At 37.6% G+C, this 288,358-nt stretch overlaps 7 protein-coding genes across 18 annotated transcripts; 2 read left to right on the top strand and 5 right to left on the bottom strand.

The window, feature by feature from the left end:
• Positions 1-80,010: 80,010 nt before the first annotated feature.
• KRAS (KRAS proto-oncogene, GTPase) lies at positions 80,011-114,723 on the top strand (the record flags this gene model as incomplete). Of its 2 annotated transcripts, none has more annotated exons than XM_082665773.1 (4): positions 80,011-80,132; positions 97,353-97,531; positions 98,492-98,651; positions 105,402-105,521. In XM_082665773.1, the coding sequence occupies 4 exons, from the start codon at positions 80,022-80,024 to the stop codon at positions 105,519-105,521; spliced, it is 570 nt and encodes a 189-aa protein (XP_082521899.1). The 2 variants fall into 2 exon arrangements, with proteins under 2 accessions (XP_082521899.1, XP_082521900.1); XM_082665774.1 differs by lacking the exon at positions 105,402-105,521 and adding an exon at positions 110,258-114,723 and having other exon boundaries at positions 80,022-80,132.
• Positions 114,724-115,197: 474 nt separating this feature from the next.
• ETFRF1 (electron transfer flavoprotein regulatory factor 1) lies at positions 115,198-120,472 on the bottom strand. Of its 8 annotated transcripts, none has more exons than XM_082666461.1 (4): positions 120,384-120,472; positions 120,082-120,230; positions 116,107-116,194; positions 115,198-116,028 (listed from the first exon to the last, which is right to left on the bottom strand). In XM_082666461.1, the coding sequence occupies exons 3-4, from the start codon at positions 116,149-116,151 to the stop codon at positions 115,807-115,809; spliced, it is 267 nt and encodes an 88-aa protein (XP_082522587.1). In that variant the 5' UTR covers positions 116,152-116,194; positions 120,082-120,230; positions 120,384-120,472; the 3' UTR covers positions 115,198-115,806. The 8 variants fall into 8 exon arrangements, with proteins under 8 accessions (XP_082522587.1, XP_082522586.1, XP_082522585.1 ...); XM_082666460.1 differs by having other exon boundaries at positions 120,082-120,235; positions 120,384-120,460; XM_082666459.1 differs by having other exon boundaries at positions 120,082-120,235; positions 120,322-120,415.
• Positions 120,473-137,053: 16,581 nt separating this feature from the next.
• Positions 137,054-194,712, top strand: DNAI7 (dynein axonemal intermediate chain 7; the record flags this gene model as incomplete). Of its 2 annotated transcripts, XM_082666095.1 has the most annotated exons (14): positions 137,054-137,112; positions 139,608-139,699; positions 141,580-141,681; positions 142,527-142,664; positions 147,463-147,609; positions 150,780-150,883; positions 152,552-152,861; positions 181,303-181,378; positions 183,945-184,105; positions 186,595-186,751; positions 189,548-189,762; positions 191,154-191,321; positions 193,279-193,392; positions 194,434-194,712. In XM_082666095.1, exons 2-14 carry the CDS (start codon positions 139,640-139,642, stop codon positions 194,710-194,712), a joined length of 2,031 nt encoding a protein of 676 aa, XP_082522221.1. In that variant the 5' UTR covers positions 137,054-137,112; positions 139,608-139,639. The 2 variants fall into 2 exon arrangements, with proteins under 2 accessions (XP_082522221.1, XP_082522222.1); XM_082666096.1 differs by lacking the exons at positions 183,945-184,105; positions 186,595-186,751.
• A 493-nt stretch (positions 194,713-195,205) lies between these two features.
• Positions 195,206-231,189, bottom strand: LOC309829726 (inositol 1,4,5-triphosphate receptor associated 2-like; the record flags this gene model as incomplete). 3 transcript variants are annotated; one of them, XM_082665857.1, is made up of 17 exons in its annotated part: positions 195,206-195,449; positions 196,328-196,435; positions 198,545-198,646; positions 198,943-198,992; positions 199,110-199,172; positions 200,874-200,917; positions 201,820-201,967; positions 208,146-208,280; positions 212,900-213,040; positions 213,308-213,335; positions 213,421-213,475; positions 215,577-215,634; positions 218,815-218,885; positions 221,056-221,163; positions 221,320-221,384; positions 221,489-221,535; positions 231,151-231,189. In XM_082665857.1, the coding sequence occupies 17 exons, from the start codon at positions 231,172-231,174 to the stop codon at positions 195,206-195,208; spliced, it is 1,491 nt and encodes a 496-aa protein (XP_082521983.1). The 3 variants fall into 3 exon arrangements, with proteins under 3 accessions (XP_082521983.1, XP_082521981.1, XP_082521982.1); XM_082665855.1 differs by having other exon boundaries at positions 221,338-221,384; positions 231,151-231,174; XM_082665856.1 differs by lacking the exon at positions 221,056-221,163 and having other exon boundaries at positions 231,151-231,174.
• An 808-nt stretch (positions 231,190-231,997) lies between these two features.
• LOC309829415 (uncharacterized protein) lies at positions 231,998-244,179 on the bottom strand (the record flags this gene model as incomplete). Its single annotated transcript, XM_082665295.1, has 6 exons — positions 231,998-232,149; positions 234,661-234,757; positions 235,321-235,401; positions 236,491-236,552; positions 243,665-243,827; positions 244,093-244,179. The coding sequence occupies 6 exons, from the start codon at positions 244,177-244,179 to the stop codon at positions 231,998-232,000; spliced, it is 642 nt and encodes a 213-aa protein (XP_082521421.1).
• A 2-nt stretch (positions 244,180-244,181) lies between these two features.
• On the bottom strand, positions 244,182-274,552 carry LOC309829414 (inositol 1,4,5-triphosphate receptor associated 2-like; the record flags this gene model as incomplete). Its single annotated transcript, XM_082665294.1, has 13 exons — positions 244,182-244,365; positions 255,889-256,052; positions 257,063-257,173; positions 257,926-258,060; positions 259,996-260,095; positions 261,307-261,371; positions 261,477-261,536; positions 262,816-262,872; positions 265,083-265,160; positions 267,281-267,331; positions 269,350-269,467; positions 272,840-272,998; positions 274,479-274,552. 13 exons carry the CDS (start codon positions 274,550-274,552, stop codon positions 244,182-244,184), a joined length of 1,356 nt encoding a protein of 451 aa, XP_082521420.1.
• A 27-nt stretch (positions 274,553-274,579) lies between these two features.
• Positions 274,580-286,703, bottom strand: LOC309829413 (inositol 1,4,5-triphosphate receptor associated 2-like; the record flags this gene model as incomplete). Its single annotated transcript, XM_082665293.1, has 4 exons — positions 274,580-274,727; positions 277,753-277,933; positions 285,100-285,213; positions 286,130-286,703. 4 exons carry the CDS (start codon positions 286,701-286,703, stop codon positions 274,580-274,582), a joined length of 1,017 nt encoding a protein of 338 aa, XP_082521419.1.
• Between the last annotated feature and the right edge of the window lie 1,655 nt (positions 286,704-288,358).

Below are 288,358 nucleotides of genomic sequence, written 5' to 3'. Positions count from 1 at the left end.
AGTTCAGAGTGCTCTGAAGAAAACAAAACAGGGCAATGCAATAGAGAAAACCTGGAGTGGCAATAATAGAGGACTTGGCCAGGGGAAGCCTTTTTATGACCCACATTTAACATCTCTTCACTGCTTATCTGACAAAAAAATGTTATAGACTTTTGATTTGAACTGAAACAAGATCGAACAAATCTTTCCTAATACATTAAGCTCTCTATGAATAAGATAATATCATGGCTATATAATGGTTTTCAGTATTGAGGAACAGGTATCAGTTAAGTTGACCTTGAATGGTGCTGTTCTTAATTGAAAACGTGCCCCTTGATCATCATCTCTTCTTAATTAAGCTGCTGATGTTGTTGATTACATAGTTCTATTTAGAAACTAGTTGCAGAAGCACCTCTTCCTTCCCTCGGTCTATTTTCTGTCTTAGCTGTTATGGATGCAAGTCTTCCTTTAAAATATGCTTCATAGTGTCCAAAAGCAACCCAAAAGCTGAAACTGACCTCATAGCACACATCATCATTCCTTAATTTCTGCAGTCTCCCATTTGCCACCTCCAGTGCTACACTGGCCTTAGGCATTAGAACATCCCCAGATTATTTTTTATGCCTTTTGAGATCTTATTCAGGGTTTCTCCTGTGACCCTCTTGGATGTAAGGTATTCTGGGCTTGAAAGTCAGACAGACTTTCATTCGATACTGGGATTTACCACTTACCAGCTGAGTGAACTTGGGAGAATTACTTAACCTCTCTGAGCCTTATCTACAATGTACGGTAATTGCAAGGCTTGGATGAAATTAAGCGGTTCTATATATGTGAAAGCCTAATAGAGTATCTTGTCTGGAGTTCAAGGTACTCGTCAAATATGACGTCCTCTTGCTCAGCTCATACCTCTGGGAACCTGTGTAGAGCTGATGAGTCTCTCTCCAAGGAGTCCCTGAAACTGGTCCAACTCCCTTCAGGATAGATTTTCTTATCCTGGGAAGAGAGCAAATATCTGGATGATGAGGTATTTTCCAAAACCACCTCAACAGGCTAGTCCAGGTTTTCTTATCCTGAGAACCATAGACCCTAAAGCCCAGGAACCCTGAAGACTGCCTGGAGAAAGCTGGGTTTTCTCCATGAAGGGAAAGCCATGAAGAGAAAGCCATGAAGAGCAAGCTTTGCCCATTCTGATTGGTATATTGCTGCACGGGCTGACTTTCTAGTTCTGCTCCACAGGAGCTCTGCTCCTAGTTCTTTTTTTTTTTTTTTTGGCCTCTCCCGTTGTAGAGCACAGGCTCCGGGCGCACAGGCTCAGCGGCCATGGCTCAGGGGCCCAGCCGCTCCGCGGCATGTGGGATCTTCCTGGACCGGGGCACGAACCCGTGTCCCCTGCATCGGCAGGCGGACTCTCAACCACTGCACCACCAGGGAAGCCCTGCTCCTAGTTCTTGACAAAGTATTTATACAGCAGTGCCTTTTAAATCCTAATAAATTAGAAGCTAATGGTTTCATCACACTCCCTAGTTCACAGTACCGATGCACCTACCACTTGCATATCTTTTAGTGACTAAAATTCAGTAAGAAATCATAGGATACGTTGGGAATCTTGGAAAGTATTTATGGTAGCCTAAGGCAGCAGCTGGAATAATTTTCTTTTTGTTAACACTAGATGTTTGGTTCTGATTACAAAATAACACATTCTCAAAACTAGAAAAATTAGAAAGCAAGAAAAGCGATCATGTATATAGCATTCCAGAACAGTAGTCCAGAACAATATTCCTCAGACATGTGATCTGCTTCAGAATCTCCCATTTGCTTGTTAATGGTGCCACTTCATGGGCCCTCCAGTCGTACTAAATCAGAAGTGACATTTAATGAACTTCACATGTGACTCTTCAGGCAGGCTAAAGTCCCATAACTAGGCTCTTACCAGATATTTAATATGTTTCTTGCCCTTCAACTGCTCATTTTTTTTCATGCAAATATATGAAGGCAGGTCAAGATTCTGAAAATGTCTTTTGTAAAATGATTTGCAAGTGTCTGTAAAATAATATACAAGTTTCTAGTGAATTAATGCTTTGCCAGATAAAGTAGGGTTTTCTACAATAACGGTGTAAGAAAAACATTGATTGACTAGGAAATTAGATGCCAATTTACATACATTTGCAAACAAATCCCACCGGCCGCTTATATGGAGAGGCAGTGGTCTCAAAAGCCTAGAGGGGCACTCACTGAGGCTGCTTGTGTTAGCTTTTTTAGTTTGGTTTTAATTCTCATATACCAGGTGTAAAGCTAATAATACACAAAACGCACTCCTTGTGTGGGAAGCTGGGCCCAAGTCAGGCTCCACCCCAGCTTAAGGCACCTACATTTCACCACCCCTGTCCGGTGTTTGTTTTGAGTCCTGTGGCTTTAAAAAAGGTGTGGCAACCAGGGTGGAGATTCCACGAGTGCACAGTGGACAGGCTTATACCTGTAGGCATGGCTTTGTCTCTGTGGGTTTAGGACACCGTGTACAAGTATGATGTTTTGAGCATCAGGACTCATTGACCGCAGAAATGGTTGACTAAGTCTGATTTTTTTTTTTTTTCCCCAAGCCAAGTTGCATAAAGGGAAAGACTTAGAAAATGGGCTGCGGGGTCAGATAGCCCTGACCTCAAATTCTGATCCCGCCATTCCAAATTATGTGACCTTAGGTCTCAGTTTTCTCATATGCAAAACAAACACAATTCCTAGCAGGAGGGTAAGGTTTAAATGTCATCATGTTTGTAAAGTGCAAGGCACATAGTAGTCTTGGTAAGTGGTGCTATAATTACTATCCTTTCACTTAAACTTTGAACACCTACTCAAATACAAACCTGAGAAGGGAGGAAGATGAAATGGACCTAGCACTGACAGGTGGTTTTCCTTTTGGAGGGGGAGGGCAGCCAGTCTGAAGGTACTACCAGCCTCTTGATGAGGATTGGGTGACCATGTGCAGGGCCAGGCTGTATGCCAGCTCATCAATGACTGCCCAGTACTTCCCAGATATTACAAAGGACACGTAATGGCTGCAGAGACAGAGGGAGAGGAAATCTGAGAATCTGGGCAAAGCCCTAAGCAATTGTGTCAAACAGAAAATTTTGCTTTCTACTTTACAATATATACAGGTTTATTTTTATATAAAAATGGTGGTTTTTCTCTCCCCAAATCTTCATGGTAAATTGCTACTCTAGGGAGCTGCACTATGTTTATCCTAAAGCCTCAGATGCCCCTGGGTGAGTACATACACAGCAGTTTGAGAAGCAGCCATCTGAAATCCGAAAGAACAAGCCCACATTCCTTCTTAAGGAATTTAAGTGCTATTCACTCTCCTCTTCCCAGCTTTCCCCACACACCAACTGTACCTCCACCTCCCAGATGCAGCTGAAAAGACACTCTGGATACATCTCAGGGTAACTCTTCCATTGCTCCAAGGAGAAGGACTTAGCTTTTTTCACCTTTGTGTCCTTGTAGTGGAGGGGATACTTAGTAAGCACTCAACAAATAGTTATGGACTTAATCAATTAATGAAAGGAAAACAACTGGAAAGGAGGTGTTTTCAAAAGACCTCTTCCTCATACCCAGGATTGTCCTCTGGCCAAAGAGGATAGAATGAGCCCAACGTTTTTTTGTGTTTTTTTTTTTGTTTTTGTTTTTTTTTGCGGTACGCGGGCCTCTCCCGCTGCGGAGGACGCACAGGCTCAGCCGCTCTGCGGCATGTGGGATCCTCCCGGACCGGGGCACGAACCCGCGTTCCCTGCATCGGCAGGCGGACTCTCAACCACTGCGCCACCAGGGAAGCCCGAGCCCAACGTTTTAGAGGGAGACATTCTGAATGATGTTAGCTCATATGCATTAATGTGGAACCTGGAAACCTGGTACAAACAAAAGCCTTTGCATTCATCGTATGGCCTTATTATACTTTCTTCTCATACTATATATTTTTAGGGAAAGACAACATTTAAGTTAAAACTTTTAAATTTTGCAGATAGATCCAGTGTTGGAAAGTGAAGCAAGAGATGAGCTGCTGAAACTGATTCAATTTTGTTTTCAGATTTTTTAGTTTGTCACAGCAGGCAAAATCCAGTCTTACAATGATTTTTCTCAGAAGTTTTCCCCATTAAATAGATAAGTAATTATGTGAAAAAGCAGACACACGCACACGCACGCACACGCACAAACACACACACACACGGACACACAGCTGTTGAGAGAGGAAAGAAGTGAAACCATTATAAGACTACACTGCTCTGAGAATCTCGCTATATATGGTTTTAAATAGAGAATAAGCACCGAAAATTGTTGGATGCAGCAGTTCGGTTCATTTAATTGCAGATACGAGAAATGACAACAACCAAGAAAACAACAACAAAAATCTACTTTCAGACTGGTTTGCTCATAAAATGCATTACTGCCCTGGAGGTCTGCATTACCTCCTATCTATAGTACCTTAGTCATCCTATATATAGTGCTGGGGCATATCCATATCTTAAAGAAATATATGACCAGAGTTATAAGTTTATTTTTAATTTTCATTTCTATTCTTACTTATCCATAGTCTAATTGATTTAGGGCCTGTTTGAGAGTCCAGTTCAAGAATTATTTATTGAGCTTCCATTATGTGCCGGGTCTGTGCATACTTAATGATTTCAGTCCCTGATCTCTAGTAACTGACAGTCTAACAGAGAGAATGTAAATAAACACATACAATATAGCTCATTTATTAAGTCCAGCTTTCTAAGGCCTTCACTAATTGACCTCATTAGTACGTGCTTTATCTTTATTAACAAAATTATAAGCATGATTAAAAATCTCAAATCCACTTCAAAATGCAAATCTATATATACACTCACTGACGTCTAGGAAGAAGCAAGAAGGATAGGAATTTGAGTGTTAGAGTAGTATTTTTCATTGGAAAATATGCAAGATAAATTATTACAGTACAAACCTAGCTTTAAAGGAGACTTTTTTATTTTAGGCAAATACTGTAATAATTCTTTCCCACTGAAATGGAAAGTATACTCCTAAATTTAAAAAAAAAAAAAAACAGGAAATAATTTAAAACCATGACTATTTTCCTCAGAATTTTGCCCCTAATTCAACCTTATTGAATTACTTAATGTTTTCAAAAGTAGGAAATGTCAGCCTTTTCAGGAATGTTTTCTGAAGTTACTTGTCAGTGAATCAGCAAGGAATTTTGAATAAGGTTGCTCCCCACTAAGTATGGATCATTTCTAGATGCTTCAGAGTTGCTGAGTTTTCATTATTGCCTTTCTCTTGCCTTAATGAGCGTCACATGGTAAACCTCCATGAACAGAGATCACAAAGACCTCTGTGGTTGAAAATTGATCAAAGAGAATTCACAAAGTCCAGAAAGAAAGGTGTGAGGCTATGAGGTGAATATTATCAGGTTCCTCACCCCACAGAACCCAGACCTGTAAGTGCTCAGTAAGTGTTGAGGGAGGCTAGCAATTTACCTTGAAATTCAGGTGAAAAATACTAACCGTGAAATGGCTTAAGAGCTTATCACACACAGGAACTATGTCCAGTTAGAGATTTTGCTTCCAGGAACCACTGAATGTAAATACTCCAGGGTGAAAATCAAAATACTTTCAAGAGATCTGATTTTCCTGGAGGAAAGCAAGGCTGGTGTTCTTTAGCCAAGACATTTATACTCTTGCACCTTTTCAAAAAGATCTGCAGAAAGATTTACTCATTAAAACAGTGATTTTTAATTTACTCATTAAAACTGATTCAGGCTTGACTTACAAAATGACTGTAATACCTATCCTTTTTGTTGCTGGCCAAGCTTGTGTTAGAATCAGGCATTCATATTCATACTTCCGGTTGTAGAAAGGAAAAAGGAAGCTTTAAGGATACTAATGAGCTATTCCATTTCAAAGCTATATTTGAAATTATCTGCTACTCATAGAGTTGTGACACCAGAAGGTAGACCTCCAATAAATTAAATCTTCAATGAGTTATGGCAGATTTGGGGGGAAATCATGGTGTTCTTGTCCTCTATAGTGCATTGAACTTATTCCTACTGTAAATTTTGCCATACTCTATTTTATTCTCCACTCTCACCATACATTAATCTTTTTCAGGATTCACTTTGCTGTACAGCAGAAACCAACACAACATTGTAAAGCAACGATACTCCAATAAAAAAAAAATCTTTCCCAGGGCACAGATGGTGTTTTATTCACAACGAATTTCCAATGGCTAGTACACTGCCCAGTACATGTTAAATCCTTCAAATAATAGTTGTTAAAGGAACACATAGACATCCATTAATATATAATCTAATGACCGCTAGGTAAACAGTGCTATGTTACAAGTATGAAGGAGCACCATGTTAGGAAAGTTCTCTTTCTTCTAAAAGCCTAGATTTTTATTACCAGTCTGTAATATTAACACAAATATTATTGCTAACAGGATTGTTGACACAATTTGAGCAGTATAAAGAACTGTTTCAGTGATACAAAGCATTAAAGCATTACAATACAAAGGGAGAGAAGATTATGCATTTAATATTTTTGTACAATTCCAAGATAATCTTGGAAGTTCCTTGCGCATTCTTCTTCTTCTTCTTTTTTTTTTTAATAATTGCAGGTACCATTAGGCGATTTTCTGAAACATATCTTTACACTCTGGTCCAATGGATTTTTTAAAAATGTCTTCAAGGGAAAGGGGGAGGGGAATAAATTAGGAGTATGAGATTAACAGATACACACCACTATATATAAAATAGATAAACAACAAGGATTTGCCATATAGCATAGGAAACTATATTCAATATCTTAAAATAACCTATAGTAGAAAAGAATCTGAAAAAGAATATATATATATATATATGTTTAACAGAATCACTTTGCTGTACACCTGAAACTAACACAATATTGTAACTCAACTATAGTTTAGCTTTAAAAAACCAAAAAAAACAAAAACAAAACCAAAATGTCTTCCAGACTGTATCTGGGAAAAGAAATAATAAACATTTGTGGATTTTACACTATGCCCCCAGATACTAGATGCATTCTCTATTTTATCAAGATGATCTTGTGAAGTAGCTGTTAAATTCTTATTTCATGGTAAGGAAATTGCTATCATTATTTGTAACCTTTCAAGGAATGGAAAATATCTGGACTGGAAGATGTCTAGAGCATGACTGTGCTCAGTCCTGAAATATATCAGTACTGGAAGGTGTCTGGAGCAAATGAAATGGATCAAAACACTGCTCCCCAAGGAATAACCACATGCCACAGCAGCTACTGTAATAAACTCATACAGTATTGTTGAGTGCATTCCCACAGGGTCTTTTAAATTTATTGAGATGGAACTAGGACAGTTTAAGCCTTGTGGATGAGATTGCTAGTGGAGAATAGATAAGGTCAAGCTGCCCTGTTTGGGTCACAGAGAAATGCTGGTGTATTCCCCAGGGCTCAATCCTCACAATTCTTTATGTCTACAGATATAGATATATCTTTATATCTATAGATAGATATAGATATATAGATATAAACCCCAAATTTATAAATAATTTGGCTAAACATATATCCCAAAATTATAGCCCCAACTTGGACCTCTCTTGAGTTCTAGACTCATAGGTAAAATAATTCCTTGACATTTCCACAACATGTCGCATGTTGGGTTCTTGATATTTCCTCCTCAGATCAGCTCCTCCCACAGTCTCCTTCTCCATCAATGGCAAGTCAGCTTATAAGGTCATTCATAACTGGCACTCTGTTATGTCTCTGAGCTCATCTCCTACTGCTCTCACCTTTGCTCACTCTGTTCCAGTCATATGTCCTTCCTTGCTGTTCTTTAAGCACACCTGGCTAGCTCCTGTCTCAAGACCCTTGTACTTGCTGTTCTCTTTTGGGGATACTTTTTCCCTAGATATCCGCATGGCTTTTGCTCTCTTACCACCCTCAAGTCTGTATGTGAATGTCCTCTCAATAAGACCTTCCCATTTAAAATTGAAAATTTTCCCCACCTGACTCCCCAATGTTACCAACACTTTCTACCCCACCTTCTTGCTTTACTTGTCTATTTTGCACTTATCACTATCTAATCTATGTAGAATAAAAGAAGTGCTTAATAATTATTTGTATACATGGAGTATTTAATCTCCTCAAGTCTGCTTTACCCACCCAGATCTAATAAAGTTCCAGAGAATTCTACTGTTAAAGTCATTGCTTTGAGTGAAGTTATAAATACTCAGAAGAATCTGATTATAAAGTAAATGTGCTATTTGAGCAAAGATAACATTAGCCAAGGGGTACTCATTAACACCTTAATAAGCACTGTTTGTCAGATGAGCAGGTTTTTGTTTTGTTTAGGTTTTTTTTTTAAAAAAAACATTTATTTATTTGGCTGCGCTGGGTCTTAGTTGAAGCATGTGGGATCTTCACTGCGACATGCAGGATCTTTTTTTTTCAGTTGCAGCATGTGGGCTCTTAGTTACGGCACGCGGGATCTAGTTCTCTGACCAGGGATCGAACCCCAGCCCCCTGCATTGGGAGCATGGAGTCTTAACCACTGGACCACCAGGGAGGTCCTGGGCAGGTTTTTATCTAATCAAAAACAAAGCCCTGAGGGATGAGGACAAGTTGGTTAGAGTAAGACCATGTGGTTCAGAACAGGGACTATGAACGTGAGGGTCCTGAGGAGCTAGTTTCCTGGGACCTGAATGGGAAGTGGGGAAGTAGGAAGAACTAAATGGCCGAATTTGCCCTCTAAAATTTTGCCTAGGACTTGACTATGCCCAAGGGCTACGAATCCTCCCTTCCTTCCCTTTCACCTTTACCCTGTGAGTTTTCTCAGCATCTTTTTATGGTTGTCTCTACTAATCAAGAAAGAATAGTCTCTATGTATTTTAGTTCCTTTTCCCAGCAAAAAGAAATAATACATTATTTGTATAATGCCATCTGAGATCTGAAATTTTTTTCAATGTCCACCTATAATCTTCTTGCTGTAGTTTAAGCTTATTCTTTCTTTGCACTCTCTCTAATGGAAAGAAAATATCTGTTTAACAAATAATTCATAGAATATCTCTTCCTATATCCAGAGATCCTCAAATTCTGTACTTAATAGGCAAGCTCAAGAATAAAAAACTAGCTTTATTTGCTTTAATGTGGGCAGAGAGAGGGGGGAATTTGCTGTAGGTACTTCAACTAGTATTTATAAGCCAAATTTAGTCAACCCACTTTGTTGAGACACTTCACCTTGGTTTTCTCTAGTTTAAATATTCCAGACCTTTAAACCTTTTCCTATGGGGCCTATTTCACAACTCTTTAATTAGTTTTTTCATAAAGTCATCTCAATTCTTTCTTTTCTCCCGAATAGCATGAAAACTTTTCAATCAGTAAGTTTCTTTTGAATCTCTGAATTCAAAACATGTATTTATATCCTCACTGAAGAAAATTATGTATCTTTAAATAATTTATTTTCTTTACTTAAAACTCTATTATGCCAATCAGGTTATAAGTGTATCATAGGAATAACTCAATCAGGAATAAAGAGTTTGAAACTTCAGACATAGACAACCCAGTAGTTATCAGAGGCCTAGACTTGTTCATTTGTATTAATCCTGTGTTAAAAGTCACACTAAAAAAAAAAAATCTTACAGGGAGGGTTTTTTGTGTAGAAAGAATTATTCAGAATTTCTAAACTAAAGTTACAAATTTCTAAACAGTAGTTTTTTAAATTAAGGTGTTAAATTCAGTTTACAAATAATATTCTAAGTTCAGTAAATATTTTCAGTCACATCTGAGGGCCATCACTTAATGTTTGATCTCATTTACAGTTAAAGGAACTCCTTTGAACATCTTAAATTCTATTTACAAATTTAAAATATAGGGTTTTTTTACACTATAATTTTCTGATTTAACAAACAAAATCTTCTGGGTACCAAATAAACCATAAATAAAATAAAATAAACTTGTAAGTACAATGAACTTTAAGATCTCTTAGCTACTCTATTATGTATCATACATCACCTCGATAAGATTTCAACTTAAATCACAAGTCTAAATCTGTCGTGTATTAGCGATTTGAAAGTGGTAACCAAAAAACTGATCTGTTAACAAATTCCAAACATCTCAAAAATACTAAGTATACACAGATTTCCTAACGCAAAATATGTTAATACCATGAAAAACTTTCTAAATCTTCTTGGAATTGAAAGATGCTTAACCACCAAGGAAGTAATTATGTCATCCTTCACAGTTTGGATGGTTACCTCCCCATGAAATTTTTACATTGTCTTTTCAGCTTGCCAAAGCTTCATAAGGACCAGATGGTCCAGGCTGAGACAACATTGAATCCTTGTTTGTAACACGGGAGGGGCACCTGGCATACTGAGTCCTATTTATAGCATCTAACAGAGAGTTCATCGTTTAAAACAAAAGGTGGTCACTTAGCCAAGGACCTTAGATTTGAATCATTTTATCCCCTAATTTTCAAGCCATATTAGGTTTGTGACACCCACTCTTGAAACTGCCTCATTTGATTTTGTATTTCTTTGGCTTTCAAGATATGTAAAGTTCTTTTGAGTCAAACGCTTGTATTCTTTTTATATATTTTTAAAGTTTTGGAGCCACCCAACTCTTGTAGGTATTAAAATAACAATTCATTAAATTCTATCTATGTCTCATGGATTTGTCTGGTTGTTTTATCATAAGTTCTAAAATCATCAAAATGACACCTTACAAATCCCTTTCTAAAAATGTATTCCAAGGAAGTATTTATATATGTGCAAAAGAATTTAACCGCAGGAATTTCATCACAGTATTATTTTTAGTAGAAAATGACCTAAATGTCAAACAAATCTTTTTTGTTATTTAAAAATCCTATAAAGGCTGGGACCAAAGTTTGTTCATGTCTTTGTCTCCCTTTTCATTTAGAATCTGCCTAATGGCATTGCACATAGAAGGTGTTCAATAAATGCTTGTTTACTGAATAGATAACTGAATACTCTCTTGAATATTCCTCTGCAGCAATTTTGACACTAGGAGTATGGCTTAGGAGGACGTTATATTCCAAAACATCTCCATGAGCCATTCTTTAAAATGAATATGTGTTCTACGTCTCATGTCAAGTGCTATGCAAACTCACAGCTTTAACCCTCTCCTTATAATAATAGGACATGGCCCTTAGGCCCCTCTATGTAAAATTCTAGATCTGCCACTCCCTGTAAGATGAGGTTTTGAAAAAAGAAAGAGGAAAAAGAACTTCCTCTTATCACATCTGTCTTTTAATGGGAGCAGAGAAAGTGGAGAGTGCCCGCAAACCAGCTAAGAGATGCCTCTGCCTTTGTTATCAATTAATCATATCAAAATGTTTCCATTTTCCAAAGTTTGTTCAATAAACATGGGTTCCTTATGTAATAAAGTAAAATAGGCTTTAAAATTATGCTTAATTCTATAATCTGCTTTCAACTTTTTTCACTGGTCGTCTAGACGCTCTTGTTTGTCAGCGGCAGGGGCTTAGACTGCAGTGTCACACCACAGGCTTTCGAGGCCGGGGCTCTGCTTGGTTGAAATTCATTGTCTTTGAAAACTTCGCCTATATCATACAAGAGTGAACCTGGAAACTCAGAGAGAGAAAGGGGTCCAGAAAATATCCCAAAGCTTCAGTGACAGGCCAGTTTGGCTCCTGGGAGCTCTGCCTCCATCCTTGAAATGGAAATGCTCACAGGTTTGCAAATTCAAGATCTTTCCCAAGTCTTTCAGTAGATAGGAAGTTCTGTTTTCCAAGATGAGGCAGACAGATAACCAGATAGCACTATGTGGATGATAAAAGAGATGTTACTGTCAGTGTTGAATAAAGGGGTAAGATTTACTGTGAATAAACAGAAAGGTCAGCTGGCCTGAAGAGGAAGAGTGACAAATGTGAAGGAGTCCAAGGGGTTCACCAATGTCTGCACTGGGTGGAATTGCTGGGAGTCCTTGCTCCTTGGCGGAGCTTCCTGGAGGAGCTTCCTGGAGGAGATGGAGTTTCAGCAGCTGCTTATTTCAAAAACAGGTATCAAAGATTATCATAGAAATCAGCACAATATCAAATTATGCACCCCTCCCCAATTGTGAGATGTTGTAGTAAATGAGAAAATAGGAAATATGTTTCTGGGGTCTCAGTGAGAACCTCAGGATTGGTGAATTAATAGCACCTTGGACCATGATCTTAGAATATGTCTGATGGTCTCCCCCCTACCCATCCCCATTTCAGTCCCTCTGTTTATCTACTCTACTCCCATCTCCACCCCAATAGCTCCTGATCTCCCTCCACGCTTTGACTCCCCCACCCTCTGTGCCCTTCCCCCACTTATCCATTGGATATTTAAGAACGGAGTATAAATTCATTGTGATACGTGATAGGAATATGGACATGTATGTGATGTGCACGATCGTGGTTAAAGGCAAACACCTATGTTCTAATCCTGGCTCTGCTAGTCTCTCTGAGCCTATTTTATCACAGTTAAAATGAGGATAATCAACACTGTTGTCAGGATGAAATGAGACCATGTCTTTGAAAACACCAAGCCTAGTGCTCAACTTCATGTGTGATTGGATGATAAACCAGTATATTTTTCAAAACATGAAAATATGGCCAATAACAGATGAGTTTTTCCATAGTCTGATTATTTTCCTTCATTAGTTTTGCAACAGGTCTCCCGTCAGCTCTTTCTCAGTTCTGGACAAAAGAAAGTTTAGTCTTAATAACCACATCCCACTGAAACATGGTGTTAAAAACAAGATACTCTACTACTGACTGTGAAAATGCAGAGGTTTTGGATTTACGATCCTCCCGTTGAAACCAAGTCTCCCTAAAATGGAGCTCCCTTGCCAAGTTTATGATTAACCTCTCTATCCAAAACTTTATTCCCTTTCTTGTCATACCCCAGTTCCCCTCAAGCTTGAGGAGTAGCAAAGAAAAGGGGGGATTGAAACAAAGCAGGACCCTATGGGGCCTTCCTGGGTACAAAAGCACCTCTGGGTCTCTCGTTTCTTGTTTGCAGAAAAAGGCTTTAATTTTCTAGGCCTTCCCTGAGTCCCAAAGAGTAGACTCAAGCAGTTACTAATAAGAGAAGTGAGGGAATGCAGAAACAAAGGAAAAGTAGTCAAGCAAGATAGCTTGAACAATAGTTCAGTATTAAAACAGGGTCCTCCTTCCTCCCCAAAGGATGTGCATACGAATCTGATGTATATCTTTGAGTTGTTCTGCAGAAACTAAGACTCTCACCCAGGTAGAGGATGGTGACTACATGCTGACTACAAGCACATAGACCCCAGATTGGTTGGAACCAGAAGATTAATGATTAAGATTCCAGAAACATCACCCTGTTACCTCACCACCAACCAGTCTGAAGAAAGTCCATGAGCTGCAGCCCTCACCCCAAATGTTGCCTTTAAAAACCCTTCCTTGAAAGCCATCAGGAAGTTCAGGTCTTTTGAGCACAAGCTGCTCATTCTCCTTGCTTGGTGCCCTGCAAATAAATGCTGTACTTTCCTTTACCACAGCACAGTGTCAGAAGATTGGCTTTGCTGTGCAGCAGGCAAGGGGACCCAAGTTTGGATCGGTAACACCATGTGACTTTAGCGCGTAGGTCTTGAGATCAAAGAAAGGCTTCTTCCTAAAGTCAAGCTTCTTCCCTTGCCATTTCTACTGTCTATTGCTCGTGCAGCTCTTACCTTTGCAAAGATAAGGCATTTCTTGGCTGCTCTGCACTACATAAACCTTCCCTTACTGAGTACTACCCATAGTACTTGCCGTGAAACTCCAACAGAGACTTGGCCATGAAAATAATATTCATCATATAGTCCCTATTTGTTGAGCATTTGTATTTGTCTAATCCTTACAACAACCCTGCAAAGTAGCTATAATTATCCCAATTTTACAAAAGAAGGCATTAAGGCTGAAAGAGATTAGGTGGCAGTGGTACAGTCTGGATTCAAAGCATGAAGCTTTCACTACACTAAACTATCTTCCCAATATGCTTATTATTTATTCATTTGGTTTTTTCAATTTGTGGGTTAATTAGTTCATTTGTCTCCCTTTCCATAAACTATTAATGGCAATACCTCTGAACAATGGACTTACATTACAATGTGGTTTACTTGTATTTGTTTCATCTTCACTTCAAGTTACAGTCACCTGTTAAACAAAGCTAATGCCCTCCGGTTCTTAGGTGCTGCCATTGTAGACTTTCAGGACAAAGCTAGGGATGCTAAATACTCTCTATACATACTTATTAAACTAACTAAATTAATGAAGAAAAAGGGCAGTCATAATGAGAACCCCAAATCACTGCTATCCTTCAAAGTTTAAACCCGAGAACCTAAGTCAATAGGTATTAATATTGACTCAGAGTGTAGCTCAGTGTCACCAATTTTCCAAATGAAGGACTTGAGTTATTTGTTTTTCATGATGAGGTGAGCCAATGCAGGGCTAACTCAAATCCTTACTTCTCAAATGTTTTTTAAAAAATAAATTTAAAGTTGATACTTAGTTATAGCCAAACACATTCAAAAGGTAGCAATGACAGCCAATTTTTTTGTCACTCAATTTTTAAAATAGCTTACCTATGTGTTACTTGTTTAGACATTCAGATATTAGTAATATATTCTCTTACTAAAATGCTAACTGCCAAGATTCAGCCCACAGGCATATTTTTACAGGCAAGTTAATATCCCTGAAAATTTATCTTAGAAATACACAATAACGCCTACATCCCCAGGGCCAAAATCCACAGCAGCTTCTGCAGACCTATGTGCCACAGGAGGCAGCAGTTTTTCTCAAATGAAAAGAACTCATAAAAATCTCAAAGGAAATGAAAACACCTTTTTAAAACATGAAGCATCAAACCATCCAGTCTCATAAGAAGGGAAAATACAGGCTAAAAATACATCCTGTGTTCTTTCCAACCCTGTTTATTGTATTCATAAATAAAAATGTCCTGTATATTTTATTCATGCATATACCATAAATTTTATTCATATTTATTCAATAGGAACAGGGCTAGAGTTTCCTGCCAGTACCATGGCTTTGTCACTTATAATCATGTGCTTCAGTCCCTATGGTCTTGGTTATTATCGAAGAAATCACGCCTGTGAATTACAATTGGGGCATAGAGAAATTGCATCAACAGTCAAATATCAAACAGTTAGTGCGTGTTTACCACAGGCGAGACACTGTACTAGGCACTGTGGCCATATTCACAATGAAAGATACAATTTTTCTCTCTAAAATAAGAGTGAAACCCAGATATTATTACTAGCTGCTTAATATGGTATAAACAGATAACTGATTTCTATAAACCTTTGAAGACTGAGCCATGAAAAGAATTTTTTGTAAAGTCTGAGTTAAAAACAATTCATCAGTCAATATTTCAAGATGATCAGTCCTTGAAATTATGAGATTCTCTCTAGCTGTATTGATTCTAGTGCCCTGTATGTTGTTGTTTAGAGTGGCATTCACCAAAATGCATTCCAGTTTGAACTGAGGCGTTTCTTGGCTGCTCTGCACTACATACACCAAACAAAGTTAACGAGAATTTCTCAGAGCCTTTAACGTGGTAATGAGTTCCCCAAACATATTCAACGATAGAAGTTTTGTTTTGTTTTGTTTTACAGCACACTTACTAACATCTAATGGTACCTATGTTTATGTCCATGTTTGTCTTCTCAGGAGTCTGGAAGTTCAAAGAGAATTTTTTTAAATTTTGTGCTTCTTTTTGTTACCTAAAACAATTAAAACAAGTATCTTTTGAAAAATCAGAATGACTACGTTATACCTGAGTAGCGTCATATGATTTCAGTGTCCTCATTTGCATTTCTGTTTATGATGGGGTTAATAGCAAGCCAAGTAAAATCATGATATGTTGCACAAGTAAAGATTTCCCAGTAGTTTGAATAGAGGAAAGTGGTAGGAAAATGGAAACATTACATTGAGCATGGTGTATAGACTGGTTGAACTCAAGAGAAACTGCTCTGGTTGATAACTTATTATCTTAGAGCAGGATTCTAGTGTATATATTGTGTCTCTGTATGTACATTCCAACTTATGACAGTTTATTAACATTAGCATATTTAAAATTGTAAAAATTTACAAAATTGTTCTAATTATTGTATTTTGCAGGACATTATTAAAATAACTAGTAAAACAAAATAATAAGTGATAGTCAAATATCAAAAAGAAAAAATAACTGCAGTGCTAATGGCAGTGCATCAAAGGATTCATCATGTGGGAAAGCAAAGAAATCATGTAGATAAGTAAAGTAAAACCCACAAAATCCATCTTTCCACTATTTAATGCAAAAGTGACGATTTAGTTTCAGCAAAACTACATCAACCATTATGTTAATATTGTGGATTTATATTGTGTTGGTTTTATTTGACTTTGATTTATAAATTTGGTTTGGTTTATTGTCATATGAGAGCCACAATAATTAGGAGTTTTACCTAGTCTTATATATATATATATATATATATATATATATATATATATATATATATATATTTAAATCGTATTATAATAAAGATAATTTGTCAACACTTGGGGTCTTCAAGATTCTTCCTCCCTCTTTACTCAGTTTTGAAAAACAACATTGATACGGTGAAAAGAACAGTAAAGTTGAAGTAAAAAAGAATCGGGTTCAAACTCAACATTTAAATCTCTCTGAGCCTCAATTTTCTCATCTGTGAAAGTGGAATAATACTAAAACCTCCTCTCTCACAGAGCTATTGGTTGAAGGTACTTAGTTCAATATGTGACACATAATAGGATTTAGATAAACAGTAGTTGATTTTTCATCAGTCACAATCTGTCAAAATTTGTCACTATACAGTTTTTTATAGTCCAAACTTGAAAATTACATTTGACACTTCAATTGGGCAGCAAAGGTAATCTATTCAATAATAAAAGAATGATTTAGTCAGAATGCACATTACGATTCTGTTTATAAAATAATAATTATATATATACCAAATATTTGGTGATATGTATATATATATTTCAAATATATATGTGACCAAATATACACAAGTGGCCATGTATTAAAATCTATTTTTGGTGGGGCTGAAGCTTAATATCACCATTATAGAGTCAACTTCTGGGATACAAAAATAAATCTGAAGTGTTATTTTTAAAAACTTTTTCATGATTATAATTTTATTATTAAAAATTAGACAAATTTTATAAGTTTGATGTTACAGTTCAGGAACAATAATTTCTTAGCACAGTCAGCTGTTAGATTGTTCTAGAGCCTACATTTGTGTTATTGGAGAGATGCCCCCTTTCAAGCAACATCACTCACTTTTCTTGTGCAAAGCGGAAAATGTTTTTCAGTAACATTTTCTGGAAGAAAATTTGTACCTGCGCGTCTGAAGCCTGTGCTCCGCAACGGGAGAGGCCACAACAGTGAGAGACCCGCGTACCGCAAAAAAAAAAAAAAAAGCAGAAAATGTTTTTCAGTAACATTTTCTGGAAGAAAATTTGTACATAGGATTCATGGTGTGGTTAAGTCTGAAAAATCCTTCATCTTTTCATAGTTGGCAAGTTATACCAATCATTTTAGCTAGCCTTTTGCATACATTTTTTGAGTCCATGGACTCAAAACCATAAGAAAGTATCTTATAATGCAGGGGTCCCCAACCCCTGGGCCACGGACCGCTACTGGTCCTTGGCCTGTTAGGAACCGGGCGGCACAGCAGGAGGTGAGAAGCAAGTGAGAGAAGCTTCATCTGCCTCTCCCCATCGCTCACATTACCACCTAAACCTTCCCCCCTCAGTCCCCCGCCGCCTGCTACCCATGAAACCTGCCCCTGATGCCACAAAGGCTGGGGACCACTGTTATAAAGCACTCTTACAAAGTCTATTGTTTTGAAGTTTGAATAGTGAGTACAAGGTATATTTTGAGTATCTCATCTTTCTCTAAGGTTATCTTCTTTCCTTCATGCATGTTATCTTCATCATGAATGTTATTGTACATACTTATAGAGCTTTTTATCCTTGCGGAATTTATATATGGTAACATTGAATTATTTTAATTCATCCTCACAAGGTACAAAGAAATCACAAATAGAGGCTTCTTTTTGAAAAAAATAGCCTAAAATGGAATTAAATACTAACAAAGACTTAAATACTATTTTAAAAGACGGTTTTTGTTTAATGTTATGAATCCTCATTCACAAAACGACTTTATTAGATTAGCATTATGGTATGATGTTAACAATATCTATCTCTCTTTTTCTGTCTTAAGTTACTACTTTTATGTGTCTGAACATTTGTTTGTAAAACGTTTGTTATTTTTCCTAAAGCTATCTTGCTAATGTCTCCTTTTAAAAAGTCCACAATCCTTTATCTGGAATTTAAATATCCCAAAGCTCTGAGAAATGAAAATATTTTCATAACTCATTTGGCTGCAAAATTTGTCTGATCTGATGTGAAGCTTTGTAGAAGCATTCATGCATTTACTAGGCAGTAATGTGTTTCATTATTTTGTTTCCCAGTCCCCCATTTTTACCCTCTGGAAGAATTGATAGATACAGTACATGTAATGTACAGTATTACCTTCCTAAAATCTGAATATTTCTGCATTCCATGAGAAATTTGGGACAAGGAATTATGGATCTATATTCACAATAACTGTCAATCTTTAAATATTTGAAGTTTCTGAATAATTAAAGGACATTTTTGGTACATAAAATTCATAAGCTTACAAACATTATTAATTATTGCAGCGTTTTATTCTCAGAAGTCAGAATGCATTTATGCTTCAGCTGACAAAATCTGAAAAAGGCACACAAGTGAACTTTTACTCTAAGTACTTTCTAGAATGTTCATATTAAAAGCATTATAATATTTCTATAAATACATATATTATAAATTTCATTATAATATTTTATTTCTAGACTGCTTATATTATAGATATATAATGCATAAATATTATAATCACTTATATTTGAAACTGAATATTCAGATACTAATATTATACTGAATAACATACCTTGTTTATGTTACTGATGCCACGTTATAGAATCAGCTACTCTGACTTTCAGAAATGAAAGTTAAGTCGGAAACTGAAGCCACAGTAAATTTTGGCTGAATACTGAGTTTGAAACCAGACTTCAGTGGATCCTAAATTATAAATGTTTGTGTATTTTCTAATTTTTCTCAAAGTACATTATTACATATATATCTTGAAGTAGTTTGGACCCATAAAATTTAATACAGAAAGAGCATTTGTAACACTGGTGATTACTTTTCAGAAATCAAATTATGGAGCTCTCTTCTTCAGTACTTTTCTTTTTTTAATTAATTTATTTATTTGTTTATTTTTTGGCTGCATTGGGTCTTTGTTGTTGCACTCAGGCTTTCTCTAGTTGCGGCGAGCGGGGACTACTCTTCATTGCGGTGCATGGGTTTCTCATTGCGGTGGCTTCTCTTGTTGCGGAGCATGGGCTCTAGGCACGCAGGCTTCCGTAGTTGTGGTTCGTGGGCTCTAGAGTGCAGGCTCAGTAGTTGTGGCGCACAGGCTTAGTTGCTCCACGACATGTGGGATCTTCCTAGGCTAGGACTCGAACCCGTGTCCCCTGCATTGGCAGGTGGATTCTTAATCACTGAGCCACCAGAGAAGTCCCCTTCAGTTCTTAAGAATAAATTTACTGAAAAGCAAGATTTTTAAAAACCAAAGCAAAGAATAAGACTATGCCTGAGGGGGAAGGTGATAGTATATGTGTGGGTGGGAGTAGGGTGTCCATGGATAAGTAGCTTCCTAGAGTGTAAAGACCATGGGCTTTGCATCCATACAGTCTACATTCAAAATTCACTTCCACATTTTTCTAGCTGAATGATCTTGGGGAAGTTACTTATTTTCAGACAATTGGTGTCTTCACTTATAAAACTGAGACAATAAGGCTTCCCTGGTGGCGCAGTGGTTGAGAATCTGCCTGCCAATGCAGGGGACACGGGTTTGGACTCTGGTCTGGGAAGATCCCACATGCCGTGGAGCAACTAGGCCCGTGAGCCACAACTACTGAGCCTGCGTGTCTGGAGCCTGTGCCCCGCAACAAGAGAGGCCGCGACAGTGAAAGGCCCGCACACCGCGATGAAGAGTGGCCCCCGCTTGCCACAACTAGAGAAAGCCCTCGCACAGAAACGAAGACCCAACACAGCCAAAAAAAAAAAAAACTGAGACAATAAAAGCTACCTTTCAGGGTTGTTGATAATATTAAACAAGTTAACTTATGGAAATATGAAACATAGAGCCTATCACTTAGTAAACAGTCCATAATGCATGGGGAAATTATTTCTTAGGGGAAAACATTTTGAAGAGGTCAAACGTAAGATGTGATCCAAACTCTGCATTTACTAAGCAAACTAAATGAATACCTGGGTGATTTTTCTGCCCTGTACTTGTTACTGTGTCCATCCACGTAATGGGAATTTCTGGAGGCCAAAGATGTCTGAGCTCCTTAAATGAAAAATGTTGTAACAGAGAAAAGTGATGTTCTGACCAGTTCTTTCAACCACATTGCAACTGCACCATACAGGAAGGCTTTAATTGCACCACCCTCCTCTCACGTTTTCTCCTGAGGTTTTGGCTGAGAAGGCTGCTGGATCCAGCTCTTTTCTGTGTTCCTCGGAGAGCTGTGAGAACTGAACCAGAGCAGCCACATACGAACTCTTTCTCTACAACCGGGAAAATCCTGAGACCACTTGTTACACCAGTCATATCGCTAGAAAAATGGAGAAGTGGAGAACACTTCGCAGGAGGTTGGCTGACCTACAGTTTGGGAGAACTGGAAATGTTTCTATTATTGTTATCATCAACAGCCATGTTGTTACTTACACCGTGCAAAGATGTTTCTTATTGTCTTGAAATAGGGCAAATGCAGTGTGAGGAGCAATCATTAAAAGTAAAAACATGCCTCTCATTTTTCTAGCATGAGGCTTTAGAAAATGTAGCTGGTCATCTAAGACAAAGTTTAGTTAAGTGGTTTAACTATCACTTTTAGGAATTCACCAAAAAATCTCTTTGGTGGTTATTTCAGTATTTTTATAGCAACAGTTGCCATTATATCTTATTTTGCTTATTTATTTACTGGTTTGCTATAATTGTATCCTCTTTTGGAATTTTCACTTTTCTCATAGAATTAAATAAATTCAAAAAAAAAAGAGAAAGTGTTCAGGTATGAAATTTTCACTTACATTTCTTATCAACTGGAATATATAGCAAACCTACTATACTTAGAATCTGTGCAAGACACCAGGGGGAATACAGAGAGGGACAAGGCACAACACTTGTAATTGAGCCAAGTGTAGCAATTTTATTGGGATCAGGTTTGCTTCGCCAAATGGCAAGGAATCTGTGTGAAGCATTTGCACTTCTAATTAAAAGTCCCAGAGTCGTTTCTTTAAGTCTCAGCCCTAATTCATTTCCAGACAGCCTTGCAGTTTTGAGGTGATTTGTACAGCTTCTGCTAAGACTGTGGAGAAAGCTCGTAGCAGTCAGATGTCTTGTACAATTTAGAGATTAAATTAGAGAAAAACACCAAAGCAACTCTGAGGGAAGGAACCATGGAATGGTCCTAAACTCTACAGTGTTCATAACACATATAGGCACTTGATAAATATTTGTTGATTAAATAAATGTGCTATATCAGATACTGTGGAGGCTACAAAGATGAGGAACACATGATTCCTCCTCTCTGGAGGCTCATCTCTCATGGGGGACAGGGACACATAAATAACAGTTAACAAGATAGACTTGCCTGTGTTGGATCCCTGAACCGATCTCAACTTGACCACAACAGAGGTCATGGCGGACACTGCATTAAAAGAGGTCATGAGCCCCTGAACTTTGCTCGACATCATTCCTGTCTGCTCATCTTGCAGCTGTCAGCCTTGAACCTCTTCACACATCAATGCATCTCATTCCTGACCTGTCTGGCATTCTATCTTGGTCCTGCCTGTTGGTGTATAGCTTCACTTGGACTGGAAATCTTAACTGGAATTGCTGACCTTGGCACTGCCCCAGCAAACGTTTAGGATAGACAGCATGGCGACTAGTTAAGAGCACAGACTCTTAACTATCTGGACCATCTGTATTGGAAGCTTGGCTCTGCTATTTATTAGTTCTTTACTATGACCTTGGCCACATGACATACCCTTTTTTTTTTTTTTTTTTGATGCCTTGGTTTCTTAATCTTTTGAATTAGGAGTATAATAGTACCTAACTCACATGGCCCTTATAAGAACAAAATGAGTTAATACTTCCAAAGCACTTAGAAATGTTTCTGGCACATAATATCTGTGTTAAATAAAGTTTACCTCCTATGGTTTCCTCTCAGGACAGCTTCACTAAACTGCAGACAATAGGTCTCATGGCTCTATGGCCTAACTGGGTCCTAGGACACCCTAGCTGACAAAGAGCATTGAGTGAGCAAAGGTAAGGAGGTGGGAAAGTGAAGAATGTCTAATTAAGAGCCCAGTATGGCTAAGGCAGTGGGCTCAGGGGGCTGTACATGGAGTATTGACTACAGAAGGTTGAAAAAGACCAGGTTTTGGAGTAACTCAAATACCAACATGGGGAGCTTGTGATCTATTCTGTAAGCCATGTGGCATCACAAGATTATGTCAGTGCTCTAGAAAGAACCCTAGTAGTAGTAAGGAGGATGGACAGGAGGATGGGAGATTGTACAGGCAAGAAAATATTTTTCAAAAATTTGCAATGATCTAGGCAAGTGATGATGAGACACGAAACTAAGGTGGTGACAATGTCAGTGACATAGAGAAAATGCTAAGACAGGAAAGAATATTTGTAAGCAAAACTAAAAAAAGAAAAATTATTTGCGTATTTTTATAGGTCAGGCATGTACCATGCGGTTTGTAAAACATCTCATTTAACTGGTGCAACATGTAGGTTTGGTAAATATGGATGCTTGATTAATTCAGATGAACAAACTCAGGGAGATTAAGCAATTAGTCTGAGGTCACAGTTCAAAGCAGCAGAAGACGGATTCAACCCGAGTCAATCTGGTTCCAAGGTCTGTTGTTTTTTTTTTCCCACTGATTATGTTCATGGAGGAAACAAGAGAAAGCAAGGAGCTGAATGTGCTCCTAAATGCTCTTGGAGGCTAGAAATGCATTAATCCAGGTGAGCAAGTTTCAGAGATGGTATGACTCCTTTTGCTTTGATTTTAAATTTTAAATTGTTTTGGAGTGTGGAGGCATGTGGTAGGCAATTGGAAGTTCAGGCGTTGAAAGAGGAGAGAAGTCAGGATTGGAAACATAACTTTAGAAATCATTTGCAAAAAGGAAAAAGAGTTGAGATAAGCTCCGCAAAAGAGAGCACAAAAAGAGTAAGATAAAAGAGGGTCAAGAAAGGTCCTCAGTAGCACTTCATTTAATAGGTAGAAGAGAGAGAAAAGGTTGTGAATCATAGTGAGGTCAAAGGCCAGGGAGGGGAGTCCAAGACTTCAAGGAAGAGAATTTCAGCAGGAAGTAGGTGGTCAAGTGTCAGATGCCGTTGAGATCAGAGAGGGTAAGAACACAGAAAAAGGCCAGTGGATTTGGAAGCCACTGAGACCTTTGGGAGAACCATTTTAGGAGAGTGGAAGGAGTAGACCTAGATTTTCAAGTGAAGGGTTGGTAATGAAGAAAAGCAGGTGGGACATTAGGACAGGGGTGGGGAAAATAGAACATGTTTATAGGTTGAGGAGAAGTTAAGTCAGCAAGGGTGATTGGAACTTCACCGATGGAGAACAAGGCTCTAGAGAAGAATGGATAGGATGAGATCACATGTAGATGGGGAGTCTTCCTTGGACAGGAAGTAAGCCCCTTTCTCTTCAGAGATCCAGAGAAACTCATGGTGATGGGCAGCATGTGAAGGAAGCCCATGTTACCTGATCTCTGCGTCTTCAAAAAAGTAGATGCAAATAATGATCTGCTGAAGTTGAATGTCTTGAGGGGCACCTAAACGGCATGAGAAGAGAGAGTAATCCAAACCCTCCTCTTTCACCATTTCCTGCCATAGTTTTTTTTTTCTTTTTTCTTTTTTTTGCGGTATGCAGGCCTCTCACTGTTGTGGCCTCTCCTGTTGTGGAGCACAGGCTCCGGACACGCAGGCTCAGCGGCCATGGCCCACGGGCCTAGCCACTCCACGGCATGTGGGATCTTCCAGGACCGGGGCATGAACCTGTGTCCCCTGCATCAGCAGGCGGATTCTCAACCACTGCGCCACCAGGGAAGCCCTGAATTTTATTTAATTTTTTATACAGCAGGTTCTTATTAGTTATCCATTTTATACATATTAGTGTATACATGTCAATCCCGATCTCCCAATTCATCACACCACCACCCCCCCAGCCACTTTCCCCTCTTGTGTCCATACGTTTGGAACACTTTCTCTTTTTGTCTTTGAAATGTAAACTTGTTTTCCTCAGGGAAAGTTGGCTGTTACAACATAGAAAAGACTGGGTTATTTGTCACAAGTCTCCAACTCTAGAATTTAATAATGGCAGAAAAGAAGTTTGAGATTATTGCCTCCGTTTTACAAGGTTACACAAAGTAAAGTTCATTCTATTCATTATTGACCAGCAACCTAGACACTCAATGTTTTGCTTCTACTTGGGATGAAAAAGAAGTTTTTATTGCCCTTTCCCCGAAATCATGTAATTGTAGGGATTTTGAAGTTACTGGCTCTACTCTCTGACCTTCAGGTAGAACTATGTTTAAAAACCTCCCTGAGCAGCTGAGAATTGGTCTTGTTCTGAGATACCTTTAGAGCAGATTATACAACTACAACCAGTAACCTCCTGTAGTGTTTAGAAGCTGGAGTCATGCTGCTAATCTAATCTTCTCTCTGACATTTCTTTCTCTTCCTCTCTTCAGTGAAGCTTGACAACCACTAAGTAAGTTTGTGTAATTACTTTAGAGTCATTTCTCTTTCTTAAGAAGAAACATGAAAAAACTTAGGAAATAGAGTTACTGCATTGTGTACTCCTGCATGTGGGGCTGTCCTGGACATCAAAGATGCTTACATAGATATAGAGAAAAATTACTTGCATATACTGCATATTTGAATTTGGAGTACAAATATTTGAGGTTGAGTCCTGGTTCTAACTCTTACTAGCTATGTGGCTTTCAAGGAATATAATAATCTTTATGAGATTCAATTTCTTTATGTGGGATCATTATATCCCACCAGAGTGATGTTTCATACACTGTGAACTATGTAAAACATGACTGTTGGTGTCCCAAGTATAAACACCCCAATCCTTTCCATTTCTACTTTAGCTTTATAGAAGAGATTATTCTTTATCTTATTTTTTTAAAAGATCTAAAACCATATTTCTTTTGGAATGGGAGCATGCCCATTTACCCATAATCCAATATTACTCAATTATCACAGAAAAATTGGAAATTATTCTTGTGTACCTACCTTCTTCATAAGATTGTATGTTTTTCAGGGCAAGGATTCTGCCTTATTAATCTTTATAGCCACCACTGTTGACACAATGTTCAGAGTAAGTATTTAGAAAATATTTATGGGGTTCAAAAATTGCTTGACTGAATTATTTATACTACTTTAAATGTTAGCTAGTAACCTAAAGGGAGATTTGATGAACCATTAATTACTAGTAACTCCTTAACTCCTTCTCATTTTCAAGTGTATAGAAAAATGTTTTTCTTCCTCTCCCCTACATATACCATCATAAAGATACTTAATGTTGAGTAATATAGCATATCCTAAATCACAGAAACTCGTCTTTGTCCTAAAACTGTATGTTCATCCTAAAAAAGAAAAAAAAAATTCGTGGTTACATAGATCCGTAAGATTAATTATTAGACAAAGAAGCAAGTAAGATACTAAAAAAAGAGAAATGACTGAAAGAAGCAAAGGACATTTAAATGGCAAATATTTTACCCCAGGGATCTGGCTAAAGTATTTGAAAATCTTGGGGCCAATTATCTGAAGTCTGGAGACTGTTGACAGGGTAGTCACAGCTATGTGGGTGCTGGAAAAGAATATGTCTTTTCTTTACACAAGCTTCCAGAGCTAGTTCTCATGAATGCCTAAAATATTTGTTTTATAAAATCGTGTCAGGAGGTTTCTCCCCCCTTCGCTTTAAGAGAAACTATTGTCCTCTTGAGCTTCTTTTCAAATACAATTTGCTTCATGCTAGTGTGTGTTATTGGATATTTGTAGCAACTTCATAAATTCTTTCAAATTCTTCTGATTTAAACCTTTTCCATTTAAAATGCAATTTTTTAAAAAAAGGGTGCACAAGAGAAATTTTATTTTACGTGTTCTTTTTGGTTGACCTTGTCAACCAAAAAGAACTATTTGAGTTCACCTTCCAAGGTCTGGGGCAGAGAATGCATGGAGACATTTCTTCCTCAAGATCCTTGGGACTGGGCATCTTACACATTTGTCCAAATGGGCCGATGGTCAAAGAACCTAGGGGGAATCCCAGAACCACTAAACAGACAGAGTTTTTAGGATGGGCACAGCCTATTCACGGCAGATGGGCTACAATAAGACCATTCATACCCAAATGCAGAAATCTGTGATCAGTCATAGACTCTTTGCTACTCGTCATGAATGTAACTTTACTATTCCTCCAGGCACCTGATAGGAAATCCTCTTACCATCCCAGGTACAGAGAATTTTCACACAGTTAAAATATGCGCTTTGAATGACAGGTGTTGTGCGGAGAAATGTTACATTGTGAGGATTACTCTTCACAGCAAGGGGGACTCTGTGATTAGAGCCTGTTTAAAAAAAAGATTTCAGCTCCATCCTCCATCTTGGGAGATTATCTCTCTGTCTATTCATATATCTACCTTTCTATCTATCTTTATTCGTGGATCACTTTCTCTGGGAGAAGTCATACCATAAGCAACCCAACGGAAAGGACCACATGGTAAGGAACTAAAGCTACTTGCCAATAGTCATCTGGATGAGCTTGAAAGCAAATCCTTTAGCCCCAGTCAAGACTTCAGAGACTGCAGTCCTGACTGTTATGTAACTGCAACCTCGTACAAAACCTTGAGCCAGAACCGCCCAACTAAATCAATCCAGATTCCTGACCCTCAGAGATAATGCTGTTTGCTGTTTTAAGCTGCTAGATTTAGGGATGAATTGTTACACAGTGATAGATTATCAAGGCACAGTGGTATGGCTCTAAGAAATCTAAGAGGGGACTTCCCTGGTGGTGCAGTGGTTAAGAATCCACCTGCCAATGCAGGGGAAATAGGTTCAAGCCCTGGTCGGGGAAGATCCCACATGCCAAGGAGCAACTAAGTGCAAGCGCCGCAACTACTGAGCCTGCTCTCTAGAGCCTGCGAGCCACAACTGCTGAAGCCCGCGTGCGCCTAGAGCCTGTGCTTCGCAACAAGAGAAGCCACCGCAATGAGAAGCCCGCGCACTGCAAAGAAGAGTAGTCCCTGCTCGCTATAACTAGAGAAAGTCTGTGTGCAGCAACGAAGACCCAACGCAGCCAGAAATAAAATAAATAAATAAATTTATAGGAAAAAAAAGAAATCTAAGAGGAATGTTAAACAGAGGAGAGAGACTTATATCTTACCAAAATCCCAGCTCATTCTCAGCACATCTTTTGACATCAGGGGCTTTTGGTTGGACCCTAGTTGAGAGATAAGATGGTGGATTAGCTTGTCCTCATCGAATCTTCCAACAAAGGAGGGAAGAAAATGCCTAGTGTGGATAATAGAAACTCAACTGGAGAGGACCAAGTGGAGTCAGGGTCGAAGCTGAGAGAAGCTTTTGGGAATCTATTCAACAGTGGAAGGGGGCCTTCCCTGGTGGCGCAGTGGTTGGGGGTCCACCTGATAATGCAGGGGACACGGGTTTGAGCCCTGGTCTGGGAGGATCCCACGTGCCGCGGAGCAACTAGGCCCGTGCGCCACAGCTACTGAGCCTGTGCTCTAGAGCCCATGAACCATAACTACTGAGCCCGTGTGCCACAACTACTGAAGCCCACATGCACCTAGAGCCCGTGCTCTGCAACAAGAGAAGCTACTGCAATGAGAAGGCTGAGCACCTCAACAAAGAGTAGCCCCTGCTCGCCACAACTAGAGAAAGCCCACGTGCAGCAACAAAGACCCAACACAGCCAAAAATAAATAAATAAAATAAATAATTTTTTTTAAAAAAAGAGTGGAAGGAATTACCTACCAACATGCAGGAGTAATAGGTTAATAGAGAAACTTGCTTCTCACAAATCTTCCTCTTCAAAAGGGAGAGGAAAATGACCATTCAAGACAAGAAGGGGCTCAACTTGTTTTTCACAAGCAGAGTCTGAGATCGTATAGGGGAGGGGGGCCTGAGAGCTAGGTATAAATGGTGATCTTCTCCAAATAATCTTTTTGGTTTCTGGGGAAAAGAAGAGCACAGAAGTCCACAAATAGCTTCAAGTCAGAGGGAAGCAGAGAAATGGGGACCCAGGGAAAGGGGACTTTAAAAATCTTAACACTAAGAAGTCATTCTCTTACTCGATAAATTAAAATTTCTAAATGTCATATTTCCATGCAAGTGAGGTAAACCAAACAGCAAATTGGGTTACATGTCTTGCTCTGGGAAACCTAACCAGCTAAATAGAATACTCTGTAGAAGAAATTGCCTGACAAAATTTACCCCAGCAGAAGCATGTAGCATGCTCTGATAAATAGAGGGTAGGATAGATAATGATTGCATCCTGAGAAGTCCAGTGGATCCCAGGAAATAGGACTGATGGTCATGGTAGTAAGGCTGACTCTGAGATCTCAATAAAAGACACTAGTTTAGGAAAGTTTTCCAGAAGAGCAGAATCTTTCTGAGCCCTTTTCTCTTGGGGATGGTGACTAACAGTGAGAGGTACACTGGAGGCAAGGGGAAAAAGACGTTGAAGATTGAACTATAGACCAAATTATTCTGCCAGTGCTATCCCCAACCAAAGGTTATCCCAGCAGGAGATAAGAGAAATTGAGAAATGAGACACTAAGTAATAATCTGTCGGATATCCTAAGAGGAAAAGCAAATGATGAGAAAAAGTTAGTGACAGGTGTCCTTCTAGCATCAAAATGTAAATTCTAGATTTATTCTTGGGAATTCCCTGGTGGTCCAGAGGTTAGGACTTGGCACTTTCACTACTGGGTCCTGGGTTCAATCCTTGGTCAGGGAATTAAGATCCCACAAACCACACAGCGTGGCCCAAAAAAAAAAAAAAAATTAGATTTATTATTAGGGAAAGTAGCATCATGTTACAGGATTCCTCATCTACTTTTCACATTTGCTAGCCAATAATTTACTTAGACTATAGACAAAGTAATTCATTGATTATATTATAGAACAATAGGAGTTACACAGTGTTGAGAGGGAAATAAAAATTAGGCTACAAACAGTACATGCAATATAATTCTAATTTTGTATTTTTTTGTTTTTTTTTTAAAGGACTTCAAATGCTTGGCTTTTTTATTTATTTATTTATTTATTTATTTATTTATTTATGGCTGTGTTGGGTCTTCATTTCTGTGTGAAGGCTTTCTCTAGTTGTGGCAAGCGGGGGCCACTCTTCATCGCGGTGCGTGGGTCTCTCACTATCGCGGCCTCTCTTGTTGCGAAGCACAGGCTCCAGACACACAGGCTCAGTAGTTGTGGCTCACAGGCCTAGTTGCCCCGTGGCATGTGGGATCCTCCCAGACCAGGGCTCGAACCCATGTCCCCTGCATTGGCAGGCAGATTCTCAACCACTGCGCCACCAGGGAAGCCCTAATTTTGTTTTTTAAAAGCATGTATGTTAGACACAGGGCCAAGATGGCAGAGTAGGAAGACCCAGAGCTCACCTCCTCCCACGGGCACAGCAAAATTGCGACTATTTACAGAGTAACTATCTATGAAAACAACCTGGAGACTAGCAAAAAAGATCCTCTACAGCTAAAGATATAAAGAAGGAACCACAACACGATGGGTAGAGGGGCAGAGACGCAGTGTATGTAGGACCCCTACCTCTGGGTATGCAACCCACAAATGGGAGGATAATTACAATTACAGAAGTTCTCCCCAAGAAGCATGAGGTCCAGGATCCTCATCGGGCTCCCCTGCCTGGGAGCACTGCTCGTCGAAAAGATGAGCCCCAAGAATGTTTGGCTCTGAAGGCCGAAAGAGTTTGCTTTTGGGAGACCCAGAGGGCTGTGGGAAACAGAGATTCCACTCTTAAAGGGCACACACAAAAGAGATGCTTGAAAACTCAGGGCAGAAGCAGTAGTTTGAAAGGAGTCTGGGTCAAACACACTTGCTGATCTTGGAGAAACTCCTGCAGAGCCAGAATGCAATTGAAACTTACCCTGGGGACATAGACACTGGCAGCAGGCATTTTGGGGAGTATATCCCACAACAAGGACACTTGTGCTCATAAATGCCATTTGGGAATCATCCCTCTAGGTTATTAGTCCCGGCACCTGGCTTTGCTTACAATCCATCAGCACCAGTCCTGGGATGTCCCAGGCCAGGCAGTTAGCTGGAACGCAGCCCAACCCACCAGCAGTCCGGCTGCCCTAGGACCCCCTGGTCCCCCAGCCAATCCAGGACCTGGTGCCACCCACCAGGGGTGGGCACCAGCCCCAGGATCCCCTGGGGCCTAGCCCCACCCATTAACATGGTGACACTAGCTCCAGAACCTACAGGCCCTGCAGCCAAAGACCCCAGGATGTGACTCCACCCACCAGCAAGAAGACACCAGCCTTGGAACCACTGAGGCCTCGCATCCAGCTGGGTCAGGACATGGTACACTCACCAGCAGACCAACACAAGCTCCAGGACCCCATGGGCCATGACCCTGCCCACCTGCAGGCCAACACCAACTCCTGAACCCTTAGGGCCCTGCAATCAGAAACACTGGGACCTGGATCTACCCATCAGTGGGCCAATACTAGCTTCAAGATCTAGCCTCACCCACTAGTGTGTGGGCACAAGCACGGGGACACCCTGTGCCCTGGCAGGCTTAGACTAGCTCCAGGACACCTTGGGCACCTCAGCCAGCCTTGTCAAGATCCAGCTCTATCCACCAAGGGGCAATCACCAGCTCCAAGTCACCCCAGACCCTCTAGCCAGTCATGTCAGGAATTGATGCTGCCAACCAGCAGGCAAACACCAGCCCCATGCTCTCCCTGGGTCATGGACCTGCCCATCATCAGGCTAACACTAGCTCCAGGACCCCTAGTCCCATAGCCAGCTACTGTGGGATCCGACTCTGGCTACGACTAGGCTAGCACTAGCCCTGGAACCTCCTGGGACTCTGTAGCCAGTCACCTCATGCCCAGCTGTGAACCAGAACTAGAACCAGGACTCCTCTGGCTGTACAGCCAGCAGAGCCAGAATCTGACCCCAGCCACCAGTAGCTGGCAGCCTATGTACAAAGCAGGGCCTGGAAACCAACTACACTAGGGGTCAGCCACGGCTACCAGCACACCCACGGTAGTCAGCCCACACAGAAGGGTACCCTTAAATGATATAGCCCAACAGTAGATTAGATAATACAGAACAATATATCAGCAAACTAGAAGACACAGTGGTTGAAATCACTCAAGCTCACAGAAAACAAATTTTTTTTAAATGGAGAGTTTGAGAGATCTCTGAGACAACATCAAAGTACTAACATTCATATTATAGGAGCCCCAGAGGGAGGAGCGAGAGAGCGAGAGGGATAGAAAAGGGCAGAGGACATATTTGAAGGCATAATAGCTGAAAACTTCCCTAACCTGGGAAAGGAAACAAACATCCAGGTCTAGGAAGCACAGAGTCCCAAAAAGAAACAACTCAAAGAGGACAAGAGCAGGACACATGGTAATTAAAATGGCAAAAATTAAAGATAAAGAAAGAATGTTAAAAGCAGCAAAGGAAAAACAAAAAGTTACATACAAAAGAACTCTCATAAGGCTGTTAGTGGACTTTTCAGCAGAAACTTTGCAGGCCAGATAGAAGTGGATGATATATTTAAAGCAATAAAAGGGAAAAGCCTCAAACCAATAATATTCTACCTGGCAAGGCTATCATTCAGATATTATAGAGAGATCAAAACTTTTACAGACAAGCAAAGGCTAAAACAGTTCAGCACCACCAAACCAGCTCTACAAGAAATATTAAAGGGACTTCTCTAAACAGAAAAGAAAAGGCCACAACTAGAAGTATGAAAGGAAGAAGCTCATTGGTAAAGTCAAATATACAGTAATGGTCAAGTAGGAAATTTAAAAGATAAAAGTAGTAAAATCATCTATATCCACAATAAATAGTTAAGGGATACACAAAACAAAAGGGTGTAAAATATAATGTCAAAAACAGTAAAGGTGGAGAGAGGAGTGAAAATGCAGGGTTGTTAAAATGCATTTGAACTTAAGAGATTAGAAAATTAAAATATATATATTATATATGTAACTCATGGTAACCACAAAGCAAAAATTTATAATAGACACACCCAAAAAAGAGAAAGAAATCCAAACATTACACTAAATATAGACATCAAATCACAAGAGAAGAGATTAAAAGAAGAAACGAGAAAAAGAACCACAAAAACAACCCCAAAACAATTAACAAAATAGAAACAAGTACATACTTCTCAATAATTATTTTAAATGTAAATGAACTAAATTCTCCAATTAAAATATGTAAAGGGCTGAATGGATACAAAAAGAGAACCCATATATATGCTACCTACAAGAGGCTCTTTTCAGATCTAAAGACATACACACACAAAGTGAGGGGATAGAAAAAGGTATTCCATGCAAATAAAACTGAAAAGAAAGCCAGGAAAGAAATACTTACATCAGACAAAATAGACTTTAAAACAAGGACTGTAACAAGACACAAAGAAGGACATTACATAATGATAAAGGGATCAACCCAAGAAGATATAACAATTGTAAATATATATGTATGCAACATAGGAGCACCTAAATACATAAAGCAAATATTAAGAGACATAACGGAAGAAATTGACAGTTACACAATAATAGTGGGGAATTTTAACACTCCACATACATCAGTGGACAGATCATCCAGACATAAAATCAATAGGGAAACACTGGCCTTAAATGACACATAAAACCAAATGAACTTAATAGATATATACAGAATATTGCATACAAACCTGCAGAATGCACATTCTTTTCAAGTGCACATGGAGCATTCTCCAGTATAGATCACATGCTAGGCCACACACACACACACACACAAAAGTCCCAGTAAATTAAATTTAAGAAGATTGAAATTATATCAAGCATCTTTTGCAAATACAATGCTATGAGACTAGAAATCAAATACAAGAAAAAGAAACTGCAAAAACACACAGATATGGAGGCTAAGCAATATTCTACTAAACCATCAATGGGTCACTGAAGAAATCAAAGAAGAAATTTAAAAAATACCTGGAGACAAACACATGTATTTTTTGTTTTGAAACAAAAATGCAATGACCAAAAATCTATGGGATGCAGCAAGAGCAGTTCTAAGAGGGAAGTTTATAGTGAGGCAAGCCTACCTCAGGAAACAAGTAAAGTCTCAAGTAAACAACCTAACCTTACACCTAAAGGGACTATAAGAAAGAAGACAAAACAAAATGCAAAGTTAGTAGAAGGAAAGAAATCATAAAGATCAGAGCAGAAATAAATGAAATAGAGACAAAAAATAAAATAGAAAAGATCAATGAAACTAAGAGTATGTTCTTTAAAAAATAGACAAAATTGTAAACCTTTAGCCAGAGTCATCAAGAAAAAAAGAGAGATGGTCCAAATCAATAAAATTGGAAATGAAAAAAGAGAAGTTACAACCGACACCACAGAAATACCAAGGATCAGAAGAGATTACTATGAACAATTATATACCAATAAAATGGACAACTTAGAAGAAATGGAAAATTTCCTAGAAATGTATAATCTCCCAAGACTGATTCAGGAAGAAATAGAAAATATGAACAGCCCAAATACAGTAATGAATTTGAATCAGTAATTAAAAAAAACTCCCAACTCCCAGTCCCAAACTGAACAAAAGTCCAGGACTAGAAGTCTTCACAGGTGAATTCTACCAAACATTTAGAGAAGAGTTAACACCTATCCGTCTCAAACTATTCCAAAATATGGCAGAGGAAGGAATGCTTCCAAACTCATTCTACAATGCCAGTAATCACCCTCATATCAAAATTGGTAAAAGATATCACAAAAAAAGAAAATTATAGGCCAATATCACTCATGAACATAGATGCAAACATCCTCAACAAAATATTAGCAAACTGAATTTGACAACACATTAAAAGAATTGTACACCATGATCAAGTAGGATTTATCCCATGGGTGCAAGGATAGTTCAATATACACAAATCAATAAATGTGATACACCACATTAATAAATTGAAAAATAAAAATCATATGATCATCTCAATAGATGCAGAAAAAGTTTGAGAAAATTCAACTTCCTTTTATGATAAACACTCTCAACAAACTGGGTATGGAGGGAACACCCCTCAACATAATAAAGGCTACATATGATGAGCCCACTGCTAACCTCATACTCAGTGGTGAAAACATGAGAGCATTTCCTCTAAGATCAGGAACAAGACAAGGATGCCCACTTTCATGATTAATTCAACATAGTACTTGAAGCCCTGGCCACAGCAATCAGATGATAACAAGAAATAAAAGGAAATCAAATTGGAAAGGAGGAAGTAAAATTGTCGCTGTTTGCAGATGACACAATAGAAAATCTTACATAGAAAAATCCTAAAGACACCACCAAAACATTTCTAGAACTCATCAATGAATTTACTCATAGGTAAAGTTGCAGGGTACAAAATTAATATACAGAAATCCATTGTGTTTCTATACACTAAGAATGAACTATCAGAAAGAAAAATTAAGAAAAACAATCCCATTTACAATTGCATCAAAAAGAATAAAATACCCAGGAATAAATCTAACTAAGAGGTAAAAACTATACTCTGATAAGACACTGGTGAAAGAAACTGAAGATGACACAAACAGATGGACAGATATACTGTGATCATGGATTGGAAGAATTAATACTGTTAAAATAGCTACACCACCCAAGGCAATCTACAGATTCAATGCAATCCCTATCAAAATACCAATGGCATTATTCACAGAACTAGAACAAGTAATTCTAAAATTTGTATGGAAACACAAAAGACCCTGAATAGCAAAAATAATCTTAAGAAAGAGGAACAAAATAAGAGATATCATGCTCTCTGATTTCAAACTATGTTACAAAACCACAGTAATCAAAACAGTATGGTACTGGCACAAACAGACACATAGATCAATGGAACAGAATAGAGAGGCCAGAAATAAATCCACACTTATATGGGCAATTAATCCACAACAAAAGAGACAAAAGTATACAATTCAGAAAAGACAGCCTCTTCAAGAGATGGTATTGGGCAAACTGGACAACTACATGCAAAAGAATCAAACTGGACTACTTTCTAACACAATATACAAAAATAAATTCAAAATGGATTAAGACTTAAATGTAAGACCTGAAACCATAAAACTTCTAGAAGAAAACATAGGTAGTATGTTCTTTGGCAGCAGTCTTAACAATATTTTTTTGAATACGTCTCATTAGGCAAGGGAAACAAAAGCAAAAATGAACAAATGGGACTAGATCAAACTAAAAAGCTTTTGTACAGTGAGGAAAACTATCAACAAAAAGGAAAGGCTGCCTATCGAATGAGAGAAGATATTTTCAAATGCTATATGCAACAAGGGGTCGATATCAAAAATATATAAAGAACACAAACAACTTAATCAAAAAAAATTTTTTTAAATGGGCAGAGGACCTGAATAGACAGTTTTCCAGAGAAGGCATAAAGATGGCCAACAGGTACATGAAAAGATGCTCAACATCACTACTTATCAGGGAAATTCAAGTCAGAATCACAATGAGATATTACCTCATGCCTGTCAGAATGGCTATTATCAAAAAGACAACAAATAACAAGTATTGGTGAGGATGTGGAGAAAAGGGAATGCTGTGCACTGTTGGTGGACATGTGAATTGGTGCAAACACTATGGAAAATAGTACGGAGATTCCTCAAAAAAATTAAGATGGAACTACCCAACAATTCCACTTCTGGGTGGAAAACAAAAACACTAATTCGAAAAGATACATGCACCCCTATGTTCATTGCAACATTATTTACAAGAGCCAAGATATGAAAGCAACATAAGCACCCATCAATAGATAAATGTATGATGAAGATATGATATATATATATATATATCATGAAATATTACTCAGCCATAAAAAAGAATGGAATCTTGCCATTTGTGACAATATAGATGGACCTAGAGGGTATTATGCTAAGTGAAATAAGTCAGAAAGAGAAAGATAAATACTGTATGATTTCACTTATGTGTGAAATCTAAAAAACAAAATAATTGCACAAACATAACTATACAGAAAAAAAGTCATAGATACAGAGAACAAATAGGTTGTTGCCAGAGGGGAAGAAGGTGAAGGGAGGAGAGAAATAGGTGAGGGAAGTTAAGAGGTACAAACTTTCAGTTACAAAATAAATGGGTCACAGGTAGAAAATGTATAGTGTGGGAATATAGTCAATAATTATGTAATACCTTTGTATGGTAGCAGATGACAATTAGACTTATGGTGATCATTTTGAAATGTATAGAAATATTGAATCACTGTGTGTGTACCAGGAACTAACAGCGTTATAGGTCAATTATACTTCAAAAACAAACAAGTAAACAAAGTCACAGAAAAAGAGATCAAATTTGTATCTACCAAAAGTGGGGGGTGAGGGAAGGTGGAATTAGATGAAGGCCATCAGAAGGTACAAACTTCCAATTAAGATAGATAAGTACTTGACATGTACAACATGACAAATATAATTAACACTGCTGTATGTTAGGGATGTGCTGGAGTTGATTTGTTAACAGTCATTTGCTCCCAGTGAGCAAGCAAGAATGCAGCTAGACATGTTAGAAGTTTAGGAGAAGTCGCCAGAGTGTTTACAAGGAACTCTGGATGCTCCTCAAATCTGGTGCAATCTTTATTCAGCACAGGTGGTATCATATGTAGCTGTACATGCCTATGGAAACTTAGTGAGGCCCGTGTTCAACAGGGAACATGCTGGGTTATTGATTTATTTACATATCCTTCTCTATAACTTTCCATATCCTTTGCTATTCCAAAAAAATTTTGAGGTGATTTATTGGCTTAGTATATATATACTCTACAAACTTAAATCCTCTATTGCACTGTATTTTGCCTGGTCTTGTGTGTGCAGAACAGAAATGGGGCCAGAGGAGGTATGGGAATATTAATCAGCTGAGGAAATGCTATACAAGCATCAAAGTTGGAAATACTTGCAAAATATCCTTCCACTCCTGGCTGAGGGCATAAAGGGACAAGTGGGAGCTTTATGGATTTTTAGCCCTAAGTATCATCACCTGCTCTTCCATAATTGTAAAACTCTGTACTACTTCAAGCAATGAGGAAAGATTTGTGACTAAACTAAATACAAATAATTTTGCATTAAAAATTGATATTAGCATGCTGTAATGGAGATTAAGCAGAATTTGGTATCAAAATACCTGAATTCAAGTTTGCCAAACCACCCCATATTTCTACTCATACATCTCCATTTCTTAATCTACAAAGCTTCAAGTTTTTGGAGGTAGGGAAAGAGTTCTTATAAACAAACAAAACAAACAAAATCAATAACCATAAAGGGAAAGACTGATAAATTGGACTACATTAAAATTAAGAATTTTTTATCAGAACACATCAAGAAGAAAGTGAAAAAGCAAGCCATAAACCAGAAAAAAACAAGCTGAAATATAAATAAATGACAAAGAACTCATATACAAAATACATGAAGAACACCTACCAGTCAATAAGAAAGACACCTAATCCAACAGAAAAAAATGGACAAGGGATTTCAACAGATACTTCACAAGAAAAGATATCCAAATAGCAATAAACACATGAAAAAGTGCTCAATCCCATTGCTAGTAATCAAAAAAATGCAAATTAAAGGGAGATAGTCCTACACACCCACCAGAAAGGATAAAATTAAAGACCAACAATCGCAATATGATAGTGAATAGCAAGAAAAACAAGAACATTTGTATGCCGTTGACAAGGGTATAAATTGGTATAACCAAATGAAAACAATTTGGCATTATCTAGTAAGTACATATTTTGTGACTAAACAATTTCAGTACCAGGTATATTTACCCTAACTTATGCACATGTGCACTCCAGGACACATGTACAAGAAAGTTCATAAAAACATTATTTGCATTAGCTAACCTGAAAGCAATCCAAATTTCCATCAACAGTAAATGGATAAATAAGTTGTGAGGTACTCATTCAATGAAAATACTTCATTGCGATGAAAATGAATGAGCTACAGCTGGAAACAACATTGGTAAAATTCAAAAACATCTTGAGTGAAAGAAGCCATGCACAAAGGAAAACAGTTTTCTTTACTCTGTTATTTATATGTTCTGTATAAATCAAGTTAAACAAACAAACAAAAATCATAGTATTTGGGGATGCATAGATGGGTAGTAAAACTATAAAGAGAAGAAAGAAAATGATGGCCATAAAGTCAGGCCATAAAAGTGGTCACCTGGGCAGTAGAGGTTAGGGTGAGAGTTGAGGAAGGTATGAGGGGATTTGGGGATCTGACAATGGTTCTTGATCTGGAGATGGTTACACACGTGATTATGTTAATTCCTTGAGCTACATGTTTTGCATGCTTTATTGTATGTGTGTTATATTTCATAATAAAGGAGTTAAACTTTATTTTAAAGGACCTAATTCTATCAGCCCTATCTATATCAAATGTCTAAGTTAAATACCAAATTAAAGGCATTTTAAAACTATAATCTACCATATATTTATACTATTGTTGTTTCTATCAATAACAATAGGTGAATAACTATAAAGAACCAAAGAGCCATTCTTAACAATGCCAATACTAGAATAACATATCCTCAATTGAAAAATCACATTTCTAAGGGCAGAATGGCTACCAGCTGAAAACTCTGTTAAAATAAATTCATCCTGTCTAGACCAACTCAGCATCAAAACTGAAAACAGATGACTTAGCTATTTCCTTTTCTTTTTAAATATGACTAGTAATACTTATTGATATGACTTTGGGGCTAAATATGTGAAAATTAAGTTAGAAAACTCAAGGTAAGAATTGAAAATCAAGGAGAAAAATTCTAATTGAAGATCTAGAAGCATAATTTAAATGATGTTTCTTCCAATTTCTTGTATATAGTTGAGGTTTATTTTAAACAATTACAATTTATTACTATTGATAACATCTATGATAAAATTAATAATAATAAATAGTGCTGAATTTCAGGGGATGTTTTATTTCATATCATTCTCTTTGTGAACTTAATGAGGATCTTTTCTTCAATTATCAGTACCCTACCATGTCTGCAATCTGTTACCTATTATTATTAATAAATTACTACTTTCGTTATACTATTCTCTCTTCAGTGATTTAGTGTCATCTATAAAGACAGGAGTTTTTATGGGAGAAATCATTTATATATCTCCTTGGGATTTTGTATATCTCCTAGGAATAATCCTCAACTTCCCCCTTTCTCACTCCACAAATAATCAGTCACCTGGGGTGGTTAAGAATCCGCCTGCCAGTGCAGGGGACATGGGTTCAATCCCTGATCCTGGAAGATCTCACATGCTGTGGAGCAACTAAGCCCGGCGCCACAACTCCTGAAGCCCACACGCCTAAAGCCCATGCTCTGCAACGAGAGAAGCCACCGCAATGAGAAGCCCGTGCACTGCAACGAAGAGTAGCCCCTGCTCGCCACAACGAGAGAAAACCTGTGCGCAGCAACGAAGATCCAGTGCAGCCCAAAATAAATTAATTAATTAAAAAAATAATATAATCAGTCACCTGGTCCTCCTGATTGTACTTTTGTCTTTTTATTTAAAAGCTCTGGATTCTGTATTTTCTTCTTTCTCACTGGCAATGATTTTAGTTTCCTCCTAGGAGTTATTAAAAAGACATCCTAACTGGCTCTTCTGCTTTTAATCTCTCTCTCCTCTAATTCATTCTTCATGTGAAACACTTTCCAAAACAAGGTTCGATTGTGTCAGTCCCTCTCCCTGAAATCCTGGTGGCTCATTTCAGCCTGTAGTTTTATCTCCTGCCACCAATCCCTCCCCCCACGTCCCCTGGACTCCAGAGATAACTTATGCTACAATTACACTGAACCTTTGGACATTGTCCCAACCCAGCCTTCCTGTGTCTGTGTAAGCTTCCCATTTCTTTCCACTGGCACACAGTAGGCATTCAATAAGTGCACATTGGCTGTAAGGCTGTTAGACCCTTAGGGAGAGGCTTCTGGCTCCCCCAGGCATTTAATTGCTTCCTGCTTTGGGCTCCCAAAGTGACTTGGTTCCCCTCCTGATTATTGTTTTGTAAGTCTGCAATCTTTCTTCAAGAATAGCAGCCCCAGGCTTCCCTGGTGGCGCAGTGGTTGAGAGTCTGCCTGCCGATGCAGGGGACGCGGGTTCGTGCCCCGGTCCGGGAAGATCCCACATGCCGCGGAGCGGCTGGGCCCATTGAGCCATGGCCGCTGAGCCTGTGCGTCCAGAGCCTGTGCTCCGCAACGGGAGAGACCACAACAGTGAGAGGTCCGCATACTGCAAAAAAAAAAAAAAAAAAAAAAAAGAATAGCAGCCCCATTTTATTGATCTTTGTATCTGAATAATACCTAGTACCTGAATAGTACTATATATATTTATTTATCAGTGCCCAATAAAATGTAACTCTCCTTATTTGTCTAATTTTTATGAACGATAAAAACAATGGTAGCAAATGAATAAGGGAACTCCTTTGAGGGACCTGGCAATGGCCACTGCTAGAGAATTGACCCTTTCATTTAAGACTTTCAACTCCATGGACATTCAGTAAATGACAATTAGACATTTCCTCTGTACCAGTTACTGTGCCAGGTGCTGGGACACAATGAATCATAATCCCATTTTCATAGCTCTTTATACCTGGTGGAATAATGGACCTACCACCACTGGGTCTGAGAAAAATATTTCCTATTTGCCTTCACTCATAGGAGAGGGCTGGAATATCCTATGCAGAAAGGATCGGCTTTTCTTTTTCTATCTTAGCCTTTAAAATAGTTCCTTTCATCATAAAGGCTCATACAAGCCTTTCTCAGCTTCTCTGTCACTTGACCTGAGGTTTTCAAAGTATCCCCAGAAGAATCTGATTTGACAAAAGAATCTTCAGTTGTGATGATGTGAAATTGATCCTCAGTCACATGTTCTCCTTTCTCAGACGGCAATACTAACCACGATCCTATTAAGTGGCGCCAATCATGTTTGAGAGTCCATCATGTGACCATGGGGCTATCTAGCCCCATTTGAATGAAATCCTTTAGATGTGCAGGCCATCTAGAAAGTAAAAAATCACAGACCATCAAGTAAGCTTTACTCTTCGCAATCAGCTTTTAGGGTGAGCTATTCAAGACACGATGCTAAGGCATTCCTTTTGTTCAAGAAAATAATCTTCTTCCCTTCTAATGTAATCGATTTCACATATTTTTTTTTGCCCTAACAAAAAGACTTTAAGGAAAGGCTTTATGTTAATTATTAAACACACACATATTAAATTCTCATCTTCCAGACCAGGTTGAGAATGAAAGGCAAACATTCGGGTTAATTATCTCCCTATGTATGTCATTCATAGGTGGTCAGGGTCCCAAGATTGAGTTGATAAAATCTACATAACATTATAAATACATCGATATAGTTTAACCTAGCCTCAGGAAGAATGAGTTAACAGCTAACTTTAGATATCACCCCACATTGCCTGAAATTCTCTTCATTTTGTCACATTTCTAAACTTGAACAAATCCGAATTTTATTTCAATTAACAACTTCTCCATTGAGAACATGGACACTTCAAGGGGCCCAGTCATTCTCAGCTTAGTACCATTCAGTATCCGATTGGTTGTCTCCTGGAAACATTCTAGTGAAAATTAGCATCAGATGGATTTCCCCCTAGAATCCAGTTGAAAATAGAGGCAGTCAGATAATGAAAGTTTTAATGAATAATGAGCTAGAAGTAGTGGCGAAGTAGAGGGAGGAACACTGTAGAGGGTAGATTGGATCGTTTCTAGTGAAAGGCTTTGGGATACCAAAGGAAAATATGAGAATATCCAGTACTCAGAGGAAAGGTTATTAGTTAGGCTACTTTTAGCAGCAAGATTGGCTTTGAATTCCAGTAGACTACAAACACAGAGTTCAGCTCTACTTCTCTGTAATCTCTTGCCTCTGCCTTTCTCTGCGTGTTGGCTTCACCAGCAGCCTAGTAAAGAAGGCTGTAACAACTCCAGATGCCAATTCCAGACACAACACAACAATATCCAAAGGAAGATGGCACTGCAGGAGGGCCAAACCTTCTCCCGAAGGCCCCAAACTTCCCCATTATGCCGTTTTGGTTGGAATTATGTCACAACTGGGTGCCTAAATCAATCTCTGGCCAGGGGAGTGAGAACGCCATGAATGCCTTAGATCAATCAGAATTTAGCCCCTGAAGCTGGAAGTAGAGCCAATATCCCTTGAAGCACCTAGCCCCATGGAGGAGGATGGATACCTAAGAAAGTGGGGGTCTGTTAGGCAGAACAGTCAAGGAAATTGGTTATTGATTATGCAACCAGTGTCTGCTTGGTAAAGGATACACAATCCTACGAAGTGAAAGAGAGGGGAAGACACAAGAGGGGGAGGGCTCCGAATACAAAATTCATAAGCTTCAAACTTTTGCCTAGAGTTCAACTCTGGTTTTAAATTTATTTTTAAGTAATATCCATTATAATTGTACATCAGTCACAGAAACACTTGTCAATAGAGATTTTCTATTTGCCAAGTATCTGTTAATAGAAACAGTCTAGTAATAGAATTATTGAATATACTAACTAGGACATGATACTTCCTTTTCCCAACCAAAGCTAGTATAAAACAACTAATTTTTGCGATAATGGTTTCACAGACAAAATACTACATGTGCCGTATAATTTAATGAAAAGGTAACTTGATACATGCATGGGTACCTAATATTTTGTGATTTAGTGCTAAGAGGAGAATATATGTTGTTTAATTTAATATTTAGATGCATCGTCATTAGTTGTATTTTCTAGTATTCTGGTATCATGGCTGTTATTTATTCATTCATTTATTCATTCAAATAGTATTTATTATCTATATATTTTATACCAGGCACTAAGCAAAACTAAGAATACAAAGTTTGGCAAAAACTGAAAGAATTCTCGTGAACAAATAGATGTTTCACATAGTAGGTTTAGAAGGTTTTTTTTTACTTTTTATTTTATATTGGAGTATAGTTGATTAACAATGTTGTGTTAATTTCAGGTGTACAGCAAAGTGATTCAGTTATACATATACGTGTATCTATTCTTTTTCAAATTCTTTTCCCATTTATGTTGTTATATAATATTGAGCAGAGCTCCCTGTGCTATAGAGTAGGTCCTTGTTGTACACACTACTATATTTAAAATGGATAACCAACAAGGATGTAGGTTGAGAAGATTTAATCTCTTGAGGGATACCCATATTTTTAAAATCATCCAAATGTAAACAGACTGCAAGAAGTAAGAAAGAAAATTTTAAATAGCCAAATTTTATTCAAAGGGAGAAATGGTCTGGTACATAAATAATATGGTGTTTTCAGAATTATTGTCAGGACTTTCCTGGCAGTCCAATTGTTAGGACTCTGCACTTTCACTGCCATGGTCCTGGGTTCAATCCCTGGTCGGGGAGTTAGGATTCCGAGAAACAGCCAAAAAAAAAAAGTATTATTTTCTTAAAAGCTTCTTGTGGAGGTGAATTTGCATTTTGGAAGAAGCTATTGGGAAATATAAGGATCTCAGTCCCTGTTGCCTTATCTCCATAGATGGTAAACACTTAATGTGTTCAAACTGATGATATCATCGACCATTACACCTTTGCAAATAGTTACCTCATTATCAAATGTGAATAGAATAATGAAAGGGGGAAAGACTCACAGAATCTGACAAATATATGCCTGTCCGGCTAAAGAAGCGTACATTTTAAAGAATTATATTTGTGTTTCATAAAATGTAGGAATTTTGACTGTCAACACCTTGGAAGCAGAGGCTATTTTTTATAATTAGATAATTTATGCAACCCCCTAGTGTTTACTAGGATATTTTATATTCAACATTGGCTTGAGTATTTTATACTGAGAAAAAAATTCATTTCTCATTGTCCATTTGTAAAACTTGCTCATTTGAGGAAAAATTCAAAGTACAGTGCTAAGGGTTAGAAACACAAATACAGTTTTGAAACTACTGTCAACCGGCAACGCATTCAAACAGCAATGTCTGTTTATACACAAAAATCTCAAGTTGACTGACATTAAAGCAGGAAAAGTTATGTAAACTCACAGGGAATATAAGTGCATCCTTCATATCTAATTCAATTATATCCAATTCAACTAAATAAATACACTGCAAAATCCTAGATGAAGCTTAATGAGGGCATAACTAAAAACACTAGCAGTTAGAATACAAAGACAATTGAGCAATATTGCTACACAGGATAAAATACAAACTCCTTAGTGTGGCATGAAAGGGCATCACAGTCATGCTTCTGATTGCCTTTCCTGCTTCATCTTTTGCCAAACTACCCCAAGTTCCAGCCATTGAACACTGTCTAGGATTCCCCACATCCTTCACATCTCCCTGCCTTTCCCCCACATTTCATTTTTAATATCTACAAGCTTAAAGTTTTGTTTTGTTTTTTTCTTGGTACACGGGCCTCTCACTGTTGTGGCCTCTCCCATTGTGGAGCACAGGCTCCGGACGTGCAGGCTCAGTGGCCATGGCTCACGGGCCCAGCCGCTCCGTGGCATGTGGGATCTTCCCGGACCGGGGCACGAACCCGTGTCCCCTGCATCGGCAGGCGGACTCTCAACAACTGCGCCACCAGGGAAGCCCTGGCAGGCATCCTTTTGCAATATATACTTATATCAAATCACTACAATGTATGCTTTAAATATCTTACAATTTTGTCAACTACACCTCAATAGAGCTGAAAGAATTTACAAAATCTAATAACTGTTCCTTATTTTTTCAAAAAAAGTGTTTTATTAAAACAAAGCAGAAACTGAAAGATACTTGACTTACATAAGGAAAAAAAGGAAGGGAGGAAGCACATCAAATAGTATCCCCTGAACAAAATTTGCTGATTTTTCCTGCTATTTTCCAACTCCTCAGTCTGAAGCATAATTATAAAGATCAATGTAGTATTAGTGACATTTTAAAATATACAATCTCTAATTAGTAAATCTATCATCCATCTCCATTTTCTATCAGTATTTCCCTGTTGGCAATGATTGAAATGCCACGAAATGTTGGCATTCGCTGAAATGCATTAATTGAGAAAGTCCATCTTCATACATGACCCTGGAAAACTGAGAGGCAGAGTGTTCTAAAAATTGATTATAACTCACTTTTATTTTATTATTTAAACTGTTTATTAAATAGACCAATATGAAAAAATAACTTTGCTACTTGATTTATGAACATATAAACAGACAATAAACCTCGTTAAAACGAAGAAATGAAATCAAGAGCACAAAAGGAGAACTTGGCCTTGGACAGGAGAAGAAATATTTATTCCATCATAAGAGGAAGGGGAGCAGAGTATGTGGGAACTAGTGTAGGTAGGATGGTAGTTTGGGTTATGGAAAAACAAAATAAAATAAATGAAGGCGTGAATAAGTGGTAAGAGACTCCCTAGGACTTGAGGACTGATTGGATGTCAGGAATGGAAGAGGACTGACAAGCACTCAAATGTTTCCAGCACTATGGATGAATGTGTGTGTTTGTTTGGCGGGAAGTCCTGCTGACAATACCAGTGATCAGTGCAGTCATTCATTCCTTCATTCTCTCACTCATTCAACAAGAGGTACTATGAACAGGACAGACACCATTCCTGTCCTCAAGGAGCTTCTGTTTGAGTTTACATAGTAGTGATGAGGACTCCGTTTTTTATGAGACGTTACAAGTAAATGTACGGCTATAATGTTCTGTGGTCATGAATAAGGACAAGGGCTATTTGTTGTTCCTCAGATGTATTCTTCAGTTAAGATAGCTTGAGAGGCTAACTTGAGGGGCTTCCCTTCCCTGGTGGCGCAGTGGTTGAGAGTCCGCCTGCCGATGCAGGGGACACGGGTTCGTGCCCCGTTCCAGGAAGATCCCACATGCCGCAGAGCAGCTGGGCCCGTGAGCTATGGCCGCTGAGCCTGCGCGTCCGGAGCCTGTGCTCCTCAACAGGAGAGGCCACAACAGTGAGAGGCCCGCGTACCACAAAAAAAAAAACACACACAAAAAGATAGCTTGAGATACTCCTTTAATTGTAAGAATTGCTTTTTATGATGACTGTGTCATAAAGCTCGAGATCAGTTGGTCCCAAATCTTCATCCTCATATAGATACAGGGTGGGCACAGTTACTCTGTTCTTTTGAGTAGAGCCAGTTGCTCTAAGCTTTATCTGACCCCTCCCCTGAACCTTACAGGTAACTTGTGATTACATTCTTTCTTTAGATATGCTGATGTAATCATTCAAGTTACTGCAATATTTGACTAAATTGCGATACAGTAGAACTTAATGGTTAAGAGTATGGATTCTGCAGTCAAATAACCCAGATTTGAATAACAGCTTCATCACATACAAATTGAGTGACCTTGGGAGCATTACTTAGTTTTTCTAGGCCTCAGTTTCCTCATCTGTAGAATGGGAATAATACATAGAGCGAGATACACACAAACAGGTGCACATATATGTAGTGAAATCTGGATAAGCTCTGTGGATTATATCAATTTCTTGGTTTTGATAGTGTACTATATAGTTGTGTAGGATGTTAATATGGGGGAAGTTGGGGGAAGTGTGCATGGGACTTCTCTATACATTTCTTCGAAATTTTCCATGAATTTATAATTATTTCAAAATAAAAAAAAGTTAGAAAAAATGTGAATAGTAATAGTACCTACTTCATGGGATTTCAGAAAGATTAAATAATTTGATGTGTATATGCAGAGTCCTTAGAATAGTGCCTGGTATATATTAAGCATTATTTAAATGTTAGCCATCGTTTAAAGGTGATTTTCATTATTTTTTCTCTGATTCATTTTTATAGCTTAACTCCCTGAGGGCAACCATATGTCTTTTATTTAATAACTCTTGAGGGAACTATGCGTAATATGAATATTATATAAATATATCCATTATTTTATATTTATAATTTTGTACAGTGTTGGGCACCCAATAGACTTTCTACAAATGTCCATTTAACATTCTCCTAGTGATAACATCTTATGTAACTATGGTACATTCATCAAAACTATTCACTAAACTACAGACTTTATCTGATTTTGCCAGTTTTTTCCCACTAATGTCCTTTCCCCATTCCATGATCTAGTCCAGGATACACATGACATTTAGGTGTCATGTCTCCTTAGTCTCCTCCTATCTCAACAGTGCCCTGGTCTTTCCTCATTTTTCATGATCTTGAAAATCTTGAAGAGCTCTGGTTGGGCATTTTGTAGGTTTGCCTGACTTTTTTTTCATGATTAGACTAGGACTATGGATTTGGGGAAGAATTCTACAGAGGTGAATTGTCGTTGTCCTTGCATCACGACACCCACATGACTTATCACTGATGATATTAACCTTAATCTCGTTGTTAAGGTACTGTGTGCCAGGTTTCTCTGCTGGAAGGTTACTGGTTTTTTTTTTTCCTTTCCACACTTTGAAAGCAAGTTATTATGTGCAGCCCATACCCAGGGGGCAGGGAATGAAGCTCCACCTCCTGGAGCAAGAGTGTCTATGTATATTATTTGCAATTTCTTATAAGAAAGATTTGTCCCGTATCCCCAATTTCTTTATTTATTCCATCATTTATTTAAAGCAGTGTGGACTTATGGATATTTATTTTATTTCTTGAATTATAAACCAATACTCCATTATGTTGCTCAAATTTTCTAGATTTGGTCCTTGGGAGTTCTTTGGGGATAACTCCTGTGTCTTTTTGACATACTCTCATCCTTTTTGGTTTTTAACCATTCTTTGAAAGCATAATAAGTGACAACGCACACAAGAGTGTGTCATATATGATTTAAACACATTGGCATCCTCTGGAAACTTAATCTATGTTGGCAGGTACCTTTAATTATGGCATTCTCAATAAATACTTCTTGATATCACTGTTTTCATTTGAAGTTTTGTTTTAAAAAAGTGGGGTTCCTTGAAATTTTTCACATGTTGTTCCACTATCAAAAAAGGAACTTGAAAAACAACTGATAGAACATTGAGTATTCCCTATGCTTCTCACTCTCCTGGAAAGTGAGCAATCTGTTAAAAGAATGCTTTAATGATTTTGTTTTCCTATTAAAAATAATAGCACAGTAAGTAGATCTGCTTGGTTGAGAGATGTGACTTAAAGTAAGGAAGGGCCTCATGATCTTGGTATCTTGCTGCTTTAGAAATTCTAGAATAGCACTGCTAAGTGCTCTCACAATGCCTTTCTAAATATTTATTTGAGAGGTTCTTGCAGAGGCTTTTCTGAGCCATCCGGCATTCATGAACATGAGTAAACTGGAAGTCAGGCAATTTTCTGGAAAGAAATGCAAATGCAGTGAAGATCTTTGCATCATCTGCGAGTTCAGAAAGAAGCCAGGGAACGGAGCTGGGAGAGGAACAAATGAGTTTATTTAGAAACCTACAGAGTTGAGTAGATTTGTCATTTTAATATACTTAAGAAAAATCTAACAGTGTAAAGTAACTACTTTGTACTAGGCATTAGAACAGACATGTTCGTCACCTTTCTTATAAGTTTAGAGGTTAAATCTTTACCCAAGATCATTGTGTTAGGATTTTGCTGCAAGTGACAGAAAATCCAAAACCACAGTGGCAGGTATAGAAGTTTATTTCTCTCTTGTATGAAAGACCGTGAGCTGATATGATGTTTCAAACTATGCATGGCCTTGACCTTATGGTCCAAGATGGCTGCATATGTACTCTAAGCAAGAGGAAGGAAGGAGAGGTCAAAAAGGGCACCATGCTGCTTTTTAGGAAGATTCCCAGAAGCTTCCCCGTGACCCTTGCATTTACACCCTGTTGGTCAGAACTTAGACAGGTAGCCATATCTTGCTGCAAATTATGCTGGAAATGTAGTTGTTCCTTTTCTAAGTGTCTCTGTACCCAGCCAAGTTTTCTACATCTCCAGAGGGAAGACAGATATTAGGGACAACCAGAAGCCTCTGCGGTAGTCAAAACGGCACAGACGGGATTTGAACTCACATAGGTCCTGCCCTCAAAGTCTTTCTAAAACAGCTTGGTCCATGGAGAAAAGTATAGGAAATGCATTGAATTGGCCCCATTTTTAGCATTATCAAGTTAACTGAAAAAAGGAGCACGTATGCGACAGGGGATGCCAAGAAGCTGAAGAAGTGTAAAACGGGTTTAGAAGCTCCCTTTACATTGGCAAAGAGTAATCTTGGTAAGTCTTCAGGTCCTCCTGGAAAGGAAGAACAATACTTTGAGGACCACTGTCCATAATCCTAAACTAGACCTGTGCTGTCAGGTAACACAGCAGCCTCCTGCGATACGGATATGTGGCCATTGAGCATTTGGTGATTGGTTCAAATTGAGATGAACTGTAAGTTTAAAACATACATTGTATTTCAGACTTAGTACCAAAAACATGAAATGCATCACAGTAATTTTTGGTATTGGTTACATGTTGAGAGTATAACATTTTTTATATACTGGGTTAAATAAAGTACATCGTTAAATTAATGTCACATGTTTCTTTTTACTTTTTTAATGTAGCTACTGTATTTAAATTTACATACGGGACTCACATTTGTTGACGTGTTATATTTCAATTTCAATGTGTCCTACACCTGTCCTATCATTGAAACAGTTTTTTTTAAATGCTCATAGGATCTGTGAGAAAGTCATCTCTGAGGGTTCCAAAAGGAAGGATGTGGCCAACTGGCTCAAATAAATGACCTCAGGTTCTTTCTGGGATCGCTTGCTCAGCTTCTATGAAATGTCAATGACACTGGCTGATCTCCGGGTAACTTGTGTGGATTGACTCTAACACTGGGATTGAACTGAGCCTCTCCAAATGACACTTCTGAAGCATATGGCCCTTGTTATTACTAGACAGATAAGGTGATTTGTGGAGGTTACTTTTTGAAAGTACCTCTATGTGGTTTATTCACATCCACAAGGGGAAATACTTCTGGGTTCAGTTCAGTAATAACAGCTGGTCAGCACATTCTACTTGAAGAACCTCATGATTTCTCGAAGATGACTGAAATCAAGTCCTCAAGCACATTTACGAGTTGTGTAGTAACTTCATAAGTCTTTGGCTGGCTCAGAAGTATTAAATTCATTAAAGCAATTAGGTGCTCTCTTGTTATCCTCTTATCTATCTCTAGCTTCGGATGCCCTTTAGTGGTGATCGATCTACACTTGCCAGTTGAAAGTTCAGTGTTCTCTACATAGAAAAAGGAAGGAGGATTTGAGGAATTCTGCATTTTTTGGTCCATTAGTATTTTATCATATACTGTCAGCAGTGAGTATATCTCTTCCTTATTCTTCTATTCTGAATATGCTTATATATATGTACAGGCATTTATGTTAATATATACATATGTATATAAATATAATATCTTCTTTTTCTGAATATTACATACATGTAGGTAGACAAATAGAGAATCAGTTTTTATGTCCTTAGCATTTTCATCAAATTTCGTCTCATTCCAGATTTCAAATATTCTATTTGTCCATTCTACCATTGTAACTGTCTCTTATTAGCTTCACATGATTCAGCACCTGCACTGTTCATTTGAACTATTTGCAAATGACATTTATACCAAAGTAAAATAATGCACCTATAGGTTTCAAAATAAACCTTTGATAAAGGGCTTAAAAGGCTTTCTTGTTTAACAAATACTGCCCTTGATGGCAAAAAATTTTAAAGTGTATTAATGATGAAAGGTGAGTGAAAGGAAATGGTGGCAGTGGGGAGAGGCAGCTGTTGCCTATTCAAGGTGCATTAATTTAAAAAAAAAAAAACTGCCAACTTGGCTGGGGTTTTTTTGTTTTTCTTGATTTGTTTTGTTTTGTTTTGTTTTTGCTGTACGCGGGACTCTCACTGTTGTGGCCTCTCCCGTTGTGGAGCACAGGCTCCGGACGCAGGCTCAGTGGCCACGGCTCACGGGCCCAGCCGCTCCGCGGCATGTGGGATCTTCCCGGACCGGGGCACGAACCCATGTCCCCTGCATCGGCAGGCGGATTCTCAACCACTGCGCCACCAGGGAAGCCCAACTTGGCTGTTTTTTAGGTAACTTAAGATATTTAATTTTTGTAGACCACTATTATTTGGTTCTTCTCTTCTTCTAGGACCAGCACCACTTATTTTGGGAAGTTTGTCTGCCTTGAACTCCAACATGGTGGTTCTGGTGGTAATGGCCGACTGTAGTACCCAAACCAATGGCCATAAAAATGATGATATGATGCAAGTTGGACCAATGAGAGTTTTTCCCCAGGATTTAGGAAAGAGAGTTGTTCTTCGCCAAAGAAAGCAAAGGAGCAGGGGTGTGCCTGACCATGTGATAGGTCTGAGAGCATATCACTGACATGCAAAGAGAAACAGATTCGTGGGAAAGACAGAGAGTTCTCAGGGTGTTTGTGTATCCTAGGGTTTTATTAATGTTTCAGGCACAGATACAGCTTATACTTAACGATAATTCAGTTATGTGAGCCAATAAATTTCCCTTTGCCTAAGTGAATTTGAGTTGTGTTTCTGTCACTTGAGAACAAAAAGTGTCCTGATTAATACATTATCCTTTTTGTAGTCAGCCTACAGATGGCTGCCAAAGATCCTCAACTCTGGTGGTCACTCCCTTGTGTAATATCCTCATAGATTGAATAGGAATGTGATCTATAAAGTACAATAGATGTGATGGTCCATGACTCTGTAGCTAGATCATAGAAAGTATTAAGGCTTCTATCTTGGTCTCTCCCGTTGATTGCAGAGAAGGGAGCCAGCTGCCATGTTGTAAGGATGCTCAACTAGTCTCCAGAAGAGACCCACATTGAGAAGAAGTAAGGCCACTTGCCAGCAGCCAACACCAACTTGTTACCATGTGAGTGAGCCACTTTGGAAGCAGATCCTCTAGCCCCAGAAAAGCCTTCTGATGACTGCAACTTCATGAGACACCTGATTTAAAACCCCCTGCCACGCCACACCCAAATCCTAAACCCTTAGAAAATGTAAGAGATAATGAATGTTTATTGTTATTTTAAGTCACTGGTTTGGGGATAATTTGTTAGCCCAAACAAATGTATCATCAATATCACAACAGATAACTCACACAGCTTTGAAGGAATATTGGAAAGAAAAGTGAGAAGCTTACTACAATAATATAGTTCTTTCCCAGAGAGATAGTCAGAGACTAAGTTGGCAGCTGCTGATACCCAGTGTTCCTATCCTATCTACTTTGCACACTTAACTTGGTATACACATTAGCACCAACCCTCACAGAAACTATTATCTCAATATAGAAGAAAAATAGCAAATCAACTCATTTGAATTCCATTTCATGACAAAGAATAATCTGTTGGTTTAAATAAGATTCTATATTGACTCAAACATATTAAATCTCAGTTGCTGTTACTCATAGAAAAATAAATATTAACTTCTTGTAGACGTTTAAACACATTTTTCCCACTAGTCAATATAATAAAGGTAAGACTCTCTGTCAGACAAATGAGTAATTGAAGACTTCTCTTATTATCATCTAAGGAGGACTCTAATCACTAGATTTTCTAATTGGCTTCTCTATTAGAATATTGGATTTTTACCTTGATGTATTACAGTATAATACACAAATACAATACAAAGTTTTATTTTTTCATGTGGTGTTTGTAAGCTTGTTAAATAGCATTAAATATTTACTCTTTTTCCCCCTGCTTTTATTTTCCATGTTCTCTAGTTTTGATAGTTATTACATGTGGTTTTTTTTTTTTTTTCATGGAATTCAGTTCAGCTTCAGCCTCAAATGATAACTCAGCCAATGGTTGTAGGTGGTTGTTCCATTGATCTCAGTGTGAGGCAGAGGCTTGAAAGCCAAAAGACCCATGTTTGTTTGTGGTCCCAGCATTAACCATGGTGTGACTTCACATACCTTCTCTGTACTTATTTCTCTCATTTATCAATTAAGTGCCCTGAACATGTAAAATCCTAAAATTCTATAAAATTGGGAAAGTCACTGAATATTGAATCTTTATTTATCCACCTTGTAAACTGCCACTTCAGAAAAATCATCATTTTTATGCGTAAGGCAATAGATTTTAGTCACACTCATGTTCTTGATACCTGGAACTGCATTTCATACAATGATCTCACTGTGGGAAAGATTTTTGAAAAAGAAACATTATCAACAAGGTAAAATGAATGTTTTAAAATGTTGTTAAGAAAAAGTACCTAGAAGCCAGGGATGAGTCATAATTATAAAAATGATAATACCTTATATTTGAAAACCACTTAATATTTTCAAGAAATTATGATTTAAATGACAACTGAATTGCTTATTAGATAATCTGTGTGAATAATGCAATGGGGTAATGCCCCTTCCTATGTTCTTCCTAATTACTTGATTGTACAATGAAAAGTTTCTGGAAGGCTGAATTTTCACAATAATTGTATGGTTCAATATCTATTATACAATATAAACGTTTCTATAGCAAGACTGAATGTAACTCGGTTAGTCAGCATTTTATTTATGACACTCCTGAAAAATCCTTCTCTAAACCAATAATGAAAGATTGTCATGACTAGTAGAATTACACTGTTCAGTATTCGATGTGGACAGGAGCTAACATTCATTTAGTTACAATGACTCTGGTGCATTGTACGCTGTGTCTTATTAGATCCACACATCAAACCTGTGAAAGAGGTACCATTCTCCCTGTTTTCAAAAAGAAGAAAGAAAGGCAAAAGAAAGTAATTAATTTATGCATTTTGATATAACAAAAAAGAGGAGGAACTGGGATTTGACATATATCTCTTAGGATAGCTTTCAAACTTTGTGTTAAGCTATGGAATCTTTTCTTAAGGCAAAAGCTTCCGTGCATGTGAAAAATAGAAAACAGGCAAATTCCTGGATGCTTCGGTTGAACAGCTGTTTTTGCTGCTTTACTTCTCTTCCTACCTTGTCCCTCCACTGCCCTGGAACATCCCCAGTTTGAAAACTACTGGGTTATGCCATTATGCCTTCTCACTCTAGTTTCTCTAAAGTCAACAATCCTCATTCAGAGTACCAAACCGTCTTCTACTAACAAGAATATTTGACAAACCAGAGCAACACACTAATTCAAGGTAATATTTGTCAAGCCTTAGATATTATTATACAAGGTAGATATGATGATGATGATGATGATGATAGAATTTACTCTCTACATAAATGGCATTTGTTTAGTTTCAAACTGAAATAATAACACATGTGCAGGCCTTTTCAGGCGCCCAGCCAGCTTCACTCTTCTCTCCTGAAAAGCGTCAGAGTAGCTCTTTGTGAGAGGTTCCGTATAGGCATATTAACCTTGTGTTTTTGCCATGTAACCCTGCCAATTCGACAGGGATTGACAAGGCCTGGAGTCTGGCGGCCTGTGATGGAGTCTGGTGGCCCGTGGTGAAGCCTGGCACGAGAGGCGCGCACTTTCTTCTCTCTCGCAGAGTTTGAGTATGAAACATCCAGGGAGGGTCAGCGTTGGGTAAATGCAGAAGTGAGGAGAAGGGTGACAGGAAACAGAAGCCATGAGTAAGCAAAGCCATGAGGCAGAGAGAACATGAGTGGCGTGGAGTCAGTAGCAATAGTTGGAAAAATAAGCAGGTAGAGAGAAACAGACAGAGGAGCTGAGTCATGTGCCTGGCAACAAGCCAAGAGTTCCTGTGAGGTCACCAGAGGGTAGCTTATACGACTAGACCAGAGCTTTTACTCAGTTGTTGCTGAGTGGCTAGAACAAAAATCTAGTTTTCCATGAGGCTTCCATGAGACTTTTATCTATCTCTTCTACTTCCCCATATCGTATCCTTTTAAAGAAACCGACAGTAATTGAGCCAAGCGACCATTTCTCTGTTTTTGCACCCCCGAAGAATAGAATTAACACAATACTGAAAGCAAGCGCACAGTGCCTGGAATATAAGGGGAGCTCCGTGTATCGTGGCTATTCTTATTTGCAAAGAGATTCTTCAAGCAAAAGCAAAAACTGAAGACTAATCCTCAAATCTGAGTCACAGTTAGTTGAGATTTGTAGCTTGGTAGCTTTTATTTCCCCTCCTCCTTTAAAGGTTTTATTAATTCGAGGAGAGTGACTAAATTGGATAAGTTTAGGTGTGGAAATAAAACACATGTTCGAACAATTTGGGAGAGATGGATGAATCTCTTGGGATATGAGGTTTCACAAAATATTTCAAATTATTTTTCAAATATTATTGGCTTGGCAAAAACAAAATGATTCTTTAAAGGAATTTCTCTTTTCAGCATTCAAATGTCCTCACGGGAAATGTAATGTACATATTTCTAACTCATTTTACATAACTCAGTATTGTTTAATAGGAATTGATTGATGTTTAAAAATTCAATGAGTTTTTTAACTAAGAGGTGTTTCTGGACAGTTGATAGTGCCTTTTCAGAAAAGAGTTGGATTAGATGTTTTTTCAAAAGGGTCTTAGAGCTTGACCTTCAAACCTTACCAAATATTTTTCCTTCCTTTGTATAATAGAAAAAAGTAATCTCTGAAAAATCTCCCTTCTTCCAGTTATGAACAAAAATACAGTAATTTGAATTCCCGAAAATTAATGGCAACAGGGAAGAAACCAAATATACTCTTAATCTGGGTGTTAAAAAAAAAGAAAGAAAGAAAATAAAGGATAAAAGGGAAGAAGAACAAACAGAGAGAAAGAAGAAAAAAGAACTAGTGAGATGATAAAGGATTATAGGTTTGTAAACTAAATGACATGTAATCAACAATCCAAACTTCTCTGTGGAATGCATGCAGTCTCAGAACTAACTGGAGAGCTCAGCCAGTGTGAAATTATATTTTGACTCTACTCCCTTGATACCCTACTTTGCTCCCATTATAATAATCATCAAACTTTATTGAAATCCCTTCATAATGGACCATATTTCCTCTGCAGCGTGAACTATGTGAGGGTAGGGTCCATGTCTGCTTTGTTCTCCATTATCCCTAGAACCAGCATAATACCTAGCAGAGTAGGTGTTCAAATTGTTTGTTCAATAAAACCTTATAACACAGTACTGTCTAGGGGTCAAAAGCACTGGAATCAAATTCAGTGTCATTTTCCACCTCTGCAGAGTGGATAGAGCAACGGTGCCTGCCTCACTGAGTTGTAGGGAGGATTAGATGAAAAATGCACACAGAGTCCTGAGCAAGGTGCTTGGCATATTGGTAGTGTTCAAAAAAATGTTCTCTGTAAAAGTAATCATTAGTATTTGCCCATAGCAATGAATCTCAGCATTTTTCTTTAATAAAAAGAAAAGACAGCTTTTACAAAGGCCAAAGGAAGATAGATTTTTTTTTTTTTTAAACACGCATTGTGATGTAGTCATGCACATTTTATGAGCACAGCCTGAAGCATCACTGGTGACGCTCTCTTGTAAACCTCTTTTTTTCCTTCCAATTGGCTGGCTGGCCATTCTCACCATTAGTGAGTCATTCAGTCTTACTCATTTCTGGATGAATTCAGTTGGCTGTGGAGCAGGCATGCCGAAAAGTATGAAGCGTTGTAACTCTAGATTCTTCCAGCCTAATAAGTATGTCAGTTGTCTAAAAGAGGGGCCATGATTTAATGGTTACATAGTCAAGAATTCCTAGAGTAAGAGTTTTCTTTTTCCAACACTGACACGACTCTGACCTTGAACAGAATGTATTCAGGTCACCCTGGAGATGTGGCCACCGCCCAAGTGTCCCTTGGATAGATGACACAGAAATTGAAAGGCCATAAATGACTTGCCTGTAAGTCCAGGAATGACATTAGCCTTTAACTGAACCCAGTCACAAGGCTGGAGGGCCATAATAAGAGCTAGAATTTATCGAACACCTACTAACTGTGAGATATTTTATAAATATTATTTTTAATTTTTACAACAACCCTATGAAAACCACCCTATATTTCCCACTTTACAGATAAGGAAACCGAAACTCAAATAGACTGTCACTTGCTCAAAGGCTCATAGATTTAAAATCACTGTACTAGGCCATCTTTGCAATTTTTATATAAATCTAAAACTGTTCTGAAATATAAAGTTTATTTTTAAAATAAAATTAAAACATTTCCTTTGTAAATGGAAAACCTCATAAAAAAAGTTGAATAAAAAAATAAATTTCTAAAACATAGAATCTGAAATTGAAAAATCACTAGACCTGAGAATAAACCGAGATCTGTCTTGATTTCAGTGCAAAGAGCCTATGGTTTGCTGCCTTCCTAGTGCTTGCATATGGGATTTATAATAAGATGAAACCATTATGTGGGTGGGATCTTTGTTTTGCTGCTGGGTTGTACTCTTCTTTTTCTATATAAGTTTATTTATTTATTTGTTTTTGGCTGCGTTGGGTGTTCGTTGCTGCTCGGGGGCTTTCCCTAGTTGTGGCGAGCGGGGGTTACTCTTCCTTACGGTGTGTGGACTTCTCATTGCAGTGGCTTCTCTTGTGGTAGAGCATGGGCTCTAGGCTCTCAGGCTTCAGTAGTTGTGGCTCACGGGCCCTAGAGCACAGGCTCAGTAGTTGTGGCTCACGGGCTTAGTTGCTCCACGACATGTGGGATCTTCCCGGACCAGGGCTCAAACCTGTGTCCCCTGCATTCTCAGACAGATTCTTAACCACTGCGCCACCAGGGAAGTCCCTGTATTCTTCTTGAGAACAGGAGTGTTGTCTGTCTTATTCGCTGTTCTATCTTTGCCTTTCAAAGTAATACACATTAAATATGTATTGAATGAATACATGCTCCCTTCTCCTTGGTGGCCTGTAAGAAATGCAATGAGTAAATACCACTAATTTATCAAACTTATTGTCAGGCATTGTTTTCATTAAGGTCTTCAACCAACAAACAGTGCAGGGACTTACTGCTTTATTAAGTCCCTTAGGATGGGAAAGACTCTAAGGGGCTCTGAGGATGCACCCCCAGTCTCTCTTACACACACACACTCACACGCTTTAACATTCTCTCCATTCACTAGCCATACTGTCTAACTTGCACCACTTAAAACATTGCTCCTTAAGTGAATAAATGCTCATTTAAACAAAGTAATAAAGGGAAAGTCTTACTGCATAGTCAGCCTTAGGAAAGGAAGAAGAACTCTATTAAAGGGCATGTGACAGCTCGAAAGAGCCTTCTGGAGTCCAGGCAAGGAAGACTAAGGAGTATGATTCTAGACAGTAAGGTGAAGATTGTGTACCATGGATGCCCTGAGACCTGGGCAACAGTAACTGAGTTCTTCACTCAGGGACTTCACAGGTAAAATGGCGGAACCCACCTCTGCCTGATGGCAAAGCCAGGCCTCGTTCTACTCCACTGTGATTGGACAGTGGCAAACTGTTAGCATGGCTCTGCTCTTAGGTTCTCCACTCTGAGAGAATGGGAGTCACATCTGACCTGCTCACTGGAGTGCCCTGAGCAGTGCCTGTGGATACAAATTGGCAGCTGTAATGATTGTACAGCTTTTACAAGAGTGATTCTTATCCTTGATTCCCTTTACTTCTTTATTTCTATTTTTTAAAGTTATGTATTGTTTTATTTTACAAGTAACAAACTTATTGCTAAAATTGTTAAATAATTAAAAACTTTAAATTTCACCACCCACTATTTTTCACCGTGAATAATTTACTGAATAGCCTTCTGAACACATATGTAAATCTTTATTTCTTATTACAGAAACAGGATGATACAATTTTATAATCTATTATTTTCATTTAGCAATATATTGGGAATAAATTATAATAAATATACTTCTGGCACTTCCCTGGTGGCACAGAGGTTAAGAACCCGCCTGCCAATGCAGGGGACACGGGTTCAATCCCTGGTCAGGGAAGATCCCACATGCCATGGAGCAACTAAACCCATGTGCCACAACTACTGATCCTGTGCTCTAGAGCCCGTGAGCCACAACTACTGAGCCCATGCAGCACAACTACTGAAGCCCACATGCCCTAGAACCCACGCACCAGAACTGCAAAGCCCACGCTCTACAACTACTGAAGTCCGCACACCTAGAGCCCATGCTCCGCAACAAAGAGAAGCCATTGCAACGAGAAGCCTGCGCACCACAACAAAGAGTAGCCCCCACTCACCGCAACTAGAGAAAGCCTGTGCGCAGCAATGAAGACCCAACGCAGCCAAAAATAAAATGAATAAAATAAATAAATAAATAAATAAATGTACTTCTGTATTGCCATTCTTAGTGGCAACATGACATTCTTAAGTGACTATATTATATTCTATATTAACGATCTCTTAGTCCATTTTTTGCTACTACAGCTATGCTAAATACGAATCTTATTTCTTTCCAAACATTGAACAAGTTTTTACTGAAGGCTGAGGTTAACCGGAGAGAAAAATACTGAAGGTCTAAACCTGGATAGTAGAGTTGGTAACTCTCAGAGTCCACAGGGCCCCCCAAGGGCCTATAGGCCGTCTTTAACCTTAATCATAGTCAGCTGCCCCACTGTAGTTTCCTCATCCCCATCCATCTTTTGATTTATCTTGAGAATAGGCTCTGCCCCTTATTTTTTAGGAAAGCTTCATTACCCATGGTCCATCTTCACGTCCATTCTCCCTTTACCTCCATTCCCAGCCAGAAAATGTAATCCTAGCAGGGTAAGATTCAAGAAGAAAATGTGTATCTCTTAGGGTGACCTCCCTGTTTCAACCAGCTCTTTGGCTTCTGCCCAGCTCTTTAAGGCTTACGCTCCTAGGTGGTGAAAGGGAGTTTCCTGGTACCTCTCAAATTACCTTTTTATGTTTCTAGCCACTTTCATCTCTGCTCAGCCAAGATCCTGAGCCGATCTTGGATGGCACAGGCCCTGCCACAGTGACCCTGGACCACTTCTTCTGTTCTGCAAACCTGAGTCGTCTCCACAAATCTTTCTCTCTTTTCAGGTCCCACCTTACCTTTGGGTGGGCCCCACAGCAAGGTATTCATGTTGTTTCTAACTTTAGAGATGCCACGGGCCGTGTCTCCATTGAACACAGAGAAACAATTATTCAATTCAACACATCTTTATTGAATACCAGAGGCTGAGCAAGACTAAGTTGGAACAGAGGCACTGAATGAAGACATTGAGGGGATAAGAGACATCAAAGCATGGAAAACACACAGGTAAGCAGGTCTGAGAAAGGCAATACAACACACCACTGAACCTCTTAAGACTCCAAGCTACACCAGGGCAGGGAGTTTTTTTGTTCTGCTTTGTTTTGTTTTTATACTACTGTATCTCCAGTGCCCGAAATAGTGACTGGTACATAGTAGACATTTGGTGAATATTTGTTGGATGTATGAGTGAACAAGACATGACTCTTGACCTCAAGAAGCTTACATTCTAGTGAACAAGAAACAAAGACCATAGCTCCTACAGGGATGAACACAGTGGGAGCAAAGGTACCAAACGCAGTCTGGAGGTGGTTTAAGAAGGCTGGGGACTAAAGAATTTGGCCTTCCCAGTTTGCCACAGGCTGCAGTAAGGCTGGGATGGTGCGAAAACAAATATTTCTATCTCCTAGCCAAAGGGTTCTGCTCAAGAGACAAAACGTGTTGAACTGAAGCAAAGTTTTTATTCTCAGTCAGTTTCCTGCTAGGTGTAGCTATAACTTTAGTTTTTCTTCATGGTTGGGTATACCTTGAACATACCTATTTCCGTTTTATTGTCTATCGCTAGAGTCCAAATATAAATTTCTGTAAATAATTTTTAATATAAAATTAAATTTTTTTTATCACTGCTATAAGCATTGTGGTTTCTGATCAAGTATGAAAGTGAAGCAGAGAAGGAGAAGAGGAAAAATAGCAGTATAGGCCCTTAGAACAATAAAACCAGATGGGGGCAGGGGGTCCTGTGGGTTACTGAGTTACTAGGGGGCCCTAACTTCTAAAAAGTGCTCTAAATATTAAAGGGAACTTTTTTCATCAGAGAACAAACTAGAAGTTTAAAGTAACGCCGTCAAAGGCTTTCACCATATCATTCTACTCTAAATAAGTGAGGGAGAAAGTTGACGCTCAAGCCCAGTTGCTAGCTGTGCTTCCACTTTATTTTGTTATAAAATAATTTGTATTCTATCTTGAAAATCCCTTGGCTTAGGCCTAAAAAAGAAAATATATATATATTCTTTTAGGAAAGGAAATTATCTTCTAAAGGAAAGCAAATTATGCTGTTGAACATTACCTTACAGCTCCTTGTTCCCAAGTCAGCACAGAAAGGATTCTCTAGCAGAAATTTTCAACTACGAGAGTACCTCTGACTCTGAACATATTGTGAGTGCTCACAGATTCCTGCAGAAGCAATGCACAGATGGCGTATTATATTGAGATTCTTGAAGGGCACTCCGTGTGTTGAGGATACCAGTTTATGTACGTGAGTGACATCGCTTAATTTGCAAATAATAGAATGCCATTTGGGCTATTAAAGTTTTCATTATGGCGAATGCAGAGTGGTTTGTAAAGTTTTGGGTAAATACGTTTATCTCTGTTAATGGTATGGATGCTTTGCAAGGAAGACTTGCTGAATGTAAATTGAGGCTGACGGTGGTCATACATTATGTATAATATTGAAGAGCTGTGCCACAAAAGCCTGCATTTCCTGGGTAACAAAACATTTAATATGGAAACTACTTACATAATTTCCCAAGGCAACTCAAGAGGTTAAAACTGATGGATCATATGCTGAAATAGAACTGTCTAAAGAATTCATCCTGTTCTTTTTTCCAGTGGAAAGGCTAAATATTCATTTGTTTAATTCGTTAATGCTTTAGACTAGAATTATTCTCTAAACAGGGGTGGTGCTGTTTCATAAATTCATAAAATTTTTCTTACTATGCATGTAACATTCATTCCTCTCATTCTTTCAGTTCAAGTAGCAATGTTTCTAACGGAAAAATTTCCAACTAAATGTCTAACAAAATGATTTTGTGTTTCTCTTTTCACAATCTAAGTGAATCACACAGGAAGAGCAAATAAATCATTCTCTTTTGGGGTGAAAGCATTCATATTTGATAAGTGATTTGAAAGTCAAATGAGATTTTACATAAACATCTTACATTTTTTATGGACTTATTTTTATTGGTATTCTTTCTAGGAAAGATCATTACTAAAAGAAATATGCACTTATCAGAAATATGTATGACAAAGTACAGTTATAGATAATTTGTGTTAGAGAAAACAATCTTGCAAAGTGAACGTGAGACAGAACCTAGTGATAAAATTTCTAGGAGAGTAGTGTTAAAGACAAAAAAATAAAAATGTTTTGCTTTACGTGAGCATTGGACCACTACCTAGAAATACAATCCAGAAGATATAAAGAAGAAGGGGAAACAACAAATTACTCAGAGAGAAAAATATATATAACAAAATGTACTAGTAAGTCTCTGTTTTCAGAATGTCACCTATATCTTTTTGTTTTTGCGGTACGCGGGCCTCTCACTGTTGTGGCCTCTTCGGTTGCGGAGCACAGGCTCCGGATGCGCAGGCTCAGTGGCCATGGCTCACGGGCCCAGCTGCTCCGCGGCACGTGAGATCTTGCCGGACCGGGGCACGAACCCGTGTCCCCTGCATCGGCAGGCGGACTCTCAACCACTGCGCCACCAGGGAAGCCCGTCACCTATATCTTAATGTGGCCCCTCTGGAGGGCTGCCAAACCAGAGCTGGACTAGAAATGTGGTTATGGGATCTAAACTTTGTTTCCCATTCTTGCTCCACCACTGAAGTTCTTTTCTACTACATTTAAATAATCAACTGGTCATTAGTTCAGCATTTCGTATGTATGTAGAGGCCCTAGGCTCTAGTGAAATCTTATAAAACTGTTTATAACATATCACAGTAGAGAAAAAAGCAAACTGACAAACAACCTGCACCTCCCCCCGCCACATTTGGCTTTGCACCCTTCTGGCTAGAACTATATATAAAAGCAGTGAAACTCTATTTTAGTGTGACGGCTGCTGAGAACAGAGGTGATGCACAACCACCTTAGAGAATAACCAATGCCAGATTGGACTTTACAGCATTTTGTTGAGAGGTGTAGGATTTATATTCGGGGTATAATCTTGGCACATAGCAACGTATATTTATTGCGCGTCTACTCTGTGTCAGGTACTAAAACCCATCTCTGTGGAGGATGCACAAATGAATGGAACACAACTATGTCTTCAAGAGGGTTGCAATCCAACTAGGAGATATGAAACATTACAACCAGCTATAATAAAGGTATGTCTGGTGTGAAGCTTCTGTTGTCTGATATAGTCATAGCCAACTTCAAAGAAAAAGAGCTGAAAATTGTTACTTTAGATATACATGATGCATCCCAATGCTTTGAAAATTGGATTTGAGACCAACACCAAATTCCAGAAGCGGTCTGGGGCACAAGCTCTGCCCAAGACAGGAGTCCAAAATTGGTGAGTCCCTCACCAGCCAGCTTGATTAAGTTCACCTTCCAGAAGTTAATGTGGCTGAAGTTGAAGAAGTAGAGATAAATGGTCACTGTCATTGTGACAGCAGAAAGCTAGAATAAGGAGCAAGCAATGATGTGCTACTTGAGTTAGAATGGGGACAGCTAGCTGAGCTGATCGCTAGAGCTTCTTCTGAGCCTAGAGGGTCCAGAGCATTGCTATGCCCTGGGTTCAGCCTCTCCATTGATTTGAGTGTAGAGACTGTGGTTCTTTTTCTTACTTCCCTCCAGAGTTTTACAATGTATTCTTTTTTAAAAAATAAATTAATTTATTTTTGGCTGCCTTGGGTCTTCGTTGTTCTGCGTGGGCTTTCTCTAGTTGCGGTGAGCAGGGGCTACTCTTCGTTGCAGTGCACAGGCTTCTCATTGCAGTGGCTTCTCGTTGCGGAGCACGGGCTCAGTAGTTGTGGCTTGCAGGCTCAGTAATTGTGGCTCACAAGCTCTAGAATGCAGCCTCAGTAGTTGTGGCTCATGGGCTTAGTTGCTCCGTGGCATGTGGAATCTTCCCCGACCAGGGATCTAACCCGTGTCCCCTGCATCGGCAGGCAGATTCTTAACCACTGGGCCACCAGGGAAGTCCCTCACAATGTATTTCTATCAATTAGGGGATAACCTGGGTGTGGCTATTCCTTGCACACTGAAAAGACCCTCCTAACACCACAAAAACACGGGAGGGTCAAAGGGTTAAATGAAATACTTAGCAGTAGGATCATTCTTACCTTGTAGTTTGGGCACCAGCCACCTAGAAGTCCCCACAGATATTGAATAAAAGAAGTGGATACAGTATAATGAGAGTTGAGAAGAGTGGAAATTACTCCTTGCTAAGAGAATCAGAGACAAGCTTTTATGGAGTCAGTGTCATCTGAACAGAGCTTTGAAGTCAGAGGGTGCCTCATTGGGAATGAGGGAGGGACTGCTGCTCCAAACGTATTCTCTAAAAATGGGACTTTTAAATGGTTTTAAACTTATTATGTTGTCATGAAAGTTTTTAAGGGCAAGAAGAAAATACATTGGAGAGGACATTAGGAAAAGAGCAGTTAAAGGGTTGCACCATTTGAAGGTACAGTGGTCCCTCCGCATCTATGGGGATTGGTTCCAGGACCCCTGCAGATACCAAAATGCGAGGATGCTCAAGTCCCTTGTGTAAAAGGGCATAGGATTTGCATATAACCTACACATATCCTCCCATATACTTTAAATCACCCCTCGATTACTTATAATACCTAATACAATGTAAATGCTGTGCAAATACTTGCTGCATATGAGGCAAATTCAAGTTTTGCTTCTGAGAACTTTCCAAAATTTTTTTCTCAAATATTTTCAATCCGAGCTTAGTTGAAGCTGCAGGTGCAGAACCCATGGATATGGAAGGCCTGCTTTATTCACTGCCCCATAAACCCAAGGAAGAGTTCTTACACCTGGGTCTCTACTCCTCCCCCATTAGAACCGGTTTTCGCTCCTGTTTGAGGATTAGAGAGAATTCAGACATGAAAATAAGAATTCCAGTCAGCAGACAAATTCTTAGTGGCAGGAAAAGTAGGGAAGTAAGGAAGTTTAGCTTCTAATAAAGCACCTGAAGGAGGATACTAGTGGGAAATCAGGTTGGAAAAGTAGATTCAGATTTGAACTTTATTCTGTAGGTATCTGTGCTGTAGGCAATCATGATTTCTAAACGAGGGAGGGATGTCAGCATCGTGCTTCAAGTGGATTAATCTGAAAATAGCATAGGAAGTGGATTTAAAGAGGGAAAAAAAATCATAGCGTACGGGGGCAGGGCTGGGGCAAGTTAAGAACCCAGCACAAAAGCCCTGGTGAAAGGTAATGGGGATTATCATCAATGCAAAACTATATACTTTCCAGTGTTACAATTTACTATTTGTGTAAATGTCTTGCATTTATAGGCATCCTGATTATTTATTTATTCCAGCTCTTTATGGTAAGTCAGTACCACAGCAATACTACACATCTTTCTTTAATTTATAGAAATAAGATAAGATGCAAAATTCCATAACAGCTTGTTTCTTCCACAGCGCATAAGGAAAAATAAAAACCACTCCACACACTGTTTACTATTTCGGGTAGAGATGTTTCTGAACCTAACCAGTCCCAAATCCTTTTACAAAGTAATGGTTTTTTTCTCAGATGCTCTGAGAATTCTTAGGTTTGAAAGAAAACCAAAAGCAATCTCAACCTTTGGACGTTGAGTTTCATATGTTAATGTCTCAGTGCATAACATGACACCGTTTAGGATTTTACAGACTTACATTTCACCCTGTGAACTTACATGAATCACAGCAGCCTGCCCTTAACCATCTGAAAGCAAGCTCATGATGAATGGTTTTCAAGTGTTCTATTCAAGAAATATTTGAAAAAGAAGGCCCAACAGTATATTGATAATGGCATCAAAGCTTTTCTTTTCTTTCTCCTTTTTCTTTATTTTGCAGGATTTCTGCCTTTCCTTAGAAAAAGAACCAGACCGTTGATTCTCTATGTTTTGTCTCTGAGACAGAAACGATTGAAGATCATCACATTCATCATATACTCCCACGGGCACTAGCTGCAACTCCTACACAAGGAAGCACATGAGAATTCAAGTCAGCTTGAGAAGCATGTGCTAGGGATAACGCTGAACGTGAATTAAATTTTTTAAAGCCAACTCAAGAATGAAATATCTTAATATTAGTTACAAATGACTTGCGATATTCTCACAACTAAATCATCTCAACACCTTGCTTAGTTGACAGCTGCAGGCCTTGATGACGCCGTCACCAGTAAGCATTACTCAGTGTGATTAAAGCACACACAAAGCACACTCCCACACCATCCGGACGTGTGCACCTTCTCAGTCTTAACTAGACATAGACTCTTATATTTTTTTCATTTTTACCTCTGTTTTCTGAACTTCAATTTTTTCAAACTCTGTCAACAATTACATACACTTGTATGGAACTTGCGCTTTGATTATATACGTAAGTATATTTAATCACAACGAATTTTCACTTAGAAAATTAGATTGGTTATCAGTTCATTTTGATTTGTTTTCATGAAACTTATATCAGGCTAATAAGTAATCTAAACCACAAAGAGAAGAACAAGAAATATTCAACATATGTTCAAAGGTAGAGTACCTTCTCTCATCAAAATCATGAGGAGAATTTACACACCACTTACAATTTTATCTATTAAAGAATTCATTTGGGTAGTCCTACCATTAACTTTTAAAAAATGATACAAGCTGTACAACGTTCTGAAGCCAGGAGAAACAATTGAGTGGAGTGTCCATTAGTCCTCATTTGTTGATGTAATAGCTTGTTTCAGGATGGTTTTCTGGAAATACATATTTATTATATTTTAGTGTATTTTTGTGGTTGGTCCCATTCTTACCATTCTGACACACGTCAAAGTTCATTTGTTTTTTTACTCAACAGATATTTTTTGAGTGTCTACTCTGTGTTCTAGTGGTGGGAATTCAACAGTGAATAGAACAGACACAAATCCTAGCTCATGTATAGCTTAGTCTCTAGTTGGGGGAAGACAGATCATGAACAAATACGTAAGTGAGACATACTGTATGACAGATGGTGATAAGTTCTATGGAGAAAAGAAATGCAAATAAAGAAAAGAGACAGTTCTGAAGTGGAAGTTGCATTTTTAAATTGGGTGGTCAGGGACCTCACTGAGAAAGTGGTATTTCAGCAAAGACCTGAAGGAAATGAGGGAGTGAATCATGGGGTGATTTGAGGGAAGGAGCCTCCCAGGTAGCAGGAACAGCAAGTGCAAAAGCTCTGAGGTGAGCATCTGCTGATCTGTCCAGGGAACAAGAGGAGGCCAGTGTAGCAACAAAAGAGGAGGAAGACACACCATTAGGAAGGGAAGGCGGTCTCTCATGGGTCATTTTGAGGGTTCTGCTTTTGAATGAGACGGTAAGCTATTGGAGGTGTTCAACGGAGCAGTGACAAGATTTTGTTGTGACTGACAAACATCAGTGGATGGGATACAGTAAGAGTCTGAAGTCACTTAATTGATGACTTCTAGAAGGCCAAGGTACTTTATGGAGCTGGGCTAAGATTTAGTGTCTGAGAAGTTTCATAGTTTTGGTATTTTTTCAAAAAAATAAGAAAGGAAGGAAAGAAGGAAATAAAAAAAGTCAAGTATTGTTGAGACATAGACACTTCCATTATAACGACATTATCCATACTCCTGACAAACCTGGTAAATTAAAACAACCTGGGGAACATATAGTGCATTTATAGTCACAATAGGTAGATGATAAATTCTTTGTTTTTGTTTACAGCTTTCCTTCAAGCCAGGACAAGCCCTGCTACCCTGTTTGTCAGTTAAACTGTCTGCAAAATGCACAAAAATTATATTTGGAAACATTTCCTTGGTGACCTGGGAAGTTAAATTAATTAACATCTGTAAAGGGCTTCAAGATCCTGAAGAACACAAAACTGGCCTAAAAGCAAGTTTTCAATTATTGCAAGAAGTACATTATTTGAGGCCTCTGTTTTACCTTTGTATATTATCTTAGCGATAATTTCTCCCACGTACCATTATCAGTAGATGCCATCTAATATGGACTGTATTAGAGAGCCTGTTCTGAGAAGTAAAACAATAACTTTATAAAAGCTAACCATTGCATTGGTCTTTATTAAATTTGACCCTGTTTTACTAGCAAAAATTTAAGAAAGAGTTCTTTTGAACAGTAGTTCTCAAAGTGTGGCCCAGGTACCCCTGGAGGTTCCAGGACCTTTTTGGGTGTTCTGCAAGGTCAAACCTATATTCGTAACAATACCTAGATGTTGCTTTCTTTTCTCACTTTCATTTCTCTTATGAGTGTATAGTGGAGTTTGCTAGATGCTACCTGTCATGTCTAAACAGAGAATGCATGAGCAGATATGAGAATCTAGCTTCTTCTGTTAAGCCAGACATTTAAGAGATTTGCAAACACGTTAAAACAATGCTACTCTTCTCACTACTTTTAGAAACATAGTTATTTTCACTGGATATTTGACAAGGCAAATAATCTTCCACAGAGACTAGAAGAATTTAGCAAAAAAAAAAAAGTGACTTGCTTCTTTCAACTGAGGACATATGGATACTGAATTAAACACCTGGTCCCAAAGGGTTAATACCCCTAGACTCCAGAATGTTAAATTGATGTGTACAAGTAAAGCTCTGTTGAATGCATATTACCACAAATGGAACAGAAGAAACTTACAACTTATCTAATAACTGATTAAGGAGGAGAGACGGGAAGTAGGAAAATCAAGCTTATAATCAATAGGTCATCCAATGAGCACCTCCTTGGGGAATTAAAAGGAAGCAATTTTAAAATATACCTCTGATTTCTAATTTTCTTAAAAACAAAACAAGCATTCAATAAAGTCTTATTGCATTAGGTAGACAGAAATAAAAGCAAGAGACTTTAACTTGCAAAGACCTCACTTAGAGTGGATGATTAGTTCTTATATTTTCTTTAGAGCAACTTAGCAGCAAATCTTTATTAAGTGCCAACTATGCACTAAGCTCTCTCTGGGCGTTGAGGATTCAGTGGTCTCGGGCTCATGAAATTTATATTTCAGGGGAGGAACAGACAAGCAAACAAATGACCAAGATAATTTCAGATGTAAGTGCTAAGTAAAGGAATAAAACAGGCCACTGTGCTAAAGAGGGATTAGTTGGAGGGCAGAAGTAAGGGAACAGGGTGGGGAGTGCTGATCTGGACCCGGTGTGGGAGAATCTCTCGCTGAAGTGGTGGTGTTAAGCTGACACCTGAAAGACAGGCCGAGGCTCTCTGGCAGGAGAAGGCAGGAACCAGGCCCTGGGGAGGAAATGAGCTTGATACCTGTGGGAAAGGAAGAGATGGCTAGTGTAGTTGGAGCCTGCTGAGGAGAAGGGCCGTGCGTGGTGTGACCCAAAATAGGTAGAAACTACCTCATGAAACATTTGAAGGATTTTGAATTTTATTCTGAGTACAATAAAAAATCTTTGGAGAACTTGAGCTGGTCACATGATTCAATTTGCATTTTGAAAAGCATCAGTCTGGCTGCTCAACTATGGGACATGATTCCAGAGGAGAAAGAGTAGCAGCTGGGAGACCCATTAGCAGATGACTTGTCCCCCTGGATGGGGGACTTGGACTACAGGGGTCGCAGTGAGGAACAGAAGTGGACAGATATGGGACAGATGTGCTCTTTGTTTTAACGAGTATATAAAACTTGTCTGGCTTGTAGGAGGAGTTTAACAAATGGTAGTTCTTATGTCACCGCCCCATTCTTAAACACAAAGTTTGAAGAGATTCACCAATTTGATTCACCAAATCCAGCCAGTGCACCATTCCCACTCTCACTGGGTACTGTTATACCATCTCACTGGGTACTGGGTACTGTTATACCATCCACAAAACACCGTACCTGAGGTCTTTTTTCCTTCTAATCTTTTTTGTCTTTAGCTGCCATTGTAATCTTCCTCAAACATTGCTTTCTTCATGTTTACCTTGCTGATAACAGCGTTATACGTATTCATGTAGTTACTGAGTAATTGCAGCGAACTAGGCTTATATGAGTGGGTGGGGTCACACACCTAAGTTATGGTTCTTGCCTCTGGGATTTTATTTTATTTTTTTATTTATTTTCTTTTATAGATCTTTATTGGAGTATAATTACTTCACAATACTGTGTTAGTTTCTGTTGTACACCAAAGCGAATCAGCCATATGCATACACACGTCCCCAGCCTCTGGGATTTTAGAATTTCCGTGGGGTGATGATTAACCCATATGAAATAATAGAGACAGAGAGAGAGATGAAAAAGAGATGGCATCATTAAGAAAGCTTTCAAAAAGGAGGAAGGACTCGTTCTAGATCTTGAAAGAGAGAGAATTTTAGCAAAGAGAAGGGCAAAAAGGTACCTGGTGAAAAAAAGGAGCAAAGACATAATATCCTAGCTTTGTGGCACAGAGTGGAGATTTGCCTGAGGAGTGGAAGGCATCTGCTTTGGGAAAAGGTGGGGGACGAAATCGCAGGACAGGATGGTGCTGGACCACATGTGCTATATAAAGCTGGGAGCCAAAGATTTGGACTTGATGCAGTTATTAAAGATGTATCAGCAAGATTTAGTCTTAGTGAAGGCTTAGCTGGGGCCAGTGATCATTTCCCTCTCTAATTTTCTAAGGTAATTATCAGTCTTTAGGTATTCATTAGGAACTTAGCTAGTAACTCCTTGCACTTCTAAAATATGTAATCTGTATGAGTGCAGCCTCTATGCAGTAGGTGCAGAGTAAATGTTTGATGATGATGAAAGACATGTGTAAGGACGATTCACTTGGCAACAGCACCTGAACTGAAAAGAAGAAAGACAGGAGGTAGGGGAGTCCTAAGGAAGCCGTTCTAGAAACACAGGTGTGAAGGAAGGAATGTGGAAGAGGCAGATATGAGAAAACACTAGGAAGTATCACTACAAGGAACTTGCATGCAGAATGGGTTAAACATTAAGTTTTCAAATCTAAATGTTCTGAAGGATCATGAGAGTGATAAGTGAGATGGAAAAAATTGGGAGAGGGAATTCATTTGGGGAATAAGATGGGGAATTTTGGTTTGGACAGGTATTTGAGATGATGACTGGATATTCATTTAGAAATGATATGGGAAATTAGCTAGAGAAGATGAAGTAACTGTGTAGAGACAGGGCTGAAGTTTTGTTATAATTTCATTCACTACAAGAAATAGAGGCCCTACTATGTGCTAGAGGATGTAGAGTTAAATGGGGCAGGGACTTTGAGAAATTAACAACCTAGTGGAGAAAAAAGATATGTCCAAGAGGAACACAAAAGTCTAATGAAATAAGTGTCCAGAGGAGACTATGTGCTGGGTAAGTGAATTCAATAGCACCTCTTCAGCGGTACAAATTTCCCACCTGAGAAAACTGATGGAGGGTCCGTGAGAGCATCCCTAGGTGGTTCCTCCTGTTTAACTTTCCCTGCTCTGTGTCCTGCTGCTTGGCCACCATTGTCTGGATCCAGGATTGGCACCCAAACAAAGGCAACAGTCTCTAAGCAGACATAAAGAAGGCCAGCCACCAATCAGGTGGGCCCATCGGGAAAACTGTGTCCCATAAAGGCCCTCCCTATTGAATAATGAATGACATGCATTCAGATCCTCTCTCTTGGGATGTTTTAAAGGCAACTCACAGCGAGTGGTCACTAGAAGCAGAGGCAGCAGTAGAAGCGGAGACTGTACGAGAAAGAAGCAGGGGGGCGCTGATTCTCGGGAGAATGGCAAAGTTACTAGAGTATAGGCAACGGATGCTTGTTAATGAGGGGCTGACCAAGGCACTGGAGCCTGTTGTTGGATCACAGGAACTGCAGTGGATTCCCGGAATGGACAGGAGTTCTGGCTGATGATAGGATACAGTTTTCTAAAGTTTCCTAATTTCCTTTAAATAAACCCTCAGCATTTGCAGTGTTCTGAACATGTCCTGGCATTTTATATCTCATAAAAGCCCAATTAACACAAGGGTATTCCTGTTGTTTTGGCTTTGATTATATCACAGGGTATCCCGTGAAGAAGAGGGTAGTATGATCTTCATTAAGCAAGATCAAAAGGATGTGTGTGTGTGCATGTGTATACGTGGCTGCCTTCCCAGAAGAGTATAACAGTAGAGGGTAGAAACTTCAGTTACATCTTAGAGCAAGTCTGGAAGCCCCAAGTTTATATTTTTTGTTATTCCCTCTCTCTTTTCCCATTGCGATCACCGTGCCGGCCTGTGCACCTGTCCTTGAGGAGGGCAAAGAAAGGGAGAGCCAGAAAGGCTATTCAATGCAGCCACTGGGCTTGAGGAATAGAAATCCCCAAAGCTAGCAGAAAGTGCAGCTGCCAAGGAGAGAGGAATCTGAGTAACTAGATCAGAGTTTCTCAATGTCCAGACTGCCAACCCCCACCTTAGGATCACCTGGTTGGTTAAAAATGAAGATTTCCGGTTCACCTTAGACCAACTGAATGGAATATCTGGATCAGGGGCCTAGGAATTTGCATTTTTGTAAGTATGCCTGGTGATTCATGAAGTGCTTTCTCTTGAGACTCACTGCTCTAAGCCCTGGGTCAAGGAAAGAGTGTGGGGGAGAAGGATGCTTGCTCTGAGAGAGCGCTCAGGACCAAATGGTGGAAAGGCTTGTCATGCATGTGTATCCATTACTGTAGGTGAGAAAAGGAAGAAGAGAGAAAGCGTGTGAGGTGAGGCAGGGGTGTAGAGTGCACAGAACAGAGAGTGGGATACAGGTCTGTTTTGGCAATCCTGAACCCAGATGATAACTGAGACACGTGGACGGATTAGGTCTCTGCTAATGCCAGAATTTTCACACTCAGCATAAAAGTGCTATATAAAGCTTTTCCCTCTTCTATATTACAGTCCTTTTAAGATTTATGGAGCACCAACTACAGGGAGAACATTGTATTAGCAGCTGTCAGAGAAAACAAGAGCTTATCATGTACTTGAAGTTGGACAAAATAAATCTGTGATTTACATTGAAGAGTGACTACAAAGCAACGTACAAATAAGTGCAAATTCATTCACTTAACAAAAACTGTGTCCATTATGTGCAGACTTTTCTAGACTCCCTAGGGTGTGGTTTATCAGAAAGTGATGTGGGTGAGTTTAAAGGCAGATTTTGTAAGAAGGTGAACAGAGAGATTACAGAGACTTTAAGGCATTGCGTCTAAGGAAGGATTTAGATTCACACAGTTCCGAAGCAGGGTACATTACTTCACTCATTCAACATTCCATACATTTACTGAGTGCCTATTGTGTTTGTAGCAGTAAGTAAAACAGACAAAAATCCCTGCCCTTATGGAGCTTATATTCTGACGGGAAAGAGACAAGAAAACAAAATAAGTAAGTTATATGGTATATTAGAAGGTGATAAGTGCTCTGGAGAAAAATAGGAAGAGAGGGGGCTTCCCTGGTGGCGCAGTGGTTGAGAGTCCACCTGCCGTTGCAGGGGACACGTGTTCGTGCCCCGGTCCGGGAAGATCCCACATACCGCGGAGCGGCTGGGCCCGTGAGCCATGGCCGCTAAGCCTGTGTGTTCGGAGCCTGTGCTCTGCAATGGGAGAGGCCACAACAGTGAGAGGCCCGCGTACCCCCCAAAAAAAAAAAAAAAAAACCAGGAAGAGAGAGAGGATTTCGGAGGAGGGAGAGATGCAATATCAGATGATCTTTTGGGAAACTCATTAGAAGAAGACATTTGAACGACAATTTATAAGTAAGTGTCAAAGGAAGCTTTGTGGATATACAGTGTGTTCCATATACAGAAGCAGCACGTGCAAATTCCCTGCAGAAGCCTGCCTGCATTTTCAAGGAACAGCCAGGAACCAGCATGTAAGTCTGGAAGTGAGGAAGGTGGACTATTGGGTAAGAGCTCAGAGAGGAAAGGAGGCAGGGGTGTCAAACAATTTAAGCCCATGGAGAACCTGGAGAAGATGCATTCTTTTATATTCAGCAGGATGGGAGCCCCTCTGAGTGGGAAGCAGAGGAGCAAACGCGATCTGACATGAAGGATACTTCCTTTCAGCTGTGTGAACTTGGGCCCCATTTCTAATCTCTCTAAATTTGTTTCCTCTTGTGTAAACTAGAGAAAAGCATCGGACTTCATGAGGTTGTTGTGATGATTAAATAAGATGACATGTGCAAAACGTTTAGCATCTACCTGAACTAAAGCAGGTATATTCTTTTCCCTTCCCTGTTTTCCACCTCCTCTCTTCTGCCTCTTCCACCTGGTACCAAGGGCCAGAAGGGGGAGGCAGGACTCAGCCTTGCAGAGTACAGCCCACATAAGGGGTAGGAAGAAAAGGGGACAGTTGGTGTCAGGCCTAGGTTAACAGACTTACTAGTTGGGATTTAACATAGCTGTGTTATTCTTCCTGTTCTATGAGGCGGAGTAGAAGGACAGAACTGCAAGTAGAGACTCAGATGGGAGGTCCTATTAGGTATAGGCGCTGGTCTGCCAGGCCTCAATCTTTAGAAGAAAACTCCCCCACACCTTGCTAGGTAGTTTATTAACGCAGGCTCTGGGCATGCTAGCAGTTTTAATGGTTCCATTGTTTAATGTGTTAACTCCCTGAACGTTAAGTGATTAATCTGTCTTCTAATTAATGTTTGAATGATTCTCCTCAGGTCTCGACTATTAAGGGCACTTCTATTTAAAAATAGTCTGTCGCCTACTTGTGCTGTCAGGAGCAATAGGTACATTTGAGGTCGCCGTTTTGAGTGACCCTTGATGGCTTCGAAATATCCATAAAAACAACAACGAAAAACAACAGACCCCCTCGCCCTTAATTAGTGATGAAAGGCTTTGTCGCGTTTGTCTGGGCCTGGGGCTAGGTTCCCAGCCCCAGAGTGTGGAGAATGGTATTCACCAAGGCGTGCTCAGAAAGCCCCGGGTCGGGGAACTGGCGGCCAGGTCTCTCCGTAAATCACCCAAGTCGCCTCCCACTTTGGGTGACTGCATGTTTATTTACTTGCAGTAAATGATAGTAAATGAATGTGCCCAAGTGTAGGCCGACCCCAGGGGTGGCGGGATCTTCGCAGCTCCACCGTGTGGACCCGAGAGGGGCGCCGTGGGGTGCCTGTGGCGTCTCCTGGGTGCGCGGAGCGTAGCGTGCGACGTCCCGGGTCCGAACCTGCGACTATGAGCTGGGCGCTGCAGATGAAGCCTGGGGGCGGGTCCCGCGTGGGTCCGCCGCTGCCCCCTCCCGCCCACCCGCGCGCGCCGAGGCACCGCCCAGAACCGCCCCACCTTCGCCGGCCGTGCGCCCCCAGCCCTCCACCGCCCCGGCCGACTGCTTCCTCCGCCGGCCCGGCCCCCGCCCCTCCTCCGCCGACCTGGTCCGCCCCCTCCACGGCCGGGCCCGGCCCCCTCCCTCTCCCCGGCAGCGCTCGCAGGCTCGCTCTTCCCTCTTCCCACACCGCCCTCAGCCGCTCCCTCCCCGCACTCTAGTCTGGAGAGGAATCGAGCACCGAGCGCATCGATAGCACTGCCCTCTGCGGCCGCCCGGCCCCGAACTCATCGGTGCTCTCGGAGCTCGATTTCCCTAGGCGGCGGCCGCGGCGGCGGAGGCACAGCGGCGGCGGTGGCGGCGGCGGCGGCGGCAGCGGTGGCGGCGGCGGCTCGGCCAGTACTCCCGGCCCCCGCCATTTCGGACGGGGAGAGAGCGCGGCGCAGGCACTGAAGGCGGCGGCGGGGGCCAGAGGCTCGGCGGCTCCCAGGTGCGGGAGAGAGGTACGGAGCGGACCACTCCTCCTGGCCCCTACCGGGGTCCCGACCCTCCTCTCCGGCGCCGGGTGGGGCCGGCGACGAGTGAATGAATTGGGGGTCCCCGGAGGGGCGGGGAGGGGGCGCGGGCGCGGGGCCCGGGCGGGCGGACGGACGGGGTGGGGGGGATCTGCCGGGGTAGACACGGGGACGCGGCGACGCGGGGAATGAGGAATGGGCGGTGCGGGGCTGAGGAGGGTGAGGCTGGAGGCGGCCGCCGCTGGTGCTGCTTCCTGGACGGGGAACCCCTTCCTTCCTCCTCCCCGAGAGCCGCGGCTGGAGGCGGCCGGGGTGAAACTCGCGGGCCGGGCGGGCCGCCCCTCGGGGCGGTCGGGTGCGGTGGAGGTTACTCCCGCTGCGCTCCAGCCTCCCCTCCCCCTCGCCGTCCTTCCCTCTCCCTCTCTCTCCCTTCGCTCCCGCACCTCTTCCTCCCTTCCCAGCACCCGGCTGCCTCGGTTACTGCCTTCTGTGCTGCATCTCGCATCTCTAGGACGAGGGTATAAACTTCTCCCTCGAGCGCGGACTGGACGGCTTGTGGTCCTTTTTTCAGTGTGTAGGGGGATATATGAGTATAAGGGGAGGTCGCGTTTTGGAAGCGCAGAGGAAAGTGCTTAGAGACCACTGTTTGAGGTTATTGTGTTTGGAAAAAAATGCATCTGCAGCCGAGTTCCTGACTGCTCCCCTCCCCCATGTATGGGCTGTGACATTGCTGTGGCCACAAAGGAGGAGGTGGAGGTAGAGATGGTGGTGGAAGAACAGGTGGCCAACACCCTACAACATAAAGCCTGTACTTAGTGAAAAAGAAAAAGTTAATCCCAGAAGGTCTGTTTTGCTTTGTCAAGTTAAAACACACGCAGCAAACCCGCAGAGCAGAAGCAGGGCTTTTTCCTTGCTAGTTGAGTGTAGACAGCAATAGCTAGAATTGTATTTGAAGTTTAATTTGCCTGTTGTTGTCCTTTCCACCATCTCTTCTGTATTACCCTTATGCGTACATATTTGACCCCCATCCCAGGAGTTATTACCGTACTCCTAAACGGCTGTCACACATTTTTTTTTTTAACTGACCTACCAGAGGAGTTAATTGTAGCAATTTGCCAGCCAACTGCCTGAAATACTCTTAGGCATGTGCATGTTGTAGTTGAAGTCCTCAAGTAGCCTTCTTAAATCTTGATATCCACCAAAATAAGGGGTTAAGAACAGAAACGTATTTTCTAATTTTTTACACAATATACATGTTACATTTGTAATGGAAAAAATCATTCAAAAAGAAATCACAAAGGGAAAAAAGTCTGTTCATAATCATCTCAGAATCAACCTTGTGAGTGATGTCATTCTTAGGTGACTAAGGTCCAAAATGCTGACTCGGGCGTGTGATAGACTAGAGATGACAAATATGGTTGATAACAATACTGTTTACTTTAGACTGTATCCATCCACAGGCATTCTTGGTTTTAAGAGATAGTAGATGAAATGATAATTCATTTTGTTTTATGACAAAGTGAAAATTCTTTTCCTGAACAGACTGTCCTGTTCCCAGTTACACCGCTTGCTAGCTTTTGTAGCTTTGGGTGAGGGGGCTCCTTCTGGCCTATTGATCTTCTTTGGGAACCCAGTTCTCTCTAGTGGGTTTAAATGTTACTTGATTTTTGAAATCCAAGTCAAAGATTTTTTTCAGAAATAACCATTGTAAAGAAGTAGACCAGAAGGTGTGTGTCTTTCAGAATTCACACATGTATGTACAACTAAGCTCTAATCCAGTATTTGTCCACAGTCTCTCTTAGACTAGCAAACTTACTGGTCATGAGGATCTGGACCCCTTTACACTCTTAAAAGTTATTGAAGATCCCAATTTGGAGTGTGTCAATATTTAGCACAATAGAAATTAAAATTGAGAATTAAAAAAATATTAATTCATTGAAAAAAGAAATAATAAGCCCATTACTTGGTAACGGAAGTAGAATTTTTAATGAAAAGTAACTTTTCCAAAACAAACACAAAAATTTTGAGAAGAGTGGCATTGTTTTGCACTTTTGCAAATCTCTAATTATATGGTTTAGTAGACAGCTGGATCCTCACATCTGTTTCTGTATTCAATCTATTATCACACATCTGGAAAATTCTACTGTACACTTGTGAGCGAATAAGAGTGGAAAGGGTAAATCACATCATAGCATTATCGTGAAACCAGTTTTTGACCTCTTGGGCCCTCTCCCAAAGTCTTAGGAACCCTAATGGGTTCCTGGAACACATTTTGAGAGCTACTGTTCTGGGCTATCCAAATTTTATTGGAGGGGTGGGCTGGGCAGGGAACTAGAGGATACATTTTGGTGAGATTATCCTCACCTATCCCATTTGCTGTGGTCAATATTAGGAATGAAAAGGGGGAGCAAACAGGATGTGATACATGTTTGTGGTGGCCCTAGACAAGGCTAGGTGCCGCAGAGCAGGCCAGGGAGGAACTGTGATACGACAGTTGTCTGGCCTGTCTGCTCTCTGTGAGTAGGTTCAGGAATAGCGTGAAGAGGTAGTTAGTATGTTGTCACTTGGAAAAACATATTACTTTTTGGGGGGTAGGGTGGTGAGGTGCCTATTGGGATAATTCTTGGTCTTCAGTAAATAGGATGCTGCATGTATATAGTGTTTATATACAATATCTGTACATTCATTAATTTTGAGCTACTTACCCTGTAATAAATTATTGTTCATTGACTGCCATTCTTTCTTCAGTTCACTACTTACTTGTAGTAATATCATGTAGTTATTGAGGGAAAGGAGATTAAAGTAAATAAATTCATTTTCATTTCAGAAAGTTTGAAACAGCTGACTAAAAAATTATTTTCTGTCTTGGCTCCGTTAACCTTACAAGTTGTCGATATTTATTGCTACTGTTGGGAGATGATGTATGAGAAGCAGAGAATAAAAGTCATGTGGATTACTGAGAAATACATCTTTTAAAAATTCTCTCATTAAAAGTGTGCTTGTCTTTAAATATTATATAATTATATTTTTCTTGTGCAAAGTGCTCTTTTTCAGCACTGATATAGCATTATAGATTGTGATTGATGATCACATCATCTGTACTGAATAGTTAGTTAAAAATTCTCGAAGTTCTCTTAGTTTTTACACTGTTATTTTCCCCAGCAGATAATGTACACATTAAAATGTTACCAGGTATCGTCCTTATCTGCTTTGGCATCTCAGTTTTTATTTTCCCAGTGTACTGTCCAGCTTTATTTGACAGTCCTCCCCCAACCCCCATCTGATTCTTGCTAACTGTCCAGGAGAACTACTATGATGATGCTTTTTAAAAGTTTTCTGTAGCTGTTGGCCCCAACAGAGGCACTCTGGCATATCCACTGTAACTCTTAGGGGCCCGAGTCGATGAGGAATACTGTGGCGATAGCTGTCAGCAAGTTTTGTGGGGGTGTGTCCTCAGGGTATAGAGCAGTGTGCTTGACACTTGTGCTGAGTGAAGTCATGGCCTGCTCCTTCGAGAGCCATTACCTGCTGCCGAAGAGCAGACGGGCTCTTGAGATGGAGCCACCTGAATCCAAGGTAAAAGAACTATGTACTCCGAATGAGTTTTTCTCAAATGCTGATGGAGGAGTTTGTCAACGAAGTACAATTCATTACCAATACACATCTGTAGTCATCCGGAGTTTTGTCATTGAATTTTGTGAGGTATTTTGAAATAATGTTCCATATAAAGGTGAACTTGTGTTAAGAGGTATTGATAGAGTGTTTGGGTTATATTAACCTCACGTGTGGCACACGTTCTAATTGAGTCACATTTCCATTTTTGTCATAAGGCCTGCTGAAAATGACTGAATATAAACTTGTGGTAGTTGGAGCTGGTGGCGTAGGCAAGAGTGCCTTGACGATACAGCTAATTCAGAATCACTTTGTGGATGAATATGATCCTACGATAGAGGTAAATCTTGTTTTCATATGCATATTGATTTGTGCAGGCCCATCCTTTGGGTACAAAAAAAGGTTTTTCTGATCATTTTCTGTGACTACTCATCACAAGGTAGTTATACTGATAATACTTTTATTAAGTTATCTAAAATGTACTTGGATTTCAAGGCATTACTCTGATATATGAGACACAAGCCTGTTTTCTCTCAGGACAATAATACTATCTGTGACGTTCACTCCGTGTTAGTGTATGTGCATTTTGATTGGAAGTGTATTTCAGAGTTTTCTCACAGGGTGAAAATGTGAATTTACATCTTATCTGTAAGATGAGACATATCTAACAGTCTTTTTTTTTTTAAATGTGCTTATTTTTATGGGGTTTTGGTATTTTTTTTGGTATTTTGATGTCACATATAGAGTTGATTTATACTGGTGAAGTGTAATCATTTGATGATTGAATTAAAAACACTGAATTAGTAGTATTTTCATGTTTTCTCTTCACATTGAAGTAGTGGAGAACCTACAACTACCTGATGCATTTTAGAAAGCTCATTCTTTGCGTTTATGTATATGTATATCAGGTGATACGTAAGAATACCATCACCAATCCTTACCTTTGCTGTACAGCCCTTTTTCAGTTTATTCAAGACAATGTTAGAATTGTTTTTTATTACAAATTGATTAATGAATAATTTTCAGACTTTTTCAGTTTCATAAAAATGTACCAAAGGAATGGCCAACAGCAAAATGATAGAATAAAGGCCTAGCAGAGACCTTGAGAGGTCACGTAGTATGTTTCCCACTGCCTTCTGGCAGCACTATACTCAGATGATCTCAAGCAGATAAGGATTTATTTAATCCCAAAGACCTGCAGGAGGGAATGGCACACAACTGTCCTTGTTAACTAATTTCCAGAATGTAATTATTAGCATATTTCATGCATAATCTGAATCTTCCTGTGAAGTTTAACATAATATCAGCTCATCTTTGAAATAGATTTATGTTATTAGATTATTTCTTAGACTTCTTTACTCCAGGGTAAGCGATCCTAATCCCTTAGCTTTTTTCTAGATCTGATATACCAGTTTTTTTAATCAGCTCTGAAAAATTTCCCATAACTTTCTCTGAGTCCCAAGCTGTAGGGTCTAGAATAGGTCAAAAATGCCCTGTTAAGGTATTGTGCTGTGTAATGTCTTAAAAAAACACCTTGACTGCACTTAGGTAGGTTCTGAGGGCATTGTTGGCCTTGGGAAGATGTTTATGCAGTGTAGAACTTTGAGGATTGACAAGGAAATGTTCATAAGGAAATGTCAAATATTTCTGGTACTGGAGGGAAAAAAATGAAGAAATAACCCTTATTTACAAAGATCTGATTTAAACATAGAAGCAGCTTTCATTTGGCTTCCAAGTTTAATAATTTGCATTAGTAAAAGGGAAGAATCTAACTGAAGTGGACCACCTATGTAATAGTCTCTCTGTATTTCCTCTTGGCAAGTCAATTCAATGCTAATGGTTTTGTTTATTTTTTACTTTGAGGAGGATTAAATAGTTCACCTATTTCTGAAGCCAAGGTTACTCGTCATACTCCACCATTTAAATTGGAAGTAAAAGGACATTTTAACAGAATTTAAGTTAAGCATGGCAGTTTTCCTGGGATTCTGGAATATGATTTTGATTTTAGCAGAAGTGCCCTCCATCTTTTCTGAAAATGTGAAGAATTCCATTACACACTGTTTCCTATCAGAGGTCAAGAATGATGTGTAAGAATGTGATTAAAAAAAAAAGGTTAGGAAACCTTTTGGTCAACATTGTTAAAGTGCAATATAAATTTTAAAGAAATAAAGCTAAAAGTCAATCCTTTATTTTGGGGGAAGGTAAAAAAAAGTTTATAAACTCAGACCCATTAACTCTGATTATGATTTCTGCCAAACCAGAAACTTGACCCAGGGAAGCATTGATTACCTGTGAACTTTGAAACTGACATTCCGTCACTAGTGTAGCCACCTGGGAAATGGTTATCAGAGATTGTCTCTTATCTCCCAAGTTACAGTGAGTCTCTGAGGGAACTGACACATTGAATTCTTGGTGTAGTTCAACTAGAAGAAAAGCAAGAGAATTTAGTAGTTTATTTTCATAAGTGGTTAAACAAAAATACTGACATGGCATTTTTGTAAAAAGTTGAAGGGTAGTGGGTATCACTACTGCTGTTAAGTTTCTGGTAGGTGAACAGTGTAGGTCAGAGAAAATAAGAGGTCATAGACTTTGCACATTTGGAGTTCTCATCAGTTTTTCTGCATTAAACAAATGGACAGAAGTTTAGGAAAAAATTTTAATTAACTAATACCATATTTTCTAGTGGTTTAGAATTTTCAGAGATTTATATTGGGTCGACCAAAAAGTTCGTTCGAGTTTTTCATGTTATGGAAAAACCCGAGTGAACTTTTTGGCCAACCCAAAACTGTGAGCCAGGTAAGGAAGGTGGTCATCGTTTCTTTCATTTTATCAATAAAAATGGTCTCTGAGAGGTTGTAACTTGCATAAGGATACTTAAGCTAGCAAGTGGTGGAATTTTAAGTTTTCTGAGACCAAGTTAAGTGGAATTTCCACTGCACCCTTGTATAGCTTTTTAAAAATGAAAAATTAGCCTTCAAGCTAAAAATATTTAGTGTTGGAGGCTGATTCAGATTATTAATATATCAAAATTTGAACTTAGCCTACTATCTAATGGCATCTTAATAGCAGAGATATGATATAGAATTAGGTATGACACGTAGATGGAGCGTGTTTATATTTGCACATGATGATCACCTTTACTTCTGTTCTGAAAAGATTTTACCTTTATCTTTTATGAAGCCCACTGAAGAGTTCCAAGAGAGAACGAAATACCTTGTTAGTGGTGCAGGATTATTAAAAACTCAGTCCCCAAACACAATCCCAGGCTAGAAATAGTATATGTTTTTATAGTTTGGAGATCATGTTATTATAAAAACATGTTCTCTGAAATGTGTTTTCTAAGGTAAAATTTGGTGGAAACAGAAAAATGGGAGTAGAGATCAGAACTGTCAGTTGGTCAGTTAGCAAATATCTAACAAGTATCTACTGGATACAATATAAAAATAGACATAGAAAGAAGTATTTTTTCCCAGTCTCCAATTCATTGACATCTGTATGCTTCTGTTAATGTGACATTTCTAATTCAGTCCAAGTATTATGCCCTTCTTTGATGAAACAGTTTTCTAGTCAGTAAGAAAGAATGGAGTCATAATTGGATTGACTTGTTCCATCTTTAGTGCTCTGAGCCGTGGAGTGTTTATTCACCAAGATGTATCAGTTTCTCTTTTAAAAATTTTTTCCTTGTTAATTATGGAATTGCTGATTAAGGTATTTAAATTATAGAGAGAAAATTTGTAATACGAAACCAGTATTGAAGAGTGGTGTAAGAAAAGCTCTGTTTAATATTGTAAGCTGTTATTTTTCTGTTTCTTTAGTTTTGTTTTTTAACATATGTATCAGTAGTTATTAACAAGGAATAGGTGGTGACTTTGCCCCTCGGGACATTTGGCTAAATCTGGAGATGTTTTTGGCTGTCACAGCTTGAAGAGGGGGCTGCTACTGGCCTCTGTAGTGGGCAGAGGCTGGGGTTCTGTTACTCCTCCTGCAGTGCACAGGAGGGCCCCCCAGCAAATAATCACGTGGTCCACAATGTCAGCAGTGCTGAGGTTGAGACCCCAATACTATGCGTTACATATAGCTTTAAACGTCCTATAAATTGTGAGGCTCAAGTCCCTGAATATCGTTTATGTTAGATTTTTAAACATAATATAGATTTAAACCTTACATTTTCTAAACTAACAATGTGTTACATTAGCTTACACTAGTGTTCTGTTAAAACATTCTGTTTTTAAAACAAGGTACAACACAGCAATTTTGTACATCCATTTCTCTTCAAGACTGTGGCCACTCTTCTCCCCCCTTTCAAGTGAGTGCCCTCTACTGGTCAACTTATTCGCTTTTATAATAAAAAATGAAATCCTAAGTTTGGATATTTTTTCTTTTTAAACTGGGTATAATCAATTTATAACTGTATAAATTTTATTTAAAAGACTTATTTTGTATAACTAATGTTTTAACAATCTAAAGTGTCAAAAAAATCTAAAGTAACAGTTTTACTTTGCCAATGTTATTAAGATTACTGTGTGGACCAGTTAGGCCTAACTAATTAAATATATGGGTGAATATTTTTGACTAAGAAAGGAAATGTGGCAATGTAGGAGAAAATAGGGTGGTGCCCTTGTTAGCACTGCTTGAGGTCACTTTGTCTGAGGGAATGAGAAGGGGCACTGTGGCTCTGTGAATTTCTTTTCAGGTACGCAGGAGGTACCTTACAGAGATCAGAACTTAGTGATGTTTTACATGGGGTGTTAGGAAGGGCCTATTCGAAAGTGGCAAATTGTGAAAGTTCACATTTTGTAAATTTTTATAGGACTGTAGAATAGTTGAGAACGCCTGATTTTTAGAATAAACTAACACAAAATTCAGGCACTGTATTTAGGTCAATTTAAGAATAAGTATTTACTTAATAATAACTATTTATTGAGCCCTGAATGTTGAAAATTATTGGACACATTTTATTCTAACTTGGGTTTTTATAAATACAAAGCTTTAAAAACATGCAAATGAAAGTTGGCAATGGAAATAAATTAAAAGAAAAGAAAACTTTATCCTTTATCGTTTGGCGTCTCTTAAGAGTCTGGTTTAAGCAATGCAACTAATTTCTTAATTCCGTAAATGTTATTAGTGCCTACTCTGTACCATGCAGCCTTCCTACGGTCTAGAGATACACTGAGGAGCAAAAGGAACTGCATCACTGCCTTCATGGAGGTTACTAGTCTTAGATGTATTTGGAGAGCAGTGTTTCTAGACAGTGATCCTAATTATATATAACTTAATTTCGAGGCTTTATGCTTTAGGAGGGCGATAGATTTCTTATATCTCTTAACTATATTGTCTCATAGTGCCTAGGTTTATGGAACAGTTATATTATTGTGACCTTAATGTAATAAAATTAGAAATGGGTAGTAAAAACAAAATATTTGAGAGGATTAAGTAGGGCTATATTGCTTACCTTAGGTAATTTTTGAACTTTCTATTTTGAAAATTTCAAGCCTATGGAAAAGTAGTGAAAAATAGTACAGTGAATACCTCTTAACCTTTAAACTAGACATAGTTACTTTATGTGTGTGTGCCTGTGTATGTACACACACATACTTGAATACATATTATTTATTTTTGCTGCACTTTTTTAGAATAAGTTGCTCATGTTAGGACCCTTTACCTCTAAACACAGGGGTCTGGCCAAATACAGCCTGTGTCTGTTTCTGTTAAGTTTTATTGGGGCACAGCTGTGCTTGAGTGTTCACATGTTGTCTATGGCTGCTTTTGCACTACAGTGGCAGAGCTGACTGGCTGCAACAGAGACCAAGTACCGTCTGTCCTTTACGGAACAAGTTTGCTGACCCTCTTCTAACAATAAGAATAATTCATTGTATAACTACAACGCAGTGACAAAATTTAGGAAATTCAACATTGATACAATGTTTTATCTAACACATAGTCCATGTTCAAATTTTATCAGTTCCCAGAATGTGCTCTCAGCAATTCTTTTTTTTTTTTTTTTTTCCTGATCCCAGGATCAAAAATCATGTGTCGTGTCTCAAAATCTAGAACAGTTTCTCAGCTTTTCTTAGTCATTCGTGATAGTGGCACTTTTTGAAGAATTCAGGCCAGTTGTTTTGTAGAATCTCCTTTAGTTTTGTCTGATTGTTTCCTCCTGGTCAGATTTGGATTAAACATTTTTGGTAGAAATACTATGTAAGTGATGTTATACCCTCCTTGGTGTATCACATCAGGAGGCACAAGATGCTGGCTTGTCCCATTATTGATGATGTTATGTTAACATTGGTTATTTGGTTAAGGTCATATCTATCAGTTGTCTCTCTGTAAAGGTATCTTTAGTTCTTTTATAATTAATGTGTACTCTGTGGGGAGATACTTTGAGACTATAAATATCCTGTTCTCCAACATATTTGCACCCAGTGGGATGTAGTAGCCACTGATAATTCTAACCAGAACAAACTACCACCATAGTGACTGCAAAGTGGTAGGTAATCTAACTCTGTCATTATTTCTACATTTATTATTTGACATCTACCATAAGTAAGGTTTCTCTCTTTTCTCTTCTCTCTCCTTATTTATTTGGTTTGTCTTATTTGTATCCGTACAGACTCATGGATTCGTTTTTCATCTGATGTGTTAAAGTCTATTCTTGTCATTATTGATTTTGGTGCTCAAATATATTTTTGATTTGGCCAGTGGAATCCCTTTCAAGCTGGCCTCTGTATCTTTTGACACATCCCCGTCAGTTTTTGAGCTCTTTCTTACTTTCTGGCACAGTGTATTCCAGGTTCCCTTTGTTCTTTCCCTGTCCCTACCCTGGATTCAGCCATTTGTCCAGAGAGCCCTAATTCCTTTTACTAGGGAATGATATTTAGAAATTAAGTCCTGGATGTTAGGTGGTGTCGCTACTGGAGTGTCACTGCTTCTAGACCCTTTTCAACAGACAGAGCTAAGCAGTAGATTTTATTTAAAAATCATTAGTTCATTCTTCCTCCATGTCTTCTTTCTCCCATGATGAGTACACTGGTTCTACCTTGTGTAAGTTTTAATGTTAAACATTAGACAGCTATTGAAATAAAAATGATAATGTCAATCAACACAGATTGAATAATTTAACATTAGGTTAGCTTTTTTATTTGTGGAATTGGGATTAAATATTTTTCTCCATTGAGAGAAAAGTAGGGATCCTTTTCATTTTCAAAGTATTCTTTTTTTTTTTGCGGTACGCGGGCCTCTCACTGTTGTGGCCTCTCCCGTTGTGGAGCACAGGCTCTGGACGCGCAGGCTCAGCGGCTGTGGCTCACGGGCCCAGCTGCTCCGCGGCATGTGGGATCTTCCCAGACCGGGGCACGAACCCGTGTACCCTGCATCGGCAGGCGGACTCTCAACCACTGCGCCACCAGGGAAGCCCTCAAAGTATTCTTAAACCATTTGGGAAAAGATTGAGCTGTTTAGCTACATAAAGACGAAAACACCTTTAACAAAAATCCAAGACAAATGGAAACCTGGGAAAACTACTTGCATCATCTGTCAATCAGGAAGCTCTCCTGTATTTGAATTAGAAAAAAGCAAACATCCAAATAGGAAAAAAAAGGCATATAAATAGCCAACCTATCCACACTCACACAAAAAGTGCTGTCGAAACATATTAAAAGATACTTCATTAATGTAGAAATGCAAGTTCAAACAATAAATAACATCTTTTATTTTCACGTTGGCTAAGATTAAAATGATAACAGGCTTGGAAAGGCATGGAAAATGTGTACTCTTTATGCTGTAGTGAGAGTATACCTTCTTATAAACTTTCTGGAGGTCATCAGTTTGGCAGTATTTATCAAAATGGAAACTACACGTTCTTTGACCAATTGATTCCACTTACAGAAATTTATCTGAAAGATTCAGTTGGATAAGTGTTTAAGATGTATACCCAGGAGTGTTATTGCAGTGTTGTTTATAATTTTTAAAAGTGGAAATAATCTATACATCTACCAGTAGGGAATAGGTGAGGTAAGTTATGGTATCTTTGTACAAATTATATTATACAGTTTTCAGAAAGGATTAGGTAGATCTGTATGTACTGACATTGAAAAACTGTCCATTATGTAAGAGAAGCTGTATCGTAGCACATTGTGTAGAGTATGAGTCTGTTTATTTAAAAACAATGTGAATATGTACTAAAATATGGTAGGACGTATGCCAAACTCTGTAGTGTTTTTTTGTTTGTTTTTCGGTACGCGGGCCTCTCACTGTTGTGGCCTCTCCCGTTGCGGAGCACAGGCTCTGGACGCGCAGGCTCAGCAGCCATGACTCACGGGCCCAGCCGCTCCGCGGCATGTGGGATCTTCCTGGACCGGGGCACGAACCCGCGTCCCCTGCATCGGCAGGCGGACTCTCAACCACTGCGCCACCAGAGAAGCCCTGTAGTGTTTTTGTTTTTTAAAAAATGAGCATATACTGTTTGAGAGGGAAAAATAAATCCTAATTTTTGAGGGAGAGAAGTCACTAGAGTGTTAGATACCATCAGATTACTTCATATTTACTTTCTTCCCCCCTTTTTAAAACCTCAACAAATTGGATAATACAGATGTATTACAGATAAAGAGGTACAGTTAAAGGAATTGGTATTAGGCCAATTAAAGAACAGCTGAGAGAGATAATAATTCAAAATATGAAAATTATATTGACATCTGTAATTATTAAGATTGGATCCATGATTGATCCAGCCTCACATTCTGACCTTGGCATCAAGTGATAATTTATGGGAGAATGCCACATGACTTCAACAGGTTACAGATGTAGGCTTATAATATCCTTATTTTCAAAATCTGTTATGCAAATTTTCTTTGAGTTTATTCAGATTTTATCTCTTGGACATAGTACACATTTTATTCTCTCTAGTCCTAAGCTAAGATTCAGCATTCTTATAATTTCAAATGTCCATTATTTAGTAAAGAAGTCTTTGTTTTCTTTATCCTTACTTCTAATGAATGTCTTAACCAAAAATGCCGTCATGAGACAGAAGGTGTCAAGCTCTTTTAACACCCTTACTCCCTAATCAGTACAGAAATCCTTCATAAACCTCAGAGTTTTACTCTTTTTCCCTGGAGCTTGTCCAGCTCCATTATATTTATTTTGAAATACAGTGAGTGGTTTTGGAAAAAGTAGTCCAAATGTAGATGTCCAGTGATTCTTATAAGGGCAAGATACTGCTGTTGCTATACAGTTCCTAGTAGCCAGTGGCCTGCCCCCTACCCTTTGGGCCTGTAATAGCATGTACAATGTAAAATATGAAATAACACAGTTAACTTTTTAGAGCACTTTTTCCTGGTCTTTAATCCTAACCTGTATACAAAGTCCTCTTCATTATTATTTACCCACTTTTACAGCAAAAGAAACAATAGCTTAGAGTAGACTAGAGGTTAAGTAGTTTGCCCATACTCACACCGCAAGTAAGTGGGTTCTGCAGGTGACATAGATTGAAGATTCAGGAGTGTATCTTTAGCCTAGATTTCGGCCCTGAGCATCAGCCCTATATATCAAAGCTGCCTGCAGGTCATAGCACCAGAGCAACCCACGAACATACGGAATTCAACATGCCCCAAATTGAACTCATTTTCCTGTCCCCTTCCCATTATGTTCCCATCTCTAAACAATAAGCTCTGCCATTTAAAAAAAATTGAGGTATAATTCACATAACATAAAATTCATCCTCTAAAGTGTACAGTTAGGTAGGTTTTAGTATATTCACAAAGTTATGCAACCATCACCCCATCTAATTCTGTCACATTTTTATCACCCCATACCAATTAGCAGTCACTCCCCAATCCCTTCTGCCAGCCCCTGGCAGCCATTAATCTACTTTCTGTCTCTGTGGATTTGCCTGTTCTGAATATTTCATGTAATTGAAATCATACAATATGTGGCCTTTTGTGTCTGGCTTCTTTCATGTAGGATAATATTTTCAAGGTTCATCTATGTTGTCACATGTTTAAATACTTCATTCCTTTTTATGGCTGAATAATACTCTCTTGTATGGATATTTGTTTATGTATTCATCAGTTGATGGGCATTTGGATTGTTTCCTCTTTTTGGCCATTTTGAATGATGCTGCTGTAAACATTGCTGTAAGTGATGTATGAGGGTTGTTCTGTCAGTTTTACCCGTTAAGTATTTCTCAAAACTTTAATCTTCTCCATCTTACTGCTTTTGCTGCCTTAGTTCAGATTCTGTCATTTCTTTTATTTATTTTATTTTTGGCTGCTGGGATCTTCCTTGCTGCGCATGGGCTTTCTCTACTTTCGGCGAGCGGGTGCTGCTCTTTGTTGCAGTGCGCGGACTTCTCATTGTGGTGGCTTCTCTTGTTGCGGAGCACGGGCTCTAGGTGCGCGGGCTTCAGTAGTTGTGGCTCGTGGGCTTTAGAGCGCAGGCTCAGTAGTTGTGGCGCACGGGCTTAGTGGCTCCGAGGCATGTGGGATCTTCCCGGACCAGGGCTCGAACCCATGTGCCCTGCATTGGCAGGCAGGTTCTTAACCACTGTGCCACCAGGGCTAGGTTCTGTAATTTCTTGTAAAAGTTTCCTAAACTCATCTCCCAGCCTCCAGTCTGGTCTCATTTGTCATAATAATGCTAACAGTGGACATTGTTGATCTGATCATCCCTCCTACTTAAAAATCTTTTAGTGATTTAGTATAAGATGAAGTTCAGAACTTCTTAAGATGGCATATTAGACCCTCCATAAGCTGGCCTCTGCTTGATGGTGCAGTTTCAGTTCTACTTACCTATAATCCCTGTAACCTAAAATTGTGTTGAACTTCTTGGTTCCATGTATTCAACATGCTGTTTCCTGGTTTTGTGCATTCTCTTTGCTCCTTCCTGCCTGGAGTGGCCCTCCTGTCTTTCTTAATTCATACAAGCAAAGTTGATGTCTTCTCCTGTTTGTCACCATTGTACTTTGTTCTCCATAAGGTGTTGCATTTATTTCATTGTGTTTAAATTACTTGTTTACATTCATATCTCTTCCACCAGACCTAGCTCTTTGAGGTTAGAAACTATAATGCCTGGCACAGTATATGACATCCAGAAGATTTTTACTAAGTGTTCCTGTGATGCAAGGGAGAATAGAGTAGGTAGGTGGGAATGAACTAACAAATAAGCCTGTGCTTATATATCCCCAATTCCTTGTTTCTTCCCTATTATAATTCTAACATACTGGGCTATTGTACATGTTTTTAGCTGTCTTTGAGAACTAGCTGTGTACAACAACTTTTGATGGTTTGTAACCAATAGTGTAACACATCATTCTGTGATAGATTCAAATAATCTTTTAGAAGAGTAACAAAATATTTGAGCATTAGGAGGGTAAAAGTAAGTTTTTTCCTATAGGTGTTATTTAGCAGTACATGAAAAATACTTACAATAACACATTAAGAAAATCTTACAAACATTTCAGAAGTAAATCCTCAAATAATACTTCAGCTGACATTTCCAGCAGTCCTGTTCATATTTACAAGAGCATCTGATGGAATCAGCAGCATGAAGATGGATATTAAATGGGATAAGGCTTGTAATATGCTTATCACAATATCCAGCATATAAATAAGGGCTCAGTAAATGTTGGCTGTCATAATTACTATTAATAGTAATATGGTTACTTTTAGTAAAAGGTCCTAATTTCTTTAGTTTTTTGTTTGTTTGTTTGTTTGTTTGTTTTACTGTACTGTGTCTTCCCATGACAGGATTAACTTTAACTGCCTGAGTTGGAAAACTAAATTGAATATGTTGACATATGAACATACTGAGTAACTTGGTTACTGTTAATTATAATAGAAAAATGACAAAATGATGTCCTGGTCAGTGAGTGTATCTCATTCTCGAAAGATATAGTCTTAACTTTCGAAGTCCTCCATTGGGTCTGCAGATGAGTTTCTGTACATAAAACAACACTTGAAGGCATGTTAATAAATTGGAAAACACTTAAAAAATTAAGCCAGTACAAAAAAGACAAAAATTCCAAATGGGCAAAGGACACAGGTAATGGGAATAAATATGAAAAAGAAAAACTATGTAACATTACTAGTCCTCAAAGAAATAGATATTAAAACAATAGGATTTTTGGTCTAACAAGCTGACAAAAATAAAAATATGAAACCTATTGTTGAGTGAGTGGTGATGGAATGGGTACACCTTTAATGCCATATGGAAAAGTGATACCATAAGCGTCATGTGCGCCCCAAACCGGGTTTTCCCTATCTTAACATTCTGCCACATTTGCTTTAGATCCTTTTTTTCTTTTTCAAGATATAAAACTTAATACAGTTAAAGGCCTCCGTGTTTTCTGTAAGCTTATTCTCTTCCCTCCCCAAAATGTTTAAAAATCTCTATATATTTTGTTTATATTTTGACATTAATAGTAATTAAAATTTTTAATATTATATAAAACTTGCTTGGATACATTTATTAAAATACTCTTAATGTATAATTTAAAATTTACAGCTTCATTGTTTTAATATAATTTATAATATCTTACACTTGTGTTTATTTTTACAGTGTCTGCATATATTTACATTGAATGGGTTTATTCATTTCTTCAACAGACAGTACTGATTACCTGCTGTGTTTAAGACTGACACACAGGGTGCACAGTGGTGAGCAAAACAGATGTGAGCCCTACCATCATGGAGTTTAAAGCCAAGTAGGGGGTATAGACTTGAACAATTACACATAAATACATAGTTACAAATTATAATAGGATCACCAGCTGCTATGTGGAGAACAGACTAGGAAGCAGTTGCAGGAGATTGCATGAGACAGTCACATTGGACTAGGGTGATGGTGGTGAGTGCTTGGATTTGGAGTATGTTTTGAAAATAGATAAACGGCATAAGATTGTGGGTATTAAGCGCCTATGTAATTTTTTTTTATGGTATGATGATTTAGGATGCCATGTTAAGTATATCTCCATTTTAGCTATCGTTTTAAAAAAATAAACCATAGTTTCTTAGCATCTCTTACCAGAAGTGGCATTACTGAGTCAAAGGCTATGAACATTGGTATGGCTCTTGATAAGTAATGTACTTGCTTTCCAAAAGGATTGTACCTGTTACTGTATCACCAGAAATGCTTGACTTCTATGTTTAACTTTTGCCAGCATAGTGTATTTCATTTAGAAAAGTTTTTTTTTTTTGCGGTACGCGGGCCTCTCACTGCTGTGGCCTCTCCCGTTGTGGAGCACAGGCTCCGGACGCGCAGGCTCAGCGGCCGTGGCTCCGCAGCACGTGGGATCTTCCCGGACAGGGGCACGAACCCGTGTTCCCTGCATCGGCAGGCGGACTCTCAACCACTGCGCCACCAGGGAAGCCCTAGAAAAGTTTTGGGGTTTTTTTTCCCTACTACTTCAGTAAATTAAAATAGTACTTTAGTTGGGAGTAAGGGGAAATCTATGGAATAACTTTCCTTCATTTAATATTTTATTATGTTGAGTTAGTTTTTAAGTGGCTTTCTTTTATCCTAGTTTCCAAAGGATGTTAGTAACCTATGTATCTGATCTAAAAGTGTATTCTGTTTGAAAGGCTGGAAATAATACTAATTAAAAATGTAAAGTCTTGATTCTTTTCTTGCTGTCTTTAACTAGTTTCATTGTGGAATTTATGTGGTTTTAAACTGGTTAGGCTTTGATAACCTGTACTTTCTCAGTGATGTTTTTTTTTTAATATAAAAGGAATAATATATGTTGAGAGTACTTTAGATTTGTGGTAAGGTATTAGCTTAGAGCAGGGGTTGGCAAAATGTAAAGGGTCAATTGGGTCTTTGTCACATAATCTTTGTTGTTGTTGTTTCTTAAACAACCATTTAAAAACTGTTCTTGGCTCATAGACCATACAAAAACAGGTGGGCAGGATTTGGCCTGTGGGCCACAGTTTGCTGTACCCTTATTTAGGCTCTCATGTTGGGAAAGATTCTACATTGATGCATACATTTTTTTTCTACTTCCGTATACTTTTTTTCTTCTGGCTAAACAAAATCTTTAGTACTTACATATCATTTTTGTTGTGCTTGCTGTCTGCTTTGTCTTAAAACCTGTCATTTCTTTTCAGATCAGATCTCACCATTTAACACTTTTGTTCTTAAGTTTTTATCAAGTTGCACTGCCTTTTTATATAGCTCAGTGACTAATTATGCTTCTAAGGATGACTGTAGTTAAACTTGGGGGCTTCCCTGGTGGCGCAATGGTTAAGAATCTGCCTGCCAATGTGGGGGACATGGGTTCGAGCCCTGGTCCTGGAAGATCCCACATGCCATGGAGCAACTAAGCCCATGCGCCACAACTACTGAGCCTGTGCTCTAGAGCCCGTGAGCCACAGCTACTGAAGCCCGTGAGCCACAGCTACTGAAGCCCGTGCACCTAGAGCCCGTGCTCCACAACAAGAGAAGCCACTGCAATGAGAAGTGCGTGCACCACAACGAAGAGCAGCCCCTGCTCGCCATAACTAGAGAAAGCCTGTGCACAGCAACAGAGACCCAGTACAGCCAACAATAAATAAATAAAATAAGTAAATTTATTTTAAAAAAAAAGAAATGCAAATAAATAAAATTAACTTGGGAAATACTGAATTTTTAACCTAAACTTGTTATTTGTAATCAGCATATTCTTCCTCATTGTTTATAGGCACGTTGTAGATTACGTTTTTTCAATAACAGAACGTGACTCAGAATTTTGCTTTCAATATCTTTGGGGTTTAGAAGGGAAAAGTTAATAGGAATGAATAGGGACTTCTTTCCCAGTTTTCAGTCCCTTTGATGGAGTGTTCATCATGGGAACATGCTATGAAATGCATGCAGAAACTACTAATATTTCACAGTGTATACTTTTGAAACCCAAAGTGTTTGAAAATTTTTTAAATGGGAGTTCACTGAGGTATACATCTTAGAGGCGATACCTGTGGGCACATGTGCGTAATCCTCCAGCCACACCTTAGGTATAGATTTGTGTGGCTCCAGAAGCTAGTCTTTAATTTCATTGTTGATAGAAAATTTTAAAGATTAAAGAAACCATTAACCATAAGGTTAACTTCAGCTAGTACTGGTAAGTGAAGAATGCAAGGTGACAGCAGTAGGTGAGGAAAAGTCTTTCGTCTGTTTCACATGTGCCGTAGCCACACCTGGGTAATGAATGGACTGACTCCAAGAAACTGTACTTTGCTCTCAGTTCCTGCTCTTTCATTCTACTCCAAAAACAATGGTTTTCAATTTATAATATACAAGAGTTCTTTCAAGGATCAATAGTTAATTAAAGGAATTAGGCTAAAATAAAATGTCAACCAAATGTTCAAATCTTTAGTCAAGAGCTTCTTGTTTAGAAAATTAAATATCCATCCTTTTTTTTCTGACTGTTGAAATAATTGGCTTTTATTATAGAAAATTTGGAAAATACAGTTTACTTTAAACGATAAGCATGAGGTCATTCTAATATGGTAATCTTTCACACTTTTTAAAATTAAAAGGCAAAGAAAGAAATACATTTAAAATAATATCTATTACCACAAAAAACGGTAAGCAAGAGCTCAATTATTTCTTAGATTAATTATCTCCATCAGAGACATACCCTTTGTTAACATTTTGATGTACATACCACCACAAGTTTTTTAATATGTACATACAAGATACATTTATACAGATGTGCAGAGATATTTTATTGGGATCATGCTACATGTGTATCTTTGTATTCTCCTTATGCTGTGAACAGTTTTCAAACACTTTTCCAAAAACATGATTTTCGATGACCATTTTTTTAATGATAGATTGGTCTGTGAAGTAATTCATGAACTAAGGGTGGAACAATAAGAAACAGTGTCCTTGGGCTTATACTTTATACCCATTATTAGCCCTGCCTCTGACTCCATGACTTCACCTTGCACCAGCCCTTTTCCTTATTTTTTGAAGCCTATTTTGGCAGACAGTATGTGAAATCTTTTAGGTGTGAGTATTAATCAAAAGTCAGAGGAAAATAAGATTTTCATTTCAAGATTCAGTTATGTCACCTACCTTCTTTCCTTTACACCATCTTGGAGTTGCATGGTCTCTAAGATATCCATCTCTTTCTCTCTCCTTCAACCACTCCCTCTCTTTTTACTAGAGGTCTCACAGAATTTGCAGACAGAACAATCATTCTCTTTAGCATTATCATAGTATCTATCTGGCTGTTAAATATTGTTCCTAGGACTGCAGAAATGGATTAAATAAGGGCACTAAAATTCTCCGTATTGACCATTCTCTTATGTATTCCTGTGACTATAAATAAAATAGATGCATGACACTTTCGTAAGTTGCTTGATTTTTCTTGCCACCTAAATCATCCAGAATAATAGGAGTTGGTAGAGCTATCCCGTTTTGTAAAAATTATTTTTCTTTACAGAGAATTTGGGTCTTTTTGTTATTAATCTATGCACTTGCATTGTTGAATCTCTGTGTAACACCTTTTTTAAAAAAAAACAAAACTTTTTTTTAAACTGTGGTAAGATACACACAAAATTTATCATTGCCTTTTTTTTTTTTGCGGTACGCGGGCCTCTCACTGTTGTGGCCTCTCCCGTTGCGGAGCACAGGCTCTGGACGCGCAGGCTCAGTGGCCATGGCTCACGGGCCCAGCCGCTCCGCGGCATGTGGGATCTTCCCGGACTGGGGCACGAACCCGTGTCCCCTGCATCGGCAGGCGGACTCCCAGCCACTGCGCCACCAGGGAAGCCCTATCATTGCCATTTTTAAGTGTACAGTTTAGTGGCATTAAGTAAGTTCACAATATTGGACAACCATTAGCTCTGTCTGTTTCCAGAACTTTTTCATCATCCCAAACTGAAACTCTGTGTCCATTAAACAACAATTCTCCAACTCCCCTCTCCTCAGCCCCAGGTAACCGCTATTTTATTTTTTGTCTCGGTGACTTTACCTATTCTAGGTATCTCAGTATAAGTGGAATCACAGAATGTTTGTCTTGTTGTGTCAGACTTATTTCACTTAGCATAATGTTTTCAAAGTTCATCCATGTTGTGGACTGTATCATTTCATTCCTTTTTATGGCTGAACAATATTCTACTGAGTGTGTGCGTGCCCCCCCCCCATTTTGTTTATCCATTCATCTGTTTAATGAACACTTGGGTTGCTTCTATGTTTTAGCTATTATAAATAATGGTTCTCTGACCACTGGCATACAAGTGTCTGAGTTTCTGCTTTTGGTTTATATACCTAGGAATGGAATTGCTGGATCCAGTTTCCTCTGCACCCTCACTGGCACTTGTTATTTTCCTTTTTTTTAAAAAAATAGTCAACCTAATGGGTGTGAAGTTGTAGCTCATTGTGGTTTTGATTTGCAATTCCTGAATGATGTTGAGCATCTTTTCATGTGCTTATTGGCCATTTGTGTATTTTCTTTGGAGACCTGTCTATTCTTGTACTTTGTCCAATTTTGAATTGGGTTGTTTTTTGGTTCTTAAGTTGTGTCTAACACCTTTTTAGAAGCAAAAGGTGCACCATAATAACCCAGACTGTGTTTCTCCCTTCTCAGGATTCCTACAGAAAACAAGTAGTAATTGATGGAGAAACCTGTCTCTTGGATATTCTCGACACAGCAGGTCAAGAGGAGTACAGTGCAATGAGGGACCAGTACATGAGGACTGGGGAGGGCTTTCTTTGTGTATTTGCCATAAATAATACTAAATCATTTGAAGATATTCACCATTATAGGTGGGTTTAAGTTGAATAAAATAAGTTGACATTGAGGAGTAATTGTATCTTCCATTTATTGAGTCTTTGCTAACTGCCATGCACAAATTTGCACAAATTAAATTTTAAAATAATTTTTGTTAGGTAATATCCCTGATTTACAAGTGAAATTCTTAAGGATTAGAGCAGTTGAGCAACTTGTTCCAGATCACCTAGTAGTAGTGCTAGAATTGGAAGGTAGGCCTGGTTGAGAAACAAGGCTTTAAGCTAGATCCATCATAAAAATGAAAACCATGAACGAAAATGTGAAAAGGCAATTGAGATGGCACCACGCAAATAGCCTTAAAAATAACTCTGTGTAGTGTAGCATTTCTTGGAATCAGATAAATGTTGGCCTTAGATAATTAAGGAAAAAACACAACTCTGAAGTTACAAGATTGAAGTATTAGAGCAATGCAGTTTTTAAAGAATCTCGACAAATTTGCATAAAAGCAACTACTTTTATTAAAATGTTCCTATAGAAATCAAAATCTTTCCACTTGGTGCTCTCTTTTTTAAGAATGAAGGTAAAGCATTATGTTAATGTTGTAACTCATATTTTTATAAAAACATTGTATGTGTACATTTAACAACGTATATAGTATATGTTTCTAAGATTATAATTTTAAAAATTAGTCCTCACACTTTTTTGGCCTAGAATTTTTCAATATTTCTGTTTTATTGTAACCTACCTGCATATGAACCTACTAGATTGTAGTTTTACTATATTTCTAGGTATTTGATCTTTTAAGAGACATAGAAGTTCTCTGTTCAGGATAGAGAAAAATAACTAGGAGGAGGAGAAAGGAAAATTTGGTGTAATGGGAACTAGGAATTACATTAAAAGTCTTTTAACCATATTTTATGAGACAAAGTTATAAATAGTTTTTGAAAGATTTTTGTTACTAATTCCTCTGATGTAACTTTTTTTTTCCTCCCCAGAGAACAAATAAAAAGAGTTAAAGACTCTGAAGATGTACCTATGGTTCTAGTAGGAAATAAATGTGATTTGCCTTCTAGAACAGTAGACACAAAACAGGCTCAGGACTTAGCAAGAAGTTACGGAATTCCTTTTATTGAAACATCTGCAAAGACAAGACAGGTAAGTAAAATTGTAATAAATACAAATCTATTCTCTCAAACTATATCAAGTGATTTTAATCATTAATCACTATTTACTAATATATATTCTAATAATGTCATTTTGGGAGCAGGAGGGCATGAATATTAATAAATGTACATACCTGATAGCATAACTTTTATATCAGTTGATGTAATTTATCAGTTTTCTTCCATTATAGTAAAATAGGAAATATAACAATATTTACTTGGTAAATGTTCTCTTAAGGATATGAGAGGGCAGCACTTCTTATTCCAGTGTCCTGTTATCTTTGGCTTTGGCTTTTTTCTACGTTGGACAGTTCAGCACATGTTATAGTCAGGATTCGAGAAACGTGGGAATTTTATTTTTTACTGTTTTATTTATAAAGTCAAAGAACAGGGAAACAAATTTTGAGTTTCCTATTTTTGAAGTGCTTTTAAGAGTATTATGTCATATGTTTCTAGATTAAATTTTGTTGTATTTGAAGAATTTTACTTAGGTAGAATTTTTTTTTAAAGGATATATTTTTCAGGAAAGCTTTTATTAAAGCAAGAGAATATTTAAAAGTAAATAGAAATTCTCAGTTATTCATTTACTGTGTTCTGAGAAAAAAATAACACCACATTGATCCTGAATTTTGTTTCAGAAACTATTTTAAAAGTAACTTTTTCTCTAGGTAAAATAAAATAATTGATATTATTTAGTCTTATTTCTATGAAATAAGAGTTTAACATATAGAAAAAATGAATTCCTAGAAAGGAAAATATAAGGTTATGATGGAATATTAATATGTTCCATACAAGATGAACATTTGTTTGGGGCCTTGTCTGGTTATTTGTACCTATGAGCCCAGAAAACCAATTTCATGGAATTTAACTTTATAATGCTAGAAGTTAAGAAGAGTGATGAACAACTTATTACATGGTTAAACTTATAAAAACACCTTCTAGACCTTTCACTGAATTTTGTAAAGGGGTAAAAATTTAAAAGTAAACCATCATCCAGCTAGTGTATATGTCTATTTCCCTAGTGGAAGATCATACCTACCACTTTCTGGTTGTACAAATTTGGTACACAGTGAAAAAAACAATGAATTCTGTTTTAAGTCTTTGCTTTGGGATTAAAAGCTGAATTAGAATAGTTTTTGACCATAATACAGATGATCTTATTCTAAAACCTGATTTATAAGTTAAAGAAATACTTGGTGTATACATTACTTCACTTTACTTTGGAGGAATTAAGATTTCATTCATATCATTCCCAGGTCCCAAAGACTGGGAAGAGGTTTGGTTTTTGTCTTCTTTGTTGGTCTTCTCTGACCGTACTCCTTGATTTCCCTTGGGAGGTACTCAGAAAACATGATTATAATATTATAACTTTTTTTTCCCATTTTTGTATGAAACATTTTCAGATATAAAATTGAAGGAATTTTATGGAAAACATTTGCAAACCTACTACCTAGATTATACTATTAACAGTTTATTAACTTGTATTAGTTGTAACTTTTAAAGTATACATTTTAGACTAGTGGACACATTAGTTTACACTGTACAAAGAAAAGAAAAACTCTAAGACTTTGCCTGATGTTGTAAAGGGTTGCAAATAAAGCAGTGCTTCTCATACTTTAATATGCACAAGAATGAAATGGGCTTCTTACTCAAATCCAGATTCTAATTCTGAATTAGAATTAGGGTCTAGGTTGGAACCTGTGATTCTGCATTTTTACAAGTTCTCGGGTGATGCTGACTTTGGTACATGGACCACATTTGGAGTAGAAAGGTAATAAAGGACAGTAAGAGGAAGTCTTGTTATTTCTGCAGTGTTGCCCTCCACTCTCATTTGATAAGAGCCTAAAATAATAGCTCTGTCTTCTTTCCTTGTTGTATGGTTACTATCTCAGAAGTACTGTTGATTCTTAAGTGTTTGACATTAATGCTTTAATATACCACAGCATTCATAACTAATCTAGAAAACTACCTAGTTTCCTTTTAAATAGATTTTTAGGTTTTATACTGGTTTGGGGGGGCGGTTGGGGGGTGTTGGATAGGGAAGGGGATGTAGTGTGTGTGATACCAAATGGATTAACCTAAATATGCTTTGTAGACATTTTTATGGATCATCCAGAAAAAATATACAGTGATATAAAGGAATGCTTGTACTTTATTTCTTAACCTTCTAGCACTCAGCTTTTCTTATATTTATGTCCTGTTTTATTGATATCGTTATGTAATTTATGTTGCTAAACTATAACTTAGACATTTAGTTTCCTAGATACTTGATTTCTCTTTATTACATGGACTTGTTGATTTGCCTTTCAAAAGTTTATTCATCTTTCTCTGTTGAAATTAATTTGACATTTGCATGCTTTTAGAAGACTTTAAAGAATTATTCCAAGTAACTGAGAAAATGAAATATGTAAATTTTCATAACTTTTAATTTACCTCCAGTTTTTGTGAAAATTTGAAGCCCTATTTTCTGCAGAGGGTTTTGTTACTCATCTGCTATTACTTATTTATTATTTGAACAAAATGAATATGCATATCCTTGTTGTATTTTATCAGCAGCTACTCGCTTCATGCCCTAAGTTTTGGTCTTGAGCACGAACCTAAAACACAAACAACAAAAATTATATTCAGACATTCATTTAGAACTTTCATAGATATAAGTCAGGGGCTGGCAAACTTTTTCTGCAAAGGGCCAGATGATAAATATTTTAGGCTTTGTGGGCCACAGGTGGTATCAGTTGCATTTTTTTTTTCTTACAACCCTTTAAAAAAGGGAAAATCACTCAGCTTGTGGGCAGTACAAAAATATAGGCTGTGGCTGCATTGGGTTTGTGGGTTGTAGTGTGCTGACCAACTTGTAGTGTGCTGACCATTGATTCTCTGGGGAAACTGTATTCTTTGGCTAGACATAAGAAGTTAGGTCAGACTTTCAACTTAAATTTTACAAGCTAACATTAGGAATTTTAAAGTAAAATTTATTCTGTGAAAGAGAAAGAGGAATTTTACTCTAGTCTTTTTACAGGTAAGGGTTGTAGGCTATATATTTTACCAACTTAATTACTTTCTTATTTTAAAAAGCCCATTTTATGGCTAGAATACAGTGAATTTTATATATATATATATATATATATTTTTTTTTTTTTTTTTTTTTGCGGTATGCGGGCCTCTTACTGTCGTGGCCTCTCCCGTTGCGGACGTGCAGGCTCAGTGGCCATGGCTCACGGGCCCAGCCGCTCCGCGGCATGTGGGATCTTCCTGGACCGGGGCACGAACCCACGTCCCCTGCATCGGCAGGCGGACTCCCAACCACTACGCCACCAGGGAAGCCCTGAATTATATTTTTAACTATCATTTTAGTCCACATCTGAAAGGCCAAAGTAGTTTTTATTTTCTGCAAGTATGCTGTATGTGGTCCCTGTGTTCCTAGTGTATAAAGGCTGCTACCTGGGTCACATCTATCTGGGCAGTTAGTAATTGACATATTTTTCTGGCCTCTGTGGGCAGTGTATGGCTGTGTTTGCAAAGGCTGTTGAAACCAAAACGTTGACACCGTGGTAATCAGCTGTGTGTTTTCCAGTCTGCTAAAATCAAAAGTGGGGATCATTCAGTAAAGCAGATGACAAAAGCAGAATTCTCTGAGTATCTGCTACTCCTGATTCAGCTTTTTTGCTTTCTGGAGGTCTCAATTTGAGCATAATGTGAAAATTTGTTTTACGAACTTAAAAATGTTGAGTATTTAATTTTCCGGGTTTTGTTGTTAATTTCTAGATACTTAAATTTAGTTGTTAGAAGACCTCCATTAAAGAAAGCTTATCATCAAATTATTTTAACAAAGCAAACCAAACAAAAAAACTTTGTGCCTTATTTCTCTGTTTAATAATAGTTGGGTTTCTGTACATAAGATCAGTAATTTGAACTTTGCTTTTTATGAGTTAAAACTAGACAAAGCAAGTACTGAGCACCTGCTGTGCACCAATGCATAGTATAGCCTCCCAAGTAGTAGTATTGATGCATTTCAGTAGTTCCTGAGGTGGGCTGTTGTTTGGCAAGGTTTCTTTCCAATTCAGTGATGCAAAGTTGCTTTTTAGAATACATCTTGTTCGTCCCGTTCCTCTCCCCCAAGAAGGGCTAGTATTTAGTATTCTTGCATCTGCCTATAGTTAGGGTATTTGAGGTGTTATTTATTTCATTGAAAGAGCTTTTGCACATAATAAACTATTCAACTAGAACAAGTACTTGTTTAAAATTAAATCGCGTAGTGAAAGCATTATAGGCACCGGGATACAGAATGATGCTGTTAACAGTTCTTTCTCCTGTATTGAAGTGCTCTATTTCCATAGTCTCACAGTACATTTTCACATAATGGCTGAGCTCCTGATTTAAAAAAAGTTACAAATGTATCTTTACAAACTTACTTTAAAATTTACATATATAAACACATGCACTGTTGTTTTTACATGTACTTTTGTTTCAGTTGTTCTTAAAGTTTAATAAGTGACATCTGAAAATGAGTATATGTGGCAACAAGCTGTATGCCCAAGAATAAATCATTGCGTGCCAGTTAAGACCTTAGCAGCTAGCCACAGTAGGTATTAAACATCTGTTTCGGCTGTACTTAATCTTTTAAAATTACCTACAAATTTTGGAATATGAAACCAGTGTTCTGTGCCAGTGGTTTAAGGTATATACAAGGATCAATAATGTTCTCTTCATGTCCGTATGACTTTAAAGCATATTATCAAGAAATAAGTAATTAAGTCTGAGAAAATATGGTAAATAACTGATTCTTTAAAATCTAATTTAAATTTCCTATTAGTAAAAATGAGAAATGAAAAAAGTCACTCTGGAATAACTATCTTTCAGTGTTGTTAATTATCTTAGCCTCCGAGGTCCTGATACTGAATTCTTGGTGGTGGGTAGTAATCTCTTCTTTTTAATTACTGGCTTCCAATTCTCTCTCTGCATTGCTGGAAACAAAAATCACATATTCTGGTATTGGTGATGGGGATGTGCACACTTAAAAAGTAGACACGTTCAAACTAATTTTAGAAATAAGTTACAATCAAAATTTGCTTCTGCTAAATTAGTAGAGGACAAAACCCTGTTTTTTCCTCCATCATAGTATATTTCAGTACTTCTACATTGACCTTATAACCTTTTTTTAAACAGGAATAAAGTTTTTATTCTTAAAAAATATGAGCTTTACCTGGTTTGTTTTATTTATATATACATATGTTTTAAATTTCTTGCATTGATTTTCAAATTGAAAGAGAATCATTTGTGAAAATACCTTAAATGCCAGCTCATGCTTTGTATTTTACATGCTTTACTAGAGTTATTTTAGTGCCTTAAATTATTTATCTAATTTAATAATAATTTCTAATATGTAATTTTTAAGGACTTATGAGTAAAAGCAAACCATCTCCTCTTAAGAATTACTGATAAATATAAAATATTAAAAATTTTATATATGGGTACAAAGTGGCTATCTCATTTAAAGTACCAACATTTAATGATTTTAAAAAATAGTTGGAATTTTTATTTTGTAGTTGGTTTAGCTAGTCGATTAAATTGATTTCATTAAAAATATAAGATATTCAGATTTTCTTGGGCTATAATGACTTTTGTATTAGTTGAGTAGAAATACATCACAAGTTGGTATAAGTAACTTGAGATGTACATTTTAATATATAATCAACATATTATTTAAATCCCTACTGCTTAACTGAAACTTAATTTTTTATGAATTTTAAATTAAAGTTTTACTTTAAAGGTAAATTACTGAGTTCAACTGAAGCAGTTCTTAACATATTCTTGAGATTTATAAAAATTAATATACCCTCAAGAATTGAAGTGCCTTTTTTTTTCTTAACTATTATAAGCAATGGATGTGTACATGCTAAAATTAAGCCTTAGCTGTTGGTTTACTTAATACTTAAATGGCTGATTCTCTGTGCCTGATTAAATTTAAAACTACATATCATACTTTTGATACTTACTAACTTTGTAGGAACTGAGTCCATTTTGTCACATTTGGTTCGTAGAAAGACTGATGTTAACAGTCTTTTTTTTTTTTTTTTTGCGGTACGCGGACCTCTCACTGTTGTGGCCTCTCCCGTTGCAGAGCACAGGCTCCGGACGCGCAGGCTCAGCGGCCATGGCTCACGGGCCCAGCCGCTCCGCGGCATGTGGGATCCTCCCGGACCGGGGCACGAACCCGCGTCCCCTGCATCGGCAGGCGGACTCCCAACCACTGTGCCACCAGGGAAGCCCAACAGTCTTTTTTTTAAACAAAGTTTAAATGTCCGTTTTGTACCATTTTTCTCCTCGCTCCCCACTCAGAGCTGGAGTACAGAAATCACTTGTTTTCCCTAAGTCAAAGAAATAATTTCAGTCTAACTTCAGTTTAGGCTTTGATTAATTCCATGACTAGCAAACTAAAATGACTGCATTATTAATACTAATAATACATGTACTTAGGTTTTTCATAATCTCTAACTCCTAATTTAAATTAAAAAAAATTCTAATCCCATTACAAAACAAAACTGACTTCAAAGAACAAACCAGGATTTAAGCCCATATTTTAAAATTGAATCCCCCATTTTATTCAAACAATCTGATGTCTGTTTAAAACAAAACATTCTCAAGTAAAGCTCATAATTCCAAATTTCTTGCACATGGCTGTCCCAATAAATTACTATTACCAATGAAACAGACTTTAAAGAAGTTGTGTTTTACAATGCAGAGAGTGGAGGATGCTTTTTATACATTGGTGAGAGAGATCCGACAATACAGATTGAAAAAAATCAGCAAAGAAGAAAAGACTCCTGGCTGTGTGAAAATTAAAAAATGCATTGTAATGTAATCTGGTAAGTTCAGCATATTAATTTCTGCAGAAAGCAGATGTCTTTCACAGGTAACAAAGTAGCAACCGCTTTAGAACTACCTAGGTGTGGGATTCTAATTTGAAGTATTAAAAAATAAGAAACTTGTAGTTTGTTTCCACAATTAATACATTTATTTATTTATATTTCTCATTTTATTTTTTTAATTACATTTATTTTTCATCTAATGGGTATTCATTATAATTGAGATGGTTTTGATGCCTATAGACTACTCTGCATTTGTCATAGAGTCTAGAGAGAAAAAATATGAGGAACTATATAAAGGAGGAGTAAATTGAATGGCCCAGAAGGTGGGAAAGGGTCACTCTTACAGTGCGTGTTTTCTTTTGGACATTCCACAAGCAAATACTTGTTCTGTCTGTGCTCTCTTAACTTAGCGGCATCAACATCACTTTTTTACCCAGCTGAGAAACCTGGAGTGTTGGGATGACTCCTAAATCCCTCTTTTTCACACCCATTTGGAGGCAACCACAAATTCCTATTATGGTACATTCTAACTTTTATCACATCATTAGTTCAGGCCCCTATCATTTCTTGCTGGGACTATTGTAACCTCTTACTTGGTTTACCTGTTGCTGCCTTCATTCACAGCGTAAAGAGAGAGAGATTTAAAAGAAATGTCATTTTCTTAGCTTTAAATCTAGTTACTGACTTCCTGTTACCTACAGAATAAAATCTCAAGTTTCGTAGCATATATAAGGCTCTTAACACCTTCCTTCCCCCCTAGCCTTTGGCTTTATCTCTTAAAAACTTCTCGTCTGAAATTTTTTTGTCCGTATGTAAATCAACACCGTGTTATTTGTTACCTTCCCTTGTGTCTTGGCTGTTGCTCTTGTTGGGAATGCCAGTGTTCTTATCCCCTAGTCTTACTAGTTAACACACTTTCATGACTGTCTCACCTCTTGTTCTCTAAGAATCTTTCTTTAAAAACTATTAGACTGGGCATAATGCACTTCTTGTGTATTCCCAGTTTACTGCTCTTAACTGTTACACACTTAACCATGTTAAATTGAAATAACCGCTTCTTTGTTTGTCCTGTATGGTGAGAATCTTAGAGAGCCAGAATCGTGTATTTTTAATCTTTGCATGTCCATGACCTAACGAGGTTCCTGGCACACAGTAGCTGCCCAGTTGGATTTACTGAGTGGAATTTCTCAACTTCCTTTCTAAACCAACCAATATTAAATTTGGTCTTGTTTAGAAAATATTTCACTCAATAGGTACCAGAAAGTTCATGCCAGAGCTTAAGATTTTGATGCATATTATTTGTAACATATAATGTTCTGTGAGAACATGAAATAAAATTGTAGGATATCATTTTTGGGGCTGATTAAACTAAAGGGTTGATATTGTTTACTATATGAGTTGAAGGTATGAAATAATGTATCTCCCCAAAATATAAAATATACTTCTGAATAGTAGACTAAGTTCCAAAAGATATTATGTGGTATACTAATGAACTAAACTCAGAAGAAGAAACAAAGCAAAATTAATGATTGGCATTAATTTTTATTGAGATTTATAAACTTTTTTTTTTTTTTTTTTTTTTTTTTGCGGTACACGGGCCTCTCACTGTTGTGGCCTGTCCCGTTGCGGAGCACAGGCTCCGGATGCGCAGGCTCAGTGGCCGTGGCTCACGGGCGCAGCCGCTCCGCGGCATGTGGGATCCTCCCAGACCAGGGCACAAACCCGTGTCCCCTGCATCGGCAGGCGGACTCTCAACCACTGCGCCACCGGGGAAGCCCAAGATTTATAAACTCTTAGTATTTTTTGAGTATCATTGTATAAAGCAATACTTAATTTAGAAGTTGTGATAAAACTTAACATTGCAATGCAATTTTAAAAGTAAAACTTCTAAAATAACAGTAGCCATGACCAGAGTTAAGTGATGGTTTTCTTTTCTCCCATTGTCTTACTATTAGATGATTTTTACAGTAGAACTATTTAGAATAAAATAAGTTTTATGCTTTAATTTTTATTTAAAACAAAGGTGAAAGCATATACTTTTTAAATTTCATATTGTGCAAACTATATTTCAGTGGCTGTGTAGTCTGAATGTGAAATTGTTGGGCATGATGAATTAAATCCTTATTTTTTCAGTGATCATGAATAGCATTTATATAAGAAAAAAGTGTACTTGGTAATATTTAAAATTTTAAATATTTTTACAAAATTAATTTGACAATGATAAATATATGCAAATTAGTTTTTCTTAGTCCTAAAATGATGGGTTTAAACAAAATAATTACTGGTACCCTATTTTGTCTTTTAAATGTGTATATAAGAATGTAAAAGGTGTTCACTGCCCTGTTTTGATCAGTTTTAACATTTTACTAATCATTGAAATTATTAATAAGATTATATATAAAGGAGAGTTCAGTGCAGTATGAACTAAAAGTATTTGTCAGAATCTTAGAAGAAGGTAATCTTATCAGATTCTCCCTTCATTGTCTCCTAAATACTTATATATTGTTTTCACCTTACGATGTGTCTTCTCTATATCCATCTCATGTATTTTCATTTTATCTGCTTCAGCATTTTTGTATCATTGACATTTTTCTTCATTATAAAAACAGTGGAAATGGAGTAGACTACATAAGGATGTGTGATCAAAGGGAATTTGTGAAGGGTAGGGGAGTTGGGAGTATATCCTCTCTTAAGATTCCATCCCATTCTAAGAGTTTATAGTTAGAAATTAGTCAAGGTTGGTATTATTTATAATAATAAAATAATTATTCTTTATTGTATCATCGGAAGTGTTTTGCTCTTTATGTGTTTAGAAGGTTAGCATGAAGGCTTATATATATTAAGCCTTGATTGTATTGCTGATAAACTGTCTTATCACTTTTTCTCTATTCTCTGTGTGAAACAGAAGTGTATGTCATCATACACATATAATCAGTAATGATATCAGAAAGTGGGGAACATCAGTGAGTGCAGTTTGGGGGCTTTACTGGGGTCTTTCTTTTCTTCACTAGTATTCAAATCAAGAATGCTGGTTTTTATCCCCCTACTGTTGTTTAAATGTAAGCAAGCCTCTCATTCCCACTCTGTGTTTAATTCTTTAAAAATATTGGTAATACTTTTCTAAACTTTAGCTCTGTTGTGAAAGTTAGTTAAATGTAACTAGACTGAAAATGCCCGAATTAATTTAGTTATTAGTTTGAAATAGTAATTGTAGAAGATCTTAGTAATGCATAAAGGAGAAATCATATCGCTGTTAAATTTTCAATTATTTTTAAGATAATATAACTTAATGAATGTGTTTATATTAATATTCAGCAGAGGTGGTTAAATTGAGTAAAAAGCCAGTTTTCATTGTTAAAGTGGCTTGATTTATACTTTATTTGTTGTGTATTTGTTCCTAAGACTCCCTCTAGTGTCTAGGTTTGAAAACATCAGGCTTTTGTTGACAGTTACTAATCAGTTAAACAGATATTAAAATACATAGAGGATCATATTTTTTCTTTAATTCTCTATTTTGCTTTTATATTTAATTTGCTTTTTAATAGGGGTAGGACAAGAATTGACTTATGTATAGATCTTGTATAATTCAGGATTGCAGGGTTAAAATCTACTGTCCTGCCACCAGTTTCAAAGTGCCATTTTTCATGTTCTGTATGAATGATTAGGTTGAAAATTATTCTGACTTGAAATCACTTTCAACCATTACTGATTTGGATACCTTGCTTTTGATCACAGCTAGATGTAGGCCAAAATGATCAAATGGAAATTTCTCTGAAGATACACAGCATTTGACTTTATATGTCAAATATTAATCTGACTTTATATTAAGTATTTTGAATACTTAATATACTAAACATAAACTAAAAAAATAATGATTTAAAAAAAATCTCCAAATCATCAGACTCTGCCACCATTTAAATGATTTAGCTCATTTCTCCACAAATAGAGGCATTACATTTTTCAAAGTATTGTGTCTTGTGTTGTGGTCACATTCTTTGCTTGTTTTTAAAATTTTTTTTTTGGCCGCTCCGCGCGGCATGTAGAATCTTAGTTCCCCTACCAGGGATTGAACCCGCGTCCCCTGCAGTGGAAGCACAGTCTTAACCACTGGACCACCAGGGAAGTCCCCTGTTGTGGTCACTTTAAATTTCCTTCTCATATCATAAATATATGAACTGAAACTAATGCCTTTAGAAAACTGAAAGTATAATCTAATACTGTATACTTCATGGTAGTTCCTTAAATCTAATGGATTTAAATAAGTATTGAACCAGAGGTCAAATGCAGCGAATATTTATGAAATTAGTATTTACTTGCATGGCTTATATCAAATATCTAGAAACTCAGGGATAATTAAGTATAAATACTTATTCACATATATACACAAATACATTTGGATTTCAGTGACTGAGGTGTGCCAATATGGAAAAATTAGTAGCAAATTAAGTTCTGGGGGAAAGTAATGTGTTAACTAAGCATATGTAAGATTCTGTGCCGTTGATTTTCATTGCCTTTTGTGAAAATCAATGTTCCTATAATGTTAACAAAATATCGTTGAAGACATTTAAGAATCCTAGAAGTCTGATATATATTCAGTTGTCTAAAGAGAAATGTTACGTATCCTTATTCCTTCTCAATATTAATGTTTCCATTAGTAATATATCTTTTCTGTTATCTGTATACCTCAAACCATCATATATATTCACGTTTTAATACTTATGTGTTTCAGGGCGTTGACGATGCCTTCTATACATTAGTTCGAGAAATTCGAAAACATAAAGAAAAGATGAGCAAAGAAGGTAAAAAGAAGAAAAAGAAGTCAAAGACAAAGTGTATAATTATGTAAATACAATTTGTACTTTTTTCTTAAGGCGTACTTAAGTAAAAGTGGTAATTTTTGTACATTACACTAAATTATTAGCATTTGTTTTAGCATTACCTAATTGTCTTTCTGCTCCATCCATACTGTTAGCTTTTATCTTGAATGCTTATTTTAAAATGACAGTGGAAACTTTTTTCCTCTAAGTGCCAGTATTCCCTGAGTTTTGGTTTTTGAACTAGCAATGCCTGTGAAAAAGAAACTGAACACCTGAGATTTCTGTCCTGGGGTTTTTGGTGCATGCAGTTGATTACTTCCTATTTTTCTTACCAATTGTGAACTTGAGTGTGAAGCAAATTAATGAGCCTTTCAAATCATCCCTATTCTGTGTTTTATCAGTCATATACATGGATTAATTACTAATTATAACTTCAGTTGAGATTTCACGATTGGTTTTACTGAAGCATTGAGGGAACACAAATTTATGAGCTTCCTGTAGATTCATCTTGTAGGTTTCATGTCCTGTAGTTTCAGTTACCCTTAAAGAATGTAAAGGTACACTGTTCACAAAGGTTTTCTCCTTCTTTCCACTGCTATTTGTCAACGGTCACGTTCCCCCAAATATTATATTTTTTCTATAAAAAGGGAAAAAATTGAAAAAAATACAAGGCAATGGAATATTAAAAGGCCATTTACTTTCTACATTAGGTGAATTCCTATAATACTCTGAATAGCTTTTCCTGTTAAGGCAAACCCAGAATGTAATGAGGATTATAAACAACCATTTTGGGGCTATATTTACATGCTACTAAACTTTTGTAATAATTGAAAAAAATTTAACATGTATTGAATTACAAAAATTCTCATAGGAATTAAATATAGTCTCCCCGTGTCAGACTGCTCTTTCTTAGCATAAATCTTTTCTTGAACTTCAGTCTTTGAAAGTAGTTTTAATTCTACTGGTAATGATGTTAAAAATTATTTGGTCCAGTTAGCTTAGTAGGTGTTACGGAGACCAAGGTGGAAAGGCCAGGCCTTGTGTGAGCTTTGAGCTTCACTGAGAGTTTCACAGTATGGACTGCATCCCTATGGTCTTCCAATGTTGTCATGCCTTGGCTGGTCAAAAATAGGGACTGGGAGAGAGTTTGGATAGCTCAGCAGGGTACATTCTCACTATGTGGTAGTCCTACTCAGGAACGTCACTTTTGTTAAAACGAAACGAAACTTTAAAAAAACATTATTTTTAAATGAGGTTTTAGGGTGGGGTGGCAAGATTTTAATTTTTTTAAAACAAAATGAAAAAGTTTCAAAATCTTGAGTATTGGCTAGTTCTCTTAACACTGGCTAAAGTAACACTTTACAAGTCTGGTCCATAATTAAGAATATCTAATGCTTATAAAATAGATAAATTAATGTTAAAATGATTCTTTCAATGCATTTAAAATGTTAACTTATTTTAAAATATTTGAACTGAGATGGTGTGTTGAGGTGAAAATATCACTGGACAAGGAGGAAGGTGACTTAGTTTCTAGTTATGTGTCTTTCATAACTCCAATTTTAGGCAAATCACTTACTATCCATTTCTTCATGTTAAAAGAAGTCATCTCAAAGGCTGTATCTAGCATTATAACTATGTGATTTACATTCAGTTTACATAAGGATATACCTATTTGTCAGTCTCAGCACAATCTGTAACTTTTTACCTGTGTTATCATCTTCAGTGCCAGTCTTAGGCAAAATTGTGCAAGAGGTGAAGTTTATTTCTGAATATCCATCCTCCGCTTTCAGGACTTCTCCCATATTAGTGTCATCTTGCCTGCCTACCCTTCTACATGCCCCATGACTTGATGTTTTTTCTTTTAATACTGCTCATTCCCCTAACCTCAAAGATTTATTGCTGCTTTGGATATCTCCATGAAGGCTTCCCATCAAGTCACATCAAAATGCCCTACATCTTACTTCCTCAGGCTCAGCATAATCCGACAGATGCTATAATGGAATTTGACCTAAGAGTTAATTTTCAGGTGGTGGCTGTAGCAATTTAATCTTGATCCTTTGAACATCATCTCTTTGCTGCCTGGTCCATCAGGGACAAAGTAGGAATTTTCATACCTGCTATGAGGAGTCAGATCCCTATCCAGTGGAATGAGAATTTAACAAAGGTAGTGCTGAAAGAATTCCTTATGTAATCTACAACGAGGACTAGCCCTGCTAATGATACATTCCATTGTTTTAAAAGCTAAAATTTTGCAATGAAAGATACTTTAAAATTTATTCATAAATCTTACTCTTTAGCAGAATTCATTTATTCAACAAATATTTGAGTGCCTTCTAGATGCCAGGCACTACACAAGGCACTGGGGATATTAGAGTATCCTCAGACAAGGGACATAATCCCTGTCCTTAGGTAGTGCTTATATTCTAGAGCAGTCTATATTTTAGTGAGGCATCTGGTACATGACCCAGATATAATGCATATTGTAGTTTTGCAAAGAAGTGATTTGGTCTCTAAGCTAAGTTTCTTCCAGTTCTGAAATAATTGTTTTGCTCTGATTCCAATGTAACTGTTTAATCAAGCTACTTTTTAAAATTAAATTAGTTTACTTCATTGTTTTAAAGGAGTAAAATTTGAATATTGTTTTTTATTTGACATAATGATGTGATTCTATTGGGACAATTATAGTACCAATTAAATTGTATGTCAGATAATGTTAAAATTCCCTTGTGTGTAGTATGGTCTCTTTGTATAAGTAATTAAAATAGACTTTAAAAATTAAACATTGAATTCTAAAATAGTTGTTTATCTGGGTAAAAATAAACAGATGCCAGACCTAATTCACAGAAAAGGAAACTTCTATGTAAAAATCAATATGATTTCTGAGATGCTGTACTAAACTACAAGTTTATGGAACATTATCTAGTTAGGGTGTTTACACTTATATAGTACCTCCTCTTGTTTCCACACAAGAGAAAGAAATGGCCATACTTCAGGAATTGCAGTGTATAACTGAGGGGATTTTTAGGACTCTTGAATTTTTGATGTAGCTGGGCAATTTTTTTATGGCAGTGGTAATTATCCTTTATTATGTGAATTTTGAATGGTTTAATAAAATGTTTTTGTAGAGATTTTAAAAGGGGAGAGATAATCCTAGAAATAACGTTATCTAATTATTATAGCCTTAAAGATAAAAATCCTTGTTGAAGTTGAAAAAAATTGCTAAATTACATAGGTTTAGACATTAACATGTTTATGGAAGAATGTAGCAGAAGTATGTAGTAAAATTCGAGTGAATATCTCCAATTAGGAATTCTAGGTTCCATTTTAACTGAGTCACACTGCATAGGAATTAGAACCTAACTTTTATAGGTTATCAAAATCTTAGTCACCATTGCACAATTTTGTCCTAAAATATGTAGAAACTTTGTGAGGCATGTTAAGTTGCAGTTTGCACAAGTTCATCTCATTTGTATTCCAGTGATTTTTTTTTCTTCTATCCATTTTTTCTAAACAATATATACACATTTAGGTTTTTTTGTAGGCAGTAAGAATTATCTGCCATTTCCATTTGCCAAAAAGTAATAATTTCTTGATGATTATGTATTAATGATTTTTAACAACCCATTAGTTATTTTAAAGCTGAACTTATATTTAATAACTTTGGTGTTGATATTGGGTAGCATGAAATCTGCATTGAGAAATTGAACAGCATAAATTGAACAGCTGTAAATTCCTTCAGAAAATGAAATTTCTTTCTTTCTAAAGATACATTCACATCAGTTCTTTAAAAAGAGTTGTAACTAGTAACACTTGTTTTAGTTTAATAGTTTTAAGTGCCTGTTTGGGATGATAATAGGCAATTTTTAGATGAATTTAGGAAAAACAAAGTTATTACCTACAGAAGTGTCAATTACAGAAGGTCCCCTTCCCTATAGAGAGCTAAATGGGTTATGTAATGTTTTATCCAAAAATTTCCAATTCCACTGTCTTGTGTTTTCCTGTTGAAAATACTTTTGCATTTTTCCTTTGAGTGCCAATTTCTTACTAGTACTATTTCTTAATGTAACATGTTTACCTGGAATGTATTTTAACTATTTTTGTATAGTGTAAACTGAAACATGCACATTTTGTACATTGTGCTTTTTTTTTTTGTGGGACATATGCAGTGTGATCCAGTTGTTTTCCATCGTTTGGTTGCGCTGACCTAGGAATGTTGGTCATATCAAACATTAAATTTAAAAATGACCACTCTTTTAATTAACTTTTAAATGTTTATAGGAGTATGTGCTGTGAAGTGATCTGAAATTTGTAATATTTTTGTCATGAACTGTACTGCTCCTAATTATTGTAATGTAATAAAAATAGTTATGGTGACTATCATAGTTTGTACTCCTTTTTTTAATTTTTAATTAATTATTTATTTATTTTTTGGCCGTGCCGCACAGCTTTTGGATCTTAGTTCCCCGACCAGGGATCAGACCTGGGCCCACAGCAGTGAAAGTGCCAAGTCCTAACCACTGGACCGCCAGGGAATTCCCAGTAGTGTGTACTTCTTGATGGAAATTTGAAACATTAGCCCCATAATTGATATGGGGTAGTTTATAAGCCACAGACGCTATAGTATATTAGTAAATCTTTTTTTGCAGCTTGTAAGTTGGATATATTCTTTATGAAAGGTGCTGTGAAAATTATGTAAAGGTTTAAGTGTTTGCTTGAAACCACGTTAGGTTTAGGTCCTGTGCCATGTTAACTCGTTTAGAAGTGGATGCAAAACAAATCTGCCTTTATGACAAAAGAATAGAATAACATTACTTATTACTTTTTATTGAAGAAGGTAATTGATACACAACGGGTGATTTGTTTTAAGGCCCAAAGGCAGCCAGTGGCAAAAATTAATAATGGAAATAATTAGATAGGTATATATATGTGATGCCAGTTGCTGGCAGGCTGTTTCGAGTTCAGAAGTAATCTTACTCTATACTTATTACTTCTACTAACTGCACTTAAATCATTCTTTTGCAGTGAACCTTGACTCTGTGCTGTTAATGTACCAAATGGGGTCAAAAATAAGGAACTCCTTCAAAAGTTAAGGGCAATAAACTTGCAAGAAATTATTTTGCTTACTTAAATGTGCATTAAACGGCATTCTTTTTTCAGTAAAATGCAGAGATGGGCTAAGAATTGGCAAAAATTAAGTACATTATATTTTCATTCAAAATTGGGTGCTCATCAATTTTTAATTGGTAGTTGGCAACATCATATAGTTAAATTGCTATTTTAGTATAAAAATTGAGCATAAAGGTTGCTGATAAAGCTCTCAGTTTGAACAGAAGTGGAAACCTATTTTAGTTCAGTAAAGTATTTTTAACAAAATGTATTACCTTGACATTTTAGAATTATTTTTGTAGTAGCTGGTATACATAAACAGCTGGCACTGATTTTCAAATTATAGTAATAGTGATCAGTTAGTTTTGTTGGTATCTGAGTAATAGCGTTGTTTCATAGCTCTATATTTCTTAAGGAAGTATAATGCTTCTAGTTCTTTCATTACAAATTGGCCTTGTTCAATAAGTTCTTTGATCTTCTCTGGGTCCTTCACATCTTTGTTTTTAAGGAAAACACTCTTCAGACGCCTTTTAAAATAGTCTGCTCCTTTTGGATAGTCTCGTCCAAGATACAGCAGCTTAAAAAAGAAAGATTATATATTTCTAAACAATCTATGTCATATAACATTTATAAAATTGGCAACATAATTACTTACATTTTTATAAAGATTCAGTACTTCTCCTCTTAAAGAATTGGCCATTTGCACGTATCATGGAAAGTATTCACTTTTACATTTAATGTACCTAAAGAAAAAGAAAAATTTTTACAAATAACTGCATTGTAGTCTTAAAAAAGAATCAAAGAAAAAGGATTTTACACATTGGTAAAATGGTACCCTTTCTTTTCATTCAATAAATATTTATTAAGCACTTTTATGTTCCATGCACTGAGATGTAGCTATGAATGCGTCAGATGAGATACCTGCTCTCACAGAACTAACATCTCCAGAGGGGTATACTACAAACAATATTATGAATTGTGGTAAGTTCTATGAAGGAAACAGGACAACTACAGAAAATGGATTGGCAAAGCTGGATATGTAGGTGTACCTCCTTGTATACCAGAGTGGAATGAATTAGGTAGAACTAGATTTGAATCCCAGCTGCATAGTGTTGTACAGGTTACTTAACCTTTCTGAGCCTCAGTTTTCTTGTCAGAAGGAGAATTGCCTTTACCCTGCTTTCAAGGCAAGGCTAAAACAGGACACTGGGAAGAGGCCTGATCAAATCAAGAGTGCCCCCCTAAGAAAGGCTAAAGAGGCAAAACTGGGTGTGAGGGTCAAGCAGGTTCACAACTAACAGGAGATGGGCAGTAAGATCGGTGGTGAAGAGGCCAAGTGAACAACCCATAAGGGGCTACACGAGGAGCCGGCGACATCCAGTGGGACAGATAAGCTTCTTTATGTGTACTTGGTTCGTGCTGCTAGGGAGAGGCAGCTCTGTAAAGGCACCATGACAGCCTCACCAGAAAATAATTCCCAATACTTGGGATGGCCAATCAGTGGTCAGGATAGGTGATTCAACTGTAACCAGGACAACAGTTGCAAAAAACAGGGTATACCTCTCTGAGGAGGGAGCCCTGGGGGTGAGCACTTTTTAAATTGTTTTACAAACATACTTGAAAGGCTCCTGCTGCCAGTACAGCAACTAAGTGAAGACCTTTTCTTGCTGAAGTTTATAAATCTGCTTCTCTGGCTCCTCTTTCTTAGGGAAAAAAAATCACATAGGAGCCAACATTATTTCCATGTTAATACTTGTATACTTCTCCTGTTTACTAACAATTTATGAGTTAGCTCACATTACAAGCATACAACGTAGCAGAGCAATTTTTCTGAGTTTATTAATATTAGCTTTCTTGTTTTCCTCCAAATTGCTATTTTTCTGCTTTTGTCTGTTATCACTTCTGAGCTTTCCTCCAGAAAAGGTAGTCCTTTTCAATCTGCTCCTACAAATGAAAGGACAAAAAAAACTTCAGAAGATCTGCATACATGGTTGCAGCTTAGGGACTTTGGGCTTTACTTAGGGTGATCTGAGTGGACCCTTTATCGGGGAACCTCTGATGTTAGTATCTTAGATGGTTCTCCTCAGCTGGTCAGATTCCCCAGAGAAAAGTCTTCCAATCTTCTGAGCATTTGCTAATGTAACATTAAGAAGCAGAAGAGGAACCAGGGCCTTGCATTCAGCATTATGTATACCCAAACTCACCTAATCTGCTTCCAGTGTGGTTTTGGTATACTTAGTATGCCTGAGGACACCCCACTCCAGAGACTAGTATTATTTTGTCCAGAAATAAAACCTCCAGTCTTCTGTGGGAGTGAGGGGTCAGACACTTAGGGGTGGTTTTCAAAAAGCTTTCACTTCATCCTCTCTGATTTACTTCATTCTTCATTTCCAATTACAGTGGCCCTGTTCCAGTGCCTTTTGAGTAATATGCAGTATAAACTGGGCTTTTCTAGTGTGCTAGGTCACATTCATCTGTTTTGCAGCTTCTGAAGTTTTACTGTTGTCATCTCCTCTTCTATTTTTCTTTTATTTTTAAATTGGTTTACTGAAGATTTAATGGTTTTGGAAGGGAGTGAAATTAGATGAGTGTATTTAACCGGGTACATCAACACCGAATTTCATTTTTAAAACTTTTTTTTTTTTTTTTTGCTGAGAGCCATTTTTCATGTGTTTTAATCTTACTGAAGAATGATGACTCTTAAGAACCTTGTGCTTTTAAAATAATTGTAAATTAAATCTACATTCGATGTAATTTAAAATTGCAAATTATAAGCTGTTTAATTCCTGGCAAAGAGCATAGCTCTATTTAATTCACAATTTGTAATTTGTAAAACTGTTTAGAAATGTGGCTTAAATCATCCTCTTTAGCTGTTGCCCTCTTTACAAATTATATATAATAAAGGACCTGCCCAGCAAAAAAGTAGCTGCTGTGACTAAGGTAAGCTTGTCCCATTCTTTGATATGTTACTTTATGAGTTAAGGAAGTTTGTTATTGCATGCTGACCTTCAGGCATTTCAGTTTATTTTAGCCTTTGGGAGAAATAGGTTTCCTTGGGTTCAGTATTGGTGAACAATTTAAATGCAGCAGGGACCTGGGGCTGTTCCTTAACCCTGCATGAAGTCATGGAGGTTACTGTTCTTTGTAGAGAGCCAAACGAGTTAGCGACTGAGAGAAGTCCCCCATCTTCCTGAGAATCTGGATGGGGATGGGCATACAATCCATACTGATAGCTCTTTCCCAATGACTTGTGGGCCAAGGAGGTAAGACGTAACTAACTCCAGTTCTGGGTTAAGTCATTTAACTAGGGGTTATGGTGTCTAGAACTGTTATTAGTCACTGTTCTCCATGAAGTTCTGACTTGACTCAAACAGATGAAGCACATTTCCCCCAAAGTAGTTAAGCCTAAAAAGCTTCACACAAAAATGTATCCCAATACACTTGCAGCACCAAAGAATACATAATCCAAGAGGTAGGTGGCAAGAGCGCTTGCCCCAAAAAGCTTGTATACTGCTTGGTCTGGGCCTACCTAGAAGCCACATTATAAAAGTGAGTTGAAAGGCGATGGCTGTGTATGTTCATACGGGGGAGGTACTACACCTGTCTGAAGGTAACAAAGAGAACAGGAACTGGGCCTTCTTCCGCAGCTTGTAAGAGAAGTAGTAGAGAAGAACTAAACAAGCTCACTGGTATAATCTCACAGCACAGTGGCCCCCCAGAACACAGTCCAGCCTGTTTTAACACATCCACAGCAAATCCTTCTCCCTAGGAGGGAAGCTGGTGGAATGAGAACTTGAGCAAGTCTCTCCTCTAGAAGCCCACCATTTTACAGTTGTTTGTGATTACCATCACACCTCCTTACCCGCATCAGAATCGACTGAGCTTTTGTATCATAAATATTAGTACCTTCGTTGAAAAACTAAAACAAAAGCTTAGTTCCACACCACACAGCTTCAGAACTCTATATGAAGTCGACGTTAAGACGTTTTAATCTTGCTACCAGGGATGTGGAGGCGAGGTGTCATAGCTATGACACAGTTTGGATTTCTGTGGGGAGAATAACACTTTAACCCACAAAGACCAGCTCCGTCAGTAATACTGATTTACTAATAATACCTTTAGTCAATGAAAGTGCAAGGGACAGCGCATTATAAAATGAGAATTCAGAGATGAGAAATGGTGGCAATAATTTGAAAGCATTTCATGTCTTGTCAGGCTAAAACAGGGTTTAGATGTAAAATCACAGAGAATTCAGACAGGCTTTGGAAGGACCTTAATTTCTCAATCTCTTAATTTCTTCTAGTTTTCCTGTTGGTCTAAATTGCCAGAGTTTCATGCGGGGAGACTGACATTCGAAGGGTTGTGCTACTGGTTGGTACAGTTAATCTGTGACCTTGACCCTGGGCACATAATTTAGCGAGTCTTGCTGGGTCTCAGAGACCGCCACCTGTAAGCAATACTTTACCCAGGAACTGCTTCAAATCATTTCCAGTTCTTGTTTAGAGCGCCTCTAAGGAAAAACGGCATATACCTTGCGTGCCCAGGAAGTAAACAGAACCAGGTGCAGGGAGAAGAATCCGAAGGTTATTAATTTCGAAATAAACAACCCTCTGGGAGCCAATTTATTTACCTCTTTTTCTAAACTGCCAATGGAGCCCCGCCCCACGCTGGTCTAAGCGGTGGCGGCCCAGGCAGCCGAGCCGGTGTCAGTCACTCGACCCAGTCGCGTAGCCGGCGGCCCCCTTCCTTCTCGAAACCGCACAGAAAGATTCGTCCCAGCTACTCTAGGGAAATAGGGAGAGGGACTGTCAACGTCGGAAGACGCGCAGAAACCCTTTCCCACACCCGCTGGTCCTCGCCCAGGGCATACTTCACCGCCTCCAGACCTCAGGATTCGGAAAACAGAATAAAACGCTCGGGCCCAGCACTCACGCACTTTCCGGCACGCGGCAGCCGTAAAAGCCTCCTCACGCTCCGACTCCTGCGGCAGTCGACCGAGGCGGGGCGGCGGAGGTGGGTGGGGCAACCTGTCAGGGAAGGGGGCGGGGCGCCGTCCGGAAGAACCCCAGTGCGACTGCGCGGACCGAGGCGCTCGGATCTCCGCTCCCGCCTTGGCGCCAGTGGGAGGGGCTTGTCGTCCTGACAACCCGCGAGCGTTTGTCCTCACAACCTGGGAGCGTTTGTCCTCACAACCCTGAGCTCCGACTTGGCCGACTACGGTGGTAGTGTCTGTCTCAGCATGGTGAGCAGGGAAAGTGGGGGAGCTGGGTGAAGGGGCGAGCATTGATTCTCCTGCACCGTGTAAAATGATGTAACAAGAGCCTGTCATATTTTACCAGAGGGGAGCGAGTCGGTTTAGGAAAGAGCCCATACCCTTGGGGTGGGGGTGGGGGGGAAGGACCTTCCCCAGATCTGTGGCCTTCTGTCCAGGCTCCGGCGGACAGGTGGGAGTAAAAACCAGTTTCTGCAAACGGGGAATGATCAGTGCGGTCAGATTATGTCTTAAAATCTCGACCTCTTGCTAAATTTAAATATCGGTCTCAATTTAGTAACTTCCAATAGTGATAGACATTCCCATGAAATTGCTATTTTATTGCAGCTTGGCGGAAGTGTTTTTTTGCCTCCTTATCAATTAATGAAAGCTTTATCAATTTACTTTGCTTTCACAAGTTATTTTGTGTGGTCTTTTGTGGAAATTTGGATTGTTTCGTAATTCAGGGTATGCAACCTGTCCTGTGTTTATTAAGTATGATAAAGCTTCTTGTTTTGTTTTTCTGCACTCCTCAGCTGTCATGCCTTCTCCAAGAACACAGGCCAACATGTAGCTGTAAGATGTTCTCATTTCCCATTTTCTTAAATGTGATTTCCGTCTTCTTCTATGATTAAAACCAGAGGAAGTGGAAAATGTAATTAATTATTTAATTCGTTGATTAAGGGAAAATATGGAGCATGTTCTTTGTGCTTGGCACTAGGCTGAAGCCAAGGACACAAAGGTGAAAATTACCATCTCTCCCTGGTATGGAAGACAGACTTAGCAAATTAATTACAATACAGTTTTATAACTGTAATAATTGAAGTGACTACAATGGAGTAACGCAAAGTTGGAAATGTTGAAATTGGGGCAGGAGAGGGGACGGGAACAGGAAGAGAAGAGCAGTGCTTTTCAAGCTGTGTTTTAAAGTATGATTATGAATTTACCAGAAGTGATGAGAAGAAATAGGGCATGGAGAGCATTCATGTCAGGGAGAATAGAAAGTAAATGGATTTTAAGTGGACTGAAAACTGCTGATAACTTAAGGGAACAATAAGCACCTATTTATTATCTTCCAATCGGTACATAAGTTTCTTGTTCTTAGATCCCTCTAGGAGTCTTTCTCAAAATGTGGTTTCTGGAAAATTTGCCTCTAATAAACCTGGAATACCAGTTAAAATGCAAATTCCAGGAACAGACTGGACACCAGATCTACATTATTAGTTTCCTAAGGCTGCCAAATAACAACATACCACAAGCTAACTGGCTTAAACAATAGACTTAACGGTTTCACAGTTCTAGAGGCTGGAAGTCCAAGTTCAAGGTGTTGTCAGGGTTATGCTCCCCCTGCAGGTGCCAGCTTCCGGTACTTCTTGGCTTGTGGCAGCATTACCTCATTCTTCACTGGCGTTCTCCCTGTGTGTGTATCTGTGTCCAAATTTCCCCTTTTTTAACAAGGACGCCAGTCATGTTGGATCAGAGATCCACCCTATTCCAGTATGACCTCATCTTAATTTAACTACATCAGCAAGGACCCTCTTTCCAAATAAGGTAAAATTCAGAGATACTGGGAGATAGGACTTTAATGTATGAATTTTGAGGGGGCACAATTCAACCAATAACATGAACTGAATTACAATGGGGAGAGAGAAGTGAGTGTGTACACTTTTAGCCCAGGAATATGCATTTTAACAAGCATCCTAGGTGATTCTTATGCCCTCGTAACTTTGAGAACTTCTCTACTACATGATGCTCCTATGATTTGCAGGATGGGTGAGGATATGTACGTAAACTCAACCTGTGTCACATTAAAAGCACTGGTGAGAGATGACAATTCCCCCACCTTTAAAATGTGGCTACTTGGGAACAGGGCCAATGCTGTTTAGCTATTCTGCTGTATAGTAGTTATTTCAAGATGGAAGCATGTTAACTATTAATTGATAGCAAATATGATAAAAAATAAAACACATTTATAAAAGTTATGAGAGCCAGGTCTCCATTATTATTCATATCATCTCCAGCATCTCAGAGTACTTTGAGTGTAAATCATTAATAAATACCTGCTGAGCAAATTAGTGAAATATATGCACTTTTCAAGAAGATATAAGCTACTGCTTTGTGTCAGTTTTAACATTTATATTTTATACAGTGATAACCTTATGGCTTGAACTACTAACTTCTCCTGTACAAGTCGTCAAATGTGGAAAGTGTGTGGTCTTATAGTCACGTGATCCCCTACAAATTCCTTACCAGAAATCTAATGAACACGTGGGGCAAATCAGGAGATTACAAGTACTGTTACTAAAAAGTACTTGTAAATATTGATTGAAATACTGTACTTTCCAAAATCCAAAAAAGCATAGATCTGCTTTAGGACACATTGCTGAATAGAATCATTTTGTCATAGTTTTGCCTGTTTTAAATGACGGGTTCTCTTTCTATAAAATCAGCAATCTAACTTTACAGAAAGATTGTTTCTTTATAACATGAGATCATTCCCACACTTTCAAGCTTGACATTAGTACCAACACTAATGTCAGTGATTTCTTCTTCTTTAGAATCCTTTAAACTAGTGCCTTCTCGACTGGTGCTCTGTTTTGTGATCGGGCATTTCATGAAACATGGATCATTGATCGTCGTAAGAATGAGTGTAAAATCTACTTACAAAAGATGCTTCAGTGGGTGAACTATCTTAGTCTTTCCTAGACTTGCTTGTAGTTTTGTCTGAATTCTTTTCTAAAAAAACTTTTTCATTTTGAGATGATTTTAGATTTACAGAAAAGTTGCATAGAGGGTACAGAGAGTTCCCTTATACTCTTTACCCAGCTTCTCCTAATTTTAATATGCTAGGTAATCAGGATAGTTTTGTTTAAATGTCGAATTATTTTTTAAATTTATCAATTCTTTTGTTTTTCCAACTTTTAGGGTCCCAAAGCAAAAAAAAAGGTAGGTGGAAATTATTTCTCAAAATAGTTTTAAAGCACTGACATTGTACAAACAATTTTTAAACGTTTTCCAGTAGTTTTTATAGTTTATAGAGTTTACTAAGCTTAGTCTTTAGACATTAATGCTATTTAAATCATGGAATAATCCCTTACAATAACAGGACGTATTTCAAATTTGACATAAAAAGATAGTTCTAATTTCACAAAGAGTTTTTAAAATACCTTTTAATTTTTACTTGTGTCTAGATTTGAGGTGTTTTTATTACTTGCGCTCTAGAAAATTTTGGATTAGGAACTCTTTTCTTCATTTCAGATAAACACATAAAAATTTAGTTCTAAAACCTTCTGTGACTTAAAAGCGAACCCTAGGATAATATGTCTTTAAATGGGTTTCATGGTAACACGTACTGAATTTTTCTGTGCTTTGTAAAAATTTAAGTTCATTACGGGGTGTCTCAAATAACTTTTTCTCTCTTCTTAGTAGATTTATACCTGAAAGCAGAGATTATTATCTCTTGACTGGCAAACATAGACATGGTTCATTTGATCTAAAAGGTCTTTTTTAATCAGTTGCCAAAGTAGTTTCATGCAAAAATGTGATTTCCACCTATTCTTGAAAAATTGGAAACCTGATAACATTGGACCTACAGTCCTATAAGGGAACAGTTGGCTAGACTAAGTAGCAGCTACCCCTTTGAGAAATGCATAAATTCTTCAGTTTGCTGTCGTCCAGACTATGACCAAATCCCTTACTTTATTTCCCTACCTGGTCCAATAGGGATTTAGGTTTGGAATGCCAGCATTAAGGCATATCTGATAAGTCACTGCTCTGTTAATTTCCCCGCCATTTTCTGTTATGGAATCAATTATACTCTCTGTGTTCTCATAGCACATGAATTTGTCCATACCGCAATTATAATGCCTATCATTTATTGTAATGATTTATCATCATGTGCTGTTCACGGTCAAGAGCATGTTGTATTAATTTTTGTGTCCATAGCATTTAGTCTGGCATGTAGTAGAAATTCAATCAATATTTGTTGAATGAATATGTGAAACGCCATTTACCCTACCACTACTTTAAAACACTTGGGCCCTTGATTATTTAAGAAGAAATGCTTGGGCTTCCCTGGTGGCGCAGTGGTTGAGAGTCCGCCTGCCGATGCAAGGGTCGCAGGTTCGTGCCCCGGTCCAGGAAGATCCCACATGCCGCAGAGCGGCTGGGCCCGTGAGCCATGGCCGCTGAGCCTGCGCGTCCGAAAAAAAAAAGAAGAAATGCTTATATAAATGTGCATTCAATATTTATACAATTCAACATTTCTTCAAAAATGCTATTGAGTGCCATCTATGTTTGCTTTTCTCAGTCACTTGAACCCACTACCAACCTGATACTGTTTTAGGGACTGTGGATATAAATAACTGAACAAAATTTATGAAGACTCTGGGCACATTCTTATGGGGGAAGTATTCTGGAGGACTACAATCATATATATGTTTGTCTACAATAGTTTATTAGTTTGTGTGGGCATTCATTTTCAGCTTTAGATTGTGAAATCTTAGAGGCATTGTTTTAAATCTGAAAAGTCATTGTTCTAATGACTTTGGTACTTAACCATGGATGTATGGGTGCTAAATAAATACACTTGGATTATTTTCTTCATATTGTTGTTTCCCTTAAAGAATGGTGAGATTCATCCTGTGAAATTTGAAACCAAACATAAGGAAAAAATTACTCACTTTTTAATTATTTCCATTCTTAAAGATTATGGTTTGGGGATGAGGTGAGCCTGTAAAGGGAATTACAGTATGGTTAAAAAATCATGGAAAGGTGTATTTTATTTCTAATTTCTTAAAGTTTTAAGGGAAAAAAGTAATAAACACATATGGTACAAAATTAAAGTAGCATAAAAATGTAAAAGTTCCTCCTAGCCAAGACTAAAAGAACCACTGCAAATCTTTCCTTTCATTTTGTAATCATTAAAAAGTACACACACACACACACACACGCACACATTTTCTCCCCACATAATGGGAGCATTCTGCACCTTCTAGTTTTCACTTGATGATGTTGCATTTTATTAATTCTAGTATACTCACATTTTAACATGACTGAAATTGAGATATGTTTTATGGTTGATAATAACTTACAATCATTGTAGTCCTGAATTGACATCTGTTTCCTCCAGAGATGTTTGCTTCTGTCGGTCACTTGGGCTTACTACCAACCTAATACTACTTTAAATTCTCTTCCTGAGAGTTTTTGGACCACACTAATAGTATGAGTCAGACTGCAAATCCACATTAACTGACTTGTGGTTTAAATTTTCAGGGATTTTTTTTTCTTCGTTCTATTCATTTTTCAGGATTGAGCTATGCAAGTTTCCTTGTTGTATCTTTCTGTATTGTAGGTTCATTTGTGTTTACCTATTATTCAGCTATATACAGGCATTTCCTTTTACATTCACATCTTGGGCAGTTCCTTTTTTGGTATAATATCAATAATTTACATGTGCATCTTACATCTGATGGCATCATAGATTCTATGGAGTAAATATGTCTTGGGGACCTTTTTTTGTTTCAGCACATTGAGATTATATCACTTCTTTTCACATCTGTATCACATTCCATTGAAAGTATATCTATGATTTTTATATTGTCCCTATTTTTCACTACTACAAACAAGGTAGAAATGAAGATCCTTGTATATAAGGCTTTGCAAGTTGTTTCATTGATGTAGCAGTATTCTAGGCAATAAGAGTACAGCAGCAAGACAGAGTCCCTGTCCTCATGAAACTTACATTCTTTTTCTCCCAGCTTTATTAAGATATAATTGATGTATAACATTGTATTATAAGTTTCAAAGTATACAATGTGATGATTTGACATATGTATGTTTTGTGAAATGATTACCAAAATAAGGTTGGTTAATACATCCATCAACTCACGTAATTACCATTTTGTGTGTGTACCCGTGTGTACTGAGGACATTTAAGATCAACTGTCTTAGCTACTTTCAAGTATACAATACAGTATTGTTAACTGTAGTCACCATGCTGTACATTAGATCCTCAGAACTTATTAATTTTAATAACTGGAAGTTTGTACCCTTTGACCAACACCTCTCCATTTCCTCCATTCCCAGCCCCTGGCAATTACCAATTTACTCTCTGTTTCTATGAGTTTGGCTTTTTTAGACTCCACGTATAAGTGAAATCATGCAGTATTTTTTGTTCTCTGACTTATTTAACTTAGCATAACACCCTCCAGGTTCATCTGTGTTGTTGCAAATAAGATCTTTTTCTTTTTTTGTGACTGAATAATATTCCATTATATATATATAATATAATATAATATTTATAATATATAATATTGTATTAACATGTAATATTCAATATATAATATTATATTATATATTATAATATTGTAATATATATTATTCCAATTTGTCCAATAATATTATATTATATATATATATCACATTTTCTTTATTCATTCATCTGTGGATAGACACCACTTAGGTTGTTTTCATGTGTTGGCTATTGTGAATAATGTTGCAGTGCACACGAGGGTGCAGATATCTCTTCAAGAGAGTGATTTCATTTCATGAAGCTTACATTCTTTCTGGGGAGGGGAGGTGAAGAAAAAATATAATTTCAGATTGCTTTGAATGTACAGAAAACCAAGAAAGGGGTCAGTGGGAAATGTGGGGTAGGGTATAATGTTATAATGGTGATTAAAGAGCTAAAGTTTGAGAAGAGAAAGCATGAAATGAGCATTCTAGGCAGAAGAAACAGTTATTGCAAAGACCCATAGTTGGGAATGACCTTGGTGGTTAGAATAGAGTGAGCAAAGTTGAAGTGAAAGATAAAATGTGAGGTGGAGGGATGGTGAGGGTTGAGGGGTGGGCAGAAGGGTTGGGGGAGATAAGTAGGAGCCAATTCTTAGCCAACTGGGCCACGGTGAAACGTCTGGGTTTTATTCTGAGTGTGGGAGAGTTGTAAGCAGAGGAGTGACATGATCTGATTTATATCTTTAAATGGTCAGTGGAGAATTCTCTGTAGGGAAGCAAGGGTAGAAGTAGGAGGACCAGTTAGGAAACTGTTGCATCAGTGTAGGTCAGAAGTCTTTACACCAAGGTGAACTTACTTCTAAAAGTAAAACATACTCTTTCCTGGAAAAAATCTACTGTCTTGAAGCCCCGCACTTTTGCTATTACATCTTCCCCTTTTGCAAGTACGCTTCTGCTTTACAAAACAAAGGTCTATCTCTCTATCTTCTGCTTTACAAAACAAAGGTCTATCCATTCTAAATCTTACTGTACTTCATTGCCCTAGAACCTGGGCTATGAAACTAAAGGACCTTTCAAAACACTCATGTTGGCAAGGCTTTCTTTAATCAAGGCACTAATGACTTCTTGTTTTTGTCTGTCTTACAAGTAAGTGGTGAAATGTGGCATTTGAAATATTGAGATATTCTGAATGTCCTATATTTTGTAGTGTGGAGTGGTGGGACTGGTAATAATCTTTATTTAGTGACATTGCTTGTAAGATTGTCAAATGATGATGCAAAAAAAATGCTGTCACAGTGTAATTTATTGATAAAACATTCAGACTCCAAAAATAATAACATTAATATTTTTAGTGAAGAAAGATTAAGGGTATCAGTAAAAATGTAAATGAGCTTAATATTTTTACATAGACCTTAAAGTTGCCTTTGAAACTTCATTTAATTTAAATTAGTATTATTCATTGCAAAAGCTAGGAAATTGTACAAGACTATAGAAAAGGTTATAACACCTGGTACCCTATTAAAACACCCATCGCTGCATTTACATCAGTATGTTTTCTTCAGGAAACCACTGTACTTCGTAGAATGCATGAAATAGCAGAAGACATTGATTAGATTGTAGGGAAAAATGCCTTACAGACTGATTAATGCATAGATGAACTTGGAATACTTTGAACTGATTTTATTTGAATAGATTGAGACTGGTGCCCAAGTACCTCCAGGCATGGAACTGTAAAGAATGGGCAAAAAGGGGGCCCTAAAGCTCATATCTATACTTATATCCTATTTTAATTTAGGAATACCATATTCACAAAGAAGCTTTGGTTGCCTAAAATTTGAGTCCTGGTTTCTATGGAACATTCAGTGTTTACCCTAAAATATAAATGGTGTTAAGTTCAGGACATTAAATAATTGCATCTTTTAAAACAATGTGTGAGGAAATGGAACCAGCTTATACCTGGCTTATAATAAAAAAAGAGATAGCTTATCATGAGGATGCATATTAACACATTTATTAGTATAGAAACATGAAGTCAAACTGTCTGTGATAGAAAATAAGTATGATATGTCCAGTTGGTTTAACTTTGAAGGCTGGGCTTTGCTAATTAGGTAAATTGACTTTTTTTTAATACTTCAAATGAGCAAAATCTATAGCTTTAAAGTTTTGATCAATTTAAAATCAAAGCAAGTGGTAAAATAAAATAATTTTTTCAAAATATTATTTTGATTTTCCCATTTCCAGTAATATTGGGCGTAAGATTTTTTGGATCAAACTTTCTGCTGAGGGCTTCCCTGGTGGCGCAGTGGTTGAGAGTCCGCCTGCCGATGCAGGGGACGCGGGTTCGTGCCTCGGTCCGGGAAGATCCCACGTGCCGTGGAGCGGCTGGGCCCGTGAGCCATGGCCGCTGAGCCTGCGCGTCCGGACCCTGTGCTCCGCAACGGGAGAGGGCACAACAGTGAGAGGCCCGCGTACCGTAAAAAAGGGGAAAAAAAAAACTTTCTACTGAAAACAATAAATAATGCTGACTAAAATATATATGTATAGATCAAAACTTCCATCTTAAAGGAACTTAAGAGCTGATAAGGTAATAAGAAATTATCAGGAGAAAACCTAAATTAAGGAAGGAACCAAAGAAGTAATGGACACACTAAAACTCTTTTTCATGAGGGCATTTGCAGTACAGGGCAAAACTTGAACTTGTGGTTTTAACAGCAACAGTGGGAGCCAAAAACAGTGGAGTGATGTCTTCAATGTGCTGAGAGTAAATAACTGCCAACTTAGAATTCTGTATCAGCTCAAATAGTTTTCAAAAATAAAGGTGAAAGAAAAATATTTTCTCAGGTAAAAACTGGTTTTTCGCCTGCTGCAAAACAGATTATATGCATAAGGTATAAAACAGTAATCCACATAATAACATGTGGATTTAAAAAATAGATACATGAAAACAACACATAATATTCATCAGTTGATAAGTAGATAACAAGATGTGGTATATCCTTACAATGAAATATTTTTCAGCCATAAAATGGAAGTATTGATACATGCTATAGCATGGAAGAACCTTGAAAACATTGTTCTGAATGAATAAAGCGAATCACAAAAGATCACACATTGTATGATTCCAGTTATATGAAATGTCCAGAATAGGCAAATCTATAGATAAAGTAGATTAGTGGTTTCACAGAGCTGGGAGGTTGTGAGGAAATGGAAGGGGGTGCTGCTAATGGGTATGGGATTTCTTTTGGGGGGTGATGGAAATGTTCTGAAATTGATTATGGTGGTAGTTGTACAACTCTGAATACACTAAAAGCCATTGAATTCTGCACTGTAAATGGGTGAACTATATGGTATATAAGTTTTATCTCAGTAAAACTTTTAAAAAGATATATGACAGCAATAATGTATAATTTGGGTAGGGCAAGGATTAATTGAGTCAAGATGTTCTAAAGTCCCTGTACTGTTTGGTAGTATGGTAAATGTATTTATATATTAGGTACATAGGTTGACTTTCTAGGATAGCCACTAAAATGATATAAATAGAGTATATAACTTCCAAACCAGTAGAGGGAAAATAGCGCACTAACAAAAAAATAATCAATTGAAGATACCAAGAAATATGAAAAGAAGGCAAGACAAACCCAAAATCAAAAGGGAAAGATTGTCAGATTGGATAAAAAATAAAAGCTAACAATAATCTTTTTACAAATACCATCTAAAGAATAAAAATACAGAAGAGTCAAAGTAAGATGATGGAAAAAGGCATGCTATGCAAATAATAGAAAGATGAAAGTTGGTATAACTATATTAATATTAGACATGGTAGACTTTAAGACAAAAAGCACTTCTAGAAATAAAGAGGGTCATTTTGTGATGATAAAGTTTTGATTAACCAAGAAAATATAATTTTAAATCTGTATATACCTAATTATAATGCCTTGAAATATACATTGCACAGATTCAGAGAACTGTCAGGAGAAATAGACAAGTTCACAATCATAGTGGAAGATTTCTTCTTTCAGTAACTGATAGAAAAGCATTAAAAAAAATAAAACAGTAAGGACGTAAAGATTGGAACAACATGAACAAATCATTAGATTTGTTAGAATAAGAATTAGACATATTTAGAACATTGCACTCAACAACTAGAGAATTTTAAGCACATATATTTTTTATTCCAGAACTGGCAATGTACTGAGACATAAAACTATTCTCAAAGTTCAAAGAATTGAAACAATTCAGAGCATGTATTATAACCTCAGTGAAATTAAGCTTAAAAGTCAAAGAAATAAATTATGAACAGGAAGATACAATATGCTGGGAATTAAAAAAAAAATTCTCAAGTGGGTCAAGATGGAAGTAAAAAGATAATTTTAACTCAGTAATAAGAAAAATACTTCAAAATTTGTGAATGTATCTAAAGAAGTACTTAGAGGGAAATATGTAGCCCTAAATACTTTAGAAGATGAAAAATTAATGAAACTAAGCATCATTTTCAAGAAGTAAGAAAAAGAAACTCGAAGTAAGGAGGAGGAAGGAAATAATAAAGACAAATATAAAAATTAATAAAATAGAAAACATACAATAGAGAGGATTTATAACCTCATATCTTTCAAGTCTTCACTCAAATGTTACCTTCTCCATGAGGCCCACCCTAAACACTGTATTTAAAATTGTAATTCATCCCTTCCCCAATGACCCCTGCAGTCTGGAGTCCCTTTGATTTCTCCCATAGCACTTTTCATCTTCTAAAATATTTTATAAATTATTTTACAATTTTGTTTATTGTACCACAGAGATATATTGTACAGCACAGGGAATATAGCCAAGTATTTTATAATAACTATAAATGGAGTATAATCATTAAAAATTGTGAATCACTGTGTTGTATACCTGAAGCTTAATACTGTAAATCAACTAGTCCTCAATTTTAAACATTATTTTTAAATTGTTTGTTTATTGTTTTTGTCTTTCTCTTCCCATTGAATATAAGTTCATTAAGACAAGGATTTCTGTTTACTGATATATCTCAAATACCTATCATATATTAGACTCTCAATATTTCTTAAAATAGTTGAATGAACAAGTAGGCCACAATTTATTTCTCTGAAAATACTGATAAAATTGACAATTTTCTGGTAAATTTTATCAAAAAGAACAAATAGCATAAATAATCAATACAGGCATTCCTTATTTTATCGTGCCTTGCTTTATTGCACTTCACAGATATGGCATTGTTTACAAATTGAAGGTTTGTGTTGAGCAAGTCTATCTGTGCCATTTTTCCAATAGCATTTGCTCACTTCGTGTCTCTGTGTCACATTTTGGTAATTCTTGCAATATTTCAAACCCTATGACTTGCTAAAGGCTCAGATGATATTTAGCAATTTTTAGCAATAAAGTATTTTTAAATTAAGGTGTGTATATTTTTTTAGACACAGTGCTATTGTACACTTAATAGACTACAGTATAGTGTAAACATAACTTTTATATGCACTGGGAAACCAAAAAATTTATGACTTGCAGTATTCCACCACTTTACTGTGGTGGTCTGGAATCAAACCCACAGTATCTCCAAGGTATGCCTGTATTAGGCATGAAAAGAGAGACATGACTTTAACAATAAATGACATAATTTGAACAGCTTTATATGCCAATAAATTAGAAAATTTAAATGAATTAGACAAATAGGAAAAAAAACCTTCTCACACTGTTTCTTGAAGAAGTAGAAAACCTGAATAGCCTTATAATCATTTAAGAAATTATATCAGTGGTTAAAATTTTTCCCAGAAAGAAAATTCTAGGTCTGTAAGTCTTTGTTAGCTAGTTCTTCATTCAAAGATAAATTATTTCACTTTTATACAAATCCTTCTAGAGCATGAAAAAAGAGGAAACATTTCTAATTAATTTTGAGTTACCTGGGTAGCCTGAGAATAGCATGAGAAAGGAAAATTGAAGCCCATTCATGAACATAAATACAAAATGTCTAAACAAAATGTTAGCAAGCTCACTTGGAAGTATATAGAATAATAATAAATTATGACCCAATTCAGCTTATTCCAGGGAGGCAGAATTGGTTTAACGTAAGAAATTAAATGAATACAATTAGATGGAGTTAAAAATTCAGTTACTATGTCTTACCATTTAATAGCTTAAAGGGCACCTCTTTAGCGTGATAGAAGTATCTATATTTTAAATAAACAAAAAACTGCCAGAGAAGGAAACTACTGAAATTAACAAATATTGACTAGGATAATGATTATGAGAGTATAAATTGGAATAATTACTTTAGAAAACTCAGCTTCAACAACATTGAAAATGCACATACCCACCAGTTTTACTTCTAGGTATACATTGTAGAGAAATTCTTGTATGGACACCAGGATACATACACTCAAAGGTTTATAGCAGCATTATTCATGATAGTAAACTAGAAACCATCCAAAGTCAATCAGTAGAAGAATGGATAAATAAATTAATGAGTTACTATTCAGCAGTGAAAATATACAGGTACTGCTATATCCCCCCCTTGGGTGAATCTTACAAACCATAATTTGTATCTAAAGAAGTAAATCACACAAAAGGACAAGTAGGATTGTATTATCCTACTTATAGGAAATATCTAGAGTAGTCAAACTCATAAAGACAAAAAGTAGGATGGTGATTGATAGGGGCTGGGTTGGGGGCAGAAGGGGAATTAATGTGTAATGTGTAATGGATACAGAGTTTCGGTTTGGGATGATGAAAAAGTTCTGGAGATGGGTGGAGGTTATGGTTGTACAACAATATGAATGTACTTAATGCCACTGACCTGCACACTAAAAAACGCTTAAAATGGTAAATTTTACGTTATGTATATTTTATGACAATAAGTAAATAAGTAAATTACAATTGTATCCATAAAGTATAATTGGATTTATGAAGAAATTCAAAGGTAAGAAAACTATTGTTTAGGAATATATACATATGTAATAAAACTTTAAAGAAAAACAAGAAGGACATTACAAATATCAGTGATTATCTCTAGGAGTAATTTTTTTGGTAAGTCAATATAATTTTTGGCATATGTTGTGGAAAGAATTCAAATAACTACACGATACAGCTGTAACAAACCTATTCCCATCGGCTTTGTAATATAAACGAAATTTTTCATTTCTTATAGCTATAAAAGTTAAAATAGAATCTGTCTGAATCCTTGTTTCATTTAGCAATAGCTAACATTTATCCCTGGATCATGAACTGACCAGGAAAACGAAAAAACCCAACAATCTCATCATAAGGCGCATATCTAGTAAAATTTTACTTTTTATGTTTTAATATTTACCTATCAAAATTTGTAATATAAAATGTTGCTTTGTTCAGTTGTCTACCGAAAATAATTATAAAATTAACTCAATCCAGAGCAAAATTTATACTGCTTAGAAACTTAGAGTCAAGGAAATTAAAAATTTCATACATATTTTTATAACATAAATATGATAGGAAGATCAACAAAAGTTGTTCAAGTGTATTACACTAGGATAAGATTCTGTGGGGGAAGTGGAATGGAAATATGAATTCAAAGAGAAAAGGATTAAAATTTTTATTAAAGAAAAGCTTGTTCATATTTTTTTATTTGATATTGGCCGTCAAATCACTATAGTATGTATCGATAGATCCATTGGATATATTTTAAATAGTGATGGATATATTTAAAGGAGTGATGTAAAAGTTTTCTTTTATATATGATATACTAGAAAGTACAACATTTGAAGTTATTTAAACTTGTGGTAAAAAGTTTTCAATGTCAACGTAAAAATGTGTGAAGGGGGTACATAGCTTTTCAAAATCCTTTTAGGGACTATATGAACAAATAGTTTTTAAAGTTACTAATCAACTATGTCTGAGGAGGAGAAACCAGAAAAGAAGTCTAAGAAGGAGGGAAGAAGCAAAATCAGATAGTACCAACCTGAAGGCCTAATGAAGAAAATATTTCAAGATGGAAGAAGAAAACTTTGTCAAATGATGATAACAGATGAGTAAAATGAGGGCTGAAAATTGGCCATTGTCATCGGAAACATGGCCATCTTAAGGTTCCATGACAAGAGAGGTTTCAATGGAACAATAAAAATGAAAGCCTGATTAGAATGGGGCATGCAGAAAATGGGGACGTGAAAGCAGTGGGCAACTCCTTTTAGGCAGTCTAATATAAAGGGTAACAGCATTGGAGCAAAAGAGGAAGAGGGATGTGAAATCCAGGGAGGGAGAGATCTATGAATAACAAGAGGTGTTAATTACAGGACCCAAGTCTTATATAGGCAATAAGGGATAGGATCTAGTGTAAAAGTGGTGGATTCAGACTTAAATAGCAGAAAGTACATCCAGTTCATCCAGTGTAACAGGAAGGGAGACAAAGGTAGAGGTAAATTAAAAGATCTGGTGTGTAAAGTAGAGTATTCTTAAAAGTTTCTAGTGATGTAAAGTCAACAGCTGAGAGTAAGAAAGAGGAGAGGATTTTGGAAGAGTGAAGAGAATGAAATAGCAATAGGAATGCTGTATGGTGCTTAGAGCCTGTTTAAAATGTGTGCTCACAACTTTGAGCTCATGTAGTTTTCTCTGGCAAGGTCCAGCTGCTCCTACTGCTAGCTCAGAATAAGTGGAGAGTTGGGTTTAACTAGAACTAGGAATTTGCCCGCTGAGCTTCTCAGAGGGAGAGGAAAATAGAGGAGGCAGAGATATATAAGTTAGTGATTATGTGATGAACTGTGAAATCTAACCAGGGTAAGGAAGAAGTGACAGTATGTGGGGGTTGATGAACGGTGAAAAAGTGATAGGGCTAATGTATTGGAGACTCCAGTGGAGCATCCTGCAGTAGGTGAGCCAAAAAGAGCAGGTGGTCATCCAAGAGTCTATGTATCCCTAGGATTAACCACTCAATTGATTCCTAAATTTAGATGGTGCACTTCTCTTTCCATACTCTCCCTTAGGGAAAATGGAAGGGAGGCGGTCATCACCAAGATAGTTCTCAAATCTGTATTCTGTGGCCCTGATCTCTTGGCTACATCTCAGTTCTTCAGTTTCAAAGCCTGCAAGCATTGCCTGGATTCTCCACCAGCACTTCATACTAATTAAATTTCTCTAAACAGTTTCTCTTTCAAGTTTGCATCTTCTGGACTAATATTCTTCTTTTTTGATTCTTCTCTGACTGCTTCCTCTCCATGACTCCAATTTTAATCATTATCAAATAAGTTAGCTTATAAAATATTTATTGGATCCATCCCCCATCTGCATTTCCATTGTCATGACTTTATTAATTATTGTTAATAGTAGCCAAAATGTATAATCTTTACAATCATTTTGTCCCCTAACACCAGGTTTGTTTTCCAGATAATAGCCACAGACCTGGAAAACTTTTAGGGGGTTTCCCATTCTTTTAGCACAATGTCCAATCTCTACAGCATAGGCTCCAACCTTCTTTTCCATTCTCATGTCCATCATTACCTCTTCTTGGGGTTTTCCTAGGGCCTATCCAGTGCTCTCCCAACTCCATATCTTATGCCTGCCTTTCCCCCTTGGAGTATCTTCCTCTCATATCTGAATGTTAAAATCTTTTGGGCACAAACTTTAATACTCGATACCCTATAAAAATTTTACTTGATCCCAGCTGTTGAAAACAATTTGGCCTTACTCCAAACTTGCAAAATAACTCTATATCTGTTAGTCATAAAAATATCTTTAATTTTTATAGACATGTAGCAGTGTTAATGATATTTTTACATGTTTTATTTTAATCCTTACAAAAATGAAATGGGGTTTTATTTAGCACCACTTTAAAGATGTGAAAACTGAAAATGAGAGAATTAACTTGTATATACTTGTCACTGTCACTCTTGCCTTTGAATAATTTATGTTAATTTTCCTACTTGTTTCCATACTTTGTCCTCAAGGCACTGAGTCAAGGCTTTGCACTTAATAGGCAGTCTTATTTGAATGAGTAGAAGACTGGATTCATGAAAGTAAAAGTGTTTTTCATAATTGCTAGTTGAGGGATATGTGTTTTTAAGTAATTTGAGTACATGTGAATAACCTTTTTAAAAATTGTGGCCTTTATTAAGTCTGGCAGTAAGAAAAAGAGAATCACCAAAGCCGACCAGTTGAAGCAGCTACAAGAGGAGGAGGAGAGACGACAAAAGGAGGAAGGTATAAAACACACAGTGGTAACTATTGTCACATGCAGGTAATACTAACAATAGGTTTGTATTTCTGTCATCCAGTCAGTACTTTTTAAAAACAATTTTCAAAATTTTTAATTTTTTGAATTTAATGTTTTATAATAGCTATTTCCTATTTAAAGGGTACCCAGAAATTTCTGTTAGTACACGCCAATCATTTTCAGATATATCTTGAAGGAGAGTTGCCAGTTAAAATACAGGATGCCCAGTTAAATTTGAATTTCAGACAAACAGTGGATAATTTGGGATAATTTGCCTCATGCAATGTTTAGAATATACTTGAACCAAAAAAAAGAGTCCATTGTTTATCTGAAATTCAAATTCATCTGAGCATCCTATATTTTTACTTACTAAATATGGCAACCCTATCTTAATTAAATTAAGTATAAGATGTTTATACTTATTGATTAAATTGGCATTGGTACTGATTGTGCAGTAAGAATTCTGAAACTCAAATTAAATAGCAAAAAATTAATGAAAATTTGGTCATTTAAAATAATAAAAAGTCACTTTAAAAATCTGAATAGTTTATAAAAATAGAACTACCATATGACCCAGCAATCCCACTACTGGGCATATACCCTGAGAAAACCATAATTCAAAAAGAGTCATGTACCACAATGTTCATTGCAGCAGTATTTACAGTAGCCAGGACATGGAAGCAACCTAAGTGTTCATCGATAGATGAACGGATAAAGATGTGGCACATATATACAATGGAATGTTACTCAGCCATAAAAAGAAACGAAATTGAGCTATTTGTTGTAAGGTGGATGGACCTAGAGTCTGTCATACAGAGTGAAGTAAGTCAGAAGGAGAAAACAAATACCATATGCTAACACATGTATATGGAATCTAAAAAAAAAAAAATGGTTCTGATGAACCAAGGGGCAGGACAGGAATAAAGACACAGACGTAGAGAATGGACTTGAGGACACGGGGAGGGGAAATGGTAAGCTGGGACGAAGTGAGAGAGTAATATTGACATATATACACTACCAAATGTAAAATAGATAGCTAGTGGGAAGCAGCTGCATAGCAGAGAGATCAGCTCAGTGCTTTGTCATGACCTAGAGGCGTGGAATAGGGAGGGTGGGAGGGAGATGCAGGAGGGAGGGGATATGGGGATATATGTGTATGTATAAGTGATTCACTTTGTTATAAAGCAGAAACTAACAACACTGTAAAGCAATTATATTCCAATAAAGATGTTAAAAAAAAATCTGAATATTTCAGATGGTTGTAGCTTTTAGCATGAAGAACATCTGTTGATTCAGATTCAGGTTTTAAATGTCTGTTCTTAGTTTCCATGTTGATTTTTTAATGTATAATCATATAAATCTTTTTTAGGTGACTCATGATAATAATACAGTATCAGGATCTACATCTTGGGGAATGTTTTATTATATTGGGTTAAACTCATATTCTTCAACATATATTTCATATTTTGTTTTTTAATAGTGAAAGCAAGGGAAGATTAAGATAGTTACTTCTGGGCTTCCCTGGTGGCGCAGTGGTTGACAGTCCGCCTGCCGATGCAGGGAACACGGGTTCGTGCCCTGGTCCGGGAAGATCCCACATGCCGCGGAGTGGCTGGGCCCGTGAGCCATGGCCGTTGAGCCTGCGCGTCCGGAGCCTCTGCTCCACAACGGGAGAGGCCACAACAGTGAGAGGCCCACATACCGCAAAAAAAAAAAAAAAAAAAAAAGATAGTTACTTCCGATAATGTAGATGTCACAAGATTATGGAAATCTTCTGAAGATTTTACCTCTTAATTACCCATGATAGATTTGTCATTTTTCATTGATTAAAATCATTATTGGATTGCTATAAACTTTTTGGAGAAGAGAAATATCATCGTGAGCCAGAAATTTTGAGTCGTTACTTTTTTTTTTTTAATTTATTTTTATTTATTTATTTTTGGCTGAGTTAGGTCTTCGTTGCTGTGCACAGGCTTTCTCTAGTTGCGGAGAGCGGGGCCTGCTCTTTGTGGCAGTGCGCAGGCTTTTCATTGCAGTGGCTTCTCTTGTTGCGGAGCACAGGCTCTAGGCACACAGGCTTCAGTAGTTGTGGCACGCGGGCTCAGCAGTTGTGGCATGCAGGCTCAGTAGTTGTGCCTTGCGGGCGCTAGAGCGCAGGCTCAGTAGTTGTGGTGCATGGGCTTAGTTACTCCGGGGCATGTGGAATCTTCCTGGACCAGGGCTTGAACCCGTGTCACCTGTATTGGCAGGCGGATTCTTAACCACTGCGCCACCAGAGAAGTCCGAGAGTCATGTTACTTTTTTGAAAGAAATCTAGCAGTTTTATTTCTACCACACAGTAAAGGTTGTGACTTCTATCAAATATTCCACCATTACTACATCTTAAATATTTGAAATAATTTTAAGTGCTTAAAAACGGACTAAAAAAAAAAAAAAGAAAGAATAAAACAGACTAAAAATTTCTTTTGTTGTTGTTCTTTAGAGGAAGCCCGTGTGAAATACGAAAAAGAAGAAATGGAAAGACTTGAAATACAACGAGCTGAGAAAGAAAAATTGAGAAAACTTGAAGCAAAAGTAAATAAACATTAATGCTGTTATTACTGAAGACAAACTATGTGGCTATCAGATCTGTTTGGCCATTTAACGTCATTCTCCCCCATAGGTACCAGTGATATTTAGGCCTATCTGAACTGGTTTAATTCATTTTATCCTACCATAAAGTTATGGTGGGTATATTATTACCCACATTTCACAGATCAGGAAATTGGTGAATAGAGAGATTAAGCAGCTAATAAATTTCAGAGCCAGGACTTAGACAGAAGTAGTCTTGCTTCAGAGCCCATGCTTGTAACCATTAAGTTATTATTCTCAATCTGTTGTATAGATAATTAAATAGGGACCAAAAAATGTTCAAATTCTACCTCTCCTTTTAAAATTTCACTTCTCTTTTTCACCAGAATTTTTCGTTATTGAATCAGTAGTTCTGTGATATTTTAATCTCAGGACAAAACCTCATTACTATTAAAAAGTGAAGATCCTCAAGGAGTTTTTGTTTATGTTTATCAATATTTACTATATTAGAAATTAAAACAGAAACTTAAAAACATCTATTATATTAATAGTGATTAAACATTGTTAAACATAAACATGAATAAAAAATACATTAACATATTTTAAAAACAATTACAGTATATATATATATTTATTGAAGTATAATTGACATTTAAAATTATATTGGTTTTAGGTGTACAAAATAATGATTCGATAGTTGTATATATTGTGAAATGATCCCACAATAAGTCTAGTTAACATCCATCACCACACTTATATATATATTTTTTTTAATTAGGGAAATAAGTGGCATTGTGTATATTTTTTAAATCTCTTTAATCTCTGACTTAACAGAAGACAACTGGATCTCATACCTACTTCATCATTCCATCTGTTACAATGTGTTGTTTTGACTGAAGTATGTGAAGAAAATCTGGCCTCACACAGATAGGTAGTTGGAAAAAGCAGGAATGTTGTAACAGCCTTTCAGATAATTGTGGATATTCTTCTCCACGCATGATTTTGCAACATCATGCATTGATTGCTTGGAAAAAATTGGTTCACTGAATTATTTGCTTCCAAATGTTGACACATTTTTATCATTCATTATCCCCCCCCCAAAAAAAAAATCACATACATTAGTATCATCTCCAGTCAAATCAGAAAAGTTTTTAAGGATTGGGAAACTGTCAGGCTCCCTAGTGGTGGATATAGGTTTTCTAAAATTCAAATTTTTATTTGAAAGGTTGAATTTTATCACTGGCAACAAATACTTTGGGTTGTTTCCTGAAAGTGACATGCTCAGTTCATTTATTTTTGACAGAATGTCTGCCAGAATACTCAAATAGTTGCATAGATGTTTATTTCTGAAGATAGCATTGTCCTTCGTTATGTAGCAGAAGTGCTCTATGCATACTTCCCATTTTGTCACACGGAATATTAAAAAGACATATACTTAAGGTTTGACATCTAATAAAATTAATAAATTTCACTTCTTCATCAGATCATTCTTATGTGAAACTGACTGCTATCACCCCTCTCCCCCGAAGAATATGACCACTAGTATAGCTTATGCCTTGATTTGCGCTAAGGCGCCAGCAGTTTTACACCATCTTGCAAATGTGTACACTGCAAAAAAAGCAAATAAAGTCTTAGTATTATTATTAAAATAGATTTGACCTCACAGATCCTGAAAAAGTTTGGGGGACCCACCAGGAGTCTGCAGATCACACTTCGCATACCACTGTTCCACATGAAAACTTTTGGAAATATCAGTTACATTTAAACTGATTGTAGTATTCATCCTAAAATTAAATACTTGTCAAGTAAATTTTAGGTGCTACTTATGAAACACAAAGCTGAAATTAAAGAAGATATCAATGTTATCTATCCCTATGAAACAGGATCTAGAAAGAAGAAATGGAGAGCTTGAAGAACTTTATTTATTAGAGGCATGTTTTCCTGAAGCAGAGAAATTGAAACGAGACAGTAGATTGCTTTCTCAGGTAAGACTGATTTTATTTATTTAGCTAATACTTTTGTACCACAAGAGGGAGTTATAATCCAATATCTGTTTAAATAACAAGAAACTTTAAATTTGTCTGTAAAAAAATCTCTAATCTGACAAATCTCTCTCATATTGCTTGTAGCAAAGTAAATTCATATAGCTCTGTAGAAATCTATTTGTCAGTAATAAGATCCTTGAGATTTTTATATCCTTTTACTCTGATTTAATTTGGGGGAATATATACTGAGGAAATTATCCTAAATTAAAATATTAAAAGTTTGAGCCTAAGGCAATCTAGTGTTGCTCAAAACAGTGTAACTTTGGAAACAATGTAGATGATTATCAGGATAAAAAGGAAAAACTGTAATAATATGGCAAAAGATTATAGTATAATTTAAAGCAAAAAAATTGTAAGTACAATATGATTACAAATGTAGAATTTGCATAGACTACAAAATGAATGGAAGGACTAATACTAAAATGACAGTGGCAGTTAAGAATTAGTAGTCATTTGAGAAGTAGAAATTAGCTCAAGTGTTGGCTTTTGTACCTACAGGAGCTATATGATTAGGGAGGAAAGCAAAACTAAATCAACTCATAAATACTTTTTTAAAAATAAAAATATGACAATAAATAGAATTTCTATTTATTTGAAATATTGAGGCTTTTAAATTATTTTGATGAAGAGGAATTTGGTTATTTTAGAGATATCTCAAGTAACTGAAGTCATAATATGGTTTTTGCCTAATATGGAAAACAAGGTTATAAGCTTCAAAAAAGAAGTAATTTAATCTTTGGTTGAATTTTCATCAGTGTGAACCTTCAAACATTTTTATTCCACAGTGGAAACATTACATTCAATGTGATGGGAGTCCTGATCCTTCAATATCCCAAGAAATTAATACTTTTATTAGCTTGTGGAAAGAGGAAACCAATGAGACTTTTGAGGCAGTGACTGCGAAGAGTAAACTAGTGCTAAATGTAAGTATTTAAGTATTATTCTGTAATTTTAGATTATGTAAATTACAATTGTCTGATATTGACTCTAAAACTAGAAATAAATAAAGTATTTTTCAGTTAATAACACTACTACTTCCTTGGCTGTGGAGAAACATATTTGCTCATCTTTTTGTTTTCCTTTTTATTTTTGCCACTCCTAAAAACCTCTTGCCACCTTAGGTAAGATCAGCCTAACATAAATTTGAAATAGTAACTGTATGTATATCTAATTCAAGAAAATATCAAGTTGCATCCATTTATGTAGATAACTCAAGTGCAAAAATGTATGATTTTATCCTCAGCCAGAATTGTGCACTATTCAGTGATTCACTACACATATTTTTTTTAATGTTAACTATGAGCCAGGCACCTCTTTTAAGCACTGGAAGTACAAAGATGAATAAGAATATCCTACCTTCTGTTTCTGCAAATAGAATGGATAGGCTAACCTGAGGAGCTACCACATTACAAATGCACTTAAAAATGCTAGGGAAAAAAATTTAACGACATTTAAATCCATTGCCTAGCTCAAAAGAAGGCAAAGGAGAATCTTGGAGGCCATAAAACAATCAGAAAAGTGGGCAAGTCTCAAAGTCAGTGGCCTCCCAGAGAGTGTCTATTTGTTAACCCCTGGTGGCTCAGCACTGGTTTAAAGGGAAATCAGGAGGCAAAGCCTAGGGTACAAGGAAGGTAGCAAGTTGGATCAGAGACGCTTTTTTGGCTGGGAGCCTCAAAAAGGTAATATGGATAAATAGGGGAAAACCTGCTTTGCAAAGGGAGATGATAAGAGCTTGAGTGGCTCACGTTTAGCTTAATGAAGGGAAAACAAAAACGTCTCTACTGAGAATTCTTAATAGTGAGTGAGTCAGGAGTTAGATTGAAGAATTTATCAGAATACAGCACAGAGAGATAAAGAGATGAAAACTATCAAAGAGTAGTTAACAGACATGTATGATGGAGCAAAAAGGACTAAATGTATATTGACAAGGAGTACCAGAAGGAGACAGAGAGATACAGAAGACGGAGGGAGAGACAATATTCAAAGAGATAGCGGCTGACGATTTTCCAGAATCCTCAGAAACCCAACAAATCCCAAGTTAGGATACAAAGAAAGGAATCCACACTTAGACACACCTACATAATATTAGAAACTAGAAGGAATTCACTCCTCTTGGTCCTTTTATCCTCTAATGCTTTTTGTTTCCATTTCTGCCATGTTGTGCTTCTTGTCACTGTGGTTTACTTCTTCTCCATGTTGCTATAAAATGGAATAACTCCAGACTGTTAAGGTCATAACTTGCTCGCCTAATTTAATCTGGAAAACAAGCTTATGAGATTCATTTTACATATGAAGAAACGGGTTGTGACTTGCTTACAGTCCCCTATGAGACCTTAGATGGGCATTACTCTGACTTTCCAAAGACTCCAAAGAGCCTCCCATGAAGTATTTGGATGCTAATGGATTCATCATACAGTATTCTTGCCATTGCATATTCTCTCTCCCAGGGAGGCTGCCATAGCGTGATGCTGGTCCAGGAATCTGCTGCACTTTGAATAGCAGGAAGGCAGCAGGAAGTAGTACTAAAGTTCACCAGTGATGAGCTGGATGTGACACCTTCCTGTTATGAATGTGGGATACAGAAGCAGAAGTAATGAATAGTAGGGAAGATGAGAAAAGGATAAGTGAAACAAAACAGGAGATAGATGAGTAGAGTAATCAATAATAATAGGAAACTAAAGCAGGAAGCCACAAGACGAACAGAAAGAATTGGATAGCAGTGATCGCATGGTAAACACCAAGTTCCAAATTATCAAATGTATTTATTTGACAAACTCTTATATAATATTTACTATGCCAGGCTTTCTCAGCCTGGTTCAGTTTATTCATGTTGTTGCTGAATTCCCCCCAATAACCCTGTGAGGTATGCACCGTTATCCCCATTTTACAAACAAAGAAGGCGAGGCACCAGAGATGTTAAATAACTTGCCCCAAATCACACCACTGGTAAGAGGTGGCAAGGATGGAAGCCCAGCTTTCTGACTTGAGCCCATACTACTCAGCTGTCTCTCTTAATTTAGAAATTTTCTGTATGTTATCTATGTCAGTGTTCAAAATTAAATTTTGCTATTAGTTGTTCCTTGATCATGCTGTACATTAATTTCTCCCAACACTCTAAATATCTCTCCACTTTCTTCCTGTTTGTGTGATTTCTGAGAAGTTGGATATAATTTTTAACTTTGTTCCTCTAAAGGTAAGGTGTTTTTTTTCCCTTTAGCTGCTGTCAGTTTTTCTTTATCTTTGATTTTCTGTATTTTGAAAATGGTATGCTTAAATAGGGTTTTTTTTGGCATTTATCTTGCTTGGTGTTCTCTGAGCTTCCTGGATCTGTGGTTTGGTGTCTGACATTAGTTTGGGGGAAATTCTCAGTCATTATTATTTCAAATATTTCTTCCGTTCCTTTCTCTTTCTTTTCCTTCTGGTATTTCCATATGTGTATGCTTCCTTTTTTTTGTAGTTGTCCCAAGGTCCTTGGATATTCTGTTCTGTTTTTTTAAGTCCTTGTTCTTTTTGCTTTTTGGTCTTTTGAGGATTCTATTGATAAATCCTCTTGCTCAGAGATTCCTTTCTCAGCTGTGTCCAGTTAAGGAGTAAGTCTTTCAAAGGCATTCTTCATTTCTGTTGCAGTGTTTACAATCTCTAGCATTTCTTTTTGGTTCTTTCTTAGGATTTCCATCTCTCTGCTTTACATCACCCATCTATTCTTGCATGCTGAATACTTTATCCATTAGAGCCCTTAGCATATTAAAAACAGGTGTTTTAAATTCCTGGTTTGATCATTATAATATCCTGCCATGTCTGGTTCTGATGTTTGCTCTGTCTCTTCAAATTGTGGTTTTTACCTTTTGGTATGCCTTGTAATTTTTTCTTGATAGCCAGACATGATGTACTGGGTAAAAAGAACTGCTGTAAATAAGCCTTTAGTAATGTGGTGGTGAGGCAGGTTGGGAGAGGGGAAGAGTTCTGTAGTCCTGTGATTAGGTCTGTCTTTAAGTAAGCCTATGCCTCTGGATGGTGAACTTCACAAGCGTTTTTAGTTTTTCTTATCCCGTCTTAGGTGAGAGGGAATGACTAGAGCCAGCTGGAGTTGGGTATTTCCTTTCCCCCGGGTGAGTTAGGCTCTGATAAAATTCCAGCAGGTTAGGCTCTAGTTAATTTATTTCCCCTGAGATCAAGCGTTGTGAAGAACAGAGCGCTCTGTCCTGTTTCAAAATGCTTCCTTTCCCCCTCCTCCTGCCAGAAGCGGGAGGGAATTTCTTTCCCTCATATTTATTGTGGGGACCTGGTTGAGCTCCTGCAGGTAAGTCTCATAATACTATGGGCTCTCACCCTCCCATGACTTCATCCTCCGGGAGGATTTTTTTTTTTAACTTATTTTTATTTATTTTTGGCTGTGTTGGGTCTTTGTTGCTGTGCATGGGCTTTCTCTAGTTGCACCAAGCGGGGCCTACTCTTCGTTGTGGTGCGCGGGCTTCTCATAGCGGTGGCTTCTCTTGTTGCAGAGCTCTAGGCACACGGGCTTCAGCAGTTGTGGCATGCGGGCTCAGTAGTTGTGGCACACAGGCTCAGTAGTTGTGGCACATGGACTTAGTTGCTCTGTGGCATGTGGGATCTTCCCGGACCAGGGCTTGAACCCGTGTCCTGTGCATTGGCAGGCGGATTCTTAACCACTGCACCACCAGGGAAGCCCCCCACCCTGGGAGTTTTTAACTCTCAGAATTGTCCACCCTGAGTTCCCAGCAATTCATTGTTTACAGTTTGGGTTTACAGACCTAGCACTGGTTCCTGCAGTGGTTTCTGCTCCTGACACTCTGCTCTGATAAACTGACTCCCTGTGTTCACCTGTAGGGATCTCCAATCTTGGGGACAGGGATTTGCTCTGTGTCCTCCCCTCTTTTATGGATCAAAGAATAGTGGTTGGTTTTTCAGTCTGTTCAGCTTTTCACTTGTTAGGATTGAGTGGCGTCTTCCAAGCTCCTTACTGGTGGAACCAGGTTGCCTTAGTTTCCTCGTCTATAATATAGGCACAATAAACAGTACCTACCTTATAGAGTTATGATGAGGATGAAATGGATTAAAACATTTAAAGCATTTAGAACAGTTCCTGGCAAATAGTAAGCATTCAGTAAATGTTAGTAATTCTCCTCCTCTTCCTCTTTCTCCTCACTCTCCTCCTCCTCATCATATTGTCATTGTTTCTATTGTTCCACAGTCTTAAGTAGTGACAAGCTGTGCCTCCTCTATCAGCTTGCTAATGACAGCTCTGTTACACATAGTAGAGAATTCTTTTTGTTTTTTTTTTTTTTTTTTGCGGTACGCGGGCCTCTCACTGTTGTGGCCTCTCCCGTTGCGGAGCACAGGCTCCAGACGCAGAGGCTCAGCGGCCATGGCTCACGGGCCCAGCCGCTCCGTGGCATGTGGGATCTTCCCGGACCAGGGCACGAACCCATGTCCCCTGCATCGGCAGGGGGACTCTCAACCACTGTGCCACCAGAGAAGCCCTAGAATTCTTATAGTGGAGTTTTGGGAGGAAATATTTTATTTTTCCAGGATCTTAAATAATAGAATAAATACAGGAAAGTATTTTTATATGTTTTACTGGTGATGTGTTCCTCAATTCAAAAGTGATAAAACGTCCCCCATTTCACTTTTTCTTTGTGTGTCAGATTACTTTCATCGTAAATTTTTACTTTATATTTTTACTTATACTTTTACTTATAGTTAATTGAGAAATTGAAGTTAATTTTATTGGAAACTCCATCATATGATTTGCAAGAGAAAAATATAATACAGTACCAAGGATCAATTCTAGAACTGCAAGAGCTCCTTCATCGTAAGTTTAACATAGCCACAGAAATACTTCTCAGAGTAAGTGTGATATTTTGCTTTATATGTTATTATTGACTTTTGTAAGAGTTAAGATTTTATATTATATAATTTTTAAAGTCCAGTGTCCTTTATTTTTTTGAAGATTTAAAAGGTTATGGAAAAGTCAGTAGAACAATTTAAGGCACATGTATTTATCCAGATTTAACAACTGTGAATATTTTATTTTTAAAGAAATGAAACATTATCAGTGTAGCTAAAGTCTAGATTTTTTTCTTATACTTGCGAAAGTTTACCAGGACCATTATGAAAATAAATTCACAAAACCTTGTATGTTAGCTGTACACTCTAGATAAATCAGTTGACACAAGATTACAATTACTGGTAGTCACTCTATTTTTCCCAAATATCTTAGCACTAATGATAATATTCAAATAATCATAGAGCCATTGTTATACCTAAGAAAATTAATAATAATTCCATAATGTATTCCAATATCCAGTCCACATTTAAATTTTCCCTAATATTCCATGAATATCTTCTATAGCTGTTTCTGTTTTGTTTTGTTTTTTAAATCAGAAAACAGTGTAAGGTCACACCTTGCTTTTGGCTGTTTTCTCTCTTGGTTTCTTTTGGTCTAGAACACAATCACCTTTATAGGCTTGGCAGAATATGTTCTAATTATAAAAAGAACTGTAAAGAAGGCTTATTGTTAAGTTTATTCTTGGCAGTAATAGTCATATTATAATTTTGCAGCTATTTTATCTATATTGTAAGAAAAAGCCAGTAAGGAAATGTATTATAATTATTAGTAATCAAGATTTTTATTCTAAGAGAAAAAAGATATATAGAAGAAAAGAAGATTAGAAAAAAATACCGTAATGTTAAATTTGTAATGGAAGTATCAGTATGAAACAGATTTCTTTTTATTCCATAAAAAGGAACCAGGTCTAATTGTGGTAAATGGCTGATTCGAGTTTGGGCAGGGAAAGTGAAAGATAAGGTTGTTATTGAAAGATGAGTTTGAGTTATCTTGTGCTAGAAAACAAGTAAATACTCAAAGACTAATGGAGTAGTAGCCAAAGAGACAGAACTAGCTTAAAGAAGCTCCCAGTGATCAACTTGGGGATAATTTGAATATCAGAAATAATAATGACTATAATTGATTATAGCAGGCATCCCCAACCCCTGGGTCGAGGACTGGTACTGGTCCGTGGCCTGTTAGGAACAGGGCCACACAGCAGGAGGTAAGTGGTGCGTGAGCGAGCGAAGCTTCATCTGCCGCTCCCCATCGCTTCCCATCACTCACATTACCACCTGAACCATTCCCCCTCACCACCCCAGTCCATGGAGAAATTGTCTTCCACGAAACCGGTCCCTGGTGCCAACAAGGTTGGGGACCTCTGGATTATAGAACCTTGAATAAAATAAAAATTCATGAGTCTATAGTGATATTCCAAAATGGAAAGGGGAAAGTGGAGTGGTGGGTAGAGAGAACAGTTCTTTACAGAAGAATACCACCTGATGAATGTGGAAGGAATGATCAGTAAGATAATAACCATTTTTCAATCCCCAATGTAATAATTGATAAGGATCATCAGTGGCTACCTCAATAAGTAGGCGAAAAGTTTAGGAACACATTATTCTCATAGTGCCAAAGTATTAGACCACAGATTACTTACTGACTAGGATAAATGTACTTTGCAAGGGGAGGTGGGGGTAGTCACCACATTAACTAAGTGATCAAGTCCACATTGCTAACAGTATACATCATATGCCTCCTGATAGCATGCAATGTGAGGAACACAACATTACCTGTTGTGCCTTCTTGCCGAAAATTGTTCATCTAATCTGATTAAACCTACCTAGACCTAACTTCCAGTGTACAAAAAATAAAGGGAATAGAGGAGCAAGTTAAACCATGAGGAAACAGCTAGATAAATTCACAATGTGGAACAGTTCTTCAAGGCAATTATCCTGGGCACTTCAAAAAGTTAATGTCACAGAAAAAAAAAAGTGTGGGAGAACAATCACTTTTATTTCTTTTTTTTCTTTTCTTTTTTTTCTTTGTTGGCCACACTGGCACAGCTTGCAGGATCTTAGTTCCCCAACCAGGGATCAGACCTGTGCCTCGTGAAATGGAAGTAGAGTCTTAACCCCTGGACCACCAGGGAATTCCCAGAACAATCACTTAAAAAAAAAAAAGCAATAAATTCAACTCCCAGTACATTTAAATTTTTACATTATAGGAACCAAACACATATTGATTTATTTAAGCCCTTTGATAGAGCTAATATCTTAAGCAGTAGGCATCAAGCTATGTTAGTCTTTATAAAAGAATTCTTAAGAACATCCTTAAATTGTGTGTTTAATGTTGATTATCAAGTATTGGACTAGTAAAACACAAAACTCATCTGGATATTTTGTTTTCTAAACTTGGTATGTTCAGAAATAGGCTAACTTTTACAGTAGCATAATCTACATTTTAATAAGGTAAGGATAAAGAAGCATGTATATAGTTAAAATGAAAAGTCACAAATAATGTTAAAATTGAAAAGGGTAACCTAAGAGTAATCCACAAGTGCTACCTGGGAATACAGGAGCAACTTCAATCCTTAGACACCGTAAGAGAAACTGAGTAGTAAATGGGGAGCACATTTAATTGAGTAAATATGTTTTTGTTGTTTAGAGAATTTTTAAAAACAATTCTTTGTTATTTTGATTGAACCTTATTTTTACCCAAATTTCTCTTTTATTTTTTTCAAGGTTTCTTTTTTAATTATTATTTACTTTTTGGCTGCGTTGGGTCTTTGTTGCTGTGCGTGGACTTCCTCTAGTTGCGGCGAGTGGGGGCTACTCTTTGTTGCAGTGCGCTAGGCTTCTCATTGCGGTGGCTTCTCTTGTTGAGGAGCACCGGCTCTAGGCACGCGGACTTCAGTAGGTGTGGCTCGCGAGCTGTAGAATGCAGGCTCAGTAGTTGTGGCTCACAGGCTTAGTTGCTCTTCGGCGTGTGGGATCTTCCCAGAACAGGGATCAAACCTGTGTCCCCTGCATTGGCAGGCGGATTCTTAACCACTGCGCCACCAGGGAAGTCCCCAAATTACTCTTTTAATATTGAAGGGAATCCAACACCTAAGTGATGAAGTAACTTATCTAAATTGCGTAATTTATGAGGCCTCTAATCTTAATAATGTTTTCTTTTTCTCTTACAGCAAGCTAGTACTTTAGCAGATCTGGACAGTGGAAACATGGAAAAAGTCATTCGAGATGAAAATGTTACTGTATATGTATGGGCAAACCTCAAGAAGAATCCAAGGTATTCCCATGGGTGATACTATAGGTCTGAAGACATTATATAGTCACATGACCAAGCAGATGCCTGTTGCATTACAGCATGGCATACTTACAAAAACCCATGTTAGAAAGTCAGCCACCTGGGGTTTGACTCAGAGACCTGCCATTTATCTTAGGCAAGTTATTTAGCCTTGTTATGCCTCAGTATATCAACAGTAAAATGATTATATCACTTAACTTAATAGGATTGGGCTGAGGATTAAATGTTAACACATGTAAAGGTCATACATACTGTGGTGTCTAGCACAAATATACACTGACTAAATATCAGGGTCTTCCTCTTCTTTTCACCCACTTAACCTCCCTCCCCACCAAAAAGTAGAAGTGGTAGGTGCTCTCTACATGGCAATCTGAAACTTTTGAAAGATTTATCTTTTGTGAACTGTTAATGCTTTCAAAAAAGAATACTTTTCATATTTATTATTTTTTAGATAATTTAAGTGATGTTTCCCTGATTGTTTTCAACAAAGTAATATCATTCTGAGGAATGATAGAGATAATGATAAATTCACGATCACTTGGTTGCTGCTTTATCTCAAACATTTCAAAATAATTGAGTTAGTATGGCAGCAAGTTTTAGGAAAAAATGATCTGAATAAAAGTTAGGAGGCCTAGGTTCTGGTCCCAACTCTGAAAAGACTAGTCCTATGACAGTGGAAAGTATTGGATTTTATTTCTGATATTTAGTAAAAGTAAGGAAAAAAGTATTTTCCAAGTTACATTTGCTACAAAATACTCTGTGGTTTAAATCAGAGTCAATATATTAATATAACCTTTTTCATTATAAAATATGTTATATCCAGAAGGATGAAGGAAATTATATAATTTTAAAAGAAGAAAAGTAAAATGAATATCCCTGTATTAACTACCCAGGCTTAAGAAGAGAACTAGATGGTATCTTTTACTAAGATAAGGAATACTGGAAGCAGAACAAGTTTTGTTTTACTTTGATGGTGATGTTGAGAGAGCAGGGGGTGGTCAGTATGATGAGCTCAGTGTCGGACTTGTTGAGTTTGAAGTATCTATGACACATCAAAGTGCAACTGTCTGAAAGCATTGAGAGAAATCTGAGTTGGAGACATATTTTGCAGAGTCATACAGATTGATAGTTCTTAACTTTTGGGGAGTCATAGACTCTTATGAACTTTATTACATATGCTCACACATATGTAAGGGCATTTTTGGACCTTTTAAAGTTCATTTAGGGATGCTTCTTCCCCTAGGAAACATAGAACTCATGTTAAACACTCCTGATAATATAAATAATAATTGAAGTCATAGAAATAATAATATCCAGAGAGGGTATGTAGAGGGAGAAGAAAGAAGGGCTCGGGATGGAGAGTCAAGTAACATCAATGTTTAAGGAATGCTTAGGAAGGAGACCATACAAAGGAAACAGAGAAGGAGCTGCCAGAGATGGAGGAGAAGAGTATAGAGTCATGGATCCCAAGAGACAGTTTTGAGAAGGTAACATGAGCAACTGGATCCAAATGCTGCAAAGAAAGCAAGTATGGGTCAGGACTCAAAACTGTGGTGAAATTAAAGTGGAGAGAAATACTGCTTAGGTATAAGCTTACAACAGACATAGAATTTTCTAAAACCTCATCCTTTTTGTTAAATTAATTAACAGGTACAGAAGTATCAGATTCTCTGAGACACAAACTGGATTTGAAATTCCAAGGATATTAGCAACATCTGACATTGCTCTGCGACTCCTACATACTCGCTATGATCATGTTACGCCATTAGGCCCTGTTCCAACAGCATCACAAGAACACACTTCCACGGTAACTTACTTTGGCAAAGACGAAGTTAAGAGTGTAGAAGCAGCAGTCAGCAAAGATGTCCAAGAAGAGTATAAAGAACAAGAAAATGAGTCTAACTCAGTTCATGAGGAAGAAACAAAAGTTGACGAACAAGGTGGTATTGAAGGACAAACGGTAGGACACTTATTTTTTTTAAATAAGAATTTAATTGCATTTTTTTAATTTTAATTATTTTGGCTGTGCCATGCAGCATGTGGGATCTTAGTTCCCCAACCAGAGATCGAACCTGTGCCCCCTGCAGTGGAAGCGTGGAGTCCTAACCACTGGACCGCCAGGGAATTCCCTAAGACACTTTAAATGTACATTTTTTCTTCATGTAACAGGTGTTATAGGTTCCCTTGATGCATTCTCAAGATTTTTTCCTAAACAACTAGAAACCGAAAGCTACTTTCTTGCCAGTGGCTCAGTTTTGTGTATGTGTGTGTTTTTCTTGCCTTCTATTCATAGTCACTATTCATAGTTGAGCCTGTTGCTTCCACATCCTAAAGTTGAGGACAGGAATTGCTAATTTTTATTTTAGGTTCACTCCCGAAAAGCTTTGAAGCAATTTAATTTGTGCGTATTTATTATATTTCAAACTCACTTAGGGAACTTGTGATAAATACTTTCACAAACTGAAGGATTATCTTACATTACTCTTACTTCCTCAGCTTTTGGTTTTGTAAGAAAGAATTATATGAAGTAAAAACTGATATTTTTTAAACTGTTATACTCTCTTAAAATTTGACATCTTTTAAAAAAAATTGGACATCTTTAGATATAATATGTTGAGCAATTTAATAATCATATTCTATTAGTTAGTTTCTGTTCTTTTTTTCTTTCTATTTCAAGGATTTTCCAGCTACTTACTTATTAAGGTAGAATAAATTGTCCCTTTAGAATTTAGTAATACTTTCTCAGAACTGAGCAGCTTTTTGTTTGGCCATGGACAATCTGCATTTTAGGAAGGACCAGGTTTTCCTACAAGTACTTAAGATATGAAGTGTACTGGTTTATTGGTTTGTTTTCTTTAAACACAGGTGAGGGTTAAGAATTAAGTTGAATACAAGTTTGAAATCAGAATAAGGATTATTAGATATTCTTAGAACATATTTAATTGAAAAATTTCATTTGATTCCACCAGAATCAAAACTTACAATGATTCTACAGCAATATAAAAAATGGATAAGACATGATGGTCAGTACAAAGAACAGTATTTAGAGTATGATTACAATGATGAAAAAATTAAAAAGGCATAAGGAGAGGAGAACCCAGAAACCTGTATATAGCTGATATTTCACAGAGGTGGGAAATAGTGATTGGTTCTTCTTTAAAAATTTGTCACTTTTAAAGGAATGTTTTTTGAGCAATCTGGTAGCTTTTATAATGAAAAAATTCATTTTCCCTCTCAGGTAACGTGGTAGCATTACTAGAGTTCAACAATATTTCCAGTTTTCTCCCCTTTCCTGGACAGGAAGGGAAGAATCACGCTGCTCGCCCCCTTGAAATTAGGGGTGACCATGTGACTTGCTTTAGCTAGTAAGATGTGAGTGGAAGTGACACACTGATTTCTAAGAGGGGGGAAACAAAGAATGAGTAAATGGGTGCTGGATGTTACATTATTTAAATGTTCAGTAGAAAATAAAATGAAGACCCATAAACTTACAATAAAATTTGGCGGGATTTGTGACTGAAAATTCATGAAAACAAAGAACAAATTAAAAACTATCAAAATTGTCGTATGAAAAGAGTATCTAAAAATGTTTGGTCTTGATCTGATAAAAATATTGAATAACTTCTGCTCCTCAAGTTCCTTGATCATATTTTATGAAAAACCCATCAACAGTTTACCTAAGAATTTGACATTACTAACTTAAAAGTTATGAAACAATAATTAGAAAACATATAATTTGAAATATTACTTGAATTTAGATGGCTAAAGCAATTCTTCCTTATACATGTATGTCTCAGTTAAAGCAGCCTTATGCAGCAATGACTCGTTATAGTTCTGTGTATAAAACTACCAAAAATAGTTTTATATTAAATATATCATCATATGAATTCACTATAATACCAAACAGTGCAGTTATATATTTTTCTCCAGGTCTGTCATCTATTAGAGTAAGAAGTCATTTCCTTTACTCTCAGCTGGTGAGCTCAAAGTTACCAAGCTAAGCTTTCCTCAGTTAAATGACCCTTTCCAATGTGTTTAACTATATCTATTTTTTTTTCTATTATTCTTTAATGTTTTATTGAACCATTTCCATTTATAATGATGACTGCAGGTATACCAATGCTAATGTTGATAATGCCACAAAAGTACGTCAAGGAAAAGCATTCTACTGGATGGTAATGCATATTTTATGGAATACTGAAGCTTTTCTCAAATAAGTAGCCTAAAGATTAGACAATTAGTAATATAGCAGAAATAGTTTTACCCTATGAAACTTCACCACAGCCTGGGAAGCTTGACTGAGAATTGTGTGAATGGTACATGGAGGAACCTGGCTGGCAGAACGTTGTTATCAGGGGATTGAAAAAGAGAAAATTGCCTAGCAGATGAGACTAAACTTAATTTAGTTAGCACCCCTGTTTCCAGGAGCCAGTCCTCTCATCACACCAAACAGGCGTGTGTGTAGTTGCTTATGCTTATGGATGTGTGCTCTCCCATCCTTCCAAAACCTCCACGGCATTCTGAAAAGTTAACATGAGTAATGCTGAAGTAAGGATGATTTCCACAGAAGCAGAAGAATCCCGTAGTAGTGCCTAAGTGTACCGAGGCAGATGGGAAAAGCCATCTCCTGTGCTGAAAGAGGATTGTTGGGGCAGGGGGGAGACAGTGGCAGTAAACTGCAGAGAGTGAAGAATCAATCTCCCACCTCAGAACCACTTGCCCTGCTAAGCTGGGGAGGAAAGGAAAGAGAGCTGATAGAAACAATTGTCAGCTGGGCCTCCACTTGTCACTAATTTTGAACAGAGCACATTTGTAGAGCACATTTTGTAAATGTGAGTAGGCTTCAGGGAGCAAAAATCAGTGGAGGGACTTCCCTGGCATCCCAGTGGTTAGGACTCTGCACTCCTACTGCAGGGGCCACGGGTTCCATCCCTGGTCAGAGAACTAAGATCCCACAAGTGGAGTAGCAAAAAAAAAAAAAAAAAAATCATTGGATTTATAAAGAGAGTCAGCAGCTCAAAAGAAGGGGATAAAGATAATTTGGTGGAATTTATGGGGGGAAAAAGTAAAACAGATGGGGAAAAAAGTAGGAGATCCAGTATCTATGTAAAAGAAGTTCCAGAACACAAAGGAAAGGATAAGTTTAATATAATGATTGGCACTGTGACCGCTAGCTAAGATAGGAAATAAATTTCCATTCATACTTCCCTCTACAGAGTAAAAAAAAGTAACAGATTTTATTTTTTTTAATATAAAAAACTAATCAAAGACTCATAAAATAATAAAAGTATTTGAAGAGAGTGTAGGGAAGTTATTTTATCATATATACTAAGAAGGTCCTTCTTACTTATTAGTGCATCAAAACCATACAAGAAAAGGAGGTTATGAATTCAAACATTTGTATAGCAAAATAAACCTCACTGTAAACAAACTTGAAAGACAATGGACTGGGAAAAATATTTAAACATATAAAACAAATGGTTAGTATCCTAATATAAAGAACTCATAGCTGCGGAATTGTCTCCAGGCGCAGCTGACGGAAGCCCCATCTCCTCAGGACCCGCTGGGGCTTTGGCTTCTGGAACACGTGGGACTGAGTCCATGCTGACGGCTGGGCTTCGGGACAACTTGGGGTCGAGTCCACACTAACGGAAGCCGGGTCTCCTCAGGACCTGCTGGTGCTTCAGCTTTGGGACATCATGGGGTCCATTTCTCTCTAACAGGAGCCTGGTCTCCTCAGGACCTGCTGGGACGTGATGTCACTAAGGGAAAAGGCCGCACTGCACAGCATGGGGGACCCTAGTTCCCTGACCAGGGATTGAACCCACACACCCTGCAGTGGAAGCATGAATTCCAAACCACTGGACTGCCAGGGAAGTCCCGGTCCTTTATTATAAAAAGGTTGCCCTCGAGAAGCAAGAAGAACTACAGTCCTTCAGCCTGTGGAACAAAAACCACATTCACAGAAAGATAGACAAGATGAAAAGGCAGAGGGCTATGTACCAGATGAAGGAACAAGATAAAACCCCAGAAAAACAACTAATGAAGTGGAGATAAGCAACCTTCCAGGAAAAGAATTCAGAATAATGATGGTGAAGATGATCCAGGACCTCGGAAAAAGCATGGAGGCAAAGATCAAGAAGATGCAAGAAATGTTTAACAAAGACCTAGAAGAATTAAAGAACAAACAAACAGATGAACAATACAATAACTGAAATGAAAACTACACTAGAAGGAATCAATAGCAGAATAACTGAGGCAGAAAAACAGATAAGTAACCTGGAAGACAGAATGATGGAATTCACTGCTGTGGAACAGAATAAAGAAAAAAGAATGAAAAGAAATGAAAACAGCATAAGAGACCTCTGGGACAACATTAAACGCAACAACATTCGCAATATAGGGGTCCCAGAAGGAGAAGAGAGAGAGAAAGCACCTGAGAAAATATTTGAAGAGATTATAGTCGAAAACTTCCCTAACATGGGAAAGGAAATAGCCACCCAAGTCCAGGAAGTGCAGAGAGTCCCATACAGGATAACCCCAAGGAGAAACACACCGAGACACATAGTAATCAAATTGACAAAAATTAAAGACAAAGAAAAATTACTGAAAGCAGCAAGGGTAAAACGACAAATAACATACAAGGGAACTCCCATAAGGTTAACAGCTGATTTCTCAGCAGAAACTCTACAAACCAGAAGGGAGTGGCACAATATACTTAAAGTGATGAAAGGGAAGGACCTACAACCAAGATTACTCTACCCAGCAAGGATCTCATTCAGATTGGATGGAGAAATCAAAAGCTTTCCAGACAAGCAAAAGCTAAGAGAATTCAGGACCACCAAACCAGCTCTGCAACAAATGTTAAAGGAACTTCTCTAAGTGGGAAACACAAGAGAAGAAAAGGACCTACAAAAACAAACCCAAAACAATTAAGAAAATGGTCATAGGAACATACATATTGATAATTACCTTAAACGTGAATGGATTAAATGCTCCAACCAAAAGACACAGGCTCGCTGAATGGATACAAAAATAAGACCCATATATATGCGGTCTACAGGAGACCCACTTCAGACCTAGGGACACATACAGGCTGAAAGTGAGGGGATGGAAAAAGATATTCCATGCAAATGGAAATCAAAAGAAAGCTGGAGTAGCAATACTCACATCAGATAAAATAGACTTCAAAATAAAGAATGCTACAAGAGACAAGGAAGGACACTACATAATGATCAAGGGATCAATCCAAGAAGAAGATATAACAATTATAAATATATATGCACCCAACATAGGAGCACCTCAATACATAAGGCAACTGCTAACAGCTCTAAAAGGGGAAATCAACAGTAACACAATAATAGTGGGGGACTTTAACACCTCACTTACACCAATGGAAAGATCATTCAAAATGAAAATAAATAAGGGAACAGAGGCTTTAAATGACACAATAGACCAGATAGATTTAATTGATATTTATAGGACATTCCATCCAAAAACAGCAGATTACACTTTCTTCTCAAGTGCGCACAGAATGTTCTCCAGGATAGATCACATCTTGGGTCACAAATCAAGCCTCAGTAAATTTAAGAAAATTGAAATCATATCAGGCATCTTTTCTGACCACAACACTATGAGATTAGAAATGAATTACAGGGAAAAAAACGTAAATAATACAAACACATGAAGGCTAAACAATACGTTACTAAATAACTAAGAGATCACTGAAGAAATCAAAGAGGAAATCAGAAAATACGTAGATATCAATGACAATCCAATGACACGACAATCCAAAACCTATGGTATGCAGCAAAAGGAGTTCTAATAGGGAAGTTTATAGCTATACAAGCCTACCTCAAGAAACAAAAAAAATATCTCTAATAAACAATCTAACCTTACACCTAAAGGAACTGGAGAAAGAAGAACAAACAAAACCCAAAGTTAACAGAAGGAAAGAAATCATAAAGATCAGAGCAGAAATACATGAAATAGAAACAAAGAAAACAGTAGCAAAGATCAATAAAATTAAAAGCTGTTCTTTGAGAAGATAAACAAAATTCACAAACCATTAGCCAGACTCATCAAGAAGAAGAGGGAGAGGACTCAAATCAATAAAATTAGAAATGAAAAAGGAGAAGTTACAACACACACTGCAGAAATACAAAGCATCCAAGAAATGACTACAAGCAACTCTATGCCAATAAAATGGACAACCTGGAAGAAATAGACAAATTCTTAGAAAGGTATAACCTTCCAAGACTGAACCAGGAAGAAATAGAAAATATGAACAGACCAATCACAAGTAATGAAATTGAAACTGTGATTAAAAATCTTCCAACAAACAAAAGTCCAGGACCAGATGGCTTCACAGGTGAATTCTATCAAACATTTAGAGAAGAGCTAACACCCATCCTTCTCAAACTCTTCCAAAAAATTGCAGAGGAAGGAACACTCCCAAACTCATTCTATGAGGCCACCATCACCCTGATACCAAAACCAGACAAAGATACTACAAAAAAAGAAAATTATAGACCAATATCACTGATGAATATAGATGCAAAACTCCTCAACAAAATACTATCAAACAGAATCCAACAACACATTAAAAGGATCATACACCATAATCAAGTGGGATTTATCCCAGGAATGCAAAGATTCTTCAATATATGCAAATCAATCAATGTGACACACCATATTGACAAATTGAAGAAAAACCATATGATCATCTCGATAGATGCAGAAAAAGCTTTTGACAAAATTCAACACCGATTTATGATAAAAACCTCCAGAAAGTGGGCATAGAGGGAACCTACCTCAACATAATAAAGGCCATATACGGCAAACCGACAGTAAACATCATTCTCAATGGTGAAAAACTGAAAGCATTTCCTCTAAGATTAGGAACAAGACAAGGATGTCCACTCTCACCACTATTATTCAACATAGTTTTGGAAGTCCTAGCCACGGCAGTCAGAGGAGGAAAAGAAAAAAAAAGGAATACAAATTGGAAAAGAAGAAGTAAAACATGTCATCACGGCAGATGACATGATACTATACATAGAGAATCCTAAAGATGACACCAGAAAACTGCGAGAGCTAATTGATGAATTTGGTAAAGTTGCAGGATACAAAATTAATGCACAGAAATCTCTTGCATTCCTATACACAAATGATGAAAAATCTGAAAGAGAAATTAAGGAAACACTCCCATTTACCACTGCAACAAAAAGAATAAAATACCTAGGAATCAACCTACCCAGGGAGACAAAAGACCTGTATGCAGAAAACTATAAGATACTGATGAAAGAAATTAAAGATGATACCAACAGATGGAGAGATATACCATGTTCTTGGATTGGAAGAATCAATATTGTGAAAATGACTATACTACCCACAGCAATCTACAGATTCAATGCAATCCTTATCAAATTACCAATGGCATTTTTTACAGAACTAGAACAAAAAAATCTTAAAATTTGTATGGAGACACAAAAGACCCCAAATAGCCAAAGCAGTCTTGAGGGAAAAAAACGGAGCTGGAGGAATCAGGCTCCCTGACTTCAGACTATACTACAAAGCTACAGTAATCAAGACAATATGGTACTGGCACAAAAACAGAAACATAGATCAATGGAACAAGATAGAAAGCCCAGAGATAAACTCACACACCTATGGTCAACTAATCTATGACAAAGGAGGCAAGGATATACAATGGAGAAAAGACAGTCTCTTCAATAAGTGGTGCTGGGAAAACTGGACAGCTACATGTAAAAGAATGAAATTAGAACACTCCTTAACACCATACACAAATATAAACTCAAAATGGATTTGAGACCTAAAAGTAAGACCGGGCACTATAAAACTCTTAGAGGAAAACATAGGAAGAACACTCTTTGACATAAGTCACAGCAAGATCTTTTTTGATCCACCTCCTAGAGTAATGTAAATAAAAACAAAACTAAACAAATGGGACCTAATGAAACTTCAAAGCTTTTGTACAGCAAAGGAAACCATAAACAAGACAAAAAGACAACCCTCAGAATGGGAGAAAATATTTGCAAACGAATCAACAGAGAAAGGATTAATCTCCAAAATATATAAATAACTCATGCAGCTGAATATTAAAAAAACAAACAACCCAATCCAAAAATGGGTAGAAGACCTAAATAGACATTTCTCCAAAGAAGACATACAGATGGCCAAGAAGCACATGAAAAGCTGCTCAGCATCACTAATTATTAGAGAAATGTAAATCAAAACTACAATGAGATATCACCTCACACCAGTTAGACTGGGCATCATCAGAAAATCTACAAACAACAAATGCTGGAGAGGGTGTGGAGAAAAGGATACCCTCTTGCACTGTTGGTGGGAATGTAAATTGATACAGCCACTATGAAGAACAGTATGGAGGTTCCTTAAAAAACTAAAAATAGAATTACCATATCATCCAGCCATTCCACTACAGAGGAAACGATAATTCAAAAAGACACATGCACCCCAATGTTTATTGCAGCACTATTTACAATAGCCAGGTCATGGAAGCAACCTAAATGCCCATCGACAGACGAATGGATAAAGAAGATGTGTTACATATATATAATGGAATATTACTCGGCCATAAAAAGGAACGAAATTGGGTCATTTGTTGAGACATGGATGGATCTAGAGACTGTCATACAGAGTGAAGTAAGTCAGAAAGAAAAACAAATATCGTATATTAACGCATATATGTGGAACCTAGAAAAATGGTACAGATGAACTGGTTTGCAGGGCAGAAATTGAGACACAGATGTAGAGAGCAAACGTATGGACACCAAGGGGGGAAAACGGGTGTGGTGGTGGTGGTGTGATGAATTGGGCGATTGGGATTGACATGTATACACATCAGTGTATGTGTATACACTGATGTGTATAAAATTGATGACTAATAAGAACCTGCTGTATAAAAAAAAAAAGAACTCATACAAATTGGTAAGACAATTTCCTAATATAAAATTAGGCAAAGGGCTTGAGTAGACAGATGAGAAGAGAAATGCAACTAGTCAATAAAAATATGAAAAAATAACCAAATAAATAATCAAATTCGAACCGACATTGTATCACTTCTTATCAGATTGAGCATGAGAGGTTGCAGGCGTTTTCACATACTGTTGTTAAAAAATTTGTACAGTCTTAAGGGAAATTTGGTACTATGCAAATGTACCTATTAGTGATTTTAATTTTAGTGATTTATTATTATGAAATAATAGAACAAGTAAATAAAAATGAATGCTACAATGTTCATTGAAGTTTTTTTGTATTAGCGAATATAGTCCACAGATTAGTTATAAAATATCCAGTCAAGTAGTAGCCTTTCAAAATGATGATATAGACTTTATATCCTTTTTTTAATTAAAAAAACTTTTATTGGGATATACCTGACATACGGCATTATATTAGTTTCAGGTGTACAACACAATGATTTGATATTTCTATATACTGTGAAATAATCTCCATAATAAGTTAACATTCATCATCACATATAGCTGCAGTTCTTTTCTTATGATGAGAACTTTTAAGATCTCTCTTACCAACTTTCAAATATAAAATACAGTATTTTTGACTATAGTCACCATGTTGTACATTTCAACCCAAGAATTTATTTATTTATAACCGGAGGTTTGTACCTTTTGGCCACCTTCACCCATTTTGTCCACCTCCACCCCTGAGACTGGCAACCACCAATCTGTTCCCTGTATCTGAGTTCACTTGTTTTTTTTTAGATCCACAAAAAAGTGAGGTCATATGGTATTTGTCTTTCTCTGTCTGACATTTCACGTAGCATAATGCCCTCAGGGTCCACCATGTTGTCTCAAATGGCAAGATTTCCGTATTTTTTATGGCTGAATATTATTCCATTATCTCTATATATCACATTTTCTTTATCCATTCATCCATTGATGAACTCTTACATTGCTTCCATGTCTTGGCTATTGTGAATAGCGCTGCAGTGAACATGGAGGTACATACATCTTTTCGAGTTAGTATTTTTGTTTCCTTCAGATAAATATCCAAAAATGGAATTGCTGGATCATATGGTAGTTTTATTTTTAATTGTTTTGAAGAAACTCCATAATGTTTTCCATAGTGGCTGCACCATTTTACATTCCCACCAACAGTGCACAAGGATTCCCTTTTCTCCACATTCTCACCAGCACTTATTTCTTGTCTTTTTGATAATAGCTGTTCTAACAGGTGATATTTCATTGTGGTTTTGATTTGCATTTCCCTGATGACTAGTGATGTTGAGCACCTTTTCATGTGCCTTTTGGCCATCTGTATGTCTTCCTTTGAAAAATGTCTATTCATATCCTCTGCCCATTTTTTATTTGGAATGTTGGGCATTTTGCTTTTTGTTTGTTTGTTTGTCTGGCTGCATTGGGTCTTCATTGCTGTGCGCGGGCTTTCTCTAGTTGCAGCGAGTGGGGGCCACTTCTCATTGTGGTGCACGGGATTCTCAGTGTGGTGGCTTCTCTTGTTGCAGAGCACAGGCTCCAGGCGTACGGGCTGAGTAGTTGTGGCTTACAGGCTTCAGAGCTCAGGCTCAGTAGTTGTGGAGCACGGGCTTATTTGCTCCATGGCATGTGGGACCCTCCCGGACCAGAGATCAAACCTGTGTCCCCTGCATTGGCAGGCAGATTCTTAACCACTGCACCACCAGGGAAGCCCCATTTTTGCTATTGAGTTGTATGAGTTCTTTATGCATTTTGAATATTAACTTCTTATCAGATATTTGATTTGCAAATATTTTCTCACATTTGGTAGGTTGCCTTTTCATTTTGTCAGTTGTTTCTTCTGCTGTGTAGAAGCTTTCTAGTTCGATGTTGTCCCACTTGTTTATTTTTGCTTTTGTTATATTTGCTTTTGATGTCAAATCCAAAAAATCATCGCCAAGACTGATGTCAAGGAATTTACCCCACCTATGTCTTCTTTTAGGAGTTTTGTGGTTTCAGATCTATGTTCAAATGTTTAATCCATTTTGAGGTAATTTTCGTTTATAATATAAATAGTGGTCTCAACCACATTCATTACACCACCACACAACTTGCAATAGATTTGGCAATAGCAATCCCTTTATGAGCAGGAACTGTAATTATGCTTCCACCATAAAACAAAAGCATCTCTAGCCCACTTTCTACCACAAGGAACACCAATTTCCCTTTTCCCTGTGCTAGTAATTATTGAAACTGTTGGCTTATTTGTCCAACCAATGGCCCTAGCTGTATGACTAATGACTCATATCACAGCTGGCCATCTATTAATTTATTTAATTGAAGGGGCAACCCTGGCCCTAATAAGCATTATCCCTACCACAGCCTTCATTACATTTGTTATTCTCATTCTACTCACGATCCTTGAATTTGCAGCAGCCCTTATTCAAGCTTACATATGCACCCTGCTAGTAAGCCTCTACTTACACAATGACACATAATGACCCACCAAACCCATGCATTCCATATAGTAAATCCCAGCCCCTGACCTCTTACAGGAGCCCTCTCAGCCCCTCACAGAGCATCTGGTCTAGTCATATGATTCCATTTAAACTCAACGTTTTTATTACCCTTGGGCTTATTAACCAACATCCTAACAATGTATCAATGATGACATCATCCAAAAAAGTTTCATTACTTGTATATATCACATTCTAACTTCCCCAACTAAACACACAGAAAAATCAAGTCCTTACAAATGTGGATTTGACACTATAGGATCAGCATGCCTACGCTTTTTCATAAAATTTGTCACAGTGTCCATTATGGTTCTCCTCTTTGACCTAGAAATGATCCTTCTGCCCCTACCTTCAGCGTCCCAAACAAACAATCTAATAACAATACTCATTATAGCGCTACTCCTAATTTCACTGCTAGCAATACGTTTAGCCTACAAGCGGACTCAAAAGGGGTTAGAGTGGACCAAATATGATAGTTTAAATTAAAGCAAAGTATTTTGGCTCATTAAATTATGATTAAATTCATAATTATCAAGTTCCTTTTGTCTACGTAAATATTATTCTAGCATTTACAGTTTCCCTTAGGGAGTATTAATATACCAATTCCACTTAATATCCTCCCTACTATTTCTGGAAGGAATAATATCATTATTCATTATGGCAACCCTAAACATCCATTGCCCTCTAGCTCGCATAAGACCCATCATCTTACCAGTTTTCACAGCCTGCAAAGCCGCACTAGGATTATCCCTGCTAGTAATAGTATCAAACAGCTATGATATTGATTATGTACAAGATCTCAACCTTCTCCAATTTTAAAAATTATTATGCCACCTATTATATTAATACCACTAATATGATTATTAAAAATATATAATTTGAATTAATACCACCACTTTCAGTTTACTAGTTTTATTAGCTTATTCCTTCTTAACCAATTTAATGACAACAGCCTTAACTTTTCATTAATCTTCTCTGATTCTCTATCAGCACTTTCACTTTGACATAACTCATCTCTAATACTCATAGCCAGCCAATTCCTCCTATCTAAAGAATCACTAGCTCAAATCACTGCCCCTATATATCACTATACTATTTATGCTACAGATATTCCTAATTATAACTTTCACTGCCACAGGATTGATTTGATTCTATTCTTATTCGAAAAAACACTAGTCCCAGCATTAATTACTCTCTCTCGCTGAGGAAACCAAACAGAACTACTCACTGCAGGAATTTACTTTTTATTTTACGCACTAGTATGATCTCTTCCACTTCTAGTTGCTCTAGTATATATCCAAAATATTATAGGTTCATTAAACTTTGTAATAATCCAGTACTGAGCCCAAACAATATCTAACTCTTGATTCAATATTTTCCTCTGATTAGCATGCATGATAGCTTTTACAGTAAAAAATGCCCCTCTACAGATTACACCTCTGATGGCCAAAGGGGCATGTAGAATTCCCACTTCCAGATCTGTAGTTCTTGCAGCTGTACTACTCAAACTTGGTGGCTATGGTATACTACAAATCACAATAATCCTAAACCCCTTAAACTACATAGTGGATCCATCCCTTATATTATCCTTATGAAGAATAATTATAACCAGCTTAATCTGTTTGCACCAAACAGACTTAAAATCACTCATCAGATACTCCTCCGTTAACCACGTGGCACTTGTCATTGTAGCTATCCTCATCCAAACACCTTGAAGTTTTGTAGAGGCTACCACCCTAATAATTGCCCATGGCCTCACACCATTTTTACTATCTGACATCTTTTCATGTGCTTGTGGACCATGTGTATGTCTCATCTGGAGAAGGGTCTATTCAAGTCCTTTGTCCATTTAAAAAATTGGCTTCTTTGTCTTTTTGTTGATGAGTTGTAAAAGTTCTTGATATATTCTGGATAACAGACTTCTACCAGATCTATTAAAATGTGCAAATATTTTCTTCCATTCTGTGGGCTTTCTTCCACTTTCTGGATAGTGTCTTTTGATGCACAAAAGTTTTTAATTTTGAGAAAATCCAATTTATCTATTTTTTTCTTTCATTGCCTGTGCCTTGGTGTCAGATCTAAGAAACCATTGCTAAATCCAAGGTCATGAAGATTTATCCCCATGTTTTCTTCTAGAGTTTATACAGTCATTCCTCGGTATCCATGAAGGAATGGTTCCAGGACTGCCCTGTGGATACCAAAATTCACAGATGGTCAAGTCCCTTATATAAAATAGCATAATATTTGCATATATCCTACACACATATTCCCATATACTTTAAATCATCTCAAGATTACTTATAATACCTAATACAATGTAAATGTTATATAAATAGTTGTAAATATGTTGTAAATGCTACGTAAATAGTTACCAGCAAGGCAAATTCAAGTTTTTCATTTTGTAACCTTCTAGAATTATTTTTTGGAATATTTTTGATCCACAATTGGTTGAATTTGTGGATGCAGAACCCACATATATGGAGGGCTGACTAAGCCTTTTGTCTATTTTGAGTTAATTTTTGTATGTGGTATGAGGTAAGAGTCCAATTTCATCCCTCGATACATAGATAGCCAGTTGCCTAGCACCATCTGTTGACAAGATCATTCTTTCCCCAGTTTAATGTTTTCCACCCTTGTCAAAAGTCAATTGACTATAGATGGATGTGTTTATTTCTCAGTTTTCCATTCAATTCCACTGATCTATATGTATATCTCTATGCCGCTATCACAATGTTTTATTTACTGTTGCTGTGTACTAACATGTGAAATTGGGAAGCGTGAGCCTCCAACTTTGATTTTTGAGATTGTTTTGGCCCTTTGGGGTCCCTTGAAATTTCATATGAATGTTAGGATAAGCTTGTGTATTTCTTCCCAAAAGCCTTCAGGAATTTTCATAGGAATCACATTGAATCTGTAGATCACATTATGTACTATTACCACCTTAACAATATTAAGTCTTTCCATCACCATGGGATGTCTTCACATTATTTAGGTTTTCTTTCATTTCTTTCAGCTATGTTTTATGATTTTCAGTGTACAGTTTTGCACCTTGATTAAATCTATTCCTAAGTATTTTATTGGTGTCGACATTATTTAAAATGTAACTGTCTTCTTAAATTCCTTTTGAGAATATTCATTGCTAGTACATACAAATAAACAGATTTTTGTGTATTGATATTTTGTCCTCTAACTTTGCTGATATTAGTTGACTAGCTCAAATAATTTTTCTGTTGATTCTTTGGAAACATATAAGATGCTGTCATCTGTGTCTGTGAACAGACACGGTTTTACTTTCTCCTTTCATATGTGGATGCCTTTTATGTTCTTCCTCATTGCTCTGGGTAGAATTTCCAGTACCATATTGTAACAATGGTGAAAGCCAACAACGTGGCCTTGTTCCTGAATTCAGGAATAAACCTTTCAGTCCTCAACATTGAGCATGATATTCCTGTGTGTTTTGTCTAATGCTTTGTATCATATCGAATGAATGTCCTTTTCCTCCTACTTTTGTGTTTATATGATGAAATTGCACTTGCATTTGTTTAAAGCTTTTTCTGCATCAAGTTACATGATCATGCAATAATTGTCATGTATTACACTACATGGTTTTAATTTAATAATCTATAACATCGCTTGGTTCAGTATATTAACAACCTGGAATTTCTGGTGTAGAGACACTTGCTTTTGGTGCATAATCTTTTCAATATGCTGTTGGTTTCATATTTCTATTATTTTGTGAAGGATTCTTACATCTATATTTAGAAGGAGTGTTGATCTGTAGTTTTCTTTTTATAATGTCTTTGTATGATTTGATTAGATTGGGGTTGGTGTCAGTGGTTCAGAGCAGGGGTCCCCAACCCGCGGGCCATGGACTGCTACTGGTCTGCTGCCTGTTAGGAACCGGCTGCACAGCAGGAGGTGAGCGGCAGGTAAGCAAGCCAGGCTTCATCTGCCTCTTGCCATTGCTCCCCAGTGCTTGCATTACCGCCTGAACCATCCCCCCCCGCCCCCCTTCCCCTTCCCGTCCATGGAAAAATTGTCTTCCACGAAACCGGTCCCTGGTGCCAGAAAGGTTAGGAACAGCTGGTTTAGCAGACTAAGGCTAGGGCTGGGGCTGGTATGGGAGCTGACCTGGGGCTGGGTTAAGGTTAGAGTTTATGGTTATAGTATATGGTTTATAATTTATGGTTTATATTTTAGTTATGGTTATAGTTAATGGTTATGGTTGATGGCTTATGGATGTGGTTTCTGGTTATGTATATTGTTTCTGGTTATAAATTATGGTTTGTGGTTCTGATTTCAGTTTCTGGTTATAATTTATGGATTATGGTTCTGGTTTCAATTTCTGGTTATGGTTATGGTTTATGACTATAGCTATATGGTTATATGACTTTATGGCTTTTTGGTTAAGGTCAAGTTAGGGTTTATAGTACAGGTAAGGTTATAGGTATGAGCCAGGGATTAGGTTTGGGGTTTGAGTTTGGGTGGAGGGCCTGGGTTACGAGTTAGGGTTAGGGTTTTTCTTTGTAAATCTGCCTAAAGCTTTGTCAATTTTGTTTATCTTTGCCAAAAAAAAAAGCTCTTAGTTTTATTGATCTTTCTGTGGTCTTTTTAGTCTCTATTTCATTTATTTCTGCTCTGATCTTTGTTATTTCCTTCCTTCTACTAATTTTGGGCTTCCTTTGTTCTTTTTTTTTTTTTTTTTTTTTGCGGTACTCAGGCCTCTCACTGCTGTGGCCTCTCCCGTCGCGGAGCACAGGCTCCAGACGCACAGGTTCAGCAGCCATGGCTCACGGAACCAGCCGCTCCGCGGCATGTGGGATCCTCCCGGACCGGGGCACGGACCCGCGTCACCCGCATCAGCAGGCAGACTCTCAACCACTGCACCACCAGGGAAGCCCTCATTTGTTCTTTTTCTAGTTTCTTGAGGTGTAAAGTTAGGTAGTTTATAGATCTTTTTTGTTTCTTGATGTAGGCATTTATCGCTGTGAAATTCTGTCTTACAGCCTCTTTTGCCTTATCCCATAAGTTTTGGTATATTTTATATTTCCATTTTCATTTGTCTCGAGATATTTTTTTGATTTCTTCTTTGACCTGTTGGTTGTCCAGTAGCATGTTGTTTCAGCCCCACATGTTTGTGAATTTTCTAGTGTTTTTCTTGTAACTGTATTCTAGTTTCATACCATTGTTGGTATGAATCATATCAAGCATCCGAAAAGATGCTTGATATGATTCCAGTTTTCTTAAATTTATTAAGATTTGTTCTGTGGCCTAACATATGATCTACCCTGGAGAATGTTCCATGTGCACTTGAGAAAGAAGGGTATTCTGTTGCTTTTGGATGAAATATTCTGTACATGTCTGTTAAGTCTATCTTGTCTAATGTGTTGTTTAAGGCCAATGTTTTCTTACTGGTTTCTGTCTGGATGATCTATCCATTGATGAAAGTAGGGTGTTAAAGTCTCCTACTACTATTGTATTGCTTTCTGTTTCTCCCTTTATGTCTGTTTGCTATATGTATTAGGTGCTCCTATGTTGGGTGTGTGAATATTTACAAATGTTATATTCTTTTATTAGATTAACTCCTTTATCATTATGTAATGACCTTCTTTGTCTTTTATTACACCCTTTTTCTTAAAGTCTATTTTTGATGATAAAAGTATAGCTGCCCCAGCTTTTTTTTGGTTTCTGTTTGCATAGAATATCCCTTTTTATCCTTTCACTTGCAGTCTGTGTGTGTCTTTATATTTAAAGTGAGTCTCTTACAGGCAGCACATTGCTGGGTCTTGTGTTTTTATCCATTCAGCCAGTCTGTGTCTTTTGATTGGAGAATTTACCCCATGTACATTTAAGGTATTTATTGATAGGTATATACCTACTGCCATTGTGGTCATTGTTTTCTGGATGTTTTGTAATTCCTCTGTTCCTTTCTTCTTTTCTTGTTCTCTTTCTTTGCAATTTGATGATTTTCTGTACTGGTATGCTTAGATTCTTTTATCTTTTTCTTTTGTGTATTTACAATAGGTTTTTGCTTTGTGGTTACCACGAGACTTACATAAAACAACTTATATTTATAACAATCTATTTTAAATTGATAGCAATTTAAGTTTGAATGTATTCTAAAGCTCTACACTTTTACCCCCCACCACGTTTTATGTTTTTGATGTCATAATTTACATATTTTTATCTTGTGTTATTCTCAACAAAATATTGTAGTTATATTTATTTTTACTACTTTGTCTTTTAACATTCATACTAGCTTTATAAGTGATTAACCCACCATTTTTACAACATTATTCTGAATTTTACATATATTTTTCTTTATACTTTCATATGTTTTCCTGTTACTAATTAGCACCCTTTCATTTCAGTTTAAAGAAGTCCCTTTAACATTTCTTGTAAGACTGGTCTAGTGATGATGAACTCCTTTAGCTTTTGCTTGTCTGGAAAACTCTTTTTCTGTTCTTCAATTCTGTATGAAAACACTGACGGGTAGAGTATTCTTGCTTCGGTTTTTGTGTTTGTTTGTTTTTTTTTCTTTTAGCTTATTGAATACATTATGCCACTCCCTTCTGGCCTGTAAATTTTCTGCTGAAAAATATACTGGTAATCTTATGGGGGTTCCCTTGTATGTAAAAAGTTGCTTTTCTCCTGATGTTTCTTAAGATTCTTCCTTGTCTTTAACTTTTGACACTTTAATTATAAAATGTCTTCGTGTGGGTTTCTTTGAATTTATCTTTTTTGGTACTCTCTGAGCTTCCTGGATCTGAATGTCTGTTTCCTTCCCCAGGTTGGGAAGTTTTCATCCATTATTTCTTCAAATAAGTTTTCTGCCCCCTTGTCTCTCTCTTCTCCTTCTGGGACCCCCGTAATGCAAATGTTGGTCTGCTTGATGTTGTTCCATAAGTCTCTTAAGCTATCTTTCATTTTTCTTTTTGCTTGGGTGAGTTCTACTGCCTTGTCTGTGAGTTCTCAGATCGTTTTGTCTAGCTTTATCTAATCTGCTATTGAATTTCTCTATTGTACTTTTCAGTTCAGTTATTGTATTCTTTGGCTCTGTGACTTCTATTTGGTACTTTCTTATATTTTATCTTTGTTGAAATTCTCAGTATGTTCCTTTATTCTTCTCCTAGGCTCAGTTAGCATCTCTACAACCATTGTTCTGAGATCTTTATCAGGTAAATCACTCATCTGTTTCACTAAGGTCTTTTTCTGAGGTTTTATCTTGTTCTTTTGTTTGGAATATATTCGTCTGTTTCTTCACTTTTCTTGACTCTCTGTATTGGTTAGATAAAACAGCCACCTCTCCCAGTATTGAAGGAGTAGTCTAGTGTAGGAGATGAAATATATCCTTCAACACTACCTTGGTTGTCTCTCAATTCTTTGTGATTGTCCAAGCACCTACTTTATTTTTAGTGGCTCCCAATTGTTGAGGCTGTGCCAAGACCTGTCAGTGTCCCAAAAGGAAGGAGGAGCTCAGTGAACACCTAGGTCCAGGCTGATTGGAAGCCAGACCTTCAAGCAACAAATTTTAAAGTGTACAAGTATGCATCTTTCAGGGGAGGACTGGGAGATAGTCTTCTGGGATCTTCTGCTCCCTCTGAGCTGAGCCTTGAGGTGATAGCCAGTTAAGAACTGTTTCTTTCTTTGCTACCATCCTGTTGAACTCATGAATACAAGCTCTGCTGGCCACCAGAACCAGGCAATCAAGGGCCAGGCCCTGGGCAGCAGCCAGCAAAACCAGGGTACCAAATGTAGAAACCAGGGCACCAGACACATGTAGAAGCTTCCCCTGGGAAACACTGGTGCTCAAGAGTGATAGTGCCTTCCTTCTGAGGTCTCTAGGGAGGATTACAGTGGGCCCTTAGATGTGTGTTCAGTTAGAAGCCTACCCCTCACGCTACAGCTATGAAGATAAACTAATAGGCCTCTTTCACAGAAAGACTGAGCTCCTGGGTGTGTCGCCTCTCTGCTGTGCCTTGGGGGTGGTAGCCAGTTAAGAGCTCTTTCTTCATTTGTTTCAGTCCCTGGGACCTGTGAATGTGAGCCCCACCGGCCACCAGAGACAGGTGAGCAAGAGGTGTCCGCTGGGTGATACAAGCTCCTTTTTGGGAGATCCTGGTGATCTGGACTAAAATAGGAGAACACAAAGATATGGTACCTGCTGGCCTCTTGTTTTTGGAGAGTAATGCAGTAGGCCCCCTAGCTGTGTGTTAAATAGTAGATGCCTACCCCTCAGGCCTACGCTTTAAGATAATCAAATAAGCCTCTTTCACAGAAAGTCGGGTTGCTTTTCAGTTGGCCACCTCTGCCCTGGGCCCTGGGGCAGGTGAGTCTGCACACAGGGGCCTTTTAAAAACTTCTTCTCAGTTTGCATAGCCTTCTGGGTCTGGTGGAAGCAAGCCCTCTTGACTTTCAGAGCTAGATGTTTTGGGGGCTAGTTTCTCAGGTGCAAGTCTTAAAAGTTGAGGCCTGACGTGCAGTTCAAACTCTTTGTTCCTTGGGGAGAAGCTCATGTTTGTAAGTTCCCTCCTGATTGTGATTTGCTGTACAGGGGCGGGTTTATGGCGAGATTGTGTCCCAGCCTCTCCTACCTGCTTCTGTATGGGCTTTTTCCCATTCACCCGATGTGTAGGAGTCACTCAGCTAGTTTTCGGGGTTTTTTCAGAGAAAATTGTTCCGTATGCAGCTGTAGATTGAGTGTGTTTGTGGGAGGAGGTGGCTTCGGGATATTCCTACATCGCCATCTTGGACTAGAACGTATATACTTTTATATGGGAAAATACCTAAGATGCATTGTTAAGATTTTTTTCTCAAGATACAAAACTATATTTGCAATAGGGTTCTGTTTTTGTAAGGGAAAAAAAATACTTATTTGTGAAATCGTAGAAAACAATCTGGCAGCCTGCTTATCCAAACAGTGGCTATCTTGGAGCGGCGGGGAGGGAGTGTGAGAAGGATGGGATGATGATATACTATCAGTGATATTTTATTCTCTTTACAGTTCTATATTGTTTGAATTTTCAATAAATATTCTGTCCTTGTGAAATTCCCTTCCTCCCGTCATCCTCATCCACTTTGCCTAACATCTACTTGTCTTTTAAGACTTAACCTTTGTTGACAAAAATTCAATTAACAATCAAGTTAAGAAGAAAAAATAGAATTTTATTTGAGCCAAACTGAGAATTATAACCTGGGAGACAGACTCTCAGAAGGTCTGAGAACTGTTCCACTTGTTAGAAGTCGAAGGCACAGTCATATACATTTTCAAGACAAAGGATTGTACATCAAAATCACACACTGACATTTTACATAAAGTTCACCAAAGATACATAATCCAGGTAAGCATGTACAAAGTGAGCAGTAAATCACTGTGACCCCTTACAGAGTTGTGAAAGGATGCTAATCTGAGAAGTTACTTTGCTGACATCAGAAGAAAGGATAAAAACATTGATCTTTGTGGCAGGCGTTCCCACCTTTGAGGATGTCTGGCTAATGTATAACTCAGATGCACATTGTACATTAGGGAGGGCCCAATACAGGCAGGGAATATGTTATGCTTAAATTTTCTTGTCCTGCTTTAAAATATAAATTTTATTTTATCACTTTCAATTTTACCTCCACAAAGTTCTCCCCTTATTTTCAGGCTAAATTAGATGTATCTCTACTATGCTTTTATCATTCTGTTTAATTATTAAAATTCTTAATTTAAACACTAAATTATGATCTCGAGGACGAGGATAAGGATATTCATATTTAGGATATGAATCATATTTAGGAGGGTAAGGATAGATTTCATATTTACAGTAAGCACAGGGCCTGGTACGCAATAGAGTTTCGATAAATGTTTATTGAGTGAATGAAGGAATAAGCGAATGAATGGACGGTTAAGTGATTAAAAGTAGGCCCTAACTTGAGTCTGATTTGTTGTGAACAACCTGTGTAAGAACAATCACTCGTATCAAAGAATTCAACCCGTCCCCACATTAAAATTATCCTGTGTTTTTGAGACACTTAAGACTCTCAGTTACAGTTGGGTGTGCTGGGAACCATTTCTGTCACTTTAGGGAATCTATAAGCTTGTCACTAGGGATTCTTGGGACCCTCTCCTCAGCAGTTGTGCCCTGGGGTGATCTGGCCTAGTACAGGTGGTGATAGGAAGGCTTCACTTCCAACCCCACAGCGGCCTCAGGAGAAGTGTGCTTCTTGCAGTCCGGTTGGAACTCAGAATGTGAAGCAATATTTATGGGCAGTGGTGAGATTTGTATTCCTTTATAATCACGGCAAAATAGAAACTATCATAACCTTAAATGTCACTCATAACACTGTTTTCTTGGTATGGTAAAATATGGTATACATTTTTTAAACTGGCATATAAATTGATGAAATTTAACTTGTATGTGTATGTGTACATGTGTTTGTGTGAGTGTATGTAAATTAGGGACTACCTGTAGGATCAGTAGGCAAATTTACTGTGTTTTGGCTTTAGAGGAAGAGATTTCTCTATTTTTAAAATTTTTTCTTTAGGATAAGCTGCTTATTTTTATAATTTTATGTTGGCATATTGTAATATAATATTACATTTCTTATATCTTTTTAATACATTTGGAGGCTGATTGCAAGGCAAATATTAGTGTAATAATGTAGGAATCTATGGCCCAAAATACTTTAATTATGCTTGATATGTGATGTGATTACAAATACCCAGTATTTAGTACTTTGTTAGTTTAAAAATTAAATCTCTTAGGTTTAGAAGATGGTCCAAATTGTCTTCCTTTTTCATGGGTCTATTAAGAATTTTGCCACTAGAGGGCTCTTAATACCATATTTTAGTTCATTTAAATGTGTAATAATAATATTTACAATAATGTCAGTATTGGCTAATACTGTCTTTCCAATTAATATATCTTAGAAAAATTTTCAAAAATTCTAATTTAAGTGTAGCAAAATATGAGAAATGTTGCTTTTTAAAAATAATAATTATCTTCAGAAATAGTTTGGTGATCTAAGGGGCATGCATGATATAATGGACCTTTGAACTTTTTAAAGTTCAAGTTAAAACTAGTCTTTGTCGGGCTTCCCTGGTGGCGCAGTGGTTAAGAATCCACCTGCCAATGCAGGGGACGTGGGTTCAAGGCCTGGTCCGGGAAGATCCTACATGTTGCAGAGTTAACTAAGCCCATGCGCCACAACTACTGAGCCTGCACTCTAGAGCCCATGAGCTACAACTACTGAGCCCGCGTGCCTAGAGCCCGTGCTCCGCAACAAGAGAAGCCATTGCAACGAGGAGCCTGCGCACCACAAGGAAAGTAGCCCCAACTCGCTGCAACTAGAGAAAGCCCCGCACAGCAACACAGACCCAGTGCAGCCAAAAATAAATAAATAAGCAGATACCAGATTTAACATAAATATGAGTATATATGTATTATATATTTAATATAAATATGAGTATATATAATATATAAAACATATATATGAAATATAAAATTTACTAAGTGCCTTTTATGAGGAATTTGACGTGATTGTGGATAAGTGTAACAGTTACCGCACGTTTTGATGTGTGCAATGAGAGATATTAGGCATGGGAGTTAAGAGATCAAAATGAATTTAAAAAAAAAAAAAATACCAGAATGAACAGACCGGAAGTCTTCTCTGATGAGGTAACCTTTGAGCTAAATCTTTTGATAGGCATGGAGGAGTTGAGATGGGAAGGAAAGGAAATTGTTCTGCTCAGAGGGAAAAGTGTGGAGGCATGAAATAAATAGGCTTAGAGATTCAGGGACTTCTTGGCATCATCATGGATAAATTAAAAATCTATGAGGATAACCCTCGTGCAAAACCTAGCTTTAGCATTCATCACCCTTTAACTTCCTACAGACTTACTTCAGCCTGTTTCCCCGGTCATACCCTGGACCTTGTTCTTACTTCTTTACTCATTCAGCAAATATTTATTGAATGCCTACCTCTATATGCCAGGCACTGTTCTGGCCCTCAGAGGGCAGTGGTAAAGGACCAATGAGATTCCTGCTCTCGCAATTTACTTGCAAGTCAGGAGAAACCAACAATAAATAAGAAAAAACTGGAAAATAGCAGATACTAATAAATGGCATGCACAGAATTAATCAGGGTGGTAACTAGATTGGGTGTTTAGGGAGGGCTTGTATGATGAATTATTATTTAAGCTGAAACCCAAATGACCAGAAGGAATCAGCTATGTAATTATTAGGGTAGAAATATTCTGATCTGAGGGTAAAATTACTGCAAAGGTCATAAGACAGGAGTGAAGCCCAGGAAGAAGGCCAGTGGACTGATGTACAGTGGGCAAAGAGGAGAGTGACATGTGATGACGTCAGAGAGAAAAGCAGAAGCGAGGTGAAGCAGGGCTTTGTCGGCCAGAAGAAGAAGTTAAGATTTTATTGTAAATGCAGTAGGAAGGCAGTAGAGGTCTCTAAGTATGAGAATGGCATGATTTATCACCTTGAAAGGTTATTCTGGCCATTACATAGATAAAAAAATTGTGAGAGGCCAGAGTAGTAGCATGGTATTGAGTTCAGTAGTACTAGAAAGGCATGAGAAGTCATGGTGGCTTGGACAAAGGTGGTAGTAAGAGACATGGAAAGCTGGATATGTTTGGGAGGCAAAATAAACAAATCCGGCTGAGTTTTGATTTGGGGAATTAAGAAGATGGTAGCGCAATTTACTGAGATGGACAAGTATGGGCTGAATTGGTTGAGAGTGACAGAAACCAGAGGATTTTGGTGGGGACATGGTAAGTGTGGAACACACAAATGGAAATGTCAAGTAGGCAAACGTGAATCTGGAGTTCTGAGGAAAATCAGATCCAGCCACCGTGTGTGTGTAGACTGTGTCTTTCCAGGGCTGAGCAGCACAGTGTATGTGGTCTGAAGATCATCACTAGCATGGATTTGGGAACCACCGGCCTATAGATGGTATTAAAGCCACAGGAATGAATGAGGCTTCGGCCCACTCGGGGTAATCATTCGTATCTTTTGTACAAAATGAAGCATACGATGCTGAATTTTCAAAGGTCATCTTCAATTCCTTATCAAGAGCCAATTCCAACACTTTATTCTGAAGCTGTAGTTAAATTATCTTTTGATGATGAAAACATTGGATTTCAGATCAATGAACTTCCTTTGTGTAGATATTCTCTTGACGGACAGTAAAATTCAAGACATTCTATCAAATGTGTACAGTATTCAGTACTGACATCTTGCAGATGTCCAATATCAAGATCACCTATTTCATTGATAATTTTTTAAATTTATTTATTTATGGCTGTGTTGGGTCTTCGTTTCTGTGTGAGGGCTTTCTCTAGTTGTGGCAAGCGGGGGCCACTCTTCATCGCGGTGCATGGGCCTCTCACTATCACGGCCTCTCTTGTTGCGGAGCACAGGCTCCAGACGCGCAGGCTCAGTAATGGTGGCTCACGGGCCTAGTTGCTCCGCGGCATGTGGGATCGTCCCAGACCAGGGCGCGAACCCGTGTCCCCTGCATTGGCAGGCAGACTCCCAACCACTGCGCCACCAGGGAAGCCCCATTGATAATTATTGATATCAAGTCTCCCATGTTCTCTTCTAATATTTTCATGATTTTTGTGGCTTTTGATTGGTTTAGTTATGCCTTCACATTTAAATCTTTTATCCATCTGGAATTTATTTTAGTGTAAAATGGGGAGAATCTAAATTTATTTTATTTCAAATCTTAGCCAGCTGTCTCAAAACACTTACCATATAAACCTAGGCTTTTTCTATTGATCTGAAATGCCATATGCTAAATTCCCAAGTGGATCCTGAGATCTGTTTCTGGAATTTCTAGTCTGTTTCCATGATCTTATTCATGACCCAGGTTATGTTTTTATATCAAATTCAAATTACACATATATTAAAAGAATTTCCACACTACAATAACTGCACATTAATCAAGTTACGATGAAAAATTGCTTGTGTTCTGTGAAGTTCTTCCCTGTTATAAGCCAGTTCCTATACCTGTTGAACCAAGGTGTCATTGAAAAGTTATACTTTAACTACCTTCTCTGCTTCATACTCTGTCAACATTTCCAGGCAAACAGTTTTAAGAAATGTTATTTTTTAGATAGATTTATTATAAATCTATAAATTTAGTGCAATTCAAATAAAAATTCCAGTTGGTAACTGTTGAGACTTGAAAAAACACTATTAAAATTTAGCTAGAAGAAAATAAATACATGGAAAAATTTCTAAAACAATTATGATGAAAGAGGACTTTTCATTAGCAGATATAAACATGATATCAGTATGAAGAAAGAAGTATTTTTTTTCGGTTACATTGCCAACAAACACAAGGAGTTTTAGAATGTATAAAACTATGAAGGCTTATAGTATCAATAAATGTGGTTTGGAGTTTAATTATTGTGCAGGAGTATGTTCTAGCTGCAATGACAGGAAAACATTCTAGAATAGTTATTAAGATTAAGGAACTTGCATCAGAATGTAAATTGACCCATTGCTTCCTTCCTCCAGAAGTCTAACTTCAAGAAGAGTCAATTGAACTAAAAAGTAACATAGAATTATAAAAATTATGAATTATATAAAGGCAATGTGTTGACTTAAATACAAGATTATTCTCTTATGTGATAATACGGACACTGATAAATTCTTGTTGTTGCATACTGAAGTACTGTGGTTATTAAGGGGAACGTTCTGTTGAGAAAGTCTAAATTCTTGGACTCCCTGCAAGGTAGAAAACCAGTTTGATCTACATGCTGAAGAATTCTCAACTCTTTGAAGATGTGAATTGGAAAGGCTGACTCACTTGTTGGTTTGATATCTTTGATATTATTGTTGGAGAAAATCCTTCCTGTAAGAAAGAAATGCAACTGGCTTTTTAATGGTAGATAATATCAAAGGCTGCCTAGATGTTCCATGGGCACCTCAAATGGAACATATCCACAATCAAATTCACTACATTTTTTCCCCAAACCTATTCTTCCTTTTCTTTTCTTGGTAATTGTTACCACCATCCATCTTATTACCTAAGCCAAGCATCTGTAAATCAGTCTTTGCCTGTCCGTTGCCTTACTTCTATATCCAGTTGCCATCCAAGTTATGTTGATTTACTTCCTTATCATCTCTCACATATGCTCCTTCTAATGGTCCTGATTGCTTCTATCTTGAGTTAGGCCCTGATCCTCTTACCTTGGACTTCCTACTCTTTACAAAGCAATACATTCATCAGGTGGGCACCAGAATACTCTTTCCAAATGCAGATTTCTTCCTGTTACTTTCCTAGTAAAAATCTTTTTTGGGCCCTCTTTTACCCACAGAGGAAGTTCTGGTCTTTAGGGTGGCATCCAAAGCTCTCCACAGGCTGGCCTGCCTCTCTCCAGCTTCAAATCTTTACACCCTCCCAGCCTGTCTCATTCCAACCATGCCTGCCTACTCAGGGGTGCTTGTAACCCTGTTTTGCTTCATACCTTTCTGCCTTCACTCATTAAAATTCCCTCCCACCATTTTGGGGAAGACCTAATTATCTTTCAAGATTTAGTTCAAACTTTACCACCTTTGGGTAGCGTTTCCTTTTTTCGCCACCCACAGACTATTTTTCCCACAGAATTAACTCTTCTTCCTTTCTATTCTATTGTGGACCCCTTACTACACTACAGCACCCACGAATGGTATTATGCCTGTTTGTTTACCTGCTTTCCTAATAGACTGGCAGCTCCTTAAGTCAGGGACCTTGTCTTTTCTTTCCTTTTGCTTCTAGCATCTACGGATGCCTGTACAATTTAGGCACTCAATAAAAATTCTTTGAATGAATGAGTTAATAAGTGAGAAGTGTCAGAGGCCTGATGGAAAGAGCTGGCAGAGAATGCATAGTGTTAAAACTGGTCAAGAGGAAGATACAGGGCAATATCGTGATGAGAGTAGGGAAAAGATAATTTACTAAGGGGGACTTGGCTTTGTATGGTGGATGAGGGTGAGAGGCATGGTGGGATGAACTGGCATTAAGCTTCTGACTAGAATTCCGATATAAGGTTCTTTTATTGCTGTAGAAAAGTACAGGTGGTATTTGAGATCAAATGGAGTTTGCTGGATGTGATCCAGTTTGCAAATATTAGCACACACATACCAAATTTTCATAATACTGCATTTATCTAGTACTTTACAGCGTACAAAATTCTTTACTTTTATTATTTTGTTTGACCCTTAGACCAGTCATCTCCCTAAGCTTCAGTTCCCTTCTTTGTAAAATGAAAATAATAGCTATCTCTTAGGATTGTTTACAAGAGGTATAATATGTCTGGCACACAGTTACATACCAAATGGATTGTTAGATCAGGCATTTGAGGTCCATAATGGTTAAATGACTTGCTCAAGGTCACAAAGGTAAGTTAGTGGCAGATTTAAATATAAATTCCTATGTCCTCTTCTTGTAGTATTCTTTTTACTACACCAGGATGTAATGATATCTTCTACATTACTTGGTACATAGCATCTTTAATTCCCCTCAGAGGCTTACCCAAAAGCAGGCTTTGGAATTAGTCTATCAGAGAGTTTATTGCCAAAATCAAGCAAAATCTAAAACTTGGCTAAAACCAAAATGCAAATACAAAATTTTTATAGCTTGCATTGCTTCCTAGTCTCTCTATTTTACACTTAGGGGTTTTCAGCAAAGAATCTGAGCAGGCTAGCTCCTGCCCTTGTGAGGTTCTGTGGAGATGGGCTCTCATTTAAATTAATTTTTTAAATATTGTTTTTGAATCCAGTTTTAGGCCAGAGCAAGTGTCCATCTGAGGCCCTGGAATTAAGGTAGCAGAAATCTAGTGGGAACTGGAACAGGAAGAGAGTGAATCTGGGCTGCAGCAGACACTGACGATCACACGCATCTGTCCTTGTGTTCTCTGTAGAGTTCTGTCCAGGAAGAATCTGAAGCCACAAAATATGAACTGGAGATGAAATTATTAAGTGAAACAGTTTCAGCAGGTATTCCTCTAAATTACATTTTTAGAATTTAATTTTATTGGGATTTTTCTGCTTACAAAAGAAATGCAGGGACATTGTAAAAAAAAAAAAACTAGAATGTTGCAGAAGTATAAAGTGAAAATTCTTTCTCATCCCTCTTCTGATATAACCAATGTTAACAACTTTTTAAAATTTGTGCAATCTCTCTCTCTGTCTCTGTTTCTCTCTCTTTTGGTTTTAAATAAAACCATAGGATCATATCATACAGATGTTTTTGTTGAAAATTACTTTTTTTCACCTAACAATATTTGTCATTGTACATACATACATAGAACACAATATATATTCTGCTTAAATGAATAATATTCAACAAGATTCTAAGTCAGAGCACATTGGTAACCTTACTTTTTAAAGTATCTGTATAATGTCATCCAATAATGGGACATTATTTAAATCCTTATTAGTAGACAATAAGGTTATTTCTAATTTTTTTTATTATTGCAAGCAGTGTTGCATTGAACATTCTCAAGCACACGTACATGATCAGAAATTTTTCAACACTTCTGTATTCAGTCTTATCCTGGCAAGTAGAAACTGGATATAGTTTTAATATGTCAAAATGATAGTGATGTCTAATTTGAAAATCTTTTGGTTTGAGATTTATATACGTGTTTTCCACTAACTTTATCATTATGCTTCTTTCCCAGTAACTTCTAAGGAATATACTTTTTATATATTTCTTAGCATATTTTTTTATAACAGGCTTCTTGTCTACTTCACTTTTTCCAATACACTTTTGTGTCAGCAGTCAACTAGGTTTATATCTTTATAATTTTTCTGTAATCCTTATGAGATAATTTTCCTGTTAGAAATATGATAATATATTCCATTCATGAAACTGTGTCAAGAATACCAAGGTTTCTACATGGTGATCCCTAAATAATATATATCATAAATAGTCTAAATTGGGACACAGTATTCTTTCTGACTTTCTTTTCAGGTAAATGGACTATTAACTAGAAACATTTGAAAATTACTTAAGGTATACATTTTATTGAATGTATACAAGGAAAAGGGGGCAATTGCTTAACTGGAATTTTCTCTGGATATTTCCACTTATTTTCAGTGCCATCTCAGTGTGCTTCCTTTAATGGGAGAGGAAAATTGTAATGATAAATAATAAGACTAACAGTTCCTGAATTTTTACTATGGGCTTGGCACCAGTTCTAAACTCCTTTCTTGTATTAAATCACAGCTCCCCCAAACTGTAGAAGATAGATACTACTATTATATGCATTTGTTGAGGAAGGAACTGAGACTAGAGATGTTAATTAGCATATCTTGTATAAGGTCACACAGCTAGTCAAGGATGGAACCTGTAAGGGTCTGATTTCCTCTTCTTATCTATTACACTCTATTGAAAGAATTTTGGTGAAAGGTGGGAATGATGGTATGTGACATCAGATATCCCCTGATTGTGCACTGAGATTTATGAGATCATAGAATTTCCCTGTAAAATGTCTGAACACAAAGATTATCCAGTCCAGTTTCTTCACTTTCAAACCTCCATCCCTGTTTTTCTATAAGCTGGGCCTATTTTTGTTGAAAAAAAAAATTAGCTTTCATTTCATATATGGGCCAAAATTTATTTTTTTAACATTTTACTTCTTTCAGATTTTTAGCTCCATAATGTCCAATTTAAAAAAATTAATTTGTCAGTTATTAAATTTTGTGTTAAACCACTTTTGATCTTTTATAATGAAGGTTAGCAGGATATGCCACCCCAAAATCTGTCACTTTGGCATAAGAATTATTTTGAGCTGAAAACAATTAAAAAGATGCAAGAAAAGGTCCTTACCCTCCTCCTATTTGCCTAAAAGCAGGGCATAAACTTTCAAAAGTGTTTTTCCTCCCCTCTCTACTAGGAGGGACAAAGGTTAAAGGTTAATTGCCAGAGACAAGTTTAGACCCTATCAGCCTGGAGAGGGTGCCAGAGGAATTTACATAACAGGCTTTATCTCTGCCCTTGGAAGCCTAAAACTGCTTTCCTTTGTTCTGTTATTTCTCCACAAATTTATTATTCTTTGTAGAAGATGCTATATAAGCCAGAGTTCTAAACCACCTCTTTGAGTTACTAATTTTTCTCAGGGTATCTCCCATGTATACATGAGGTGTACATGTTAATAAACTCCTGCTCATTTTTCTCTTGTTAATCTGTCTTTTATTACAGGAGTCTCGGCCAAGAACTCAGAAGGGTAGCGGGAAAATTATTTTTCCTCCCATACAATAAACCATATTTTTAAAGTTTTTATGTTAATAGTAACACATCCTTATTGTATACAAATTCCTAAAACGTTAGTATATAAAATATAAATGGGGCCCTCCCCTGCACTCTAACATTACGCATGCCTATTCCCACTTTCAAGCTTAGCTTTGTGAATAGTTTTGAATCAACCACATTTTGAAAATGTTTAGCAGCTAAATAAAAACTTCATTTACCAGTATTAGAACATTTTCATTTTCCCGCTAAGAAAATACAGAAATGTTATGATCTGTTTAGAAACTGAACTAATCTGATGAATTTCAGCGCAGTTGTTGCTGTTAGAGAATGCCTCTGAAAAGCCATATTTCTTTGAAGAAAATGAGGTTGATTTATGCCAATTCACAGCTCTGGGTGGAGTGCACCACTTGGACATTTTGGAGCTTCCTCCACAGTGTAAACCGAGGAAGGGCTGGATGATTGTGGAAGTAGGTTAATTCTTGAATCAAAATTTATGAATAAAATAATTTCTCCTGCTTTTACTTCATCTCAAACGATCTAAACATCTAATGAATTTAACCCTATTAAGCAAGCACAAAGGAAACAATGTAATTTTAAACTGTCTGGAATGTATACATTTGAATCAGATACTAAAGGAAAGGAATCTGAAATAATATGGATTTTAAAACTAGAATTCATACATGTTAACTTAATTGTAAACCTATAGCACTATGATTATATTGTGCCAATTTGGCCTTAATAATGACAGTCTATTTCAGAGGCTGGCAAGCTTTTTCTGTAAAGGACCAGGTGGTAAATATTTTCAGCTTTGTGGGCCATACCAGCTCTGTCACAACTCCTCAACTCTGCCACTGTAACATTAAAACAGTCATATGTAAATGAACGGGCATCGCTGTGTCCCAGTTAAACTTTATTTACAAAAACTGGTGGTGGGCTGGATTTCTCGGGGACCACAGTTGGTGGACTCTGGTCTAAATCAGTGGTTCCCAGCATGTGGTCCCTTGACCAGAAGCAGCAGAATCACTTGGCATCATCTGGGAATTTGCTAGAAATGCAAATTCATGGGCCCCACCTCAGTCCTACTGAATCAAAAACTCTGGAGGTGAGACCCAGCAGTCTGTGTTTTAGCAAAACACATCCCAAACTTTGAGAACCACTGGTCCGGATCTTTGATATACAAAGTGTGGTCTGTGAACCTGAAGCATCAGCATCACCTGGGAACTTGTTAGAAATGCGTAATTTGGTGTTTCACCTCAGATCTACTTCATCTGCATTTTAACAGGACCCTAAGGTGATTCACATGCACATTAAAGTTTGAGAAGCACTGATCCAGGCAATGCCAATGCTGCTGATGTACAGATAGCCCACAGGAGTAGTAAGGATACTGATGGTAGCAGTTGTTCATCATTTTTCAAGGAGTTTCTCACTTCTGTTTCAATAAGCAGTAACACTTGCACTAGCACTGGCTTGGTTTAACTTTTGGTGGCCTACATCCCAGATACACCCAGTTATGTTGTCATGGCCCCTTCCTCCTTCTTTTCTTTCTCTCCTGCCCTTCTTTTCTTTCTCCCTGCTCCCTCCCAACCCCCTCCCATCCCCATCTCTCTGCTCTAACGCATCATGTCCATAGATGGTCAGGCACTTCTCACCCACAATCCTATCCATTAAGGATCTTCATGCATTCTTGAATTAGGGACGTATTTCTCAATTTTTATTTTTTTTCCATTATCGCCCCTCTAAGGAGTCTTTGTAGACATTTTTTTCCCAACTGCCCCCCAGCCCAAAATATTAATACCACAGATATACTGTGTATCTGCTTATATGCTATATGTGTATCTGTATTTTATACCTAAAAGAGTACAATTGTTTCATGACCCCCCAAGCTCATTTTTACCCTCTTAGGGATGATATTGCTGTTCCTTTCCCCTTCTCCCCACAAATGAGAATGCAGTTATTAGGGTGAACGTGGGGAGATAATCTGGTCTGTAGCCTCTTTGAAGAATCTACTTGAATCAACTTTCCCTACCTCAGGGATAATTGAAGGACAGGGAGGAGGCCAAGAAAGACACCCTTTGGTGGAGGTAGGCCTTCAAAACTCTTTATCCATAGGAAGGTCCCACCCTGAACTGGGAATTTCAAGGATTCATCCAAAGAATTGTTGTTCTTGAATTTTGGCAGGATATCCTGATACCACCACTCCAGGCTCCCAGTTTGAGCCCAAAGTATCCTCCTTCACACCTGTTTTTCTCTCCTGCAACAAAGAGGCCTTCCTCCTTTTTTCCAAGTCCCTTTTTAATAATCTCACACGTGCCCTAGAAATTTTCCCCATCCAATTTTTTCCTCTATTTTGTAACTTCTTTTTTTTTTTTTTTTTTGCGGTACGCGGGCCTCTCATTGTTGTGGCCTCTCCCGTTGCGGAGCACAGGCTCCGGACGCGCAGGCTCAGCAGCCATGGCTCACGGGCCCAGCCGCTCCGCGGCATGTGGGATCTTCCCGGACCGGGGCACGAACCCGTGTCCCCTGCATCGGCAGGCGGAGTCTCAACCACTGCGCCACCAGGAAAGCCCTGTAGATCTATTTTTGACTTCGGGCACTTCTTGAAGTCATTTTGTAATCTTTGGCACATTAATTGATTTCTGTAAGTGCCAGTTATCCTCTCTGTTAAATATATGCCTTGTACAGTTACTTGGAGGGATAAAATGAATAGTTAAGTCCCAGCCAGCATAGAACCTGGCCCATAGGAGGGTTCTGAATTACATTCAAATGTCGTGATTTTTTTTTCCTCAAATCATTATCTTTAATTTTATTGTGACATTTTGTTAGTCAATCTATAGTTAAATGTGACCAAACTGCAGTGCTTATTTAAAATAACTGTATAGCTTATTCAGCAATATTTACATCTTTAACTGTTACCAGTCAGCTTCTAACTTGGTATTATTTTGGTCATTTTTAAAAGATACTCAAAGAAGGATTACAGAAATATACATATCCTCCAGAAACGGCAGAAGACTTTGAAACAGAAAACACTTTCCCACCCATAGAGGTCATGCTTGAGGTTCATGAGAACGTAATCTTTTTTGAGAATCCCATGGTTGCAAGGTGGGATGCTGAAGGTACGGCAATGTCTTAACCAGCTTTGATAATTATGTAATGAAAAGAGATACAATAATATAAATTCTTATATCAAATTAGGAAATGCAGCGTGTAAACTGAGTTTCTAATCTTACATATTTCTCTGCCAATTCTAGGGTCTTTGTTTTGTTTGCTCTTGATGGAAAAGAATAGGGATTGGAGTTTTTTATAACTATTAGTTGCTGAAGTGTTTATATCTGCCATATTCTCTGACAAATGTCTTTATGTTTATACAATTACGTTTAAAAAAAGAAGGAAATGAACAAAATATCAAGATAGCATAGCAAATCAAAAACAAACAAATGAAAAGCCTACTCTCTCTTGAGATGGCCAAATAATTCACACTGGAGTGATTAAAATTTGATTATTTTAATGCTAATGATTTATAAGTTGCAAAGCTTATTACAGCCAGGTACTGAGGATGTGGAGTGGGCAAATGGGAAACCTGAGAAAGAGGAAAACTAGCCACTGTATGCCTCTTTATAACTTCTGACGAATCATGGGAAGTTATTGTTTATTCAAAATGTTAAATAAATATCAGTGAAATCAGAAGTACTAACAGAAATACAAGCTAATAATTCACCAGTCATTAGCAGATACCTTATTTGGGGTTGGCAGGCTAAACTTTGAAAGGCCTCGGTCTTGTGAATTAATGTATGCACATTTTGGGCTCTTAGATGAAAGCCGAATAGCTTTGTTTTTAGTGTAGGTGAATTATTCTACATCCATCTATTTATTTGTGAAAGGGTTTACATACTAGATGATAGGTTTAGAACAGAGAAGATCACTAAAGCACAGAGCTATTACTTTATTTAGTTAATGGGGGCAGAGAATTTAGAGAATATTTTGTACTTTAAACTTTTTCATGGTTGCTACACTACTCCATATTTTTGCTTGTATAGACATAGCCACAAGACATTATTTATTCTAGAAATAATTTATATATTAAAAACAGTATATTTTTATCAATACATTAAACCATAAAGTATATCAAAATGAACATTAGGTAATTTTTTCCTTTTATGTTGCTTTTAGAGGTTTCACTTTTCCTTTCCTTTAATGGTAATGTTCCTAAGTATTTATCACATTAAAATTTATTCATACTCAATTAGTATTAGACAAGGTAAATTATCCCACATGATTCAGGGAAATACAATATGTAAAAATTGACTCTAACTACAGTAATTATACGACAGTAATCTACAACTCCAGTAATTTTTAAACCATGGGGAAACTTTTTTTGCCAGGGAATACTAGAAAGTTGAAGAATTTATTTATAGGCAATACTTAATTTTTACGTTTAAAAATTAAAATAATTTTGTTAATGTAAAAACAAAAAGAGGAATTATAAAGAACTTAGTTTTCCAATATAATCGTATTTATTATATTGAATTTGAGACTCAAAAATAGTCAGTGAAACCCTCCATGTGAGAAGAGGAGAAAGCCAAGTGGGAATGAAGAGGGTGTTCTAGAAAGATAATGATTCATTCATTTGTTCCATAAATATGCTAAACAATAAGAAAGATAGAGATAAATGAGACATAGTTCCTTCTTCCAGGAGTTTTCAAAGTTGTAGGAGAGGCAGAGAGGGAAAATAATCATAATACAATGTAGTAAGGTGCTATATAATAGAAGAGCTAAGGAGCAGAACAGTGGCTGGGTCCCATCTGGAGAGTTACGGAAGGCTTCTCCTAGGGTGGAATATTGAACAGGTCCTTAAGAGACTAAGAGAACTTTCACTTGTAAGTCTCATGTGGACATATGTCTTCATTCCTCTTGGGTATATCCCTAGAAGTGGAATTGCTGGGTTGAATGGTAAATTGATGCTTACCTATTTAAGAAACTTGCCAAATTGTTTTTCAGAGTAGCTGTACCAGCAAGATACGAGGTTTCCCATTTCTCCACATCCTTGCCAACATTTGTTATTATCTGTTTTTTTGATTATAGCCACTCTAGTGGGTGTGAAATGGTAGTTTGTGGTTTTAATTTGTATTTCCCCAATGACCGGTAATGTTGAGCATCTTTTTTAATGTATTTACTATACTTTTGTATATCTTCTTTGATGAAATGTTTATGCAAATCTTTTGCCCATTTTTAAGTTGGGTTGTGTTTTATTATTGAGTTGTAAGAGACACAGAATACCACCTATTATATGATTGTATTTAATGAAAAGTCCAGAAAAGGCAAATCTTTAGAGACAGGAAGTATATTAGTAGTTGCTTGGGGCTGGTGATGGGGATGGGAATTAACTATAAACGGACATAAGAGATCTTATTTGGAGGATAATAATGTTCTAAAATGGAATAAAACTGGGTGGTGATGATGGTCGTACAGCTCGATAAATTTACTAAAAATAATCGCATACTCAAGACAGGTGAATTTTAAAGTTGTTTAAAAAGAAAGATGAAGAGAGTTTCTCTAAGAGATAAAGGAAGAGTCCTCTAGGGAGAAAGAACGGCATGTGCAGAGGCTCAGAGGTATATGATGTTGTTGCAGAAGAAGAAAAGGTGTGGCTGGAAACAGGTCTGAGAAGTGGCAAAGGAGGAAGCCGGAAATCAGAATCAGAGCTTCATTCTAAAGGTCTCACAGCTGTGCTGAGGAGTTTGGACTTGATCCTGTAGACAGGAAGAAACTCCCAGCAAAGCTGGCTTTTTGTGGAGATTCTATTCTAAATGTGAAAAATCAATTTATACATATTGCAGTTATGGGAGTGGTTTCATTCTTATTTTTGCAGAGGAAAAAATGGAACTAATGTCACATTCTTCCTAATTATAAAGGTAAACACTGGAAAACTGATGGCATCAGCAATGTATCTTACAAATCGGAAGACAGACTTATAACATTCAGCCTGGACACTTTTGGCCCTGTTACCTTGATTCAAGATGCTCATGTTAATATGCCATACCAGTCATGGGAGCTAAGACCACTTGATGTGAATAAAGTACTTCTGACTGTGACTACAGTATTTACTGAGATTCAAATACAAATTAAGGTAAACTGCTGTTATAGCAAGTCATGTCAAAGAGCTAAATCTGTTTGATGACTGTGTGTCAAAGCAATCAATCACTGCTGATTTACATATTGAAATGTGTCTTTCATAAATCTATTTACAATATACCTTGAACTGTAATTTCTAAATGAAATATAAATTAAATAGATAGGAAATAGCATGTAGTAAGTAAAGTACAAATTTGTACCCTAAAGTTACTAGGAATAGAACAATTGGTGAAGATATAAGCCTGGTTGCAGTATGACTTTCAGAGTTTTTGATCCACTCTAAAGAGGCTTCCTGATCTTATCACCTAGCCATTTGAAATCCCTTTTGAGTGCCTCCATTGCTCGTCACTCAGAAATTACACAAAAAGTAGATTTAGTGGTTGCCTGAGGCTGAGGGTGGGAATGAGGATTAACTGTAAATGGACATAAGGGATTTTATTGGAGGAATGAAAATGCTGTAAAACTGATTTATGGTGAGAGTTGCACCACTCAGTAAAGTTACCCAAAAAAATCACTGGACTGTGCACTTGGGTGAATTTTATGATATGTAAGATACACCTCATGAAAGTTGTTTTAAAAAGAGAGAGAGAGAAAAAAAAAGAGATAACCTGAAATTCCTTATGACTGTGGCAGGAAGGCTAGAATATCATCAAATTTGGCTTTTAAAGTCAGATGAGAGATGTGAACTCTGTACACCTTCAAATTGCCACTTTGCAGACATTTTTTAAAATAAATAAATTTATTTATTTATTTACTGTGGCCATGCTGGGTCTTCATTGAGGCAGTTTCAGTAGTTTGGTGCACAGGCTCTCTAGTTGCAGCACGTGGGCTCTAGAGCATGAGGGCTCAGTAGTTGCAGCATGTGGGATCTTAGTTCCCTGACCAGGGATTGAACCCGGGACCCCTTCACTGGGAGCATGAAGTCTTAACCACTGGGCCACCAGGGAAGTCCCGCCACTTTGCAGACTTTAAAACTGGATAATAATTTTGCATTATTATGTTAAAATTTTATTATATATGTATAAAAAATTATGATCCTTAAAAGTTGCAACATGATTGCTGTCAAATAGCTATTATATATCAATATGAACACATGTAGTATTCTTAGATCATAATTTATAAAGTAGGAGACCTGAGAGATCCTTCAGTTCAGTCCCTGGATTGCTCAGATGAGCCCAAGAAGAGTTGATAAACTGCTTAAGGTAACGTGGAGACTTTGCAGTGGAGCTTTTGGGTCAGGCCTAAAACATTTCTGTCCTGCATTCTTTTTAATATAGGATTTTGTTTTAATAGTGTAAAGAACCTAAAACAGCTGGACCTAAAATGATAATGAGGTAATAGTTTCTTTAACTTGTATAAGCGCTTCTTTTTTCTTATTGAAACTAGGAAAACCTCTGCATGTTAGCGTCCATCAAACTAAATAACCAAAAGCATTCCTCTATTTTGGAAGAAAAGTGGATGACTCCTGTTTCTTTCATTATTGCTTTGAAAGAAGCTGGACTGAATATCTTCCCTACTGGACACTCTCACTTTTATGTTGTTATAAACTATAAGGTAAGAATGAATCTTTCCAAATTTAATGTGCTGGACATTTAGAATGTTAGCAAGTATTAAATTTTATATAAATCTTAAGGTACACCAGTGGTTTTCTATATTCACTTATATAAGATTATAGTTAGAAAGGAAGGAATAAATAGCATGACCAGAAATCCAGGGTTCTCTCAAATTTAATAATCTATTGTATGATCTTCATAATGACACATGGAGCGTAACCACAGCTGGTCAGTTTAGTGCAAAGGTAGAGTCTGAGCAACTTCGCATTTGCTATGCTTTCTTTCTCCTTCCAGACTGGATACATGTAAGAGTTCTTAAAAGAGTAAATGACTCAGCAGTTTCCCAAATATGATAAGTCAGGCAAAATTAGACATACAAGGACCACCAAACCCACTTCCTTCTATTTCTCGACAGAGCCTCCCTGTCTACGTACAGCTTCATATGACGCATAAGTTTAGTTAAATGAGATCCTTCCATGTTAAACTGCGAGCTCCTTGAGGGGGGTGGCCGTTTCTTAATCAGCTTTGATTCTTCTAGCACCAAGCCTATTCCTAGAATACAATAGATGTTTAGCAAATATTTATGATGCATGAATGGAGACAGTGGCTTCTAATCATGAAAGGTGTTTTGGGCAGAAGAGTTCTATACTCAAGAACAAGTTTATAATATACCAGAAAATGGCAATATAGGTAGACACAACACTTGAAAATAATCCTGTCAATAAGAGTGCATACATATATGCGTAGGGAAAAAAAACCAACCTTAGTTTTAGTAACTCAAATTGCCAGTTACTCTACAAATGCTGAATGTCATATACTAGTCATCTTTTCAGAATATTATACTCAAGACTTTTTTTTTTCTGAACACCTATATTCTAGACATTGTTTTAGATGCTTAGGAAACAGTGAATAAAACACAGGTCCCTGCCCTTGTGGAGCTTACATTCTAGTTGAGGGAGGCAAAAATAAACAACAAACATAATAAACAAAATTATCTTATATGTCAAAAGGTGCCAAGTGGTATGGAAAAGGAAAGTTACAATACCAAATAGGGTGTAGGGGGAGAGGGGTTCAATAAGGAGACAAGATTTGAGCAACGCTTCAAGGTGGGGAATTTAGCCAAGTTGATATCTCTGGAAGGATATGAGCTTCCAGGTGGAGAGAAGACCTGGGGAAAGAGCCCAGAGGGTGTGGCCTGATGTGTTTGAGGATGGGAGGGACAGCAAGGAGGCCGGGGTGCCGAGAGAGCAAAGGGAGAAGAACAGGGGATAAGGTCAGAGAGATAATGGGGTGTACGGGGGATGTCAGACCACAGAGGCCCTTGTGGAGCATTGTTAGGACTTTGGATTCTACTCTGAAAAGGGAAGCCATTGCCCCGTTTTGAGAAAGAAGTCATGTAATCTTACATTTTATTTTTTTAATATTTGAATTTTAATTTATTTTTTAATAGTTTTTAAAATTTTTTATTGGATTATAGTTGATTTACAATGTTGTGTTTCTGCTCTACGGCAAAGTGAGTCAGTTATACATATATACATATATTCACTCTTTTTTAGATTCTTTTTCCATATAGGCCATTACAGAGTATTGAGTAGAGTTCCCTGTGCTGTACAGTAGGTCCTTATTAGTTATCTATTTTATATATAGTAGTATGTATATGTCAATCCCAATCTCCCAGTTTATCCCTCCCCCCCACTTTTCCTCCCTTGTTAACCATAATTTTGTTTTCTACATCTGTGATTCTATTTCTGTTTGGTAAGTAAGTTCATTTGTACCATTTTTTTAGATTCCACTTATAAGTGATATCATATGATATTTGTCTTCTCTGTCTGATTAACTTCAGCTGACTTACATTTAAATGGATCTGTGTTGAGACCAGACCAGACTGTAGGGGGCCAAGGATGGAAGGGAGACTAGAGAGGCTGTACGATCAACTCTATTTGTTTGTATATTGACAGCTTCCTTTGGTAGAAGTGAAAGCTTATCGACAAATGGCCCTGTTAAGTTCTGCTTTTGCGTTTGGTTGGAGCAAGTGGAATACAGTATGCAATTCTGACAAAGTTGTATTTCAGGTATAGTATGCAAAAACCCCATTAAACTATTTTGTGCTCCAAAAGAAGATACTCAAAAGCTAAATGAATGTAGACCATGGTTTCTCCTTTTAAAAAGGTGAAAAAGATTAACATTCAAAATGGAGTTTTACAACTTCATTTTCTTTAATTTTGTCAAAAATATAAAACCAGGGCTTCCCTGGTGGCGCAGTGGTTGAGAGTCCGCCTGCCGATGCAGGGGACGCAGGTTCGTGCCCCGGTCCGGGAAGATCCCGCATGCCGCGGAGCGGCTGGGCCCGTGAGCTATGGCCGCTGAGCCTGCGCGTCCAGAGCCTGTGCTCCGCAACAGGAGAGGCCACAACAGTGAGACGCCCAAGTACCGCACAAAAAAAATAAATAAATAAAACCAAACGATGTAAAGGTTATACTTTCATTGTCCATTATGGTATCAAATGCTCTTGATTTCAGGCTTAGAGACCTTATCTCTCTTTATATCAACTGAAGAACAAATGTCAGCCTTTCACGTGAATATATCATCTATGATTCACAGACTTTCTCCTCTGAGAGGGTTAGGCCTCCAGTTTAACTTTCTGGCACATTTCCTACTGCCTGATAAAGAATGTATCTTATCAAATTCTACACGATGACTGATGAATATTTTAGCATAAATGAGCCACCATATTTATTTATCTTGTTTATTGTGTGTTTCTCCTATTACAATATAAGCTCCTTGAAGACAAGGTTTTTATTGTTGCAGTTGTTACTTATTAATACGTTTAGTTATTTTTTCTTTGTTGTTGTTTTATCCCCAGCACCTAGAAGAGTACCTGACACTTGAAGCCATTCAATAAATATTTTTAAGGAATTAATACATTTTGATAAGTTCCATAAACACCAAGATATAAACAGTTTCATGCTTTAAAAAAAATGGGACATTAAGACTGTTTCTTTTTATCTTAGCAATTCAGGGAACTCAACTGAGCCCTTCAAATAAAATACTCTACTGTCAAAATACCCAATAAAAGAGGAACTATTAACATATTTTTCTTTCTTTTTCTTTAGGTGAGGGAACACCTTCCTAAAGAAGAACCCATTCAGAATCCTAATTGGACCCTTTTAATGTTTAATGGTGACAGGGCACAAAGCCTCAAAATCAATGAATCCAGTGATGCATTCTCTGAAGCCCTTAAAGAAGAAACTGAGTTTCATTCTACTTTATATCACATGGTTAAGGATTTTGCTTCTAAAGAAGCAATGAAGAAAGTTAGGTGTTCCAGCTGCCAGTTTGTTGACTCTGTATGCCACATGCTACTCTCAACTAGATTACTCAGCTATTCTTAATCCCCACTGATAAATTTTATTCAGTATGAAGAATGAAGCAACTTGGAGAAAAATCCGGTATTTCTACAATAAAGTGTAATGAGTGGATATATGCCAAATAGGCTGTTAAAATGATCTAATCAGCATTTTACACTCAAATTTTACTTTCTAAGAATTAGGGTTTTTTTCCTTATGCATATGTGACCTACTGAGACTTCCAACATTCACTGTATGAAAATTTGAATGGTTCTTTATTTCAATAAATTTTAACAAACAATAATATCTCCTCCTCAAAAAGCTCATTAAAAAAAATCATATAGGTGGGCTTCCTCCCCATTGTATTTTAGTTAGGAAGGTAATCACAAAAAGAGGGAATATAAAATATCTTACAGTCATTCTGAGAACCTCTGGTTCCATGCTATAATTTCCCAGCTAAAAGCTACTAATTTACAAAGTTCAGATACTGAAACTTTAAAAATCAAGATTAGCATTAGCACATTAGGATGTGCTGCAGTCACACTGGCGGTGGCCCATTGTGTTGGAGTCTGGTAAATGGCCACAAGATATGTTCTAGAGACATCCAGGAGTCCCCGTCCTGTGTGGGAGCAGCATCCACAGACTTCTGGAAAAATCGGCCTGTGAAGAAGCTCATCAATGCCGCGAATAGTACAATGAACGCGACAGAAAGCCAGAGTGCCTTACTGGCCTCTCTGATGGAAGTCTTGAGATTTGTTGCCCAGGAAGCTATTGTGTTATAACTACAAGGAAAACACAAAGTCAGCATGTGGTAATCACAATAATCTGTTATTAGAAACACTCCTTTTGTCAACAATAATCAAGTCATGCGTCTGCCCTGCATAATTCCACCAACACCCCCTCATAATAAGCTACATAGTATGATCTAGCCTCTTGGCTTTGGCCACAATCTGCTCCCCACACCCCTTATAATTTTTAGAATTAAAGAAATGATGTGCTAAGGTAAGAATCTGAAAATTATGTGATTTAGGCATTACTTAACTCCTAACAAGTACATTTGAGTATTAAGTTCATTTTTTCAATCAGGTAAGGCAATTTATATTCCTGGGGTAGAAGAAATAATGTTATTCATTGGGTAGAGCAAGATATATGTACTTATAAACATGTCACTTATTTCTCACCATACCCTGGACTTTTGCTGTACTGAAACCCTAAAATTCCTTTTAGAAACACCCACCAAAAAAGATTACAGCATCATATAAGTCTTTGAAATAGTTAACTATGTGTTTTACATGTGCTAATTCATTTACTCATGACAGCAAAGACATAGGTACTATTATCATCTCTATTTTACAGGTGAAGAAATCAGTGCTCAAAAATGGATGAACTTGCCCAGGTCACACAGAGTCAGAGAGCTAATTCAAGCCTGGGCCATCTGGTTCCAAGGCCAAGTTTTTAACACTGTGAACTCACCTGCCTCTTGTAGTTCATAGGTTCAGGGATAATTGTTAAACACCATATGGAGTTTGTTATTCATCTTAAGTTTAACATTTTGAAAGGTCTTTTAGTAAAGTAATTTGATTAAGATTAATTCCGCTAACCCTGCCTTACCTTTCCCCATTCCACCAAAATGGTATCATTTAGCAAGTAGACAACTTACATTGAAAAGACATCCCATTTTGATGGATTACTTTTCTTTTCAGAAAGACTTGGCTTTCTTGTCCTTTCTACTGTTTCTTCTTCAGGTGGTTCTGAGTCATCTTTAGTTCTGTAAATAAATATTGTTTTTAAATATTAAACTATGGATAATGTGCTATGATCATTTATAAGATACTGCTAAATTTTCCTGTATTACTAAGGAAGCTTGCAGATATTCATTTTGCTTTAGAAAGATTTGATAAATAGTAATTCTAAAAGTCAAATCACCAACTTTATATTTTTAACCATTTATAGGAATTCAATTTTCTTTTCTTTCTTTTTTTTTTTTTTTTTTGCGTTATGCGGGCCTCTCACTGTTGTGGCCTCTCCTGTTGCAGAGCACAGGCTCCGGATGCGCAGGCTCAGCGGCCATGGCTCACAGGCCCAGCCGCTCCGCGGCATGTGGGATCTTCCCGGACTGGGGCACAAACCCGTGTCCCCTGCATCGGCAGGCGGACTCTCAACCACTGCGCCACCAGGGAAGCCCAGGAATTTAATTTTTTAAAGTAACTTTCTGTATTTAGAAAAATAGCAAATGTTTGTTGTAGAAAATTGGGATGCTAGCCAAAGAACAAATAAAAAGGGGAGATTTACAAAGAACATGTGTAAGTTAGTCAATTCTCACCACTCATAATTAACCACTGTTGTTACTGTGATTTTCCTTCTCAGCATGTGCGTGTGTGTGTGTCTGTGTGTGTATTAGTAACTACACTTTAAAAAGCAAATGTGGATGCTATATTTCTCCGTGTATTTTTCATTCAACGTATCATAAAATTTTTCTCATTAACAATTGATTTTACTCTTTTTTCTGTAGGTTTTTTGAGCAGTGCTAAAGTGGAATAACGTCAAAGTGTCATTTCTTCTTTCTCTAAAAAATCTTAATACTTTTAAACATGTTTATGAAGATATGTTTGGTATAAAACTACCTAAAATAAACTATTAGTGGTCAGTGAGCTGGGAAGTAGCAAATGGGTTGACTGTATTTAGATAAAATCATATTATCTAAAGAGGGGTCCTTTACCTGAACAAAACTTGTTTCATGTTCATGTTCCATGTTTCATGTTCACTGATGAGTCCCTAGTTGGATTTGAATATTGAAATCCCAAACTTACAATCCCCTCACAACTGCCAAAGGGAATTGTGTCTCAAAGTTTTTTGTTTTTCAGTCAAACACCTACGGGGAATGCATGTGATAGATTTTAGTTTGGTTTTTAAAGGCAACAAAGCCCAAAAGCCAGAATTCTTGTAGGATTTTCAAGGTTTCAGTCTTCGTTTGCGAAAACTTTGCAGTAGAAATCATACCATACTGACAAAAATTTAAAAATAGATTATAATCTTTTCAAGGAAACTCTTGATTTTTTTTTAACCCAGATTAGAAAATATCCATTATGTTAACTCTAAATCTAAAAAGAGTTCAGTACATGCAATTAGACTCCCAGGATTATTTAAGGAAAAAGTAAAGGCTTTGAGGGTAGGAACTATGTCTTTTTCATCTTTATACCTCTTAAGCTTGAGCGTAGTGTGTCTCACATAACAGGCACGCAATGAACGTGTTATAAAATCAACATAAAATCATTTCATTAAGATCTCTACAGACGAGGAAACTGAGACCAAATAATGCTAAGCAGTTTGTCCAATGTCACCCAAGGATTTAGGGGCAGCATTTCTTCTTCTCCCTCCCTCTTGCCCTCTACCTTTCATTATAGGAGTATATTTTATTTGTTTAACTTGCTAGAGATAGCAATGTAGAGTTTTATGTTTCCCCTCGTCTTCATTTACTTAAAGGGAAGACATGTATATATAATGCGCATATATTACATATTACATTATATGTTGTAAATAATTCATCTAAGTAGATGAAAATTTTATTTCTGTGGCTCTTCGTTGACCTTTCCCCCTGATGACAAGAAACCTATACAGGAAAAAAATTCTCTTCACATATCTGGCAAATTCCAGGTTCTTTTCTAACTTAAGACCTCAAACCTTGAAGTACTGAGTGCTATGAGAGTGAATGTATTAGCAAGTAACATTTATATAGTACTTTATAGTTCACAAAAGTCTTAAACAATGAATGATCTTTTTGATGATGCAGCATTGACCTCATCTCCACAGAATAAAACTGATCCCCACTCTTTATGCCCGGCACATCAGGTTAATAAACACGTCAAGCTTCACCTACTTCAGTTCACATTTTTCTTCTTCAGCATCTGCCCAGGAATAGGTGCTAATAAATCGATGTAATGAGGGACGGTGTTCACTCTGCTTTGACCCCAAAATACGCCTAAATAAAAATGATTATAGCCACTTGTCAAATCAAATACTTCTGTAGCCATTACCAACTTATTTCCCACTACCTAAATCAATACAAAAATGATACATTCTTATTTTTTCCTTGGCATATTCATATAATGCTTATTTCATAAGAAATAATTTCATGAACATATGCCAGTTTTTATAATTATTCTGCATATACTCCATGCAAATCAAATGTTACTATATCACTTATTTCAAACATTTACTTTAGCCCAGTTGTAAAACAGTAAGGTTCCCAAAGAGCAACCAGAAAATTACACTTACCAACTGCTTGACCTCCTACTGAATCGGTCATTATTTTCCATCCCAGCCACCTTTAAAGTTCAGATGTTAAGGAAATAATAAAATATGAATTTAGTGTAGTAAATTTATATTTCTGTCATATGGAAATAAATTTGCTTTTGACTAAGAACACTTAGGGATTTGCTTACCATTCCTGCATTTCCAATATTTCTGGGCAAAGAGGCAATGGTCACTCTTCGAAGAGAAGATGGCTACCCAAAGGGGGAAAATGTACACTTAGAAAATTCTCAATGTTTTATCCTTGTATGAAACACTGATGGGTATTCTTGAATGTACACATCCATGTACTTGATCACTGATGAGTTAAACAGGAGACATATTTTCAAGGATTTTGTTATGGCCAAATTGCCTTCCAGAACTATTCTGCCAATTTATATTCTACCTTCTCCAACAATGGATAATTTTTGCCAATCAAGTAAGGAACATAAGGCTTTCTGTTTAGGTTTCCAGTAACACTGAACACTGTTTTCCTATGCCAAATAACCCTGTATGTATCTGCTCTGAGAACCACCTGTTTATGATTTTTGCCTATATTAATTTTGTTAATGATATTTCTTGGCAGAATTTTTTTATTGTTAATGTAGCCAAACCTTTTCATCTCTTTCTCTCCTTTTTTTTTTTTTTTTTTTTTTTTTTTTTTTTGTTATCTTTGGTTTGGTTTGGTTTGGTTTTTGGCCACATCATGTGGCATGCAGGATCTTAGTTCTCTGACCAGGGATCGAACCCGTGCCGCCTGCAATGGAAGCGTGGAATCTTAAACACTGGACCGCCAGGGAAGTCCCTCATCTCTTCCCCTCTTTTGCTATCATTTCTTTTATGCTTGGAACGGTTTTCCCCAACTCAAGAGGAGATAAATATGCACCTATTTTAGGGATTTTTTTTCATGGTTTCATTTTTTCCATTTAATACATTTAAGGATGAGTATGACATTATAATGAGTGGATGTGTTTATACCTCAGCCTTCAGATTTGTACAGGAGAATGTTATATTTTGTGGCTCTTCACATTTAAATAAGTAGAACTTCAGGAAATAAACTGAAGAAGTTTTATGTGAATACTTTTCTTAAGCCACCATTTCTAATTTATTTTTATAGGTTAGTTGAACATCAAAAATATCAAATTGTGGTCCAAAATCCTGGGTTCTAATCATGATTCTGTCACTACAGGATCATAACTAATCACTTAACTTCTGTGAAAGTTAATTTCCTCATCTGTGAAAAAGACTTGGATGGAATGATTTTAAAGTCCCTTGCTCAAAAATTCAGTGAAATCTTGATTTTCAAACTGACAGAAACTGCTGGTTGACTTTCAATATCCCGTTTTCCCCTTCTACTTAGTAACAAACCCCACTAATTTTTAGTTAGGCATACAGCCTCCAGAATAAAAGCTGTTTTCATCTTATTTCCAACAAAGAATGAAAAGGGAAATGTTATCTGGGACTTCTAGGAAGTGTCTTCAGAGGTGAGAGAACACCTGTTCTCGCTTCTTCCTTTTTCTTGGAGCAGGACTCAACATAATGACCAGGACTTGGTACCCAGAAATGACAAAGCTATCTTAGATTATGAGATGGAAGCAAAGTGCTGAGGTCAATGACTCGGCAAGAGAGACGGGGACTGGGATTTTGTGAAGCTGTTGGACTGCTTATTCCCAACTTTAGTTTCACATGAGAGAGAAACTATCGTTATACTGGCTTTCCTCTCGCTGCCAGGCAAACTTAATTGATGTACAAATATTGCAAGAAGTACAAAAGCGTACATATATAAACACACATGTATATATACATAACACATATATATGAATTAAAATCACTGTTGTTTTACGATTTAAAGTCATGTTGCTTCAAGTAATATTTTAAAACCATCTCAGCTATAACATATGATAGACATTTGTTACCTTAGAGTTTAGAGAAGCTGAACGTTTTTTAATTTGGCAGTCACCTGAAAGGGAAAACACATTTGTGTATTTTTGGAATTACATGTGCAATTTAACGCAACGGTCTTAATTCTTTACAAAGAAAAGCAATGGTTGGAAAATATTTAAGACCCTAGAGACTACTGAGCAATATAAATATCTGGTTATAATTTATTTGGTGATTCACAACGTTAGTAATCTGAACCAATGGAATACAGTCCTGTGTCACTGCCAATGTCCACCATGCCTGCCTAGCAGAGAGGGCACTAAATGAATGTCTGCTGAATCAATGAGTCCAAAATTACAGATCAGAAGATCATCACATGTTATTACTTTTCAAGAAGAGGGAACAGAATCATTAAAATGAAAATTCTGCCTATAGACATTCATACTGTCTATTTAAAATAAAACTATAAGGTTCATATAAGCCTTCTGTTAAGATATTCTCCATGGTCTCAGATGTCTCCCTATTTTCCAATCTATTGATCAGCTTACCCTGTCACAGTCCTTCCTTGTTCGAGGGATACAAAACCATTGTTGATAAGAGTGGTTCATTTATGCTACTGTGCCTTGCTTTATGTGTGGAGAAAAAGCCAATTCTAACATATCCTAAGTAAGACAACACTGGGGTCAACTCAATGAGTTGGAGTTATATTCGCTCATGTCATCACTTTAATGAAATCTTGGTGTCTACCATAAAATCCATCTTGTCTCCTAATTTGTTTTCTAACTGACATCTTACTCTGGGCTATATAAATAACAGGAATGAGTCATTTCTTATATTCTATATATCATATCCTTCTAATATAATCTTAACATAAGGGTCTTATACTAAGGACATTATATAATAAGAATTAGTAAGAGAGAGAATGAAAAAGAAGAAAGTTAGAAAGACATAACTGATACAATTATCTTAAACTTTTATTACCTTCATCTTCAAGAGGGTTAAAAGTCCTTTCATTTTGCAAAAGAACCTGTTTTAGTTCTTCTAATTCAGCATGTTCTTTGGCATACATTCTCTTCAGATTTTCTACATGCTGAATCATCACTTCGACGGCTTTACTAACCCGGCTTTCCTAGCAGGAAAAAAAAAAAGAACAAATTTAGGGCTTCCCTGCTGGCGCAGTGGTTGAGAGTCTGCCTGCCAATGCAGGGAACACGGGTTCGTGCCCTGGTCCGGGAAGATCCCACATGCCGCGGAGCGGCTGGGCCCATGAGCCATGGCCGCTGAGCCTGCGTGTCCAGAACCTGTGCTCCGCAACGGGAGAGGCCACGACAGTGAGAGGCCCGCGTACCGGAAAAAAAAAAAAAAAAAAAGAGCAAATTTACATTGAAAATACTATTCTTGATACCCAGTTAAAAGACAGTGAATGAGACACATGCACTTACCTTCACTCCATCCTTAAATCCTACAAAAATGACAAGGGATTTTTTTTAAGGCATGAATAGACAAGGGTAAATAGAACGGAAGAGGATATAACAAATTTTTGAACACCTGCCAAGTAGAAGGGCCGGTGGTAAATGTCTAAGACCTGAAAAGCTGAACCCTTAAAAAAGCAGTAAGAAAAGCCTAGAAGCCACGTGGGTTATACCACAGAAAGCTGCAAATGCTCAGGAATTAGTGGTGCCTTTGGAATTAAGCTTGGAGATAGAACAGAAGAAATGGTTGAAAATCTGTAAAAAGTGATTAGATCCACAGATCCCCTCCCTTACTCAGGTCAGCTGAGCCCCTCTACCACTTTGGTGAAAGACTACAAAAGCTGGCTATCTAGAGAGAGTTAACCAGAGTGTCTGTGGATTGAGCGGTAACAAATAGTTGATGGTGAGTGAATCATACAGAAAAGAATAGATTTAAGCAAAAGTCTATATATATATTGAATCTAGAGATATGGAGCCTTATTCTTCCAACTATCAAACACTTGTAGCCAAGCTTATACTCTCAAGACTGGCAGTTGGAAGACTTTTCTCTGAGGAATCTAACATTGCAAGATGACAGTCTTAAAACTACCAACGTCAAGAGTACCCCAGTGACACAACCTAGCTTGTGTGAAGCTCAGAGCCAAAAAGAAACGTCCCCACCCAACATATACAGAGCTCCCAGTCAGCTGTATAGTGGGTCATCACTAGTCAGAGGAAAGCCTCTAGCCTGAGAAAAGGAAATCAAAACAAAAAGAAAAAAACTAAAATTTCAATGAAACTATCAATATCTTCAGAAAAGTAAGAATAAGTATTGCATCTATGAAATAAGAACAAGATATTAAAAAGCAACATTCTGAGAATTTTAAAAGTCTGGAAATTAAAAATATGATTAAAAAAATATGTAACTTAAGAGTTTCAAGATAAGGTTAAGGAAATTTCTCTGAAACTAGATCAAAATGACAAAAATGTAGAAAACAGACAAGAAAGGACCAGTTCAGGGGAAAGGAATTCAAGAAGTATAGAAAATGTAGAAAAATTCCATCAAATGTAGAAAAGGAAACAGTTCAAGAAAATCTCTGAACTCAAGAAATAACTTTCCAGTTTAGGACCTAAAACAGTGGTTGAAAATAAACCCATGCCAAGGAAGGACAGTAGGGGTAAGAGGATATCCTAAAAGCTTCTGGAAAGTAAAAAGGGGTTTTAAACAAAAGTTCAGGGGTCAGAATGGCATCAAAGTTTGATAGCAACTCCAGAAGCTAAGAAGAAGATGAAAAATTATGAAGGAAATGATTTCTAATCTAGAATCCTTCACCCAGCTACCGTAAAGACATAAAGAATAAAGCCATTTTCAGTTATATAACATTTTAAAAAGTTTACCTCCCAGGCATTCTTTCCCTCAGAAAAACGCGTGAGATGTTCCACCAAAATAAAAAAGTAAGCCAGCAAAGAAGGAGGTATGGGATTCAGGAAATGGGATTCAACTCAAGAAAGAAGTGAAAGAAATCTTCATTTAAGAATTCCTAAGACTTTTGTGTTGAGCCTGAAGAACAGACTTACAGGTCAAAAATCTCTGGAAGCAACATCTCAGTGAAGCAATTGGCAGAATACCTGATGAGTCTGAATGTATTGTGAGATCTAGACTCCCTGGGAGAGGCTAAGAATAAATTAGAGATAAGTAAATAGAAAACTAAGCATAACAATCATGGCAAAGGAAAATGATTAACTCCACGAAGAACATGAACATTGTGCAAAGAAGGAAAAGACATCATAACAGACTACTGTCTCTGCTATGAATAGAATTTACACGGGCATAATAATGTTTACAGATAATATAGATTTAATATTATTCATCCACTTTTTTTAATTAAAACTTTTTATTACGATAATTTCAACAGACACAAAAAGTAGACAATAAGCCCACACATATCTATTAACCAGTTTCAAGAACCACTAACATTTTGCTATATGAGTTTCATCTCAAGTTTTGAATGCTATTTCTTTTTAAGTACAGGTGATGGACATCATGTGGTTTTACTCATAAACATTTCAGTAAGTATCTAAAAATATATATATATATAGGAGTGTGTTGTCTTAAATAACCACAATGCCATGATCACGTCTAACAACATTAACAGAAACATCTTATCATCTAATCCATATTCAAATTTCCCCAATTGCCTCAAAAACATCTATTTACAGTTTTGTTTGAATTGGAACCTGACAAAATACATTCATTGTATTTTTTCTTTTTTTTTATATTGATGTGTAATTCACAATATAAAATTTACTATTTTAAAGTGAACAATTCAGTGACATTTAGTACATTCACAATGTTGTGCAACCACCACTTCTATCTAGTTCCAAAACATTTTTATCACCCCAAAGTAAACCCCCACACCCACTAAGCAATTACTCCCCACTCACCCCTCCCCACCAAAACCTAGCCAATACCAATCTTCTACCTTTCTCTAAAGATTTACCCATTCTAGATACTATACATAAATAGAATTATACAATATGTGACCTTAGTGTCTAGCACCTATAGTTTGCATAAATTCTTCCAGATTCATCTACACTGTAGCATGTATTAACACTTCATTCCTTTTAATAGTTAAATAATATATTAATAATATGATAATAATATTGTAATTTCCCCACATCCTTGTCAACACTAGTTATTTTCCTTCTTCCTTCCTTTCTTTTTCTATTATTATAGCTATCCTAGTGGGTGTGAAGAGGTATATCATTATGGTTTTGATTTTCATTTCCCTAATAATTAAGCATCTTTTCATGTGCTTATTGGCCATTTGTATATCTTCTTTAGGGAAATGCCTATTCAAGTCTTATTTGCATTTTTTTAATTGGGTTGTTTCTCTTTCTGTCAAGCTGCAAGCGTTCTTTATATATTCTGGATACTAGGCCCTTATCAGATATATGATCTTCAAATATTTTCTTCCATTCTGTAGATTATCTTTTCACTTTCTTGATAATGTCCTTTGATACACAAAAGTTTTTAATTTTGAAGAAGTCCAATTTATCTATTCTTTTGCCATTGCTTTTGGTGTCGTATACTCCCTCATTTAACAAAAACTTTTTGAGTACTTGCTATGCACATTTTAGGCATTGAGGAGACAAGCAGTGAGCCATACAGACACATATTCCTGCCTTCATGGAGCTTATATTCTAGTGGGAGGAGGTAGACAACAAATAAGACGTCAGTAAAACATAATAGTATGCTAAAATGTGATCAGCATTATGAAAAAAGACAGGGAAAGGGAGGATGAGAAGCTCTGGAGTGGAAGGGGTTGAAATTTTACAAGGGAGCTCAGGTGGTCAGCTGGGCTATTCTATGAAGGTGACAGTTGAACAAGACTTGGAGAAGGTGAGGGCTAAGACATGTGGACGCCTAGAGGAAAAATATTCTAGGCATAGGGAACAGCTAGGACTGGGGGCCTGAGTTGGCAGCATGATGAACAGAAACGAGTCCCGTGTGGCTGGCGTGCAATAACCCAGGAAGACAGTCACAGAAAATAAAGCCCAAGGGGTAAGAAGGCAGGGGAATCATGTAGATCTTTCTAAGCCATCATAAGGACTTTGGCTTTTATTCTGAAAAAAATGAGGAGCCACTTGAGGGCTGTGAACCAATAAGTAACATGAAAAAAAGAAGAGTAGCATGACCTGGCTTAAGTTTTAAAAGGATTATTCTGGCTGTTTTATTGAGAAGCGACTATGGGGGTGGGGTGGGGATTGGATTTAGATGGAGACAAGAAGACAATGTAGGAAGATATTGTAGTAATCTGGGAAAAAAAATAGAATGGTGGCTTAGATTAAGGTGGTAGCTGTGGAGAGGGAAATGAGTGGTTGAATTCCAGACATGTTCTGATGGTAAAGTAAATAGGATTGTCCATAGGATTAGATGTGGAGTGTGAGAGAAATGTGTTGAGAATTATCCCCAAGGTTTTCCAGCCCCAGCAGCTGGAAGGACAGAGTTGCCCTTTACTGAGGTAAGGAGACTATGTGTGGAACAGTTTTTGGAGGGACTGTCAGAAGTGTATTTTTGGATGTGTTAAGCTTAAATTGTTTATCAAACTTCCAATCTACATCAACAGTAGCAGGTTCTAGTCTGAAACTCATGGCAGAGGTTTGGGATAAGTGTGTGAATTAGGGAGTCATTAGTTGACTACATAGGATAGTATGGGGATTGAGTGACGATGGAAATCAGACGTGCACAGGTGAAGCCCTGGGGCCCATCAAGATTAAGAGGGCTGGGAGAAAGGGTGGGACCCGTAAAGGAGTCTGGAAGGGATTGCTCCATGACGTAGAGAGAAGGACCAGGGGACTGTGGTACCTGGAAACCAAGGAGGAGAGTGTTTCCAGGAGGAGGAAGAGCTCAGCCGTGTTGAATGTAGCAGACAGGTTAAGGAAAATTAGTAGGTTAAGGCTGACTAGAATATGTTTCAGAGAGACTGGGAGGAGAGAAATTGGAAACAGCACAATTCTGTTGAGGAGATTTGCTTAAAATGGGAACAGAGAAACAGGGTGGTGGAGAAAGAGTGAAAGATTGTTTTGTTTGTTTAGTGTTATTTTTCCTGTCTTAAAAACAACGTATTTGTGTGTTGATGGGAATGATTCAGTAGCGTGGGGAAAAACTGGAGATGGAAGAATGCAGGGAGAATTGGGGCCCAAGATTCTGAGTAATTTAGAAGGGATGAGATCTTATATACACGTGGGATGGTTAGCCATGGATAGGATGAGAGACAACTCATCTTTCGTACCAGGAAGGAAGGCAATGTCAAGGGTTTAGGTGCTTGTAGGTTCAGAGATTTTGGCAGGTCCCTTCTGATTGCCTCAACTTTCTTACTGAGTTAAGAAGCAAAGTCATTATTTGACAGAGAGAGAGGGGAGGACATGATGGTGATTTGAGGAGAAAGGAGAAAGTGTGAAAGATGGGAAGCCCCAAGGACCACTTGAGGTTTGTGATGAATTTCAAAAGAACTCAGTCAGCACAGAGGTGTGAGGTTTTCCAGCTATGCAGGTATAATCAGGTGGAGAAATGGATTTAAAACAAGTTGTAGATTTTCCTAATGATTAAAAGAAAACAAGAGAAGGAAAAGTGTTGAGGGTTCATGCAAGGGAGCTAATGTTGTGTTTGACCATGGAATTTAAGCTTGGTTAGGAAAGAAGAGAGATCAACAATAAGGTGAAAGACAGTGAAAAGGTGTGAGGGGGAACGATTGATAAATAAATTTTCATCTTTGTAGTAGGAAACCAGTAAATATCTAAAACTGAATCACTTGGTGACAGTATAAGCATATTATTTGGAGATATGAATATTAATAAAAAACAAACCAAAAGAGTTGAAAGTTGTTGCTCTGGAACATGGGAAATGGGATAAGAAGGCTTTGAGAACTACTTGACTTTTTTAAAAAAAGCTATGCACATATGTAACTTTAATAAAAATAAAACAAAGAATATTACTACCTGGCGAGGGGTTAAAAAGAAACTAGAATGTTAGAAGTGTATAACAAATGTTCAGACTAAAACTATCATCACAGTGAAATGTCTCCTTCTTAGGAAAATATATTTTAACAAGTTTGTTTACGTAGAGATTCAAAAATTTAAAGTCTCCCCAGATTTTCCCACAAAGAAAATTTTGAAAATCGACTTCTCTATGAATAAGTGTGCAAAGATGCATAAACAAGGATATTTATTGTAGCATTTTTTAAAACAGGAAAATATCAAGAGCATTCTGAAATGATCAAATATAGTTTTTTCCTAGAAATGTAATCCACTTTTAGTAATTAAATTGTAACTGGAGAAAGGGAGACAAATTACCTGATTAATGGCTCCCAACATCTCAGCCCTACTGGCCACTCGAGCTGTGCACTGACTGAGGAATGTTACACTTTTCTCCAGCTTCTTAATGATTTCCTGGGCTTGGCTGTCATCTTCACAAAGAGGTGTTAAAGACTGCACAGAAAGTAAAGTATTAAAAAGTATCCAACCCAAGTATTCAGCAAGTGATTCTAACACTGACTATATTGTAAATGCAGATGAATCTATTATCTTTGTGGAAGGTGAAAAGCAGCAGCAAAGACCAATAACGAATGATACTGAAATATTAATACCTTTGTTGGTTATGAGGTAGACCTATGCAGGTATTCACAAAGCCTTTTATACTATTTTTGATCCCTTCCTTCTTTACTTCCCAAATTTGCTACTCCTTCATGTGTGTTTATATCTTTCTTCTACAATTAATAGGATGGGATGTAATTAATTGGCAGTGGTAAATAAATTATGCCTATAAATGAATTGAATGCACTATATGAAGAGCATAGTTTGAACTTTTAAGAAAAGTAATAAAAATATACTCGAATTAGATATGACTCTGATTACTATATTTGCTCTTCCATTGATGACAAGGTGAGATTGGGCTGGTTAGGCCGTTACGCCTTCATTGCCTTATGAATATTTATCTCAAACCTCTGCCCTTGAACCACGATGATGGCTTTCCTGATGGAAGGCCATCTGTTTCACTGGAGTGGAGAAAGAATTAAGAGAACAGCATATTTGGAAGCCAACAAGCCATTGCTCATTAGCTGTGTGATCATGAGCAAATTTCTAATACTTGCGCATGTCTAAAATACCATAAATTTTATATAGCATCAGAAAGGAAAAGTGCTGCCAATAAAACCATAAGGCACCATTGACTGTAAATTGCATCTTAATTCTACAAATGTTATAATATCAAGCTTTCTGATTTGCTTTTTCTTCATCTGTCAGATGGAGACAACTACATCTTCTTTCCAGGAATATTGTGACATGAGAGGTAATAGATGCCAATTGTTTGTCACACAGTAGATGCTCAATGAAATAGCAGCACTTTTGAAACAGGCAGATATGTATGAGTTGCAACTGGAAAGTTGCTAACCAACTGGAATGACCATTGTCAGACATACAGTTTCTTACTGCAGTTTAAATAACCACCATTAGTTAGAAAGAGAAGAGCATATATTAGTTGTTAGTCAAACAGAATATGGCTTACCAAAACTTAATCATGAAGAAATGGAAAATTTGAGTAGACCAATAATTAGTAAGGAGACTGAAGCAGTTATAAAAAGAAAAATCTCCCAAAGAGGAAAAGTCCAGTTCCAGATGGCTTCACTAGAGAATTCTATCAAACAGCTAAAGAAGAGTTAATACTAATCCTCCTGAAACTCTTGCAAAAAATTGAAGAGGAGGGAACACTTCCAAGTTCATTCTCTGAGGCCAGAATTACCCTGATACCAAAGCCAGACAACAACATTTCAGGAAAACTATAGACCAATATTCATTATGAATAGTGATGTAAAAATCCTCAACAAAATACTAGCAAATTGAATTCAATAGCACATTAAAATGATTATACACCATGACCAAGTGAGATTTATTCCTGGAATGCAAGGATGGTTCAACATATGAAAATCAATCAGTGCAATACACCACATTAACAGAATGAAGGATAAATATCCCATGATCATCTAAACTGATAAGAAAAGCATTTGACAAGATTCAACACCTTTCATGATAAAAATATCCAAAAAAACAGAAATACAAGGAAACTACCTCAACATAATAAAGGCCATATATGAACACCCACAGCTAAAATCATACTCAATGGTGAAAGACTGAAAGCTTTTCCTCTAAGGTCAGAAACAAGGCAAGGATGCCTACTCTCACCACTTCTATGCAACTTAGTACTGGAAGTCCTATCCAGAGCAGTTAGGCAAGTAAAAAAATATATTCAAAAAATCCATATTGGAAAGAATGAAGTAAAATTATCTTTGTTCACAGATGACATGATCTTACATAAAGAGACCCCTAAAGATTCCACAAAAAGACTGTTAGAACTAATAAACAAATTCAGCAAAGTTGTAGGATACAAAATCAACACACAAAAATCAATTGCATTTCTATGCACTACCAATGAACCACCTAAGAAGGAAATTAAGAAAATAATTCCACTTACAATAGCATCCAAAAAATTAAAATAGTTGAGAATAAACCTAACCAAGGAAATGAAAGACTTGTACACTGAAAACTACAAAACATTGCTGAAAAAAATGAAAGAAGACACAAAGGGGAAGGCATCCTGTGTTCATGGACTGGAAGACTTAATTTTGTTAAGATGTCCACACTATTCAAATCAATCTACAGATTCAATGTAATCTCTATCAAAATCCCAAAGGCATTTTTTTCAGAAATTGAAAAATTCATATGGAATCTCAAAGAACCCCAAAGAGCCAAACAATTTTGAAAAAGAAGTACAAAGCTAAAGGTATCCCATGTCTTGGCTTCAAAACACATTACAAAGATACAGTAACCAAAGCAGTATGGTTCTGGCATAAAGACAGACCAGTAGAACAGAACAGCATGCCCAGAAATAAACCTATACATATATGGTCAAATGATCTTTGACAAGGGTGCCAAGATTACAAAATGGGGAAAGGATAGTCTCTTTAACAAATGATGTTGGAAAACTGCAAAAGAGTAAAGTTGGGCTCTTATTTTACACCATATACAAAAATCAACTCAAAATGGATTAAAGACATAAATGTAGGACCCCAAACTATATAACTCTAGAAGAAAACATAGGGGAAAATCTTCATGACATTGTATTTGGCAATGATTTCTTGAATATGACACCAAAAGCATAGGTTACAAAAGCAAAAATAGAAAAACAGCACTGCATCAAACTTACAGACCTTTGTGCATCAAAGGACATAATCAACAGAATGAAAAGGCAAATTATGGAATGGGAGAAAATATTTGCAAATCATATATCCTATTTTAAAATTGGCAAAGGACTTAGACATTTTCCAAAGATGATATACAAACGACCAATAAGCATATGAAAAGATGCTCAACAATAGTAATCAACAGAGAAATGCAAATCAAAACCACAGTGAGATACCACATTGCACCTATTAAATGGCTACTATCAGAAAACAGAAAATAGGGACTTCCCTGGTGGCGCAGTGGTTAAGAATCTGCCTGCCAATGCAGGGGACACGGGTTCGAGCCCTGGTCTGGGAAGATCCCACATGCCACGGAGCAACTAAGCCCGTGCGCCACAACGACTGAGCCTGTGCTCTACAGCCCACGAGCCACAACTACTGAGCCCACGTGCTGCAACTACTGAAGCCTGCATGCCTAGAGCCCATGCTCCGCAACAAAGAAAAGCCACCACAATGAGAAGCTGGTGCACCGCAACAAAGAGTAGTCCCCGCTCACTGCAACTAGAGAAAGCCCGCACGCAGCAACGAATACCGAATGCAGCCAAAAATAAATTAATTAAAAAAAAAAAGAAAACAGAAAATAACATGTTGGCCAGGATGTAGAGAAATTGGAACCTTGGTGCACTGTTAGTAGGATTTTAAAATGGTAACACACTGTGCAAAACAGTACGGTGGTTCCTCAGAAACTTAAAATAGAACTCTATATGATCTGGCAATCCAACATCTGGCCATATTTCTAAAAGAATTGAAAGCAGGGTCTTGAAGAGATATTTGCACACCCATGTTCATAGCAACAATATTCAATGTTCACAATAGCCAAGAGGTGGAAGTAACTCAAATGTCCATCAATAAATGAATGGATAAACAAAATGTGGTATATACGTACGATGGAATATTTCATTCAGCCTTAAAGGAAGGAAAGCCTGCCACATGCTACAACATGGATGAATTTGAAGACATTATGCTAAGTGAAATAAGCCAGTTACAAAAAGACAAATACTATATGATTCCACTTACATGAGCTATCTAAAGTAGTCAAATTCATAGAAACAGAAAGCAGAACGGTGATTACCAGGGGCTGACAGAAGGGCAAAAGGGGAATAGTTTAATGGCTATAGAGTTTCAGTAAGCAAGATGAAAAAGTTCTGAAGATCTATCTCACAACAACGTGAATATACTCAACACTACTGGTGTACACTTAAAATGGTTAATATGGTAAATTTTACATTATGTGCTTTTTTAACCACAGTAAAAAAACAGAATATGGTTTCTATATTTTTATTTTCTTTTTCCAAAATGAGCCCCCTTAATTTTCCAACCCATCCATATATTTATGGTGACTGCACAAAATAGAAGAATAATAGTTGTTACACTTCTGTGTACCTTACAGAAGGTTTGCCCATTATCTGACAAGACTGAAATGTCACCGTTCTCTTTTTTCAGTTAATTAAATGGAAATCGTCTTTTGATTCTCTTCTTTGGAGCTTAACATTGATATTATCTCCTGTTGCTCAGTTTTCTGCATAATTACTCTTCTGCCTGAAATCTATTTGAAGATACAGAGAGATGGCAGAAGATTCACGTAACTACTTTAAATGACATTTATCTGTTTTATTACTTATACCGTTCTATTGGTGAGCCTTTTATCTTAGCCTGATCCTGATTTCTTACCTCTTATTAATTCACATTTGAGTCAGGCAGGGCTTGGTACCTAGTGTTGGTTTTAGTCATACAAGTAAACTCTTACATAATTTTGAAAACCTTATTAATAATACAACCGAACGTGTAGTCCCCAAATGTTATGAGTCTCACCTCTAACAGTTTTAAACAGTTAGTAATTTCTTTCTTCAAATTTTCTTCTGCCAAGTCACGGGATCTTTCTTCAAGCTTCACTCTTTTCTCCAAGGTGAACCAGTCGCATTTAAATCCCAAAGATAACCTGAGAAATTCGGCCTGTTGTCAAAATAATGTGAGGGTGAGGACAGAACATTGGATGTAGTCAAATTTCCGGTTTAATACCAAATTACACTGAGGCATTTCTTTCTCCTCCCAGTAACATAATGCTGGCACGCATAGGCTTTCCCTGCACTTTGTCATGGCCAAGCCAGACAGACACCAAACGTACGATAGCTTGTGCAAAAGCTCGCAGGGACTGCAGGCGAGTGAGTCTGAAACACGTATTTTTTTTACTAAAGGAAAAAACATTTGCTTGAAACTTACCTCCACCTCCTTCTCATTAGCAGAAGTGCTGTAAGATAAGAGAAAGAACTTACTCAAACATAGTTCAACAGAAAAGCAAAAAATGTGAGCGTGCTATATGAGGAGGAGCTTACTTGTCACTTTGTCTAAAGTTAACTGACTTCACAGGAAGAGAGGAAACAGCAGTGCCTATTAAAAGACAATAAGATAAAAAGAAAAGACAATAAGATAGTATTTGGTTAAACAGGCTTGACAGCTACAGGCACATTCAATCCAATGTTGTTAGGGCCTCCCTCCACTAAACAAAGGCGTTCATTGAAATATGTCCGAGAAGACTGCCAGCTAATAATGCATTTGCTTAAATATAAGATGACGTTATGCTACGCTTTGGGGATCACGATCATGTTGAAATTATGGGCTCACACTTCAGCGCGTGAATAGTCTTTGAAAACCTGAAGATGTCTCAGAGTCAAGGAACAGCCCAATTTGTTCTTTCTGCATTTGAATGTTTATTTGATTTGATTCCATGGTTAAATGCATAGCTTCATCTGGTACCCTGGTTTTCCTGCGGACCAAGGATTTAAAACCAGCAACTTTTATGAGATCTTTTATCAGGCACTTTTCTAAGTGCTTTATACATAATTTCTTCAATCCTCAACAGCCAGACTTCTCTGGTGGGTACCGTTCTTATCTACAGTTTATAGGCTAGGAAACTGAATTGCAGCTTACCTAACTCACACAGGTATTGGGGTAGTAGTAGTAGTAGTAGGAGTAGTACTAGGAGTACTAGTAACAATAGTATAATAATAATAATACTGCTAATAATAACAGCAACAATAAACATGATATCAATCATTTACCACAGGTTTACTATATGCCAGTCCCAGAACAAAGCTCTTTATACATATTAATGATACTCTTCATGACTACTTCACAAAGAAGACAATAATAGTAATTAAGAGCATTAAGTATAGAGTTGAAAAGATCTGGTTTAAATCCTAGCTTTTGTGGACAGAGAATGTGGCCTGCCATTCAGTAAACAAATGATGCTGTGGTCATCAAGCCATCAGCCATCGTAGATGTGTAGCTGCGGTGCACCCTGAGGGGATTTAAGATGGAGAAAAGCAGGATATTGTCCCTATATATCAAAGGAATGATTTCAATAGGCCCAGACTCTTGCATCTTCCCATACATAGAAAAGGGCTAAATTCATTAACTTGAGATGTCTGGGGTTTTTTTATAATTAGCAGTTATCTTTTGATGTTGGACTACCTGGTGGTTTTTTGTTTTGTTTTGCAAAATCTCCTGTATGTCCTGTCTCTTCCCTTACCTCTTTGGAACAGTCCCTCAGAGCTATCTGAGAGGCTATATCCCAGGCTTAAGTCCTCAGTAAATCTGTGGATAAAACATAATTCTCAACTTTTAGGTTGTGCATTTTCTTTCAGTCGACACTTTGATCCTTGAAACTAAGTGACCTGGAACAGGTCACAACTTCATCAAACCATCTACAAAATAAGGATGATTTTTCTATAGTAGCTAACTTTTATGAGAACTTTTATCAGGCACCTTTCTAAATACTTTTTACATAATTTCTTCAGTCCTCACAGCCAAACTTCTGTAGTAGGTACCGTTCTTATCTACAGTTTATAGGCTAGGAAACTGAATTGCAGCTTACCTAGCTCACACAGGTATTGGGGAGAACTAAATAAAACTATGCATATAGAGAATTTAGCCTAGTACTTCGTACAGTCTAATTTCATAAAGGGTACTTTCTTTTTTTTTTTTTACTCATCATTTCCACTTTGCAGGTGAAGAAATTAAGACTCAAGGTTAAATAGCTTGCCAAAGTCACAGCAAGTAAGAGAGTGACCAAGCATACAGTGAGTGACTCCAAAGGCAGAACTCTATTCACTATTCCATCCTAACAGAAGGGAGATGGGGAGAGAAGCATATTAGCACTCATTCTTCAAATACTGGCTTATTTGCTTTTAGACAGAACAATAAAAAAACCTCAGAGTAGAGCTTAGAATTTGCTACCAACATTGGCATGGTTCTTAGTTCACAATAGGGCACTAGTTATTACAAGACCTCTGGGCTTAACAGGCAATGCAACATAAATACGGCCTTTTGAAAACGCTACAAATTGAATCAAAATCAGTTCTATTTGGCTGATTTTATCTAGAGATGCAGAGTTGTAGATGCCATATCTTTACTCAGAAAGATTTCATCCATAAAACATACCAGCAGGGAACAAAAGTTCACATGGGGGTTGGAAGAGAACATTCCTTACCTCCTGCCACACATTCTTTTCTGTGCTCATTTATTGTTTCTGGTTCCCCTTTGGCTTCCTAAAATCATAAAGAGATTTTATTGCTAAACATAGAGTGGAAATCCTTCATAGCTAATCATTTCTCGACTTCCTGTCCTCTCCTGCCTACCCTGTTCAAAAAACACTCTATAGTATGCAAAGAACTGTGCTAGGCATTCAGAAGGAAAGAGGACTGACTCCAAGGGGGTTTCTAATCTAGCTTAGGCATAAAAAACAGAAGTACATGAAAAGTTGCAATCATGATACAAGTTACTTCAAAGCAAACTAGGATTACTTGCCAAGTAAATGAGAGATAGATAAATATATGCTTTGCAAAAGGAAGAGAGCAACACCATGGGTTAAGAAGCATGGAAAGTCTCTGCAGACAAGGAACAAGCTGGAGCTTGAGGGAGAGATAGGACTGAATGGATGAAGAGGGGGCGCGGTGATCTAGGACTATCACACGCAGCTTTCCAGATGGATTGTTGGAGAAATTATGGCAAAATAGCTGCTAAGATTGTGCTATGTTTGGCTTTTACTCCATCTGAATATATTTGAAGGTCACTGACCAACTGTCCTACAAAGGTATCCATACGAGAATCACCAAAATAGGAGAGTTGCTCTATACTGCCTGGGGAAATCTAAAGGAGAAGCTATAGGTATACAATTATTTTAGGATAATTATCATTCAACATTCTCAGAAATTTTCCATAAAAAATGAGGCCAAGACAAATTTCCTTGGTAGGGCCCTTGACACCATGTCATGTAAGTTCTGGACAACTGTAACAAATGAAATAATACAGGTAAAACACTGGATCATCCTTATCAATATTTACGTACTCCAGTTTTTTTAATCCCCCCTCAACCCTGTGACATCTTCTAGTTCCTCATCTCCCATTTGTGATCAGTGAACTACTCTGCCCCTGCGCCTAACGTTCCAAGGAAACTGCCCTCCCCAGTTATCAGTGAACTCCCTACTGCCAAATCCAATGGATAATTTTCAGCCTTTATCTTTTTTTTTTTTTTTTTTTTTTTTGTGCGGTACGCGGGCCTCTCCCGTTGCGGAGCACAGGCTCAGCGGCCATGGCTCACGGGCTCAGCCGCTCCGCGGCACGTGGGATCCTTCTGGACCGGGGCACGAACCCGTGTCCCCTGCATCGGCAGGCGCACTCTCAACCACTGAGCCACCAGGAAAGCCCTAGCCTTTATCTTATGTGACCTCACTGTAGCATCCAAATCGATCTATAATCCCCTCCTTCTTGAAGTTTTTTCATCCCTTGGTTCCCCTTTCCTGACGTCCCCCCATCACTACAAAGCTCCTTCTTGGTCTCCTCCACCATTGCCTTCTCTTATTAGGCAATGGAATCATCACGAGTCCATTATCCTCTGTGCTCTCTCTCTGCCTGCCCTCCTTCCTTGGGGAATCTCATCCACCTGCTTGGTTCTTTGCTGGTTACTCACAAATATGTGTCTGCTTCTGAAAGTCCCACGGGTGAGCTTATGAATATGGGTATAGAGTTATCTATAAAATCTCCTTACAGGGTATTAATGATGTCTCCTATCAACCTGAAACTTGACTTACCTCAAATTAAATTAAATTAAATTTACCCCACAAATTCTTCTCACTCCCTCCTACTCTCATGTTATTCTATTCATTCTGTAGGTTAGGCCAGAAACCTGGGTGTTGACCTTTTCCCAGATCCCTGATTATCAGTTACCATGTACTGTGAATGCTATACCCCAAGTATCTCTCAAATGAGTCTCATTTTTTCCATCATCACTAAATTCATACTATCTTCATTTCTTGCCTGAATTACTACTATAGCATTCTAACCAATTTTCCACCTCCATTACTACATTTTCTAATCCATTATTTTTTAAAGTTTTCTTTCTTTTTTTTTTTTTGAGATGAGCTAGGAAAGACTAGAGGACTTGAATTTTCCTCTGTCCATTTTTTATAAGGGGCAACCACTTTCGGCATGTGGGCTAGCCAACACTACACTTTATATATACTTTACACTACAAAGAATTATCCCAAATCACATATCCAATTACTCCACTCCCTTCAGATAAGAATTGTATAAAATTTTTATCTACCTTATTACCTTCGATGTATACATGCCACAACCTTCTCTTAACCTGAGTTAGTTGCATGAGTCTCTGTTTCTTGTAATCAAATAGGCCTAACTAAAAGAATGTTTATACACTGAGGGGAAAACAATAATAATACACACACACAAACACACAGACACACACCTCCGCACATAGAATACAGAGAGGGACTGATGTATAAATAAGACCCTTAAAGGAACGTAGAATTGCCCATAGTCTGTAAGTTACCCTTCAAATAATTATAAATTCATACCAGTGGCGATATGCCTTCCCTTTAAGGAAAGGAATTTAATTCTTTTTCTATAAACATTTAAATATTCATCCTTATAATGTTTTATAGCAGTTTGCCATGTACCTGTATAACATTCGATACCACTCACTAGGAACCTCCTCCATGACACCTCTTCTGTCCTCTCACCCCAACCATTTCTCTTTCATATCGCTGACCAGTCTAATTACTGAGTAATTGTATGTTTCTTCCATTAATTATAACACATCTTTAAGATAGATATCACTGTTTTATTTAGCCTTATTTATTAATGTCTTCATTTATTTAAGAGTACTCTACAGATAGATATTTAGCTTGTTTCCAGCAGGTCTTTGATGAATAAATGAGTGAATGAATGCATGAATGAATGAAAGAAAAATCAGTGTGGAGTCAGGAGGTCCTACCTGAGTCTACTGAGTGACCCTGGATGGTTTGGACTCAACTTCTTCATCTATACAATATTAGTATAACTAAATTCTATTAACCTCATAATATTTTGAAAGGATAAGATGCAATCGTGCTTTTAAGAGTATTTTGCAAACTTAAAGGGACAGTTCTAAATATCATTGCAACATACCATTACTTTTACTGTTAACATGCATATATTTCCTTACCTGATTTTTTTTTTTTTTTTTTTTTTGCGGTACGCGGGCCTCTCAGTGTTGTGGCCTCTCCCACCATGGAGCACAGGCTCCAGTCGCGCAGGCTCAGCGGCCATGGCTCAAGGGCCCAGCCGCTCCGCGGCACGTGGGATCTTCCCAGACCAGGGCACGAACCCGTGTCCCCTGCATCGGCAGGCAGACTCCCAACCACTGCGCCACCAGGGAAGCCCCTCCTTACCTGATTTGACATGATTTTTTCTTCATTCACAGAGCCTTGGAGTGCAATATTTTCAGGAGCTGGACTTCCACCTATAAGAAGGAGGAAACACATCAACAGTGTTGGGGGAAGGGGGAGCAGTAACAAGTAAAAGAGGAAGGAATAGTGAGGGTGGCAATGCGGGCGGAATAGTAAGTGGCAAAGTGCTTAACACGTGAGACAAATTTTGTACTAAAAAACTTTAAATGTGTCCATTCATTCAGATTCAGGACTAGGTCAGCTAAAGTTCCCAAGGAAGCTAACCATATAAGATTTCTTAACAGAAATGAATACCTGTATAAATGGCCTTCAAACAGTAGGGTTTTTAAAATAAAAAGCAGCTACTGCTGCTTTTTAAAATCAAACACATTACTAGTATAATTGCAGAAACTGAATGAAAGGATGAACAATTAGTAACTTAGTAGCTTTTTTTTTTTATAGATCGACAAACAGGTTTTTAACAATTATATATGCAAGGCTGATAACAAAGTATATCCTTCCAAAACACAGTATCTTTCTAAATAAAATGTAATCGAACTAAGAAGAAAAGATGCACTTTTAATTTATGCCATTCCTTTTTGTAATTTCCCTTTGTTTATTTGTATTGTAATGTACTTGATGATGATTTTCCTCTTCACATGATCCATTGTCCTGACTTTAGTTCAGTGCAGGCACAAAGGTCAGCGGCTATAGTCAGATTTCGTTTCTTTCTTTTTAAGAAAACAGAATAGTTAAAGGATGTATTAGATATTTTTAATTTACATGGAAATAAGAGCAAAATGGTAACCCCTTTCTTCAGGGATATAAAATTTTTTCCCTATGGAAATTTTATTTTAGTTCTTTAAAAAAAAATTAAAACAAGTAGTAGATTCATATGGCCCATAAATGAAAAAGTGTAAAATTGTTTTCCAGTGAAAATTTTCCCTCCCATCACGCCTGCCAGAAACCTACTTTACCTCCTCATAGACAATGTTACAAATTTTTGTCTAGCCTTGCAGAGGTATTTTATATATACACAAAAACTTTTTTCTATTTTTTTTCCACAAATTTTTACATGCAATACATAATGTTTTGTACTTTGGCGTTTTTCCACACAAAAAATAGTTCTTTGATATCCTTCCAAGAAAAAAGTTTCCTTATATATGTTTTACAGATGTATACTAGTATTCCATTACATGGATATGCGAAAATATGTTAATTAGTCTTCTGATCCTTAACTTGTTTCCAATATTTTGTTGTTACAAACAATGTTGCAGTAAATAAACTTCCATATACATCATATAGTATGTATGTACTTAGAGCTACAGGATAAAGTCCCAGAAACCAAATTGTTTTATCATGGAATATGTACATTTAAATTTTGGGTAGATATTGTCAAATTCCTCTCCATACTAATTACAATAATTTACATTCCCTGCAGCAGTGTATGAGAATTCTTTTCCCCCCAACAACCTTACCAACAGTGTGCAGTCAAATTTTTTATCTTTGTCTACATGACAGGTAAAAACTAGCACCCTGGTGCAGTTTTAATTAAAATTTTTCTTATTTGGCGTTAGGTAGAATATAAAGATATTCTTCAGTCAACTGAAGGAATGGATTCCATTTCTACAATTTTACAGCTCCTTTAACTTAGCACCTGTATCTCAAATTTAATTGTCCCAATTTAAACATTAGATGAGTTTGCCTTGATCGGTGTTTTTGGTTGGAATGAGAGCCTATGTTTCCCATGAGTGTCAACCGTAGTGATGTCTCACTGGGAACGGTTCAGAATAAGCACTTTGTTTTCAGACTCAAATGGCAGAAAAGGATCTAACATGTTATCTAGTTAATATCTGCCTCCTGAGTGGACCATCACTAATCGGTCCATCCTTTTAACCCAGTAGATTCTAATTAGGATTCTGAGAATTCCTTAGTAGGTGATTTAACATTTGCATCACAGTTGAGACTCAGGTGTGTCCAATCAATTTTGGCCATAAGGAAATATTTAAATCCCATTAAAATATACTGTAATTTTTATTTTAAATACAGAATTGGAAAAAAGTTGGTAACATTGTCATATAGGAAGGCCATGGTCACCTCTGGACTTCTTTTCTCCAGACTTTGTCTTCAAACTTCTTTTATAAAATAGTATTACTGAGCCACTGAGGATGGTTACTCCACTAGCTTCCAAGTTTGCTTAGTGTTTTAGAATGGAAACTCGTCTTGAACCCTTCAACAGCTTACCTTTGATCTTCTTCACAGCAGAAGTTGATCTTTTATCCTCCTCTTTCTCACAGAGTGGTTTACAATCAATGACACCAGAAGCCATATGCAAAATTTCTGATCCAGAATCTATCAACAGGAGGAAACTAACAGCATGAATACTATGCAAAAGGATTATTTGCTTATGTCCTTTTCATTTGCACACACCTTAGCAGGTCACAGAACATCCAAGCTTATAGTTATAATACTAACACTCTATTTTTATATCTTTTCTAATCTACTCACCACTTGAAGTTACAGTACTCTCTGTGGATGAAGTGTGTCCAGGAGATGGTAGGGTGGAATATTCCCTGTCAAAAAAGTAGAAGTATTTTAGAGTGTCTGGTCCAAAGAATTCTCTTAGAAATTAACTGAATATGCGTCAAAAGTCATACACAGAAACAAACAAGCAAACCTGGACTGTGGCAGGCTCTCAGAATATAAGCGTTCAACACCATTCTCCTTAAGATAAAAAAAAAGAGAGAGAGAAACAAGTTTAACAATTTGACATTTTCCATTCCAGAGAAGTTGTGTTAAGCAAACATTTTCATACAGTTTTAAATGAACCCATATTTGCTTTGCTCTTCTGCAGAGGATATGGGAATGGGATGGTACAGGGCAGACTGATATACATACTTCCTCAAAGCTGTACTTGCAAAAAAAAAATCCAATTTTAAGTATACTTACGAGTCCAATATTTAAAGAAAATTTAAATTCTTGGGCAAAACAAATTCTAAACTTAAAGGGCAGATAGAGTTTATATCATGAACTCAAGTTTTCTTTAAACAGAACATTCTAGGTGGGCATAAAACAACATTTCTATTTATGGAAATATTACTCAACTTAAAAATTTTGGCCTGTTGATTTAAAAATGGTTCTCAATTTTCTAGCTAGACACATAATACATTTTAAAGTTAATCCAATTCTCAAAGATCTGAGGGATTACATCTACGTCAGCACCTCTTACTTGGGGCTCAAAAAGACCTTAACAAAACTGTGGTCCCAGCCTTCCAGGGCAAGCATGTGAAAGTCTCATTTGAGCTTCTTAACGTTTATCAAGAGTTCCTAATTTGGGGGGAACTTCAGGAGATTAGGTTCACTTATTCTCTTTCAAAAAATACAGTGGGAACACATGTTCCTCTTTAATAAAAAGTTTTTCTATTCAATAATAAGTATATTTTCATTATCATTTGGTTTATTTAGGAAAAAATATAAAAATTTAATAAATTAAAACTGAAATCACTTGGACATATCTAAAATATGCACAATGCAAAACTGAAGACATTTAAATATTCCATAATCAAACACACAGCTTCTTGTTAACTGGCACAACCAGCAACAGGTTTCAATGGAGGGATGCCGTATATCATAAACCGTATTTAGAATCTCTCCAAGATAATACTGACTATAGTCACAGAAAGATAAAGGTTTAGCAAGAGTTTGCTGAATGTATAGTTATCCAATACAAAAAACAATAGCTTACATCTGTTCAGCACATTAAAATTTACAAAAGCCCTTTTACGTATCATCTCATTTAACTCTCCCAACAACCTTATGCAGCAGGTTTTACGAAAAAAAAAAAAGATTTACTTATTTCAGGTAAGGAAAGTAAAACCAATGAATAAAGTAATTTCTTGGGAGTATTCAGAATGGTGGTGTCAGCCTCTCAACAGTCTAAACAATCAGACTAAATACAGTCTGATTGTAAACAGAACTGTCTTCATTGTAAACAGAACTGTCTCTGAAATACCCTAAGGCTATTGGAGAGGCAGACTTCACAATGATTGTCTTAGACTGGTAGATGATTTGAATATAAACTTTTAAAATGTTCCCCTCAAATGTTTAGAAAACTCCACAAACTTGCACAGCAAGAATTTACACCTAATCCTCCTACATATAAATGTTGGGCAATCTTCTCTTTTATTTCATTTTTGTCCCTGCTTTAAATGTCTTTGTGTCAGATTATATGTAACTGAAGCCTCTTGTGACATCAGTTTAATTTTAAGTCAACAACTTTCATCAAAGGGCCAGTTTGTGCCAGAAACAGTGAAAGGCTGTTTCTGGCACAAAACAGAAAGGTTGGAGAGACCAAAAACACATTCCTTGTCCCAGAGGAGCTCACAGGCCAGTCAGAAAGACAAATATGTAAAACAAATACTTCGTAAATTATAAGCAGCATTCCACAGAGGAAAGTAACATGCACAGAACAGAGTAGGGTAATATTTGCATTAAATTTTGAAGAGAAATTATACCTTATACTTCACAGGTAGTTAAATGATATTGGCTCTATCCTTAAGATATTTAAATAGATTGTACTAGTAATTAGTATATGCTTATTTAACTATCTGCCAATATATATGTAAGAAATGAAGCTATAAAAATATGAAAAAATTAAACATTCTTCAGTCTCATTAAGTATCCTCCATAAAAGTCAACAAGGATTGACTCCTTAATAATAAAAAAATCAGGCCCATTTAACCCTCCATAACATACAAATCTGTTATTATGTGTGGCTTGAAAAAACACTTATTACTGTGCTATAATTAATAATATATATTATATATAATAACTATATTGCACTAACTAAAAAGCTAATTTTGTCAGAAAAATATTTCTTCTTATACCAATCAGAGTCATGAATACCTGTATTTGAATTTAAGAGGTATGAAAGAGAATGCAGTTATTTTCTATTCAATTAAACTGATTTCCAGTATTAGGGGAAAGGGAACACATTATTTCTGTAAACTTTGTTTTTTAAAAAAAAGTTTATTATTTAAAGTCAAAATAATAAATATAGCAAAAATACAGTTTGCTTTCATTATACTAGAAATAAATCTCATTTGCCATATGGTCTGTGTAAAGCCCTTCTTTTGTCCTATTTTTTATATGTGAAACCTTTTGGTAAACATAAAATATTTATTGATTAAATAAGTAACAATTCTGTGATTTTCAAGAAATGGCATATATTTTGTAGCTGTACATTACTACATTGTTCTGTTGCAAGGATATTGGATATTATTGGATATTACTCCCAATTCATTAATCTTTATAAATCTCACTAATCAGAAAACAACATAATATACAACATATCTCAATCTTAGATTTTCATACATTTGGTCTAACATTTTTTTCCTCCTTACAAGAAGAAGCAGATAAAAGAAGGAGATTTTTTTTCTTCCAAATTTAGGGTTATAGTTAATGAAAGTTGGAGATATAGCCCCTCAGGGTGTCTGTACCTGTGAAGGGGGGGTTAAAAAGTAACTCAGCAAAAACTTTCTACAATTGTGCTCTTTTCTTCCAGTTTCAAAAGGCACCCCTATTTAAACCCACAGGAGAACCTAACACACACAACAACTGTAGGATCTGGGCAGATGATAAAAAAGATAATTTACTGGATATATTTTAAAACCAAGGAAAATCAAGAAACTGACTAAAAGCAAGAAAAAGAAATTTCAGAAGAGAGACTTACCTACATGTAGAAGATTGGCTCAAGTCAATGAGTCTAACATATGCCGACAGCATAGAGCAGGAAGCATGTTCTTCCTGTTCGAGCCATTCAAATATCAACCTGCATAACATTTACATGAAAATCCGTGGTCCAGCCCATTTGCTTTTGAGAGTAAAAGTCTAACGTAGGGTGGGGTAGTTAAGGTACTCATGGAACAAAGCGAGACATTCTCCCACGGGCTAGATCAGCAAATGCAGGATGCATACACACATATTCTCTCTCTCTCTCTCTCTCTCACACACACACACAGCAGTATTATTTTAATATTTAGATAGAAAATATGAAGAACAATAAGAAATAACTTCTAAGGTATTAGTAAGGGCAATTAACAGGCCTAGATAATCTCCCAGGGTTACTCTTCTAGATGAAGTGCTATTTCATCCTTAGATTTTTATGATCAGAAACCCTTCCACTAATAAACATTCATGTTACCGATGTAATTTTTACTTTTAGATCCATTTTAGACAATTGACGTTGCTCAAATAAACTAATATGATTTTCTGAGAAAAGAAGAAAAACCGAACAAAAGGAGTCTATATAGACTTATTTTATTCTAACTTAAAAAAAACAAAAATGCCCTTGACTTGAAGTTGGTTTCAATATTCTAAAAAGAAAAGAAGGTAAAATTAAACATCAAAAGATTACAACTGTTATAACCTAAATAAAACGAAATTCCTTCACAAGTTTTTTGGGGTTTTTTTGCAATTTCTAACTAAAAGGACACCACACCTTCAGATCCACAGGACATTCCCACCACTTTGAGGTTCATTTGTAATACAGTTATAAGCCAACTTCTACATGTCCCAGTTTTGCAACTGGCAATGTTATTTATTCTCCAAGTTTATTAAAGCTGCACCCACGCACAGCTTGAGAGAACAGGACATACAATGGCCAGAAAATCTGAGATACTTTAAAACTGATTCTGTCCTTTGCCTCATAAATCACCTTCTCCTAGTGATAGTATATCTTAGGCAAAAACATGTAATGACATGAAGGAGACCTCAAAGGGATGGCAAAGCACTTAATATTTAGCGTATGTGATTTTTTTAAACAGCCAAAGAGAAAACAGAAATTCATCTTCCTATCCTCTGACCTGTATCCTCTGAGCTTCACACTGCTGATAATTCTGATTCTGGGTGATAGTTACAGTTGCTATTTTCTGAGTGTTTACTATGAACCAGGTACTTTATATATGTTATAAAGTGTCTTGTTGGGGTCAAATCTGAGGTTGGAGTAGGTAGAGGGGAGAATCAGTTTCATTGTCATGTAATTTTCATGAAGCTTCTTAATTCTTGGAGTGTTTGGGGACAAACACAGGTACCTAATCACAAGTCCAGTTTTGCAAAGTCCCAAAAATCCTTTGGTTGCTCTTCAGACTCAATGGTGGGAGCAGTGAATAAGGAAAGATTATAAGGAGAGACAACTGAGCCCCAGAGAGAAATTGCCAAGAGTGAGGAAGAACTGAGAAAGTTGGGCCAAATGAACAGCTGGGTCTAGCTATAGAAGGGAGCAGCAATCCCTGATTCAGTGGGAGACTGTGCTACTAGCCAGCCCTGCTGGATTATCTACTTTCCTTGAAAAGTAGAGGATAATTTTAACTGCATCACAAGGAGTCCACCCAACACCACAGTAGTACCCAGCTCTGAAGGTGCTGAAACAAGAAGTGAGAGTCATCTCCCAACCGACCAGGAAGAGGAGATCACCAAAGGTCCAGACACAGCGTTCCAAGGAGGTCGACCGTGGAGCAGGCAGGGACTATGGACAGTGTGGGCAACAAACAGAAAGGACTGCAGAGATGTGAAACCAACCACCTTCTCCAGCGATCTCTCAGGAGGTGAAGTGTCCTTCCCTGGGACCCACAAGTTGGTGAGACCAGAAGGACATTGGGATATACTGGTAGGCACCAGTATAGAGGTTCTTGGAAATGCTGAGAAGGGACCCCCTGAATCAAAAAGGCCTTCCTATTCATCAGCAAGTGGGGAGACAGAGCACTGAGATTTGTCTCTCCTCTAAATATGACCTACTTGGTTTGTTTCCCTGGACTGGTTAGGCCAGAATTCAGCTGTTGCAGAGATATATGGGTATATGTATATGCATAATATATGTATATGTGTATGTGTGTATTTGAATCCTGAAAAGGACTCTGCAAAGTAATATCTCTGTTTCACAAGGGAACACACACAAACTGAAAGAGGTTAGGCCACTTGTCCGAGTTCACACAGCTAATAAGTAACAGAGTCAGCTTAAACCCACAACTGCTTAATTCCAAAGCCTATGCTATGTGGCTAAAAATTCTAGGTCATGACTGGGAAATATTTCAAATAAATACAAAAGTAGACAGGATAGAATTATTACCCTTTGTGTACCCATTCTGCAGGTTCAACAATTAACAACCTATGGCCCATCTCCTTTCATCTATACCGTCACCCACTAAACCTACCTTAGCATTGTTTTAAAGCATATCCCAGATACCATAGACATTTCTTTCATAAATATTTTAGTCTGAGTCTCTAAAAGATGAGGACTGGAAATAATTTATTTCCTTTCTTCCTCTTTATGCTAAAATATCCCAAATAAATAGATTTCACTGGGTCATTAAAGTAGCTCTGTTCTCCCCAGTAATGTCCCAAACTGGACCCCAAATTATTTTACTAAGACACGTTCTTTTTGAGGTATTAGTCTTGCTAGAGTCCTTTGGTCACCCAAAGATCCCCTTATGAATACCGATGTTCACTCTTATCTCCTATTGTGCTTTCTGAAAAAGATGCTAAAATATAGCTTCCTCTATGAAAATGGGAGAGGAATTAAAAAAATAAATCTAAGGTTCTCAGGAACACCAGTCAGAAAGCAAGAGGGCGAGACTGTCAATTCAACAAGTCCACTGGGTGCTCACTCAATGTTTTAAATAGAGCCTGTAGGGAGTACAAAAATAAATAAGTCAATAGGCATTCAACAAATATTAATAGAGCAGCTACTGCATACCAAATCTATTCAGGTTGCTAGGTGCACATTGGTTAATGGCCAAAGGCACTCTACACCAAGCTTATAATCTGATACAGGAACATGTTAAGAAAACAAAGAACTACAATGTAACCAAAATATAGACGAGAGGAGCACAGAGTTACTGGGGTCTAAAAGAAAAGAGTGAACTTATTTTTTTCCTGAGTGGTACGGTTGAGAAATGAGGAAAATGAGGCCTGAATGACAAGACTTTTCCATAGTAGCAGAGAGGTCGAACCAGGGAAAACCCTCACTTCTTGACTTCTAATCCATTACGATTTCCATCTCAAGAAGGACTAGAGATGCTCGATGGTAAACATTTCTCACTACCACAAAAGGTTTTATGGAACACTTGGTTTTTGGAATGGGCCTTGATAGTCAAATAGAATTTGACAAGTGGAGAAGTGGAAGTGTTCTGGGCAAAGAAAACAGCATAAACAGCTTTGTGTCACATATTCCAACGATACAGACCACCTGGTTTGGCTGACATTTAGGGACAATTATAAGGCATGGATGGGGAAAGGATGGAAAGGTAGGTTGCAACCAGATTAGAGAAGAGCTTGAATACCAGGGCAAGTTGTTTGTTTTGAAGGCCCTCAGGAGTGATGAAATTCCAAGAGTTTGAAGCCAAAGAGTTAGGAAAACACAACGATTTAGATTTATGGGTCGCTGGGACAAACACGGATTATATGCTTTGTAATTTTAATTTCATGGTTCATCCTAATTCTTATGAATGAGAATGCATAGATAAGCATTATCTAAGGAGAGAGTTCTATTTGTTTAAGAGATGGGTGGGGGGCATGAAGGGGTAGAAGGTGGGGATTTACTCAAGGGACAGGCATGAGGGAGTCAACAGGCTGCCCGGATTCCTCAGTGGAGCAGAGGAAAAGGGAAACGGTGGACATTGGTGGGAACAGCCATGGAGTGCAGCTGGCAGATTAGTTCCTGGGGCCTATGGAAGAAATGGCACGGGGGCAGCAGGAAAACCTTCAGGGGATCCGTACATTTCCGCAGGAGCATTTAACAGGAGTTTGTCTTGTGATCTCCGTTCGCTCCTACTTCGTGGGTGTCGAGACAAAATAATTCGGTCACATATCCTAATGAGAGTGGATTAGGAGCTCCTTTTAGATACAAAAGGGAGCAAATTTATTTCTTAGCCAAAAAACTACTTTCAAGGTAACTAGGAGTCGTTATTATGATTGAAACGTCTAAATTCAGTGTTCTCAGAGGAGTTGTAAGAAGGGATTAATCTTTGAAGCTATACAAACTTGAATTTGAATCCCAGGTTTGCTACTTACTAGTTGAGTGATCCTGGTTAAGTTATTTAACCTCTCTGAACTTCAGTTGCCTCATCTGTAGAAGCAGAGAATACTTACCATTCAAAGTTGTAGAGAGAATTAATAACATGGCACGTGGAAATGTTTTCCTACAAAGCACCTGGTACACAACTGATGTTGGTTCCTTCCCCTTTCTTGGTGAAATCAGTACCAGATAAAAGGGAAATTACTAACAACCAAACATCCTGTAAGCTTCCAAGTTCAACTTCCTTTATTAAAACTTTACAAGAACTGCTAAGGAATAGCAAAATAGATTCATTTCCTTTTTCTTTCCTTTTCTCAGCTATTCAATAGGATGGGGTACTAAGGAATGGAAAAATGTGAGATACATACACTTAAAAGAATAAGAACAACTCATATAAATCATTTTTTTTAAAAAAACTCATTTTTTAAAATGGACAAAAGATCTGGGTAGACATATCTCTAAAGAAGACATACATATGGCCAATGAGTGCATGAAAAACGCTCAACATCATTTGTGATTAAGGAAATGCATATCAAAACCACAAGATACCACTTTACATCCACTAAGATGCCTACAACCAAAAAGATAGACAAAAAATAATAGATACATGTATATATATAACTGAATCACTTTGCTGTACACCTGAAACTAACACAACATTGTTAATCAACTATGCTCCAATATAAAATAGAAATTAAAAAATCAAATTTAATTTAATTAAGAAAAAGATAGACAAGTGTTGACAAGGATGTAGAGAAAATGAAATCCTCATACATTACTGGTGGGAATGTAAAATGGTGTAGCTGCTTTGAAAATCTGTTTTGCAGTTCCTCAAAGTGTTAAACATAGAGTGACCATACGATGCAATAATTCTACTCCTAAATATATACCCCAAAGAACTGAAAACATATGTTTACACAAAATGTTTTACACTAATGTTCTTAGGGGCATTATTCATGGTAGCCAAAAAGGAGAAACAACCCAAGTGCTTATCGGTGGTGAATGGATAAACAAAAGGTGGTATATTCATACACTGGGGTATTATCCAGTCATAAAGAGGAAGGAGGCACTGATAACGTGCTACAACACGGATGAACCTTGAAAACATTATATTAAGAAAAGGAGCCAGTCACAAGAGGTCCGTACTGTATTATTCCATTTATATGAGACATCCAGAATAGGCCAGTCTGTAGAGGCAGAAGGCAGATTAGTGGCTGCCCAGGGTGGAGTGGGGTGGCGGATAGGGGTAGACTGCTAGTAGGTGTGAGGTTTCTTTTGAAGGGGATCAAAATGTCCTAAAGCTGATTGTGGTGATGGCTGCACAACTCTGAATATTTTTTAAAACGTTTAATTGAACAATTTAAATTGATGAATTGTTTGGTAGGAGAATTATATCACAATAAACCTTTTTTATTTTATTTTATTTTATTTTATTTTATTTTATTTTTGCGGTACGCGGGCCTCTCACTGTTGTGGCCTCTTCCGTTGCGGAGCACAGGCTCTGGACGCACAGGCTCGGCGGCCATGGCTCACGGGCCCAGCCGCTCCGCGGCATGTGGGATCCTCCCGGACCGGGGCACAAACCCGTGTCCCCTGCATCGGCAGGCGGACTCTCAACCACTGCGCCACCAGGGAAGCCCAATAAACCTTTTTTAAAAAAAGGAAGAGTGATGGATTTCCAGATTCTGGAACAGAATGGTCTGCTCCATTTGACTGAGAAGATCACGTTCCCTCAGGCTCAGACTGCTGACCAAGGAAAGTGCTCCAGGCACATCTCCACGACCTGGGGTGTTTGCCTAAGTGCCCTCAGCTACTCAGTATTCTCTTCTTGGGTAGAGAAGTACTATTAGCACCTAACTGCAGCCATGGGTACTCCTTGGGCTTTGCCTTACTCTGTACAGCAAAGTACCAGCACCTCAAAGATTATCTAGCCTTTACCTCGAGAGAGTCAATGAGACCTGAGACTCCTGATAGCCAATAGTGAATTTAAGTCCCAAACCAGCCTGCCTTTCAAACAAAAAGTTCAGCACACTTCATCAAAATCTCCATTTGGTTATATATCCTTGAGTTTATACTATAGAAGGGGTAGAAATCCCCCCAGATGCCATCAAAGGTTGACATTTCTCATGTATCTGGATTCTGTGGTATAAGACTTGTACTTGCCATAAGAGTCTCTATAATACTTAAACAAAACAAAACAAAACCATAGAAGAGGGTCAGGATATGGTAGACCTAAAAATGAAGTTGAAATATAGTCCAATACTCACTTCCATACTTAGGTCATTATTCATCCTGATGCAACCTGAAAGATCTGTTCCTGGGTGGGGATCACCTGTAGGGCCTGGACACCTAATAATAGACAGTAAAGTTCCTTAATACAGGTGGAAAAACTGCAAATTTCAGCAGATACCAATCTATCACATAGTTCCCCTTCCCTGCCCCAATTTTACCGAATTTCTAATTAAGTTCATGTCTTAACGGAGACAATGATGAAAGAGAGCTCTAAGCTCCATCAGAAAGAGAGGTTATAACCATAGAGAATCTAGTCCCAAATGAAAATGAAGTATTTGCAATTCAGAGTCTTGCTTCCTGACCCTCGATACAGAAAGGAAACTTCATTGGGGTGAACAGTGCTCACAAACTCCACTGACATTTCTGAACTTTTCCTAAGGAAGAAATGTCTGTGTACTTAGAAAGGTGAGTGAGCTCAGATGAGCTTTGGTAGAGGGTATGTGCGAGCACAGGGATAGAGTCCCAAAGACTTGTTCACCTGGAGTGTGAAGGAATAGAAAGATGATCGAAACCTAGCTGAATGAGTTAACCTAGCAGTACATAGTATATTCCTAAAAACTGGGAAACATTTTAAGCAACCTAATTTGTCTTTTACACTTTAAGAATGGATATCATGAAATTCAAAAGAGCTATAGAGAAAACTATAAAGGTATCTTTGTTTTAAAATTGTCAATTTTCAGAAAGTTAGAGAAGTTACACAATAAAAGTTCCACAATAAAGATGTCGTGATGTCAAGATATGAAACTTTTACTGATTAAAAGTTTAGGCAATAGGAATAGGCCACCCACGAAAAGTAGGCCAAGTGTATTTTGCCCTTTTAACTTACTTGTGCCTTCCAGTCACATCCAAAGCACCTTCCTCTACTTCTCCATATTTGGGCCTTTCACGTGAAGCATGGATTCGGTTGGCTACACATGAGAAAGGTGTCAATTCTAGTCTTGGAATTGCTGTAAGACTCTCCAGATACAAGGCATCTGCAGTAGAACAGAAGAGAATAAATATAGAAATTAATGGTTCAAATTATATATATATACTATTTCTTTTCCTCTTGGGAGATTAGACCATTTCTGAAAAAACAAAAGTCAGTTCAATTCAATTAACATTTTTTTTTGAATTTTTGAATTTTATTTTATTTATTTTTTTATACAGCAGGTTCTTATTAGTCATCCATTTTATACACATCAGTGTATACATGTCAATCCCAATCGCCCAATTCATCACACCACCACCACCCCCCGCCGCTTTTCCCCCTTGCCGTCCATACGTTTGTTCTCTACATCTGTGTCTCAATTTCTGCCCTGCAAACTGGTTCATCTGTACCATTTTTCTAGGTTCCACATATATGCGTTAACATGCGATATTTGTTTTTCTCTTTGTGACTTACTTCACTCTGTATGACAGTCTCTAGATCCATCCACGTCTCAACAAATGACCCAATTTCGTTCCTTTTTATGGCTGAGTAATATTCCATTGTATATATGTACCATATCTTCTTTATCTATTCAATTAACATTTTAACATTACAACCCCCCACCCCCTAAATTTTGATGCCTAGTTATGAGGGGTAGAAATGTCAGTTACTTTTTTAAGCAGGAGGTAGGGGTGAAGGAGGAGAAACAGAAACCCTTACCTAGTAAGCAACTAGAGGGGTCAATAACAATCTGCTACCAGGGGGCAAAATCCAGCCAGCCTCTTGTTTTTGTAAATAAAGTTTTATTGGAACACAGACACACCCATTCATTCAGTATCATCCAAGGTTGCTTGTGGGCTACAACAGCAAAACTGAGTAGTTGCTGCAGAAACCGTACAGCCTGCAAAACCTCAAATATTTACTATCCGGCCCTTTACAGAAACAGTTTATCAACTCCTAAAGAGAAAAACAGTTTGACATTGTAATTGTAAACCACTGAAGAGTGCAGGAAATAGGGTGGCAATTTTTTTTTTTTTTTGAGGAAACTGTCTTGTCACGTTTTTCTGAGTATAGGAAGCAGCAGAATTTAATAGAAAAAACATAGGCTTTGAAATTAATCACAATTTTTAGTTCAAATCCTGACCCTGACACATAAACCAGGTGTGTGATCTCGGATAAATAACTAAACCAACTCAGCCTCAGTTTACTTACATATAAAGTGCCACATGGGGACTTCCCTGGTGGTCCAGTGGTTAAGAATCCACCTTCCAATGCAGGGGACTCGGGTTTGATCCCTACTTGGGGAACAAAGATCCCACATGCCTCGGGGCAACTAAGCCCGTGCGCTGCAACTACTGAGCCCACGCGCCACAACTAAAGGGAAGCCCACGTGCCGAAATGAAGTGCCCGTGCGCTGCAACGAAAGATCCTGCTTGCCACGACTAAGACCCAATGCAGCCAAAACTAAATAAAGAAAAATTTTTTTAAGTGCCACATGACCTTAGGCAAATTATTCAGTGTTCCTGCTAACTTATCTTTAAAATGTGAATTACATTAGCATCTACCTCACAGGGATATGGTGAGGATTAAATGAATTAACAGGTACATGAACATACAGGTCTGCAAATTACTCAGTGTTCCTGCTTCCTTATCTTTAAAATGTGAATTACATTAGCATCTACCTCACAGGGATATGGTGAGGGTTAAATGAATTAACAGGTACGTGAACATACAGTTCTGAGAGCAGAGAACTGTTCCTGGCACATAGCGGGCACTCTTTCAGTGCTGCCATAGTATTGTTACCATCACTGAGTTAGTGTGGGTAAAATCGTCTCTGTAAAGCACTTATCTACTGTCTGACACAAACTGGCCACTTGTTAGTAGTGGTAGCAGTTTTCTCTCTTCTGGTTGAAATGATCCACAAGTCACTCTACTTGCTTCTTATTCCTTCTTAAATTTATTTTGATAATCATCCCATTTCTTTTGTCATTTCGGAACCAACCATTAACTTTTGCTTTCAAGCACATCCAGGTTGTGATGAGAGATACCACCACTTTCAGCGTTTCCTAAGATAAAGTTCATTCTCCTTAGACTGGCATTAATAGTCCATGAGGTGACCTACAACATGCTCCAAACTTAAATTCTACTCCATCCTGACCCAGTGACTTATCCAGCATGGACTCTTCTCCAAACACTTAAAACTTTTGCATTTTTTTCCCCCTCATGTCATTCTCCCCAGTTGGAATACTTTTTCCATGCTTTTCGCTTTTCCAAATGCAGCCCGTCTTTCCATGCCTGGTTCAACACTCATTTCTTCTACAGAGCCTTCTCTGAACCCAGGTCTTACTTCCTTAATAGTCTGTGAGTTACTTTAGGACTCACTTTCTAGTATACATAAAATAGTGCCTTGCACAGAGTAGGTGGTCAAATATAAGTTGACTGATTGAATTCAGGGATAAACATCTAAGTTTCCAACATTTGCTATACAATTGTGATTAATTATTTTCCCTCTCAAGAAGAACCCCACCCCCAGCTGTGTCTGACAGGGTATAGGAAAGGGTCTATCCACGCTTACCCAGCAGAGGTGTGTACCAGCAGGTATGTCTGAAGGTCAGGGGTAGCTGATGTATTCTTGCTTCTTGACCACTATATCGTTTATGGCAACACTGCTTCTGAACAGAATATCAAGTACTATTAGCTTTCCAAAGGGCTGTAATATATTTCATAATCTCTCTTCATCTCCAAAATTAGACAGAATATCACTGTTCTCCCGCAAGAGAGTTTGAGAAGAAAATAAATGACATCAAGTAACAAAGTTTTCATGCTTTGGATCAAAAGGGACGTAGCTTATAAGTAAAAATGTAATTCTTGTTAAAAATCACTCTTCAATAATTTAACAGAAAGATAACATCAATTCCCAATAATCAACACTTTCATATAAACAGTCTTTGAGGAAAGAAATATGAGTGAGGGGCAAGTTTAGTTATATAATTCTTCTTCATGATACCGTAATCAAAAATTTTAAATAGTACCATTTCCTAGGGCCTATCAAAATTGTGTGTGTGCACATGATAAAGAAAAAAATAGGTATCTTGCATTGTCTGATACCCTCTCAAGAAAATCAGTATAGCTTAGAATTCTAACTTTCTAATACACATTGGACTTAAGTTTCTATTTTGGCATAATAGGAGATTCACAATTGGCACTTAAATAGTTTCAAAAAGCTTAAACTCACCAACTGTTCCTGGAGAGGTTGATGAATTCTATCCGTGCAGGACAAGGGATCGTAGTGAGGAAATTCCTCATCTAAACAGCTCTGTCATGAGAAAAATGGTGGAGTGCATTCAAAGACAGAATGATGGGAGAGTGACAGATACAAAATACATTAGATTTAAGATGTGATGCTACCTGAGAAGGAGAAAATGGACTAGTTCTTTATCTTGTATTTTTCATTAAGGGAACAAGTTTGTAATGGTAAACCTCTCACTGCATTTTCCCCATTACTTGTTCTAGGAATGAAATCCAAAGATCAGGAACAGGAAACTGAATGGCTTTGTCACTGAAATCTTCAAGCAGAGACCAAAGAAGCTTGTTGGAGACATAACTCAGAGAGTGAAAATGCTGTCTGTGAAATTTCTACAGCAATGAAATTGCGACTTTTGTCCAAGAGGTAGATACATGTCTATCAGTTACATTGTAATAGAAAATTGGTGTTCTTGAGATGATTATGGAGATTTTTCCAGTTCAACTTATTGTAAGGGGATTTTTCGGCACTCTGCCTAGCTTAATCTCCTACATGAATTTTTTTTTTCTCCTTAAACAGATGTGCCTGCATTATGCCCTAGAAACAGATACATGCAAATATCACCCTTCTCTCTTTCCTCCTCCAGCCCCTTCCCTCCAGTGCCAACCTTGCTGTTCCTTATGTTCTTTATTTATGAACAGAAAGGAGAAATTCACCAAGTGTCAAAAGGGAAAGAAATACATTTAACTGTACCATGGATATCTTGAGACATCCAGACAGAGAGGAGTTGAAAGTTTAATTCAGATAGGAGAGAAAAGAGACAGCAACCATCAAAGTCCACTCAAGAGTCTCAGAAAGGAGGTGCCTAAGACTAGCAAACTGGCCCTTTGCTAACAGATACAGTTCTGAAATGCTTCCTCTCTGAAAGATGTTATTAGGAGCCACGCACTCATGTGCATTCTCCCCTCCTGTTTTGCTAAATGCTTTCAGTGCATAAGAAAACAAAGTCTACCAGAGCATCTTTTCTAACTTGATTATTTAATTTTATGGCTAAAATTATTATATATTATAACTTAGCTTCAAAATCTTAACACCAACTGGACAACTTGCCCACAGTAAACACATATCATAGAGGTTTGGGTCTTTTTGTTTGCTATTTACCTGAAACAGCAAGCCGTGGAGTTGTCCTTTAATTAACTTCTTTCTTAGTGACTCAATTGTTGCTATAAAGAGAATTTATAACCAGATTAATATGACAATTCGTAACCCCCTTTTCCCTTAGTTCATTTTGTAAACTTTTTTTCCTAAAGATTTTTTGATGTGGAAAGATTTTTTGATGTGGACCATTTTTAAAGTCTTTATTGAATTTGTTACAATATTGCTTCTGTTTTGGTTTTTTGGCCCCGAGGCATGTGGGATCTTAGCTCCCCGACCAGGGATCGAACCCGAACCCCCTGCACTGGCAAATGAAGTCTTAACCACTGGACCGCCAGGGAAGTCCCATTTCATAAACTTTTAACAGCTTTCAATTTGAGGCCTGAGGAAAGGAAAGAGAAAACAACGGCTTCTGAGAATGACGTTCTCAACTCATGACTCGTGAAACTGGGAAAGCAGAAATAAAACAGGTAGGAGCAACTAAACCATTATTGCCCTTGAGTATTTAAAATTAACCTTGATAGATGCAAGTGAATTATCTTCTAGAAGTGAGTCACAGAATTATTCATGCTAAAAAGGGAATACACCTCAGAGGTCACTCGGTCCAACCTCCTACCCATGGGGAAATTGTCTCTTCAATAAGCCTCTGCTTGAGCTACAAGCAATGGAAGCCCTGGAAATGGAGCCATAGAATCTCAGATTCCTACAAGTAGGTCTGGGATCATGAAGACACTGATATCCTGAAGATTTAAGTGGATAAATGGTTATTCGTGGAGCCGAGATCAGGCTCATAGGACAACGCTCCGTTCACTATACTCTTTTGTGAAATTAAAAATATGTGTCTCTCTACTTAACTGAAATCTGCTTCCCAGTAACTTCCAAATTGTCCTCTCTGGAATAATGAAAGTGATAAAAATACCTATTTAACTTCTTAAGTTAAATAGCAACATATTACTTATTTGACAATCTATACCCTTTGAAAGATAGCCAAGAACCAGAAAATAGGCTGAAATCTTGGGAACAACCAAAATAGATGTTGATATCCATGCCCTTTATCCATGTGGCAGATCCTCACAGTTCACTCAGACAGTGGGCTCTGAATTTATACATAATTCTCACAAGCTTGACTGTTTTCTCAGCCCACAGATGATTAAAAACAAAAATTAAATGAGGGTACGAAGCTCTGTTAGATGGAGGTGTATTAATAGCTGCCACTTAAAAAAAAAACCCACTAACAGCCAGGAAAATTAACAGCAGATACTCTGGTGTCCAAAACACATAGAAATCTGGTGCTTCTTATTTTAAAGACCAACAGTTTTATATCTCAGTAGCCTGAAGAAATTCTGCGCCATGAAAATAATGCTAATACATGTGGAAATTACAGAATCTAATTATAAATATTTTTCAGGGATAAAGAGCTTGAAAAGCTTCAATTATGTGGAAAATTCCCCATGTAAAATTTATTTTGTAAGAATATTTTTTTGTAAAAATAACATTTCCCAATTAAGCTTGACAGTGTTTATGAGGCCCACAAGGAGGAAAATATATTTTTAAACTATTTCCAACATATGTAAGTTAAGAAAAATTAAACTCTTAATACTTAGAACTCTAGTAAAGATTCAGTTTTTAAAAATTCTCTGTGTTAACTGTATTAAGAAGTAAGCCTCTGTCCTCCTCCTGACCTATATCTGAGCAACAGCAATCAAAGTTTTCAGAAGTGGCCAACATTATGCTTCTGAAGTTGTGTATCTCAAAACACTGTCTTTGAATTTCCAAATTAAGCTTGTCTTCAGAAGAAATAATGAGTTAGTATAAGACTGTCTAAATTGCCCATCTGCTTTCCCACCAGGCAATCTTGATTTTTAGAAATAGTCCATCTCAAAACAAGTTCCAAGTTGTAAACCTCATTTCAACAGATGTTTTGTGCAATGGGTAGCAATTATTTTCATATGTTTCATAAGGCGAAACAAGCTGGCTTATGACGGTAATTTGCATGTACCTTTGCATTCTTCTTTATGTGTTTGGAGTTGGACCTGCCATGTCTCTAGGGCATTTAGGTTTCACATGGAAGCAACTAAAACAATGGCCACTGTTTCCCCTGCTGTTGCCATCTGTGAGGTAGGATGAGAACAGTTGTCTTGGATACATTTTCTTTGAAGGAAGCTGAGATAAAACAACTTTCTAAATGACTATGCACTAAAGCTTTCAGGCAAAGGCCCTGCGATTAATTGGCTGCTGAAAATCAAAACCATGATATTGAGCTGTAATAATGTTAGGTATCAATAAGCGTTGACGTTTATGGATTATGGACCTCATAACACTGTAATATAATGTGTTACTCAATGTTCTATAGAATTGTGCATTACAAATATTAAAGTTCATTGAAATTCATAGACTAGAAGAAAATAATTCACAACCCACGTATCTGTCAAAGTTCTTGTATCCAAAATATATAAAGAAAAGAAATCCTACAACTCAGTAACAAAAGGACAAGTGACCTAATTTGAAAAAGGGCAAAAGACTTAGATACTTCACAAAGAAGATATACAATGGCTAATCAGCCCAACAAATTAAAATCACAGTGAGATACTCCGTCATGTAGAGAAAATGAAAAAGACTGACATCACCAAATGCTGGGGTTGTGGATACCTGAAACTCCCACACATTGCTGCTAGGAGTGTGAAATGCTACAAACTCTATGGAAAACCGCTTGCAGTTTCTTAAAAAGTTAGAATTACAGCTCTACTATGATCTAATATCTCTGCTCCTAGATATTTATCCTAGGTTAAACAAAAACACAGGTCCACACACAGACCTATACACAGATGTTCATAGCAGCTTTCTCCCTAACAACCCAAAACTGTAAATATTAGGTTGGCCAAAAAAGTTCGTTCGGGTTTTTCCATAAGATTATGGAAAATCATCTTGGCCAACCCAATCATTTAGATGTCCAATAATAGGAGAAAAGATAATCAAATTGTGGAATGTTCTTACAAAGAAATGTGGCTCCACCATGAAAAGGGCATCCCATTGATAAATACAACATAGATAAGTACTACGCTCAAGGAAACACGCACACACAAAAGTATGTACTGTATAACTCAATTCTCGAACAGCCTAAGCTAACCCACCAGTGATAGAAATCAGATCAGTGGTTGCTCCTTGTGGTGGTGAAGGTAGAAGTGGGGAGGAACTGTTTTCGCGTACCGAAAAACAAACAAACAAACAAAAAACTACAACAAGAACGAAAACAATGGGGCTTATAAAATAAATAGGGTTAGGAAGAGACCACTAAAAATGTATATGCAACATTGTAACCAGAGCGCTAACAAGCACAATTAGTAGTAGTACTTAAAAAGATAACATGGATCACTGAGACATGCAACTTAAAATGGCTAAAGGCTGACTCCCAGGATGCTAGAAATGCACAAAAACATTGGAGTGGAAATGCTGGTGACACTTTAAATGGCACAGTGCTGGTGGGGTGCTGAGAAAATGCAGATGGAAGTGGAACTCTGAGGCAGTGGGGCTGCTACAGCAACGCGGGCAGGAATACAACCTGCCGCAAAACGGAGCTCTGCGGGGCTGGGATGGCGCGTCTCTGGGAGGGAGGCCCAGGTGCAGACCCTTGTTTTTTTTGTTTGTTTGTTTGTTTGTTTTTTTGCGGTACGCGGGCCTCTCGCTGTTGTGGCCTCTCCCGTTGCGGAGCACAGGCTCCGGACGCGCAGGCTCAGCGGCCATGGCTCACGGGCCTAGCCGCTCCGCGGCATGTGGGATCTTCCCGGACAGGGGCACGAACCCATGTACCCTGCATCGGCAGGCGGACTCTCAACCACTGCGCCACCAGGGAAGCCCAGACCCTTGTTTTTAATTTTCTTAAAATAAAGGTGAAAGTCTCCTGCTGCCTGTTAGCAGCCAAGCTGAGGGCTTTTTCCTCTCCTGCTGAAGGTTATAGTTGTATTCCTACCAATCCAGGTCCTAGACCCAGGAAAATTGTGAATGAAATGCTCATATTATCCTTACACGTCTTCACCCATTTGTCAATCATGAAAGAGACAATTTACGTGATAGAAACATACTCTAGCAGAATAGACTGTACCCAGTATGGCCAAGCATTAGCCACTGTTTGCATTTGTTACGTTATTTGTAAATTAACAACTCTGGCATTTTCTGGAAGAAGATACTGAGGCTCAGAGAGGGAAAGAGATTTGCCCAACTTTATCAAAGTCTTTTGTAGACTTAGAATCTAGGTTCGTTTAACCTCAAATCCCATGCTCTTTATCTTTGTGCAATACTTTCTCCTAGATTATTTCATCCATACCTGCATCTTTCATTTGGGAAAATGTAGGCCCCCATCCCATCAGAGCTGTCCAGCAAGCTGTATTTGACTTTGGTTCTCTCCTTGGTGCTCACCCCAACACCTGTGTTTAAGTGTCTCCATCACCTGAATCCCCCTTCCTGTCTCATTTCCCTCTTGTGTACTGACTGCTCAGGACATGTGGCTCTCATCTTGCATTCATCCTCAAAACCGTAGGCTGTTATCTGCCCCACACATCATGCCCTCCACGCTAAGAATAGCAAGCTAGAAGAGAGTTTCCAGTGAGTTCATCTAGGTGAAAGCCTTCTCTTAACTATAAAGTTCATATCAGATACTATGTTCAAATAAGGAATTATAATATACAGGAGCTTCTCAGGCTCTCTCTCCAAAGAAATATTTATGGTTTCTAAAGGAAATACAGTTTCACTCATTGTCTGTTGAATAAGCAAGTCAATGAAGATTTTACGTAGATAAGGGCAAAAAAGGATGAATACTAAAGGGGTGATAGCTTGGATTAGATCATTTAGTCTATGTTTCCTGCACATTGGATTCACCCTAATATGTTGCATGCATGCCCTAGATCTAAGAAGCTTTATTCCTTTTTAAAGCAAACATTCATTTACATATGCACTGTTGCCTTTGTTAAGATACTTAGATACATATGAAGAAGCAGAAGAAAGAAAATATGTTACCGTTCAAGAAATTTAGTAGTTCTAATGGTGCATTTCAGGGGGGCAAGCAGGCACACTAATTACCTCATAAATCAGTTCAGTCCTGATGGCAACTGAAAACTGGAACAATATTATTTATTCAACATTAAACTCAGGTATCTCATCAGATGTCATAAGCGACTTCCTACTTCCAGTTTGTGAACATTGTCATTGACCTAAACATTTGGACACAACAACTGCATCCTCACACAATTTGCTAATGACCCTGTCTTAGATGCAGCAGAAAGCAATTGCCGTAACACTTAGTGAATTTATGAAGCTAACCGGAAAGCTTCACAAGAACTAAGTGGATTTAAACAGTTTTGTTGTCTGACTCAGAATTCAAACAGTATGTGATGGCAGTGGTCATGGTGGAATGTGTGAGGATGTGTTTGTGTTGTAACTGTCCTACCTTGTTGACGTTTGTTCACAGTCTATCTGGAACATCTACTCTATAGACTTTTTGAAAATATGTGCTACCCTCTTCTTATAAAGGTTGATTTTTAAGGGCATTATTGGAGAGATCTTCGTAAGCAAAGGGTCTTAAGAGCAAAATGTTGATAGGTATGCCTTCTTTGGGCAGCAAAAGATACTAACAAGTAAAGGAGCTAATAAAGCCTGTGAGACTGTGAGCAATTCAAGACAGAAAGGAAGCATCCACCCTACTTTATCCAGCCAGAAAAAAATACATGCATTCAACATAGGGCAGCTTTCATATTCTATTTTAAATGATACTTGGACCAATTATCCCCTGAGGATAGACTGGGAAGACACCAGCAAGTTCATAACATTGAGAATGTATATTTTGGAATAAGTTACAAAGGCTGACTTTTCCAAGAAGGTACTACAAGCCATAGTAGGTTGGAGGAGGGGATAAATCCTTTGTTTTATAAAACTATGGGGTATAATATTGATTTAAGCAAAGGATAAAAATAACTGGATCAAACGATTGGACCTCTAAGCACAGTGTCTAAAGCAAACACACCATAAACCAAATTTGGAATGCCTTAACGAAGGCATGTTCATGGCTCAAAATTAACAACTCCAATCACAAGGGGACATTCTCCAATGCCCTCTGAGCAATACAAAAAAAATAACATAAAGATTATGTAATTTAAAGCATGCTTTACATTGTCTGACAGAGTTAAGCAGAGTAAAATGACACTTACTGTTATTGAAAATGATCAAGTTCTACAAGGCTTAGAAATAAAAATAATAATAAAGTGTTGAATAACCACTGCTATCTTAGAACTAGCCAATTCCTTTAAACTCTTAAAGAGCTTTCTCAGATAACAGTAGAAAGGGTACAATAAATCCAAAACAAACACAAGTCTGAAATTTTCCATCACTAGCTTACCTTAAGTTTCTATTTAGTTATTACCCAAACCAATAACTTTCTATAAAAAGAACCTTTATACTGCTAGAACGAGAAGCTGGCTGGACAAAGGCAGTTGTCTGATAAATGGTCACATACATAAGCTTCATTTTTACTGAACCATGTTTCTAGAATAAAATAAGCTTAAAAATAATCTGACCTCTGTAATTTGACAATTGTCTTCTCACCCCCAGTCCTCAGTAAACGCTTATCTACTTTTAGGTAAAATGGCAAATGTTCTAGTTTTTAAAGTAAAATATATAGGTGAACAACACAAAATTTTAAAAGAATTTTCACACATATATAATATTTTGATACACATTGAATTCATAAGTATTTTGCTCAACTCTAAAATTACTGCTTAAAAGAAAATAGAGAGGCAGGGCCTCTTCTACCATATGATGGGTACAAACCAGCTAATAAAGTCAGAGTAGAATATGTAAACAATTTCCAAGTTCAACTATCTCATGCATACAAGATTTTTTTCCATGTTTACTTTTACAGATATTGAGAGGTTTTGTTTAATTTTTAAAGAAATAACAGTCATGGAAAAATCCAGCTTGTAGTAGACAACCAAAAGGGAAAGTTAATGGTTAAATCCATCCACCTAGCCACTAGGCAGATCTCTCTGGAAGCCCATAACACTGCTTCTGGAGCCATTTCATCATCATGAATTCAGTGATAAGATAGCAGCTGGAATCTAGAAAAATGGCTGTAGTCCTTCTGCCCCACCTCAGAGTGGACCGAATTCAGACATAACAAATACTTGCTACTCACTTTTCGGTTTTCTTGTCTTCTGCTCAAGTGTCTGGCAAGTGTTCACTAACTCAGTATTTATAGTCTGGAGATTTCGTTGATCCGAAATTGCTTCCTCTAATTTACGCAGCAAAGGCTTAGCTTTTTCCCTGGCAGAGTGGGCTGCCTGATCTCCATCCTCCACCTGGATACCGACAGTTAATGCTGGATTTTAGCAGGGTGGCCGGGAAAGAAAGCAATTGAGCACTCACTCTTATGCACACGAAACTGAAAATGTGCTTTTCTTCTCAGGGCAGTGATAAGCCTCCACTGAACTTCTGCAATTCTGTGTTTGCATGGGCTTCGTATGCCTGAGCTATTTCTACAGCGGCAAAAGTCTTGGTATGTCAAGTCGCCTCTTTCTGCAAAGTTGCCTCTTTCATCAGCAGTCTGTTGACACCGCCTCTTACAACTCCCCCTTTACTTCCTCCGCTCACTGCTAGTCGAGAGGGACTGAACTTTGCAGTTCCTCTTTGTTTTTTTGGTTCCTCCTCCATTTTTACTTCAGGGTTTTAAGGACATCTGAGGAGACTTCCTGTGCATATAATGTAGTCAAAGGCCACCTTACCTGCTCCGCTGCCCCCTCCAACCATTGGCTGGCTTCTTGGACCTTCTTCCTGAGGATGGCTTCCTGGTTGACAGCATCCTCTTGCAGTTGTGTGATGGCTTCTAGTTGTTTCTGCCTAGTTAAAAAAAAGTCCAAACCACAAGCTGTCAGTGACATTTCAACTAAGAGTCACCCCCTGGGAAGTTATGACAAATTCAAACTTAATATATTTCCTCAGAGATGAGAGGAAAAAGTGAAAGTATTTACAATATAGAAAAATGCTTCACAAATATAGAATTTTAATTAAAGCAATCGTATTGATCACTTAGTCTGATAACCTCACTTTACAGATAAGAACATTTAGTTTCCTATTCTACACTGGAATATTCAGTTCCCCACAAGCTACATTAATAGTACTTAGCTACGTTGGCACTACAATAAGGTCACTGTGACAGGTACCATATTTACATAGCACAGCTAGCTTTTTCAAAAAAAAAAAGAAAGGAAAGGAAAAGCGAAGAAGGGAAAAGAAAAAAGAGAGAAAAAAAGAAATAAGTGCTTTGTTTCAGGACCTTAGCCTTTCTCCTTAAGAATTGTCAGTCATGGTATAACTATGTGCCATGAGCACAGGAAGGGCTGCTCCCAAGAACAGACAAAAGTTAGCTGTTAGTATTTCCACTGCAGTCCTCTCTTTTCTAAAGCCTTTCCCCTCCCTTTCTTCCTCACCCCAAATCTCTTAGTGTTGTTATGTTACTTCTCTTTTGGATCCAACCCTAATTCCCCAAATATATAAAAATGCATCTGTTAGCTGATGAGATTATTTAAACCATGTTATATATCAATATATCAATGGCTATCTGGAAACAACGGGACCTGAATAAGGGTCTTAGCTCAAATGAATGAGAACCTTTGGGAGTTTCAAAGCAGTGAGGAAGACACTGTCAGGTTTAGGCCTTGTGCATACCTCTCAAATGTTAATACATAGTCAGAATCCCATTGTACATTGACATAAATCCAGCCCTGATTACAAGAAGGACCATATGAGAGACAAAGATGGTTTCAGAGAATGCTTCACCACTATGGTAAGCCAACAAACAAAACCCTAACCAAAAATAAAAACAACCTAACAACCTAAACACACATTCTACTGAGCATTGTCCAACAGCATGTAGTCAGTTTTTTCTTTTTTTTTTTAAATTGTGGTTAAGAACATTTAACATGAGATCTACCCTCTTAGCACTTTAAAGTGTACCATACAGTACTGTTAACTATAGGTTCAATGTTGTACAGCAGATCTCTAGAACTTATTCATCTTGTGTAACTGAAACTTTATAGCCGTTGAATTACAACCATCCATTTGCCCTTCCCAAGCCCCTGGAAACCACCATTCTACTCCCTGCTTCTGTAAGTTTGACTACTTTGAATACCTCATATAATCGGAATCATGCAGTATTTGTGCTTCTCTGACTGGTTTATTTCACTTATCATGATATCCTCAAGATTCATCCACGTTATCACATGTGGCAAAATTTCCTTCTTTTTCGAAAAGCTTTCAAAAACATTTTTTTTAAAAAAAGCTGAGTAATATTTCATTGTATGTATATACCATATTTTCTTTATTTATTCACCTTTAATGAACATTTAGATTGTTTCCACATCTCTGCTATTATGACTATTGCTGCAATGAACCTGAGTGTGCAAATATCTTTTCGAGATTTTACTTTGAATTCTTTTGGATATATACCCAGCAGTGGGATTGCTGGATCATATGGTAGTTCTATTTTTAATTTTTTGAGAACCTCCAAACTGTTTTCCATAGCAGTTGCACCATTTTACATTCCTACCAACAGTATACAAGGGTTTCAATTTTTCTACACCCTTGCCAACACTTGGTATCTTTTGGGTTTTTTTTTTTTTTTATAATAGCCTTCCTAACAGGTGTGATTCATTCATCATTGTGAATGACTCATTGTGGTTTTTAATTGCATTTCCCTGATGACTAGTCATGTGGAACATCTTTTCACGTACTTGTTGGCCAATTTTATATCTTCTTTGGAAAAATGTCTATTCAATTCTTTTGCCCATTTTTAAATTGGGTTTTTTTATTGAGTTGTAGAAGTTCCTTCTATATTTTGAATATTAACCTCTTTTCAGATATGTGGTTTGCAAATATTTTCCCCCATTCAATAGGTTACCTTTTCACTCTGTTAAATCTTTTGCTGTGTGCTTTTTAGTCTGATGTAGAACTACGTGCATATTTTTTCTTCTGTTGCTTGTGCCTTTGGTTTCATATCCAAGAAAGTATTGCCAAGACCAATGTCATGAAGCTTTTCCCCTAAGTTTTCTTCTAGGAGTTTTACAGTTTTAAACCTTATGTTTTAGTCTTCAATCCATTTTGAGTTGATTTTTGTATATGGTGTAAGATAGGGTTCATCGTTATTCTTTTGCATGTGGATATCCAGTTTTCCCAGTATCATTTGTTGAAAAGACTATCCACTCTCCATTGTGCATTCTTGGCACCCTACTTGAAGATCAGTTGACCATACATGTGAGGGTTTATTTCTGGACACTCTATTCTATTCCATTGGTCTGTAGCTTTGTAATATATTTTGAAATCAAAACGTGTGATACCTCCAGCTTTGTTCTTCTCTCTCAAGATTGTTTTGGTCCTTTGTAGTTCCACATGAATATTAGGATTGTTCTTTTCTATTACTGTAAAAAAATGTCATTTGAATTTTGGTAGAGATTGCATTGAATCTGTAGATTGTTTCGGGTAGTACAGACATCTTAACAACATTAAATCTTCCAATCCATAAACACAAGATGTCTTTCCATTAGTTTGCATCTTCTTTAATTTATTTCAGTGTTGTTTTATAGTTTTAAGTATGCAAGTCATTATCTCCTTAAAGTTTATTCTTATTTTATTCTTTGGATACTATTTTAAATAGGATTGTTTTCTCAGTTTCCTTTTCAGAAAGTTTATTATTAGTGTATAGAAATGCAACTGATTTTTGTATGTCGATTTTGTATGTTGCCACTTTGCCGAATTTGTTTATTAGTTCTAACTGCTTTTTGTGGAGTCTTTCTATATACGGATCACATCATCTCCAAACAGAGATGATTTTACTACTTCCTTTCCAATGTGGATGCCTTTTATTTCTTTTTCTTGCCTAATTGCTCAGGTTAGTACTTTCAGTACTACGTTGCATAGAAGTGGTGAGAGCGAACATGCTTGAGCTGTTTCTGATCTTAGAGCAAAAGCTTTCAGTCTTTCATCATTGAGTATGATGTTAGCTGTGGGCTTTTCACATACGACCTTTATTATGTTGAGGTAGTTTCCTTCTATTTCTAGTTTTTTGAATATTTTTATCATGAAAGGTGTTGAATCTTATCAAAAGCTTTTCTGCATCAATTTAGATGATAATGTGCTATTTATCCAACATTTTTTTAATGTTGTGTATCATATTAACTGATTTTCATATGTTGAACCATCTTGCATCCCAGGGATAAATCTCACTTGGTCACGGAGTATCAACTTTTTAATGGGCTGTTTAAAATGGTTTACTAGTATTTTGCTGAGGATTTTGTATCTATATTCATCAAGGATGAATAGTTTTCTTGTAATGTCTTTGGTTTTGGTGTCAGAATAATGCTGCCCTCATAAAATGAACCAGGAAATGATCCCTCATCTTCAATTTTTTGAAACTGTTTCAGAAGGGCTGACATTAATTTTCTTTTAACGTTTGGTGATTCACCAGTAAAGTCATCTGGTCCTGGCTTTTTACTGGTTGGGAGTTTTTTGAACACTGCTTCAACCTCTTTACTAGTTATGAGTCTGTTCGGATTTTATGTTTCTTCCTGGTTCAGTCTTGATAGGTTGTACGTTTCTAGGAATTTATCCATTTCTTCAAAGTTTTCCAATTTATTGCTGTATAATTGTTCACAGCAGTCTCTTATGTCCCATTTCCCCCCTGGTGGCATCAATTTTAATGTCTCTTCCTTCATTTCTCATTTGAGTTTTCTCTTTTCCTTAGCCTAGCAAAAGATTTTCATTTATCTTCTCAAAAACAAACAAATCAAGTTTCATTGATATTTTAAAAATGTTTTTATATTATCTATTTTGTTTATTTCTGCTCTGATCTTTATTATTTCCTTCCTTGTGCTTACTTTGGACTTAGTTTTTTCTTTTCTTTTTATAGTTCCTTGAGGTGTAAAGTTAGGTTGTTTGAGATCTTTCTTCTTCTTCTTTTCTTTTTTTTTGGCTGTGCTGTGCAGCTTGCAAGATCTCAGTTACCCAGCGGGCCTCTCACTGTTGTGGCCTCTCCCATTGCAGAGCACAGGCTCCAGACGCGCAGGCCCAGCGGCCATGGCTCACAGGCCCAGCCGCTCCACGGCATGTGGGATCCTCCCGGACCGGGGCACTAACCCTTGTCACCTGCATCGGCAGGCGGACTCTCAACCACTGCACCACCGGGAAGCCCCAATATATTCTGTAGCTATTTGGTGGAATCCTTTATATGTGTCTGTTAGGTCCATTGTATCTATAGTATTGTTCAAGTGCGCTGCTTCCTTATTGATCTTCTGTTTCAATGTTCTTTCCATTATTGAAAGCGGGGTATTGAAGTCTCCTACAATGACATTATATTGCTATCTATTTCTTCCTTTAATTCGGCCAATGTTTGCTTTATATATTTAGGTGCTCTGATATTGGGTGCAATTATATTTATAATTGTATCTTCCTGGTGAATTGACTCATCGTTTTATAATATTCTTTGTCTCTTGTGACAGATTTTGACTTACAGTCTATTTTTTTGGACATAAGTATAGTCATCCCTGTTCTCTTTTGATTAGCATTTGCACATAATCCCTTTTACCATGCCTTCACTTTCAGCCAATATGTGTTCTTAAATCTAAACTGAGTCTCTTAGAACAGTAGGGAGATGCCTTAAAAAACTAAAATAGAGCTACCATTTCAACCAACAATCCCATTCCTGGGCATATATCTGGAGATAACCATAATTCAAAAAGATACAGGCCCCCCAGTGTTCACTGCAACACTATTTACAATAGCCAAGACATGGAAGCAACCTAAATGTCCATCAACAGATGAATGGATAAAGAAGATGTGGTATACATATACAATGGAATATTACTCAGCCATTAAAATGAATGAAATAATGCCATTTGCAGCAACATGGATGGACCTAGAGATTATCATACTAAGGGAAGTAAGTCAGACAGAGAAAGACAAATATCATATGATATCACTTATATGTGGAATCTTAAAAAATGTCACAAATGAACTTATTTACAAAACAACAACAGACTCAAAGACTTCGAAAACAAACTTATGGTTACCAAAGGCGAAAGGTGGCGGGAAGGCATAAATTAGGAGTTTGGAATTAACATATATATACTACTATATACAAAATAGATAATCAACAAAGACCTACTGTATAGCACAGGGAACTCTACTCAATATTCTGTAATAACCTAAATGGGAAAAGAATCTGAAAAAGAATGGATATATGTATATGTTTATACATATATCACTGAATCACTTTGCTGTACACACGAAACTAACACAATATTTTAAATCAACCATACTCCAATATAAAATAAAAATTTTTTTTTAAAATGAGTCTCATAGACAGAATACAGTTGGGTCTTGTTTTTTAATCCATTCAATCTGCTCTATGTCTTTTATTTTGGGAGTTTGATCTATCTACATTTAAAGTAATTATTGATAGGGAGGGACTTACCATTGCCATTTGGTTAATTGTTTTCTGTCTTGTAGTTCTTTTGTTCCTCTTTTCCTGTCTTCCTTTGTGTTTCATTGATTTTTTTAATATTGATATGTTTTGATTCCTTTCTTTTTCTTTTGTGTATCTTTTATAGGTATTTTCTTTATGGTTACCATGGGACATACATAAAACATCTTACAGTTATAGTAACCTATTTTAAGCTGATAACAACTTAACTTCAATCACATACCATAAACCTACACTTTTACCTCTCTGCCCCCCATTTTATGTTTGATGTCACAATTTATATCTTTTTATATAGTATACCATTAACAAATTTTTATACTTTTGTTTATAATACTTTTTTAAAACTTTTATCCTATAATTAAAAGTGATTTACTGTGTTTGCCTATATATCTACCTTTACCAGTGAACCTTATACTTTAATATGCTCTCATATTGCTGTTTATGGTCCTTTTGTTTCAACTTGAAGAACTCTTTTTAGCATTTCTTGTAAGGCAGACCTAGTGGTAATGAACTCCCTCAGCTTTTGTTTGTAGGCAAAGTCTTTATATCACCTTCATTTTTGAGGGACAGTTAGTTTTGCTGGGTATGGTGCTCTTGGTTGATAGTTCTTTACTTTCAGCACTTCAAATATATCATCCCACTCCCTTCTGGCCTGCAAGGTTTCTGCTGAGAAATCCACTGATAGTCATGAGATCTCCCCTGTAACTGGCAAAACCCTTTGCTGGCTGCTTTCAAAATTCTCTCTTTGACTTTTGACAATTTGATTATAATGTGTCTCAGTGTGGATTTCTTTGGGTTCATCTTATTTGAGATCTGTTAGGCCTCCTGGGTCTAGTGTCCTTCCCCAGATTTTGTAAGTTTTCAGCCATTATTTCTTTGAATAACCTTTCTGTCCCTTTCTTTCTCTCTTCTCCTTCTGGGACTCCCATAATACATATATGGGATATCATAATATCCCTTAAGTACATCCCTTAAATACATATATGGGATATCATAATATCCCTTAAGTCCCTTAAGTTTTCTTCACTCTTTTTCATTCTCTCTCTCAATCTCTTTTTTTTTTAACTCCTCTGACTGGATAATTTTCAATGACCTCTCTTCAAGTTCATTGATCTTTTCTTCTGCATCTGCTATTGAACTCTTCTGGTAAAATTTTCAGGATTCTTCTGCTCCAAGATTTCTGTTTGGTACTTTTTGTCTCTTTGTTGACAGTCTCACTTTGTTCATGCATTGTTCTCCCAACCTCATTGAACAACTTTATGACAGCTATTTTGAATTCTCTGTGGGGTAAATCATTTATCTCTGTCTTATTAGGTACAGTTTTTGGAGATTTATTTTGTTCCTTTGTTTGAGACATATTTTCCTGTGTCTTCATTTTTCTTGACTCTTTGTATTGGTATCTTCACATCAGAAAAAAGATCCACCTCTCCCAGTATTAGCAGACTGGACTTATACAGGAAAAATTCCTTACCAGTCACTTTGAGCAGAGATTCTAGGAGCCTCTCAAATCTTTATGTTGGTTCAACCCACCATTTCTGTTCTTAGTGGAACCTAGGCATCCAGGGTATAAGGGTCCCATCATCGCTCTAAGATGGGTGTGACAGAAGCCAGTCTCTTAGGAACCGCCCAGAATACCTGGAATGTTGGATGTGTGATCCAACTCTTTCCTTCCCTAGGGAGAAGCTGTGATCTGGAATTTTTTATCCACTTACTCTGCTCTGAGCTAGGGGGAGGGACTATGATGAGTGCTTGTGTGCCAATTCAAACCATTGTCTTTGTTCTCAGTGTCCCCCAGATGTCTATAGTACACCCAGTTCTGTCTTCATTCTGAGACAGGTAAGACAGAAGTTGGTATTTTGGGCAGTCCTCAGCAAAGTTGGAATGTTGGGCACAATAGTCCAACTCTTTCCCTATTCAGGAAAAAGCTAGGAGCTGGGGGGGGTTCCTTATGATCATATAACACTGTGCCAGGAGCAGGAATTATGGTGCAAGGGTATCTAGAATTTTCCTACCATCTTTGATGTGGTTGGTTACCCATCATGGTTACCCAAGGTGAAGGAGCCTCTTAAGTATTAGTTTCTGGGTTTCTCACAAAAGGAATTTGCTCATGTATTACTGTTGAGTCAGTGTACCCATTGGGAGAAGGAGGGTCCAGTGCTTCCTATTCCACCTTCTTGCTGACATCACCTCCTCTGTTTTTTAAGACATCAATTTTATCTACTTTTATCTTTTCCAGGAATAGTCTAAGCTATCAGGAGTGTCCATTATCTTTCAAGGGGAAGCCAAAGGACTGTAAGGCCCAACAGAAACCCATATTTAATGATACTAAAGCTTTTAATCACTTATATGTATTTGTACCTATAAGACAATAACATTTATTTACTTTATGAAGCACAGCAGCCTTAGAAAAAGCTTTAAAAAATTAGATAGTACCATTCATTAAAGATATTCAACAAATGTTGAAACTTCAAAGATTTTTCTTCTATAGAGATTTTCATTATCATGTTGAGAGGCATAGTAGCTTTAGCTTTGGGTGTGCGTGTGTGTTTAAATTCAACAACTCTCCTTGCTAACATGTCCTAATGCTAAATCTTGATTTTTTTACTCCTGCCACGTCTGAGTCTCCCCCAGACTTTGCCATCTAGCACCCCATTTACCTAGTTTTCAGGCCAAAACCACCTAAGTCAAGGATGATTCTCTTTCTTGTATTCCCACATCTAATTCACTAGTAAGTCAGATCTGATCTATCCTCAAAATATAGTTTGAATCCAACCATTTCATATCACCTTCATAACTATCACCCTGGCTCACATTATACTCCTCACCTGGACTACTACAGTAGCACTTATCTCAGGGGCTTTCTTGACCATGACTCAGTAAATATTTTATATTTTAACTAAGCGCGCACGCACGCACACACACACACACACACACACACACCTAGCTGAAACAAAACTTTTATGATATATTACTTACACTTACTATATACAATGTATTCTGATATTTTTATATTTATTTTTTTAAGTGGGTCATAATCCAGTAAATTGATTTCAGGATCTCTAATTGGTGATCTGTTATTGAAAAATACCTCTTCTCACTCGTCTCACTGCTTTCACTCTTGCCCTCTATAGACAATTCTCTACATGGCAGCCAGAATGATTTTTCAAAACACAAGTTATATTACTTCCCTGCTTGTAATCCTCCAATTGCTTCCCATCTACTCAGAATAAAACCTCAATTCCTAAACATGAACTGCAAGGCTGTGGACCTGACCCCTGCCTATCTTTCTGACCTCATCTCCTACCACTGCCCAGCACTCATCCCATCCCTGTCATGCCGGCCTCCTGCTGCTCCACAAACATACCAAGCTCGTTACAACCCCAGGGCCTGTGCACTAGCTATTTCCTCTGCCTAGAACACTCCCCAGATCATCACATAGCTCACTCTCTCACTTCATTTATCTACTCAATTTATCACCCCTCAGACAGGCCCTTCCTGACCATCCTTTCTAAAATTAGGTCCTGGTCATTCTTGGTCTTCTTATCCTGCTTTAATTTTCTTCATATCACTTACGACTCCCTGGGATTATATTATATAATTATATGTTCATTCATTATCTGTGTCCCTTGATAGATGTTAGTTTCATGGAGGTAGAGATTTCTGTCCTGTTTTCTATAATTCCCTAGCATTTAGAGGGAAAACAAGTCTGGCAAAGAGGCGGCACTTGGATGTACAAAAGCATGTACAAATGATGACATATTTTTCTCACCGAGCCCTCCAAAAGCCTTTTTTTTTTTTTTCTTTCACTGCCTCTCGTTGCCTCACTCAATTCTTTCCATTCCTCAGCACTGGAGTCTGTTTCTCTTGCACCAAAATGGAAGCTTTCTCCTCAGCAAACAGCTAACTCCTGAAAGTTTAATTTTAATAAATATTTCCTACTTCATCTAAACATAGAATTCCCTCTCACCACCACAAAATACTTCACTCATGTTCTTATTCACAGTTAATACCTATAGGCAAATCATTTCGTGTGTAGCCTCTATGTGGCTTTGTGTCCTTTAAATTATGTTTAGAAGGCAGGGGCTAAGCCATCCTTCCACTCATGAGTATTATTTTGCCCAATGCTAAGTTCCTAGAATATTATTAATAAATATTACATTCGATTTTAACAAGTAGAAGGTGGGGGATTAATAGTTGAAAGAATATAGGTTTTGAAGTAGACCATATCTAGGCCTGATCCCAGCTCGCACTTAACCCCACCAGGGTAACCTCCCTGGAGACAAATGTGTGTCAAATTCTTAGCACTACATGCATGCAACACAATGAGCTCTCAATAAATCGTACCTATTATTATTTAACTGGGCCGTTTGTGTGTCTAATAGGATAGTACAGAAGATTCACTTACTCCTAGATGACTCCAGTGCAGGCCTCTCTCCAAATAGTTCTTTGCTGCTAAACGGAAGAATTTCAATGCTCCCTTTTGTGGAGATGGTATCTGTGTAAGGAAGCTGCATATCTACTTAACCCATTCCTCCTTTACCACTATGGGGAAGTCTGGGCTCCCGGTTTCTTTTTTTTTTTTTTTTTTTTTGCGGTACGCGGGCCTCTCACCGTTGTGGCCTCTCCCATTGTGGAGCACAGGCTCAGCGGCCACGGCTCACGGGCCCAGCCACTCTGAGGCATGTGGGATCTTCCCGGGCTGGGGCACGAACCCGTGTCCCCTGCATCGGCAGGTGGACTCTCAACCACTGCGCCACCAGGGAAGCCCTCCAGGTTTCTTAGGGAAAGCAGAAGATCATCTTCTTGAGAGTTCCTTCTGGTATTAAACTCTCTCTGATACCTAGTTTCCTTATTTGGGGGGAATAAAATAGTTTCTTCTTGCTATTTTCTTTCAGCAATCTTGGTCTCTAAGTACATTTTTTTCTTTTACTTTATTTAAATGAAAAATACACCCATATTCATTCATTCAGTCAGTCAAAAAGCATTTCTTAAGGGAATGCTAAGTAAGGCATTAGCAGCTATATAAATAGTGGTTAACAAAAGATCTAACCCCTGTCCTTGTTTAGTATGTGGTTTACACAGTGTACAAATTTCGAGAGTTTTCCCCAGAAAACATAATAATTAAGGGGAATTCCCTGGCAGTCCAGTGGTTAAGACTCCGTGCTTTCACTGAGGGCGAGGGTTCAATCCCTGGTCGGGGAACTAAGATTCCACAAGCCGTGCAGTGCAGCCATAAATACATACATACATACACACATACACACATACATAAAACACAGGTACTTTAAAAAAAAAGAATTAAGGTGAGAGGAAGGATAAGATTTTAAGTCACTTTATATTTAGAGTCTTCTATTCCCTATGACTTCTTTCACTTGAAATTTAATTGACTAGGGCCCAATGTAATGCATTGTACCCTGAGATGGAACATAAAGCCCAATGGGATAGGAGTCAACAGTCCCAGCATCAAGTCCTTCCATTAACAGAGCTATTCATAGATTTTCCATTAATAACTCTCAGGTCTTGATCAATTCACTTTACATCCTTTTGCCCCAGTCCTCTGTAAAATTATGAGGTTTTACTAAATAATCTCTAAGGTCCCTTCTGGTTAAAAGAATTCTATAGTCTGATTCCAAACTCCTTCTCTAGGGAAAAATAACTCAGTATATGGATTTCCATAGATTTCAAGTTTACGACTTGCAATTTTGAATATATGAGTCAATTTCATACTCTTTCACAATCCAAAATTGTCAGATGAAACGTCTTCCCTGAAAAAGTGTCATCTGAAATCAAGGTATACAACTTGAAAAAAGTAAACTGAATGCCACGGCACAATTACAAACATGTTATATATATAAAGCATGGGTTTCTTATATATAAGGGATCATCACCTGGGAAGAAATTCTTTTCTGAAATAAAAATATTCCAGCCTGAATCTCTTCAGAATCTCTCTCAATTCGGCAAACTCTTTATCAAGGGATTCTTTGTGGTTTCTCAAGCTGTTCAGCATTAATATACAAAGGTTTAGCTTCTCTTCCTTGATATATTTGAATTCCTATAAGAAGAGTCACAAAACAAACTCCACTGTTCCAATGTTAAATATAAAGAAATAAGAGGCAATATAACATGCTGTGGCCATTCCCACCTCAACAGCATTCACGGTTACTGGACGCTAAAATTCTCATTGAACAGATAGCAATTCGCAGTTGCCTACAGATTGATTATCCTGTGGGTTGATCATCTCAATTTAACAAGTACATATTAGGTACCCATAGTGTGCCTAAAATTGAGCTTTGCTTTCTTTTTCTTAAGATACGTGACCATGTCATCAATAATCACAATTGCTTTAGAATATAATGGGACTAGGAAATGCAATAAAATCAGTATTTGTTGATTACCATATTCAAACACATATTAAAAAGCTTTTTAAAAAGGTAAGTTTGGCAAGGGCTGAAATTAATATTCCAGAGTTTACTTCATGCTTTAGCTTAACTCAGGGGGCTGAGAGATGTTAGGAAGTCGTCTGGCAGTCAAGAAGCAGAGATAATAAGTGATGGATAAATTAAAGAGATTTCTTTTTATATGCTTCCTTTCTAACAAAACTGGGACTAGCTACCTCAGAAGTTTCCATTTTTGACACTCTGCTAATTTCTGGTATAATAAAACTGTCAGAGTCTCAGGAATAAGATTCTTTTGCACAATTATCATTCTATCAAAGTTAGAGAATTTTGATAGGAAAAATTCAAGCTTACACCAGCCAGTCCTCGCAAGGATTCAAATAAAACACACTTTTAATTAAATCAGCTTATTTACTCTTTGTCTCTCCAAGGCATATCCCATATCCTCACACTCACCGTCTCTTTCATTTGTCACCCCCACACTCACACACACTTACCTTAACCATCACACTCTGTCACCCATATATGCACACTCCACACACATCGCCAGAATGAGATGGCAGACACTACAGTAAAGTCTTAGAAATGATACTGTGTATAATAAGCGTTACCTGGGCTAAGAAAGTAGAAGAAAAACCAGGAAAATCACAAACTATAGAACACTTACAGTAAGCTTGTTCTCCCACTTTTCTTTCACAGTAATTTCTGGATTAGTTGCCCTAGTTACGCACTGTAGAGAACGATCAATGAGTGTTTCAACTTCAGGAACATCTTCATGCTGAAAAAGAGTTCCACATCTTCAACCAGGAATTCAGTGAAAGCCATATGCAATTATATAAGAAGAAGTAATTTAGACAAGGTTTTGTACAGGTAATTTAGGAAGCCACCAGAGAGTTTCTTGTCATCTAAGGCCACCCAGTGGCTTTCCTTTATCCCAGGATGTTGCCATGTGTAGACGCTAACTCTCATCAGGTGCCCCATACATGCTGAATATATTGGATAGAACTGTTTTCCAGAATAAAACCTACCCATTTTCATTCTCCTCTCAAATAGAAGGAAACAAGCATTTTCATGGATTTTTTTCATTCATCAAACTAAATACTACCTAGAATATGCTAGCTACTGTGAAAGGGACTGGAAATACCAACATGAAAATGTTGTTCTCTGTCTTTTCTGACCATCTAGAGTTTCCAGTCAAAAATCTAAATGGAGAAAGAGGTACTAGCCATTAGCCAGAAGGAAACTGTTCAACAGATACTGCATCTTCAGCCCTTTGATACCAAAGATTAACCTGTAGGAAAAACAAGCTTAAGCAATCCATATCTAATGGTCAACTCGTTAGTCCTGATTGACCCAGAACTAGAAGATCCACATCAGGAAGGTTTGAGAAAAATCTGCTCATTTCATAGTAAGATAAATCTGGGTCCCAACACACAGATATGCTTGTGCTCAGCAAACAGACTGTAGGTCAATTATCTGCAGACGTTCCTGGCCAGTGAAACAGCACAATATGCAGATGTTATACAATACCAGCTTCTGAAGCATAGCTGTGAACTCCACTCCCTTTTGTTCAAGTTCTCTCAGTAACAGCAGCATTTCTTGGTCCATCATTGTGTCCAGAGATGACAAGCTGATTAAATTGCACTGCCACTTGGTTTCATTGTTCTGAAACAATTACCAAAATGTCCACAACTCTGTCATCTTAATAAAGAACATTATTTTTATTTTATGAAAATGATGCCCATGGGTCGATGTAATTATCCCCATCAAATAGTTCTAAATAGTCTCATGAAATCCTCCTAATATCCCTCCAAAATTGTTTTCATTTTCTCTCTTAGATGGCTTTAACTTAATATTTACTCATTCTTAAGGAAAATTCAGGTATCCAATAGATAACATTTACATGTAGGTGATATTTTATGGCTCTAATTTTATGAAAAGAGGGGAAGGGAAAGAAATTCACAGAAAAAAATAACTGCTGGGGGGCATGCAGTAAATCCCATTGAAAACAGACTGGTTTCTTTTGTCTGTCCTCCACTCATAGAAGATACTCTCAGATGATATTTCACAAAGCAAATTTCTTTCTCTCAAAGCCTCTATGTCCTGTCATATTTTAGATATATGACAACAAAGTTAACTTTCTTCTTGCTATCTGTTGGAAGAAGGTCACAGGGCTCTTATTCCAGATTCCAATTAGAAGGCAGACTTCCTAATCCATTAGTGGGATAAACTTCAGAGCCAAAACATTGCCAGCTGTTTAACCCCTGTTCAGAACTCTAAAGCTTTACAGGATGGCATCTTGGCACCATTATTATCTCGGAGGACCGGGGATAAAAACACATTGCCGTGGCAGATTTGCCATCACTTCATTCAGTCTGGCAGTTTGGCTTGGTATCAAAAACACAGTAAAAATGATGAGCATCTGAAACAGAATGTCAGGAAAGCACAGCCCTCAGCAGAATGTTCGAGGCTGCCTGAGACGGCCTTAGGTGAAGGCAGCATATGTTGCCCTGCATCCTTGGCAGGAGAAATTCAAACAGCATTTGCCCCAAGGACATTCTCTCCTTTCAAGGTCATATCACAGCTGTCAACAGGAGGACATTCTGGGCATATCCATCATCTACCCAACATGGAAAGACCATCAAAGTAGCAAAACAAAGCTATTTGTTAATAAAACATTTCCTAACATAACAAGCACAAAACTGGAAAGTACAAAGGAGTAAAAATATAGTAGGGAGGTGGGTCCCAACATTTCATCCACAAGAAAGCTTTCGACTGTTTCCTCTCCTAGTGTAAAGAAATGGGTCTACGAACAAACTGGAGATTTTCTTTTTCTTTTTTTTTTTTGCGTTACGCGGGCCTCTCACCGCTGTGGCCTCTCTTGTTGCGGAGCACATGCTCCAGACGCGCAAGCTCAGCGGCCATGGCTCACGGGCCCAGCCGCTCCGCGGCATGTGGGATCCTCCCGGACCGGGGCACGAACCCGTGTCCCCTGCATCGGCAGGTGGACTCCCAACTACTGCGCCACCAGGGTAGTTCCAAACTGGAGATTTTAAAGCAATAATTCATTTTGCCATTTTAAAATTAACCCAAAACATATAAAAATGCTAATTTATGTTCAGAACATAATAATCAGTGTCATTAATTTGTGTTGGTACAATTACATCTTAAAGCAAAGAAATTTCATCTTGTTTCTGAGCATCTTTATTTTTGGTAGATACATTTACTTTGGGGATTTGGAGAAATACTAAAAATAGTTCATGGATCTCTACCGCTATCTTTCAGACCCCAGGCTGGGGATCACTGCAGGTAGTTTGTCCTGAAAAATATAAAGAATATAAAGATTTCTCAAGTCCAGATTCACTGAACACACATTTCCACAACCCCATGCTGGAGTCTCACTATAGTTTTCAGCCATAACTTGAAAAAGATCTGTTCTTCCAGGCTAAGAGACTTTAGACTTAGGTTCTATAAACTATCAACAGATTCCCTCAAAATGTCATGAGTGTTTTGCAGCAAGCTACAGAACTTCACTTAATAGCAAGCTATCCCACGTGGTGATTATTTTTTAAAGCCTTCCATTTGATGATAATCACCTACCTCTGCAGACTGAGCAAGAAAGAGTTCACAATGTAGAGATTTTTCTCCTTCAGAGTTGACAGTCTTATGCTCTCCACTGACATTCAACTGGATTCCATTCCTTGGGGAAAAAAAGGAAAAAACGTAGTCGTCTGGTTAGGTACGCCTCCAACATTATGTTTTAAGTCACCACAATAAGGTTTATTTATCACCAAACAATCAGTGAGCACCCATGTGTGCCAAGGATTGTATAAGGTACCTGAGAATACAGAGGGGAATAAGAGGTAGTCCCTGGGACTTCCCTGGTGGCACAGTGGTTAAGAATCCGCCTGCCAATGCAGGGGACATGGGTTCGAGCCCTGGTCTGGGAAGATCCCACATGCGCAGAGCAACTAAGTCCGTGCACCACAACTACTGAGCCTGCGTTCTAGAGCCTGCAAGCCACAACTACTGAGCCCACGTGTCACAACTACTGAAGCCTGTGCACCTAGAGCCCGTGCTCCGCAACAAGAGAAGCCACCGCAGTGAGAAGCCCATGCACGGCAACAAAGAGTAGCCCCTGCTCACTGCAGCTAGAGAAAGCCTGCGTGCAGCAATGAAGACCCAACACAGCCATAAATAAATGAATGAATGAATGAATGAATACATAAATAAATAAATAAATAGAAAGAGGTAGTCCCTGCCCTCCAGGAGCTGCACACACTAGTGACTCCAGGTGGTTGCAAACAGGTAAGCTATATTTTCTTTTTCTTAAGAATTGGAGCCAATAGTTAAAATTGTTAAAATTTTCACTAAAAATCTAGATTTCTGGCTTTTCTTTAAAAAATGGGAACATGTGGCCACACTGGGTCCATATATTCTTGATGTAACAATTATCTGGAGCTAAACAGAGTAACCCCCCATCTTTACCTGGATAATGCACTTTCCTCATCGTCACTTCCCTAATGTAAGTATGTGCACTTACCCCACTGACTGTACTCATTTTTGTTACCTATGGACTCCTGGACTAGCACGTGACACAAAATCAGAAACAAACGATCATAATATAAGGTAGTGGGTGCTAGGAAAGAAGTAAGAATAACGTGCCATGCATGAACTCAGAAGGATTACTTAATCTAAAGGTATCAGAAAAGCAAGGAAGGGTAAGGCAGGGTAATGGAAAACTTGTGAAGGAATTCGTCCTCTTAGGAGAAAAGCAGAGAAAATATCACTTACAAAGGTACAGAAGAAAAGAACGTGGCACATTCAAAGAACTGCACATAGCTCGGTAGGTGAAGAATGTAGGGCGGGGGCACAGGACAGAAGGCTGGTGAAGGGGTGCTCTGTACTTACACGATGAGTTCCTGTTGCAAGTGCTGTAACTCATGAGCCAGTTTGTTTTTCTCCCCTCGTAAGTTCTGGAAATCACATACAACATTAGGCCGCACGTGTTACTCTAGTGGGACATTCACATTTACGTTTAATAACCCCACCTTGCAAGTTGTGAGATCATTATGGTATACCTCTATAACGTTTTCATATTCTATGATGGTTGACTTAAGTTCTTCTATACTTAAATCCTTCTGAAAAGTAGGAGAGAGAATTAATAGCAAATAAATGTATGAGTCCACTAAATTGTATTTACTAGACTATCAGTCTGAAGAATTGTAAATGCCCAAAGATGATGAGACCTTCTACTAATCTCATTATTGGAAAACTGAACTAGTCTGTGTTTGTGATTAAAACTAAGCAGAAAAGAATGGGACAGCAAGGCAGCTGTATCTGACTGGTGTTAATTATGTTCTGTCTTTGCCTGTCCAGTGGAATCATACCCTGCAAGGTAATTCTTAAGTCCAAGTCAGAATTATATTACTATGGTACATTTAAGAAAAAAAGCAGTTTTTTACCTGCAGAATGACTAATGAATTATTAAGGCATCCAATTTTATCCAGTTCAAACCATATCTCTGTTAAAACCATAGTTTCGTACTGCAAGACCAGAGGGTACAGTCAGTGTCTGACCTATAGTTCTATCCCACGACTAGCATGGTGCCTGGAGCATGAGAAGTGCATTATGAGTGCTGGGCAGGAGTGCAAAATGGTGGAAAGACCAGAGTTACAGAGGAAGTGAGCAACCACCACTATCCCATGGCACTACATGGGGAGTGAGAACATCCACGATGAGGTGATACAGTTGGTACAATATTCAGTATCTTGGTCAATGTCCACAAGCCGTGAATGGCTCCTTCGAAACCTCATAAACTGCAGGGGAAGGAAAAGAAGTGAAGTACTGCTCTTTCTTCACTCTCCTGTCTTGGAACGTGGAAGTTTATTAACTTAGTGTGTATCCTTCCTGGGTCTTTTAAAGCCACCATAACCAGCATCTTGGTAACCGGCAAACTTTGTTACCAGATAGGCTATAATCACAGGACACAAAGATAAATAGAATAATATCTATCTATCAAATCAATCAATCAAACTAGGTAGAAAATAACTGAGGATATATTCTTCTTTTTCCCTAAAATGACTGACTGCACACTCATTTGTGTTGTTATGAATTAAAATTGCATCACCACTACCTAGCCAATGACTGGCAAATTGGCACACTAGTATTTGTTGAATAAAGGGATGAACATCACCAGAATTTACAGAGGATACGTTAAAACATCCCAGATGGAGAAGTCAGTATTCTTCACTCAGAAGAATATTTTTGTTCTTACAAATAAAGAAATGTCTTGTGACAGAATATTAGAATCAGATATGTTAACAGGGGTGAAGTTACACAAATGACCATCTCCTTTCTTTATGACTTGGAGAGAGCTAGTGAGTCCCACAGGCCCTCATGTGAAGAGACAGGACCAACCTTCTGCAAACTTGCATCTTTATTAAGCAAAGTGTTCTCATATGTGTGTAACTGCATCTGAAAAGAAACACATTTAGGAAAGGCCATTGGGACATTGCTTTGGTAAAGGACAGTGCCACAAAATCATGCAACAGGGAGACATGTTTCTTTGGCACCTTTAATGTGCATGTGTTTTTCACTTTATAAAGAACATTCACATTAGCCTCACAACAACCCTTGAGGTCAGGGTCATTGCCCTTGCTCTACCAGGAAGGAAATCGAACCTCAGAACTACCCAGAGACTTGCCCAGAGTCACACCCAGTAAGTGACAGAATGGAGACTAGAATCTGAGTCATCAACTCCAGCCAAGGGCTCTTCCCACTATTTCACACTTCATATAATAAGAGGACATAGAGAGTCTTCAATTTTTGATGAAATTAAAAATCTAGATAGGACACGAACAGAGTCCATATGGACATATAGAAAGCTCTTCCTCTTTTAAAAACATAGTTTAAAAATGTTCAAGATTTCTTTTAGCAAAGTGAATATTAAGGATATATCAGTTTATTCAAACCAAAAGCAAGCTTGTTGGTGTAGGCTTCTAAATAGAATGTAATTGATTAAAATGTATATTGATTGAATGGAAAACCTGCAAAAATAATCAGCATAGTCAGAAGTAGAATCATCATCATCATAATCATATATATTTGATATCCCTTTATAGTTCTAAAGGTATCTTCACATAATCATCTCATTTGAGTTTCCAACAAGTTTGTGGATGAGGTAGAAATTATCGTACCCATTTAATAGATGAGAAAATTGAGATTTAGAGAAGTTAACTACTTGCTTGTGGTTACAAAGCTTTTAAGTCGAGAAGACAGGATTTGAATCCGTGTCTTCTGGTTCTTTTCACTAGTTTATGACAGTTGTGTTTTCCAAAACAGTCATTCCTAGAATAAAATCAATTTTAATGTCTAAATTATAACTGCTATAATATATGTATATGTACATACCCACATGGAATTGGGGTGTCTGCTAAGAAAATTGAGAATTTCTCATATAGATATGAAATTTAAGGACATCATCATTTCAAACACATACTACAACAAAAAATATTGTTCAAATAAACCATTAGAGATGAGAATAAGCATGACACAAATTCTTGAATTTAATGACAATTGTCTTCTGTTTCCTGATAATAATGTATTGCAGATAAAACAAAAATACACAAAATATAGACTTTCTAGATGTAATATAGATAAAAATCATTTTTGTAAGATATCATTCCTTAAGGCAATAGAATTGAATTAGAAAATCAAGATAGATTTTTTCCCCCATCTCTCCTCATTTTCTGCATTAAGAAGGTACAATAGCTGAAATCTTCCCTAACTCAGGGATTTGCAAAATCAGATACTGTTAAATTAGAAATTGTCACTATAATAACAAGTATAAATAATAATAAGGGGTGGCAAGGATGTGGAGAAATTTGAACCCTCATACACAGCTGGTGGAAATGTAAAATAGCGCAGTCATTTTGGGAAAAGTCTGGCAGTTCCTCAAAATGTTAAACATAGAGTTATCGTATGATACAGTAATTCCACTCCTAGGTATATACTCAAGAGAAATTAAAATATATGTCCACACAAAAACTTGTGCATAACTATTCATAGCAGCATTACTCATAATAGTAAAAAAGTAGGAACAGCCCAAATGTCCAGCAACTGATGAATGGATAAACAAAATGTGCTATTTCCATACAGTGGAATATTATTCAGCTATAAAAGGAAATGAAGTCATGATATATGCTCCTCCATGAGTGAACTTTGAAAACATTATGTTCAGTGAAAGAAGCCAATCACAAAAGACCATCTAATGTATACGACTCCATTTATATGAAATGTCCAGAATCGGTAAATCCATGGAGATAGAAAGCAGACTAGTGGTTGTCTGGGGTTGGGGAGGAATGGCAAGTGACGGCTAAAGGGATTTCTTTTTGGATGATAAAAGTATTTTAAAATTGGTTTTGGTGATGGTTGCATAATTCTGAATATACTAAAAACCACTGACTCATATACTTTAAGTGGGTGAATTTAATGGCATGTGTATTATATATCAGTAAAGCTGCTACATTGAGAAACTGCTTTTTATATAACTCAGATATCTAGAGCAGTACAAATTTCAAAATTGATAACGAAAGGTTATTGTGTCAATGAGTCATAGACACCTTCAAAAAGTAATACTAGTTTGATGAAAGAAAATATTTTACCAGTATTTGAGAAGTGCTTACTTGATGATGTTTCTCAGTTTTAGACAATTCCTCAATCTTCTTTTCCAATTTATATATATCCATAATGTTCTTAGCATTCTAATGTAAAATAAGATAGTATTCTTAGATTCAGACCAAAAAAATAAAAGGAAATCACAAAATGTTTTTTAGGAAGTAGTATTTTCATCATTGACACTGTAATCCATTTTAAATTAAGGGACAAAACTTTAGACTTTGTCCAAAAATAACACAATCCTTTTAACGTGATCATCCAGGAATACTCCCAGCAATCCCTTCTTATTTTCCATTTCACCTCGAGCACTCACTCCCTAGTCACACCTTCAAAGTTGTCATTACCAGCAACTGGGATCCCTCCATTATCTTAATTACAACATCTCACTCTTCAACCACCATTTCTTGTCTTTCCAGGTTACTTCTTTGTGCATCAGCAAACCTTCAATCCCCACTGGAGCCTACAATCCATTGATCCTACTACGTTCTCATTATCCTTCCACCTTCCCGTGAGCTCCATTCCCTCTTGACTCAGCTTAAATTCTCCCATGGTCAATCGTTACAATCTCTCTCTTCCACACCCCTCCAATTCCCTTGGCTCTCCCCTACTTCTTAGTATTTTCTTTTTTCTCTTTTTTTTTGCGGTACGCGGGCCTCTCACTGTTGTGGCCTCTCCCGTTGCGGAGCACAGGCTCCGGACACGCAGGGTCAGTGGCCATGGCTCACGGGCCCAGCCGCTCCGCGGCATGTGCAATCTTCCCGGACCGGGGCACGAACCCGTGTCCCCTGCATCGGCAGGCAGACTCTCAACCACTGCGCCACCAGGGAAGCCCCAACCTCCTAGTTTTTAACCAAATAATTCACTTCACAGTTCTACTTTTCCTAACCACCCTAGTTTAAATTGCACTCCCCACAACTCTGCTTTCTGCTCTTCTTTTCTCTGTGGCACTAATCACCATCTAACATGCTAGTTTCACATGGGCTATTTTGTTTAAGTCTGTATCCTTAACACCTAGAATAGAGTCTATCTCCCGATGAATGTGTGTATAATAAACAAACGAATAAATGTAAGTGAATAATTACGCGAACCATTGTGCCATTACTCTTTACATTGCATCTGATTTTTACTTCCTAAAGGATTCTTAGTAACATCTATAAGCCTTTTCTAATGTAAATCAATAACTGTAATGCTATCTCATGACGAAGGGTTCTAAGTCTCCTTCCTTCTATCTCAATTCTAAATTGGTATAGTACAATTCTTTGATGCTAGTCAATCATCTGAAATATGAGGACAAAAATATCTTACATTGGGAGCTTAACTGTAAAGCATTCGTTTCATGGAAACCTGGTCTTGTAGCCGTAACATGTCTGAATCTAACACAGGGTTTCTTTCCAATCTTTAGTTGTTCCTTTCCTATCTACTATGAATTTTTTTAATGTCCACTTGGGCCATAAATTGGAAAACTCATCAGACTGTTCACCACAGCTTAATAAATACATCTAATAAACTTATATAAAACCCAAACAAAAAACCGTACATAATGATTAACTTTCAAAAGGTACCTATAGAGAATTTTCCTCCAAAATAGTAACTTTCTGGTAGCTTTGCTACCTGTTCTTTCAATGTTTTAATTCTGTTGCTTAAAAATATATATTGCATAGAATTTTTCTTTTTTTAGCGATTTTACTAGTATTTCCTAATATATATGAGGTATATTATGGTTAACCAAATGGCTTCACATGCATTATCTTAATCTTTAAAATAACTGTAGGGAATAGGTATTATTAATCCCTCAAAAGATAAATGGCTTTTCCAAGGTTAGACTGTCAGTGAATTTAAGATCTGGGTCTTAGACTCAAAGACCTTTTCCATCTAGTTTCATGGAATAATCATAGAAAATTATTAGATAATGTCTATACTTTCCTTCTTGATTTGTATATTTTTTAGATGAGTTAATTTCATTTCATCTTAACTCTGAATTTCTTACGTCCCATTTCTACCATGGATGATTACAAAGGTATAACATACTTCTGTCCAGACAGGAAAACCCTGTCTACTCTTCCTCACTTATCATTTGACAAAGCAACCTGGTATTTGGTCCACAGGAGCCTGAAATTCACATGATTTATATTTAACCCAGGGTCAGCACCCATGATTGCATGATTTCCATATGCTTATCTGTGCCCTTTTCACAATTTCAACATACCTCTTCTTGGAGAATCCGAATCTTAAGAATCAGAGCCCGGTTTTCTGCCTCCTGATTTATTAAGAGAAAAATAATTTTAAAGTATTTGAGACGTTTATGAAAATACCAAATATTTACTTCCAGGGCTATCAACATTTTTTCTTTTTATCAACCTTAAATATGGCATTGACATATCACAAATAATCCTAGCCTAAAATATTCTCAATACGGGGTTAAGTCTTTGGCTTCAGTTTCTTGGGATCAGTGAAAAGTCACTCTTCTTGACTCAATCTAACTATGACAGGAAAGGAAAGACGAAAAACAAAAGAAAACAGCGTGGTATTTTTCCCTGCTACTTTACCGCCATCTGCTTATGACAGATAGTGTGAACTCTTCTATTTAAACAGCACCTTGAAATCAAAGAGTACTAGCTTTCTATTTGAAGCTGTGGATATTCTCAGATTCAACATTACCAGAACATAGGAACATCAAAAATCATTTTATAATTAGGAGCCCTAAATTCAGAACCATCAGAAGAAAACATATTCCGGGACAGGATATACACCAAAATGTTAACAGTAAATCTTGTGGATAGGGTAGGGTAAAGCTTTTGTGGGATTTTATTTTTTCTTTGCTAATATATATTTTCTTATTTTTACAGAGCGAACAGGTACTACCTTTATAACATAAAAATAAAAGGGAGGCCATCTCAGGCTAGGATGTCATTGGTATAAGAACGAAGGAACATACACACCACAGAGTTGGAATCAGAAGACCTGAGTTCAGTTCTCACTCTACCATTTATTAGACAATGGACTTTGAATAATCAAAACATTTCTAAACTTTAGCTATAACTCTATTAATTTTTTTAAATGAAGAATAGCAAAAAAAAAAAAGAATATCAGCTTCTGTTTCTACCTCACAGAATCTCTGTGAGGACCAATGAGAGGAAATATTAAAAATTCTTTTGAAATTGTAAAACATTGAATGGTAAAAGTGCAAAGGATTAGGACTGTCTATCTAAGGACTCTGCACTTTAGTAGCAGCTAACATCTAGCCCCAGGAGGAAAGAGGACATTACTGCTTTACATGTACTAATTCATTTAATCCTCCCAGCCTTAAAGGAGGCAGTATTGCCATGTCCACTTTGCACAGAGGAACTCTGAGGTTTAAAGACGTTACGTGGTTTGCCTAAAGTTAGATAGCCCTCAGAGTCGGGACTTGGATGCCCACTGCCTGACACCCAAGGGTGGGCTCTTGATCATTGCTCTACATGGCTTCCACATAGAAGCTCCTCAGTGGTCCCAGAATGAGTCTTTGCTGTAATGCATTCACAGAGACTTGCAGTCACCTGACACTCAATGAGTCCAGTCCCCAAATTTGACTGTTGAGGCAAAAGCTAAGCTAAGTTGTATTGGTTGTAGGAAATCATGAGTGAAAGACACAGGCCTGGAATCCAAGTCTTCTGATGACTTAGACCTAAAAATAAATTAGTCTGAATGACTTTCAGCTGACCCCCCACCATGGTTAGCAATGCGCAAATACTGATGGAAGGATTTTGAAGATTATTACTAAAGCTCTAGATAATAGTTTAACATTCCCAATAAAAAGAATTACTTCTCTGGTAGTGGAATTAAAGCTTAGTCTAAATAATGTTTTGCTCTAAAAATTACAAGCCTATGCTTCTTTAGCATAAGGACTGATTAATGGAACTAATTACTAATCTGTACGTGCTGAGAAAATGGATTTAAAAAAAAAACTGAGAAAAAAGTGAAAGTTTGACAGAGAAAACTTTTTGGAAAACGTAAGTGGTTTCTAGTGTCAGATATTTATGAATTCGCCCATTAACTTCAGAAGGCATTCTAGATCTTCACAAATCATCGCAAATATGACTAATTTGTAAAGAATTTTAATCCTGGTTGAAAAGGAAAACACAGTTTTTTATCCTACCTGCCTTTATTTTTCTAAGGTGTTACCAATTCATTCATCAGTCTACTGATTTCTGATTTTTGTTTCCAAATAAACCCTCTTGGATTTTAGTTATATAAACTATTAATATAGGTCCATTTCAAAGTACTTGGATGACTTACTAATTGTTTGTTCTGGGCTACAATCATGGTCTTCTGCTCTTCTGAAGCGTTCATACTAATTTTCAGTTCCTCCAGTTCTTCTCTTAACAGATTTGTTCTTATAATAGCCTGGTGGGCACTGTGGGGTGGGGAGAGAAGGCAATGAGCAAAACCTCAAATATAACCGTTAAAGATACTAAGTAAAGCCACGGACTATTTTTAAACCCAAGTTGAAAACCACTGAAAACTTAAACCAGATGCCAACAACAGTAAAAAAAAAAAAAAAAAAAAAAACTTACACAAGATCTTCCACAGTCCTTGGAAAAGGAAGGGATTTGGGTGGAGCATGGTGGGGGGAAAAGGATAGAAGGAAACAAATATATTCCTGAAGATAGAGATTTGGAGGCTCCCTTTGAAATCCATCACTGGCTGAATCACACAGTTCTTTCCTTCTACTAATACGATGTAATAGTAGTTAATGCAATCCCACAAACAGTTATTGAATAATATCATGATCAGGGGCTGTACCTTGCAAGAGGACCCATGATGTTGGACAAAAGAGACATGGTGTAACCTTAGAGAGGTTAAGTACTAGTGAAGGAGATGACAACTAAACAAACAAGTAGTTACAGATAGTCTTTATATCATATATTTTATTTAAAAGGTTTACTGCAACATTGTTTACAATAACAAAGCATTGGAAAGAAACTAAATGTCCAACAAAGGAAAACCTATTAAATGTATTATGGTCATGTATATCATGGAATTACCTATTTGTACTTCCAAAAGATTATAAACTGTTTTCTGAGCAGGGTCTTGAAGAAGGTATAATTTTTTCCTTACTAAGAAATTACATTGATCATTCAATTAATACTTATTGAGCTCCGACTCCATGCCATTCATTCTAATAGGCATTGAATAAGGTAAAGATGAACCCAATCCTAAGAACTCTGCCCTCCTGGAACTTATAGTCTAGTAAGGTAAACAGACAATCATAATTGCTATTACAGTATAATGAGAACCAAGGCTGGAGTGAACCCAAGTTCTGTAGACACTATAAAAGGAAGACAGCTCAGATAATGAGAAGGAGGAAGGGGAGGGGGACAGAGGGGGACAGAGGGGACAGAACAGAAGCTCATTGAGGGACTGCAAGCAGTCCGATATTGCTGGAGCACAGAGGGGAAAACGGGAGGTAGAGACAAGGCATCAGAGGCCCCAGCGTGAAGGGGTCTGCAAACCAGATGAAGGACTTCGGATTTTACCCTGAGTGCGAAAGGAATGCATTGAAGTGGTTACAGCAGGGGCATGATGTGGTCAGACTGGCAGTTAGGAGGAACCTGCCTGCTGGGGCGGCACAAGCTTTGGAAAAGGAGGGGAACCTAACCAGGAGGCTGCTGCAGTGACCCAGGTGAAAGGTGATGCTGACCTGAACTGAGTGGCAGCTATGGGAATGGAAGGAAGTAAATCTATCTGCGAGAGATAAAGTGGGTAAATTAACAGAACTTGCTATTTGATGTAGAAGTGAAATCTGGGGAAGTAAAAGGAGACAGAGATTTCTGGTTTGCAGGCAACTGGAAGGAAGGGACTGCTCTTCTATGGCAGACATTCTACTAAGTGCTGGGGCAACCAGGATAAATAAGACACGGTTCCTCCCATTAACGAGGACACATTAACACAGAAGGCAAACTATACCATGATGGGACAACAGCCAATATCAAAAATAGGCTGGGAGTGCCGACAGGAAACAGGCTCTTCCTGAAGGATTGTGTGTGGGGGTGGGAATTGGGGGTGGGGGTAGAAAAGAGGAGGCTTAATTCTGTAGACACTGGCATTCCGCTGTCCATCCAGATTCTCTAGCCTTTCTGTCCATCCTGCAAGTTACCCAATTCCCTTCAAGACATGTCTTCACTGCTTAACTTAACCAGAGTCAGCTTCTAGTGCTTGCAACCAAAAGCCCTGTCTGGCACATTCACCCAAAGCATACTTTGTTTGCTTTTTTAAAGAAACTTTGAATTATTATATTTCAAATAAATAATAAATAAGCCAATTATGGAATGGAGAGAGCTTGAGGTTAGCATATATATATATATATATATATATATATTTTTTTTTTTTTTTGCGGTATGCAGGCCTCTCACTGCTGTGGCCTCTCCCGTTGCAGAGCACAGGCTCCGGACGCGCAGGCTCAGCGGCCATGGCTCACGGACCCAGCTGCTCCCCGGCATGTGGGTTCCTCCCGGACCGAGGCACGAACCCCTGTCCCCTGCATCGGCAGGCAGACTCTCAACCACTGCGCCACCAGGGAAGCCAAAGGTTAGCATATATTTTTTTAATTTTATAGATTGGTTTGGAGGCTGGTCAAAAATTATGAGGGTAAGAGTTCATGGTCAGAATGCTTTACTGTCTCTTCAAGTTAACTTAGAACTTTTCTGTTCAGAATTTTAGACCTACAACATCTGTACACACATACTCTGTGAGAAGCATGTTGCTTGTTTCCTGATGCTCAAGCATCTCCCAGCAACCTATTGTACCAGCATCTGACACTTTATCCGGTATATCTCCAAGGTCCGTTATCCCCTCCTATCTTAAGCTAAGATCATGAAATTCTTATCATCCTTCTAGGCTCCAGGTGCCCTGAGGGTACATTTTAAACATGACTCATCAATGTATCTCTCATAATACTTAGCACGGGACTTTGCATAGAGTAAGAGTTCTACCGAACCACAGGCTGTTGGGATGGATTCACGCCTGATCCTTAGGCATACTGGTCTTACACAGAGATTGAACGACATAGAGAACATCATCGCTAGAAAAGAACTAACAAACCTTACAGGTGGGAAAGTAAAATAGTGCAGCTGCTTTGGAAAACAGTTTGGCAGCTCCTCACAACGCTAAGTATAGGTTACTACCCAGCAATTCCACTCCTAGGTATACACCCAAGAGAACTGAAAACGTATGTCCACATAAAAACTTGTACACAGATGTTCGTAGCAGTACTATTCATAAGAGTCAAAAAGTGGAAATAAACCAAGGGTCCAAACTGAGGTATAGCCATACAATGGAATATTATTCAGCCATAAAAAGGAATGAAGCAGTGATATATGCTACAACATGGATAAGCTTTGGAAGTGTGATGCTAAGTGAAAGAAGCGAGACACAAAGGTCACATACTGTATGATTCCATTTATAGGAAAATGCCCAGAACAGGCAAATCCAGAGAGATAGAAAGTAGATTAGTGGTTGCCAGATGCTGAGACGAGGGGGAAATGAAGAGTGACTGCTAATCAGTATGGGGTTTCTTTTTGGAGTGATGAAAATATTCTGGAATTAAATCATGGTGATGGCTGTACAACCTTGTGAACATACTAAAAACCACTGAATTAATTGTATACCTTAAAAGGGTGAATTTTCTGCTATGTGAATTATATCTCAATAAGAAACAGATTTATTTTTTTAAAAAAGGAAAAAGAACTGAAAGCTCCCAGCACACAGTAACCCCATCACGGCTCACCTTTTTATCTGAAGGCGCAATTCAGTACAGTCCTCTGATAACTGGCTGTTAGCGTCTTCTAAGCTTTCTAATGCAAATATAAGCTTATTATTTTCCTCCTCCAATTTCTGCTTGTTGAAATGCAGGTCTGCTACACAGGTAATCAAATCAGGCACCTCTCTGCAGGTGAAAGGATGAATGAGGATAATCTTCAACATCTCTAATCCCCTCCTATCAAAGTAAGGCGAATGGTTAAGCCCAAACAGGCTTAAATATTCCTGTGAGATTTTCTACTTTGTCTTCATTCATCCTCGTAAGTGTAGTTTATTTACACAGTATTTATTCGAGTACCTATTACAATAGCATCAAAGATTCTTCCAAAATTCCCAGCTATTTAGCACCTGCCACTAGTGAAGTCGACTTCTACTTTTACTTCCTCCTTTCCACTTTGCTCCCAACACCTGCCGCTGTCTACGCTGAAGAGTTCCTATTTCTGCCTGGGTTATGGAAAGTCCTGAAATAAACTGACACTGTACTCTTTCAGTCAGGAATCTTGGCAGGTTTGAATAGGCCTTTAACTAGGAAACAATTCCTAGAGTCTTATAATTGCAGCCTGAAGCTCACAATTTAGGACTCATCTTTCCTATAATTTTCTACAGCTTGTTAATGTTTGTGGGTGTCACTCTGGCCCCTGACATGGGATCATAAACCCTGCGAGAGTCAGGACTGTGTGTTTCATGGAGTCCCAGGCCTTCTCTTCCTCCTTGCCATATTTTCTTAGAGTTTAGCACAGATTGGCTACATGGGTCCTACTCCACCATTTTCGCATGGATAAACCTGAAGTGGCAAAGATAAAATGAGCAAGGACAGATCCAGTGGTTAAGACTCTGTGCATCCCATGCAGCGGGCGTGGGTTCGATCCCTGGTCTGGGAACTAAGATCCCACATGCCACATGCCATGTGGTGTGTGGCAAAAAAATAATATTAAGGAAGGATAGAGTCACCTCCCCTTAATATCTAAAACTCACATTTAGCAGAAAACAGCTTTTCTCATTCATATCTAAAAGTATCTATTAAAGAAGTGCTTTAAAAGTAATCCCCCAGGGCTTCCCTGGTGGCACAGTGGTTGAGAGTCCGCCTGCCGATGCAGGGGACACGGGTTCGTGCCCCGGTCCGGGAAGATCCCATATGCCGTGGAGCGGCTGGGCCTGTGAGCCATGGGTGCTGAGCCTGCGCGTCCGGAGCCTGTGCTCCGCAACGGGAGAGGCCACAGCAGTGAGAGGCCCGCGTAACACAAAAAAAAAAAAAAAAAAAAAAAAAGTAATCCCCCAAAGAGCTTAAGGTCAATGTCATAATTCTACTTCAAATGGAATTTGTTTTCCATGGAAAACACATGAAGTCAAGGAAGGAGAAGTGTTTCATGAGTGAGAAAATGTTAATTCATGTCATACTAATTTTCCATAATTTGTGTTCCTAGTGAAACTACTTCTAATGCAATTGGGATAGAATAGGTAAAAGTTAAAAGTAAATTATGTTAGCCCTACCACACACACACACAAGAAGAGCTAAATGACTTTATTGTAAATAAAATACATAAATCTATGAAATAAATAAGAAAACTTGAGGCACTTAAGAAAGCATTGTAAGTAAGAATGCTTACAAGACTCCTTTAAACATGTCTCCACCCAAAGCCTCAAAGCTCCGTGATACAGACTCTGTTATATCTGTGGTCATCTTAACTGAAACACATATAAGAGAGGTTTATGAAAAATCCATTTCTCCAAACCACAAGAAAGTGGCAGAACAATCCCAAAGACACACATTCATACTCGCTCCACCTGACTTTCTGCTGTCCTGTTCCAAAGCAGAATTACCCGTTCTGCTGCTTGATCCATTATTCACTCCTTCCCTGTAACCAAAAAACAAAACCAATGAGCTAGGATTCTTTGTCAAACCAAAGCTTAGCTAATTTTTCAGTTGTGTTCTGTACTTTCTTATTCAGGTCTTTCTTTCTGAATTTTAAAACCATCTATTCATTCAGCAACTACTTGGAACCCAACACTGTGCTTAAATACGGTCATAGAAAAGAAACATAAGGCGTACCTCCACTTTCCATAAACTTTTAATCTAACATGAAAAGAGAATGTGCGCACAGAAGTAGGTAGGTGTCGATGTACAGCAGCTGTGGTTAGGGGATGGGAGGTCTCAGTGGGTCAGGAAGTTGATGTAGTTTAAAGGGATAAGTGGACACTTGTAGAGGTAGCAAGACCTTGGGCCTTAAATAATTGGGAAGGAAAAGACAGGAACAACTAATACTTTGGGATACACTGATGGTGTTCTTTCTCATGAAAAATCAAGTTGAACCTAGACTAACTGTACTTTGGAACATTTCACACCTGAAATTTGGGGAACCCTCTTCACAGGCCTCTATCCAGGACACCAATGCTAGCTCTAACCCCCAAAATAAACATATTAAAATTTCAACCATTTCTTTTCCAAAAGTCTTTATACTATGATTTTAGTTTTATCACTTAATCTTTCTAAATGCCAAACCCTTGGATGACCTCTCTGGAGCAGCTACAAAAGCCACTAAATTTGTACTTACATCCCGTTGCATTTCAATGTGAGATGTCTGTCAGAAGACGACTGAGCAGAGTAACTCAGACATCACTCTTACTATTCCTAGATCTACATCCATCACCATTTCTGAGTTTCTGTTCTGATATTTTGTATTTATATCTCCCATATTTCTCTCTTTTCCTTTCTATGTGTTATAAAAATAAGTTTTCTCTTTAGCCCTCACTCCACTTTATAAATGAATTACTGATATTTTTATTACACAATCAAACCTAAATATTTTAGTAAGAATAGAAAATTCATAAGAAAAGAGGACACAAACTTAAGGTCATCATGCAGAGATAATCATTTTTAGTATATCCCTCCCGACTTTTCTGTGCATATTTTTATTTCTTGACAAATAAGGGATCGTACTACATATACGGATCTATGGCCGATAGTTTGAAATTAATACATATGAATATTTCTCTTGTCAAATATTTATGTAATTATAATTTTGAGTGACTAATTAGGATTCTAGTGTATGGAAGTACTGTAAGTCATTTGTCCAAATATCTGCTATTAAATATTTCCATATTATATTTATCACTATCATAAACAACATTCTGCATATATAGAGTATATGATTGGTTATTTTTCCTGAAGTTACATTATTTGACCACATTACATATTTTTAAGTGTTTGATACACATTCCTAAATTGCCCGTGAAAAACTGTGCCAACTTACACTATTACCAACAAAGTAGGAGAGGGCCTATTTCTCCACCTGCCCTGATGACATGGGATAGAGTCATTCTTCTAAATCTTTGTTAACCTGATGGGCAAAAATGATATATTCTCTTTCTTTGCATTTCTTTGATTACTAGTAAGATTAGATATTTATATATATATTTATCTTGCCTTCACAATTAACTCGTGTATAACAAACAACATCTCCGTCAGAGCCCTGATCTGGGAAGATCCCACGTGCCGCAGAGCAACTAAGCCCGTGCACCACAGCTACTGAGCCTGCGCTCTAGAGCCCATGAGCCACAACTACTGAAGCCCGTGCGCCTAGAGCCCATGCGCCACAACAAGAGAAGCCACCTCAGCGAGAAGCCCACGCACCGCAAGGAAGAGTAGCCCCTGCTCGCCGCAACTAGAGAAAGCCCGTGTGCAGCAACGAAAAACCCAACACAGACAAAAAAAAAAAAAAAAAAAAAAAAAAAAAAAAAAAACACCACACAGTGCTACCGCAGAAAACTAACCAGGAGAATGTGGGAGGCGCCAAAAAGAGGAAGGAAGAGACTCTATGTCCTGCCAACCTCCCAGAAACCCGCACACTGGAACCCATCTTGGCAGAGGGATGCGCACGCCACCAGGGAGGATCCTGAGTCAGAATGATGGGTCAGAGACAACACGGAAACTAACCCCATTACCACAAAACCCGAGACTGCGAGCCACGTGGCAGGGCAGTCCTCCTGGGTTCCCTTACCCTGCTGCTCTCCACCTGGGCACTGCTTCCCAATTAAGTCTCCTGCTTTGTCAGCACATGTGTCTCCTTGGACAATTCATTTCTGAGTGTTAGACAAGAGTCCACTCTCAGGCCCCGGAACGGGTCCCCCTTCCTGCAGCATATACATCCTAACCCCGCATGAAATCTAGCAAGTTTTGCCACCGTTTGGGCTTAAAGGGTTCTTTAAGAAAACCCCTAGTACATATCAGCTGGTAGCTGGAGATTGGTGGCTGAGTAAAGGGCAAAGGATTAGGCTTCCTGTGAAAGAAGATGATGCTTCTCCAGTATCCGCCCAGGGCACCTGATCTCATGGGTACCGTTCTCCTTCTCCTTTCTCAGCTTCACCATCCTTTCCTTTTCCTTTTAGCCTCCCTATATTCTAGGCTTCTAAATTACACTCACTGACTACATCTCCCCACTGACCTTAAAAGGGAGTTCATGCTGAAGTTAGATTCATTTGGTGACTTGGTGGTCAGTACCAATAATTTGCTTGACTCCTATGCCAGAAGAAGGTAATAATATGTGCTGCCCCTAATCACAATAAATGAATGTTATCATAATTAACGTAATAGGTTCTCAAAGTGTGCCCATCACCCCCCACCAACTCCCCCCATCAGTATCAGTGTCACCTGGAAACATGCTAGAAATGCAAATTATCAGGCTTAACCCCAGACCTACTCAATCATGGTGGAGATACCCAACAATCAGGTAGAATACCATTTAGGTGATTCCAGTGCACACTCAAATGTGAAAAGCACCAGATTACAGTATTTCCATCAGCGCAGAAAACAGTGATTAGCATTCATTGTAAGCAATTGTTAAAACAGAACCTGAAAACACATCCTGCTGGGACGATGATTACCATTTGTTTCTGCAGTGAGCTATCCATTCTCTCATGATGGCCTGGAAGGTTTCCAGATTCACATGCATGTCTCTCTTTTCAGGATCGAGCCTGTTCCACAGCTCCTCAAGGCTACCATCTTCAGAACCTTGACTAGTTGTTTGTCTCAGGTAATCTATTACTTTGGTAACTCTGACTGAGCCTTAGGAAGAAGAAAGCCAGGTTAGTTTTAAAAGGTGCGGAAAGATTATTTTTTAAAAATGAGGCACTTAACTCTTTTAGGTCCCTTGGGAACCTAAACGTGCCTTATAACCCTCGCAGTACTGCTGAGTTGGTATCGCAGAGTAAAAAGAGCACTGGCTTTGGGTTGGAGTCTAACAGACTAGGGTCAAATCTTGGCTCTGAACTGTATCAGCTGTGTGGCTCTGGGAAAATTGCTCAATCTCTCTGAGCCTCAGTGTACTTGTCTGTGAGATGATGCTACTACACAGAGTTGTTGTGAGATCTAAATAAGAACGATATATGTATTCAATAGTCACTTGTGGGAAGTGATCAAAATGCCACTTTATTTTTGTCTCCCATTCTTTTCTTAAAAAACATTCGGATGAAATTTCAGCCTCCAATAAGTGGTCTGACTTTTATTTGGGGGGAGGGGTAGAAAAGTCATTCTCAGACACAGTCAGTCCTACTATCACATTCAGAAATTAAAGTCAAACAGACTATGTTAGTTATTAACACACCAATCTTCCTTAAGCATAAGACACGTCTTTTAACTAAGTCCTGACTTAGGCTAGCTGCTTGAAGGGGAGAAGGAAAAGGAAGTAGAAGGTTGATAGGGTAGATGCAGAAGTGAAGATTCTTCCCCCAGAAGGTAAGCAGAGACCCTGATATATATATATAGAATAAGTCCAGTATATAATTAGAAGGAGGGGAGAGTTGTAAAGGAGACTGAACAACTTTAAAGAGAGTATTAATTTAATGGAAAATGTCATTTGGCTGTGACAGGAAGAAATGGAAATAAAATTATTAATAATTATTTAGAGAGATGATTTCTATTCCTGTTTGCAGTAGAGTTGGAGAGTCAAAAAGAATACCTATATCTCATTTTCCTCCACTAAAACTCTGGAACCTGTAACACATATACCTCAAAACTTGAAAGGTCTTCTGTATGGTTTTGCAATGTGTCAACGGGGCCATGAAGTGCCCAGATATTTGATCAAACGTTATTCTGGTTGCGTCTGTCAGGGTGTTTTTGAATGAGATTAACATTTAAACTGGTAAACTAAGTAACACAGACTGCCCTCCCTAATGTGTGTGGGCCTGGTTAGAACAAAAAGGCAGACCCTTCCCCAAGTGAGAGTCATGCCTTCCTGCATGACTGCCTTTGAACCCGGACTTGTCTTTTTTCCTGACTTTGGACTCAAACAAAAACATCAGCTCCTTCTCAGTTTTCAGCCTGTCGACCTTTGGACGGGTTCCCTCCTGGTTCTCAGGTCTTTGGACGCTGACTGGGACTAAACCATCATCAGCTCTCCAGGATTTCAGCTTGCTCACTCACCCTGCAGATCTTAGAACTTGTCTGCTTCCATAATCATGTGAGTCAATTCTTTACAATAAATCTCTTTATGTACATTACACACGCGCACACACACACCCATTGGTTCTGTTTCTAACACATCTCCCATCTCCCTTCAGTGGAGCTTCCTTATTTTCTTCAGGGAAATAGTTCCTTAAATTCTGTCCAAACAGAGAGGCTTTGGGGCAATAAATAAGTCCCATTCATCCTACCAATATAATTAAGAGTATAGGCAGGGTTGCGCAGTGGTTGGGAGTCCGCCTGCCAATGCAAGGGACGTGGGTTCGGGCCCCGGTCCGGGAAGATCCCACATGCCGCGGAGCGGCTGGGCCCGTGAGCCGTGGCCGCTGAGCCTGCGCGTCTGGAGCCTGTGCTCCGCAACGGGAGAGGCCACAACAGTGAGAGGCCCGCATACCGCAAAAAAAAAAAAAGAGTATAGGCAAATGTTTTGCTATGAGAATGTTCATTATGGATCATTATGGTGCTGTTTATAATAGAGAAAAAAATATCCAATTGAGACATATTGTTTAAATATATTATGTTACATCCCCCAAAAGTACAGTATATAAAGCAAATTTGTTGACCCAGACAAGTACTCAAAATTATTAAGTGAGCAAAAGCAGATTATAAAGCAAGTCTGGGAACATTCCCGTACATACTTAGGGAACTTGTTGTATATAGCTTAAGGAGAAAGAATGACCAAAAACAAGCCTTAAACCATTGTGGTGGTGAGGTGGACAGAGTCCAGGGTGCCCCTTTATGATCCCTGCTTTCTAATGTTTACACCCCTGTGTAGTCTCCTCCCTTGAGTGTGGGCAGGACCTGGGACTTGCCTCTAACCCGTAGAATATGGCAAAGGAGACAGGATTACATGTATCTAATTGCATGATTAAGTTACATAAGATCACAGTGCCTATCTTGCTGGAGTCATTCCCTTGCTGGCTTTGAAGAGGCAAACTGCCATATTATGGACTACCTATGTTTAGAGGTCCAACTAGTAAGAAACTGTCCAGCTGACAGCAGCAAACCTCTGAAGCCCTCAGTATTACAACTGCAAGAAACTAAATCCTGCCACCTAAAGCAGGTCGTTCCCCAGTCGAGCCACAGATGAGACAGCTGCCCTGGCCAACATCTTGACTGCAGCCTTGTGAGTGAGTTCCTTAACAGAGGACCCGTGTAAACCATGTGTGAATTCTCGACTCACAGAAATTGTGAGGTAGTAAATGTGTGTGTGGTTTCAAGCCGCCAAGTGTGTCGTAATTCAGCAACAGGAAACAACGTAAGTAGTTTGGGTACTGCTCATCTGAAACCATTGTGTATGTATTGTAGAAGAAAGCAAAGGAACATTTATACTGGTGTCATTGAGAACCAAGATTTTCTGTGGTTGAAAAAGGGCATACAGAATATGAGATGAGTAAAAACGCTGTAGTCCTGAATTTGCTTTAGAAGGAAGACTATGAACTCATGATGCAATATATCTTCAACATTTTTAAGTACTTCTTAGGTCTGCCCACGGAAAATGCCTAGAAACAACCACCATCCCCTGCCCCCAGATTGTGGTCTCTATATATTATTTCCCATTAAAAGGAACCATGGATCCTTGAAGAAATAACTGATTCCAAGGTTGGGGCAGGAAATGTATGAGATAAGTCTAAAGACTTTTATAATACTAGGGAAAACAAGGAAGCTACTAAAAAGCATGGGATGTCTCAAAAGTATTAGTACCTGGGACACCTGGTTGCTCCAGGAAGTAATGAGATGCTCAAAGAAAGATGGGGACAATGCAAACAGACATAGGAGCCAGCTTAAAGAATATCTTGCCAGCCAACTCTGGGACAATTTGAGCATCAAAATAAATAATGATAGTAACAGATTATATATATTGAATTAAGAAGAATCCAGAAATTCATAGTGATATTAATTCATTTAGTTAGAGAAATGGTAAAACCCTGATGATAGATTGACAAGTAAAAAATATAGAAAGAATATTGGAAATTGAACATTTTCTATTTGGCAACCACCATGGTAAGAATTGATTTAGGCAAGAAATATCAATAGATGCTATGTTTCTGATCACCAATTCCAATGTGTAGGGTTCTTCCCCCTACCCCCTACCCCACCCCACAACATACACACATACAAGCAATTCTCAAGACACTGGGTGTTCTACAGTTCAACCCAATTCTGACACTACCTATGTGGTGATAGTGTCAGAGCCACAGGTTAATGGCGCAGTCTTACAAAACTGACCCCACCCCCTGTAGACACCAATTCAAGGCCGGGTTGTCACCTGTACTTCTGATGGACCAGCTATAGATTGGAGGTTCCCATGACTCCTTTTTGTGTTCCATTAATTTGCTAGAGCAACTCAAAGAAATTTTTTACTTACTATATCACCAGTTTACTATACAAGGATATAACTCAGGAACCGCCAGATGGAAGAGATGTACAGGGCAAGGTATGGGGAAAGGGCCTGGAGCTTCCGCACTCCGCCACACTTTTCAAATGCCACACTTTCCAAATCTCCACGTGGAAGCTTTCCAAACCTCTCCTTTTGGGTTTTTATGGTGGCTTCGTTACACAGGCATGATTGATTAGATCATTGGCCATTGGTGATAAAACTCAATCTCCATCCCCTCTCCCCTCCCTGGAGGTCTGGGGAGTGGGACTGAAAGTTCCAACCACCCAATCACATGACTGGCTCCACTGGCAACTAGCCCTCGTCCTAAGGTGGGGTCCAAAAGTCATTTCATTAACATAAAAAAGGCACCTTTATTGCTCTCATCACTTAGGAAATTCTAATGGTTTTAGGAGCTCTGTGCCACAAATGGGACAAAGACCAAATATATACTACTTATAATAAATCATAATATCACAGATGCTAAAACTAGTGAGTGAAAGTTTGATGACAAACAGAATGTTTACATAGATTCAAAGTATCTTCCCATATTTATTAATTACTGATGAAATAAAAATTCATATTCTAAGGCAAGTCAAGGAAAATTTAAACATAAAATATTTTCTCTACTCTTTGGCCTCCTCTCTCCCCTCTACTGTGCACTGTGTATCTACATTATGCATCCCAAACATCCCCATCAGCAGAAATACCTGCTCAATCAAAAAGAGCAACATTCTCTGAGCATCAGCAAGACAAATCCTTAGGACCTAACCTTTCTTCTTAATCTTGTAAGGAGCCACGATGACCCACGAACCACTACTCGCTTTGCATGCTTAGATCTGGATTGTGTGGGCTGTCGGTAATATGTCGTTGAACGTACAGCCCTCTGTCTCAAAATGTGCTTTGACCTTTAACAGGCAAAACAGTTCTCAGAGCTTTCGGAAAGGCTGTTCCTGAGTTATAATCCTCAATTTGCCTCGAATAAAATTTTCCCTTTCTTTCTTAGATCGACTGATTGATTTTTTATAGCCATTATAAAGGAAAAATAGTAACTTTACAATAGGGATATTTGGCAGACACCACACTAATCAAGTGATCAAAGTTAAAAATCCTGAAATATTGTACGGAGAAGAACATAACATCACTTCCGTAGTGTGCCTGCAAAAATGTAGAACCTGAATAATCAAGAGGAAATACCATGGACTTCCCTGGTGGCGCAGTGGTTGAGAGTCCGCCTGCCGATGCAGGGGACACGGGTTCGTGCCGCGGTCCGGGAGGATCCCACATGCCGCGGAGCGGCTGGGCCCGTGAGCCATGGCCGCTGAGCCTGCGCGTCCGGAGCCTGTGCTCCGCAACGGGAGAGGCCGCAGCAGTGAGAGACCCGCGTACCGCAAAAAAAACCCAAAAAACAAAAAAACAAAAAAAAAAAGAGGAAATATCAGATGTTCTACAAAGTAACTGGCATACACTCTTCAAAAATTTCAAGGTCATAAAAGACAAGGAATCGAGGAGCTCCTCCAGATTTAAGGAGACTAAAGAGATGTGACAACTGAATTCGATCCTGGACTTGGAAACAAAAAATCTATAAAGAATATTATTGGGAAAATTGACAAAATTTGAATATAGACTTTTAAATTAGATAATAATATTGTATCAAGGTTAAATATCCTAATTTTGACAATCATTCTGTGGTCATGCATGCAAATGTCCTTTGTAGGAAATACACACTGATGTACTTAGGGGTAAAAAGGCACAATATCTGCAATTTACTCTCAATCAGAAGCACAATCAAGCTTTTATCCTGCCTTTCCTTTGGGAAACAAGACTCAGCCATGGCCAAATAGTTGCTAGGCAGGGTAGAGCTTCCTTTTATAGATATGCCAGCTGATAAAATAGGAAGGAATAATAGACTATCACCTTTCACAACACCTAATGAAAGAATAAATCTAGGCCTTCATCCTCAAATAGTTTTGTCTTCTGATAAAAATATATACACCGTCTATGTGGAATCTTGCCAAAAGGAGATACAAAACTTTTATCTGATCAAACCTCTAAATGTAGGGGACAAAGAAACAGGTTGTGTTTCTAAGACCACACAATCACCAAAATTCAGACTGGGGGAAACTATGAGATAAAAGAACCAGTTTCATTAACAAATAACTTAAAATACAAAAAAGAGAGACTAGGAAGGGAACATAGAGATAAGCTAGACGGCCAATAACAATGAACAAACTTTTCTTGGATATTGATTGGAACAATTAAACTGTTTAAGAAAAAATAAATTTCTCACGCAAATGAGAAAACAAATGCTGATAAGATTTTTTTTTTTTTTTACGTGGGCCTCTCACTGTTGTGGCCTCTCCCGTTGTGGAGCACAGGCTCCGGACGCACAGGCTCAGCAGCCATGGCTCACGGGCCCAGCCGCTCCGCGGCATGTGGGATCTTCCTGGACCGGGGCAAGAACCTGTGTCCTCTGCATCGGCAGGCGGACTCTCAACCACTGCGCCACCAGGGAAGCCCCTGATAAGATATTTGATATTAAGAAAGTATGTCATCTTTTTAGTCATAAAAATGACATTGTATAGTTGTGTCTGAAATCAGTCTTTATCTTTTGAACGTACTGAAATATTTACAGGTGAAATAATATGATGTCATGGATTTGTCTCAAACTAATCCAGAGTGGAGGAGAGGAAAGTGGGTGGGGCTAGAAATGAGACATCATTATTTACGACACTATTTACATGATAAGGGTTATACCTCTTTACTCCTGTATATGTTTGTAATGTTCTATAATAAAAAAGTTTTAATCCAAATAAAACAAAACCATATTGACCAAGGAATTTGTGGAAGGTTATACAACAAATCATTAACAATGCTTACTCAGGGAAACAGGATTACTGATGAGTTTTTTTCCCTTCTTTTCTATATATTATTAATTTTATTACAGTGACCACAAGCCATTTACATGCTAAAAATTACTTGCGGAAATTTTAAAAAGAACACATCTCTAAGAAAAACAGAACTGAAAATCTAAAATTAACTCAAAAATTTGAGCTAAATTTGTGTAGCAGCTTTATACGTATGAAGTATACATTTCTTGTGAGGCAACAACTATGAGAGGTAAGTAGTTCCAGTCAACGATTGCAGCTGGTGAATCAGTTGATAAGCTCAATAAAATCATTCAAGACACGGGTAAAATATGCAAAACAGGTACAAAGAAATTAACCAACATCTAGACGGCCACCCTTCCTCCCAAATTAGGTTGTACCCACCACGTGTGTAGACACAGATGCACAGAGCACCACACATAAGCCATTTCCCTTTCTCTTGCAATAGAAAGTACAATGACGTGATGAGTACCACCGAACATTTGAGCAGATAATTTTCGACTGACCTCTGCATTTGGTGTCACATGCATTAAAAATACTTGTAAGCAACTCCTCTTCACAGGTCCTGTTATTGCTATAGGTTACATCTTCCTTGCCATCATCAGTTCCTTGTTTCCACCCTAGTAGAAGAAAAAGTTTGCATATCCAGATGCTTTTCTGTGCTAATATGCTTAATTGCTAAATTTTTTTGTTCTAATCTTAACAAGAAAACATATTTAAATAAAGAGCAGTCCACAATACTGGTTACTTAACTTGAATAGATCAAGCAGAAAAAGTGGTCTTGAAGGGTCTCTGATTATTCATTTTCCTTTCCTTATAAGTTTTATAAAGGTAGAATAAAAGGAGAGATGACGAAGAGGGAAATGAGCTTTACTGCCCTGTAATGTTAGAAGCACTCTGTGAAAAAGCAAATAGTGTAGCACAAATAGAAATATTTTAAGGAAAAATAGAGGGAACGTAAAGATCAGCTCTACAGAAAATGTGCCATTTTACATTGTTTTGTTTTTCAGGGCCTATCACAGATGGGACTCTGTAAGCAATCCTCTAAATAGAATTCCAAAATTTCATTGAAATTGGCCTCCAAAATTTACATTCTCCCCTGGTCTACTTTATTGGCTCTACATTTTCTTACATGTTTTACTCTCACAAACACAAAAAATGCTAAAATGGTAGTTTTCAGCAAGGCATGTTGGAACTATATGAACTTTAGCTCCCCTGTATCTATGGCTTCCCATCATGCCATTCTAATTTGCCCAGGAGAAAGTTTGTTTTCAGGTCAGCAGAGAAATGCCAATGATTATGATTGTAAATACAATCTAGAATTTCTATCAGGTTTATAATTGAAAGCATAGAAAATACTTATATTTCACATCTAAGAGTTTTTTAAGAGAGGAAAACACAATTTTAAGGGAAAGATGGATGCCTCCCTCCACGTTTCGATAATGTACACTGGTATTTCATTTTAGTTCAGGTATTCTCATAGTGATATGCTCAAGGCTTTATCAGAAGAACAAATATTAGAAGATGAATATTTACCCTCTCCATTCAGAGATAATTTTTTCACCAGTGAATCCTGAGGAGTAAAAAATTCAGAGCTCTGATTAGAGGTGGAATCAAAGTCAAGGGTTAAGGCACTAAAATCATTTTCACTACCACAGTTTTTCAAATCCTTGTTAGAGAAGAGTTCCCTTTTTCTGATCTGCGGTATCAAAGATGTGTAATTCTGGGAGCTCTGTGACCTAGGCCTTGAGATGTCTTCCGAGCTTGTGAGGATAAGAGAATATGTGGCATACTCAGGAGAGCTGAGATGAGAGATGGATGGGGTTCTTGGAGATGCTCGTTGAGGATGTGAAGTAAAGGCACCAACTTTCTCAGGGCTTGAGGAGCGAGGGTTGGGCAGAGGAAAGGCAGCAGTCATCATTTTCTTCAGTACCTCTTCAAAGTCTTTCTTGGGGTTAGTCTGTGGACTGTCAAACCTGCTAGATTGGTATCTGATAATCTGTCGGATGGGACTTGTACTCTCTTCTCTCTTTTGGATGGCTTGGATTTTCCTACAGATGCTTTGCACCGGGTTATGCCGCTTCTCGGCTGCTTTCTTGACAGAGGCCATTGTTGACTTTCCTCCAATGAGACAGAGGAAGTGGCTAAAGTACCGGCAAAAGTAGACATGTTTTTCAAAGTTAGCATTGTCCTAACAACAATGTAGCAATAGCTATTTATTCCCAAACCGACTTTGGCGGGATCAAGATGTCTTTAAACAACTATCTTTAAACAATTGCTTTTTTATATTTAAGTATAGTTGATTTACAATGGTGTGTTAGTTTCAGGTGTACAGCAGAGTGATTCAGTGATACATTATATTCTTTTTCAGATTCTCTTCCATTATAGGTTATTACAAGATATTGAATATAGTTCCCTGTGCTATACAGTAAGTCCTTGTTGTTTAAACAAATGCATTAAACAAATTTCCGCATGTCTAACTTTGGCCCTCAAATTTCTAGAAAATAATAACCGCTAACATATATAAAGTATTTCCCATGAGCCAGGCGTGGTACTAAGTTCCTTATATGTATCAACTCATTCATCCTCAGAACAACTCTATGGGGCAAGCATTACTATTAGCTCCATTTTCAGGCACAGAGAGAATAGGGACATGCCCAGAGTCACCTCAGGTGAGTGCCAGAGTCCAGATTTGAACCCAGTCAGTCCTGCTCCAGAGGACCCCTAACCACATTGCTTTTCACGTATATGTCAAATACGATGATGGTGATGATAGGAAAGCTCCCATTTGAGTACCTGTTCTGATTCTCAGCTATTGAGAACTTAATAAATATCCCCTTTATTGAGCATTTTACATGTATTATGTCTAAACTTCACACAAACCCCGTCAGATATGTAGAAATATCCCCTTTTCACAGATAATAAAACTAAGTCTCAAAAAGGTCAAGTCATTTTCTATTGGTCACATCTCTAAGATTTGTGCCAAAGATGGTCTGACTGCAGCATCATTTTATTTAATGGCAGCATATATGACCTTTAAAAAAAAAAAGCATGATCTCACTTCTTATAAGACAGTAATTAAAGAACTTGGAAACAAATCCAAAATTTTGCCTAAACTGTTAAAATTTAATCTATGCAAGGAGTTACAATAACTTGAATAGTTATAAACAAATAGTTGAATAATTACAAAGAGTTTGAAAGTTATGATTTTTAGAACCTTAATGAAAATTTCTGTTCAGGGCTCTTTTTAAAAAGTCCCCTAAAAGAAAATAAACAAAGGGGCATTTAGAAAGACTGGGAAGAAGAAGATGCTCAAAATCTTCTCAATCTGGCTCATTCTACCTCAAGACGTTGGCCACCAGCTACAAGCTAATGAAGTTTCCATCAACAGAATCCTTCGCTATTTAAGGTAATGGTCATCTTCGAACCTTTATGTTGTCACTTGACAATACCCTCCTCTCTGTCTATCCAAGGCTTGTCTTTCAATGCCAAGCCTGAAACACACTGCCCTATTAAAATCCTGGAATCAGCGTATACTCAGTGAACTCAAGCTTTCTGTTCTCTCCTAGGATGTATAACTGTACTGTATATTCTGTCATTTAATTAGATTTTATCTTCTATTCTTGGACTACTTCAAATGTGTATGTACATTGTCTCCTCAATAACACTTTTACTTTCTGGTATTCAAAAGCCATGATGTGATTCTCTTTTAGATACTCAATACATTATTGTTGGCATCACTGATAACAGTTCTATGTAATACAA

This window comes from Grampus griseus (assembly GCF_964374135.1).
Source record: "Grampus griseus genome assembly, chromosome: 11".
NCBI lineage: Eukaryota > Metazoa > Chordata > Mammalia > Artiodactyla > Delphinidae > Grampus > Grampus griseus.
This window is presented reverse-complemented; position numbering and strand designations above follow the sequence as displayed.

What these genes read in the sequence shown, in the direction of transcription:
- ETFRF1 (XM_082666461.1), bottom strand. Translation starts at nt 116,151, where the DNA reads ATGGCCAATTCTTTAAGAGGAGAAGTACTGAATCTTTATAAAAAT. An exon ending in TACTGAATCTTTATAAAAAT is followed by an intron (nt 116,029 to 116,106) that starts GTAAGTAATTAT and finishes TTCTTTTTTAAG; the next exon opens with CTGCTGTATCTTGGACGAGA.